Below are 283620 nucleotides of genomic sequence, written 5' to 3' on the forward strand. Positions count from 1 at the left end.
CGGAAGCACTACACTGGTTTCCAGGGAACCAAAGCACCTAAAATAATAGTTTGTGAAATGCACTCCCTGCCAATGTGTGTCTGTCTTCCTCATTCTTAATATTCAGGGGCGATCTCAAAACATTCTTGCTTGCTCAAGCATTTGATGATCGAAATATACTGTTTCTCGCAATGTTCTTAATTGTAGACGACTGACTAACACCAGGTTCAAGTGGCAGCATCCCACACAAAAGTACAATTAATTCGGACAATTTCAAGCTAGAAGATAATTCTGCTGCAGTGATATTAAATACTTCTTTGGCAAAGTGTTATGAAGTATTAAAGCATTAGGAAGAAGTAATTACTTAGCTTCAGATGGAGAAGCTAATTCTGGCATTAGAAATGCAAAGATGTTGCATAGAGATTAATGTTATTCTCAGACCTTATTTGATAACAGTTAATAACAGGCAAAATGCGGAAAGACAGAAACCTGGCTACTTCAGAAGAGCAAGAAGAACAGAAAGCAACACAACAGAACTTGGGTAGAAGAGAACAGCTCAGCAATGGTAAATGATAAGAATGCTATTGCTGTATCAAGTGAATAATTGATTTTGATAATTGGAGGATGGGCAGGAAGACAGATACTTTTGATAAATAAATATGATTGCACTAGAAATCTTCATACACATGAACTTTGAAAATCTTAACAATGAAAATATATCTATGAATATACATCCATACAGCTTGAAAAAACTGCTTTTTGAACTCAGACCCCTCCAGGTATTTTTCTGTGTGTTCTGCTATATATTCTTGACACAATAATGGTGCATTAGTAGTTGATTAATTCTGCTTTAGTTTATTTTGTGATGCTTCCCCAGTGGGAAGCAAGTGGGGCTGTAGCACACCAAAATCAGGGAAAAGCCCAGAACTTTTGTAATATTAAAAAAGTTTCAGGATTTCAGCAGGAAGTTACAGAATATGCACTGATTGAAACTGAAGCAGTGTGACCACTCCAAAACTTTTGCAGCTACAAACAGTATTTTTAAATTTAAATTTAAATTTTAATATTACATTTATGTCACACCTTTCCTTCAAGGAGCTCAAGGTGGCATAAACTCCCCAATATTATTCTTACAGCAACCCTGTGAAGTAGGTTAGGCTGAGAGGGGCTGACTAGCCCAAGGTCACCTGTGAGCTACCCCAATAGCGTCAAGAGCAAAAATTCTAATGAATGTGAAATAAAACGGTGTCTGAAGGGGCCCTTAGCTGACATTTAAAAAATTGACTATGGGACTCTATATCCCAAGTCAGTTAATATTTGGAGGGTTATAAATGCACTCCAGATATTGCTGGACTACAACTCACATCACCATTGACCATTGGCAATGCTGACTGAGGCTTATGGGAGCTGTAGTTCAATAATAACTGTCAAGCAGCATGTTGGCTATCCCTGCTGCAAGAGATTAGGCCTTAAATTTGGGAGTCCTGGCCCAGTTTCAAATCCCTGCTCAGCAATGAACCTCACAAACGAAATCCAGTCAAACCCCCTCTCTTCTGGACAAACCTACTATGTATGGTTGACGAGGGATAAAGAATTGGAAAAAAAAAGACACGACGAAAGTGATACTGAGCATTAACAGTAGGCTCATGATCCAGAGTCTTATCTCAAAGCTAGCTAATGTTCTCATGCTCACAGAGTTGCAGAATAATTATTTCTCTGTCCCTCACCCCCTCACACATATACACAAAGGTGCAATTCTGTTCTTATTAAAAAACTGGTCATTCCAAAGCAAGCAAACTTTAATTAAATATTCATATGGAAATTACTATGCAGTAATTAGATATTGTGCAACCATGACCTAGCTCTGCTGTACTTACTGGGGCAGCTTCAGACCACAAGCTAGGTTCTGTATTCCCATATATGTTCTCTAGGTGACAACTAGACTGCCACTTTTACAATGCATACAAAAGATTTGAAACAGAAAGAGGCAAGTTGTGCAAAGCTCCTCACATGTTCCAGGCTTAAGAAGTTGACAGCTGTCTGCTTTCATAAAGCTAAGCTTTGTGCCCCAGACATTTTCATGAACAATCTTCTTAGGGTCCACATTACAAATATCTGTAAGTGCTAAGAATTTTTGGCTTGCAGCTATAGAGGTAGCAGGATTGCACCAAGTTTGGCTGTATATAAACAGACTGCTAATACATCAAACTTCTTCTCTATATTGGGTCAGCTTAACCATAATGGAAGGGTGGGTAAATTCCATGTTAGGACCAGAAGATGAGTCTGGGCTTGCACTGCTTCTGACAACATTACGTGCACACAAACACACCCTTTGCAACATCACATGATGATCAGGGGGAATGCACAATACAGTATATAAACAGGAAACTGACAATACTAAACTTGTTACTTGACTATTTCACAGGATTAACTAATAGTACAAACTGAATTCCAGTTGTACTGCACAATGGGTCTGCCTGGTGATGTTCAACCCATGCATAAAATCCACACACTTATTGAAATCAGCGCTAAGAAATGAAAATGGCATGAATTGGTGTTCAGGAGATTTGACAATGGGAGGTATGAGGATGACCTAAATTTCTAGTGTTTTGGTCTCAGCACCAGTTGTGTGGTTTATTACTTAGAAGTAATGAGATTCAGGCAAGTTTTTAATTGAATTTGTTTATTGAATCCACACTATAAAGTATATTAAAAACTATCCCCAAATGCTACTTGGCAAAATTGTTCTAAGAACTCCAGAGGCTAGCTGAGCTGCTATTGGTATCTATATCAAATTCACCCTCTGTGAAAAGGGCTGACATTTGTTTTGTAAACAACTAAATCCAGTGACTACATGTATGTTGACATGAACCTGACCCAGGGGAGCTAGCAAATAGAGTAAGAATGGCATTCTCAGGTGATAGTTAAGTTGGAATGCACTGCAGAAAGCTCTAAAGAAGGGAGGAGGTACACTGGGATGCAAATATTTGATGGGTTCAAGACACAATGGGGAAATATGGAAAAAGGCACCTAGCTCTGAAAATATATATGAAAGAACATGAGGAAAATAACTAGAAAAACTAACATACATGAGAAAACGATAGATACAGAATGTTATAAAGGAGAAAAGATTGTGGGAGATTGTAGATGGAACAACAAATACATTTTGCAATTAGAGGTAGGTAGGTGTGTTGGTCTGCCGTAGTTAAAACAAAAAAAAAAAATTCCTTCCAGAAACACCTTAGAGACCAACTAAGTTTGTCATTGGTATGAGCTTTTGTGTGCATGCACACAAAAGCTCATACCAATGACAAACTTAGTTGGTATCTAAGGTGCTACTGGAAGGAATTTTTTTATTTTGTTTCAACATTTCGCAGTGAATGAGTCATGAATTTCCCTCTCAAGTCTGTATGGGGCAATGCTAAAACATTTACGAGGTCCTTAAAGCAGCAAATCTATGATGTATTCATTTGAATAAATATGATACTTGTCTGATTTAGAGATTTCTGCTTTTACACTCAGGAGATCAGCCTGACTGTTGGAAGACCAGGAGCACAGTGCACACTTGCATCTTCTCAGAGCAGAGCCACACACTGCAGTCAGCTCTGTGTAAACTGTCCATTGCTATGAATGCGTTCCTAGGTTTGCTTTTTGCTTTTCTGTTGGCATGAATGCTAATGTGGGAAATGCAGAATGCAACAAGTGAAGCAAGTTGTTGTTGAATATTGAAAGACTTTAGTAGAGGTGGTAAATCCTCTGGCATCTAGCTTTTTCTTAGGTGTCCTACTGCATAAATCTCAATCCCATGGGGCTTCTACATACCATACTGTAGCAGCAGTTTTTATGGTTGTGTGAGAAGTAATTTTGCAGCATTGATTCCCCCCATCGATAAAACATAGTGTCATGCCTTGAAAAATACACTGCTACAGCTTCATTACTTTTAGCAGCTTGCTCTTCAGCAAGTCAAGTGATGCTGCCCTTCACTCAAAGGTCCTAAGACAGGGCACAGAAGCAAAACCACAATGAATTCAATATAAAATCTGAACAAAACAAATAATACATTAAATCAGCACCATCTATAAAAGCACATATAATGTGCCTCATCAAAAGCCTAACAAAGAGGTGCATCTTAGCCTGTTGATGAAAGGGCTGTAAGGCTGGAGTTCTTAACAAAGTAATGTGGACAGAGAACAGATATACAAGGCCTGAAGAAAGGAACAGAGAGGTTTTGTCTTTCTTCAGGCCATGTACATAGCAGTGAGACATTCAAGTAAACAAACAGAGGAAAACCTCCCTCAAATCCACACAGCTAACCAGGGCACATGGTACCTCAGCAAAGATCTTGCCACTCTACTTGGTTGCTAAACAACACCTCTTCCCATCCCCCTTGTGGTTAGTTGATGAACACTAGCAGAATTAACCCCTAAATTACACACAGAATGGTCTCTGCTGTTGCAGTTCCAACAGGAACATAACACACCTCAGAGGGGGGGTCATTCCATACATACACGGGAATTTGTTCAAACGACAACTTAGATGATACTTAGGGGAAAGGGTGGCTGGGGAGACTCAGCCAGATGGGCGGTGTACAAATAAATTATTATTATCATCATTATTATTATTGGATAATGGGAGAACACTATGTATAAACGGGGGCACTTTTCACACTATACGTCACACTATAGGTAAAAGGTCAAGGACCCCTGGATGGTTAAGTCCTGTCAAAGGCAACTATGGGGTGCGGTGCTCATCTTGCTTCAGGCCGAGGGAACTGGCATTTGTCCACAGACAGCTTTCTGGGTCATGTGGCCAGCAGGACTAAACCGCTTCTGGCCCAGTGGGACACCATGACGAGTGCCAGAGCGCATGGAAATGCCATTTACCTTCTTGCCACAGCGGTACCTATTTATCTAATCACATTGGTGTGCTTTCGAACTACTAGGTTGACAGAAGATGGCACAGAACAACTGGAGCTCACTCTGTCATACAGATTCGAGCCGCCGACCTTCCGATCGGCAAGCCCAAGAGGCTCGGTGGTTTAGACCAGAGCACCACCCGCGTCCCACATCACACTATACTATGCATATGGGTCACCATCCTACTGTAGTCAGGAAAGGCAGAATAATATAAATCTGTACTCACTCTGAAAAGGAAACTGGAGAAATGAAATAACTTTTTGATTTATTTATTACAGTCTCAAATGAATGTGTCTCAAGTGTGAGGTCTTTGAAGTTTCGGGTGGGAAAAGACCTTGCCCAAAGAGGTAATGTTCCTAAGGCTTTTTGGTGTTCATTAACTTTGTTTGGAGCACGGTGATGAAGTTGAGTGGGTGCATGTCATATAGTACCAATATTAGAACAGTCAGCACACTTTCAGTAGCATATGACTCATCCCATCATTGAAACGGCTTCAAATGAAGTTAGCTGCTGTAGTAGGCAGAAGCCTAACCATTCTATTTAGTGTGTCAGCTATCTTCCATGAAAAAGAAAACAACAGCAGCAAATTGTCATTTCCATCTGTTTTGTCTTTTTCTACTGAAGAAGATATTCTCTTCTCTAAAAGTCTTCAGATAATGTTCATAAAGCATTTTGATCATTGGGAATGTGATAAGGATGGGATATGAGAATGTAATACAAATGGGATATGAGGATGATTCTCTTTTGACACTATATGCTCTGTAGCAGATTGTGAAAACTATTTTGAAGATCTACCCCTCTGGACACCTTAAAAGCCTCTGTTTTGCTTGGGGTCTTGGTTCAGTCTCTTTGGGGCCACTCCAAAGCCCTCTAGCCTTGTTCTTTTTTGTATATCTGCAGCAACTTGTGTTGAGTGATGTAGGAGAGAAGTTATGAGAGGAAACTGGATTCATTATTGGCATTTGTGAAATGTTGGAGTAGCAGTAGGAAATTCTGTAGTTGTAGGAAGTACAAATTTCTGAAGACAAATGGGCATAAAGTTTAGTAGCCTTGTTTTTAATCTTGGTCCAGCAGAAGATGGGACATCTACATTTCAGGTCAAGACATCACTCAGGAGAATTTCATTTGTTGTCTGGGAATTAAACAGCTTTGATCAGAGCACAGAGTTGCTGTAGAAGTGATTCAATATGTCTCGAAAGTCACTGGCTGGACTGAAACATAACAGTATGTATGGAAGTTGCATGTCACAGCTCTTAAACAGTCTTCAAAGATAATACATAGAGTGAGGGAAAGAATAGGGCAGAAGAATATAAAGACTCAGACACAAGGATTGATGACAGAAATTTGTGACAGTATAGAACTTTAAAAGTGTTTGAAAGATTTATGTATTGTATGGGTCCTCTCCATCCCGCACCATTCGAATCTATTTCAACTTGATCTTGTTTAGAAACTGGGTGAATGGGTTAGATAATAATGTTGTTGTTTAGTCATGTCCAACTCATCGTGACCCCATGGACCAGAGCACGCCAGGCATAGATTTAAAAGCAACAACAATCCAGAGCAGTTGGTCTTACCTAAACATATCCACATCAGATTGATAGGTCATTAGCTGGTAAGTGGTGTCTTACCAAGCTGAATTGCAGATGTATATTGTTGTTTAGTCATTTAGTTGTGTTCGACTCTTCGTGACCCCATGGACCAGAGCAATTAGAAACTATCCAAGTCACAAAACAGATTGGAAATCAGCATCTGTTTTTCTCCAAAAGCTACGCATTGTAGACTATTCCAAATCCATGCTGTTTCTTTACTTCCCAAACTACCATAGTTTAAATCCTCCAAACAGGGCTTGAATATGCAGGAAGTTGGATACAACTAATTCTGGTTATACCTAGTACCTAAACCAGGGCTGGGGAATCTGTTGGCCTCAAGATGTACTTGATGGTCTACAGCAGGGGTCAGCAACCTTTTTCAGCCGTGGGCCGGTCCACCATCCCTCCGACCATGTGGTGGGCCAGACTATATTTTGGGGGAAAATATGAACAAATTCCTATGTCCCACAAATAACCCAGAGACGCATTTTAAATAAAAGCACACATACTACTCATGTAAAAACACCAGACAGGCCCCACAAATAACCCAGAGATGCATTTTAAATAAAAGGACACATTCTACTCATGTAAAACCACACTAATTCCCAGACCATCTGCGGGCCGATTGAGAAGGCGATTGGGCCGCATCTGGCCCACGGGCCTTAGGTTGCCTACCCCTGGTCTACAGCTCCCATCATCTCTGTCCATTAGTGACACTGGCTGTGGCCGATGGGAATTGTGGTCCGGCAACATCTAGAGGGCTTCTATTTTTTACAATTGTGGTATTCATATGGAGAAGAATGGCAGAAAACCAGAGAATGTAGGAATCCAATGTGTCTGAAGAGCACTGTTTGTTTGACAAATTTATATATTACTGTACCTTTATTGACGGTTCAGGGGAGCTAACACCCATAAATACAGAAAGCAAGCATAAGAAACAAGAATAATACAAATGCAAAGACCACATAAAATATCCTCCTTAGAATGTCAGAAATGTTAAAACCCAGCAGCAGGAAATACAAACATTAAAAACAGAGTGCTGAAGTTTGGTAAATATTTTGCAGTGATGCACAGAAAGAAATAACCTAGTAATGCTGCTGGTTCAAAGGCTTAAAAAATTGTAAGTTTTATTACTCAGTGCGAGGCAGGACCTGTGCCCCTCCATTACCCTTGACCATTGTCTAATGCTGGATGGGGCTGATGGGAGTTGAGAGTCCAACAACATCCAGAGTGCCGTTTGTGGGACATATGAAAGCAGTCCAGTATTAAAAAAAATTTAAATCCTTAAAATATGTATACAGAAAAAGTATGGGAACCTATAGAAAAGGAGCATGATAATGTGAAAGTGAACAGAGAGCACGGTAGTGGCAAAGTACGGTACCTATTTTTGCATCCAAGGTATTTATGTTTGTATCTGGAAATTTGATGTCTGGGTTCATAAAATTTAAATTTAGGCTATGGAAGTGAATAAGAATATGAATAAGGTTGATTTGATTCATCTGCTCTTGTGTTTAATTGCCTGGGATGATAAGGAGCCTGAATTACGAGTTATTAGCTTAGTATTCAGTATGGGAAGCAGAATGCAGGGCACCTCAAACTAGTGCCAGTAAATTCTTTCTGGCTGGAAATGTCACGGAGAGCTGAAAAACGGTTTAGCAGTACCCTTCAGTATATAAAACAGTCTTAGTCACAGCCCTATGGGGAAGATGAAAACTATTACATTCATGAAACATCAAAAGAAGTAAAACAAGGTTTCTTTTCATATGAAGACTGTCATGGACGAAAATATTGTATTTGCTACAATTGACACACGCATACATTAGTAATGACCGCTCCACACATCAAACATGGGGTAACCTTTGCGTGGTCGTGCACAGCCCCCTGATCCCATAGGGCGACTCCCTGGTAGTTCAGGGCTGGCACCACCTTCCTGGGTAGGATGCCAGGGGTCTCCGCCTACTCCAGCCTAGCATCCAATCCTGCCTGTGGAGGTGTATCCAGGGGATGGCCAGGTAAGGGGAGGGACTTTCTAGCTCACACAATAGAATTTGAATCTAACCTCCAAGCACCAGTTGGTTCCAGAGCTTTACATTAGTAAATTGACTTCTTAAATTTTGCTTAAAAGCATATCAGAGAGGCAGGACCAATGAGTGTTGATTGTAAACCCAAGAACAAATTGTAAACCACACTGGGGAAATATAAAGATATTTAGAGCTCTGACCTACCTCAGGCCACCCAAGTCTCAGGAACAGGTACATTCTGTGAAATGTATATTTGCCAAATAAAAGACAAATGTTTGGGGTATGATGTCATACTCTTATTCTGAGGAAAAACAATAAGGAATATTATACCAGTAACACCCTAACAAATGTGTATTGGCATAAGGTTTTGTGGTTAGAGAATACTACATCAAATGCATATGCAGAAGTTCACAAGCTTAGTTTCTTGCCTCTGTCATCTATGAAAAATATGTGGAACTCAATACATATTATGAACAACATACAAATATATGTAGTTTTGCAACATATACAAACCAAGTGATCATATTCCTACATACAATTCATGATTGAAATGCTAAGTGTCAGAAAAAGCAGAATACTGTAGTACAATACTTGTTAAAAATCCATATAACACTTTACTGAAAATAGAACATGACCTTTAAGGCAAGAATTAAATCTCTAAAAACTCCAGTGCATTGTATGCCCAACTTGACAAGAGGTCCTACACTTACATTTAGAACCTTATTCACAAGCATGTCATTAATGCAACCACCAGCAATGCCCACGTGCAAATAGCATCATCACAGGAATGACATAGCAAAAGAACATACATGTCTGATAGTAATTAATTTCATAGGCTTTCATAGTATTGTGGATGCTGCATGTGGAATCTCAGGACTGCACTTGCTGCATTTCACCTTGCCATAGCTCAGCAGAAGAGCACATGTTTTCCATACAAATCATACTAAATTCAATCCCTGGCATCTCTAGTTAAGGATTAGGTAGGAGACATCACTCTTTAAGACCATGGAAAGAAAGCTGCTGCCTGCCAGACTGGTGCACTGCTGTTGCGGGCCGGGGGTTGTATCTTCATTCTTCTACAAATTCAAAGAGGAGCATTTTTTTAAAAGACAAAGAATATATATTATCTGGGAAGTCCTCATGTGCAGGCTCTATTGAAATGAATGGGAGCCACACAAGACAGATAGTGCCCATGGAGTGAAAGTACAAGATGCACACTCTGAAACATACAAATTATGCTGTTTTTCTCCATATGGCAATTGGTTCTCTAAGCTAACAACCTCCATTGGTAACAAGCTGCCTTTTACCGTGGAACTTTTAAAGCTAGATTTAATGCTTAGCTGCCACACATTCTCTTTACTAGTATGGAACTTGAATAACAAGAAGGCACTTTCCTCTATAGAGTAACTTTTCAACAGATTGGTATGCTAGGCACATCTAATATTGTCATGATATTTATTAACAAAGATCTGTGACTTGGCATCACAATGTATTGAACACAGATCTTCTTTGCTGAGTTGTCCCAGAAAAAGAGGCAGTTGTGCTTTCAAATTCATTATGCTTGAAAAAAAGAGAGAGAACTCTTTTGCTTGAATTAGTTAAGGCTGTGCCTAACTTGTAAATCGGAGAATGTTGGTGATTAGACATTTGCAAACCTTGCAGATTGCATAATAAGGCACTATATTCCTGTTTCAGTACAAATATCCCCCCCAAATTACTTCTTGAATTCATAAAGATAAAGCACTCATCTTCAAACTTTTCAGACCCTCAAAGTAGCAGTTTACAGGATTAGAAGTTCATTACAGTAGCAGGCATTTTGCTCAGGAAAACATGACCCCTCCAAGTTCTGTATCTTCAAAGATTTAGGATAAATTACCATTTGAAGCAGTACTTTGAGACCATAGATATGTCATCTATGTCTTGGTTCTCTATCTCTGTTGCATATTTAAACATTTAAGGCTTCAATGCTATAGCCCCTGCAAGCGGGTCCCAAGGGATCTATGATTTATTGTCTCTCCCACTTCCCATTGCTATGGACAACTCCAATGACCTGGTCCCAAAAGAGTGTGTGTGTGTGTCTGCGGTGGACCAAAAAATGACCCATGAGTTACTTTTGAGTTACTAATGGTTTTAAAGTAATAGTAAATTGCCTATTGGTAGAGTGCCTGGACATGAGTTGAAAAATAGTGTGGCAGCAACTCATATTACATAAGTATTTGTGGGATAAGCAGCCTGATATAACCAACATCCCCTTCATGGATCTATGCCTTGTCGTGGCGAAGGGGCTTGAATAACTCAGAGAAGCTATGAGCTATGCCATGCAGGACCACCCAAGATAGACAGGTCATAGTGGAGAGTTTTGACTAAACATGATCCACCTGGAGAAGGAACTGGCAAGCCACTCCAGTATCCCTGCCAAGAAAACTCCATGGACAAAGACAACAGGCATATAAAAGTTATGAAGCTGGAAGATGAGCCCCTCAGGTCGGAAGGCGTCCAACATGCTACTGAGGAAGAGCGGAGGACAAGTACAAGTAGATTCAGAGCTGATGAAGCGGCTGGGCCAAAGCCGAAAGGTCGCTCAGTTGCGGATATGCCTGGAAGCGAAAGGAAAGTCTGATGCTGTAAAGAAAAATATTGCATAGGAACCTGGAATGTAAGAACCATGAATAATGGTAAGCTGGATGTGGTCAAAAATGAGATGGCAAGAATAAATATTGACATCCTGGGCATCAGTGAACTAAAATGGAAGGGAATGGGCAAATTCAGTTCGGATGACTATCATATCTACTACTGTGGCCACGAATCCCGTAGAAGAAATGGAGTGGCTCTCATAGTCAACAAAAGAGTGGCAAAAGCTGTAATGGGATGCAATCTAAAAAATGTCAGAATGATCTCGATACGAATCCAAGGCAGACCTTTTAACATCACAGTAATCCAAGTTTATGCACCAACTACCGGTGCTGAAGAAAGTGAAATTGACCAATTCTATGAAGACTTACAACACCTTCTAGAAATGACACCAAAGAAGGATGTTCTTCTCATTACAGGGGATTGGAATGCTAAAGTAGGGAATCAAGAGATAAAAGGAACAACTGGCAAGTTTGGCCTTGGAGTTCAAAATGAAGCAGGGCAAAGGCTAATAGAGTTTTGTCAAGAGAACAAGCTGGTCATCACAAACACTCTTTTCCAACAACACAAGAGACGACTCTACACATGGATATCACCAAATGGGCAGCATCGAAATCAGATTGATTATATTCTCTGCAGCCAAAGATGGAGAAGCTCTATACAGTCAGCAAAAACAAGACCTGGAGCTGACTGTAACTCAGACCATCAGCTTCTTATAGCAAAATTCCAGCTTAAACTGAAGAAAGTAGGAAAAACCACTGGGCCAGTAAGATACAATCTAAATCAGATCCCTTATGAATACACAGTGGAAGTGAGGAACAGGTTTAAGGACTTAGATTTGGTGGACAGAGTGCCTGAAGAACTATGGATGGAGGCTCGTAGCATTATACAGGAGGCAGCAACGAAAACCATCCCAAGGAAAAGGAAATGCAAGAAAGCAAAATGGCTGTCCAACGAGGCCTTACAAATAGCGGAGGAGAGGAGGCAAGCAAAATGCGTGGGAGATAGGGAAAGATAGAGGAAACTGAATGCAGATTTCCAAAAAATAGAAAGGAGAGACAAGAGGGTCTTCTTAAATGAGCAATGCAAAGAAATAGAGGAAAACAATAGAATGGGGAAAACCAGAGATCTGTTCAAGAAAATTGGAGATATGAAAGGAACATTTCGTACAAAGATTACCATAATAAAGGACAAAAGTGGTAAGGACCTAACAGAAGCAGAAGACATCAAGAAGAGGTGGCAAGAATACACAGAGGAATTATACCAGAAAGATATGGAGGTCTCGTACACCCCAGGTACACCTGTGGTTGCTGACCTTGAGCCAGACATCTTGGAGAGTGAAGTCAAATGGGCCTTAGAAAGCACTGCTAATAACAAGGCCAGTGGAAGTGATGATATTCCAGCTGAACTATTTAAAATTTTAAAAGATGATGCTGTTAAGGTGCTACACCCAATATGCCAGCAAGTGTGGAAAACTCAGCAATGGCCAGAGGATTGGAGAAGATCAGTCTACATCCCAATTCCAAAGAAGGGCAGTGCCAAAGAATGCTCCAACTACCGCACAATTGCGCTCATTTCACACGCTAGCAAGGTTATGCTTAAAATTCTACAAGGCAGGCTTAGGCAGTATGTGGCCCGAGAACTCCCAGAAGTGCAAGCTGGATTTCGAAAGGGCAGAGGAACCAGAGACCAAATAGCAAACATGCGCTGGATTATGGAGAAAGCTAGAGAGTTCCAGAAAAACGTCTACTTCTGCTTCATTGACTATGCAAAAGCCTTTGACTGTGTCGACCACAGCAAACTATGGCAAGTTCTTAAAGAAATGGGAGTGCCTGATCACCTCATCTCTCTCCTGAGAAATCTCTATGTGGGACAAGAAGCTACAGTTAGAACTGGATATGGAACAACTATTGGTTCAAAATTGGGAAAGGAGTACGACAAGGTTGTATATTGTCTCCCTGCTTATTTAACTTATATGCAGAATTCATCGTGCGAAAGGCTGGACTAGATGAATCCCAAGCCGGAATTATGATTGCCGGAAGAAATATCAACAACCTCAGATATGCAGATGACACAACCTTGATGGCAGAAAGTGAGGAGGAATTAAAGAACCTTTTAATGAGGGTGAAAGAGGAGAGCGCAAAATATGGTCTGAAGCTCAACATCAAAAATACCAAGATCATGGCCACTGGTCCCATCACCTCCTGGCAAATAGAAGGGGAAGAAATGGAGGCAGTGAGAGATTTTACTTTCTTGGGCTCCTTGATCACTGCAGATGGTGACAGCAGTCACGAAATTAAAAGACGCCTGCTTCTTGGGAGAAAAGCAATGACAAACCTAGACAGCATCTTAAAAAGCAGAGACATCACCTTGCCGACAAAGGTCCGTATAGTTAAAGCTATGGTTTTCCCAGTAGTGATGTATGGAAGTGAGAGCTGGACCATAAAGAAGGCTGATCGCCGAAGAATTGATGCTTTTGAATTATGGTGCTGGAGGAGACTCTTGAGAGTCCCATGGACTGCAAGAAGATCAAACCTATCCATTCTTAAGGAAATCAGCCCTGAGTGCTCATTGGAAGGACAGATCGTGAAGCTGAGGCTCCAATACTTTGGCCACCTCATGAGAAGAGAAGAATCATTGGAAAAGACCCTGATGTTGGGAAAGATTGAGGGCACTAGGAGAAGGGGACGACAGAGGACGAGATGGTTGGACAGTGTTCTCGAAGCTACGAACATGAGTTTGACCAAACGGCGGGAGGCAGTGCAAGACAGGAGTGCCTGGCGTGCTATGGTCCATGGGGTCATGAAGAGTCGGACACGACTAAACGACTAAACAACAACAACATAACCAACATGCTTAACTCTAATAAATGCATGAAAGGGATAATTTCACAGAGTGAGCTGTCCTGCCAGGCTTAGCTAGGTCATACCTTGTCACCTTGGGAGGAAGGTAATCAAGCCTGTTGTTCCCCTTATGTCTACCCAAGAAGCTCAGCATATTACTCCAGACTCAGACCACATGGCTCTCACAAGCTGTTCTTTAGTTCCTATACCAATAATGTAATAACCTTTACCACTGTAACTATGCCAAATTTTACTTTCTGTGCATTTTCCCAAGCACATGAATCTGACCTTTGAAGAGATTGTAACCATTTTTAACTTACTAAACGTGGTATTTTTCTATGCTAGAGGAACTAGGGAACTTTGGAAGGAACTTAGAATAACATGTTTTAAAGGTCTAACAGCCTATATTTCCATGCTTTACTTTGCTTCATAATTTGTGATATTAAATCTCTGTTGGGATTCTTTTACCAAAAACTACATGCCCCAAACTTGGATATTGGCATCTAGGAATTGTCCTTTTATACCTATTTTATTTTTTACTTGCTTCCAACAGTATTAACCATATTCTCTACAATCAAACTGTCTATTGACACATTTTAGTGCTGGTGTAATCTAGACACATACATATGCACACAGAGATAATTCATTTCTCATTGGATCTTTTTCATTCATTTCTCTGAAAAAGTTAGTCATAGCTATTCTTTTTTAAAATGGAAGCAACAATAACAGGATCAGAAATACATGTGCAAAAATTCTTAATGCCATAATGTTTTTTCCTCCGGAACCAAGAATACTCTTGATCAATATACTTCTGATCTAAATTTAGCGTAACCTTTAAAAAAGCAATTTACTACCAAGTTATTGTAAAGCATAACCAATAGGCTTTATAGACACCAAACATTTAAAACACATTGACTTTCCCCAACGATTCATGGAAAATGTAGTTTGTTAAGAGTGCTGGGAATTGTAACTCTGTGACAGGTAACCTACAGTTCTCAGGAAGTTAATCTGCTTTAAATGTACTTTGAAAATTGAAATGTAGGGTGTGTACACAGCACATAGAGTTTTGCAGGCACGTGTTCTGGATTATTTCTGTATTGCACATTGTAGTGATTTCTCACAGAAAACCTACCCACATTATGGCTGGTTTCCAATTTCCTGTGGAATTCCCTTGTTTTGAGCTTAAACATAACAAGAACTACTCCTAGAGCAAATTAATGGATTGGAAATAAAGAGCCAAATAGTGATTTGATGAAAAATGTAGCCTATTTGTTTTTACTTGAGCCAGGGAATTAAAAACTATTGAACTACTTAAATAACTCATGACGCAAACAAAAGATTGTGACCACTGAAGAAAACTAACCAGCTAACATTAACCTCTGCTGTTGTTCAATGTATTGCTTCAGTGTTCCTCTATAGGGCTTAATGAGAATAATGAAATACAGCACCAAAGAGTAGTTTTGTTTCCAAAGAGTAGTTTTGTAAAAAATCAGCACTAATGACCAGTTCCAGCCTCTATACCAGGGGTCAGCAACCTTTTCCAGCCATGGGCCAGTCCACCATCCCTCAGACCATGTGGTGGGCCGGACTACTTTTTTTGGGCGGGGGAGACGAATTCCTATGCTCCACAAATAACCCAGAGATGCATTTTAAATAAAAGCACACATTCTACTCATGTAAAAACACGCTGATTCCCGGACCGTCCGTGGGCTGGATTGAGAAGATGATTGGGCCGCATCCGGCCCATGGGCCTTAGGTTGCCTATCCCCGCCCTATACCATGGTATTAGCTTGCTGCATGATCCAGAGATTCTAATGCTTGCTTGGTTGGCCAAAGTTCTGTATATTCTCCAGTCTTTTACACATTGGAATAATGTAGATTTGGGCATCCGGTTATTATTACTATTAATTAATAATATTACCCACAATCTAAAGGTATCCTGCTTCCTTAAAAGACTCTGCCCTTTCTCCCTTGCTGCCCCACATGCTTGTAACTCAGTTTGTAACTTGGCTTACCTCCACTTCTCTCCTCTTTCTCTGTTATTTCCCATGTTGAATTTTAGGTTGTATGTTCCTTGAACGTAGTCCTGTTGTACCCTGTAAATCAAGAGTTGGGAGACCTGTGACACTCCAGATGTTATTGAACTGACTACAACTCCCTTCAGCCCCAGCTAGCATGGTCAGTGATCAGGGGAGATGGGATTTTTAGTCTAGCAACCATCTGGAGGGCCACAGATTCCTTATCGCTGTGTGCACACTGGTGGCAAATGACAATAGCATTTGATATTACGATGCACATGATAATTATCTTTCTGGAGTCACGATGTAGTGAAGTCTCACTTAGATAATCATGATTATTCAGTATTTCCTAAGCTCTGATGGAAAAGATCAGCAGGTTTGCTTTTTGAAGCTTGCTGAGCTCATACTGACCTAGGATCACGATGCCAAACCTTAATTGTGCAAAATTGAACTACTCACACTTTCTTTCTTTTACATTCAGTGTCTCAACCAGGCTCTTAGACACGGCTGCCCACTGAGAAAGACTAGGGAGATGATTACTCTACTTCCATTACTGTGAGGCTTAAAGGATGTTATAAGCTGATAAGAGTAAGCACTCTATGAAAATTTCACAGTTCCAAATGGGCTATTTGGGCCATTTTGTGTCACACCTTAATTAATAATTGCAAACATTTCCTGGCATAGCCTGTCACTTGCAGCGCAACACAAAATCCTAAATGTGTACTTAAACAATACAATGTTTAACAAATAGCTGAGGCAAGCCTTTGAGAATGTTCCGAAGCTCATTCAGATGAACAGAACAATCGGGTATAAAAATAAATCCAGGGAAGTCCGGATCTGCTCATGAGCAGGGAGAATAGAGCTTTCTTTCCCAGATAATTTACTTCCAATGAATAATTCAACCAAGCTAGCAGTAAATTCAGGAGATTAGCCTGTCTCTGACCTCTCACTTCAAGAAGCTCATTCAACCAGATGGAATTCTATCCTCTGTTTTATGATTAACAATCTATTCAAGCCATTGGAGGCATCCTATATAATGACATCACAGCGATCCAAAGTTTGGGTGTTAAGCTGTTAAATGGTGGAGTGTTAAAAAAATTACACTGCCCCAAATAATTTGCTGTTGATGTCTGTGCTGACATGGTTTCATCAAATCAGGATTCCCAGAGCAGAAACAGAGTGACAACAAGAAGAATTCATAAACTTAAAGATAGCCACCATAGCTGTGAGAAAATCCTGATAACAATCACCATAACAACACTGTGAGGTAGGTTAGGCTGAGAGATTTTGACTAGCCCAAGAACACTGAATGCAGAACTTTACCTCAGGATGAGAACAGAAATTGTGCGGCAGCAGTGTGGCGCAGCAGCAGCGGGAGGCCCCATTAGCTAAAGTTAAGAACAGTGTCAGGTTAAGAACAGTATCAGGTTAAGAACGGACCTCCAGAATGAATTAAGTTCTTTTTTTTTTTTAAATAAATTTTTATTCAATTTCCAATTTAACCAATTAAAGAAAAAACATTTCTTTATACAAAACATTATAAATTTTCATCTAACATTTTACTCTGCCGAGCAACGACTTCCCCCCCTCCCTTCATACGGGTTTCTTGTTGACTACATTTTTGCAGTTCCTTTTTTGACTATTTGGTCAATTCGTAGGATTTATTTCAATCCTGCAAGTGTTTTTAAAGATCTACAGTTTTTCTCCATATACTCCACATATTTACTCCAGTCTTTTTGAAACCTTGTCTCCCCCTGGTCGCGGATCTTGCAAGTCATCCTTGCGAGTTCAGCATAGTCCATCATTTTAATCTGCCACTCCTCTATCGTTGGAAGTTCTTGTAATTTCCATTTTTGGGCTAATAAAGTCCTAGCCGCGGTTGTCGCATACATAAACAGTATTTGATCTTCTTTTCTAATCTCTCCTCCCATTATTCCTAATAAAAATGCTTCAGGTTTTTTTGGGAAAGTATATTTAAACATCTTTTTCAACTCATTATATAACATCTCCCAAAATCTTTTTACCTTATCGCATGTCCACCACATATGATAAAATTCACCATCTCTCTCTTTACATTTCCAGCAAGTTTTGTTACTCATTCTATAAAGGTAAAGGTAAAGGGGCCCCTGACCATCAGGTCCAGTCGTGTCCGACTCTGGGGTTGCGGCGCTCATCTCGCTCTATAGGCCGAGGGAGCCGGCGTTTGTCCGCAGACAGCTTCCGGGTCATGTGGCCAGCATGAGAAAGCTGCTTCTGGAGAACCAGAGCAGCGCACGGAAACACCGTTTACCTTCCCGCCAGAGCGGTCCCTATTTATCTACTTGCACTTTGATGTGCTTTCGAACTGCTAGGTGGGCAGGAGCTGGGACCGAGCAACGGGAGCTCACCCCGTTGCAGGGATTCGAACCGCCGACCTTCTGATCAGAAAGCCCTAGACTCTGTGGTTTAACCCACAGTGCCACCTGGGTCCCTTCAGTACATTTTGGCTAATTTAACTGGTGTTAAATACCATCTATACATCATCTTATACACATTTTCTTTCAGAGCGGTACATGCTGTAAATCTTAGAGTTTGAGTCCATAATTTCAACCACGCATCATAGTCAATATTATGCCCAAAGTCTTTTGCCCACCTAATCATCGCTTCTTTTGTCAACTCATCTTTCGTGAACCATTCTAATAACATATTATACATTTTTGACAAAAGCTTTGTTTTGCCTTCTAGCACTTCCACAGAATGAATTAAGTTCTTAACCCAAGGTACTACTGTACTCCACATCCTTCTGCCTGGACCATTCAGAGAGGTTTGAATTGGTGACCACACCACATCCCATCTTCCAATAGCAGCTGATGTTGTCAGTGAACAATGAATGTAAAAACCAATATTCTTTTAAGCTACAGATGTGTGTCAAGCATCAAAGCTGTGATATACACAGAAACAGTCAGGTTGCACCAGTACCGACCATAGCACTTCAGCAAATTTGTCCTGAGCAATGGGCCTTCACGGACTGCAGCACATGCCTTCCGCCAGTTTGATACTGGAACTTGCTGGGCCCTGTCAGCATTCCTGCAGCGAGCCAGCCTGGGCAGTTTGACTGGATCTTTTCCAGCTCCAAAGTACTGCATTGAGATACCTCAGTTAACTAACATAGTGAAGGAGACAGGGTGGAGGTGGCAGCAAAGTCCAGATAAGTGGAAGAGGAGCTAAGGACAAGGAGTGGGAATTGGAGAGGCTTCTGGACATTAGATGACAAGTAGTACATGCTGCAAGTATTTAATTACATGGGGATAACATAGGAATAAACAATTCCGCTTCCTTGATTTCCTGTGAATAAAATAATTCATGCACACCCATACTTAGCTGTTGAGACACCAAAGCCATAGAAGGGATTCATAGTCAATCAGCGTCACTCTACCCAAAAGCTTTGTAGAAGTCTTTATGTGTGTTCTCTGAAGGCCCCCCCCCCGCATATGCACCCACTGAACATCCTAGATCAGGGCCACTATCTCATTCAAAGCCTGCATCTCCCCCCCTCCACTCCATTCCTGCTCCTGATTCCATCTGCGCAAGCTTCGCTTAACTGTGCAAAAATGTTTTGCATAATACAAGCTGCAGCTGCTGATAATGCACATCAATACATTCCAATCGTATTTTTCAGAAAGTTAAGAAACATGCAACACAGAATACTGACATTTCATCTTTCTTTTTCATGCAGAAGTAAGTTGTGTTTAAAGGCATTATATACGCACACGCTGTGTAATTACATTAATCAGAGAGAGCTTCTTCTCAGTGTTCCTTTACGGTTACTATGGCAGCACCCACATGTTTGCACAGAGCAGAGCATGGGTAGGCCCACTCTTAATTAGACTTACAAAGCAGTTACATTTCAAAGGAAGGCAATTAATACAAAGTTAGAAGTAAGACTGCTGGAAAAGAGTGATAGGCCTGGAAACATTTTCCTATTTTTCCTTATGGTTATTCCACAGCTTTTTATTTGAACGTGCTTAATCTTGCTTTCCTCCATCACCCCACCACCCAATCCACTGACCGCTCATGTGTGTCACTGCATAAGCATTGAATGAGTAGTAGACACTCAGAAAAAGCATGAGGGGACAACTCTTGTAGTGGCTCTGGGATCTGGTCTCAGTCTCAGGTTCAGATTAGAAATGGAAATACACACCAGATTGTAGCGGGGAGGACATAGCTCAGTGGTAGAACATCTTCACATGCAGAAGGCCCAGGCTCAATCTCTGGTGTCTCCAGATTGGTCTGTGAGAAGCTCCTGTCTGACACCCTGGAGAGCCACTACCAGTAGGCAGTACTGAACTCAATGGACCGAGGGTCTGACTTGTTCCTAGGTGGGTCGCTAGCTGCTGCTGTTGGAAAGAGGCTTGCCTAAGTCATTGTACATAGGGGGTTACAATTCCCATTGAACTTAGTGTAAGGTTACCAGATGTCCCCTTTTCCCAGGGACAGTCCCCGGATTTACAAATCAGTCCTCATACAAAATCCATTGAAGTTAAAAAGTGTCACCAGATTCATTGAAAAAAAATCTGGTAACCTTAACTTAGTGGGACTTGCTTCTGAGTAAAGATGCTCAGGATTACACTGTAGGTCCAACAGATGGATTTTTACTTTGCAAAATTACATTTCCCTGCCTCACTTAGGATTCCATTTTAGTGGCAGCAATGCAACTTTTTAAAGTGGCTCCTTCCATCATGGTGGTCATGAGAGTATGTAGTAAACTCGGACCTGGTGTTCTGCAGATGTAGCATTCTGCTCCTAAATTCATTATCTAACACCTCCCTGTGGCTTTATATAATTTTAAAATATCTCACAACTAAACAGGAATAGAACAGGCTGAAGTGTAGGAGGCCTTTGGCTGAACAACTCTCGCCAAAAATAGAAAGGCAAGACAAGCACAATGTTCCTTTCTTGCAACGTTTCCAAATATACTTTAAAAAGGCCCAATCCCTTGACACCTTTGCCTAGATGCTTATCTCAGTCTCTTCTCAACAATGTTTGTTGCTGTTGGTGAAACCACCGTACACCCACAGTATGATCCCATCCAACTTTCAGGAACATCTGATGGGTGGGATGGGAACTGTGCCAATGGAACACAAAGTTACTTTAACATTGTGTGGCTGTAGTGCCAGGATGGTAGGCAGCTACAAGACAACTCTGGCATACGTTAGAGGACTTGGAGGGTGAAGATTGAAGTGTGGTTGGGAGTGGGCAAGGCGGTGGTCACCCTACACCAGATTCTATTCATGAAATCTGGATTGGATCCATCCTTTGCCCTGATGTAATGCTGCACCAGGCATTGATAGCAGCCGATCAGTCACCAGCTGTAGGCACTGGGTTGACTACAGGAGACTGTACTCTCTCAACAGGAGTTGGTGAATTGATCTGAAGCAAGAAAAAAAAGAGAAGCACCATTTCCCAGTTACTCACCAAGCTCCATTGAGCAAAGTTAAAGCTGTTACCTATTCTGCATTGTTATTCTGTCTCTCCTCCAGTGATCCTACAGAAGAACACAGGAAACTTTTTGCTGATGAGTCAAATGATGTGTTCACCTAGCTCAATATTGTCTATAATGACTAGCAGCTGCTCTGTAGGGTATCACACAGGAATGTTTCCAATCCCTACCTGGAGATGCCAGAGATCAAACCGGGGACTTATTGCATGTGTGCACTCTGCTACTGAGTGACAGCTTTCTTCTCAAGCAAAACACAGGACTGCATTATTTCCCCCTGGGTCTCTGCAATCTGGTATCACTTTGCTTATTGCTCCAGTTTCCACTTTGGCTGAAGCAAAAGATATACAGTACTGTAACTTAAACGTGTCCAGTTACTTTGCTTAGTCTGCTAAAGAAAATCACACAAGGGATATATGCATTTCCCCTGGAATAATCTGTTTCCATTCCCCCCCCCCTTGATTAGTGCTCCACCTCTTTCTCTTTCTCTGTGATGTGTAAGCTTGGACTGCTAATTCACCTACCTGAAGCATTAAAAAATATGCTGCAGCTTGTACAGTACTGTAAATCACTATTTCCTACACACAGATCATCTCCATGAAGGAAAACAAAGGAGATAATTTGCATGGAGAAAACATGTGAAGTGGCCTTATTCCAAGTTGCTTGTTCATCCAAGGGAAAAGAGCTAGAATCATAGAATCATAGAGTTGGAAGAGACCACAAGGGCCATCCAGTCCAACCCCCTGCCAAGCAGGAAACACCATCAAAGCATTCCTGACAGATGGCTGTCAAGCCTCTGCTTAAAGACCTCCAAAGAAGGAGACTCTACCACACTCCTTGGCAGCCAATTCCACTGTCGAACAGCTTTTTTACTGTCAGGAAGTTCTTCCTAATGTTTAGGTGGAATCTTCTTTCTTGTAGCTTGAATCCATTGCTCTGTGTCCGCTTCTCTGGAGCAGCAGAAAACAACCTTTCTCCCTCCTCTATATGGCATCCTTTAATATATTTGAACATGGCTATCATATCACCCCTTAACCTTCTCTTCTCCAGGCTAAACATGCCCAGCTCCCCAAGCCGTTCCTACTAAGGCACTGTTTCCAGGCCTTTGACCATTTTGGTTGCTCTCCTCTGGAAACGTTCCAGCTTGTCAGTATCCTTCTTGAACTGTGCTGCCCAGAACTGGACACAGTACTCCAGGTGAGGTCTGACCAGAGCAGAATACAGTGGTACTATTACTTCACTTGATCTAGATGCTATACTCCTATTGATGCAGTCCAGAATTGCATTGGCTTTTTTAGCTGCTGCATCACACTGTTGACTCATGTCAAGTTTGTGGTCTACCAAGACTCCTAGATCCTTTTCACATGTACTGCTCTCAAGCCAGGTGTCACCCATCCTGTATTTGTGCCTTTCATTTTTTTGCCTAAGTGTAGTACTTTACATTTCTCCCTGTTAAAATTCATCTTGTTTGCTTTCGCCCATTTGTCTAATCTATTAAGGTCATTTTGAAGTGTGATCCTGTCCTCTGGGGTATTAGCCACGCCTCCCAATTTGGTGTCATCTGCAAACTTGATCAGGATGCCCTCAAACCCATCATCCAAGTCGTTTATAAAGATGTTGAATAAGACTGGGCCCAAGACAGAACCCTGTGGCACCTCACTAGTCACTTCTCTCCAGGATGAAGAGGAGCCATTTATGAGCACCCTTTGCCTGCTTTGCTGTGTTGTTACATTACATGCAGGCAGACCTTCAGTGAATTCTGGGAAATTGTAGGACTGTGCATGCCTTCTATATTGCTATCCCTCCCCACCCCCAAAATGTTTGGTCAGGTTACTGGAACTCCAAAGTCTGAGTAACAAGTAGAGGGGAAGAAACTAGACAAGAAAGAAGCATACATCGGCTTTCCATTTCCTGTAAGAGCACATTGCAGTGCCTGTGCCTTGGGAGCCATTGTCTCTCAGTCTAACCTCCTGCAGAGGGTTATTGTGAGGATAAAACGGGGATTTGTTGCAGGAAGTTTGAGCTGTGTGTATCTATTTTCCTTTAAAGAAAAACACCTAGTTCTCTATAAGGAACATAAAATGTTCTTCAGTGAATTCAAATTATAAAACATTATACGCATATGTCTGAACACAGGCACGAGTTAGCCTATTTTTCCAGGCACAAATGTTTGCGCTAATATATGCCAGATTAATAGGGCCTGAGAATCTTATACAGATACACAGAAGAGTTTCTGCAAGGATGTGCTATCTCTTTCATGATGCAAGGGTGACCTGATTTCAAGCAAAGTGCCAACTACTGATTCAGCAACATGAAATCTGTGTTCTTCCAAAGAGGGTTTCCCACAGAGATCTGACAAGCCAGTCATGCTTTCCCCACCAACATTCAAAGTGGAGGCCACCATTCTATTTTGTGAGCCAAAGGCTCTGGGGAACCAAATGATTTTCATTATTTCTGTAGCAATGGTTCTGGGTAGAAAACGCCACATTAATGTATGACCCTCTGCCCACTACAAAGACATTATTTGAAAATGCAACCCCTCAGCTCCGTTCAAGATGGTTACCACCTTCTCAGATGGTTTAAAACTGAAATTGTGAAATGAGGGAGTCTCCTTTTCTATCCACAAGAAGAGGGGGGGGGAAGGATGTTGCTAGCAACTGTTTGTGTGTATCTAATCAGGAAATGGAGTGGGTCTTGCTTCAGTGCCATGCACTGGCCAGGGGTGGCTTTGTGTGTGGCTGCATGTGGGACTACTGTATGTATTGTGGAGAATCAGCTCATGTTGATTATCTATAGATACAGAATGCAGTGCTAAGATACAGCTGAGACAGGTGGTGCTATAGCAGGATGTGCACTGGCATAATCTTCCTGAGACTGATGTGCTCCCCCAGCAATCTTTTTAGTTTTGTTTTTGTTTTAGCATAGGAATATCATTTAGGGCTCAGACATGAGTCTGACCAAACTGCGGGAGGCAGTGGAAGACAGGAGTGCCTGGTGTGCTCTGGTCCATGGAGTTGCGAAGAATCTGACACGACTAAACGACTGAACAACAACAATCATTTAGGAGGAACTCCATTTCTCCCACAAGCTCCCCACCAGTCATGATAGGAGTGTTTGCATGTTACATCCAAAGAGGGTATGGTATGCGTGCCTGCATACACAATTAGTTGAGCTGTAATGTAATGTTCATCGAGTATACCATCAGTGTGCCTGTGTATACAAATTGCTAAACTGTACAAATGAGGAGGGGACACTCCCCCCAAAAAAAAACACACACACTTGTGTTCAGTGTAATGTGTGATGATCCCTAAATAAGGTTCCCAAATGAGCTTTATTGAAAAAGCATAAAGCAGCATTTGGCAATGGCAAAGCACTGAAAGGATGCTGCTTAGCTTGTTTCCTATCTCTGTTTCACACAGTGTGCAAGCAGCCTGCCAGGAAGTGCCCACAGTGAATCCTCCAGTCTCGGCTTCCATAGCCTAGTTCTTGGGAAGCTTATATCTACAGGTTTTCAGGGAGATGGGTTTCAGTCCTCTTGTAGTAGGAGTGCTTCCAACAGACAATGTTTAGAACACTGTCTTTGTATTTGAAGGGTTTCCACACCTATCAGTCAATCACCCATTCCTCCTACCACCCTTCTGACTAATACCCCTCCCACCCTCTCACTATATATAAGGTTCTGGTGACTTCTGTTTCAGTGTATCTGAAGAAGTGTGCATGCACACGAAAGCTCATAACAATGACAAACTTAGTTGGTCTCTAAGGGACGCGGGTGGTGCTGTGGGTTAAACCACAGAGCCTAGGGCTTGCTCGGTTCAAGCTCCTGCCAACCTAGCAGTTCGAAAGCACGTCAAAGTGCAAGTAGATAAACAGGTACTGCTCTGGCAGGAAGGTAAACGGTGTTTCTGTGTGTCTGGTTCTCCGGAATCGGCTTAGTCATGCTGGCCACATGACCTGGAAGCTGTACGCCGGCTCCCTCGGCCAATAGAGCGAGATGAGTGCTGCAACCCCAGAGTCGGTCATGACTGGACCTAATGGTCAGGGGTACCTTTACCTTTACCTTTAAGGCGCTACTGGAAGGATTTTTTTTATTTTGTATTTGACGCAAGCCTTTTTCAAGGAAGGAGAAGGGTGGGTGGGGTGAATGAACAAGAAAAAATGTGCATGAGAAGAGTCAGTCACAGGAGGTCATGATAAGCTGGCTGATTATTCATTGGAAAGAGGACTGCAACTTTTGGTAAATGTGGGTTTAGGTCCTATTTCTAAGAAATATTGATACATACCTATACACTGCAGAGGTTATTTTCTTCTTCTTTGTTTCCTACTAGCATATATAAATGTATGAAGCTACCTTAAACCGAATCTGCCCACAAGTGCACTTAGTCCTGTACTCTTGCATCCTTAACTGGCAGTGGCTGTCCAATAATTCAGGAAGAGGCTTTTATTACATCTGCCTCTAGAGCAGGCATGTCAAACCTGCGTCCCTCCAGATGTTTTGGACTACAATTCCCATCTTCCCCAACCACTGGTCCTGCTAGCTAGGGATCATGGGAGTTGTAGGCCAAAACATCTGGAGGGCCGCAGGTTTGACATGCCTGCTCTAGAGGGTGTCTTCCTTCCCTCCTTATTGTGGAAATGCTAGGGGATTCAATCTGAGGCCTTTTGCATACAGCATAGCTCCCATACTGGTTCCAAATTTGCCTTATTTGACAGAAATGGCTAGGAATAAGGTGGCAAACGAGGGTGGACTCTTCGACCTGGAGTCCCTAACTCTGTGCCTTTGAGGATCATGGCACCCACAGATACTCTTATTTAGATACTGGACTTATTTATTTAGGGTGTTTGGGGTTTTTTTTGTTTTTGTTCTTGGGCTGGTGGTTTCCTGCTGTTTTTTTGGGTGGGGTTGCCTTTTTTGTGTTTTTGTTTGTGTGGTGTTCTAAGCAACATTGGTTGTTATTCTGTGAACTGGGTATTTTGCATTTCCAAATGTGTTCCTTGGCCCCCAAATGTTGGGGAACCTTGCCCTAGACCTAGACCATCTAATAGTTACATAGAAAAGAGAATTTCAGCAAATGCAGGCTTTTTTAATTTGTTCATGTAGGTCAGACACTTTTGCTCAATGATGCACCTCTTGCAGTCAGACCCATTTCAGCCAAAATGCAGACTCCTGTTGAAGCCTAGGCATTCATGCATGAGAATCCACACCTGCCAACATCTGATCTTCTGTATAATTATTTAAAATATAGGAGCCCTGTCCTGTATATTTATATCGGATCAGCTTATCTAGAAGCCAATGCAAAATGCTGTCTCATACATTTTGTAACTTGAAGATTGCAATCACTACAATGCCTACAACAATATCAGTATTCAGGATAGCACAAAGGAATATGATTGTTCTGCTCCTTCAATATCTTTCTATAAAAGTCACTGAGAAAAATAAAAGAAAGGGCATTCGTAACTCACAATACCAAGAGCAGACTCATATTCACCTCTTTGGCATCAAACCGCTTCATAAATAACTGCAATTCACCCTTCACCAACAAGACTTAAACTCAGCAGGGGCCTTTGAAATTCTATTTAAAGTTGATATGTAAGATAAGGAAAGACCCTGTGCTCCTTAGTTCTTATTTTAAGCCTTCAGCTCAAGAACTTATATCTTACCTGGGTGGAATGAATCTTGCCCAACAGAGTAGTGCTGTTAAGCAGGAAGTTCTGTTTCACTGGTGAGCAGAATACTGAACAGGCATCACACATACATGTAGATAAATATAACACACCAGGTTAGCGTAATCAAGAGCAGATAATAACAACTCCTAGGATTTGTTTTTAGTGATTTTTTTTAAAAAATACTTCATCCAAAGAAATATGTTTGTGGTTGCGCGCATCTAAAGGAATTAATCCCAATACGATAATAGCCCTGTTGTGTGTTTAGACCTTTAAACCTCCCCCTTAAATAAATTCACACAAGACTCAAATTTTTGGTCACAGAATTTAGGCCACAACTTTATTGATTACAGCAAGTGAGTGGTTGCATAGGCTCTGGTTCAACTAGCTCCCGGCACCGTTGCAGGTAGCGCTGACCCAGGCTCTACCATAGGTCAGCCTAGGGTGAACACCCGGAATGGTGTAAAGCCGAGGACTTGCTATGTCCACCACCCAGATGTCCCCCTGGACTCAGGCACAGGCACAACCCCTCTCAGGGTTGACTAAACCACTGAGTCCCTGGATTCCTTTAACGGAATACCCCTTCACATAGGGATGGCAAGAAGAAGAAGAGTTTGGATTTGATATCCCGCTTTATCACTACCTGAAGGAGTCTCAAAGCGGCCAACAATCTCCTTTCCCCTCCTCCCCCACAACAGACACCCTGTGAGGTGGGTGGGGCTGAGAGACTTCAGAGAAGTGTGACTAGCCCAAGGTCACCCAGCAGCTGCATGTGGAGGAGCGGAGACGCGAACCCGGTTCCCCAGATTACGAGTCTACCACTCTTAACCACTACACCACACTGGTGTACACCATCCCTATCACCTGAATCAGAGCCTATCCGCAACCTAACAAGTTGTATTGATTTGCTACGTGGCAGATGAAACCCAAATAGCACCAGCCAATCAGCCAAGTAGGGGAAATTCCTGCCGTGCCCCTGTCCTAACGACAGATGACACACGACAGCATAGCAAGGTCAAGCGTGCAAGCCCTAAATATAGGGAGAGGTGGGCGGGTGTTCCGATGCACTGACCAAGAGAGAAAGCTCAGGGTCACATGCATTGGCATATATAGGTCCCTTGATCCATTTGGCTAGTGTCCCCATTGGTCAGATTCAACCCGGCATCAAGGGACCTACCAATCGGGTGTTGTGGCTATCCAATCGTACCCACCCACAACACAAGGGTTAGGTTGCCAGGCCTCACTGCAACATGTGCCCTCTTTGAGGGAGGACACGATTCCTCATGGATGGACCAGTGGGGCTGTGCGCATTAGCCCAACCCTCCACAATATGCCTCTCTGGTGGTGAGACCAACATGTGCAACCCAGCATTCCCTTCACCCATTCTCTGCCAATGCGTGAACGGAGCTACTGCATTTGCATTTGGTCCAGTTTATTCCCCAGTATTTTACAACATTGTAACTTTTCATATGTTTGGTGTATTAAATGATGAATTGGTATTTTGAGGGTTACAAACCACCCGGCCTCTGTTTTCTCTGCTTTCAAAGTCTATATCAATTGCTTTGCAAAGTTATCTAGTTATTTATTTGGACTGAGCCTCCTGTCATCCACAGGTGCAGTAGGCAGCTGATTTATGCCACATTTAAAAGCATAACACTGCTGAAAACACTTCTCTGGGAGGGTTACAGCTCAGGGCAGAGTGTGCATGCTCTGCGTGTAGAAGATCCCAGGTTCATTCCATGGTGTCTTCAGTTAACAAGGTCAGGCAGCAGGTGATGTGAAAGGCTCACTGCCTTAGCCAACACTGGTCAAAGCAGATATACTGGCCAGTAGCAAGTCGGCTAGATTAAAGTTCCCTACCCACTCTTGAGGTACCACTCACAGCCTTTGGTTTATGCAGTCCTTGGAGCTACCCATTAGGCCTGGTGTGCACACCTTGGTGAATGCTGGACAATGGGGGCCAGGTGTGCCTGCTGACCCCAGGGTATATTGCCTGTGTATAGATTTCATTTAAAACACTGGAAGCTAGTGTGCACCTTTCAGTCTAGCAGCAAGGCCTGTAATATTTTAGTCCTGTGAAAGTAAAGAGGGCATTTTCACCTAGCATTGATGGCTGGATTATATCCAAAATTATGATTCCCAGCTTTTTTCAAGGTGAAAGGATGCCAGACACTGTGAATACTGAAATAAAAGGATTTGATTTTAAAGTTGTGTTTTTCTGCCATCAAAACAGAGACATACAATGTTCTAAAGTAATCCAGTTATCGTGACTATTTTGGGAATGTGAGAAAAGGATAAAGGTCTTGCACCTGATCTTTTCTCACTGGCATATTTGCATACCTTTCTTTATCTGGAAGTGGAAAATGTTTCTTGGAAAGTAAAGGTATCAAATTAAAATAGCAAGCAGTATGACCTGTTCTGCTAATATTTCCCCCTGCGATGTGAGCCCGGTTGATAGATATGTAGATATTTATGGCTGCTGTGAAAATATCCCCAAAGATATAGGGTTATTGTTTATACATATTGATTATATGTACCTGAACTGATTTTGGATGAGAATACCCAAATCACTCTTTGGGCTGTAATTATAATTACAATGGTAAGGAAGATCTTATGGGTTAGGAGTACATGATTTTCATAATTTCAAATAAATAGGATAAAAATGGTTGACTTATAGCAGTTGAAAAATGGGAAATGGTGTTTCATACAAGCACAGTGACTCTACAACTGTGTATCACAATAGGAACCATCTTATTTGCTTCCCACAATCTATCTATACCTTATCATTTAATGATTTTTTTAAATTTAAAAAACTGCATTTAATAAATGCCATCAGGAGCCACCTTGTTCCATCATTCTGACTGCTATAAGAGCTTTTAGCAGACGTCTCTTCCTCTTCACTATTTTCATAACAGTGACTAGGGATGTTGGAGAATTCCAACAGAAAGTGAAACTGGACTGGAGATGACTGGTGTTCATTAATTCATCCCATATCTGGAATGGAAACCAATCCAGCAAACTTGATCAGTGTTCACTGCTGTTGTTTTCAGTCTGCAAATGATACTTGATGGATTACTCCTCCTCCTTTTACATTTGCATTTCCTTTGCGCTGAAATGAATGGTCTTTGCATTCAAATGAATAGTGCAGAATAATGTAATGGTAACATCATTAATTATATAACATTCAGCAGACAGTGAGGCAAATAACTTCATTTTTGTTGGAAGCAAAACTGCAGTGGCATGGAAACAGTGCTACATTCAATGAACATGGGCCAGAATGGAAATGGCTGCCTTCTTAACATCCCTAGCAGTGAGTGTTTGCTCAAGGACTTCCTACCTGCTACTGTAGTGCCTGCAGCATGCTAGAGGAAGCAGAGACCCTGTGGGAGCACAGAGAAAATAAATGCCATGGTGCATCTGTAGCAGCAAGAACAGATGCTGTCACCTGCCACACCTGCAATAAAACATGTCTCACCCATATTGGTCTCTACAGCCACAGCAGTAGGTGCTGTAACTCTCCAGTTTTGCCTGGAGTCTCAGGGTACCTACACACCATGCCCTCCCCCCAAAAAGAATCCTGGGAACTACATTTTGCTAAGGGTGCTGGGAATTGTAGCTCTGTGATGACTCATCTATAGTTCCCAGGATTCTTGGGTAGTGATGCAGCTATTATTGTAAGGAAATGCAATGCAGGACCCATAACCTGGGATCTTGGATCTGTTCAACAGGCAGCAGACCACAGACCCAGAGACTCCTGGTATGTTGGACAGTGACACATGAATAGAAGAACTTTCATGATCTGATCATCTGTAGGTTACATCATTCAAATCCACTTTTCCTCTTGTTGATAGCCTCTAAAGCATCCAGCACTACTGATGGGAGGATGATACTGGACTTAGCAAAACACTGAGAACCTGGTGTTGCTTTGTTCCATGTTCTTAATTACACAAATGGAACAGATGTCATTTAGACTTGCCCAGAGGTTGCTGTGTTGCTGAACCAGGGCTATGGATGTAATCATATTATTGCACTACCAGCACTTTGTGCTTCACATGCCTTTTGTCTCTTATAGTTTGCAAATGCCTCTCAGCATTATATTGTTAAATGTCTCCCATTAGACCTATTAGCATGTTTTTCAATTGAATTAAATATTGATTATCAATTTGTTACATGGAAATGCAACAAATGGTGGGGCAGGGAGGGGAGTACAGATAAAGTGAAGAATTTGGTGTACCTTCTAAATGAATTGGCCCTAAGTCCTACATTACAGAAGCTGGTGTTTAATGCATTGCTTGCTATTGCAACATTCCAGGAACTCTGCAGGATGTGTCCTGTAATGAGCCTATCTGACGAACGGTACTCCTGTTTCAGATATACTGAGCAGCCTCATAATAGTACATATACAGAAAAATGGTTGTCTTCCACAATGGCAATCAAAACACCTATAATTCCTTATGTTAGTATATCCCTTCTACAGATTTTTGTCCTCTTTTCCATTTGTTTCATCCTTTCAATCCCTGTTGTTCCACACATATCTCCAGTAAAAGCATGGAGGCTATACATCTATTAAACTGTGGTTTACTCCTAGGCCGAATGGGAAATGGAAATGTTTAAATTAAAACTATTGGTAGGTAGCAGGCAAGTAGAAGTTCATACCCTCCAACATTCTTCATATGAAAATAGGGACATTTATCACTTTCCTTGTCTGTCCAGCAGCCAGTACCAGCTGCCTAAGAGGGGAGGCCAGCAGTAGTGGCCATGGAGAGGCCATGGAGAAGCAACAGGATGGGACAAGTACTGGCTCCTCGTCCTCCCCAAGCTCAGCAGTGGTGCCACTGGCAGGGAATTAGGGACATTCCGGGATCAAATCAGAAGCCAGGGTGGCTTTTGTAATTCTGGAACTGTCCCTGGAAAATCGGGACACAGGAAAATCGGGAGAGTATGGATCTTATTCTGGATGCTGTAGCATCCATTGAGTCTGCCACCTGCCCATGACTATTCATCAATGAACAGTTAAGTGATGTTCACACTTGGGCTCGACAAATCAAGCTGTTTTATCCCTAAATTAGAAAATAGCTCAGGTTCTTTTTCCTGAGCACAATTCCCAGTTCAATAGTGTAACAGGATCCAAATGTCTTTTCCCCCATCAACTGTTCCCTTCCCTTTCTGAAAATACACCTGCTCGTTTCAAGGCAGAGGCTTCTTTGTGAGGCCTTCCTTCCTGGTACCTTGAAGATGATGGGGAACTCGAGGCCTGTTGTTTTCTAGGACTACTGAGCCCATTCTCTGGATGTCAGGCATCCACTGTCTGTTCTAGGCCTTCTTGAGACTGTGGATGTCAGGCACCCTGGATCATGTAACTCCAAAGTTAACCAGTGCCTGGACCACTGCTGCAGCCACTTTTTAAGCACCAGGAAACATCAGGTTGCACCATTTCTTACTACAATTCGATCTGGAGAACGGTTTATGAGAGAATTGAGAGAATCAATACAGCAGGACATTCTGAGCTGGAGAAAGTTGCATTCACAATTCATTTTTTGTTTTGTTTTAATGACACCAACAATCTGAACCACAAACTCATGTGGATGGAGCATGGGCAGTCCCAGGACAATCAGCAACAATAAGTGTTTCTAATGGTAGGGTGCACTAACAGTCAGACCAGGATAACATCCACAGACATGATATTGCCAGCATATGAAAGCACATTGCTATATATATTTAAGATTGTGGAAAGCATGAAAAAGGCAGTTTATACAAATTCTGAAATTTGGGAGAGGTCAGATTGTCTCTTCTCTGTAATCACCATCTTCAGACTTCATTTGATCTCTGGTTTGTATTAAGTAATGGGAGAACAAAATTCACAATTATGGGGTGAATGGTTCATTAATCATGCCAAGAATTGTTTTCTACTAAATGGGAGGCAAAAAGTGAATTCTGGAAAGGTCAGCTAGCTTAATATAGGCTATATGAATGTGATCAGATGTTCGTAAGAGTCAATCACATCCTGTGGTGGCTGAGGTTAAGATAAGTCAAATTCAGCATTTGGAGTAAGCAGCTTCTTTTTTATGCATCTAAAGAGAGAAGAAAAGGTGACAATGTATTGGATTACTAATAATACTTTCACACCTAAAGGATTTATTTGGGGGGCATGTGTGAGTGTGAGAACACACATTTGTTTCTGCATCGTTATCGAGGTGACAATGTTTGGCGGTGCAAAATCTGGGTACAACCTATGTGCTCAGTAAAGAGAGACTGAAGCATAGTTTGGTCATAAGGTAAATACATATATGTATTCATAGAATAATGTAATTATATAATTGTAGAGTTGGAAGGGAACCCCAAGGGTCATCTAGTCCAACCCCCTTCAATGCAGCTATCTCAACATGTGGTTCCCTCTCCAATTTGAAACCATACCGGACCCTGCTTAGCTTTGCTGATGTTCTATTTTGATTTATGAGTAGACTTTGTGATGTTTTTACTCTGGGTTGAACAAACCTATGATAATTCATGGAGGAAAATAACTAGCTTTTTTGTTTATCTGTGTGAATCCTTTAGGTGAAACTAATATTCCTCACAGGATCAATGGTGTGCTAATGTTTGTCTCAGTTGTTAGACTAGGTGGTGGTTGTCATCTCTAATTGGTTCCTTTACATATTATAACATACTAATGCTAATGACTAGATCAGATTAGTTCTTGGAATACAGGAATGTAGCTGTTTAAAACCATGTATTTGCAGATGTTTGAAGGAGCAGTATAATTTAGGAGAATATTATAAGGATCTGGTCTTATAATTTATTAAAGTCAAAACACCTAACTAGCTGTGATGGAAGCTTTTTGGCCTTCATTTATCTTGGAATGAAATAAATGTTCCATTATTCATTTTGCTATCAAGCCACTGGGTTATGTAATGCATTATATTATTTGACTACAATAAAGTATATTTTTATGGATGTAGGCACATGCTTATACAAAGAATAGTAATCTGTTTACCATTTTTAAAATCTGAAAAGGGGAAAATATACATACAATGATGCTAAATTAGACAGAATTAAATGGGCTTATTTTTAGGCACCTTAGCACATATTAATTTCATTTTGCTTCCCCCCCCCAAGTTTACCATGTTGTGATACGGAATAATGAAATACAAAATGGGCATGCAGGCAAATACAGTATGTATTTGAATTCAGACAAGTAAACCATATTTATCAAATAAATAAAAGAGACTTAAATTTGTTCTTTAAAAAGAAGCAAAGAATACTCAGAATCTTCAGTCAAGATTCTTACACTTTTAAAATTAGATTAAGCTCAAAGCTGTAGGCAACTACAAAGAGAAACATCAAAACTCTGTTTTCATGCCATGATAGAGCTTGTATCAGACACAGAATTTTTGTTTCTTAAAGTCAGATTTTTTAAATGCATTTTTATAAATATTGCATTCAAAAATCAATGGTCGGAAAAGTTGGTTCTGGCAAAATATAGTACTTTGAAGCATTATATGCTGTTGAAATTTAAACTTAGATGTTTCCTGCAGTAGCTCTATTTCTGTCACATTTCCACCATTCTCCCCTTAGCATAATCCCCAAGGATAGGTAAAGAGAGTGCCTGGAACATCATATGATAAATGAGTGAAGATAGCAGAAGCAGAGTCAATTTCATGCATTTTAAGGGTACATCTTTAGCAAATTTTGAAATGGGTGCATCTGTTCAAAGGTTCAAGTATTTAACGTTACAAGTAGATATGAAGAGCATACTATGATGGAAACAAGAATGTCCATATATAATTGGCTATGTCTTGTAGCACAGATTGTCAAGTGTACTGAGTGTCTTGTTAAATCAAGTCATATGCTGTTATCAAATTAATCGAAACATTGGCAGGTCATAAGAGTTTAATTCAAACTGAGCTTGTAAACTCTGGCAGTGGTCACATTGGAAACACTGCACGATGTTCTCTGAACAGACAAAAAAAGTTGCAGTAGAATTGCAGGCATCAGTCTGATCCACAATCCAATTAAGCTGAAGTATTTTAAGGCAGTTTAGTTCAGCTAAAGTCAATAGAGCAAAATCAGCTCACTTTCTATTAAACTCAGTTTAGCTGCATTGTAGATGGGCTATAACACTAATAAAATAATGTATTTTTCAGATTCTCTGTCCATTCATTAAAATATCCATACTGAAGTATAAACTGTCTTTGAGATATATAGAAAAACAGTTTATTTTTAAAGCAGAAATCTTGGTAAGTACAAAATGTTAAACCATAATATTAATTGGTCAAAAGTATATGTGCTGGAAGCTGCATGGCTGGGGAAACCCAGCCAGATGGGCAGGGTATAAATAAAATGATCATTATCATTATTATTGCATATTTTGTTTGTGGCCTTCACATCAATATCTGGTGAATCACTGTGGGAAACAGAATGCTTGACTAAGCAAGTCCTTGGTTTCACCCAAAAGATTCTTCTGTTGCTCTTCTTGTATCCTTCTAATTAAGTTTGCTGTCTGGGATCCTGTAAATGAAGACCATGCTTACTTTGTATATTACTTCGTAAAAAGATTGAATATGTCTAACAAAACATAAAGTGGACCAACACATTCAGTGCTTGCGATCACATACTCTCTTTTAAAATCAAAAGTAGGCTACACTGGCATTTTCCAGTTTACTGTACAGTAACAGGTTCTGCTTTAAAAACCATGTCCTTCCAGATTTGCAGAGTGAGTTGCTAAAAGCATCAGAAGGCACCTTGTTTGTGCATAGCTCACAGCCTGGACTTTTTAATCCCATTCACTGATTATGGTGAACTTGATGCAACTGATCACAGCAGCTCACTCTGGCTGAAGAGCTATTATTTTATTTTAAGCACTGTGTGTACAGTGCACAACACTTAAAACAACAGATTTAAGATAACACAGCATGCAACCACCAATGTAATATTTTTATTTTATTTTATTTTTAAATTGAACTGTTGTCTCGTGGAGTATCCAGATCCTTAATAAGTCAGCCAATGATGCAGCCCAGTTTATAAATGAATGAGCAGCAGCAGCAGCACCAAAAAACCACTGTGCTGATTAAGAAAAGAGCTAGCTATACAAAAACATGTTGTTATAAAATGTTAAGATAACTTATTTTAAATAATATGCAAATAAAAGGTTAAGCATACGGGCACAAATTTTCACAGAATTATTTGAAGGGGATTTAAGTAGCCAATACTTAATTCGTTATGCTGATTGATTTAATTCAGAAAAACTCTCAGGTTGTATTCATTAGTAGGGTGTCATACCAAAGCCACCTCTTCACACAGATATGAAAAATAAAGGAGTAGGGAAAATGAACTGAGAATATAGTTTCAGAGAATGTGATGTCATCTTGTACAATGTGAATGGCACAAGCACGGAGGGTCCTATGGTGACATACAATACATTTTGTGCAAATAATTGGCATATTGGTGCTAAATTGCATCTGGAGTGTGCTAGCAGCAGTGTGACACTGAATGCATAAGACAAATACAATCATGTAAAGACATATATACACCAATTGTGCAACCCCAGCACAAGTACAGGCGAAAAATGTATGGAGCAATTCAGGTCAGCAGAAGCGAATTCAAGGATATGTAACCTCCAGACTTCTCTCCTGCCAGATGGAGAATTGCAAAGATGACACATCCAGTCTCCTTAGGGAAGAAGGCAAATCACCCCTAGCTGTCTCTGACAGACAATCCCCTGCGCACCCATTACATTGGGCTTGAAGGAAGCAAGGCTTCCTTTTCTCTGAGCAGTAGGAGATAAGCAAATCTTCTAAACTGGTGTTAACCTATGACAGTAATCTAAAGGGAACATACTTAATAATGCGCCTGCATGGTAATACTGCATAGTTATATGACATTCTCAGAGGATCAGAGAAGCGCTTTTATAAACAGCAAAAAAAATACACATATGCATTAGGCATTCTTCTTGATTTCCCTTTTTAAACTCCCCCCCCTTTGCCTGCTCCTTTCCTTGTAGGACTGCCCTCCAGCCTTCTCCCCCCACCTCTCCTTTACATAGAAATATGATGAAAGCAGTACAATACTTGGACATCAGGACCATCTTATACTTAGTATTTGAGCCTCATCAGATCAAGCTGATGGCACAAATTCTGTGAGCATTGCAAAGCTGGCTTTGTACTTAACCAATTAGAGGAGGTTCGGAAGTGGTTCCATGGTTTGCCCGAAAGGTATATGACACAGATGATATTTTCAATGGTAAAGTACAAACCACTGCACAAAAGCACTTCTGAGTTTATTTTATTTCAGTAATTATTCTCAAACCCAACATCAGACACACAGAAGTAGCAATGGCTGACATTAAAATTGTTTAATAGTACCTGCTATATAGAATCCTGTTCATTTGAATGGATACATATTACTTCTACTGGTAATCTTTTTGGCTAAAGGTACTTTAATTGTATGATAAATCATGAAGATTGTAATTTAGATAAGCCAAAGGTGGAGCACCTGTCACGGTCCGGTCGGCGGGCGTCAGGACCAGAGGCAAGATGGTGGTGTAGAAGCAGGACAGGTGCAGGGCTGAGGGTCCAGCAGCAGGCAGTTGCAGGGTCAAGGAGCAAGGCAGAGACGAAGGTCTGGGAGTCAAGGAGCAAGGCGTCGGCAAGGCGAAGGACCAAGGAGCAAGGAGCAAGGCGAAGGTTCAAGGAACAAGAAGCAAGGCGAAGGTCCAAGGAGCAAGGAGCAAGGCGAAGGTCCAAGGAGCAAGGAGCAAGGAGCAAGGAGCAAGGCAAAGGTCCAAGGGTCAAGAAGCAAGGCGAAGGTCCAAGGGTCAAGAAGCAAGGCGAAGGTCCAAGGAACAAGCAGCAAGGCAAGGGTCCAAGGAGCAAGGCTCAAGACGTCGGCAAGGCAAGGGTCCACGGAGCAAGGATCAAGACGTCGGCAAGGCAAGGGTCCACGGAGCAAGGATCAAGACGTCGGCAAGGCAAGGGTCCACGGAGCAAGGATCAAGACGTCGGCAAGACAAGGGTCCAAGGAGCAAGGATCAAGACGTCGGCAAGGCAAGGGTCCAAGGAGCAAGGATCAAGAGGCCAGATGCAACCAGGCAGGGATAGCGTTGCTGTGGCAAAGAGCTGAAGGGAAATGCTGAGCTTTTATCCCTCCCAGATCCTGCCACCAGGTGCAGTGAGATAACAAGTGGCCTCACCTGAGAGACTACTCCTTGCCTCTCCAGCACAAGCTGAGGTCTCCCTTGCTTCTCCAGCACAAGCTGAGGCATGCCCCAGTCCTGCAAAGCACTACGGGCCCCAGAGCCTGACTCCTGCCCATACTCCTGACGATACTCCCCCCCATAGGGAAACGGGGTTCCACCCCCGGTCATGGCCCAGGCTTATCTGGAAACCTCTGATGGAAGACCCGAACCTTGGCGGGCGCATGCACGAAGTCAGCTGGTTCCCAAAATCGTTCCAGGGACAACTGAACCTTATCCCCAACCTGGAACACAGGCCCTTGCCACCGCCGTCGATCCGCTTGCGCCTTATAGTCCGCCTTGGCCCTCTCTAGGTGCCGTGTCAGATCAGCTTGTGTCTCCGGGATGTGGGAGACCTGATCATTGGCGGAAGGCACGAGGGATGCCGCTGGTGTGTAGGGATGGTTGCGTAAGTCCATAGAAGGGGTTGGCGACAGCCTGTGGGGGGGGTAGTGGCTGGAGGAGCCCCACGTTCCCCCCTGAAATTATCTGGCACTGGGACAGGGAGAGTCCGTTCGGCTGGGGCCGCAGCAGGGGCTGCTCGAAGTGCTCACACCTCCCCCTGGAGCGTAGCTACCTGCATGCGGAGGTGCTGCAGCACAGTGGCGAGGTCCATAGGCTGGGCTCTGTCCATCTCGCACCCTGGCCGGGACATGGGTAGGCCACAGCAAACTGTCACGGTCCGGTCGGCAGGCGTCAGGACCAGAGGCAAGATGGTGGTGTAGAAGCAGGACAGGTGCAGGGCTGAGGGTCCAGCAGCAGGCAGTTGCAGGGTCAAGGAGCAAGGCAGAGACGAAGGTCTGGGAGTCAAGGAGCAAGGCGTCGGCAAGGCGAAGGACCAAGGAGCAAGGAGCAAGGAGCAAGGCGAAGGTTCAAGGAACAAGAAGCAAGGCGAAGGTCCAAGGAGCAAGGAGCAAGGCGAAGGTCCAAGGAGCAAGGAGCAAGGCAAAGGTCCAAGGGTCAAGAAGCAAGGCGAAGGTCCAAGGAACAAGCAGCAAGGCAAGGGTCCAAGGAGCAAGGCTCAAGACGTCGGCAAGGCAAGGGTCCACGGAGCAAGGATCAAGATGTCGGCAAGGCAAGGGTCCATGGAGCAAGGATCAAGACGTCGGCAAGGCAAGGGTCCACGGAGCAAGGATCAAGACGTCGGCAAGACAAGGGTCCAAGGAGCAAGGATCAAGACGTCGGCAAGGCAAGGGTCCAAGGAGCAAGGATCAAGAGGCCAGATGCAACCAGGCAGGGATAGCGTTGCTGTGGCAAAGAGCTGAAGGGAAATGCTGAGCTTTTATCCCTCCCAGCTCCTGCCACCAGGTGCAGTGAGATAACAAGTGGCCTCACCTGAGAGACTACTCCTTGCCTCTCCAGCACAAGCTGAGGTCTCCCTTGCTTCTCCAGCACAAGCTGAGGCATGCCCCAGTCCTGCAAAGCACTACAGGCCCCAGAGCCTGACTCCTGCACATACTCCTGACAGCACCAGTCTGTACAGGTGTTGAGCTGAAAGTGGATGCACAACACCTCAGGAATGAGCATACCCACAGGGGTGTAGGAAGATAGGGGCGGTGGGGGCGGGGCGCCCCGGGCGGCGCGATTACAGGGGCAGCATCGCGGCTGCCCGCCACGCCCCAAAACACACGTCACGCCCCCAAAACACGCACCCCGCCCCTGCACACGGCGCACCCCACCCCCAAAATATGCCCCAGAACACGCGCCTGCTCTCCGCCCCTGGTGGCAGAGCATGAAGCTCCGCCACTGCATACCCACAAACCAGCATATGATCTTCCTTAGTGGTTGTGCATAGATCTGTGTCTACTGGGTATAGTGTTTTTTACTGCAGCCTCTATCCCTAAAATGTGTGAGGGAAAACTTCTGAAACTGTTTCTTGCTTTCCAAGTTAGTTGCTTGCTTATCTCACTACAACCCCCACCCCGAATGTATGTTTGGTTCATGTGTATGAAGGGGAAATACTCACAACTCAGCATTTCATTATACAGTATGTGGCTTGTTCATCTTTGTTGCAGTGCTAATGTATTGTGAGTTGGACATCATGATCAAATACATGAGCAACAAGACATGGAAACACTTCATTATCAGAATTGTATAATTACGAGGGCTGGACAGTTCTGATACAATCATCAATGACTGTGGGGAACAGCTCTCTCTTCTCTCTCTCTCTCTCTTCCCCACCCCTCTTCTTTCATCTTGTGGTTTGGAATTGTTTATATTTGTATCACAGACCTACTTTTAACGCAAACGTCATTTTCCAGCACATTTCCAGTAGAAACTATTACTAGTAGAAAACTGCATTTTCCATTGCGAATCAGCAGGGTTTTTTTTTGCTGTACCTAGGCAGAAGAAAGCACTTTGTGTCAGGTTGTGCTCCCCCCCCCACTTGCCTCAAAAGTCTATCCAGGTTTAGCTAGAACTGAGCTACATCAATTTGTCTCATCAGATGGTACAACCAACAGTACAGGCTGAAGACACGAGGCTGCCACCTTTGTGAAACTCAGTAGGTTTGGATGTAGCCAGTGCTCCACCTGAGATGGTTCACTCCATCTTCCTGTCTGATTATGTCGAGTGGTGCGCTAGCATCCTAGGGCCAGTCCGATGGCTTTGCCAAGGCACTCCTCAGCATAGCTGCCAAGTTATCCCTTTTTTACAGGGATTTTCCCTTATGCTGAATAGGCTTCCTCGCGAGAAAAGCGAAAACTTGGCAGCTATGCTCCTCAGACGACTCCTTCTTCTTTGGCCTTCTTTCATAATTACACACACACACACACACACACACACACACACACACACACATATGTGGCATTGGTGAAACTGATCTGGATTTCATCTTGCTTTTCCTGCTTCAGAATGGAGTGGGGATCACTGGTGGTGGAAATGGATTATGGCAGATAGAAACAAGAAGGTGCAATCCGGCTATTGAACTATGCCATGACCAAGAGACATGAGAGAAAATGGTGGGTTGCAGATTGGTGTGCTTCAAATGCAACCCTGTGAGCATGCTGCTGTAATGACTGGAGGCATGGGACACAGCATCCTGCTTCTCTGTCTCCTGGCCCCACATCTCTCCAGCCCCCTCTTCTGCCTCAGTCTGAACTGTTCTTTGCCCCTGACACTTCCTGCTCACTAAACCTTGTTACACTCCCTGCGTAGGACCCTTCCTCCCTGCAGTCTGCTCTTCCTCCCTCTTTTCCCTCTGGCCACTAATTGTCATCCCATAGCCAATCTGCTGGCTCTGAGATGTCTTCCCGTGGGTACTCCCTTGGGGGTTCCCAAACTGGTGCCTGCCACCGCTCCTCTGCATCCAGCCAGTCGATGACAGATTATGGTTGCAGGGTCCAGATTGGTTCATGTGGGGAGAAGCGGTCCTTGCGGTATTGTGGTCTTGAGCTGTTTAAGGCTTTATAGATCATAGCCAGCCAATGAATGAGTGTGGAATCTTGTTGTTAATGGCTCAAGGCTCTGGAAGCTAACCATGACATTTTGTATTGCTGGCAATAGATAGAACGAAGTATAACCATAACGAGATAGAGTAGAATTGAGATACCCTTCAAAAGGAATATTGCCTCACTATTTTGCAGAGAATAATGATGTGTGTTAATGACTTGCAGACTCAGCCTTACAACTTCTGTCACGTCTGGCCAATTTATTTTATTGAGATCAAACAAACATCAAAGTTATTTCTAAGGCCTCAAGTACACAATTGCCCCATTCATTGTCACTAATAGGCTGTGTTTTATGTTTTCTCAAAGTGCTAGCAAGGTATTTGGAAACTATACTTAAACTTTATACTAAAAAACAAACAAAATCAATTTCTTTGCTGTATAGGGAAAAGTACATTAAAAATAATTTATGCTACATGTTTAACCCCCCCCCCCCTGTGAAAATCATTTAAGAAAAGATGGGCTTCATGCAACAACACTGAGGTAGGCTATTGAGCTTGCATTGGCAGAGAGGTGCTATTTGTATTATTTTACTAGGGCTTCATGGATGCATGTAAAATGGATGAGTCCCCTGTATTCAGCCTAATTGCCTAATAGAGGCCTCCACCTGTGAAGTCTTGACATAGCAGATGCTGTGATGAGAATCTATTAAGCTATATTGGCTGCTGAAAATCTTGGATCTGATACAATAAACAAACAATAGAAAAATAATTTTGCTTTATTGCATCCAGGTTGCTCAGCTCTCCCCAGTTTAATGGGATGCCATCAAGTACAAAGTCTCATTAAATCTAATGGTTTAATTCTGATCTCACAGAAGTTTGAATGTCATCAGCTTCTATAAAACTCTTTACAGCAACTGTGTTTTCGCAGCAAGACATACAGCAACATGGGATCTAATACAATATAACTGCAATTAGACTGCCAGTTCTGTTCAAACAGCCAGAACCTCAAAACACCTGTGAAGGCAGGATTCATTTTCTGCAGAGCATGTGTACGCTCATTTAGTGATAAATGTAAGGCTGTAATAAATTCCTTACATCAATCTGAACAGATCTGCATCACGATTACCCTCTTCCTTAAAGCATACGTTGTACTAGAAAGGAACAGAGATTTCAAATAAAGTTGCTTGCAGCAATGGATGCATCTCCATGATTCATTACTTGTGTGAAGAAGTGGCTAATGCAGTTCAAAGCAATTTAAATCTTACAAGAGAACACAGACATACACACAAACTTCAGATTTTCAACACACATACTCCAACCCTTTACTTACTTTTATTAAACTCTACACACACTATGCTTTTAGAGCAGGGATGCTAATCAACTAAGCTTTACTCATAGTAAACCCATGGAAATTAATAGGCTTAATTTAGTCATGTCCATTTTTTTTAATTAACCATGTTTAGACATTGAACCTGAATATTCAAATGATTTTTTTATTTTTTAAAGAAAAACACCCTTAAAGCTTTGGTGTCCCTATCCTTGTTAAGTTCCCAGTTTTTTTTTCTTTTTTTTTGAGTTTTAAAAACAAGTTTATTAATCAATTTAAAACTTTACATAAAACAAAAGCACATATAGTAATGGTACAACTCAAATATTTCCAATCTTACAAGTCATACTCATTTCCTATATCTATGTAAATAAGAACCCCCCTCCCCCCTCCCATCCTCCCTGTTCCCCCCCTTCCCCTTTCCTTTCCTACTATTTTCCCTACCGTCTCCTCTCCCAGTTTTTATTACATTTTAAGTTCTGGACTCATTCTTCCTAGCAGCAATTTTGCATCTTGTCATAGTGACATGAAAATGTACCATAATTAGTGCTGTGATTTAAATAATACAGCAGACATGGATACATATATGGCTATCTTTACACAGAATGCATAATTTCCTTGGGATTTTTAGAAAACTTATTGGACATTTGTATATAAATGTGCTCTTATCAAGAATGTAGAGGCAAAAATGAACCTACCTCCACCTCCACTCTTTTTTTGTTCCCTTGAAAGAAAGTATAGCTTCACATGCTGTTTATGTGGGTTTTTCCTCAATGAATTTACCTTTCAGGGTGATGTCATTTTGAATAAACACTGCATTTAACACAGTGAGAGTCAGAAATTTGCAAGATTTCTTTTTATACTTGCTGGTAATGTGGATCACGCTCTCTCCTTGGAAATGCAAAAAGGTACACGAGGGCTAAATTATAGTCTACATTTTAGAATCAGTGACAGAGGACTGGGAAGTATGGTAAAGACATATGGTAATTGGTGATATTGACAGTGATGTGCTAAGGTTAGCCAAGTATGTATACAGAAGTCCAGCTTTTCTGCTGTTCAGGAAGGAGATCTTTTGATTTATCTGCAGCTTGGGCCCTATGTTCTCAAAGTGTGAGTGGAACCAATGTATTAGGTGGGTATCAGCACTATTTGAATGATCCACTGTTTGGAATGACCCAAACAAGGGTTGTGTTCCTCTCTAGATCCGAGACTTTGAGCTAGAATTCTAACAGCAGCTGCTAGAGCCTTCATTTCTTGTCTTTTGGGCCAGTTCCCAGAACAGCCAGGTGGATCATATCACCAAACAAGGGCATTAGAAGGCCCAGAAGTGAGAGATCACTCCTGCTAAAATCATTTTGAATGTCTATTTATACCAATCCAGAGATCCTCATGGACAGCAGTGAAAAGGATAATACTGTGCACAAGAATCTTCTCATGTTTTATTATAAAACAGATCATTGGTGCAATATTGTGAGGAAGGCATCCAGAAAGCTGGAGTAGGTTTAAAAATCAGATCTGAGTTTGAAAAGCCTATCAGCACTACCTAGCCTTAGACCTTACTTTGGCCCTGTTCATCCAGGCATGGCTTAAGACTATGGGTGGAATCCAATGTATCACTAAGTGAATGTCCCGTCAGCACAAGAATTTCTGCTTGCACAGAACAATATTCTCCCCCTTTCCCGCACCCCCCAAAGTTTGTTCTAGGTGCTCCCAGTCCCCTGGAGCAGATTTGGGGAGGGTGTGGGCAGAGGAGAGGGGGAAAGTCCTGTTGTACAAGTAGAAACCCTTCTGCTGATGGGATAGGTTTGTTGAATATCACCCAGTGTTATCTGATGTGACTTTCTGATTAACTACATCAATAATCATTATCATTGGTCCCTGCTCAACCTACATCATTGGACTTTTACCCTCGACTTTCAACACCCTTGACTTTCAGCATTGAGACCCTGTTGGATCAACTGGTTGCTATTGCCACAACCTACAGTCACTAACCTCTCTCTTGCCAGGATTTTTAGTTTTACCTTACAGCATCTGAAAGAGGAAGATGAAGGGGGAAGAGACAAAGCAGCAGGGTAGGACACTAAGTGCCTGAACTGGATTTTTAAAAGATGCAACAATGATTTTTATGTTGACAATGGCCAACCGAGTAAGATTTCTGCATTCTTTATTTCTGTATTGAAATCCTATACAAAAGAAAAAAGAAAAAAAAGATTTTCCCCATTTGAGGCAAATCTCACTTCTTTTTAAAAAAAATCTACTTAAAATGATATAATTTTGCAAAAAGTGGTTGAAGTCTTTGAAATGGCTGAACATCTTAATCTTATGCAGAGTTAGGATGATCTCTAAACTCGCCGAAATCAATAGACTTGATTGTACCAAGCTCTGCTTAGGAAAGTCCTCTTAATCTCTTAATAGCCTTAATGAAACCCTACATGTTTTCAATTATTAACAAATTTATGGAGGCCAATGATTTGTGTTTCAGATTATACAGCAGGAGCACGGTTAAAATGTTATCATGATTAAAAGATTCAACTGACATGCACGTTTACAACTCACTATATTTTCTTCTATTTAAGATATATAGCCAAAAAGACAATCTTTGTTAAAGAAATATTGTTGTCAAGTAAAAGAACTTTGCATATCAAATGACGAACAGTTGTCATCCATTTCCCCCTCCGATTCAGAACATAATTTGTTTGGTCAAACCTATGTTTTCTCCAGCTTCTACCACACCACAGATGAAAATATGAAACTGCACCCTTCCCATATACAAGACAAAGGAAAGAAAAGCTAAAATGGCAGAGCAACATCTGATTCTTCAGACGTTGTGGGTGGAGTGAGCTGTCTGAACTGTAACAGGCGCTGCATGCCAGGCGAGGTGGGTAGATGCATAGCTGTTTCTCCTCCTCTCCTGGTTTTGATCTTCCCTTCCTTTGATGAATTTAGACCCACTTCATACATTTACAAAGAAATCCTATTAGCGATCAAAAGATTTCCAATGGTGCTGACTTAACTCTCCCATGTTGAGGAGGTGCTTTTTAAAATAATAATAATAATAATCCAGTGAAATCATAGCACAATTGTACACAGAAACAAAACAAGCAGAATAACCAAATATGTCTACATTTCGTTTTCAAAAGCTGATCTACAGTGTTAACAGTTAGCTTAGTCCTAAACTGCCTAAGCCAGTGATGGGGAACCTTCAAACCATGGACCTAATATGGCTATTTTGGGTGAACCGCACTTGCCTTTTTTGTGCTTGACATCATGTTTTTGAAATATCAAGTGTTATATACATACTTGTAATTGAATGAATGAATGAATGAATGTCTGGTGTCACTTGTCAAAGTAACCCATGGAGGCTTGGCCACTTCTGAATCTGGTCCTCTGGCCAAATCCTATTGCCCAAATTGATTGCAATGGGCTTCAGTACATCTTACACTGCATAGAGAGGCCTGCATTTCAACTTTTGATTTTTGCTTTGTTTTTCTACCGTATATCTGAAAACAATGAAACTATGTTTATCATTTGCAACACAAATAAGTATGTCCAGATTTATTAGCGCTGATTTCTTTTGTAAATGTAAAGCAGAACACATGGTAAGATAATGAATAAATTTCAATTTCAACAAATGTATTTTTCCATTTGGCCAGGATATCATCAGTGTCAGTTTTTGCCATAAATGTGGCCATGAGAATGCAAAGGAGCCGTATCAGTTTACAGAGGAAAAATGTGCAGCTGTGCTCATTTGTTGGATGGGATATAACTGTCTTCCCTTAAGGAAGTGCTTCTGTTTTGAAGATGCTGCACTTAAAAGAGAAGAGCATTTCCCCCCAAGATGGAATAGAACAGTCTTCCTTCAGGGATATGCTTCTATTTCAAGAATGCTGCACATTCCCAGCAGTCCAGAAGCAATGCATTTTATGCATTTGCACTACCCTGCAATGATGGACACTGAAACTGGCTAGTTGCAAGCTGAGAAGCTTCTGATACCGGTACTTTGCCCTGAGACTACTGTGTTTCAGTCTCTTTCCAAATTTCCTCTTTATACAGTGTGAATTTCTCAAGTAATAGAGTACACGTAGTTCCATCCTCTAAAAGCAAGGGTAGGGGAGCAAAACACAAACATAGTTAAACCTCCCCTCCATAGCAAGATAACATCACCATGCCAGTACAGTTTTCTATTGCCATTCATTAAATAGCAAAATCATGCTATTGGTATATAGGGCATTTATAGGACTCATGAGACATTAAATCCACAACCCCCTACCCCCGATAACAAAAGAAACAGTAAGCTAAAGAACTGGTAGCTTGCTGTCTTTCCAGCATGCCTAAAAGCTGTCTTCAGGGCAGCTGCTCCAACTTGCATAGTGGTAGGGCTGGCCCTAAGCCATCTGGCTATGGCTTAGGGATGTACGGACAAACTATACAGAATTTTCCTGCCCGAAAATCTGTTGCTAAAATATTAGGCTCTTTATTTTCTTTTTAGGTCATCTTGCATAGATATACACATAGTATTTTTCTATCCTCTTTATATCAAAATGTTGAGCAGAAAACATGAGTCATATGTATTAACAGTTACATTTTGTTCTGGGCTAATCCCACTTCTCAACTTTAAGTAAGAAAAGATTAAGAGAAGAAATGGTGGCATGTACTCAATTATCAGCAGCCATTTCTAATTCCTGTACAGTACAAACATACCTAACTTTTCACACAGGAACAGAGCTAAAAACTAACTAACAGTTGACCAAAATAGTTGTTGTACAACCATACAAGGGACGGGGTGCAATTCACATTACACAATCTACCACTGTCTATATTTTATTTTCGAGATGGTGTGATGATCATACCGGTACATAATCTCATACAAGAGGTAAAAATCCTTACACACTTGTTTTGGGACAGAATTCTCTTACCAATATCTTACCAAGTGATGAATTTTCACCATTGCACCCAGGCATAGAATCCCTCACTTGCCTTGGTAATTTTATCAGCTAATTTATTTATTGTGCTGGAGGAGACTCTTGAGAGTCCCATGGACTGCAAGAAGATCAAACCTATCCATTCTTCAGGAAATCAGCCCTGGAAGGACAGATCATGAAGCTGAGGCTCCAATACTTTGGCCACCTCATGAGAAGACAAGACTCCCTGGAAAAGACCCTGATGTTGGGAAAGATGGAGGGCACTAGGAGAAGGGGACGACAGAGGATGAGATGGTTGGACAGTGTTCTCGAAACTACGAACATGAGTTTGACTAAACTGCAAACTGAGTTTGACTAAACGACAAAACAACAACAACAACAATTTATTTCAGCAGAACCTAAATCTGCCTCCTCTCCAATTCTGCCTTGGGATTCTTTCCACTTTAACAGTACTATCATGTGTACGGGTAAATGTTATATTTAAAATACAAAATAAGAAGGGGAGAAAATGTTCCATGTTATTTTCTGGGCAATATAAACCTATATTAACATTCTAGCAGAACAGCAATTATTCTTCACACACATCTGAAGGCAGTCCTGTTTAGGGAAGCTTTAAATGTTCAATAGATTATTGTATTTTAATATTTTGTTGGAAGCCGCCCAGAGTGGCTGGGGTATAAACAAACAAACAAACAATTTTGTCATTAATTTAGCTAAAGGCACCTGCTTTATTATTTATAACATATAAACATAAACAATAAATATATATATATAAGCCACAATGGGTATATATATAAGCCACTGAAACAACTTAATTGTTACTTAAGGCTCATTGCCTTCACAAAGATTGGCAGCACAACTCTCTGCATGTTTACTCAGGAGTCAAGTCTACTGCTGTCAGTGGGAATTATTATCAACTAGTATCATGAAGCCCGTTAAAATAACGGGTGCTTGAGCAGACCTGTTGCTCTAGCAACCTTGGGGACATGCACAGAGCTGATGAAGCGGCGGGTCTGCGCTCCAAATCCCAACGGATAGAACTGACCCGATGGGGTGGGAGTTAGGAGAAGGCCTTTCTTTCTTTCCTCCTCCACCGAGGCCAGCAAGCGGCCTTACGAATTCCCTTCCCGGACCTCCTACCTCAGCCCGGCTCGAGCACCGCAGCGGCCTGCCCGCCTCATTCTCTCTCCCGCCGGGGTCGCTCCTCGCCGCCAAACCGCGTCCTGAGGAGGCCAGGCCTGCCTCTCCCATCAGGGCCTACAAAGAAGAAGAAGCAGCGCCCAGCGAAGGGGAACTGGCTCGTCTCCCTGCCGGGCCGAGCGGACACCAAGCTCCTCTCTCTGAAGTGTCTCTGCGCTCCAAGTCCCAACGGCTGTCCGTGGGGCACATGTGCAGTAGCGCAATCCCACAGACACACGGACTGGACGCAGAGACACTTGCATATTATTATATAGGATTAGTCACAAGAACCTTCAGCTGAAGAGTGGCCACCATTTTTTCCTGATGTTTCTGACCTGAACCCAAATGTTGATAATAAAAACATGATAATTTATCAGCCTAGAACAGGCACCCCCAAACTTCGGCCCTCCAGATATTTTGGACTACAATTCCCATCTTCCCCGACCACTGGTCCTGTTAGCTAGGGATCATGGGAGTTGTAGGCCAAAACATCTGGAGGGCCACAGTTTGGAGATGCCTGGCCTAGAAGTTAGGTCAGGCATCCCCAAACATTGGCCCTCCATATGTTTTGGACTACAGTTCCCATCATCCCTGACCACTGGTCCTCTTAACTAGGGATCATGGAAGTTGTAGGCCAAAACATCTGGAGGGCCAATGTTTGGGGATGCCTGAGTTAGGTCCTAGCTTTGCTCCTCACAGTGGAGGCCACCTTGGTGCTTCTTGACATACGGGGCTAAAAGTAGCCGGTGCTGTATTTTCTGCATTGCCTTCTAAAATGCCTCAATAGCCATACATTGTGTGAAGAATGAGGAAGAGCAGTGATTAGGATAGGTGAGAGAATGTCACCTTTCTGTATCATCCCATAACTGTATTTGCATTTATAAGGCCCGTTTTTCTGCCCTGTGTGCTCTCTTTCTCTTCTCATCACCTTTCTCACATTTTGTTCTCCCTGTAAGCTATTACTGGGCCTCGTTTACTTCTCCCAGCAACTGACCTTTTCACCCTCTGCTTTGCCACTCCACCCTTCCTACCTCTTTCTTTGCAAACCACTGTAGCATCTCCCTCTGTTGCTGCAGCAGCCTTGCAACTTATCCAAGTCTCAGCTCTGAACTTTCGTAACCTTCATGCTTACCCAGACCACCTTCAATTACTATCGGTTTCACCCTTCACTGCCCCATCTTCCTTCATCCTTGATCAAACCTTATCTTATCCTTTATCTTTGATCCTATGTGAACACTTACAGGAGTCAATTTCACAAAATCGATGAGGCTTACTTCTGCATAAATGCATTTTTTGACCAGGGAAGCTCAAACGCCCATGAATCCTGTAGACTTTTCAATAAGCAATGCAATTCAGTGATCTGTATAGCACCTGGCATGCTGCTGGAACTGAATTATTGTTGAATAATAGCAATAAGGCCTGTCCAAAAAGCTATTCCCCTCCCAGGGGGCCACACATGTCCTGTTCTTAATACAGGGAAAGATATGACTCCTGGAATCAGAGCAATTCAAAGATAACAACATTTATTGTTCTCTGCCATCCATCATATACTGTACTTTGAGCAGCCAAATAAGGAAATAACCATTCCTTTGGAGGTCCATTTATTCTGACAGCCTCCAAATGCTGATCTAAAGTATGTGAAATAGAATCATCATAATAAAAAATGATGTTCCTATTCCCCTCCCCACTCTGAGCCAAGGGCTTTTCTCAGAAATTACCTTCCTAGCCCACACAGAAATACCTAATCCGCTCTCCGCGCAGCCACCCCCACCTCGCTGGATTTCCTCCCCCTCAGTAATGTATGCATCATAACCTCATGGTAATTCCCTCCTCCGTTCCCCAGGGAAGAGCTTTAAAGTCAGGAAACGCTGGAGGGATAAGCAGGCGCCTCGCTCCGCCGAATGCAGCCAGGCAGGTGCCGCTGCACCTACCGCCGAGGCCTCGCGCTGCTTGGGAGCAGGGAGTCTTCGCGCGCTCCTCCCCCCTCCCCGCGGAAGGGGATGCGCGCGCGCGCTCTTTCGCTCCCTTTCACTCCCTCGGACTCCATAGCAGCACGAGGAGGGCATCTCTCCGGGCGCTCGAACCCCCGCTTGCAAGTCCCACATGCAGCCCCCTCCCCAGGGCGCTCAGGGGGCCGCTTGACTTCAGATATTTTCGGCTCTGAGCTCTCGTCATTTCCGCCAGTGTGAGAACGGTGGGGGCTGCGAGAGGAGAGTGAGAGAGAGACAGAGAAAGAGAAAGAAAACGCGCGGCAAGCGTGCAGCTCCGCGAGGGAACAGCTCTGGGAACAAACGCGGCGAGAGAGCGGGGCTCCCGGCGTCGCTGCTGCTGCTGCCACCGCCGCCGCTCCATTAAGCCTTGGCGCCCTCAGTGCTCGGAGCAGCGCCGGACAACGTCCCCCAGCATCCTGGAGTGGCAGCCGCCGCCTCTCGCCCGCAGGTCAGAGGGGGCGGCAGGCAGGAGGCGTCGGAGCGTGCGGGAGCAGCAGCCCTCTTCTCCCGCTCCCTGCTGAGGAGGCAACATGAACTGAAAGCCCCCAGAGGCGCCGATACGCACACGCGCTCGCTCGCGCGCCACACCGACCCGCTCTCACACAAGCGAGAGGAGACGAGCCGCGAGAGGAAGGCAAGGATTTTTTCCCCCCAGGCAGCCTCGCTGCTGCTGCTGCTGCCTCCTTCGCTCTCCGGCGTTTTGCGCCTTAGCCGGCAAGAAGCTGAAATACGACCCCCCCCCCAAAAAAAACCCCAACTCCACCGCGGCTCCTAGGCCAGCCGGACCCGCCACCCGCCTTTCTTTTCGCGGTTCCAGAGGAGGAGACACCACTTCTCGCAAAGTTTTCCCCATGGCGCTCATTATGGAACCTGTCAGTAAATGGACCCCGAGCCAAGTGGTGGACTGGATGAAAGGTAAAGAGCGAGCCCGGAGCTCGGGGGCGGTGGGGGCGGGAGGTGGCTGGGTACCCCCCGGCCTCCCCTCCCGCTGAGGGAACAGCGTGGCTTGTTTTGCCCTCGCATGTTTGAGAGTCGTGGGTTGGAGAGTTGAATGTTGGAAAAGCTGGCTGGATGTCTTAAGCAGGTTCTCGACGTTAGACACAGAGACTGCAGCTCGGCTCGAGCTAGCTTTGTGGGTTTGCCATTCGTTTTTATGTTTTGATTTTACTCCGTATCCCCATGGACTCGAGGCGCCGCTTGGCAGGTGCTGTTTGCTGTCTCGCGGGGCGAATGGAGGAAGGCACCCACCGCGCCTTCCCAGCCTCATCTCGCGCTTTCGTGTTGCCCTAGGCAGAGGCTCCGCTGCTTACTGCAGGCTAACTTAGGTGGCCTCCAGTGGAGCGCCCGGACATCTACTTCTGACCTCATCCGAGGCATGCAGTTGCCTCGATCTTCTAGCCTCCCATTCATTTACGGTACTCCAGTTCTTGGGCAGTCAGGATACCGACCCCTCGTTCCCCCGGTTAGGCGACGAGCCGAGATTGAAGTGGTTTAAAAACAAAACAAAAAACTTTCAGCAAAGATAGAGTTAAAGCCCCGATCGCCAGACGGAATAGCAATTTAAACAACAACAACCCAAGGAGGTTAATTTGGAAAAGGGCGTTTAATAAGCATAGTACTGTAAAATACTCTGTGGCTGTTTGTAAATATGCCTTCCATTTGGAGCACTTGGCGAAATGCGAGCCAGCGACCCAGAATGACGAAGAGGCCATCTCGAACTGTGGAGGAATGCTAAAACAATCCTGGCCATGGGGCGAGGGCGGTGATGGAGGAGGATGACACGGGAGATAGTGGAGAGCAGGTGCCAAGACGCAGCAGCGCCTCTTGAGGAGAGGGGCTGCAATCAGCGCCAGCTCATGCTTGAGGAACAGTGGCTCTGGTGTCAGCGTGACCTGGCAAGGGAGGGAGCAGCTGGAACGACAGCCCTGCATGGGCGTGTGAGACCTTGCAAAGCTGATCTCCGGGTCAGAGGGCTGGGAAGGGGGCAGCATCACATGTCATGGGAAGCATGGGCGCTGTGAAACAAAGCTACTGGAGGAAGGAGGGTGAACGGAGAACATCGTATTTCATGGTGTGTTTGCACCTCACAGAGTGGCAGTCTGGTGTCCTTTAAAATGGTACATGCAGTGACTTGTACTGCTGCTCCTAAGCATTCCACTTGTTTTCCTTGAAGCCAAACAAGGAGCACCTGAGGGGCTCCAGGCTGTCATTTCATTCTACTCCACAATAGCAGCTGAGCTGCTGTAGCACTCACTTTCAGCAGCTGTCTTTTTGTCATTCCCTAGTTGCTCTTTTAGCCCTGCTGGCATCACTTGTGAGGTTGGAATGATATTTCTTTTAGTCGGTTTCCTCTAGCTTTCCTCCACTAGCAATTGTCAGTCCATTGTCCACTCCCAGCCTCATTTTTTATTATTATTGATGGCATCAGAAACAGAGTTGTTTTTTTTTAGGATGTGGGCTTAGATCAGTGTTTCCCAACCTTGTGCCTCCAGATGTTTTGGGACTACAACTCCCATCATCCCTAGCTAGCAAGACCAGTGGTCAGGAATGATGGGAATTGTAGTCCGAAAACAGCTGGAGGCACAAGGTTGGGAAACACTGGCTTAGATGATCAGTCCTGCCATTTACCCACTATTTAAAGCCATTGCTTTCTTTGTGGGTTGTAACTTTGAGGAAACTGACATTTTTATTTTTACACAGCTGATAAAATGATAAATTGTGCCTCACCTCTTCATTACATCCAGTTGCTGCTTGACTGAAGCAGCTGAGGTCCATCTGTGGCCCACTCTTAAACACACTCTAGCTGTGTTGAATGCTGTGAACTTAAGTCTGCTTAAACATGCATAGAATTGCACTGTAAGCTTAGTAGCCACTGTTGTCAAATGTGCTTTTATCTCTTTCAGTAGATAGGCTCTCCTTGAAAAGTAGGGGAGCATGTTTGTTCTTGCCATTTAGTATTTTGCTTACTCACTGTTTGGTAGTTGCTTGGGAAAGGGGGCATGCTGGCAGGGAATATATACTTAAACCTTTGACTGATTTCAATAGGAACTTTTCAGCCTGATTTAGTACATGTTTCCAGTACATATTTTCTCTGAAGTAATTTCCAGTTTATTACATAGGATGTGCTCTCAGGAAATGTGTGATTAGGATCACAGCCCCAAGCATGTGCTCAACTCTGGCCCATCGAAAGCAGCACAACCAGAAAGTGCTTAACTTTGGCTGTATGGTGCCCAGAAACTATAAACTTCTCTTATTCTACATACTGTACTGTAGTATCGTAGCTCATTTAATTGCCCTATTTTGGTAAATGAGACCACCACATTCTGTGAGAATGAGCATTAGTACACCTGTTCTCTTTGAAACACTAAAATACTTGGCAGTTGTTTTCTTTATCAAGAAACTGGTGTGGAAGATGTAGTTTTGGTTTTTAAATAATTAATTTCCAGGTCTGCCATTTTCTATGGAGTTGCAATCTCTGATTTACTGATACATAATTCTGGGCATGAATGAAGCCCAAGAAAGATGCTTGTATTTCTCTTTATTTTAAAATGTAAATTCTAGGTGGATTAGATTTTTTAAACTCATATGTAACAAAATATTGCATCAACATTCTACACAATGTGTCTCAATAGATTTAGCATTGGTTTAGCCACAGTTTCATTTTGTAATATTTCCTGAAGGCTCCAAGATGTGATAAGTATTATAAGAGGACAATTGTGTGTACTGTACAGTAGTGGGTTTTTTTTTTTTGGCAAGAGCAGTAATATCCTTTTTTTAAAAAATCCCATTTCATTTCCCAAACATGGAGCTTCTGAATGAAGCATTGGAAATCAATATTTCATTGTGAAATGTATCACAGAATATGAAAGGATATACTTTGAGGCTTTTAGCATAAATAGCCCATATTTTAAGATACGTTGTTTATACTGGCATTTCTTTTGACCATACTTATATTTCTGTTTGTTTACCTTCCCAGTGTAAAAACAACATGAACATATGAATGTGGGTTACAGGAAAGGCTTTTATGTATTAGAGATAACTCCAGTTTTCATATTTATTTTATAAAATCCCAAGTATGAAAACTGGAGTTCTCTAATCCTAGCTTGTAGCGTGAATAAATCTAGCTAGTATCAAGTATATCTGTGAAGCTGGTACAATTGAATGACTGATTTATGAAGAACTGCTATGTTGTGGGCATTATTTCTCAGACTTCTTTACCTTGCTAATGCATGGCAATTTCATCCTCCTTAAAACTTGAGGCATATGGTCTTAGTTATTTAACTCTTGTAAGCATTTCCATAAATAGTTATGTAAGCCTTTTTAATAATGCTTATTAACTATATAAACATTTCCCAAAACAGGACAATCACTTGCTGTTCAGCAAAACTGCGAAACAGTAGACAGTATTATGGTAAAATGCATCATAAAAACGGAAGGTCTAATACTTTGAGCTTATTCTATTGGAATCAATGAAACTAGTTCATTTCATTACCATTCAGTTGATGCCTACTTAGAACATTTGTGTATGTGCATATTGTGCATGTAATACATGGGACAACATGGCCATGTTCTTTGCAACATTAAACAGATGGATTGGGGACTATCATGTGCTTTTTCGCATTTTAAATGGTTGTGACTTGCCTCAAGATCCCTAGGGTGTTGTTTGGGTTTTTGTTGTTGTTGTTGCAGGGGGTTGTTGCTGTTGGGTTTCTGGGTCTTTATTTTAGATCATGTTGTGCTTTATTTAGAAATTGTTCAGTTTGGTTGTGTGTTTTTAATGTTTCATTTATGGCTACTTTTGTTATGTTGTAGTTATGCACGTATATCTTCATGTTGTAAGCTGCCTTTGAGCATGGTTTTAATGGTAGAAAGGTGACATACAAAATTGTGTATGTTTGATGGAGTGGGTATAAATTCTATAAATAAAATGCCCCATTGACTTCAAGGAGACTTACAATGCAATCCTATTTAGAATTACGTTCAGTGTGGCTTACTCTCAGGTCATTAGGTATAGGACTGAGGTCTGAATATTTTGACTAATAAAGCAGAATCATAGAATCATAGAGTTGGAAGAGATCACAAGGGCCATCCAGTCCAACCCCCTGCCAAACAGGAAACACCATCAAAGCATTCTTGACATATGCCTGTCAAGCCTCTGCTTAAAGACCTCCAAAGAAGGAGACTCCACCACACTCCTTGGTAGCAAATTCCACTGCTGAACAGCTCTTACTGTCAGGAAGTTCTTCCTAATGTTTAGGTGGAATCTTCTTTCTTGAAGTTTGAATCCATTGCTCCGTGTCCGCTTCTCTGGAGCAGCAGAAAACAATCTTTCTCCCTCCTCTATATGACGTCCTTTCATATAAGTTACATATAAGAAGTTACAAGCCTATCTCTAACTTTAATTTGTGTAGTATTTGTGACTGGTTACCCTGTTTAAAAACTGCAGTTTGTGTTTCTAAAAGAAAATCAATTAACAATTTTCCAGTTTTTGTTTTATATCCACTTCACCCTTGTTGGAGTTGGGAAGAGAAGATAATAGTAACCTCAGTGCTGAACTCACTTATGTGCACGGATGAGCTTTCAATAACATTAACATGCTTGAAAGTATCCTATATTATGACTTCATTGTTTTTCCTCACCAGAGTCTGTTTTTATGAATACCAATATAAACAGAAGCACACATGTAAATTGCTCCTTAAGAAATGTGTTTGGCTAAAATAAAATAAGCATTATTCTTGCATGGTGCATGCTATTTTTTAATAGTAAATAGTTTAGTTGATACAATAGTATAGTTGACACAATCTAAACCAAATCCCTTATGAATACACAGTGGAAGTGAGGATCAGGTTTCAGGATTTAGATTTCATGGACAGAGTGCCTGAAGAACAATGGATGGAGGCTTGTAACATTATACAGGAGGCAGCAATGAAAACCATCCCAATGAAAGGAAATGCAAGAAAGCAAAGTGGCTGTCCAATGAAGCCTTGCAAATAGTGGGGGAGAGAAGGCAGGCAAAATGCGAGGGAGATAGTGAAAGATACAGAAAATTGAATGCAGATTTCCAAAAAATAGCAAGGAGAGACAAGAGTGCCTTCTTAAACGAGCAATGCAAAGAAATCGAGGGAAACAACCAAATGGGAAAAACCCAGAGATCTGTTCAAGAAAATTGGAGATATGAAAGGAACATTTTGTACAAAGATGAAGGATAAAAGTGGAAAGGACCTAACAGAAGCAGAATACATCAAGAAGAGGTAGCAAGAATACACAGAGGAATTATACCAGAAAGATATGGAGGTCTCGTGTACCCCAGGTAGTGTGGTTGCTGACCTTGAGCCAGACACCCTGGAGAGTAAAGTCAAATGGGCCTTAGAAAACACTGCTAATAACAAGGCCAGTGGAGGTGATGATATTTCAACTGAACTATTTAAAATTTTAAAAGATGCTGCTGTTTAGGTGCTACACTCAATATGCCAGCAAGTTTGGAAAACTCAGCAGTGGCCAGAGGATTGGAGAAGATCAGTCTACATCCCAATCCCAAAGAAGGGCAGTGCCAAAGAATGCTCCAACTACTGCACAATTGTGCTCATTTCACACGCTAGCAAGGTTATGCTTAAAATTCTACAAGGCAGGCTTAAGCAGTATGTGGACCGAGAACTCCCAGAAGTACAAGCTGGGTTTCGAAGAGGCAGAGGAACCAAAGACCAAATTGCAAACATGCGCTGAACTATGGAGAAAGCTAGAGAGTTCCAGAAAAAATCTACTTCTGCTTCATTGACTACGCAAAAGCATTTGACTGTGTCGACCACAGCAAACTATGGAAAGTTCTTAAAGAAATGGGAGTGCCTGATCACCTCATCTGTCTCCTGAGAAATCTCTATGTGGGACAAGAAGCTACAGTTACAACTGGACATGGAATAACTGATGGGTTCAAAATTGGGAAAGGAGTATGACAAGACTGTATATTGTCTCCCTGCTTATTTAACTTATATGCAGAATTCATCATGCGAAAGGCTGGACTAGATGAATCCCAAACCAGAATTAAGATTGCCGGAAGAAATATCAACAGCCTTAGATATGCTGATGACACAACCTTGATGGCAGAAAGTGAGGAGGAATTAAAGAACCTTTTAATGAGGGTGAAAGAGGAGAGTGCAAAATATGGTCTGAAGCTCAACATAAAAAAAAACAAGATCATGGCCACTCGTCCCATCACCTCCTGGCAAATAGAAGGGGATGAAATGGAGCCAGTGAGAGATTTTACTTTCTTGGGTTCCATGATCACTGCAGATGGTGACAGCAGTCACGAAATTAAAAGACGCCTGCTTCTTGGGAGAAAAGCAATGACAAACCTAGACAGCATCTTAAAAAGCAGAGAAATCACCTTGCCGACAAAGGTCCGTATAGTTAAAGCTATGGTTTTCCCAGTAGTGATGTATGGAAGTGAGAGCTGGACTATAAAGAAGGCTGATCGCCGAAGAATTGATGCTTTTGAATTATGGTGCTGGAGGAGACTCTTGGGAGTCCCATGGACTGCAAGAAGATCAAACCTATCCATTCTTAAGGGAATCAGCCCTGAGTGCTCACTGGAAGGACAGATCGTGAAGCTGAGGCTCCAATACTTTGGCCATCTCATGAGACGAGAAGACTCCCTGGAAAAGACCCTGATGTTGGGAAAGATGGAGGGCATAAGGAGAAGGGGACGACAGAGGATGAGATGGTTGGACAGTGTTCTCGAAGCTACGAACATGAGTCTGACCAAACTGCGGGAGGCAGTGGAAGACAGGAGTGCCTGGCGTGTTCTGGTCCATGGGGTCACGAAGAGTCGGACACAACTAAACAACAATAACAACATAGTTGATAGTGCACTTGTAGTGGATATTGTAGTATTGCAATGGGACACATTTGGTAGGTTATTTTATAGTTATTATGCAGACCTTAATGTAGATTTCAGTTCTTTTAGTGTCTCAAGAATGAATGAATGTATGAAAGAAAGAAAGAAAGAAAGAAAGAGGATATGTAACTACTGTATGTTATAATAGTATCACTTATATACACTTCTATAGAGTACATTTTTCTAGGTCCAGGATCTTCACCAGTGACATTTACTTTTCTCTCCCATTGTGTGGCAAAAAGCTTTGGTTTCCTTTCGGTATTCACAGCTGTAAAGGTAAAGGGACCCGCGGACGACTCTGGGGTTGTGGCGCTCATCTCGCTTTACTGGCCAAGGAAGCCAGCATACAGCTTCTGGGTCATGTGGCCAGCATGACTAAGCCGCTTCTGGTGAACCAGAGCAGCGCACGGAAACACCGTTTACCTTCCTGCCGGAACAGTACCTATTTATCTACGGTACTTGCACTTTGATATGCTTTCTATTCCCACTTCCATGTACCCTGAGGCTTCCGCTAGTATTATAGATATTGAAAATATGGGTAGGAGAAGCAGAAGAAACAAATCTCATGTCCAGTCACAGGAGGATTGCAGGAAAAGTTTACATATGAACAAACATTATAGAAACATTTAATCTTTTCATTTGTAGAAACCCTGGCCTCTGTCATGATAGATCATTTATCTGAGAAAGGCTCACAGCTGCCAGTTCAGGTGGAAGGCAGGATAATTGGGAGTGCTGCCACCTAGCAGATCTACTCATGTGTAAATTTTGTTATAGGCTTCAAAGGTATAACTTAAGCCAGGGCTGACCATTGTAATGAACTTTAATATATGCCACACAGCTTTATAATTTCCTGGCTACACAAGCTGTTATAATATAAGTTATTAAAAGTTTATCTCACTTCTGATCCAATCTAATATGCAGCAGTGTACATTATTTGAATTCTTACAACATAAACCTAATGTGGAAAAAGATACTATAAATATATTACAATAATACATAAGAATTATTTTGCGACTTCTTCTGCTATGACATTTCTGGAATATACTGCAGGCCTTTAATGACAATGGGGACTGTTTGGACTATGGTCCAGTGTTTTGCGAAAGGACTTCAGATCTTCCCTTCCTCCAGGGAGCTTCCTTTCAAGCTGTTCAAGGCTTCCAGATTGCAGTCTGGAGGATCTTGCACTAAGTCCTGCACCCCCTCTCCTACCGAGAAGAACCTCATTTTTAAACTGAATTGATGAGAAGGAGGAAGTGTGCTCCCTTAACTATGAGTTGCCTGCAACTCTGAGTAAAGCAGGTTCTGTTCATACAACAGAATTTCTTCTTTCTCCTATGCCGCTCCTGCATGCCCTGAAAATCTGGAGCGTCTCCTAACCTTCTGGAGCTGATTCTGAGGGGGTGTGGGTGGCTGCAGGAAGGGAGGAAGTGGAAGTCTGTTCCACGCATGCAATAGCAGCTGCATCCCTCACTCCAAATAAAGTTTTGTCTCCTGTGTGAAGCTTGCATATAACACTCTTCTACAATAGTGCTATAAAATTTCCAGTTTGATTATTTTCTGCCATTCTATGTAGGCTTCTAAATGTGATGGAATGTGGCTCAGAGTAACAAAGTATGCACACAATGCACAGGTATGTTGTAGCAGCACACACTATTTTCACAAATTCCAAATTCCAATGTGTGTATCAGTGCAAGCTGTGTGTACAAATTACAATAGACCCCAATAAATTTATTGAATTGGGTTTCAATAATTTTTCTGGATACATCCTGGCATACATTGCAACTAAATCTGTCATAAATATTGTCTTGAATTTGAGAGGCATGCCATCTTAACAAATTGCTTCTAATATCTAATACAGACCTTTTTTTGGTGGGATTATATGCATATTTAATCCCCCACCCAAGTTGAGGGGTGAAATTACATTGACCCATGGTGCAGTGAGGTACAGAAGGGCTCAAATGAACATTTTGCCCCTGGATTATCAGAATCTTTAAAAGAGCCTGCCTTTGTTTGTAAGGGCTGACCTTATTATGCATCTTAATAAATAAATCAAGCCAGGTATTTAATGCCTTGCTCTCTTGTTCTTCAATATTGAATGCATGAAGAACATGACAGTAGGGAATGTAATGATGGAAATGTCAACATTTGGCCTGAAGCAATAAGAAAACATGGATGAATAACTCAAGACTGTTTTATAACTCTTTGTAATTAACATGTGTAATTCCTACATATGAATGACTGGGGAGTAACTTTCATGAATTTTAAGTATTGTGCCATCATAAATCTAGCAAGAGCAGTGGTACTTGTCCCCCCCAATCTTTCCTATCTTTGATTTTAGGATTAAGTTATTGAACTAGATGGACTAACAGTGAACTGAAATATGTGCCTATCACTATGCTGTTTTGTGATACAAGAGATCTGAAACTGCTGATACCCAGCCTTGAAATATTATTTGATTGGGCTATGGAGGAGGGTAAGGTATTAATAGTCTCCCGGAGAAACCACCTGTTGCTGAAATACGTAGTTTTGCAGCTGATATCTTGCGTTGTGGAAATGACTTGAGTGCCAGTATATTACTGCAAAGTGGTTCTGCACAGCTATCAAACATGTATTTTGAAGGTACATGACAACATGAGTGGAAGTTAACATGATAGGGAGGGCAGTTTGGATAAGGATAATTGTAAGTGGAAATGATGCCCTTGACAGATGTGTATGTCATTCATCAGTGTAGTTAGGAGTAACTGAGAGAGCTTCAAAGCATTTTCTAAAGTCTTGATAATTTAAACATTCTGTTTTGAAGTGATGATTAAATGCATATGGTCAAGAATTATTTAGATTTTTTAAAAATTTTGTTTTTGTGTTCCTTTTTTGAAAAATGAATATGACATGTGATATTCTTCATATTACTAAGAAAGAATATTAGCATATTTTTAGATATACTTAATAGAAAAAGTGTATTTGAACTGTTCTTGCAATCAGCAAATTGTAATTTTCAGGTAAGAAAAAAACAGGATGAATTCAACTATTGAAATCCTTTATAGTAGTTATTGTTCCAAAGCAATCTGGTTTTACTGTGTTTTCCTAGCTATCCACTGATCCAGTCTTTCACCTGAATTAATCCACCTTTGAGCTAGCCGAAATAGTAGTTTCTGTTGTGGTTGCGTAGTTTGGAGCAGAAAAAATGGGTAGGGGAGCAATACTAATAATTTATATTAATAATTTATTATTTATACCCCGCCCATCTGGCTGAGTCTCCCCAGCCACTCTGGGCAATGGCATTTGGCATTTGACTCTCAGAAAGAAGTGATCTGGCGGGTTTGGGAAATTGGCCTTAGGAAAGGGGCCTTCCTCCTTACATAGCTGCCAAGTTATCCCTTTTTTTAAGGGAAATTCCCTTATGCTGAATAGGCTTCCTCGTGAGAAAAGGGAAAACTTGGCAGCTATGCCTCCTTAATAGTACCTTGGAGGATAGGGGAAAGAGAACATGGCTCTTGCTGCCAGTTGGCTCTCAATAAAATGATCTGTGGAGAAGAGACTTTAAGAGGGGTGATTTGGCATTTGCAGTGATATTTTGTTCTTCCAATGACTATCCGTCAAGCTGAGAAAGAACAGGAATATCGTTTGTAAATATGTTGTCTTTTCACAATTTTATTCTATGTGGTTTTGTGTGTATTGCTTGTTATGTAACCTAATCCATTGATTGGGCCTACAAATAAAACAAACACATTAGATTTATTATAAGCATCTAATAGCCCCAATCAGGTTTTGGTTTTGTTATAAAGAACCCAGCTGCTTCTGCTTCTGTTATGGTTATTATTTGCTTAGCATTGTATCTAGTCACTTGCATAGACCTAAAACTCATATATTTGCTTTTTGTGTCAGCTAACCTCTAACACACACCAATACTAAACGCTACTGATATAGTTTGCTATTACAGTTATACCTCGGTTTAAGTACACTTCGGTTTGAGTACTTTCAGTTTAAGTACTCCGCAGACCCGTCTGGAACGGATTAATCCACTTTCCATTACTTTCCATGGGAAAGGTCGCTTCAGGTGAAGGACGTTTCAGGTTAAGTACAGACTTCCGGAACCAATTGTGTAGTTAAACCGAGGTACCACTGTACTATTTAACATATTACTTAAAGTATATGCTTGTTAATAAATAATATATAAGAACAAAAATACTGCACTAAAAACTATGGTCAGCATACGTTAGGTGAAGTTTTCAACATTAATAAGCAAACAACAGATTTTGCACAAACTGATAAGCAGCAGAACACCACACTTTTGGCCTGTGTTTAACATGCAAAACTAAGCTGGGTTGGTTGGAAAAGAAACACTTGGGGATAAACAAGCAAACATTAGCACAATACGCACAATAAAAATACAGCAATAATTCCAGAAGTTATTGGTTTTACTAGTAAAACCATCACTTATCACACATGACTGGTCTGTGATCTGGTATACAGGCATAACATTTTCAATCTCTAACCCTTTCTACGATACTTAATATAAAATTTCACGTGGTGTTCATTGTTTCATCTGGCACTCCCTTTCCTCAGCAACAGGTCTGGCAACTGTTACAGATACATTGTATAAAAGTCATATATGTATGTTTATTGATGTTCAGCAAATAATACTATTGAATACAAAAGTGCAGAAGTATAGATAAACACATCAGCTTCATAGAGTGAGACTAAAACCTTTGGCCTCTCACTTAAGAACAACCCTGCAATGATTAATACCCAATGCAGGTCATGGGGCAGAGTGTGGGCTTGTTCCCCTGGACAATGTTAACCAATTTGAGGAAGACATAACTGCCATGTCATATTTTTTTTGCATGCCCAAATTCTCAGCTTCAAATTCAGATATTTTGCATAAGGAGCCAGGGCTAAACAAAACTGCTACTTGAAATGGCTAAGAATTGGCATTGGGTCAGTAAATTTGGAAGGTTGTTTGTTTCCTAAAGTATCTGTGTATTGACCATACTGTACTATTCACAAGATACTGTATGTTGGATTTTCAAAACAACCCTATGACACGAAACACGATGCATTTGGGCTGTTTTACACGTTAACTATTTTTACTATTTGAGGAAACAATGTGAAGCACAATAATAATTTAAACTAATATATTGATTGCCTTACATAATGAATATTTCCCCCAACAATTATTAAAATCTTGCAAATCTTAATGAAGCCAGTCATACTACAAAAGCTAACTGCTATGTTTCCAGTGCTTAGTAATAGTAAATGTTAATGCTATTAATAATTTTATTTCTACATACTTATATATAAGAATATATAAGAGGTGTTCCCCCTCCCTAGATAGACTGATATTTGGAATGTGTCAATATCATACCTCAATTCTATACATCATCAGAAGTAATTCCCACTACTTCAGTGGGTCTTAATCACAAGTGAGTGTGCATAGAATTGCATCCTTAGCTTTGTATACAAATGCTTTGAGATACAAACAATTATGTACCAGTAGGTTTCCTGTATAGTTCTTAATTGGGTTTTCCCCCCCTTCAGATTTCCATGCAATTTTGTATGTCTGCTGCATATTTTGCCCATCTGTCTGTGCTCCATGCATTTGAATGCCTTTTGTGATATGGTTGCCAAACTTAGTGCAACAGTTCCCAAAGTGGAGAAGCCAATTTTTGTCTATGTTTGATTAACATTGTGTACCATTTTGAATTAAGATGGTGGACTGAAATGTTCCAAACTGCACCAATTTTGATGCCTCTGGAGTTAGCATGGCCTATTTGACGTGACAGTTGCTAAGATTGATGAGTGGGTTTTTGGCCTATGTTTGGACAGGCACCATTTTGAATCAAGATAGTGGACTGATCCATTCTAAATAGCACTGATTTGGATGCCTCTGAATATATTGTCACCCAATTTGGCAAGACTGCCACTGAGATGAGGAAGCAGCCCTTGGTTTACTTTTAGAAATGGTTGGACCCCATTTTGAATCAAGATGGCAGAACTAAACTCTTCCAAAGCATGCTGATTTGAATGCCAATGAAGATATTTTTCCTGAGTTTCATGTGACATCATCCAGTTTGGACTGACAGTTACAAACTGCACCAATTTGGATGCTTCTGACAACATTGGTGCCCAGTTTGGCATGATGGCTCCCAGGAGGAGGTTTGGGTCTATGTTTGGAAACCGTCAGGCACTGTTTTTGAATTACTGGTTATAAGATTTAGTACCTATGTATGAACTAAAATTGGAACTTTGCTCATATGCATGAATTTTTCTTAGGCAATTAAACATTTTCATTTGAACTAAATCTTACCATGTTAAAAACACTTCCAAAATACGATCCACAGGTATCAATTAAGATGTCCCAAATAATTTTTAAAAAATCAATCAATTATTGTGTGTTCATATGCTTTTTTTTTGTCTAAAGGCCTCCTTGATTTTGAAAGAAATAGCACTCATTTACTTATTCATGTATTCAGTGACTTTAATTTTTGAAAGCGAGTGGCAATCCCTAAGATGCTATATATAGCCTAATATGGCTGACTTGTAGAAGGATTCTGAAAGGTAATGAAATTATTACATGACTTGATCTTTAGAATATTTTCAACATTTATATCTGCTGGTACATGTGTGTAACTTGATTTTTCTCATCACCGCCCTGCCCAGGAAGTGTGTGTGAGAGGTAGGTAGACTAAGGACTAAGACACAATGATGACTAGCTAGACATGAAATATTGTTTGCACAGCTGTATCTTGGAAATGACCAAATCGTTAAACAACTTACGGGGGGGGGGAAGTGAATAGAGACTCTTATTATGTTCAACCGTGAAATTGCTGAACAGTGCTTGTCCTGTTATAAAGTCATTGCATATGTTGCTAGGTCAAAACCCTTACCCTTATTTTCATATTGCATTCAGAAATAATTAATACTTAGCTCTCTTATTGTAAAGCAACTGTTTCATGGAAGACATAAATTTCTATTCCAGTGATGCATTGTAATTGTAACATTACCATCAAATTATTATATTAAAATCACACTAGTTTTGACATAAGATCAAGAACAATTTGTCCCACCTGATTGCATTTTGCAGTTGTTGGAATAGGACTTCAATGCAGTAATTAAATCATGAGCATCAAAAGAGCTTTAATATTTAGTTTAAAAAAGTGATGATAAAATGTTGTTAATTTATGGCACTAACTTATTCAAAATGACAGCTATTATTTTACTTGCAAGTATTTAACAGTTGCTTGTAGAACAGATGTCTTAGGATTTAATGCATGTCTCAAGTATTAAGTTTTGATTAATGAAATTTGTCTTTGACCTAAAAATATAGTTAAGATGCTTTATTCAGCACACATGCAAATCTGAATTCCATAAACTGGTTATAGGTGCATCAGCTTTCTGCCTTCTTAAGGCTGTATATCATTGTTGGTAATCACAGTACACTTATTATGTGAAATGCCTTTGTGCAATGCTTGTGGTGTGCCTTTTCTCACCACTGATATAGCTATCTCATCATATGAGGCAACATTACACTCTTCCAGGAAGGGTCTGATGCTGATATGGAAATACCACCTACTTGATTCTAGGCCACAAACCTTGATGATGGCTGAGTGGTAGACAATCTTCCCTGCATGAATAAAGCCCTGGAAATTTAAGTTCATTGGAAATCAGGTTGGAAGGGTGAGACCGTGTCTGTCTAGATGGGGCAGTACAGTTGGACTCTGTATGAGGTGTAGCATCAGAACTCATAATCTTGGGGCAGTGGCTGGGAATCTAGGAGGTTCTACTGCTGATTATTGCCCAGGGCCCTGCTTTTCCAGGGCTCCCATGAACCCTCCTGTTTAATTTCCTACAGTGCCCTGGAGTATCTGTTGTAGTGCCAGCCATAATGCTCTGGAGTTATGGTGTGAATTGGGCACTCCAGATAGTTAGATGATATCTACATGATGGCTCTGAAATACCAGCACTCGTGAGGGCACCATTGCAGCCTGCTGCCAAGTAAGGCCTTGCTGGCTTGCCGGTGGGGGCACTGTGCCAAAGGCCCTCTTAAGCCTGGAATCGGGCCTGCTTGGTATAATGTTCTTGCATACTAACCATGTCCGCTTGGTTTCAGGTGTGTGTATCTCATGTGGCAAAGTAGAGCCAAGAAAGTTCAGATAGTATTGGCCAAAAGTATGATAAATGTATTTGTGATTTTTTGTTCCTCATACTGACTTTCATCAGGAAAGCTTATTTCCCCATTTAATACTGATAATCTGTGACAAACTCACAAGGTGTTGGAATTAATAATGGATTCATGTCTGCAAATTTGGTTTGGTAGGGAATTTTTTCTATGGGCTGGATGGGAAAATAGCATTGGGCAGTTTCCTACTTCTGTGGATTTGAACACTTTTTGAATAGTCTTGTAGTTATTTGTGTTGTTTGGACATCCTTCTGTTGTGCATAAAGCATACTGCTTTATATTTGTAGCATGTCTTCTCCACCTGGTGCCCTCCAGATGTTTTGGACTACAACTTCTGTCACCCATGACCATAGGCCATGCATCCCCAAACTGCAGCCCTCCAGATGTTTTGGCCTACAACTCCCATGATCCCTAGCTAACAGGACCAGTGGTCAGGGAAGATGAGAATTGTAGCCCAAAACATCTGGAGGGCCGAAGTTTGGGGATGCCTGCCATAGGCCATGATGGCAGTGGCTGATGGGAATTTTGGCTTAGAGCATCTGGAGGGCACCAGGTTGAGGAAAGTTGACATGGTTTAATTAGTGTTGAACTGAAATTGGGATTGCTTACTCCACAAAACTTATAGAAGCACATTCTTGATAAGGCAAACTACACATTTGGTGTGAACATAACCACTGTGAGCAGAGGGCCTGCTGCCTTTAATGTGGTATTTGCTCTTTGAAGCAAGCAACCTTCACATTTTGCATCATCCCTTCCCTCTTGACTAAGGACGCTACCAAACATTTAAGATTACGTCAACTAGTCTGTGTTCTGTTTTCAGTGGATATTTTCAAATTTGAAAGCAATGTGAGAGATTTATATAGTATGTCAGAAGGGTTTCTGGCATCAAATATGAAGAAAACATGCCAAATTTTTCTTTATTATATTTTACATAATGGCCATTCATTATATACTGCTCAGACAATATTCTTTTATTTTCTTGTAGTTCTTTGTATCAAAGTTTACTTTTATTCCAAAGATTCCAACTTTTTTCATACTGTGGGTTCTGTTTTAATAGTTTACTGTTTAGCATGAAGACCGAGTTACTTCAAGTGCAAATCACATTATTTTTTAATAGCAAATCAGCAGTTCTAGTACCCAGAGGCCCAAGCTTTAGGTTGAATAACAGCGTTTGTGACTGTGTGGTAAATTCAGCTAAATTTGTGAGGTTCACCTGAAGACCAGCATTAAAAGACTTACATAATACTAAGTAGTATTATCACTGAACCGCAATTATATCATTTTAAAAGTGAAAATAAGTGCTGAACATGCATAAAATTATGCTGTTATTTGTACAGTCAAGTGTCATGTGTGCCTTTATATGGGACTGTGTTTGCATGGCTGAAGAATTAAGAAGGATTTAAAACAGAGTTGAGAAATGATAATGAAACCTGCATGAAATGAGCTAACACAGGGGCCAGCAAACTTTTTCAGCAGGGGGCCGGTCCACTGTCCCTCAGACATTGTGGGGGGCCGGACTATATTTTGAAAAAAAATATGAACGAATTCCTATGCCCCACAAATAACCCAGAGATGCATTTTAAATAAAAAGACACATTCTACTCATGTAAAAACTGTTGAATGATTGTGTAAAAGTGTCATTATTGTTTCACTGTATCTTTAAGAGTCAGGAAAGATTTAATGACTGGGGCTCTGCAGCTGTGGAGCAGCTCTACAGGTGTTGCTGTGAAGCTGATGATGCAGGGTATATCAGGGGTGTTGTGTGTTGCCTCTGTGCTGGGCGTTTTCCCAGTGTGCTCTTGGTGGGTGGTTTGGTTGTGTGGGTATTTTGTATAAGCCTGATTTAATTTTTGTTAAATTTACTTTCTCCATTAAACCAAGCATTTGTTTAAGTCTTGGTCTCTATGTGTAAGTTCCTCAACCAGTTTCTGCTGATTTTGCTTTTAACCCCAACATCTTGGTTATGGGCCCAGTGGTTGAGTGTGGAACTGCACATGTTAGTTTTTGGAGAAAGGTTTAGAAAGGTTTTTTCCTTCTTTTTGCTGCAACGGTTTTGTGGGCTGGTGGTTGAAAAGTTCCAGCATGGCAGACCGTGTTGCTGAGGCTGAGAAGGCTTTAACATTCCCGCAACTAACGGCCGAGAACTACAGTCTATGGTCCTTTCGCATGGAAGCACTTCTAACTTCCCGTGATGTGTGGAAGTACGTGACAGAGGACCCTCCTGCTCCTATGACCGATGCCTGGTCGAAAGGTGATGCTAAAGCAAGGGCATTAATTAACTTGTCTGTTAGTGATCAGCAAGTTGTGTACATAAGAAATAAGAAAACTGCCAAAGAAATGTGGGACAGTCTTGCGGCAGTGCACGTTAGAAAGGAGTCAGCGTCTGCCATAGCTAGCCAGATATCTGCTGTACCTCCAGCACAATTAACTGTGGAAGGGGTAACAGCAAGATTGATGGGCGAGCTGGACAGAAGGGAGACTTGTGGGATTAGCACTCCTATTTCTAAAAATGAGGAACGCCGTATGCAAGTCTGTGGTGATTCATCTGCTTTCAAAACTTCCAAGCATTGCTGGTTTTGTAAAAAGCAGGGGCACCTTGCGAGGGACTGCAGATTTAAAAAGCAGAATGCTTCAGGGTCCGTTCCATTTCGTAAATCACAGACAGCAACCCAGCAGTCGGCAGCATATCGTAAAGATGGACGTGAGCCGCGAGCATTCCATGTTCGTGAATTAGGTCGTAAAGTAATTAAAGATGACACGTGGAAATCGTTTGTAGTAGATTCCGGGGCGTCAATTCATCTTTGTAACGACCGAAGTCTGTTTATTTCTTTCGAAGAGGAAATTGGCACCATTCATCTGGCCAACTCCGACGTTCTACAGTCGCTTGGCAGAGGTACTGTGAAACTTGACTCCTTGAACATCACAATAGCAAATTGCACTTACTGCCCATCAGTGGACAATTTATTATCAGTAAGTTGCTTTGCACGCCAAGGAGTAACTGTGTGCTTCACAAAATCACTATGTGAGTTCTACAAAGGGGGAAAGCGTGTATTGTATGCCAGAGAGTCTGAAGGTTTATATAGACTATATTTTAAAAAGCATTCACAGCCACCTGTGAACTGTAGAGTAACCCAGCCAAGTCAGGGGCTGAGAAATGTAAAGCCTCACTCCGGATGTATTCATGAGGCGCATAGACTTTTGGGACATTTAAATTTCACAGATGTGATAAAGACAGAGAAGATTGTTGATGGACTAAACTTGAAGCCATGTAAATACTATATGCAATGTGTATCTTGTTGTAAGAATAAGATAAAAGTTGCAAGAAAGGGTAAATGCTCAGGCAGGAAAGTAACAGAGCCATTTGAACGTGTGCATTGTGATTTAGTAGGGCCACTCCCTCCTTCTTTAGGAAATTCAAAATATTGGCTTACTCTTATTGATCAGTACAGCAGATATTGTTTTGTTTACACCATTGCTGAAAAGTCACAAGCACTTGAGAAGTACAAGATTTTTTGCAACTGGGTAAAAACCCACTTTAACAAACCTATAAAGCATTTGTTTTCTGACAGGGGGGGAGAATTTGTTTCTGAGGAATTTTCACATTTCCTGGAAGCGCAGGGGACTGTTCACGAGTTGTCCTGCCCTAGAAGTCCTTGGCAGAATGGGATTGTAGAAGTAGTGCAACGTGATTTGCAGGCAGGTGTTAAAACTTACTTGCATGATGCTAATTTGGGGAAAGAATATTGGGCGGAATCTCTTCATGCCTATCTTTTTGTTAAAAACAGATCCTATCATTCTAGTTTAAATGTTACACCCTATGAAATGTTGTTTAAAAAACGCCCTAATTTGAAATACCTGCGAATTTGGGGTTCAGACGTTATTATTCACTACCCTGCTAGACACAAGTTGGATGAACGTAGTGTTCAAGGAAAGTTCATGGGCTACCAGCAGGGGGCGTACAGAGTTTATGTACCAGCAACTGGCAAATTTCATATTACCAGAAGCATGATTGAAACTGTAAATTGGAATAGAGTTGCTATTTTTCAAGATAGAGATGGTTTAGATAATGCTGATGAGGAGGAAGTAGAAGTAGAAGAGGAAGACGCTGGAGCAGGGGATACTAGTGGATCTGAAGACGAAAAGCCTGTTGTGTCTGGTGATTTGTTTGAAAATTTAAAGACACAGACACCTAAAGAAAGGTTAAGTTCTTCTGAGTTTTCTGAAAGTAAGAAAAGCCCACAAGAGTCTCATCAGTCTGATGATAGCAATTTACAGTCTGAAGCTAGAAGTCCAAATAGTTCTACTGATTCTGAAGGGCCTAGCTCTTCTTCAGGACTAAGACGTTCAGACAGAAAGAGACAGGAACCAAGACGGTTTTCAAAAGAGCAGTTATACACTGTGTATGCCAATAAAGCAGTTTTTGAGCCAAAATGCTACAACGATGTTCAAAAATTACCTTTGCATGAAGCTGCAAATTGGTACAAAGCTATGGATGCTGAAATAGCTTCTTTAAAAGAGCATAACACTTGGTCTCTTGTACCACAAACCCCAGACATGAGAGTTATTGATTCAAAATGGGTTTATAAAGTGAAAATGAATGATAAAAACGAAGTTGTAAGGTACAAGGCTAGGTTAGTAGCCAGAGGTTTCCAGCAAATCCCAGGTGAAGACTATGATTTGTGTTACTCACCGAGCGTAAAATATGAATCTGTTAAGCTTTTGTTAAAAGATGCATCCCAGCGTGGACATTCTGTCTATCATGTAGATATAAAAACTGCCTATTTGTTTGCAGATTTAGAAGAACAAATTTTTATGCGTGTCCCTGATGGCGTAATCGCCACTAAAGGAGTAGTGTGCAAACTAAATAAATCTCTTTATGGTTTGCATCAGAGTGGTAAAAACTGGCATCAGACTTTAGTGAAGGAATTGCTGAATTTTGGTTTTACACAAGGCAAGGCAGATAACTGTGTATTTACAAAAGAAAATGGAAATTCTGTGACCAAATTATGTGTGTTTGTAGATGATATATTAATTTCTACAAAAACTAAACATGAATATACACAGATAGTGTCACTGTTACAAGAAAAATTTGATGTGGTAGAATTAGGCAAAGCTAAAAACTATATATCCATGCAAATTGAAGAAGGCAAAAATGGTTCTTATCTGATTCATCAAAATGCAAAAATAGATGATCTTGTTGAAATGTTATGTTTAAAGAATGCAAATGGGAAAGAAACGCCTATGGTATGTGGTTTTACTTTTACAGATGGCAATAACACGTTCTCTGACAAAACTTTGTATCGCTCTGCCATAGGCAAGCTCAATTTTATTCAAAGAGTTTCAAGGCCAGATGTAACTTATGCTTTTCATTTTCTGGCAAAATTTGTAGAAAAACCCACTACCCAATGCTTCAAAGCTCTTAAGAGAGTGGTGATGTACCTCAAACACACAAAACATTATAGGTTGGAGTTTACACCATCTATTGACAAAGGTTTTGAAATATATTGTGATGCATCTCATGCTGTAGAGCAAAATAATTACAAAGGTACATCTGGTATGGTTTATTTTTATAATGGGTGTCCTTTTGAATGGAAAGCACAGAATCAAAGGATTAATTGTCTTTCTTCAACTGAAAGTGAGTTATATGCCTGTACTCAGGCCATTCGTGATATAGAGTGGTATTTACAAATATTTGAAGACTTAAAGATGCCAGCATCACTCCCAGTAAAAGTTTATCTCGATTCCCAGAGTGGACTTGCTATCCTGTGCTCAGAAACCAACACACAGCGCACTAGAGTGTTGAGATTACGTTTACAATTTGTAAAGAATTTGATTGCTGACAAAACAATTGTTTTTGAATATGTCCCCGGTGACAGACAAGTTGCAGACATCTTTACTAAAGCACTTCCAAAAGTTGCGCATGAAAGACATGTACAAAGTTTGTCTCTGTTTCACAATAATGAACTGCAGGGGATATGTTGAATGATTGTGTAAAAGTGTCATTATTGTTTCACTGTATCTTTAAGAGTCAGGAAAGATTTAATGACTGGGGCTCTGCAGCTGTGGAGCAGCTCTACAGGTGTTGCTGTGAAGCTGATGATGCAGGGTATATCAGGGGTGTTGTGTGTTGCCTCTGTGCTGGGCGTTTTCCCAGTGTGCTCTTGGTGGGTGGTTTGGTTGTGTGGGTATTTTGTATAAGCCTGATTTAATTTTTGTTAAATTTACTTTCTCCATTAAACCAAGCATTTGTTTAAGTCTTGGTCTCTATGTGTAAGTTCCTCAACCAGTTTCTGCTGATTTTGCTTTTAACCCCAACAATGCTGATTCCAGGACTGTCCGTGGGCCGGATTTAGAAGGCGATTGGGCCGCATCCGGCCCCCGGGCCTTAGTTTGGGAACCCCTCAGCTAACATATTGTGACGAAAGTGAGCATGGTACAAGGAATGAGAAAACAACATAGGCCAGATGCAGACAAACTTAACATTGCTGACATTTTAACCATATTTAGCAGGGACTGGGCAATGGGTTTGAGCCTTCATTTTCTTCATTCCTTATTGTTTCTGCATAAATTATACTATAAATTCTAATACTGTAGTTAGTATTAGCACTGCTGAAAGTTAGTTTGAAACTAGGGTTTAAAGGTATGTGGCTTTAAGGTGAATGAGTGAGAACAAATTAGTGGAATACTGCTTCAACGAAGCTAAAGAATTTTATACAAGAATTTTGATTCCGCCAATTTCCCTCCATATTCATCTAAATGTTCAAATCTCTGTTGATCAGTTTGTGAAACATTTTGCTTAAATTATTCAGTCTAATATATATTCCCCCTTATTTCATTTATACAGAAAAATAATTCTTTCTTCCCTTCACACATTTTTTGTTTGTTTTTGTTTTAGGTCTCGATGATTGCCTGCAGCAGTATATCAAGAACTTTGAGAGAGAAAAGATTGGTGGAGATCAGTTGCTACGTATCACTCATCAAGAACTGGAGGATCTAGGGGTTACTCGAATTGGTCATCAAGAACTCATCTTAGAAGCAGTTGACTTGCTGTGTGCATTGGTAAATGTCTTTGTGATAGATTGTGGGGTGGCGAGAGAGACAATTTTTGTCAGGGTTTTTTTTTCCCGCAGTTTGAATGCCACAAATGTTCTTTTAATTACTACATCAATCTGGAATCCACCACTTTTAATCACATCACTTTCAATGTGCCAGTTTCTTACAGTATTACAAAATTGAATTTTAATTGAGGAGGCTAGTCTGCATGATGATAATTGATCTGTGATATATCTCAAAACTCTGTGTTATTGCCAGTGCTGTTTAACAGAACTCCGAGCAGGTGTTTTGCATTTTCAAGAGTTGCACTAGAACCTGCAGTTGCCTTAAGAGAAAATTGGTTTTGTATAGAGTTTATTCTGGGGACATTTCAAGACTGCTTATGATTTACATCATGTTTAGAAAAAGCATTTTACTAGTACCCAGAGTCTATCAATTACTGAACATGTTTTTGAACTTGTTTTTGAACTGAGTCTGCAGTTAAAAACAAATTATGTATTTGAATACCTGGTTAAAATTAAAAGGGAGAGGTAAGGGGTGAGGAGGCAGAGAGACAAGATATGGGAGCTCTTCTGCTGCGGGTGGCTCTGCGTCGCGAGCTTGGGGGCGAGCGAGGTGCTGAGGCAAGCTGCTGGCCCCGCCCTCCTACATGCCGGGGGTTGGTGTAGGGGCGTGGAAAGACCCACCCAGCGTACGCTGCTTACACAAGGTGCCTCAGACTGGTTTGTTGCGCTGGGCTCCTTATGTTTCCTGTTTTCTTTTCCTGAGCAAAGGTCAACAACTCTGGGGAACCTTTCCTAAAAAAAGGTCAAGGGGGGGTGCTGGATGGATCTTTGCACCCCGGCACCGCATATGCTTAAGACGGCCCTGGTTGCATTTCACTTCTAGCTAGTAGTTAATAAATTCAAGGGACTTAAGAGTTTATGTTACAATTATGCAAACAATAGGAGAGGAGTATGGAATATGGAGCAGGACGCGGGTGGCGCTGTGGGTTAAACCACTGTGCCACTTGGGCTTGCCAACTGAAAGGTTGGCGATTCGAATCCCTGTGAAGGGGTGAGCTCCCATTGTTTGGTCCTAGCTCCTGCCAACCTAGCAGTTCGAAAGCACACAGTGCAAGTAGATAAAGAGGTACCGCTCTGTCAGGAAGGTAAACGGATTTTCTGTGCACTGCTCTGGTTTCGCCAGAAGTGGGTTAGTCACGCTGCCCACATTACCCGGAAAAACTGTCTGCGGAAGAGGACAAACGCCGGCTCCCTCGGCCTTTAAAGCAAGGTGAGCGCCGCAACCCCAGAGTCATTCACGACTGGACTTAATTGTCAGGGGTCCCTTTACCGTTTTTTAGAATATGGAGCAAAAAGTGACAAAAATCTGGCCACCTTGGGAGGTCGTTCCCCCCTGAAAGGCTGGGTTGTTGTTGTTGGCACTCATCTGTCTCGAGAGACAATGGAGTGTGCCTTCTGGGGGTGAAGTTAAACTGCTGCATTAGCAGCACCAAAGTGTCCTCCCGGATGACAAGATCTCTCCCCCCCCCCACTCAGCCTTGCTGGTGTGGTCCAAAGGAAAGCAGAGCAATATGTTTGGCACCAGCTTGGCTGTAAGAGTTGCCAGAAGAAAGCATACAAGGTGCCATCCAACTGTCTTAGGCTCTCCACTCCAAATTTGTGTAGGGTTTAGTACTTAGCCTTTTCTACTCCTGAAGATATCCTGCAAATCAGTGGAGGTTTAGGATCAGAGTTTTACTTCTAGGTGAGCTACCTTTTCAGGTTGATGAACCCCATCTACAGCCCATGCAGAAACCACCTTATTAACTGTTGGACCCTCTACTGGTCTTGTCACTCGATCCGCTGGAGCCTGTCTTCACCTGCAGGGGAATCCCTAACTCAATGAGGGTTTGAGACCCATTGACTACCCTTTCCTGGTTTAGTCAGCCAATCAAAGCCATTCCTGGGGTGTCACCGCTGTCACATGCTGACAGGTTATGGGAGCCACAGGCGAGTGCTGAGTGCAGGGTGAGAACCAAAGGTGGACAAAATACGCCAGAAGGTGCACGACATGTCCGCCAACAGAGGTACTACCCCTCCATAAACACCCCAGACATAAGACTGAGTACACATTTACAGTTGTACCTTAGAAGTTGAACAGAATTGGTTGTGGAAGTCTGTTCAACTTCCAAAACGTTTGGAAACCAAAGTGCGGTTTCTGATTGGCTCCAGGAAACTCCTGCAGCCAATCGGAAGCTGCGCCGAATGTTCGGCTTCCGAAAATCATTCAAAAACCAGAACACTCACTTCTGGGTTTCGATCATTGGGGATCCAATTTGCTCTTCTCGCTCTATAGGCCAAGGGAGCCAGTGTTTGTCCGCAGACAGCTTCCGGGTCATGTGGCCAGCATTACTAAGCTGCTTCTGACTAACCAGAGCAGTGCACGGAAACGCCGTTTACTTTCCTGCCAGAGCAGTACCTATTTATCTACTTGCACTTTGACGTGCTTTCAAACTGCTAGGTGGGCAGGAGCTGAGCCTGAACAACGGAGCTCACCCTGTTGTGGGGATTCGAACCACCGACCTTCTGATTGGCAAGCCCTAGGCTCAGTGGTTTAGACCACAGTGCCACCAGTCGTCCAAGGTACGACTGTATTTATTTATAAATGAAAAAGAATAAAATAATGCTGATTCTCTTGTTCCACTAGAACTTCCTTCTGTTTTCCTTTCGTGCTGGAGTTGTGTTGAAAAATAGATTTAATTTCTAAATATTATTCTAAATTGTTAATTCATAACTATCACACATGCAAGACTTTACCTGAGGCACAAGTTATGAAGACATTACCTGAAGCACATTATGTTTTTTGCATGTCGAACTTCAAGCATTGTTCAGAAAAAGCTATCTTAGTTTAAGTAAAACTGTTAAACTTGGATATTAAAAAAATATCTGGCCTTCATAACACCCTAGCTTCATAGCTCTTGGATTTTTAACTTTTTCTCCTATTATAGCTCTTGGATTTTTAACTTTTTCTCCTATTATAAGAGCAGAAATAGCAGCAGCACTCAGCTAATTGCTTCTGTAGATTTTATATATTAGGCTTCCTGAGTCCCACTCCCTGCTGTTGCTTTACTTCTTAGATGTTTATAATAAAAACTATTGTGCTTTTAAAATCTATTCTCATCCTTTGTACTTTTAGTAAAAGCAACATGCATATTATACTTACCGAAATGTCACATTGCCTTTTCACATTTCCCTCAACTTATACCTGCACGAAAGTAAAATAATTATTCTGATCTTAACAATACGGTAGATTGTTTCATAGTTGCCCGAAAATTTAGTAAAAAAAATGTTAGTTACAGGAGATCAGATCTACAGAAGTTGGATAAATTGATATTGCAGTCCATTCCATAGATTGTGGAAAGAATTAAGTAAAGTAGCCACATGATCACCTTTGTTTTAGTTATTTTAAAAGCCACAAGTGATCTTGAACATGTATTTGTTCACTTGAACAGACACTGTGGATAGAAACTGCATTCATACGTTTAAGGATCCGACAACATTGTACACAGCTTGAGCTTTTAATACAGAAAAAAAAACAGAAGTGACAGTAGTAATAATATGCCTGTTTACTGATTTGGAACATAGCCTTCAGTTTCTAGTCAGTATTTTATTCAGTGAATCTATGTATCTTTAGCAGAATGCAGACCAGAATATAAATCATAGGTTAAAAAATGAATGATGCAGCAGGTGATGACTAGTTTTGCTAGCCCACTTGTGCAACAGCCAGAGATCCATTTGGTGTCTTGCACTTGTGAAAGATGATGTGCAATTGCTTACATAAGATCTTACATTTCAAGTTTGTTGATCACATTTTTATAAGCATACATCCACACTATAATAGTGAGAGAGAGAGAGAGAGAGAGAAATCAAACCTTAGTTGCAACAGGTTTTTCTATTGTAATACTACTAAAGCTTCTGTTTCTAGCTTTTCCTCAGATTATATGTATAAGTATATGCATATGTGGGGAGATTTATTGAAGAACCTTAGACTTGACTGCCATGACATGTTTTGGATCTTGAACATAACAGTTGTATTACATGGCTATGTAACATTCTACGTTGAAGATAAAGCCCCAAGCTAAGAGGGCACTTATACCTTTTCTAAATAAGTAAAGAATGTCTTCCAGTAACTGGTTGTCTGGACAATAAGAAAAAGGGTTTGGAAGGAACTGCATCAGGGAATAGGATCAATAGTCTTTTCTTAAAAGAAAGATTTGTCATAGTGCCACATTGCTAACCTCTAAGAAGCCTCTTTGAAAGGTTTCCACATAATAAGTGCCAATTCAGAGTGGCCATGTTAATTTGTTATAGCAAAATTCCAAGAGCACTGTGGAATCTTACTTATGTAAAATTTCTGGCATGAACTTTTTGTGGAGAAATGTGCATGATGTGACTGTGAAAGCATTCAACGAAGGCCTAGGGCAGGGGTGGATAATCTATTTTGACTCGAGGGCTGCATTTGCTGTTCACCAACCCTCTGAGACCTGCATGTTAGTGACCAAACTGAAAGTGAGTACTGCCAAGATTAGTGTGTCTACCCTGAACCCATTGTCACTGGCATACACTGAATGCACTGCTAGCAGATATGCATTCAAACATGTCACACATACAGCACATGCTCCAGGGGCAAAGGCTGTAGCTCTGTGGTAGAGCATCTATCTTTCATGCAGAAAGTCCCTGGCATCTCCAGGTTGGGCTACCTACCTACGCCCCGTCATGCCTCAAACCCTGGAGAGCTGCCGCTAGTCAACATAGAAAAGACTGAGCTAGATAGAACAGTGGTCTAATTCATGTTCTTGAAATGTTCTCTCCCATCCCTTTCTCTCTCTCACACACAAAAAACCCCATAGCATACATTCTCTTTGTCTGTCTTTGTCTCTCACATTCACACACAAAAAGCTCATGCCCACTTCAGCATTGATCTTGATTTGGCTCATTCTCCAACAAGTCCAGCAATCCTATGGGGAGGAGAGTCTACTTCAGGCATCCCCAAACTCGGCCCTCCAGATGTTTTGGGACTACAACTCCCATCATCCCTAGCCAACAGAACCAGTGGTCAGGGATGATGGGAATTGTAGTCCCAAAACATCTGGAGGGCCGAGTTTGGGGATGCCTGGTCTATTTCATTGGCAATAGCACTCCAGTTGTGGAACCGTCTATTGCCATTCAGCTGCTGCCTACTTAGACTGCCTGGGTTCTGAATTGGTTGTGCATGTGCATATTGTGCACAGGGAAACATGGCCATGTTCTTTATAATATTTAACAGATGGATTGGTGATTGCAATTTTAATTATATTTCACGTTTTGCTCTCTCTTTTTTGCTTTTTGTATTTTAAACCATTGTGAGCTGCCTCAAGATCACTGGGGTGTTGTTTGGGTTTTTTGTGGTGGTTGTTGCAGTTTGTTCTTTTAATCTTTATTTTAGATCATGTGGTGCTTTATTTTGAAATTGTTTTGTTTGGTTACGGGTTTTTAATGTTTTATTTATTGCTTATGACAGTTTTCGTTATGTTGTAGTTAGTTCTTTTCATGTTGTAAGCTGCCTTGAGCGTGGTGTGAACTGTGGAAAGGTGACATACAAAGAAAATTATACAAGTATTTATGCATGTGTGTAATAGGATTAAAGGTGGTATATAAACAGTTTAAACTGTTTTTACTCAGAGAGAATTTTAATTGACTGTGGTAATTAATGGGCCTGGCAACCATTGGATAGTTATGATTTCTCTCCCAATTAATGGACCTGGCTCCCGGTAGCTACATTTCCAAGCACAATTCAAAGTGTTGGTGCTGACCTTTAAAGTCCTAAATGGCCTCGGCCCAGTATTCCTGAAGCAGCGTCTCCACCCCCATCATTCTGCCTGGATACTGAAGTCCAGCTCTGAGGGCCTTCTGGTGGTTCCCTCACTGCTATATGTGAGGTTACAGGGAACCAGGCAGAGGGCCTTCTTGGTAGTGGCGCCCGCCTTGTGGAATGCCCTCCCATCAGTTGTCAAGGAAATAAACAACTATCTGACTTTTAGAAGACATCTGAATGCAGCCCTGTTTAGGGAAGTTTTTAATATTTGATGTTTTATTCTGTTTTTAATCTCTTGGGAGCTGCGCAGAGTGGCTGGGGAAACCAAGCCGGATAGGTGGGGTATAAATAATAATAATAATAATAATAATAATAATAATAATAATAATAATAAATTATTCTTTATTTTTTTATAAATTGAATTTGCTATTTTAAAGGCATAGTTGCCTTGGTAAAGAGATCTAGCATAATACATTATGTGGCATAAAGTGAAATGATAAGATGGAGACACTTTATTGTTATGGATTATTTAAAGACTTCTTACTTTTTCTCACATAATCTGATAATAATGTTTATTAGTTTTCGATTACAATCCAATAATAGACTCATTATAGCAATACCAATTCATAATACAGTGGTACCTCGGTTTATGAACACAATTGGTTCCGGAAGTCTGTTCATAAACTGAAGCGTTCATAAACCGAAGCGAACTTTCCCATTGAAAGTAATGGAAAGTGGATTAATCTGTTCCAGACGGGTCCGTGGAGTACTCAATCTGAAGCGTACTTAACCCGAAGCATGGGTGTAATTGGTTCCGGAAGTCTGTTCATAAACTGAAGGGTTCATAAACTGAAGCGAACTTTCCCATTTAAAGTAATGGAAAGTGAATTAATCCGTTCCAGATGGGTCCGCGGCGAGGTTCCACTGTACAATTATTAATACCAGTCGTTCAAGTACTGAATTATATAATTTAGATAAGGTGGCCGCCTATGTGCTAGAATTGATGGGTTGATTATTTGCTTCATTTCTGCACTCCAGAATCTTATTAATTTCCATTACATTCCGGTCATAATAACAATCCCTTATACAACAACTGCAATATTAATAACTTCTATTTGTGTTGACACATTAAATGATTTATTTTATTTTTTAAATTCTCACATAATCAGTCATCCAGTTGCCATCTTGCCCAAGGGTAAGTTTCTCAGGTTTTTAATCAAAAACAAGGCTCAGCAACACATATTGCCTGAGCTCTCACTTGTGCTGAAGTCTGGAGAAAGAAAGAGCAGGAGCTTTCCCCACTGTTTTTCTCGTGTCTCCATTTCCCAGCAAAATTTTGCTCGTGCCCGAAACTAATTTATGGGTCCCTGCACTGCTACTGAGGACTGTGAAAGGCTTAAGCAGGAAACCCAACCATTCTGTCAAGTTGGTACGCCAGATGTGCCTGAAGATAGCCATCCCCACCCCTGCCAAAACTTGCTAGATGTGAGGTGTTATAATTCTTTTGAGCTGCCTGGATTTGTGAAAATTGATTAGTATTGGCTAAAGAAGCACTAGAAAGGCACCTATTTTTATACTTATGCCTGAGCGGAGATTTTGGAATGTTTCTATTGGAATTGAGAGCTAAAGCATAACATCTCGTCATTAACTGTCAACTGTCACATCAACTGTCATACATCTACCAACATTCTATTTCTCCTAAAGTTACTGTAACTAATATCACAGGGTAGTGGGGGCAGAAGTGACACAAGGTTTGTTTCGGGAATTAATAAGACAATAAATGGTTCCTAGCCATGATGGGTTTGTTTTACCTCTACTATTTATCTCCACTGTGCCTCTGAATACCAGCTGCTAAGAGTCCTACAGATGGGAAAGGTGTTGTTTTGCTCAAAGCCTGCTTGTGGGTTTCCTCAGAAGCATATGTTTGGTCTCTGTAAGAAGCGGACATTGGACTAGATGGGCCCACTGATTTTTTGTTCATAATAGCTATAGTCTAGACTCCCTTTTGCCAGGTTAATCGGAATAAATTGTGAGCACATAGAATGAAAACATACTCCCAGAGGGACACAGTTCTTTTCTTCTGCCATTTTTTGGCATCCTTAACTTTCATTTTCTTGGACAGAGATCTTATAGTCGAATAGCAAGTTTTGTGGATAAGAATTGCTCTCATATATTATAGTCAATGCCTGTTGTCTTTGTCTTTGTCCATGGAGTTTTCTTGGCAGGGATCCTGGAGTGGCTTGCCAGTTCCTTCTCCAGGTGGATCACGTTTAGTCAAAACTCTCCACTATGACCTGTCCATCTTGGGTGGCCCTGCATGGCATAGCTCATAGCTTCTCTGAGTTATTCAAGCCCCTTCCCCATGACAAGGCAAAGTGAGGAGGAATTAAAGAACCTTTTAATGAGGGTGAAAGAGGACAGCGCAAAATATGGTCTGAAGCTCAACATAAAAAAAACCAAGATCATGGCCATTGGTCCCATCACCTCCTGGCAAATAGAAGGGGAAGAAATGGAGCCAGTGAGAGATTTTACTTTCTTGGGCTCCTTGATCACTGCAGATGATGACAGCAGTCATGAAATTAAAAGATGCCTGCTTCTTGGGAGAAAAGCAATGACAAACATAGACAGCATCTTAAAAAGCAGAGACATCACCTTGCCAACAAAGGTCCGTATAGTTAAAGCTATGGTTTTCCCAGTAGTGATGTATGGAAGTGAGAGCTGGACCATAAAGAAGGCTGATCGCTGAAGAATTGATGCTTTTGAATTATGGTGCTGGAGGAGACTCTTGAGAGTCCCATGGACTGCAAGAAGATCAAACCTATCCATTCTGAAGGAAATAAGCCCTGAGTGCTCACTGGAAGGACAGATCGTGAAGCTGAGGCTCCAATACTTTGGCCACCTCATGAGAAGAGAAGAGTCCCTGGGAAAGACCCTGATGTTGGGAAAGATCGAAGGCACTAGGAGAAGGGGACGACAGAGGACGAGATGGTTGGACAGTGTTCTTGAAGCTACGAACATGAGTTTGACCAAACTGCGGGAGGCAGTGGAAGACAGGAGTGCCTGGCATGCTATGGTCCATGGGGTCATGAAGAGTCTGACACGACTAAACAACAACAACAATTATAGTCAATAAATTTGTACTTACAAAAATATGTTCCTGTTATATTGTATGTTTAATTAATTTGGCAATCCCATTTTCCCTTCCTTAGTTTAAAAATGAGCTGTGTACATGCTGGGGGTGGGGTGGGGATCCTTGTGCAAAAGAGGTAATGGTTCAGAGCCCAGTTGAGCACCTGTGTTCCAACTCAGCATTTTGTTGCAAGCATTAACTTTCTTTCTTAAAATGCCACCTTTATTGTAACTTGTCAAACAAATATTTAAAGTAAATCAAATAAGACAGAACCACAATTTAAAACTCCACAAAGCATAACACACATGAGGTGGGATTTAACTCAGAGTATGCCTGTTGAAATCAATGGATCTAACTTAGTCATTTTCATAAATTTCAATGGATCAGCTGTGAGTGAAACTTAATTGAATGCCACCCATGAAAATTATTGTTTGTAAGGCACTGAGGAGTGTCTACTTTTGATTGTGCTCCATTTAGTTAAACCAACTATTAAAATAAATGTGCTAGCTCACATGTGCACAGTGCAAGCCACAGCTACATCTGGATTATTAAGTAACAATAGCAAAAAAGTTTTTTTAAAAAAGTTTAAAAGCTTTTTAAAGTTTTTTAAAATGTAACTAAGTATATTTTAAGGATAAGCTTCACAGCATATTGGAAGCTTTTCCTAGAAATATCCACACATTGATAAAAGCTACTCAAAGGAAGGCAAGTGTTAATCATCTGCAGCCCACATGGTTATACAACATGAATATGTTGGTTATGAATGAGTATGGTCATACCTGTTGCTGTAAATATGTGGCTTTTGACTTCAAGCTTGGAGGACATACAAAATGTTAGCCCCTGGCAAGAAGAGGGCCACCTCTTCTGCAGTTAGTAGATACAGTTTCGTCTACATGAGATTCAAGATTCAGTTTCCTGTATTGACAGAGTACTTCAGTTTGTATGTCACACAGATGAAAGTGGGTCTATAGAGAGGTTAAATTGATTAAAGGCTTAAAATTGCTTTACAGGATATCAGAAAAGTATACTTGTTTCTTTCCCTAGATAAAGATTATATAGTCTGCCCGAGTTTGTCAATATTTTTTGGAAACAAAGCATGCAAGAACTTTTTAAAGCAATTTGCCATGTATGCTTAGATTTTAACCGTCCTTGGGCTTTTTGTGTGCTTTCTATAAAGACGAAGAACTAACTGTTTTCCCAATTTCTTTTAAATGCAGAACTATGGACTGGAAACTGAAAACCTAAAGACACTTTCTCACAAGCTAAATGCATCTGCCAAAAACCTTCAGAACTTTATCGCGGGAAGAAGGAGAAGTGGTCACTATGATGGCAGAACCAGCAGAAAATTACCAAATGATTTCCTTACCTCAGTGGTGGATCTGATTGGAGCAGCAAAAAGTCTCCTGGCTTGGCTAGACAGGTAAATCATTTCAGGACTTTCATGGATGACCATTTTAGTCATGCAGATTCACCTACATGTTCATATGCTGTTAGAACTCTATATTATAAAGTTATATCTGCAAGTAAGTTACCTGTTTTAAAAAAATAGGAACTATTACACTATTCGGTCTGGATCTGCAAGTGTGGTAGAAACTGTCTGAACACAAGTTTTCTCTCCTGAAGACAAATCCTCAGAATGCAAAGAAAGTATGTTGAAACAACTTCTGCCATATTTGGAATATATGTCTTCACCCATCAGGAAGGAGCAAAATAATGACAGGTCTTGGTACTTTGTTTCTTATTATTTGTTTCATTGAAACATTTGTATTTTTATTTCACTGAAATGTGTATCTTATTTTTAAGTTTGAAAATCCGCATTCCCCCAAATCAAATAAAATATTAAAACTACCAAGATAGGCCACCCAGAAAACCCCCAAATGCAAAGGAATGATAGCCTTTGGGGCCAACTGCCTAAAATATGAAACTCCAGCACACAAGACTATAGCTACCTGCTGCATTCCAAGGCATAGATGTTCAGTGCAGGTAGGGCTCATATGAAGGGCTAACTAGGTATGAAGGCAAATTTGTTACATGCAATTCCATTTTATTTTCATTAGGACCAGAATGCATGGTGAGAGGGGTTAACCCTTTCTTCACTTGCCATGATCCTGATGAAAATTGGCTCCACAATCTACTATTAGCTAAGAAAGAAAACCTTCATTGGTACCCCTGTTTGTGTTCTGTGGAGTGAAATTCTGAACCACACATCCATGGTAGCTATTAAATGTAAAAATGGGGAAAGAAACAAATATTCAAAGGTGGGTCTTCATATTTATTTGGCTCAGAGTATTAAAGATGTAAATGTCAATATTGCCAGTTTGAATTATCCCCTGAAACCAATTGAGAGCTAAGATAGTGGTATGATTGGGGTAATATGCTCCAAGCACCCAACTCCAGTTAATATCCTATTTACAGCATGTTACAGAAATCCCATATGGATGTAACCCAGGCATGGATTACTCTGCCTGCTCATTCTTCTTTCATTTAAATTTGACCTCAGTATTTAGTGGGGAAGTCTTCAAGGAAAGAGTAGATGAATTTGGAAGTGAATCACATTCCTGTTAATTGTATGTGCTTCTGCTTACCATTAGGCCTATTATTAGAAAGACCTGCATCTCTGTTTCTTTCTTTATCTCTCCAGAGATGAACTTCCAAATGAAGTCTCAGTCTTCTCTATTGCTTTTCTTGAAGACTCAGTAACTTTATACAGCATATTAGTGGTGCCAGTGTGGTAGTGGTTAAGAGCGGTAATTACATGTTACCCACAACTACATGTTCTTCCTAGGGAAAAAACAGCTTTGGGGAATGCACGGAGGAATTCATGGAGGAGAAAGGTTGAGAGCCAGTGTGGTGTAGTGGTTAAGAGCGGTAGACTCGTAATCTGGGGAACCGGGTTCGCGTCTCCGCTCCTCCACATGCAGCTGCTGGGTGACCTTGGGCTAGTCACACTTCTTTGAAGTCTCTCAGCCCCACCCACCTCACAGGGTGTCTGTTGTGGGGGAGGAGGGGAAAGGAGATTGTTAGCCGCTTTGAGACTCCTTCGGGTAGTGATAAAGCGGGATATCAAATCCAAACTCTTCTTCTTCTTCTTCATTTTGGTTAGTGGTTACCTGCCTCTATCCCGTAGCTTAAAACATTTTGCCATTGTAGGGACACACATGTAACAGAGCATTGCCCAAGCTTGCTGTCCCGTTGTTAAAGGATCTATACAGCTATATTTTACTCTTCGATACCCTGCAGTTTTTCAGAAGATAATAGAATATTTGATCTACAATATGTTATCAGGAGCCCAATAGTTTAGCAGCTGCAGTGTTTGGAATAATAGACTGCACGGCATGGTACCTTACTAATCATGTATGTGAATCTTAAAATCCAATGCAAGAAACTCACACTAACAACATTTTAACAAGATACCAAAGAGCAAAAATGAAAGTGATTTACCATGGATAGTAAAGTTCTCCATCTTGTGTACCTACTATTGTGGAAGAAAGTTGTTTTAGAAGCTGTGGTTGCTAACTGTTCTTATATATCCTGTTCTATCCTCCTTCTCATACCATGTAATACTGTTTTCTTTTTGCATAATTGGCTTCAATGGTCTCGTTCCTGTGTTCATGCTTCCCCAATCTTAAAGCCTCCAAAGCTAATGTGCTGTAGAATATGTTAAGAATGAGATGAATATTTATAAGGTTCTTTTTTTTACTTGCTTTCTTTAGGACCACTTCACTCTTTCCTGGTCCACCTGTTGAAACAGCCATTTCACTGCAGTATTTAAATCTGCTCCATTTGGCAGCAGCATTACACCTCACCCTTCCTTCAACTCACTGGTTTCCTCTGAGATTTCTGTTGTTTTTCCCCATCCTTCCATGCTTTTAGTGTTGAATACAAGTGAGGGGAGATGGCAGGAGAATATTTTTTTTACAAATGCTTCATATTTCCATCTGAAACAAATTTAAAGGGTGAGAAGTATAGGACCAGGAACTTATCAAAGAAATGTCCTTTAAAAAATATCATCGAGATGGAAAGTCTTGAGCAAGCTTAATATACAATTCTTTATAATTTGGCAGTCATGCATGAAAGAGTTTAAAAGAATCTGGCTTAGAATTTCACTCAACATGATTCTTTTTGTAGCTATACTCTGCTGTCTCATTTTATAGAAAAGTACTAATGAGAGCCCCAGAACCAAACACTGTTACCTGATTGTCTGAGATAAATCTTTCCTCCCGTTTCCCCTTATTTCTAATAGAGCATGCTAAAAAGCTCAAAAGACTGTGGTAGTTCATAATATAGATAATGTTGAAGATTAAAGTGCTTTGAATGGAAGTTACAAGTCAGAATGGGGTAGAGTTGCCGTTAGTGGTGTAGAAAAGTCCAGAAGGAGACATAACTTACGATGGTTGGAAAATGTGCTATGTTTCTGGTATGTGTTGTGGTTAATATTGTGCCCATGCTAAAATGTTCATGTTTATTTTCTCTCTCCTCTGTTTTTAAAAGAGGTTTTGCAGAAGTAGAAAAAGGCTTTTGAACACCCCCCCAGAACAAGCCAATGAATGTGTTGAGTGACCTTGAAATGCTATATGACAGTTGGGGAGTAGGGGAAGAAATGTAGGATAATGGAATGGGGCATAACAGAGGTGGGCATAGCTAACTGATTGCAATAGTGAAGAGGAACCTTGGGCACTGCATTAGTATGCAGCAGGTTCCAGTTATAGGTATAGAATGCACTTGGGCTGGGAAATCTAAAGGAAAATCTCTACTCAGTCACAAAGTTTGCTGGGTGGCCTTGAGAAGTCAATGTCTGTAAACTTAATCAAAAGGGGTACTACAGAGGGGGAGGGAAAGGGTTATCACACGTACACACCTGATTTTTATATGGGTAGTAAAAGTAAAAAATAACAAATGAGTCCCTCAGATTCAAGGATCATAAGCTGAAAAATTCACACTTACCGGTAGTAGAAGTTGTGTACCAGTAATTAAAATTTCCAATGTCCCTTTATATGAAGGGGGAAAAAACCAAAACATTTCTTTCATTTAAGGTCAATCATAGTGCTGTATTTCATAGTGCAGCCTAAATCAGTTCAATAAATGGGGCAACATTCCTGCCTTGGGATGTAAATAATGTTGTATTAGAGTAGCAAAGAATGGCATGAGAGGAATTTTCATCTACACAAATAATTATATACAACATTTATATAAATTTATGTTGTCTTTTGTTCTCTTTGGGGACCAATGTGTTTCTTCTTTTCTGGTTATTAACCAGTTTTGCCTAGTGGTTGGAGGGTATGGTTAATCTTCTCCCTTCAAATTTAGTTCCAGCTTCAGGTGGTAGAAGATATTTTTTCTCTTTCAATGTTCTCCAAAATACACAAATATTGTAGATAGCTATTTTTATCCATTTGGAAAACTTCAAAAGCCATAGGATGATAATACCCTTATTAAGTCCTGACAATTCAGAATGTCATATTTATGAATATAAAACACTTCAAAGTAGTAAGTTTCAGCAGTGGCCACATGTAATGATCTTGTACTGTACCTGCTTGCAAAGCAGTGTATTACAGGACTAGGGAAACTCAGCCCGCCAGTCGTTTTGGGACTAAAACTCCCATCATCCCTGGCTAACAGGACCAGTGGTCAGGGATGATGGGAATTGTAGTCTCAAAACATCTGGAGGGCCGAGTTTGCCTGTGCCTGGTGTTTTGTATATAACTGTAGCATATTTGTTTTTCATAAACACTATTGTTGAAGTTGTCTGTGTATACTTGGTACTTAAAGAGAAACCATGATTTCATTTTATTAAACTTTTTCATTTTTTCAGATCACCTTTTGCTGCTGTGACAGATTATTCTGTAACAAGGAACAATGTCATACAGCTCTGTCTTGAATTAACAACTATTGTACAGCAGGTACGAGGTCACCTTCATATCTTGTTTAATTTTATTTTAAAAGAAGCATTTTGTGTAAAGATTGTAAACAGAGGTTTCCTCTATAGTCAAACCATTTTTATTTGCTTAATGACTAAGATATCTACATTGCCAGTTCCTGCCTGGTAATTTTATAATACTTCATTTTATGTTCATTTCCTTGTAGGGAGAGGAGAGGAAGAATGTGTCAGAAAATTTTGTATTCTTTGGAATTCTTAATGTTAAGTAATTCATTTCCAGTATCTTAGAGATGTTTCATTCACCACCTTGTGAGAAGGCAGGATATACATTTATTAAATAAAAATCTAATCTCCCCTCCCCAATGAAGAGGAAAGTATTCTGTTTTTATGGCTGTTTACCTATAACACTATAACAAGACAATTTATTAATTTGCACATTTGACTTTTCTGGAGTGGAAGGAATCAATATACACTGTTGATTTATTTATTAAAGAATATAAAGAAGGAACAGTACCACCAGACAGTTTAACACTAACATATGAACATATTAGTTTAGAAGTGAGTGGAACCAAAGTGGAGAAAAATCAGCCATCAGGATCATAGCTGTCTCCCATCTGTATTTTATTATAGCCTACTTTAGTCGGTGTCTCATTTTTCCTCATGCCCCTTTGGCATGTTTGAAAGATTGCTTCTGCACATGTAAAGTTGGCCCCTACTTATTTGAGATACAGTAAGTTACCTACAAGTAATGTTGATTTAATTGAACATGCATTCATTATAATACAAACAGCCTACATTTTATTGTGTTTCTGTGGCTGGACAGAGGGTGAGATTCAGTTAGTGCAAGCAGTGCTTTCTTATGCAGCTAGTGTTCCTGTTCATCCCCCTGCTGCAGCCCCCTGCACACTCCTGCACACAATCTGCTCTGGAAGGTTGGGGGACATTCTAGAGCAGATTTTTGTGGCATGCCAGGGGTGGGAGAAGGAAACTGGAAGTCCCATTGTGTAGACAGATTTCCATTGCATAGGATAATACCAATAATTGTCTTGTAAATTTTGTGTATTTTTCATTATACAATTTAAATTAAATACCCATGTTTTATTGTTTACATTTAGAAGTGTTGTGATGCTAATTGGGGACTATCATACTTCATCAAAATTTGTAGTTAATATTGAAGGTATCACATACCTGTTTTTAGTTCACAGCATTTGAGATTTATGACAGAATTTATCTGAAGGACTACTTTTGGAAGACCACTTTGACTGCATGGAGATTATATAAAATCAAATAATGGCAGGGATTATGCAATTGTTCTTACATTCATTCTTATGTTTGAAGGCATTTATAAAATGTATTGGGTTTGCGGCATGGGTTTCTTGGTTTAATTATTACTTGTTCACTGTGCTTGAGAAATATGGTGGTTTGGGGCTTTTGGGACATATTTACTTTATTAGTTGCATTTTGACAAATTGTATTCAGGTTTTAGAGCTGCCGTACGTATTTCAATTATAATCTTTTATAAATAAGTTCAATAAATCATGGTTAGTTAAATACATTTTATAAGTCTTTCCCTACAATTCATATATATAGAAGCCATTTTGGTGAGTTAGCAGTAATAATAATAATAATAATAATAATAATAATAATAATAATAATAATATCCACACATGAAAGTGGATCATGTGTTCTTGAACTATGCTCTTTTCTATGTAAAAGTATCAGTGAAACATTGAACATTCCATTCAAGCAGTTACTTAATATTGGTACTTAGGAAAGCATGGATTGTCTCTTCTTGATGTGTTCACCTGATAAAATAGTGCTGCAGCTTCCTAACATACCTTAAGAGGTATGCAGGGTAAGGTAACATACCTTAAGAAGGTTGCAGGGAGGGGGAGAAAGATATTTCTAGATTAGGGTCTGTTGTTTTTTCTTCGCATCCAAATGCTTCCAAGGCTTCCTTTTGGAATCTACAGTACAGTCGTACCTCGGGTTACGAACACCTCGGGTTACGAACAACTCTGGTTACGAACTGCGCAAACCCGGAAGTATTTTTGCCGCACGGGCGTGCGCAGAAGCAGCGTGCGGGGTATGCGCAAAGCGCGAAAATAGTGCTTTGCGCATGCGCAAAATGGCGGTTCGGGTTACGAACTTTTCGGGTTACGAACTGCGACCCGGAACGGATCGTGTTCGTAACCCGAGGTACCACTGTAATCACAAAGCCCTCTTGCAGATAGGTGTTGAAAGCCTCATCTACTTTTTGTTGATTAGGGGTTTCAGAACAGCAGAATGGTGAAATGTTATTTTTATTCATCTTGTTCCCACAAGCCCCTTGCTTATACTGCTTCAGGTGGAGGAAAGGGGCTTTGTGTTTTATGTTTCTATATATATTTTTGAAAAGCAGCATGTACAAAAATCTGATTGGTTTCCACATTGCTATAAGCATTGTGCATAGAACTGGTTGTCCTAAGTCTATCTCCCTGGCAACAAGAGCCTTTTCACAAGTTATATAATAAATTATGTGTACAGTCAAGGTCTTTTCATAACTTAAAAGTTTAATTTTTAAAAATTCCATTTGTAGAAAAGAGATAGGCTTCCAGTGGCTTTTCCTGTGGTTTAAAGATCACATTTATTTGTCTTAGTGCTTATTAGTGCCTTCTCATACTTCAACAGGGAAAGAATATTGCCCTGGGAGACAGCTGTGTGGGCATTTTCACCTACTTGCTAGACATTTCAGCTGACATTTATGTAGATAATACAATAGGCTTCCATCTTTAAGTTTAGTGTAGGTGTGAGTGCCTTCAGTTATTTCCCGCATATTCACCTCATTTCATTAGGAGAAAGATATATGAAAATTACTGTAATGCATTTCACACGGGACAAGCAAGAAACAATGAGTGAGGAAGTAAGTAGGTAGATCCTGGAATAACTAGATAGGTAGGATAATAATAATTTATATTTTTATGCTGCCAGCCGTTCTGGATAACTTCTAACAAATTAAAACATCAAACACAGGAAAACATAAAACATTAAAACCTTCCCTATACAGGGTTGCCTTCAGATGTACTGAAAGTCATATAGTTGTTTATTTCCTTGACATATTACAGGTGGGGATTCCACAGGGTGGGCGTGACTACCGAGAAAGCCCTCTGCCTGTATTCCTGTAACCTCAATTCTCTCAATGAGGAAGCTACCAGAAGGCACTCAAAGCTGGATCTCAGTGTCCAGGTTGAACGATGGGAGTAGAGATGCTCCTTCAGGTATACAGGGCCAAAGCCAATGGGATCCAATGCAGATCTTTTAGGATCAATGTTATATGGTCCTGGCAGCCAATATCAATCACCAGCCTGGTGCAGCCACATTCTGGATTAGTTGTAGTTTCCATAGCTGCCAAGTTATCCCTTATTTTAAGGGATTTTCCCTTATGCTGAATAGGCTTCCTCGCGAGAAAAGGGAAAACCTGGCAGCTATGGTAGTTTCCAAGTCACCTTCAAGGAAAGCCCCACATAGAGCGCATTGCTGTAGTCCAAGTGGAAGATAACCAGAGCATATACCACAGTGGCAAGACAGGATGCAGGCAGGTAGGGTCTCACCTGATGTACCAGATGAAGCTGGATAGATTTAATTGTTTGGAAGGTTTGGATAGCTAAATGGATGTGATGTAGATATATATTTGCAAGACTCAGAAGGAGATTCACCCATATGATAAAATATGAACAGTTGAGTATACATGTACTGTGATTTTGCTTTGAGCCATTATTTAATGGAAATTGACTTCCTGGTGCAGATCTTTGCATGCTCTCCCCAAAACCCTACAGCAGGGGTCCCAAACTGGTGATCTGTGGTATGTCTTTAAAAGTACAATTTAAAAAATCATATAACATGTAGCACAGCTCATGGCAGTTGCTACAACAGAGAGAATAATCATTAGCCCCATGAATATAGTTTTATTATTCCAGCGCCTTCTCAGTGACTCAAGCTTTGTGGAACTGAAGACATGTGCCACTTTTGCCTTAGTGGATGATAGATTATGCTCTAGCTGGATATTTTGAGGAAACAGTAGTAACTTGCTGTTTGCAAACATAATCTATATTTGTCCTGTATTGGTGAAAAGGGATCTAGTGGACTGAGCATGGGTGCTTTAGATGTGTGTACAGTTGTGCATGGCTGTTACTGTTGTAAGTTGAGCATGCTGTCATAAATTTAGAAAAACAATACAGCATTTTTACCTGGTGGCTGCATGAAATGTTGGATATGCCAATGTTTTCTTATTTTTTCCATTTTCCTTTACAGTAAGGATTATTTTAATTATAAACCTTAAAAATATGGAGAATTTACATTTTCTAGTTCTATGCATATATAGATTTATGTTGCAAGACAGATCTTAACGTTTAAGATTGTGAACTTGTTTGTTCACATTTCTAGGGCTTACATATTTTTGTTTCTATTGAATTAAAATAATATGATTAAGTATGCTTATTTATTTTTGGCACTGAGGATTGTATTTAAGTGTGTGTTTATATGTGTACGCGTGCTTGCATTGGTTATTTCATTTATTATTATTATTTTTTATTATTATTAAAACTATACTGTATTGATTTTCAGGTATAACAACTAAGGAGACAACAATAACATTGGTACCAACTCACCCTGCTTCCCAAAGTAGAGACAGTGTTAAAGAATAGGGTTTCTTATTTTCATTGTATGTTCCAACTTAACTGTACAACCATAATATATAGAAAGATTACTTTTAAAAGATAAAAATAAGAACAAGGTTCTATTCTTAAAACAGCCAGAGACAGCAAAACCTATTGAGCTCATTGTTGAAATAGATTCAACTTGGCAGCTATTTGCATTTTTTAAACAAGACTTTAATAAAAATGATTTGTAGAAATGTGAGTCCTTAATCTTCATGCTGTACCATTTCCCACTGATTTTAAAGTAGCATAGATTATCTTTGGGATTCATCATAAAACACAAGCTTTGACATGTGGTGAATATTGCAGAATATGGAGGCCAGGGTAAAACCAGGGAGGGGGAGAGTAACTCATTAAATTATCAGTGAAAGAGGTCAATATTTATTAGAAGAATATCAGTAAAATTCATTGGAAATGGTAGATAGGTCACTGGAAGAAAAAATATATAATTCTTTTTTAAACATCTTACTAAATATATATTTGTTGCAAAGAGAATTAAGAAATGAGGAATATGCTCGGTAAAATATCTGAGGCCTTACAAAATATGTAAAAAATATGCAGTTTCAAATATTAAGATCATTAATAACTAGTTTTCATTGGAGGATGCATTGCTTGGCTACTGCAGTGCATCTACTGTAAATGAGGGGGAAGGAGCACCAGTGTTTGTAATATTATTAATATATTGGAACAGAGTGAAAGAAGCAAAGATGTCCTGAAAAACTCTTGATTTGTTTTCGGGAAAGTTGTTGCTTTACTTAGTGAGTGGTGAGAGATGATCATGGGCTAGATTAAACGTAGTAAATGGAATCTTAACTCAAACAAGACAAAAGCGTTCTTGGGAAATGAACTAGGAATAGGGATTAACCCTGTTTTGGATAGGGTAGTACTCCCCTTGAACACTCAGTTTAGGAATACTCCTACATTCAACTTCGCTTCTAGATGCTCAGTAGAGGCCATGGTCAGGGGTGCTTTTGTCCAGTTTACGCTGGTGCACATAGTGGCACATTGCCTTATTTACACCAAATATTACTGCAGTGTGCTCTGTGTGGGGCTGCTTTTGAAGAGTCTCTGGAAATTTCAGTTGGTCTACAAAGCACCAGGAAAAGTTTTGATGAACACTCACAATTGGGTGCAGATAATACTTACTTTTACAATAGCTGCATGTTCAGATGTGATTTAAGGTGCTGGTTATTACCTTTAATGCTTTAAATATTCTAGGTGCAGGATAACTTGAGGGCTGTCTCCTTCCACATAATCCTGTCCTCTCTGAAAGATTTCACGCAAGGTGCTTTTGCATGGACAGGTGGAGTCCCCCCAACCCCAGGCGACTCCCGAGTGGAATAACGACTCAAGACAACGTGCTACGGGATTAAAATCGGCCACAACTTTATTAAAGTTTCAGGTGTAGGGAGACCTTGGCTTAGGCATTGGGCGTCTATCCCTCCCAGTCCCCGGCCAGGGATCTGGGGAACATCAGAGTTATCCAGTGTGTGGGGATTGGGCTGGCTCTGGAGAACATGTGTTCAAGCAGAGAGCCTGCCCCCTGTTTCACCGCTGTCACAGGGGAGAGCAATGGCATCCAATTGGCGTATAGCCAATGCCTCCCCTCAAAACAATCCCTTTAACGGGGAACCCTGGGATCACTGCCGCAAAGGGGGGGGGCTGGGTCACCGCTTCACACACACACACCCATTTAGGGCAGATCGACTAAAGGATTCTGCCCAATGCCTGAAACCGCCAAAGTTGTGACGTTTTGCTACGGGGAAGGCAAAACCTGCCAATGCAGAAAAATTCATTTACGGCCCTTCAACAGCTACCATGACATAGCAGCGTCCGCGTACCTGTGGAGAAGAGGTTAACCTGCAAAGGAAGGCTTAACTGAGGGAGGGCAGGGTGGGAGAAGCTCTGGAGCAAACTGACGATTCCCAGGTAAGATCCACCCTCTATTGTGTGGGTATGGCGGTCCCTCCCCTTACCTGGCCCAGGTCCCCTGGCAACGCCTCCCCAGTTGGGATTGAGTAACTGCTCGAGGTGGGCGGAGACCTCCAGATATCCAGCCTGGGGAGGGCGAAGCCAGGCTATATGGCCGGGAGCCGCATAGGTGACTTCCGGTCTGTCGCGGCGGAGAGAAGGACGCAGGGACCTCGCGCGCCGATGTCCCTGGCTTCGCGGAGGGGGGGGAGGTCCGCAGAGCGAGCGGATTCCCCGTAAAAACACCGGGTAGAGAGTCCCGGTGACTCATGCGCCCAGCGGCTGCTCCGTTTTTTTGCGGATCCCCCGCTGCCCGAGAGCTCAATAGAGCGATCGAGAGCCGGTGGGGTGGAACCACGGGAGCCATTTTGGGCTTGATCTTACCTCCGAGAAGTGAAGCTCCGAGTCCCGACCCGGCAAGCGGCAGATTCTTCCGAAATAAATTTGAACTTCCAAAAAAGTAAGTGGAATTGTGATTACGGACTTTAAATTCGTTAATTGGAAAAATAGGAGAGACTTTAAAGAAACGGAAGTCGGTCTCTTCCTAATGGAAAACTGGGAGGCGCTTTAAATAACCTTAAGCTGAACGACAAAGGACTTTTGAGATTGTGGACCCGAGAGAAAGAAGACCTTTTTGAACCCTCTCAACTCCCGAGTCCGGCTCCCCTTGAGGTACAGCATCATTAAGGGGGAGAGTGCTTTGACAGCTGTCAAAAAGCTGTCAAGCTGTCAAAAGACTGGGTGGACTGATTGTACTGTTAAAATCGGAAAAAATTGGATGAAAATGTGCTAGAATTATTTAATTTTGGATTTAAGATTGGAGTTGTGATTGAGTTTAAAAGACAAAGGAAAAGACCAGCCAAAATGGAGTCGACCGTCTGAGAGAGGAATTTTCCAGTACTTCTTTGTTCTCCACCTCCTGTTTGTCTGCGGTCAGGAGAAATATGAAAACAAAGTACTCTCGAGCCTTCCAGGAGGCTGTGCTGAACTATCTGCAAATATGGGAGGATATTTACAAGGAACGGCAGCATCCCAATCTACCAGCAGACGAGGATGAAGTCCAAGCCCAGGACATAGAGGAAAATTTGACTTTAGAGACTGTGGAGATTGAATCTGGATGTCAGGAAGAACAATTGGATCAAAATTTTAAAGAGGACTTGGACTTTAAAAAACATGTTTGGGATGAAGCAAAGCATGGACCTCAAAAGGAAGAAAATCAAGCAGAGCAAGACAATGAGAAGCAAAGGAATTTGAGGATTGATGGATTTGAAGATCCTGGAGGGGGTGAAATGTGGGATGATAAGGAGGAATGGAAAAGACAGGGGCAGGGGGGGACAAGGGTCTGGAGATGGACATGGGAAAGAATGGGTGTGGGGTGAATATTTTAGTTAAAAGACTTTGTTTTTGGTTTTGAGAGACGGTTTTTCGAAATTTTGGCTTGTTTAATGGAAATGCTGATCCAATTGGGGGAAAAGACTTAGGGAGAGGAGATGGAGTTTAAAAATGAATGGAAAAAGTTGTGCTTTCTGGAGGGAATTATAAGAGCAGCTTAGGAAAGAATCTAAGTGAATGTAAATTTTTGTAAGATAAGTTAGATTTAGGCAGAAAGCTGTCTACTCTTCTTTCCTTACTCTGAGATACTCAGTGGCAGGGGGTGCTCGGAGGGGTAAGGAGGGGATATAATGGAACCTTGGAAATGCTGTGCCTCACGGATTTCCCTTGTGGCAGGAGGGGGTCTGTGGGAGGGCAGCATGGAAAAGGAGGAGGGCTGAGTTAATATTATAAGAAAAGGATTTTAATCTGAAATAGAAAACCCGCCATCAATTTTAGATTTTGTTTTAAGGAAAACCAGGAGGAAGACTATCGAGGAAGTCACAAGTATAAGGTTAAGGTAATAAGAATTGGGGAGTTAAAACTCTCCCCTATTATGTCTGTATTATGTTTGTATTGTGTTAAGATATACTTATGAAAGAGTTGGGGGAATCCAATCCTCAGAACTCCTCCACTCCTGTCCTCTCAGTGGCAGGGCGGGGGAAGAGGGGGGAGGAGGGAGGGGGGAGGCTAAACCCAACTTACAATGGACCCCTTTGTTGCTCAAAGCCCACTGGTTTCACTGGTGGCAGAGGTGAACCAGTGGGTGGAGGGAGAACGAAGGGACAGTATTATATTGTATGTTTGTGTAGTTGTTTAGTTTTGTTTGTAAAATCAATAAAAATCATTTAAAAAAAAATATATGGCCGGGAGCCGCATAGGATCCGGGGGGCTGCGCACGACCATGCAAAAGGCACCCCCCCATTTGATGTGAGGAGCGGTCAGTCCAATGATGGAACATTGGAATGTCCAATGGGACATTGGAGATATATGCTCTGTGACTGCCTGGCCCTGAATTCTGGTCCACCTAATTGTTTTTAAGATATGCTGTATTTTTCAAGCATTACTGTCATTTGTAGGTCTCTTGCATTTTTTTTTGCAACAGAGATAAAAAGATTTAATGAATATAAATTTTTAATAAAATATGTCCTGTTCAGTAGTTAGCAGGGCTGTCTTTGGCCTGTACTCTATGCTGTTGGCTCCACTTCATATAATGTGTTGTGGTGTCAGTCTTGGCCCATGGTCTTGAGTTGTTGCTGTATAAATCACAGTTTCCTTAGATACTGAAACTCTCATGATTGTAGCTCAGTTTTGGACTGTTCAAACCTTTCTTCTTCTTCTTTACATAATGCACTTCTTTTCCTCATATATTGATAATGTGAGTTTGTATTTTGCTTTTAGAAAACTTCATCCAGTACTATCCATTCCAAGTGATTTACACAAACAAAATGCTTACTGTTTCTTTGAAACTACAGTATGTAGTTCCCATGGATACTGGCATCACAGTTTCTAAACTGCTGAAACTGAAGGAGCTGTACTTGAATTTAAATAGCTACGTCTTAATTTTGTTCTGTTGCATTATACTGTGTTTAGGTAGAGTTTTTTTGTGGGGAAAGGACCTTAACTAGTGTTAGAAACTGAAATATGAAAGCTAGGAGCTAAATGGCACGTTAAACCTAGATTATGGGCACAACAACGGAATGTCTAGGCACACTTTTTTATAACAAGAATACAGAGATGAAAATGAATTAACTGCAACTAAAATATTACGTTCATTTTTCATGTGGTCTAGTCCTTCCCCTGCCTACTCTCCTAATATTCTTAAGAGGGTCTCTTCTCCAGTCTCTAGAGAGTAGCTTGAAGTGGGGAGGCAGAAAAAGGTCTTCCTTTCCTTCCACTCTGCAGTTTTAATCTGAAATTTTAGGTGCAGTACGGCACCCAGAGCTCAAAAGCTGCTTGCACTAATGAAATTCCCTGTCATAAAATGCACCTAGAACAACTGGTGTTTTTAACACTGACCATAAAAAAGTTTAGAAGAGGTGGGAGTCCATAACAGTAGTGAAGCTCTAGCTGTGTTGAAGGCTGCATGAGCCTAGATATTTAGAATCATGTAAATGAGCAACTTTCATACTTATATTTCATAGTAAGCACTGAAAGTTGCTTTTTTCCATTGTGTATACTAATAGCCAGGACAGAAGACAGGTTGCTGAAAGCACATTTATGACTAGAAGCACTTAATCCTAAAACCTGGTGCACCTGCAAATACTTTACATTTATTTTTAGATATACTATCGACATTGCAAGGATAATAAATTCACTGTTGAAGCCAGCTGTGACATTAGTGAATGTTGTTCACATTCCTTCAAATTATTCTTTTTGAATTTGAGACTTCTGGAAATAGCAGGAAGGTTTTGAACACAGTCAGTGAGCTAAAGAAGAACCTTTCTGTGTCCTAAAGTGCTTTGGGGACCCTCAGATTCTCATTACTTCAAAGTGTATGCTGGTAACAGGTCTTTGCTCATAATTTTAAAAGTAAGAAGTCCCATCCTCCTTATAGCACTTTATGCAACTTGCTCCATGGTTGAATTATGCACACTTATGCTCATGTTATAAAATCTTCCTTGTAAGTCTTGGGCTTTGCCTGAGCTATAATCGACCCAACTTCCCCCCCCCCTTGTGTTCTGGATTTCCATCAGGTTGTATTCTGAGGAACATGGTTATGGTGAATTGGGCACTCAAATATAATTGCAGAAGAAAGGGCATTCTTTTTATTTTCTTAGGGGTTTTGTTTGTGTGTTTATTGGCTGCCTTCTATGTATTTTCCCCAAACTTGTGCTAGAAGAGCGGTGGTGCTTTGATCTATTTTCTCAGAATTAAAATGCATGTGCACAAAGAAAATGTTAAGTTTCCCTTCCACCAGACCAGATTGGCTCATCTGTTCCCTACATTAGCACAAGTGTGACTACAACGACTCACAGTGCAGTCATAATCACATCTACTCAGTTGTAAGGCACACTGAATTCAGTGGGATTTTTTCCCTAGTAAGTTGGTACAGCATTGCAGCCTAAATTTCCTAGAAACATTTCTCTGGCTAGTTTGCCTTTGTTTGTTGGTGACTCACAGCAGTTTTGTTTTAAGAATTGTTTTGGTAAAAAGGTACCTCTGAGGAATTGCAACCTTTGGTTGTAAGCCGTGTCTCCCAAACAATCACACCATACTTCATCTCCACTTCCAGGAAATTAAAAGTGTGCTTATTAAGTATCCTTAATAAGAAATACATCTGTACACCAATAATACAGCTTTAATCCTTGATTTGTAGTCTAAAGTCGTCATTTCTTTCTGACATGCCAGCTCATGAAAGGAATTCTTTTTGCCATGAAAAAAGGTCTGCTAAAATACCTCTCCTGGAAAAATTCCAGAAGGATAGCCATGTTTTACTTTGTCTGTAACAAATATAAGAAAGCATATATTAAAAATAAATAAAAACAATTTCATCATTGCTTAAGTGCCACTGGTCTCTTCAAATTAACCCAGAATGACCACGAGTTTCTCTGTAGTCCTTGCCATATTACCTAAAGTTCCTGCAAGATTTATCAAGCTTGCCAGCATGGGATACAAATGAAATAATAATAATAATAATAATAATAATAATAATAATAATAATAATAATAATAATAATTTATTTATTATTTATACCTGGCCCATCTGGCTGGGTTTCCCCAGCCACTCTGGGCGGCTTACAACAGAAAAATGAAATAAAATAATCTATTAAACATTAAAAGCCTCCCTAAACAGGGCTGCCTTCAGATGTCTTCTAAAAATCTGGTAGCTGTTTTTCTCTTCGACATCTGATGGGAGGGCGTTCCACAGGGCAGGCGCCACCACCGAGAACTTTGGAGTAATGGATGGCACCAACATGTCTCTATTGGTGCTACCATTAAAAAATGTTAAAGATGAAAGATAGGTTAGTAGTTTTACTCTCCAGTGTGGATAAAACGACCTGAAAACGTAGGCTTCCTTTCTACTGAGAAAAAAATTGTGATATTCCAGTGTTGAATTCCACCCTAAGTGGTTAAGTGTGCTTAGCAACAGTAGTTTTTCTGTATCTGCAGCCTTAGAATGGTGCTTCTACATTCTGCTTTCTAATTTTCTTTATAAATGTTTGATTGATTTATTCAAAAAGAAAGAAAGCTAAGAGCCTGGGGGCCCTACTGGCTTGGACATGAGTATCCCCTGTGCTCCTGCTGTGTCCCCTGTCACCAGTCCTGCCTCTGATTGAATAAGTAAATCAGTGATAGAAAGAATTGAAAAGAATGGTGAAGGAAAGATGCATGCATGCATATCTGTGAAGTTGACATGGACATTATTTCTATATGAATACAGATGGGATAGAGGATGTCTGCAAAAGTCTATGAACAATTAAAATCATTCCTTTGTTTCTAGATTTAAACGTATCATTGGAACACAAAAATAATAATATTTCCGTAATATTTGATGTACTCTGTTATTTTTGTTTTTCCCCAGGATTGCACAGTATATGAAACAGAGAACAAAATTCTTCATGTGGTAAGTAGAATTTTTAAAATCATATATGCTGATAATGAACTCAATTATCTGAGTGCCAATTCTTATAGGAACAAAAACTGCAACATGCAGGCTGACAAGGGTTGCAGCGCCGCCACCCCCACCAAAAAAACCAGCTCAGTGAGGATTGTATATGCTTAGTGACCACAGAGCTGGCTGACTGTTGGAGGGGCCTTTGGAAGAAGAGAACTATAATGGTTTATCCTGAAAAAGGGAATCACAGTGCAACATTTTCTTTCAGGTCCCTCTAGTTTCCTTTAATAGTCTTTTGGTCACTTCAGCATTATCTTGAGCATTATCTTTTAAAGTGCAAAAGTAATCAAATAATCAAATATGGTATGCAGCTTTCTCTTACAATTAGAGCCCTCAGAGCCCTAAAGGGTGTCCTTACTTCCAAACAATAGAGAAACCATTCTTGTCACTCTTTCTGGCTCTTTTCATAAATATTCACATTAATCCTCATTAATCCACATAGTTTCTTGCTTCCCTTTCCTCCTGTTTGTGCATTCTACTCCCTTCTGCTTCATAGAATCATAGATTTGTAGTTCCTCCTGGTTTCTCTCCAATCTTTGTGTCTTCCTCCTTCTCTTATATTTTGAAAGATAGTGTGTGTATGCATGCTTATAATATGCATTAATCTGATTCTGTATTGTGATATGGATTCTGGTAAACTAGTGCAGTGTTTCTCAACCTTTTTTGGGCCAAGGCACACTTGTTCCATGAAAAAAAATCACGAGGCACACCACCATTTAAAAAGTTTAAAAAATTAACTCTGTGCCGCCCTATATTGACTATATAATTATGACTGTATGCATATCTCATTAAGAGCTGAATACCCATTTCTGGTTTTCTTTTAAAGAAAGGTATTACCTGCTTGACATTTTACATCATACTGTATTAGAAATCTATTGGTGTGCATTACTTACACAATTTTCAGTATCCAGCCTTGTCAGTAACCTTTGTTCTTTATTAACCTTCCATTAAGAGCTGAATACCCATTTCTGGTTTTCTTTTAAAGAAAGGTATTACCTGCTTGACATTTTACATCATACTGTATTAGAAATCTATTGGTGTGCATTACTTACACAATTTTCAGTATCCAGCCTTGTCAGTAACCTTTGTTCTTTATTAACCTTCCATTAAAAATAATTTTTCTTAAACAATGGTATTTAAAAGATTTCCCTGCACAGCAGTTTGCCACAACTGAAAGATGTGCTACATACAAGGCCTCAACTTCGAACTTTTTTTTTAAGCAGCCAGGTATCAAAACTCCTTAATGGCCCAAACCATCTCTGTCTCATCAAAAACCTCACTCCTGCTCACTAAACGCTGACAGGATCGGCCACATTATTACACACAGCTTCAACGCGAACAAAGGGCAGCCTTGCCACTTCCTCCAGGGAGCTGCTTCTCCACCCCCACCCCCAAATGCAATGTTACTATTTACACACAAACACACACACACACACGTTATCAGTTTACCGCGGGGGAACTGCAGTGCATGCTCCCAAGCGAGCAAAACAAAAACAAGCCCATCCACGCAAGAAAGACCTCGTCCTGGAAGACAGCGCAACCGCTCGCTCGCAAGTTTGTTCTGCAAACCTCGTCGGGGGCCGGAAGGAGGCTCTTCGCAGCCGCTGGGTCGTACGGCTGCGGCGAAACCCCCACCCCCACCAGCAAATGCAAAGGGAACCCCCCTTCTCCATCCCGGGCCTTGCATTCTAATAAACAGGCCGCCGAGGCCGCCTCCCGCTTAGGAGGAGAGAAAGACGCGAGGCAGCGGGAAGGGGCAGAGAGCTCTGCTTTGTCGCTTCCTTACCCGGAGCCTCAGGCATCGGGGGGGGGGACGCGCCGCTCGCACCCAGGTGGCATAAAGGGCAGCAGCGCGGGAGGCGGGAAAGAGGGAGAAGAGCGGAGGCGGCCGCGACTAGGCCGAGCGGCGGCTGGGCGGGAGGCGCAGGCAGGACCCGACCCGAGTCGGCCGGCGGCGGGAACAGAAGCAGCGTCGTGACCCGTCCGGCTTCAAATCGCCCTTCTCCCCGCCGCACGTCGCGGCACACCAGCCAGTGTCTCGCGGCACACTATTGTGCCGCGGAACAGCGGTTGAGAAACGCTGAACTAGTGGCTGTAAATAATGTGAGTATAGCTCTAGATCCCTGATGATCGCCTTCCAATGCAACTACTCTATTCCGAACTTAAAAATGGAAAGCGTAATGCTGGTGGCCAACAAAAGAGGTTTAAAGACTGTCTCAATGCAAATATTAAAAAATGTAGTATAAACACTGACAGCTGGGAAACACTGGCCTGCGAGCGCTCCAGGTGGGCTTTGAAGACACTCGATCTCAGGGCGCAAGAGAGAAACGTGCTAAGAGGAAAGCACGCTTGGCAAATCCACACCGTGATCAACTCCTGCCTGGAAACCAATGTCCCCACTGTGGAAGGACGTGTAGATCCAGAATTGGCCTCCACAGTCACTTACGGACTCATTGTTGAAATTGTGTTTATGGAAGACAATCTTACTCGGCTATGAGTGATCGCCAAAGAAGAAGAAGAGTCCCAATTCCTTGTGCTTAACTTTTTCTAACATATAGTACCTCTGCTTGATTGCTGGTAGATAACTTTTCCCCTGAAGCCCCTATGCTACAGCCCATGCTATCAAAAGTGTCCATTGAGGAGGCTGTTTCAAGGTCGGGAGAAAGAAAAATCAAATTTTGTAAGCAGCCTTCTCTTTGTGCAATTTTGGATTTAGCTAGTTGTTTTAACCTCACAGCAATCCTACAAGGGAGGCAAGGCTGTGCCCAAGGCTACTCTGAACTGGGTTGATATTTTAATGTGGATTTCCTATATCTTCTTTAATGGTAGGTGGCTGTGTACTACACACCCATGGAGTAATAAATAAAATGGAACATTTGAGCTATAGTATATTATAGAATTACCGGTAACCAGCATATTCTGCATGTCAGTGGAAAACTTCAAATTTGTATTTAAATCCAAAACCTCAATACTCTCCATCATGAGGGTGCTGATAGAGCAGTAGAAGAAAAGGAGGTGTTAAAAAGTGAATGTAAATATTTGTAGATTGCACACAGCCATTGGTGGTCTGAAAATATGTACCTTGTTGTATTCTTAAGCCAATTATTCAAGAAAAAAAACCAAGAACAAAATCTAAGTCAGGTCCAGACTGTCTGAACAGCCCTTAAACCATTTTTTACATGGCACTACCATGGAAGTAGGGATAAGTGTAGAAATGTTGATGCTATTTGAATCCTTTTCCCAGTCCTGCTCAGGTAGAAGAATTCCAGGTTTTTTGGATTGTCCTCTAATCATGATCTTTCTAGAATAAGGGATAGGGAGTATGCTTGTTCCCCAAAGAATGAAATTCATTGCCACTTAGATAAAATAGGAATTTAATCTGAATACATTATAATGTATTTTAAAGGCCAAACATGATTACTGTCCACTGTTATGAGTTTTCATATTCTTGATTGTTAACGGAAAATACTCTTTTTTATTTCTAGTGTAAGACACTGTCTAGCGTCTGTGACCACATAATCTCACTCTCATCTGATCCTCTTGTGTCTCAATCTGCTCACCTGGAAGTGATCCAGCTGGCAAACATCAAACCAAGTGAAGGGCTGGTAAGATGTACGCAGTTAATCAAAACTGTCATCCAGGATGAAAGAAATACATTCTACGAATAAGATCTGTATTTGGCATATCTAGTCCTTCTATCTGTAGATGTGATTTTCAGTCAGCCAGTGGAAATTGCATATTAATAATTACTGTATAAAATTCTTAAGGAAATATTGAACAAAAATAGTACCAGTTGAAAGCTACCCCTTAAGTACTGTATCTTTAGAGGTTGGTAAGCTTGCAAACCTGTGTCCCTCCTTTACGTCCTGAGTCACATTAATGAGGAGCTCACAGTGCAATCCTATACATGTCTACTCAAAAGTTGAGTTCAATGGTGCTTACTCCCAGGTAAGTAGGTGTAGGATTGCAGCAAGAGGCTCTGAATGCAATCAGATATTTAATGAAGTTGCTTCTAGGTTAATGGGTTCAGGCCTGGGATGTGGATTTCTTGCATCCCATAAAATAAATTTATATGTAGCAGCTGAAAGTTCTTAAAGAAAATACTTCCATCTTGGTTTCATAATGAAGGAAAAAATCCTGGTTAATTTAGGAAAATGTTTCCCCCCCTGTTATAGCATGATTTATTGATAATGTTGTTACTTATATGAACTTCAGTATATTTACAATGAGTTACGCTTTCCTGGGTTCCTCATATTTGATATGAATGTTTATGCAACAGTTAATAAGCACTAAGGGTTGTAGCCAAGGCTGAGCAAGTGAAATTCTACTTGTGCAACAAATTTTCAATTTCCTCTCCTGCCCTGTGCCCCACAAGTGTTCTGGAGGCTCCCCCAACCCTCTGGAGCTCTTTTTGAATTTGTGGTGGGGCTGAAGTAGTTCTGTTTTCACGAAGTCTGATGTACCAGCAGTACTGCAGCATGTGATAAAGCTCAAAGTCTTTATTTTAATGGATACTTTATATATGTCGCCTGAAGCTTTTTAAGACTGGATACTATTTAAATATTTTCAAAATTTGTTCATACTGTACTTGGTGCACTCAGCCCTGCCCAAACCGTCCATTCCTACTGTACTACTATACTGCCGTTCATTTGTAATCTCATATTTGTCTCAGTGCCACCAGTTCAGGTAAAGACCATTTTCAGTACCATTGTCTGCTGTTTTTTCCATCTCACATGTCGTAACTAATGTTGGTTCTTCATGGTTTCACTGGGATTCATAAACCTTTCCTAATTCAGCTCTCCTTTTATTGTTTTCTTCTTCCAGAAGTGCCCTTTAAGATGTGACCAAAACTATTTTTTTTTACTGTAAATTTTCTATGTTTCAAGCCTCTGTGGTTGGTTTTCTGCTGCTTTGTCGGTTTAGATGGCAAGGTTCTCCATGCATGGAGCTGTTTATTCATTATTTGTTTATACAGTAAAGTTATGCCTCTTAAGAGTACTTCAAGAACAAAAAATGGATGGCAGAAACATTGAATGTATCTTCAGATTTTTAACTTTTGCCTTTCCCCTGTAGACAGTAAGCTCTTTAGGGCAGACCCAAGTGGTATCAATTTCCTGGCAAAACATGATATTTGGGCATTCTGTAAAGTACTGAGTTGTAATGGTTCACTGCTTATGTAAACTATTTTCGACACCTATCATTGAAAAATGTTTCGTGAGCTAAATTTGTGTAAACTACTTAAATTTCTGCAATAATGATTGCTATAGAAGTGTGAATGGATGTATTCAAACCTTGCTATGATTATCATGGGTATTCAGCAGTTTTGAAGGGTCTTCCAGATATTTGTATGTAGGAAAATGTAAGCAGAACAGCTGGGGAAAATGTGAGGCACAAATGGTGAGGGTTGTAGTCTGGGGTGAGGTCTGAGGGCAGAATAAAGAAGTCGGGGGGGGATCCCATTCATCCTCTGGGCCTGAGATTTCTCACCACTGATCCCCACTTCTTACTGTTGCCAACTGGAAATAATAACAACAAAAGATAAATGAATTACAATAATACATGTTAAAAGAAGGCACAGACAACAAAGACAAGTAAAACCTCTTCAGCTAAGGTATAGGCAATATGAGCTCAAGAAGGATGGAAATAAGGAACAAAGTGAAGTAAATGGTGGTTTTTTTGCCAACTTTTTATTGTGAGTGCTTTTTAGGAACCAAATGGTTGAACTATAGGCGATAAAAACAAGATAGAGAGGGTGGAAGAGTGGGCAGGAAATGAGCTGGCTGCTTATTTTTTAATGAATGTATTTCAGCTTTTATTCCTTTTATATTTGAGGGCTCTAAGACTTAATTGCTACTGACATTGTTGGGATGTTAGACATTATTAATTTAGTGTACCATTTGTGATATCAAAGAATATATGTCTTTGGATAGCCTTGCACAATTGCATGGTACTAGGGATATACTGTGATCAGTGATTAATGTATGATCAGTGATTAATGTATGAGGAAGTTGTATACCATGTGCAAAGCCTGAGGTAAAGTATAGCTTGCAGAATTTTAAGACACAGGCAAGAAAATAGCTGTAGTGGTTAAGAAGCATCAAGATTCATTCATATGATCAATTTGCAGATTTTTATCCAGATGGGTTGGTTTGTAGGAGGAGGGTAGAGATTTTACACCACTGGTTTAATTATAATCACTGTTGTGTATTTCTGTGATCTAGATTCTCAAAATATGAATTGGACTTGTTTAACTAACACTTGTTTAACCTGCCAAGGACCATTATTTCACTTTTGCCTGGATTCAGCATTTATCAGCAACTCTATATTTAGTTTTTGGTGTCAACTGTGTAGGGCTGGAATCTTGATAGAAAAGAAAAGTCAGAAGTGCATTTTTATCATTGTGCTGATAAAACCTAATTTGGCATTCCTGAACAATTAAATTCCCAAGTTCAAACAGCAAGACACAAACTTGAACAGAAAGAGACAGAAAGAGAAAGAGGACAGGATGGACTTGTGGGCATTTTTCAGGGAAGGCAGGGAAATACCAAGTAACCAATCATCACCATTCTTGAACTTCACAGCTAAGAACCAATAGAAATACAGTGGCAGGTTTTACAGGTAACACCACTAATATCATATAATCAATTGTATCAGTGGGCATGGAGAAACATACAGTAATAGGATTAACCTCTCTAGAATGCTGTGTAACAAATTTATTATGGCATAGGTTTTATGAACCAGACATCATTCTTACTGTACAATCATGATGATTTGTGATTCAATACTGGTTGTGCCTGAAAATATTTTAGGGCAAATGTACTGCTTCATTTCTAATCACTATATGCCCATAGCTTCCTGCTGAAATCCTTCCCCCCCCCCACAATTTTTTTGGTTTATTGCTTGTGCTGTAGCACAAGAATGCCCCTTGCCCAGTGGTAATAATATGGTAACATTGGAAAGCATTGCAAAGCAGTTAATAAAGCAGAATGTATATGACCTGCCCAGTATAAATCCACCACTGATACATTAGTATTGCATCAATGGCATGTTGCAGAATATACCTGCAAAAAGGGTCATTCTACAGGGCCCCAAAGTTCCTTTTATCAAATGCATGCAGTGTTATCCTCAGTTGAATTATGCATACGGATACAGTGGAGGAAATGTAAATAGTGAGTCAGAAGCAAATGACATGCAAAATATACAAACTGTGACAATTATGTTAAAGTTTAAATATATGTATAATAAGCATAGAGACCTTTTGCAAAGCAGTACTGATTATAACATCCAGACATTGCTAAGTTAATTTACAAATTTTTGACTGTTTCTAATATGTGATAAGATTAAGATTAGTGTTGGTATAACAATGTTGTTTAGACAAGAAAGAGTTGTTCTCAGAGTTGTAAACAACATCTGAGTTTAGTCAATCTCAGTTTTTGAACCATACAGTATCTTAAGAATCCAATCAAAATGTTCCTTAAACTAAATCATGCAGGTTACATATTCTCTTTGTAATGTTACTCAAAGTTTTTTTTTTACAGAGAGATTAACTGGATTATCTCCTATCAGAACATGATAGGTGCTTCAGAATCTTGGGGATTTATATTACTGAAAGATGCACATTAAAACCCCTTATTCACACTCTGAAGATGTTCCTGTTTTAAGTATGTAAGAGATAAATACTTCCCACTTTGCTATTTATGTTCAAATATAAACCCTGAACACCACTGTGTAGTATGTGTAACAAGTGTTTGACAATTGTATTATATAGAACAGTTGCCATAGCTTATTTATTTGGTGATACCTTGCCGCCTCATGAAGCTTCTGCTAGAGGTCCGCTCATGGGTTGCTCCTGCCATAAGAAGCAGTACAGAAGCTAGGGGGCGCAGGGGCCACACAAAAAATCCTGCACCATTCCCTACTCCAATGGAAGTTTCTGCTGAATCTGTTTCTTCAATGGACATAAGGAGTTACTGTGTTGAACACCAATGAATATCCAAGCTATTGTCTTTATTTCATTAAATGACTGTTAGAAAAAAAAGGTAGTCTAAACATAGTTACATCTTATATCCTATTTGTTTGAATAATGCAATTTGTTTTGAAGCTTTTTCTTTTAATATTTGGAAATAAAGTAAACCTCTGTGCTTCAAGGAAGATCTTCTGCAGTGCATCCTCCCACCTGTGCCTTTTCTGCTCAGTGAATGCTTTAGGTGTTCTGTCTCCCTAGAGTGGACTAATTTGCTTGACATTTCTCATCTTTGCATATTTATGCCCTTATTATCTTCAGAGTAATGACATAAAATGGTCTGTGGCTACTTACCTGAAAAGGGTGTGTTTTATGTCATGACTATGAAAATTGATACATGTACTATCTTCAGCTATGTTGAATTAACTTGTTTTGAGTTCTGGATTTTCCTTGCTTTATGTGTACTGTTTCAGAAAACAATCAGCAGCCAAATGTCTATTTTTTGTTGTTTTTTAAGTAAAAGCAAGAAATTTGTTTTGGGACACAGGCTTCTTAAAGGTAATCTAGCAGCTCTTTATTGGTGCTAGTTATAACTTGATATTTTTACATTAAAAGGATTTCTGTTCATTAGTGCTGGTCCCTTGTGCAAAGCAGGCTGACAAGACTCCAAAGCTCTATATAGCTATAAAGTACTATGGCTCCCCCTGCCCCATTCAAGCCACCAGAGGTCAGACGGTGTACAGATTTGGAGGAAGAATAAAAGAAAAAGGACAAGTTGAAGAAACAGTATCAATATAATACTGCTGGAAAAAGACTCCATTTTCTTGAGTTTAGCATTTGATACAAGGCTGGATCAAAGCTGTAGTAGCACCTAAAATGTACTGCCTGAGGTGGCCCCTCATTCCCATATTAAGGCTAGCCTTGCCATGACAATAGAATGCTTTCAGTAATAGTAGCAAAATCAATTTCATCCTGCAGAGAGGTTTGCCTTTGCTGTAAAATCTTTAGAGGTTCTAGAATGTATATTGCATTTTACTGTCATTTTAATTCCATAAAGAAACCGGTGGTTGGATATGGCATGCTTGTGTTTGAACACAATTTATCCTCTCTACTTTTCAGTGACAGTGAAGTTACTCTGTAGGAAATTTACCTTTGTCTTTGATGCTGCTAGTAGATGGCATAGAAAAATTACATTTATAGCCCATCATCTCTTCATGGATTAAAGCTTTCAGGCTCTGTAAGGTCCTGAATATCTTTTTTTATAAAAACAGGGGAGCTATTTCTGTGAATTCTTCTGGCTCCTCATTGTAAATGATAAAGGGTAATCTTTCAGATAGGTGCTCTGCAATGGAAGTAGAATAGCCATTATCCTCCCCCCCCCCATTTTATTCTGTACACTGCCTTGAATGTTTCTTGAGAAAGAGAATCACAGGTGAAGGACACTCCTTTTTTTCTTTAGCAAGTGGTACACCCAAAATGTCAAGCAAATAAGCAAATTATTTCATCATAAAGACCCAGTTGTAGCCAGGCTCACAAACAGGAAACCATCCAAATTGTACACAGTGTCAAAAAAATGCAGTTTGCCTCCTCATAGCCTACTCCAAAAACACACTGAAATGCTCAAAGGCTGAAAATGAAATCGAACACCACGTGGGTAATGCACAATCCACATAATATGTCCCCTCAAAGAAAAAACCCAGATGGAAAAATTCCTCCAGATGGACTAGGAGAAGGTGAAAGATTGAGTTAATGCCACATTTACCCATCAATGCACGCCTACCATAGTGCTGAACCATACAGACAGCACTGTTGAAGGAGCCATAATACGCTGTGCAAAGCTGGTCAGGAATAGCATCATTTACTGACTAGCCTCTGGGAAACAACCTAAATTCATCAGGAGATTATTTTGGATAGTGCCTAAAGGAGGCATTTAGAAGGATTCAGAAGGGCCTTGCCCTGCTCCAATTAGCTTTCTACAACTAAAAGAAAACAAGATTTCATTTATAAATGCAGTGGTCTAATAATGTGAATATGCAGAAGACCATTAAAACTATTGCCCTCATCAAGAAAATATCATATGGGTTGTTGTAAAAGTGGAAGAGGATCAACTAAAATATCCTGGGGCATGTGGTCCACATTGTGTGGTACAAGATGGAAAAATAGTACGATAGAGGAATTTAGCTTCTCCCAGCAACTATTTAATTCCACTTGATTAGAACATTTTTGAATGTGATAATCCATAAAGCACCTTAGATGTAGGTTAGTATTCAACCAGTGGTATAACACATGTAAACATGCCCTAGGTCATAAAAATATAGCTCATGTGCTCCATAGAGGCCTCAGTTCATGTACCATTTCTAAAACTGGGCATATTTTATTTATCTTTGTGATCCGTATTAATCAGCAGGTATGAATTGGTTATATACAAATTCTATATATAGTTCTTTGATCAAAATACATTCCTTCTTTTGCAGAATAATACTTTTACTTTATTTGTAGATCTAGTGGGTAAATAGAAGGCTCACAGGTTCTGCAGGTTTGCAGTTTAGCTGAATTGCTTTTAAAGTTTTCAGTTGTTTTAAAATTCTCGACTATATAGTCACTATTTCAGTATCTCAGAATTACAATGTGTCTTTTAAAATATTGGATTTTAAACAATATGAGTTTATACTATTTATGTTACTGATAAATACATGTAGTGATGTTTTGGTCAGCTGAGCTGGTTTCTAATTATTAACTCAGAAGACTTTGAAATTTAAAAAATTGTGGCATCTCAAATCTTAGATCAATGGCACTGTACTCTCTCCTGTGGACCCCCCCCCCAAGATTTTACAGTTCAATATGTAAATCTGTATGCACTATGCACAGGATGTGCTTTGATTCAATACTACCCTGGATTTGCCTTTTTCAAGGGATTGTGTTTAGTGTTATAATGGAATGCCTATGGATTCTACTTATAAAATTGACACTTTCTCTGGTTATGTTCATATTATAACCTTACACTTGAGGTCAGTGAATATGAAATTGTTCCCACCTTAAATAGCTCCACTGACATAGTTCATTTCAGTCTTGCCATGTGGATTGGGATTTTTTCCCCATGTCACTACAATATTTTTACAGTGCTATGAAGACACCTCTTAATCCACATTGTGAGCCATTGCATACAAATGAGTTGCACCTAGAGACACCTGCTGCAACAAATAAAAGGCATTTACATGTATTTTCTTCTGACAGAAACACTTGGTATTCCAGTGGCATGTGTTAGTGGTATTACTCAAATGCTGTTAGAGAGATGTTAGATGGGTGGGACATTTATATTGGATGGCAATAGTTTGCAAGAACTTTACAATTTTTTCCCCATGATGTCTTTTTCTTAGGGTATGTACATTAAATCAACATATGATGGTCTTCATGTAATTACTGGAACAACAGAAAATGTAAGTATTGTTATCAAATTTGCTGCAGTCTGAAACATATTTTTAATCTAAACTTTGGATTATGATGCCCCTTTTGCTTGCGTACGTGTGTATTAACTGCAAAGGATCAAGAGCATGTTTGGGGAAGGAAGGAGTGCACGTGGGAGAACAGCTTGAAAGAGCTTGGGCTAGAGTTGTGAGAAAGTTAGCTTCAGTAATGCGTATAAACTGGACTTTGTTCAAGGGAGGAAAATGTGTATCGCCTTCATACCTTGTTGTGAATTAAAGGAAATTTGTCTTAATTCGGATAGGATTTTGTGCTAGAGTTTGCTGTGGTGCAATAAACACATTTCCTATCGAATAATGTTTATTATTTTTTACTGGAAATCAAATAATATTAAAAGCTGATAAGTTAATATCCCATCTAAGCAACACACACACTCCTTCATGTCTTCTTCGTTTATAAAAATATATGTAATGTCACCAGACCAACTAATGAGAGTCTGAGAAACGATAGTCTCTCTTGCTAACATTCATCTCTACACATATAGTAGCCATTTTCAGACCTGCGCTTATTCATTTGTGTTGTATGAGAGGTATTCTCTAGGTTCCTCTAAAGGACAGAACCCACCTTCTTATGAAGGAAACTCAAACTGCTGAAAATATCTGAAAATAGAATTTCCACTGACATTCTTAAATCAACCATAGAATTCTTCTTCCCATACTTCACCAGAAGTATGCTTATCCTATTAAACTTCAAGTCACCAATAGTAGTGTTTGTAGATTGTTTACTATAGTTGGAAAGCTCCTGCCACTACAGTTTCCCACAGGAAAATACCTGAGGGTTTCCAACAGGTGTTCTACTGTAGGTTAGGGGCACAGCCCACCACCGAAATGCTGCAACCCTTTGCATTCCTGGTACTTAATGTGCATGTTAGTAAACTAGTAACATACTCCATCCTGTATCAGTTTGGCATGCATGCTCACACAATTGCATTGCTTCTCTATAGTAAAAACTTCATTGAAACTGCCTTGATTGAAGCTTCCGTTGGGATGAAAGTCACATCACAGTGACTAACAAGATCCCCTGATCAGTCTCTTTATCTAATCAACATGACTAATCACAATGATAGGTCTGAATTCTTGCAAATTTAGTTGAGGCTATAAGTGAATTGCTAATGTGCGTGGAGCAGAACAATATGAACAATTACAGCCTTCCATAGTTCTGCTGAAACAATTTGTATTGTCAGACTGAATAATAATAATATGGTTAAACTGAATAATCTCCCATATGTGTAAACATAATTTATTTGAACTGTGACCGGTATCAATATAATAGTAATACTTTCCATGTATTGCTATCAACATAATTTGTCACTTAATAAAACATCTGCACAGATATTGATACATTTTTAGAATGAGTCCATAGATGGATGCTGTTGGTGGTATTTAATATTTAGTGTTATCAGAGCAAAATAATTGGAAAAAAATAATAATATATAGTACTACTTGCCTTGTTTTATAAATATTAAAAGCATTTATTCCGTAACGGCTAAGTTATATTTGGAGGAAATGTAAAGTAGTTTCTAGTTTGCCTTAATAAATATCATTACTGCAGTGTAATTAAATTCAATGTGATTATTTTGCTTAGAGCTTCTTCAAGAGCAGCCCCACATTCAGCCCATTGCGGTAGTTTAAGTAGGAGGTCGCTTGAGCATGGACAACTGCGACCAGGCTATTCTATTCCAGGAACAATTGTAGATGGTAGTTTATCCTAAAATGGGCATAATTCTCCTGGCCACAGAAGCCACTAGAGACTCCAGTGGCAAGCTGGGATTCATGTGACAAACCACTTGCACCATGAGGCTTTGCTCCCTCTCCCTTTCCATTATTGGCTCCAGGATGGTGATGGTCAGGAGAACCCTCAGAACAGTGTGCAGGGGAGGGAATTGTTCTATCTGGTAATGTGATATACTTGAACAGATGGAAAATTTGTAATATTGTGACACTGAATTCTACTCCATTAGTACTTCCAGTACTCAAAACCTCTTTTTGAGGGAGAGTACATTCCCTCCCAGACCTGATGATGTACCTAATTCCCAGACACAGGAACCACCTACCATAGCACCTCCTTCATAACAGTATTCAACCTCGTTTACTGGCCCCCATCCAGCTCTTCACTGCTTTCAGACACTGATCCAACACCTTCACAGCCTGTACCAATTCAGATGGGATAGATAGAGCTACATGTCATCAGCATACAAATGGTACTTTGCCTGCATGTGAATAAAAATCTAAAAAACAACACATCCATAAAAATAGGTGAAGCAGATCCTACCTCATGGCCAAGAAGGGAAAATTAGAGATTCAAGAGTAGTTTTCTAAAATCCCTGGATCCAGGGAGGGCTTTTTCAAGAGATGGCTTTCCATAACCTCTTTCAGAGTGGTGGGGATAACTCCCTTCTATAAAGACACAACCACTCTCTGCATCAATCAAGTCAGTCCATTCCTGCCATATTTTATTAGCCTTGATGGGCAAGGATCAAGACAGCATATAGTCACCCTCACTTTCAGGCTCCTATCCATGGCATCAGGCTGCAACAACTGAAACTGACCACACAAACTGAAACTAAACCATGATCCTGGGATCTCCAATGGGCCTAGAATGAGCGTGACTACTGTGTGCTGTATTGGCAAAATAATAGCCAATGTATGTTACTAGATTTTAAGATCAGTTGTAATATTGTGAAACATTCAAACAACTTGAACCTAGTGGTGGTAATCTCACTAGAGGGTTTGAGGGTTGCAAACGACATAGATCATAACAGTGTCCAACCTTACATTTACTTTTTGATGTGTGTGGCATGTGCCATTTTAGAAGATATATCCCACTTCTTTCTCATGCAGTATATAATGCCTCTCCTTTGTTGCTTTACTTGCATGCATAATTTGAAAATAAAAAGGGTCTTGTTTGTTCAGAACTCCTGGTTCTACTCAGTGCAGATTGAGTAAAACTTGTACAAATGATGGACTAAGTTTTCTCTAACTGTGTGATATCCCCACAATTTTTAGAAGTAAGAACCCTATTGCATGCTTTAGTCCCGTTCATTTCAATTGGCCATGGGAATGCTTTATTTTCTCTGGATTTTGACCTGTATCCTTCCGAGTCAGTCCGTCCTGAATTTAAGCTGCATTGATTTAAAATGCTTAACTTTTGCCCAGTTGCTATCTACAGTGTTTTATATTATCACTAAATTTTTAGAAATCTTCCAACTTCCAGAGGACAGAAGTAGGAATTGAGATAAATGCCTTCTGATCATAGTACTTAAATTGAACTCCTGGTGTTCTGGGTTGTCTGTGGTGAAGAGAAATGAGTGTCTGTGCACTGGGAAATGATTTATTAAACTTCCAAATAAATATATTATGCAATTATCTTTAAAACTATTGCAGTTGGGTGAGAATTTGGGACATTTTGTGTATTCCATAGATCACCACTCTTTGTGCCCTTGCACACAGAGCACCTTTGTCCAGTGGCACAGCAGACCTGGGGCAGCAAGGGAGGAGTCAACCTCTCGTGCCACCCTTGCAAGATCCCATGGTTCTCATGAGGGGCTGATCCACTGAGTGCTTAAAAGCTTCAACTGCACAGCAGTCAGGGTCATTATCTTGTGGAAGAGTTTTGTTTTTAAGTCATTGAATGTTCTACATGAGTGGTTTTCAGACTTACCACATTCAGGGAACCATTTCTGTGTTAATTTATGAGCTCAAGGATCTTTGTAAAATTCCTGTCATTTTGAATGATTCAGGATGCATGTTCTAGGGAACACTTTCAGTACTCATGGTTGCCCTCTATATCTGTCCTGAATTAAAAGTGCACCGGGACTTTCAACACCCACAAACACACACCATGCAGTCTAGGGAAAGATCAGTAATGGCAGAGAAGCTGTTTTGGTGGCATCTTGTCAGAATAGTTGAACACTACCCCTGCTTGTATCACAAAACCCTTCTAGAGATTTTGTGAGTACTCAGTGGACACACAAACTCAGTGTGTTTGTATTTTCTCTCCTTGTCTTGCAGCCCCCCTCAAGGAAAACGAGGGGGGTTGTATCTGGTAGCAAGAGGGAGTACTGCCCCACACCCATTCATCTTGAGGAAAAAGCTACATGAAGTGTGCCTCTCTGGCTTGAAGTAATGCTGCATGTCTCATTTATAACTGGGAAATGGATGCTTGTAGTCCAACCCATGATTCCTCAGTGAGGAATAACACTGTGTTATTTGACCCAGATTATGTCCTCTTCTAGAAGTTTAAGGCTCACTGAGGAAGTCTGGTGTTGTTCCATCACAAGTTCAAGACACCCAGCACACTCACAGGACCTTAGAGCACTCCCTTATTATTACCATAGTAGCTCACTGAGCTGTTGTCTATGCAAATAACTTGTTCCAGTTGAAGCCTTATATATGTTGCCAGGACTGTAGTGTTGAAAACGAGAAATATTTTACTTCCTGGAAAATATAAATACAGCATAGAGAACTAACACAGAGTGCATAGCTTAATAATCTTGCTTTTGCGAAAGGAGAGATGATAGCCAGTAAGGACTGTATTCTTTATCATCTCTTTTATTTTAAATTCAGTCACCTGCAGATCGGTGTAAGAAAATCCATGCTGGAGATGAAGTGATCCAAGTTAACCACCAAACTGTGGTAGGTATGATTGAATTCTGTATCACTTGAAGATGATGGTGTATCAGCAGCACATGTTAAAATGTGTTGTTTTAGTAGCTTTTGCATGAGAGATTTTAAAAAGACTCTGTAATTTTTGTGTATTCTAAAAAATAAGTAGTGTGGAAGTGAAATGCGTGTAAGACTGCCAGTTTCTCATAATATTTACTAATAGCAAATTTAGGTGGTTTGGATAACAAAACAGAGCCACAAAAAATAAGTTCTCCATGAGGCCTGAGCAAGACTACAGGACTCCTACACAGGCAGGGCAATTTTAGTTGGGTTCACGGTTGGGAATGGAAGGATTAAGCACTCTTCCCATGCACTGTGGTCCCCTTGCAGCCTGTTAATTCCCCCCCTTCCCCCAATGTGACATCTTACTGTGTCACATGTAGTTTTTTCCTGTAGGGATTTCTTTACACAGTCTAAATGGTGCAAAAACCTAGATTAGGAAGGGTATGGGATAGATTCTGGGATTGTCACTCATTGCACCCCAATTGGCAATATGAGAAAGACTGTGCTGCTGTTTTGAATGGAGGGCACCTCTCTGGTTGAGAAGTAAAGTATCAGATGGACATTAGTTGTGGGGGGAAATTTCCCTGATTACTTCTATATGACCTGTTCATTGAGCATTCTATTCTGATTTGTTTGTGGGGAGGTTTAAAACATCACATCAAGCGATTGTTACTCCATGCTTTCCAGTTTATTTAACCATCACTTTGCTTACTGCAAAAAGTCTAACTTGCGGGGCTGGGGGGATAGGTTTGCCATTGAATCCCACCTGCACAATAGCAACTGTCTTGAAGTGCCCTCTTTATGAGAAGCTGTTAGTAGGAGGATTCCTCCTGAAGGTGAGAAAGGCAAGCGAAATATGTTTTAAGTGGTCTTTGAACTTTTCTCTGGCCATTTCTATGTCCAGTCTGCTGAGTCAAGTTGAGATTCAGCTCCATGGGAAATTGCACTGGTAGGATATACATGCCACAGCAGTGTGAGAAATTCTGTCTTAACAAGTTGGAGACTAATACTTCAATTCTTTACAAAGAGAGTTGGGCAAGATATTTAGATAACATTGCAGGAATGTAAGGCAGTTGTCTTTAACATCTAATGTAAAGAACAATGGATTGGCTATGAATGCTATGAACTTAACTATAGTTATCTATTAAGGGATGTAAAATCCAAATAGATAAACTTGTGAAGCTAATTTGGCATAGTTTTTCTTACCATTCTGCAAGGTTGATGCTCAGTGTTTTGCAGAACATATCAAAACTGAGGAAAACAACACCAAAAATCAGTTATGTCTGGCAAAGGAGTAGTTTGTCAGGGAATAGCCAGGACACACAACAAAGGAGTCACAGCTGCACTTTTTGAAGGACAAAGCCAGTTAGCCCACAGGAATAGAGAAGCAGGCTGGAAAAAAGAGGTGCATGTTTGGGCCCCACCAACACCAAGCTCACCTTTTGCATGCCTGGTATTAACTTTCATGTTAGATGCAAAAGTGGAGAAGCTTACAGGTCGAAATCCACACCCACACTACACATTCCCTAAAGCAGCTTCTAGGTACTCAACAACAGCTACCAGTCTACAGATTCAACTGGGACTAAAGAGTTTGCCTGACTAGTCCTAGCTCTGTGGAACAGTATATGTGTCAAATGTAGGACGTTTTCTATGAAGAACATAGGAAGTCCTTAGGATGTTGGCCCAAGTAGTACAATAGCTCTCCAGGGTTTCTTGCAAGGTTCTCTCTCCCAGCCCTACCTGGAGATGCCAAGGATATACTGTACCACCGAGTTATGACCCACTAGAAAACCTGGGAGAAAGTCTCCCACGTTGCGCACTTGAAAGCATATGCAGTCCCCAAGGACCAAACTAGATGTATATTGAATGCCTATTTCCACTTATGTGTACAACCCTTTCTTTCCCTGATGACAAGATATTGCTCCTTTGAAGCTGTTCTTTACATCTGGAGAAAGCCCTCTATTGGGTATTGCTTCAGACTTGATTTAGTAAGCAATAGCTGCCTCAGGGCTATGCTCATTTGTGTTCTTTATAGTATTGGGAGAGGGGAATGTCTTTGCAGCTGTTGGGAGGACTGCATCAAGACCCAAGAGTGATAGTAATGGTCGGTAGCTACAATATGTAGTCTGTAGAGGCTGGTGAGCATCAATGAGAGAGAGCTGCCACCTATGCACTCATCCATGTTCCTCCTTGAACTTCTTTCTGTTTTGGGGAGGTTGGGAGAGACTCATCACTAAAACTACATTAGGGAGCTGTAGTATAAAGCTTTGCTCAGTGCCTACTTGTTCTGCTCCATGTGGCCAGGCTGTTCTCCTGAAATGCAAAAGGGTACATTAGTTTTTGAGTAGCCATACAATTATTGAAGAGGAGTGCCTGGCATTTATCAATGTTTGATGGCTGATAACCTCTAGCCTATCCCCTTTGTGAAGAATGCATGTTTTTGGTGTCCTGTGTGGAAACATTGCTGCTACCTGATGAGTCAAGAAGCATTGATTATGCCACACAATTTAACTAAATTATTGTTAACAATATTGCAGACATGGGGAGATATATGCTGCCGTCACATTTAGAGAAATAGTTTCTCTCTTCCCACCACCTTTGCTTATCTATGTGGAATATATTCTTGTATCCCCAGTTGGCATAATAGAGCAGAAGTTCCTGCTGTGGAAGAGACAGTCCTGCAGCAGAGTACTTGTAAGGGGCCTGAGATAAGTGGCATTAATAGTGTGTTCTTCCTCTACTTGTTCTGAAACCAGGCTGTTTGTATGAAGTGTAATATTTTATCATAGTACCAATTACCAAAGTTCCCTCCAATGGTATATGACACGAGGCTAGATGTGATACCAAGTGTCTGGTCATCTGAGCTGTGGAATCTGTTTTTAAGGATTTATATTCTGTTGTGGATTTTCTGTGATTGAGTGCAGAGTTGGTTGCAGTTCTATACTTCATTGTGATGGTGTGGACAAAGGAGAAGGAAGTGAGGGGGCTCTGCCTTGTATTTTGGCTCTGCCTTGCTCTCAGAAGCTTTGCTTTGCTTCTTTTGGCTTGCACCACCTCTGTCACTAACATAACATTATGCCAACATATAAGGGCAGAACAGGTCTGAGTGATTTTAAGATTTAGACTTAGAATACTTCTCCTTCAACCTGCCTTGTATATAGCCCATTTCCAGCCCCCAAGCCAGTACAATTGAAGCAGTACTGGGGAGAAGCTGCTGTAGTACCGAGTCCCTGCAGTAGTATTAACTTGAAGATCCATTCGCCATGAGGCCAATAGGCCCCTAAGTCAATGCTCTTGTTTATAATGGCAGTGAGATTATTCTTACAATAAATCATTTCTGTTTTGCTGCCAAGGGAATGATATCAGTTTAGATACAAATGCTAAAGATTAATTCCAATGTCAGTTTTGCACTACAAATAGTTTGATACCTTGTATAAGCTGTACTATACGGTAGGTTTTCGGAACTGCACACAATTGCAAACTGTGCATCAGTTTGTATATGCTGAATGTGGCATAATGGTTGAGAATGTAAGCTTTCAGTTGGAAGTTTCCAGTTTAGTCTTCAGCTCTGTTATGAACTCACTAAGTGAGCCTCTATCTCAGCTATCCTTATCTGTTACATTGGAATAATACTAATGGCTTGCCTTCAATGTTTTCTGAGGATCACTGACAATGTATGTGAACCACATGTGTAGCCCTTAGGAAAAGTTCTGTGCAAAACCCTTATCATTAATTCTGAAAGTTCTGCCTAAAAAAAGATGGATGCATCAAGGAATCAGCTAGTTGATTCTTGTTAGCATGCAAGAGGTCATAGTAGTTATTTGAATTTATCTTGTAGTTCCAGATATGCAGCTGAATGAATTGAAAGATTTTATACACTTGAATTAGTTAAAGTTCTGCCTAATTATAAAATAATTCCCATGTAATACATAGCTAAGGTATATTCTGTCAATTGTGTATAATTTAGTTTAATGCAGTAATAGTATGCAACAATACAGAAATTAGTTTTTCTGCTTATTGCTATGAATTAATGATGGTGTGGCAGTGCAAACTACCTCCAAGTATAAAAAATAATATTAGAAAATGTATGAATCTTGCATTGATTATGCTGCAACAATGTTATAGCTAATTCAGACTTCAGTTTACTATGAAACAATGCAATCTGTAGCAACAACAGTTGAAGAAACAGTCATCAAAATATTTGATAAACTCAGTGGACTTTGGGCTACAATCTGTATTTGCTGGAACATTTCCTGCCTGCCCTTATTTAATTCAATAAAACTGCATACATTGCATGTTGGATTGTTCACTGATCAGTGATCAACCTTTTGTTCAACCAAGTAAAACAACTGAAGGTGAGATCCAACTAAGTCATTCTTAGAGTAGACCGATGAGAAGCAAAGGACATAAGATACTTAACACTTATTACAGTGGATTGATTCTCTGAGTATGACTAATATTGGATATCATCTTGAATTGGGGTGAATCGGGGTGGGGAACTCCAGGCCTGGAGTTATCCATTTACTTTAGAGTCCCTGTAACTTTAGAGTCCCTGTAACTTTAGAGTCCCTTTCCACATTTGTTTTCAATCTTCTCCAGCAACTTGTTTTGTCCATTCTGATACAAAATACTTTATGTCTCCCAGTCCCGCTAAAATGGCTATTTTTGTAGTCCAATTACTCAAGGGATTTATTGCTCAAAGGGAATTTCCATTAGAGGTTTTCCTGTATGGAACAAACTAGGCCTAGTTTTAGATGTAAGCCTAGTCTTGTAAAGGAATAAACAATGACAGCTCCAGATATGAATGATCACAGTTCAGAACAAGCATCATTCTGCATTTGGTAAGTAGAGCAGAGCCATCCATTCTTTTGTGCCAAGTTCAAGCAGAAGCGCTGGTGTGTGAGGGTGATTTAAGGGGGCGGGAGCAGTGGTTGCACATGTAATATTAGGATGTTGGGAAGATCTGTGGGTGGAACTGAATGCGGCAGCTGCACGGCTACATGGCTCCTCCTCTGCTTCTTCCTGGTGTTGCCACCGGCAGGAGGCTGCTTTAACCCTCCTTCCTGTCCCTGGCAGAAGGAGCTGGCCACTGGAGCTGTGCCACACTTGGCTCTCAGCTTCGCCTCTGTGTTTTTTTGGACATGGGAGGCAGGCCCCCACCCCCAAAATATGGGGGGGGGACTAAGTTCAAGTAACCTTAGTTTATAGATACCTGTTACTATAGCATGCATACACACACACACACACACACACACACACACACACACACACACCGTGGGTGTGGTTGTTCTGTCATCCCATCTTAGTAAACAGTTTGATTCTCTCAGTGCAGGTGATACTGGCACAAGGGAAAGAACAGTATAAAATAATTAATACCAAACAGATGTGTGACCTAGTCATCATTGCATCATTATCATTATTATGAAATTTACATTCTGTCTCAGAGGTCCACTTATAGTGAAGAATGTAATTCTCCCCTAGCTCAGCAGCTCAGGGCAGTCTGCAATGACTTTTACTAAAACAGAAAGGTGGATATGTTGTTTTGTAAGAAGAAGAAGAAAAATCAACAGTTGAAACACAGTTGTTTGTAGGACTAACCAAGACATCACAAATTTGAGGCAAGCTTTCAAGCTCTCCAGCACTCTTCTTCAGGCAAAATGCCACACAAAGTGCAGGGTGTTAGCAGGAGGAAAAATAAAATCAAAATGTTCAAAATTTAGGATGAATGTTGTAGCTTGTATTGCCTAGTTACCAGTGAGTAACTATCGGTTACAATGTATCAAAACAAAACAACTAGTTCTGCATCTCCATTTATGCTTTCTTTTTAGTGCTTTTCAAACAGCAGTCTTATATAAACCACTTTTGAAACTAGGGTGTTTTCAGAGTAGTTTGTGATGAAGCATAGTATTATGCCACCCTCAGAAAGATAACATTCCTCCTGAATAAGCACAAGCCATTTTGAGGAATTAAATACTGGCTATATTTCAAAAGCCTACTTCAGTCCCACAAGCCCAGTAGATCCTAGAAGAGGTGTGCCTCTCCCCTCCCCAATTTCTTCTTTGAACAGTTAAGCCCACTTTGTATCACAAACAGCTTTAGAATTTATATTCTATTTAAAAATAAGTTACACTCGCTAGTGGGGGAAAGAAACCCCCCCCCACAGGTTTTAAGTATATTTGGGCTAATTTTGAGGTTCTGTGAATCTGGCCCATTATTGCCTGGGCTATGACCAGAACATTTTAAAATGGGGATTTATTTATTTATTTATTTAAATTGCTGCTCTCCATTTTCCCTTTCACCAGGCCCAAACAGAACATCTGATCCATAAGTGATTAAAGTTAATCCTGTTCAAAAAATTTGCAAGTGATTTGAAGACATGGTCTGAAGCCTGTGATCCTAGGTATAATCATATGAAAGTGAAAGCTATTGATCGGATTTCCAAGTAAAGAAGTTTAGGATGTTAAGTGTATAAATACAGGGGGCTTTGTAAAAGGAAAACAATTACAGTATATGATTATTAAAAGAGCTATTATATTTTCAGAATTAAGTTATTGATCAGTTTAAAGTTATGATTCATATATAAGGCTCTTCCGACTCCAAGCATTTTTCACAATCATGCCTAAGAGGAGGACTTGGAATCTGTGACTCTCTTCACCCTAAACTTCTGTGTCTCTGTCATTCCAGGCTCTGCCTCTTATCAACTGTAACGTGAGTAATGCATCCTGAGTCAGAGGTAACACCCACGTACTACTTGACAGAGTCAAACATTTGGGTCAGTAAAGCTTCCAGCTTAAAAGGACCTTTTGCTATTAGAGTATATTCACAAAATTGCATTTTAATGTTGTAAATTAAGTAAGTTTTGAGTACTCCTTTTAATTTTTAAAATCAGGTGCTTTTTATGAAACCTTTAAAGTGAGAGCCTTACTCATATGAAGTCTTCAAGAAATATATGCTTCAGGGCTTTATGATTAACACACACACCTGTTACTTAAGTTCACATAATTTAGCAGCACTTTTGCAAATAAATAAATAAAAATTCATATTAATTATACTGTGTTTGAAAACTCTGCATCTATTCTTAAAAGTATTGCTTTTGACCATTATTAAATTACATTAAATAGACCATAATACAAAAATAGATTGCACCTAGTGCTTCTGAAAATTGTCTTTGGCTGCAATCTTATATAAACTTACAGAGGAGTAGTCTCATTCAACTCATGAGGCTTACTTCTGAGTCAACACATATATGGTTACATTGTTATTTGTTTGGTTCCATATTTTAACACCTACAGAGATATCTAAAGAGTTACGTGTTGTATTGCATATTAAAAATTTAATTTTAGAGAAAGCATAAATACAATGTAGGGCATTCCTTATAGTGGACAATGCATCGACTTCATTTTTTATTTACATTAAATGTGGACAGGGTAAGCAGTGGTTTAAACATTATATGGATCTTTTAATTAGCTACCAAAATTTTATGCCGTATACTCCGCTGTTTATCATAATCAGAATAGAGAACATTGTATTTTGGCTAAGAATGTGCTAAGACTAAATTAAGGAGTTTGTCAGAAGTGAATCTTTTATTAAGAAAAACTAGAAAATTCTATCAGCAATTCCGTGTTCCTTTCTAGACAATTTATTATTAGATATTTCTGATGACACACCTTTTGCTATCTAAAAATGCTCAGTCTGTCTTTTCAGAAATAGTCATTTAATTTATTATGCTTTTGTGATAATTTTTATGAAAAGTATTATGTAAAAGAAGAAATCAGCCATCTTTGGTCAAAAGGTCTACTACTCCATGTCTGTCACTGCCATTGCTACATTAATACTGTAAAAGGGAAATTTGAATGGCACAGTTCATTGGGAAAAGTTCATGTTTGTGTGTATAGATTAAGATTCTTGCACACCTTTAATCTGTTGTGGGCTGAAGATTGGGCAGGCAGTGAAGAGGTACAGGTTCAAGGTTGGGAGTAGAGAAACAAGAAGCCCTAGATGGAAAGCTTTGTAAAATATCTGGAATGCTGGGATATTATACAAATTCTGAATGCTTGTGTAGAAAAAAAATGTCTATCAGCAAGTTTTAAAAGAAGATTTAAATACCCATCAGACACCATGATTTGAGAGAAGTCTTGATTTCTTGGCAACGCTTCAGGATTTGGACAATAGGTCAGGTTTTTAAAGAGGCAGACTCCCTAACTGCTATATGGCTCCTTTTCCATCTTTGGCTTGCTCAGTAACATACACTAAGTAACTTGGAGCCAAGGAACCATCTTCAAATGCTGGAAGAAGCTGTCAGTGGTCAAATGCAAAAATAGTGTTTGGTTTCCGGTCATCATATTTTTAACTGAGCCCATGCATGGATCCTGCAAGATGGTGATTTTACTGCTACTTTCTCTAAAGTGGATTCTGTAACTTCTAGTTCAGATTTAGCATACTTCTGGGCAAGGGCATAATTTTAAATGGCTCATTGGCAAGAGTGTTTCCTTGCCCCCCCCCACAGAATGAATAAAACTAGATTAAATAGAAGAAATGTGGGCTGACATTTTGATGCTGAAGATATCATGTGGACAGTTCCAAAAAAATATACATGAATCAGAAACACCAATCATGCAGTAATCACCCATGTGGAACCACCCTTTGACTGACGTAGTCATGCAGATCAACAAATGAAGTTAGGTACGGTAGTTTTTCAGGGAAAGACTATAGGTCAGTTAGAGAACACATATTTGCAATCCAGAATTTCAAGGTTCAATCCTTGGGAATATCAGTTAAAAGGACGTTGCAGGGGCTTGGACTAGATGACCCTCGGAAACCCTTCCAATTCTACAATTCTTTTGTTAAATTACCTTCCTGCCACTTTCCCTCTCTCTCTCATAGTAAGCAGCAGGAAATCCACTGCTGGGAGGTGAGGCATGTGTTGCTCTCTCCTCAATGACTGTTCCTGCAAATGAGGATTGGCATTTTTATACCGGTAATTGGATTGGATACAAACCTGTTACTGTATTGCATGAATGGAAAGGCTCCTTCCGTTTTCACAGGGAATGAGGATCCAGTGAATTCCATCACTTCCTTCTGCAGCTCTGAGCTTCACTTTGCACACTGTTCTAGAAAGGGCTGAAGAGAGGAGGCAAAAATCACTACCCACTGTCAGCAAAACATAAAGAACAAAACATAAAGGTTAAAATAGATAGCCTTTAGTTAATAGATTCTGGCAAATTTAGCATATTGATTGAGGCCTGCATGCATGGGTATTCCTTGCTCTATGCCATATTAATAACACTTTCTAAATAATAAGCACTTAAGCATCTAGGAGGTACATGAGGTAACTGAAAAATAGATAGCCCTTATTTAGATAATTCCTGTATACAGCCTTATAGTATATGGGCAGGATTCATATAAGAAAGTTAATTTCCACTGAAACATTAGGATCATGTAGATGCTGAGCCAAAGGATGGGGAAAAAAGGGGGGGGGGAAAGCTTGGAAAAACATGAGGGGAAAGGCTTAACTACAAACAAGTAGTTTGTATAGTTATGCTGTATACAGTAATTCCTTTGTAAAGTGTTGTAGTAGAAACCAGAAAGGTATGAGCAAAGACTAAGAAGAGAGCCTGAGCAAAGGAATGTGCTTCAAATAAAATGAGAAATCACTGTGAGGTCATAAGAGTGCATCAGTCGTAGTAGAGAATGGAAAGCCTGTTTATCAGCTAGACACTATTCAAAGTGCAACACATTAGTATCTTGATGTATTTATTGACTTAAATACAGTATTTGGCATCAGGCATATTAACAAACCAACTTGTTTACGTGCTGTTCTGTCACTTTCTTCAAAGGGTACCCATGCTAAAGATAGCACAGAGTATAGTGATTTGGTACAACCATCCTTGATATTGCATGTAAACAACCCTATTTCAGGGAATGTGTATATACTCCAGATGATGATTACACATTGCACTATCTTGTACTTACTGCAGTTGCAAAAATAAGGTTGAAAGCATGTTGGTTGTGGGTTTGAGTACCACTTTGGGCAAAAGATTCCTGCTTTGCAGGGGGTTGGACTACATGACCTTCTGGGTCTCTTCCAACTCTATGATTCTATGTTAGTAAAGCCTATTGAAATCTCTGAAGTCGAGAGAAGCTGAGGATTCCCTGTGATCAGGAACAGGGTTCTAGACCCTAGTACTTCTTTGCTGCGATGAGGAGCCTTATCGGCCTGAGGGTTACATTCTCTCATGGTCAACCTTCTGGGAGCCTCATGCCCGTAGCAGGGAGGTGAGAGACAAAAGGGGATGGAGTGGCAGATATGACTCTTACTTTTGTATAGTAAGCTACATTTCAAGTACTGTACACAGAAGTGAGAGGTTTACACACACGCACACACGCACACACACACAATTCAGGCAAAGTACTTGAGAAAGGTGCAGAGCAGATCTCATGATGGTTGTGGCCTGGGAGCTAGACCAAAGCTCTAGGAGGAACACATTCAGTCTCCTCATCTGAATTTCTTCACCCCTGCCCTACATGAAGCAGAATACTGTATGCAAAAGAAGCAAATAGTGACCAATTTGTATAATTTAAATATGTGGCATAATTCCTTCTGGACCCCAAATTTGGTTCATATTGTTGCAGAATTTTTGATGGTTTATTTTTCAAACAGAATACATGCAGTCTGCTTAGTCCCCTGCATAATTCTGTGAATATAGTTAATATAATAAAGGTAAAGGGCCCCCTGACCATCAGGTCCAGTCGTGTCCAACTCTGGGGTTGCGGCGCTCATATCGCTCTATAGGTCGAGGGAGCCGGCGTTTGTCCGCAGACAGCTTCCAGGTCATGTGGCCAGCCTGACAAAGCTGCTTCTGGCGAACCAGATCAGCACACGGAAACGCTGTTTACCTTCCCGCTGGAGCGGTCCCTATTGATCTACTTCCACTTTGATGTGCTTTCGAACTGCTAGGTGGGCAGGAGCTGGGACCAAGCAATGGGAGCTCACCCCATCGCAGGGATTCAAACTGCCGACCTTCTGATCAGCAAGCCCTAGACTCTGGTTTAACCCACAGCGCCACCTGGGTCCCTTATAGTTAATATGAATATTGAATATGAATATTGAAAGATGAATAATGCAGATTAGTGCCAAATTGTAAGAAATATTTGTTGTATATTAGTAAGAAAAAGGTTGAAGGATCGTATGAGATGGAGATGCAGTTTCATGTCAGGATATGGTTTTCAATTTATTCTTACAATATACTGTTTAGGTTAGGTTCCTAGTACTTTTACCATTATATATCTGCAATAAATTTATTGCAGCTAAATAATTTTATATAAAATTCACTTTTGATTGGATATCTTTTTACATTGTGTTGGAATGGAAACATCCAGTAATCAACATTTGTCCATCTTGCTTATAGGAATTGTTCAAACGTATTTGGAGTTTAAGGGACAAGCTTCACTTCTTGTTGCTATGTCATTTGCTAAACAATAACAAAATTGTTCTGTGTACAAGTACACAAGCACATATTCCAGTCACCACGGGGATCCTACAGAGTGTGGTGTCCTTGTGATGAATTATCCTTGCCATGGCCATAATAATTGCTGTATTGATTTCTGCCATCACATTGAATTTCCATGCCTCTGCTTTCATTTTTCTGGTTGCTGACTGTGGGTGTCTAGAAGTTATTTCATCTTCATTGTGGTAGACACACAAATGGGTTGGAGAAGGGAGGACACATTCACTGCCTGGTCTGCTACACCTTCAAAAGTCCTCCCATTTTGGAGAACAAGTTAGATAAGCTATCTGTATTTATTTCAAATTCTCACATTGTTCTCAGTATATGAGCATTGCTTACCTACTGTGACTGAGAGGATTAGTTCTCAGAAGATAAGGAAGTGAAATAGATGCCTTTTATATACTGGGGTCTGTTATGCATTTAACATAATGGTTTAGGAGACATCAACAGCAGCATCTCATTTCCCTAGCCTGATGTCTTTGGATAAAAGTAACAGCTAACAGTTAAGTTGCTCTGTACATATGATAGTACCAACTATTTAAACCTATTTGTTTGTTTTCTAAAGCTAAGGGTTTTGTCGCATTAATTAGGAAAAGCCTTCCTAAATGTTTTTGTCTATTCTCTGTGCACCAATTTTATCACTGAACCGGATGTGTAGGACGCTTGCCCTTGAAAAATCAAGTACTGTACCTTCCCCAGAGCTGGAATGTAATTAGACTAACGTAGCAAATTTAGTCATAGAAACTCTGCCACTGGTGTGGAAGGATTGCTATACCTGATGGTAGGTGACAGATGGGAACTAGCAGAATACAAGCATCTTAGAATATGTGTACTAAAGGGGTCAGAAGAACATCCAGTGCCAGAACTATTAGCTGCTTCAGGTGATAATATAGGCCAGTTAAAAACATTAGTTCTGTCATATGTGCCTAATGTGCCGTCATGAAGATGGTGCCATGACTTCTGTAACTGCACTTCCACACTTCAATGCTATATATCCAACGCACATCTTGATCTTGAATAATTGATATTTATGTTGGTAGTTACTGATGGACATTGAAATTTTTGGAGCCATTTAGAATTGCACTGCAAAAGCATGAAGCATTTATAGTATACTTTGGTTTTATGATGCACTCAAGACCAGAATGTGGGGTGTTTTTGCTTTTGTTGTCTTACGACTTGTCCATAATTGCACTTGCCCTGCACGTAGAAAGCACAGGTCTGAGAAGTCTTCTGATCAGTGCATAGGCACTGGTCTTTGGGTTTTGCCCTTGCTCCCCTCCTTTCCCAGGAAAAACCCGCTCTTTAGCTTCAAATCAGAACAAATGGCAATCCACAGAAAACCCAATTGCCGTTTGCCCCAACTGAGCACTAAAGAGCAGTATTCCCCAGGGGAAGGCGGCGGAAGAAGAGGAAGTCTGGATAAGCCCTTAATTTTTGATCAGTCTGAAAGAACAAATTTTATAATTAATTTTATAATGGCACAACGCATGAAATATGGGGGAGAGGGGTAGTAGCATGTTTGATTGTAGAAAATAATAAAGTATGAAATATGTAGCTAAAATAATGCTAGTATTTTTTTAAACTGTAGGGCAGTGTCCTTTAAAGTCCTTTAAATGTGTAAGCTTCTTTTATTTTTGATATTCTAGTGCTCAACTGTAACTAGTTCCAAACAAATTATTAAAGGATCACATATAAAAGAAGCGCCCAAACAAGCTTAGCAGCAGCAGCAGCAGCAGCAGCAGCAGCAGCAGCAGCAGCAGCAGCAGTGTATTCATTATTTAAGCTTAAATGGCACATAACCTACTTTATTGCATCCTGATAATACAGATTTTTAGATGGCATGGTTCAGTGATGTAAACTGTGACATTTTAAAAAATTTAATCTTCTAAAACTTTGTTGATTTTACTAATATTATTAAAAAGGGAAGATTACACTGTGAATATTGTACCTCAATTTTATTGTAATAATTTTGCTGGTTACCAGGTGGGGTGGCAGTTGAAAAATTTGGTGAATGCACTACGAGAGGATCCGAGTGGTGTTATCTTAACTTTGAAAAAGCGACCTCAGAGCATGCTTACCTCAGCACCAGCTTTACTGAAAAATATGAGATGGAAGCCCCTTGCTCTGCAGGTAATGATGCTTAATCATAAATCATACACCATCATATTAGCTATAGATTATCTCAATGCTGCTTTATTGTGCCTCATCTCAGCAGCATATGTGGATTTAGTCTTGTATGCTTTGACAATGGTTTTTGACATGATCTTTGCACATTTATTCTCTAGAGTTCAATTAACATTAAATCCCAAACTTGCAAAATTTAGACAATCTTGTATTCCTCAGTTGCATATATCTCAGTTGCTCTATTTCACATAACTTTAGATATGCTTTCCACCATATATAATGTTTATAGGTTACTATGCAACATTAAACAGGAAACAGTTTGTTACAGTATGCGGTCCTGATTCAATAAAAATAAAAAAATTGAATAGACCACGTTGTTAAATCCATTCTCCACCTCTAGACTCCCGCCCCACCAGTTCAAGTGTATATAAGCAAGAGACACACAGAGTAGAAGAAAGTGGTAGAGCCCTGATTCATTGTTGCTGGGAAAGAAACAGTGGGTAGAGTTTCCATGCCAGGAGCTTCAAGGTCTTCCTTCCTCTGCCCATAATTAGACATCAGGTTCTATAGACACAGAGCAACGAGGTAGGGGTGAGGAGTGTGTGGCAAAAAAACAACAACAACCTGAGTTGGAACACAGTACAGAGCAGCCAAAGTAAGAAGCTTTTCAGGGATGTCAATGTAACCCTCACAGATGTGGAAATGTAATTTCCTGCCTTGGTTAAGTTTCGTTTACTTTCCAGGCAAGTAAATAACAGTGAGTATTCTTCACATATTGGTTTCAGCCCCAGACAGGCTTGTACCTCCCTTTGTCTATTCTGCCGACAAAGAGAGGGAAAGGTGGGTACACTTAATGAATGCCATCACTTGTGAATGTTACTGAATGCCCTGCCTGCCTGCCTCTACTGCTGTGCTTTGTTAATCATGTAATAGAATAGGAATGATGGCAATAAAGGAAAGTAAAAATATATAAAGGAAAGGAAATAAAGGAAAGGGAAATGAAAACAATTATTCATATCAAACCATAAACAATCATAGATTGCTGTTTGGTTGCCTGCTAAACATATTGTCAGTATATCATAGGAGCAACTTAGAACACAAAATATGATTAGAATTTGACAAATGCTATCTTAAGCCCATCTATAGTCAGCTATATTTTACATACATACAGGTCACATCCCTGCATAATTTTGCTCGGGTAAATAGTTCCTAAGGGAAATATCCAACGTTAGTCATACTCAAGACTAGATCCATTGAAATCCATAGATTTAAGTATATTGGGTTATATCCAATGCTAGTCCTACTCAGAGTAGACATATAATGTTGGTCCATTAATTTCAATTGGTCTGCTTTCAGTATACCTTTGTTGAATATAGTATTTTGCTGACCTGATTTTTAACTGATTCTTCTTTCTTATTTTAAGTTAAACCATAACTCTGTATTTTTGTTTCCTTGCAAAATATTTGTTATGATAAACTGGACTTCTATACAATTTAATTAACAATTGGATATATAAAGGCTTGTTGCTTTTTCTAAACTAAAATATTGATGTTGTGATTAATATGTCACTTAAAATATCAGCAGGTACACTGAAAACCCTTTCCCTCCCAAGGAACACTGTTTTCCTTCTTGGGTACATTCCAGAACAGTTACAGTGTTCCTGTTTAAAACAAAAAGCAAGACGTGGAAGAACACTAAAGTGGCCTTTAAAATGTTTTTTTATAAATGTATATTTATTAATATAGATCTAGACATAAAGATAAAAATCTAGAATTCATTTTGTAGGATGGGGGTGGGATCACAGTCTCAATAATTGTAAAACATAAATCTTACACAACTAACAAAAGTCTGTTTGCTGATCGTGATAGTTCAGAATTATATAGTTCTATGATGTTATTCAAATCTGAAAATGCAACTTCAATTGGAGTTCCTATTTTATGACATTTTATAGCTTTGTAAAATATTTTTTCTCATTTTTATGTTCTGATCTGATCTTTTATCCAAAAGAGGTTCTTTACTTTCAGTGAGCTCCTATATGTACAAGTTAGAACATTAGTAAAGAAAACTGATGGGAAATTAACAAAACCCTCTGTGTAAACATGGAATTTTTAACTGTATTAATACCGTAGATATCAGTAGCCTTTAGTCTTAATTTTCATGAACGGTTTCATGAAACTTGCCTTCTTAAGACTGATACACTGTTATTTCTGTAAATATGCCCATGCATATTTATGCTTACACCTTTGCATTAATGTAATGTGTAATATTATAGCATGATTTATTAAATATGTTCCTGAAATAAAAGTATGCTTATTTTGCAAGATACGGTTTTCATAATTAAAGTTGAATATGCGTTACACTTCTGAAACACATAGGACAAATGCTTCTTCCAAAGAACTGGAGAACATTCCTACACTTTCAGATAAGCATAACTTTAGACTAACAGGGGTGCCATTTCCATAGTCATTTTGCAGCCATTATGGTAAATGCGCTGCATTTGAATAGTTGAGAGATATTCTCACACTTCACAGAATGGGTCTGCTTCCCCATTTGTAAAACATGAGGATGTTTCTATGACCAGTAACAACATTAAAATACCACCAAGAGGGAGATGATGTTCTTTAGCAGATTGCATTGCAAATCCTCATGCTCTGGAAGTTAGATAAGGCAGCTTTTGAAAACTTTTTTTGGGGTGCAGAAAGAAGAGAGACACCAGGCTAAAGCACCCAGATTCAGAGGACATTTCTCAAAATCCCAAAATCCCCCTCTCCCATACGCCAGCCTGATAATCATTTAAAATTAGTAATGATTTTAAAGTTGTTTTACCAGTACCAGACAATTTGGCTATAAGCAGAATTTACTGTACTTGAACATGTCATTCCCAAACTTTGGAATGTGGGGATTCCCACAAGAACACAAACTTATTTTGCATTGTTTTCAGTGCATTCTAAGGGATAGTGAAATGGTCCTTAATTTATCAAGTTAAGATTTATCCCTGGAAGGTAATATACCGGTAGTATGTGAATTATATCAAAAACTGTGACTCACCTAGTGATTCACTCTTCTTTTACAGCATCCTGCTTTTAAACACTTTTAATGAGTGAAGTAAATAAATTTTACTCTTTATTCTACCCAACAGTCATTTATGCAGAATGTGGAAAGTCAATCTTGGGATTTATTATTCAGAATATGGCTGTGATCCTTTTCAGAAAGTAAATCCCATTGAACATAGTGGGACTTCCTTCTGAGTTAATTGACTGGAATTTGTTTTTGTTTTTTAATCAGTGGGACTTGGAAGTAAATATAGTTATATTTGGACTGTAAATTAGTAGCCAAAGATCCAGATCCAGAGTATTATCGTTATATTACTGTTTCTTAGTGTTTTGCTGATGCATGTTCTTAATTCATCTTTCAAATTTAAAATATTCGTTGCAATCCTAATATGTTTTACAAAATTTACAAACTGAAATTTCAGGATTTATACATGATTTTTAGGTTTTTTTTCCATGTTCCTTAGAGGGATCATCATTTGACCATACCCTTTGTATTGTTTTGGTAATCATAACTTCTATATAGTTTTTATTTAACAGAACATTGAAATAAGCATATTATTTTCTCAAAGCTATTGGCTTAAAATTATCTGAGTTTTTTGAAAATATGTTTCTTTCATTTCCAGGTTTTAAATATATATTTTTATCACCCTCCTTTTGTGATATATGTTTCATTTCCCAATCCTGTTATTTCCCTTTTTGGAAGGAGTGGAGATGGAATGATGTTCTCTTTCGATAGTTTCCAATAATGTAAATAATGCCTCACAAAGCTAAGTACTGGTAAACTTTAATCAAAGATGGGTTTGCTGCTGGGGAACCTACTATTCTGCCCTCTGGAAAATACTCCTTTAAAAAGTGCTTTGGACTAATTTGGTAATCTATATAATGCTGTTTCAACAGACAATGAAGAGTGAAAAAAATATAAGATCCCAAATATTAATTATGTGTATAAGGTTTCCATTTATGTAAGTGAACATTGGTGTAGTTCTAAATAGAAAAATATATTTTTCAGTGTTTATCCATAATTATCCCTTTGATTCTAACCTATAATTTATCCCTATAGTCATACAACATTTCATGTTTAGAAGTTTTAAAATTATTCTGACTGTCATGTTCTGCTGAGGTTCTGCTGTTAATTCAATATGAGCAATCTGATACCTGAAATGATTTTTGCTAAATTAAACGTTTCTCTGCTGTGCTATTTCCCTTGAAGAAATACAATCTTTATCATTAAAGGGTCACACATTCTGTATATTTTTTGTTGTTACTCCCCCTTGATTTTTGCTAGTTAATAAATATTTTTTGAGCACAGAAACTTTCTTGTCTGATGGATAGGACAGTCCTATGATCACACTGTTCCTCATAGCCACTGACTAGGGCTATCACCAAAGCTAAAGTTGTGCTCCATTAGCACAGCCATCTAAACAAAAGGGAAGTTTCCTTACTGGGGGTTGCAGGAACTATGAAGCAGGCAAGGAGACCACTTGGGTGCAAGTGGTGGAAAACCACATGTGAAACAAACACAAATAAGAATTTGTTATCAAGCCTGTTCTATGGTGGTGGCATCTACTGGTACTTCTCTAACCACCCAACTGAGGAGTTTAATTCATTGGTTCAGGAGCTTACCTGGTTCATTAAAGCATATGGACAAGTATTTAGATAAGTAGGCCTAAACCATAACCACATATCCCTTGCTCTTCTTGGCCTGTAACATCTAGCAGAAAGAAATTGGCTAAGTCCAGGAGGTAGTGAATGCCTCTTTGTGGAATGTGAAGATGGGAGTGGGTGTGGGTTTCCACCTGAACTGAATGCCATGGTTCTGTAACATGCTCCTTGGACACCAAAATTGTAACAACTATAACAAACATGATCAAGTCCAGTGACCAACATGCTTGCCTGGACCTGAACAGTGGTAACTGTATAATAGTGTTTGATAAGGACTGGCTTTGGTAATAAAATTGCTTGCCAGCATATTGGATGACCTCTGCAAAGCAGGGTTGACCCTTATCTATATTGGCTTATTACAGCTAGCTGTAGGGAGTTGACTGGGTGAGTCCAGCAAGTGACTAATACTTCATTGGAGCAGGGCAGGTGCCACCTGCCTTAAAGAAGGTGGTGGTGTATCCTTTCATACCTGTAGGTGATGATGGATTGGATGTGAGACAATAAAATGAATCTGAATCCTGAAAAGGCTTTTCATGTGTGAGTGGTGGGGAGGCAGCCTGATATGGATGGGGTTGCACGCCTCTGGAAGGAACAGGTTTGCAGCTTGGGGTGTTCCTGGATTCATCACTTTTACTGGGATGCTCAGGTGGCCTTGGTAACTGGAGCCCCTTTTTCTGTTCTGGCTGGTTTACCAGCTATGACCGTTTTGGACAACAATGACTTGGCCACTGCATTCTATACTCTGGTAACTTCCAAATTGGATTATTGCAATGTGATTTATGTGAGGCTGCCTTTGAAGACAAGTCAGAAATTTCAATTGGTCCAAAATGCAGTGCACAGATTACTGGCTGGGGTTCTGTTTAGATCTTGTGTGACCTCTGTTTTAAAATAGCTGCACTGGTTGCCATTCTGTTTCCAGGCCAATTCAAAGTGCTTACGTGTTCTCCAGTGCTGCAGTGGGGCAAGACATTCCATTCATTGGTGTTTTGAGTGCTCTGTGTATCTCAGGGAAAGTGAAAGATAAAGGGTGTTGGGGAGTCCTACTTCATTGTTTGTGCTCCCGCTCCATTGCTTATTCATGCAGGGTAGAGTGACTTGTCCTTGCATCTCCAGTTGTAGCAAGTGTTAGCAGTGCACCCTTCTTACTTTGTTGTAAGTCTTGGCTGTTTGTGCAAAGGGGTCTTTTACCGCAAAAGTCTCCTTGGGGGTCTATAAGTTCAGTGCTCCAGGAAGCTCCAGATGTGTAAATATATCAAGTGTCAATGTATGTTCATAGAAAGACTTATAAGCCACCCCCCCATTTCCAACAGATTATAATTCAAGGATGCTCTGTTGTACCTTTTAAGTGTAAAACTTGTGATGCAAGGAAACTTGAGAAGCTTTAATGTTTGAATGCATTATTTCAAGCTTTTTTCAAGTTAAAATGCTTACATAAAGTTTGCAATAAATCAATGTAGATTCATAATAAATTATGGTCATTTAACCAGTACCATGAATTAGAAAATTATTTGGTTTATAACTAGCTGAAAGATTTGTTGCTTCCATGTGTCTTAGTTGTTTTTATATGTTTAGTTCATGTGTTTTGCAAACATAACTCAAATTATTGGATATTTCTGTAGCCAACTTTCCTGCATATTAGGACAGCTCAAACTTTCTCTGCTTAGCAAGGGAATTTGAGCCATGAGCTAATTTGCAGCTGGGGGGGGGGGTTGTCTCCCCAGAATCTCATAGGGCTTCTGCATATCAAATGGCTGGGTGAGATCAGGGGTGGGGGGACACTGGGCCTTCTTAAAGTGTCAGTTGCCCTCAGACTCAGCCTTTCTCCTTTTGGGGCTGAATTTTCCAACTCTCACTGCCTCAGTTCTAGAGTCTCCCACTGAGGCATGAGTGGTTGCTGGTTTACAGGGCCAGAAAGGAATTTTACTTTTAACCACAATGGACCTTCCATTGAAAGGTTTTCACTTTTCTCCCAGTGGATAGCAGGTGTTTATTGGGTGTCTTCTACAAATCTGTTTGTCACAACTTGAGCAGAAATGGCATTGGGTAGGATCTGAACACAAGGGCCTTTAGTAGGTGCACTAGCTCCTGGCCTGAGCATGGGTGGGTGGGGTCTGGTGTCACACATCTCAGGTTACCAGCAGGATTCCAGCTGCAAGTTGTGCACCGTGCTGGGTCCTGTTATGCTGGTCAACTTCCAAGGAATTCCTTAGTAGGTGTTTTGGGATGGTGTATCTGTTTTCAGATCAGACCCTGATCTTACAGGATGACAGACCCTGACCCAATGCCATGCCAACCCTGCTTACCTCATTGTAGTCAATAAAAGTTCCGGCCTGTTTTCACCTACTCCTGTGTCCTGGTCATTATTCACTCTCTACCTGGCCTAGGGAGGGCCATCACAATGTGCCTGCCATTCAAGTGTATCTTCACTGTTATTAAAATAAAAAATGAGAACTTGCTGGCTGCCTTAGGAGATGCAAATAGAATGAACATGATAGGGAACAAGTCTACTCTGCAGCGTTTATTCAAATTCAAATAAAGCAATACCTGTGAGAAGGAGAACTATGCAAGACATCCAGGCGCCACATGTTCACTCAATCAAGGCTCATCCCAGAATTTGAAGCTATGGGAGACCATGCAATTTTCCTAGCAATTGTTTCTCAGTCTGCATATGTTATACAATTGCTGAATTTTAGCAACAAATTGTGTTTGTATATAATTTTGCTCCTGACATTTCAATCCTCCCTTTTTCACACACAGTGGAGTATCTTTGTTTTCATCTTACCATGAGTCTTTAGGACTCTTGCTGCTATTAAAAATCTATGTACAGCCAGCTGTGTGCTAGCAGCTATGGTGAGGATATGCAATTGTGAAATCTGTGTTTTACTGTTTGAAAACTCCTGGCTGTAATATAAATGCTAGTAGACATGAGCCAGTCTTTCTGCCTGAAGGCTGAGAAACATACCTAAACAGTTGCACATCAACCTCCTCTCAATCACAACCCATGTTGGGGAGAGCAAACCACCCTTGAGGGAGATGTGATGCTGCACCACATAGACAAGGTTGCTGGGTTGCTGTGACATTCAGATTGTGTGTAATCTAGCAATTACTGTATAGTTTCTGACCCAGAAACAGACACACTCATCAGGCAAATTTGTTTTCACTAGTTTTATATCTTGTACAAAAATATACTAGACATAATTTTTTAATGTTAATTTTTGAGTGCATTCGGAAATATTTGTACTCAAAAGTAAATTCAGCTAAATTCAATGGGACTCTCTCCCAGGTAAGTGTGCATAGGACTGCAGCCTCTGGACCTTTTTTTAAACGAAAACAATTGAAATCTGAATTACTATTTGTGATTTCATATATTAAATTAAAACTACATGAAATTAGTGTTTCTTAATTGCGTGACTGAAATTTTACAATATCTGAACTATAAAGTGTGTAACATGTGCCATTTTCTAGGAATGCCTGGGAATGTTAAAAATTGAGAAGGTTGTATTACACAGAAAATTGTACTCTACAAAATGGAACACCTTGTTGGAATTCCCCTGTTCATGCAACATTGAGCTCATATTTATGATGTCAGCTACTAGCTTTGCTTCCATCTTGAATATTGCCTTAATAACAAAAATGACTCAGTTATTTAAATTAACAATTAAGTGCATCTGAAGAATAAGATGGCAGTAACTGTGAAAAGAACCATCTGATTGAAATTGGTTTGTTTGTTAATGAGAACCTTTTGAAGAATGTATAACTTGAACATACTTTGGAATTCCATATGTTGCCAAATGGTGCTCAGGCAGCTTCTTGTCAAATAACAATCTTTCTTTCATAAGTGCATCACTACTTTGGAATATTAATATCTTAATTTAGAAGCAGTGGCAACTAAGGAACCCCACGCCCTGTAAACACAGAAACAAATTTGATAATTTCTGTTATGGAATGTTGAAGCCACCTTTGGCTGTCATAATGAATTGAGCATGGCACATTTCAGTCTACATTTGAATGATAATGGGGGAGCCTTATTCATGAAGATTCAAAAGGTTGCTAACCAAGATTATTAAAATCTAGAAATCAAATAATGTGTGGGTTTTTCCTGCTAGCACCTTTGAAGTGATGCTATCAACCTGAACCACAGCAGGACAGCCATTCTATAATTATTGAAAATGACTTCTGAATGAGAAACAGTATTTATGCTTGCCTCATTTTTTCAGTGGTGATATCTATTTGCTAATGCTGTGCCTTTCAGTCAAGATTATTGGGATTCAAGAGATGTTTTGCTACTTATAGTAGACATTTTTCACTCCTGCTCGTAAAATTGAAGCTTTGCTACTCTGTGTATTGTTTTTTATCCAGAATAATGTCTTCTATTTTAGTAGGTACTCCAAACATCTTTCTCCTTAGGTCAGATTTCCAGAATTGAGAGGGAGCTCTCCTTCAGATTTTGAATCTATGTCCATTTTTAATGTTCATGTTGATGTATATCTATTCCATTTTTGTGTGTGTCTTTCCATCACATTACATCTCACTATACCACCAAGCATACCTTGCCAGATTTTGCAGACCTCATATTTCAGTCTCTGTACCCTACAAAGGTGTCATGATTAGTATTTACAGTAAAGTCCCAATTCGCTGTCACAATTTATTCATTTTTCTTCTTACAAAGGATGATCTACTATGCCCTCTATCCCTGAAATCCCAAAATGAAATATTTGTGTCCTGCTAGAAACACAACATGATTGCTATTGTAGATGCAAGTCCTAAATGGTGTTTAAATGCATTTGTTACCAGAAAAATATCAAAACAAGTCCATTGTTTGGCAAACATAAAAATGTGTCTGCTTACTTTTAATATTCCAGTTAAAATAAAAGCAAATTAACTATCCTGGAAATTAGAGTTATTACATGCTATGACAACTAGAAGTCAGTGGACTCCCCACCCCCAAAAGCAAGTACTATAGCTGTTTAGCATAGCTAACCAAGACATAGGGTTTAAAATGTGTTAACTGAAGAAGTGTCTTTTAATGAACACCCCTTGCTAAAAACATTGGAAGAACATTGTTTATGTGACTTCTGTGAAGCTAAGAACCAAAACATGTAACATTGGGAATATATCCAGAAAGAGATATTTCAGCTGTGTCTGTGTGATGCAATTTATATTAAACTCTAGGAATATGATTTGTATATGTTGTAGCTTAGGAAATTTACAACATGTAGGCACCTAGCAGTTGAGGAAAGGGGTGGACTGAAACAATCCTTGTAATGTCACCAGTATATATTCCCTGGATGACATAGAATACTTTTATCCATGTAACTCACAAAGAGGTCAGCTATGCAAGCATTGCATTTTCTGGTGCATAAACATTTCGATTTAAATTACTGTGACAATAAAAACATGAAAGTGATTCAGTGATAATCACATATACATTTAATTCTTTATATTTTGTTTTAACCAGCCTCTTGTACCTAGAAGTCCTACAAGCAGTGTGGCAACACCATCCAGTACTATAAGCACACCGACTAAGAGAGACAGTTCAGCCCTTCAGGACCTCTACATACCTCCTCCTCCAGCAGAGCCTTATATTCCCAGGTGAATTCTCGCTGTTGATCTTCCTGATAATTTGTAATCGCTCTCATAACAAAGCGAAACTACATCCTTTTTTGGGAAGTGGGTGGGGGAGAGGTGTGAAATTGCAAACTTCTTCTACCAGATTGCAAACTTTGCAATATAAAGGGGAGATCCACAAACCAAGATCCACAGACCAACTGTCACCCACCCATAGACATGACAGCCTTTACAGAGAAAGTTACTTATGGAAGAAGAAATCTCACACCCATTTTCAATGACACTGCTTCCTGTCCTTACAGTTTTGAGGGGGGGGGGGGACACCATACAGAAAATGGAGTTTCAGTGACTCAAAGGAATATAGCAATATTTCCTTGGTACTAGATACTCAAATCGTTCATGTTAGTTTTGAACAGATTTCTCATATAGTTTAGAATTCTGCCACTTCATTTTGTACAAATTAGGCCTCTTCTGCTAGGCCTCTTCTGCCCCCAACCATCCAAGTAAAATAAAGGACACCATAGACTGGCTTTTTGGATGGAAACAGGCCACAACTTTTTGAATGCAGATGAAAAAGTTTTGGCTTAGGCTTGAGGCTTAGGCATTATTTCTGGCCCATCTGCCAGAAGTGATGCCATAGGTCAATCCGGCCACGGGGGTTCCTAAGTCTTATGTCAAATAGAGGGAGCCCCACAGGAATCACTGTCTGGGGGAGTGCTATCGGTCCTGGCCCCTAACTGGGCATAAGGACGTACGCAACTCCCCCCCCCCAATCCCTTTAACAGCATGCCCTAGCATTGGAGGGGCAAGTGGAGACCACAACTGTTCCTCCATCCAAGACTAAGACTGTCCCAATGCTTAACTAAGTTGTGACAATTGCCATGAGGTAGGCAAAACCATCATTATGCACAGTGCTACTTACTTTCCTCCTTCATGTGGCTATCAGAATGCATCCAAATTTATTTTTCCCCTCAAAGGGATGAAAAGGGGAATCTTCCATGTGATGATATCGGAAGACACTTAGTGGGAAAACCAGTGCACAAGGGATCTGAATCTCCAAATTCATTTCTGGACCAAGAATACCGAAAGCGTTTTAATGTGGTTGAAGAAGATGCTGTTTTATACTGTTATGAATATGAAAAAGGAAGAACAAGTAGCTCTGGAAGGAGAGAGAGCACTCCAACCTATGGTATGGCACTCACTTATAATGAAAATATAATCCTTCATGGATCTTACATAGTTTTGTCCTGGAACATACATTTGTTTGTATCCATTAGAGTTCATGTACCACATATTTCTTCTCACATTATGCTGTGCTTTACAGCATTGTGTATTACATCCAGCCCTGGCTTTCACAAGACAATTATTCAACCCCTCCTGAAATAGCCAAGAGCCAGCATAGTCATTTGGCCTTAACAGTCAATATGAGGCTCATACTATGAGCCTTAGCCTACTTTGCAGATCAGCTTCTTCACCTCCGCTTTTCCTTCCTGATTCTTCTCCCATGCCTTCTGTTCCACACATACACATGCCCGCTTTTCTATTTTGATTTTGGTTTTTGGTCCTCTCTTGATTATTTTGTACAGGGTGTTCTTTTGTACTTGTTCATAATTTGCATGCAAATGCCATGTACATAAAGGCCCCCCTCCTAGGTTTACATGGTGCTCTTCAGACTGCATTTGCATCAGTATTCACCCCTAAACTTCACTAACTGCCTCACAACATGGAGGTTCATTTGCTTCTTCCATGTCTTCTTCCAATAGTCATTGATAAAATACTATTTCAGTGTATTTGCGGCTTTTTAAAGACACCTGTGCTAGTTCTGTGTCTGTGCTAATTAATTTCATAGCACATTGTGCACTATGCAAATAATTAATGATAAATTCTGATTTAATTTCGTCCTGAACTTCCACAGATGGTGAATCTTTTTGCTGTTATCTCTTCATTGTGTTTATTGTTTTATAAAGCTTTAGCTTCTCCTTTTCCCTCTCCCCTCCCCTCTCTGGCTGTCAGATTCTTAACTTGCTGTTTATGAGCCTACCATAGATTTAAAATCATTGTTTAAGGTTTCACTGTGTAATATTAAAGTCTAACTTGTGTGGACAATTTTCTTGGCTGAAAATGTCATGCTTACATAAATCCTGAATCTGTGTGAAAAGTGTTTGAGCCTTGGTTTAGCTCTATAAATTACCCTTTCAGACTTCTCTTCTTTCCTTGAATGATACTATTTTATCTATATAGCTGTTATTTAAATAAAAGCTTTGTTTCATTGTTTTTTTCCATTTTCAGTGCACCACAATTTAAGCTTCAATTCTGAAATGGCAAATCTGAAAGCAAAATCACTTTTTAATTCACTTGACTTTTAAATGTGACTCCTTTATGTCTGGAGCACAGATAATTAGATTGAAGGAATACTACAACATCTGATAATCTGTCAGTTTTTACCTGGAACACACATAAATTGTGGCAGCTCTTATTTACAATATTCACAACAATAAAGCTAATATGGTCCTATAGTGTTATAAAAAGCTGGAAGTCTTTTCTTATTGGCATATAAAGATTTGTATTAATTTTAAATCCAGATACAAAATTAAAATTAAAATTGCTGTCAGACTGAAAAGAAAATAAGTTTTGCAGTCATATTTATATAACCTAAAATGTACATTACTCTCCCATCTTATTCCTGATTAACTCTCAGCTATCTCTTTGCCTTCCACTTGCATCTTGGGAGGTCAGCCCTGCTACTCTCAAATTGTTGCCTGTTGTAGCCATGGCATCATCAGTTCTATAAACTTATGTTTCCACATGAGGCCTAGGGATAGGCTAATTGATATGAATCAATTCTTTTTGAAGACACCATGTTTGCTTAAATAATGGTGCTTGTGCGTATAGACCTCACATGGACAGAGGCTAATACTGTAACCATTTGTATGCAGTCTCTGCCATATTGTGTGTCTGTCCACAGAATCTCACGTACAATTGTCCAGTCTTACAGACTCTGAATTAGGACTTTCTGTGTTATAGATAGTATTGGTGACCAATTCTTCAGCCTTTTTGAACATGATATTCCGCAGTAATTTTTCCAGGACATTGGGTTACTCCTTTAAGAATTCCATTTTGTACCTAATTTATTGCTGGAAAAGACACAATCTTTTGCTTCCATTGGAGCGCTTACACAGTAAATCCTACGGATGTATGCAAGATTTATTGAATGCTAAATTGCTCTATGATGACCCAAATATAAGTTATTATAATGTGAAAAGTTAGATCAGGTTAACAATATTTTAGAAGAATTCAGATTGATGGGTATATTTAAAGGGGGGGGTACTTTTTTTCTTGTATGCACATAGGAAAATAATTCAAAAACCATTAAGTTACAAGTAGCCTACTCATGATAAATTACTTTTGTAGCACAAGAAGGAAGTGTAAATACATTAATCTTGTAACTTTGTTACAAATATTTTGAAGTCAAACACTTTTATATATTTTGCTGCAGGCAAGCTAAGACCTATATCTATGCCAGTAGAATATAACTGGGTAGGGGATTATGAAGATCCCACCAAGACAAAAAGAGATAGCAGGAGAGGTAAGTGACCTCAGGTACTAATTGTACATTTGAATTGTGTTTTAATATACATTTACAGAAATTATTGAATATATTTATAGAAGTTATTAAAATGTAAATTGTCCTTATTATTCCAGATCATTCTACACAGTGCAGGTTATGTTGTTAATATTTGAGAATTCTTGTTGATGGTTCATTGCCAGTGTCACAAATTGGCAGTTAAGAACAAATTGCCAACTTCTCAATTTTATAAGACCATGCATGATACTATTGCAATTTGATTCCCAGAGAGAAGCAGCAGGGAAGTAATTGAAACTCAACCCTAGCTTTTGAGGGGTTTCCCCACACATATTTGAACAACATAATTTAAAATCTTATTATTTCAATGTCAATGAAATACTCTTGTGAGAATATATGAGATGTTAATAGAATTCATCTTGATAATACATATTCTTCATATTCATTGGAGTTCAGTGACACATACTCCAGGTAAGCTTGGATAAGCTTGCAGCCTAAGAGCCCTTGAAGGCAAGGATCTTGTCAGCTGCTGCCTGGCCCTGAATAGAAGGGGGATGCTTAGGTAGGCTGGCAGAAGCCTCATAATAGAGATGAGAAAGCTGTAGTGGTGCAATGAGGAGAGAAAAGAAGTTGAGGGTGAGGTGAGGAGATCAAATCAGATCTTCAGCTTCTGTTTACTTCTCCTCTAGTTCACCTGACAGCATAAAGGCAGTCTGTATTCCCCTGTTTTAGAGACCCTTATTCTTCCTTTTCTTTTAAAAAAGAATACACAGGTCTGCAAACATTAGGGCTCCCTTGAGTCCTGAATAGTATACATAAGCACTGACAGTCACCCCATGAAGTTAGCAAATAGATGCAGTGATTGTTATAAGGTTCTCTACTAATGGTACTATATTGCAGCTTGCATACAAAAAAAGTATCCTATAGCTTCAAAGTGAGCTATGATTAAGTCCCCCTTTTCCTCATAGTTGATGAGAATATAAAGTTATTTTAAAAGTTTGAATGAAAATAAGAAATGTTATTCAAGCAAAGACAGAATATACAGTATAGTTCAGGGGTCAGCAACCTTTTTCAGCCGGTCCATCGTCCCTCGGACCATGTGGTGGGCTGGACTATATTTTGTGGAAAAAATAAGAACAAATTTTTATGCCCCACAAATAACCCAGAGATGCATTATAAATAAAAGCACACATTCTACTCATGTAAAAACACCAGGCAGGCCCCACAAATAACTCAGAGATGCATTTTAAATAAAAGGACACATTCTACTCATGTAAAAACACGCTGATTCCCGGACCATCTGTGGGCCAGATTGAGAAGGCGATTGGGCCGCATCCGGCCCATGAGCCTTAGGTTGCCTACCCCGGTATAGTTTCTATGATTCTCCAAACATTTTTATGAATTGTTTGTAGAGCTAAGTACGTAGTGTATCTACGTACACTGTGCACCATTATTTACTGGATTTTATGGTATTAAACAGAGAATTTCAGCATTCTTGTGTATTTCAGTCCAATGAAAGGCAGGTTTTAAAGCAGGTAGTCCTGATTTCAGCAAAATATGCACTGAACAGCTGGACAATTAAGAACTGGTTTTCAGTATAACCTTTCCAATTTCTACCTAGAAAATTCATTACTTCGGTATATGAGCAATGAAAAAATAGCTCAAGAGGATTACATGTTTCAAAGAAACAGCAAAAAGGACACAGGCAAAAAATCTAAAAAGAGGGGAGATAAAAGCAACAGCCCTAGTCATTATTCTCTGCTACCTAGTTTACAAATGGATTCATTAAGGCAAGACAGCATGAGCACACCTGGGCCTGAAACATCTTTATATCACGTGAGTAAAATTACAAAATAATTCACTCTATGTTGATGCTGTTGTTGAGTGAATGACACATGACCATTGCTTGTTTTTTTAAAATTTTTAGTAAGAAATGAAGCAAAGAAGCCTGGCAGTTAAGTGTAATCTGCCCTTCAGTTGTATTGAATGATGAGGATATGAAGCTGGAGGTCATTGCTATATACACCTTTTTTTTGCAAATTCAATTATATAAAAATAGAATCAAAATGTAAATCGTGCAGTCATATTCATATGATTCTTGTTGTTTTCATAACTACTTTGGAAAGATTAGAAAATATAGTCACCAATTTTATTTTGAATTGAAAATAATGAATTTAAGTAACCACTCAAAAAGAACTATTAAAAGACCATTAAAATCCTGCAAAGTTGAGGGGAAAGCCAATACTTCCCAATCCCCAGTGCATAGCTGCCAAGTTTTCCCTTTTCTCGTGAGGAAGCCTATTCAGCATAAGGGAAAATCCCTTAAAAAAGGGGATAACTTGGCAGCTATGCCCCAGTGCTATCTTACCATTTATTTTTTTTAGTGAACTAGCAAACGGATTTAAACACATCCAGTCTTTGTGGGACTTTGTGTTTCTGGCTGTGTCCCAGTTTCTGTTGTCATTGAGTGTTGTCAAAGCAGATGATTCTCCACTGAGCCCAATTTAAAACCAATGACCTGCTTTTATTCCAGCACACTCATTTTATTGCTTCCCTTGAAGCCTGGGTGACTGAAATAACTTAAAGTATTATAGGAACCCAATTCATAGTACATGTGAATTAACAGAATCCTTAGGGCCTGTGGATATTCTTGTATTTTATTTTCATAATGAATTCATTCATGTACAGTTGTGGGGAATTTTCTCACATGATAAAGTTATTGTCATATATTTTAATAATACAGAACAAATCTATGGACTGTCATCAGACTCATCCAGGATGATCCAGGATATATGAACAAAAATTGATTTTTTTGTGTGACATCTGTTTGCCTATATGCACAAAGCAAAGCAATATAAATGGTTTTGCATATCTTAATCAATTGCATCCATTTAAGACATGGATTTCATTTTTGGTTTTGGATGTGATGGCTGTCTTTCTTGGAGTTTAGTTAAATGTTTTGCAACAGGGAAACAGCTGCTTCATAAAAATAATTTCTATTAGTGCTATCTTTAAATAAATAGAAATTATCTACTTAAATTCTGATTTTTTTAATGATAGTCTAAGCTATTGTAAATTTTCCTGTAAATACAAAATTTGATACAAACCATTTTTGCTATTTTGGTCTTTAAAAGTAATGAAATTAAATAGGCGGTGATCCTTGTTTCTTTTCTGGAATTGTACACATCAATCAAACAAGAGTCTCCTGATTCAGATTTCATGATAAACTGTGGTTGAACAAACCAGAATCGAAGCACTGAAACCAGGAGTATGAAGAAAGGCAAGGGGAATCTATGCAGGAGCACACCTCATTAACAATATATTGGACTGATATTATGTCTAAATTCTGGCAGACAGGGCCCATGCTGCTATAATTGTTCTGTTTTTAATTATTTCAACTGCTCTTAATTTGTGGAGAGGGCATTGGGGTCCCAATCATAGTGGTTCAGGGTAGGGGGAGATACGGTGTGGGAGGTGAGGAAGGCAGGGGAAGGGGCACATAGCACAGGCAATTAGTGACTGTGCCATGTGCCAGCCCCTCCTCCAACCTGAACAATTGCAGTTGTCCTACCAGCCAGCCCTCGAGTCTGCAGCTGCTGTTGCTGAATACCAGGTTACTCTAAATAAGAGCTCCCTCACCAATGAGTTGATTATGGATGATGAGGCCAATCTGTATCACTTTATCACTGGTCTGTGTCACTGAGACCCAGGTGAGTGAGCAGGGTGGAGTTGGTCTCACTCAGCTGTGCTCATTTGGGTACTCTCCCCTTCTTGGGCAACGTTCTTGAGCTTATGCTCTTGGGGGGGATCTAATTTTCTAGATCCATCTCAGTTGGCAAGAGCATTCTTCTTCTCCCAGACCTTTGATTAATTACGGCCTTTGAACCTGGGTTTTTCTTTCTTTCTTATTATTATGTTATGTATTTTTGTGTTTTTATATTATAAGCTGCCCTGTAATCCTCAGGTGAAGGGCAGTATAGAAAATGAATGAATGAATGAATGAATGAATGAATGAATGAATGACTTGAAGGGACAAGGCATAAACAACTCGGACCTTCAAAGTCCATTAACATGAAACTCTTGAAATCTGGTGATAATGCTATTGTGAACTATTAGTCTCTAGTCTTCTGAATTAACATGGCTAGGCAGACATACCCGAACTTTCTCACAGTTACCGTTACTTTCCATTTAGATAAAGAGGAGAGTGCACAGAGATAATTGTCATCTTCTACTGTATACTTCTGAAGAATTAACAAAGAGGATTGATTGGACTTGGAAGTTGCAGTGTGTGTGTGTGTGTGTGTGTGTGTGTGTGTGTGTAGCAGTGTACACATGGGAAATTGTATGCTTTTTCATAATTGGACCAGAAATGCATTGTTAACTTGATGATGAAGCATTGGTGCTCCTCAGTCCATGAAGTGAAAGATCTATTACAGCAGCAAACACTGAAAGGTCAAAAGAGCTCTTTCTTTAATATTGGGCCAATGCAATCCTTATATTCAGTAAACATGCTTTTGATGTAACGATTTGTCAGATTAAGCAAACCAGTAATTGTAGAACTGTTGAAAATGCAGCAAAACAGATTTTAAGTTCTTGAAACTAGTTATTTTCTATTGCTGCATATGCTGCTTGATATTTCCACTTTTCCAGTTTTTTAAAGTCCTGATAGTAAATTAACTGCAGGGCCAAGTGCACTTTTCAGCCATTCCGTAACATATTCCGTCTGAATAGAGCTTGCAGGACACAGTTTAAGAGAACTTCTAGTCTAAGGTTTGTGTTGTTGTACATGAAGTACTGTGGTGTGATTGACACACATTAACCAAACTCTTGTGTGTTTTTTTCTTAGACATTTCAACAATCCTCTCTACAGCATAAATCTAAAAAGAAGAACAAAGGTAAATATTATGTAAAACAGTTTTCACCAAATAGATCTGGTGAAAAATTAAACATAATTTTATACTGTGTAAACATTTTTGCCTGCATATATTTTAAACATGGCAATTCTAAAACAGACACACTCCAATTTTGTAACAGTTAATGCTGATATGTGCTGCTGGGATAGCTCAGTTGGTAGAGCATGAGTCTTTTAATCTCAGGATCTTGGGTTCAAGCCCCACATTGGGCAAAAGATTCCTGCATTGCAGGTGTTGAACTTAGATGACCCTCATGGTACCTTCCAAATGCTGCGATTCTATGAAACATTCATAATTTTCTCAGTGCATGTTGCCATTTCCTCCACTCGTCATTATGACCTTAAGCCAGAGCATCTCCTATGAGAATTGTATGACCTTATCTAGGCCTTAATTTTGTTTTCCATCTAAGTCAGGCATAGGCAAACTCAGCCCTCCAGATGTTTTGAGACTACAATTCCCATCATCCCTGACCACTGGTCCTGTTAGGTAAGGATGATGGGAGTTATAGTCCCAAAACATCTGGAGGACCTAGTTTGCCTATGCCTGATCTAAGTAGTAGACTATGCTTTAGTCATAGCTACTTATTAGAATGGATGGAGAGAAGTTCCACCCCCCAGAAAACCTGAACCACAACAATGCATTCCAGCTCAGAACAGAAGTATAATATGGGTACATGAATCATCTCTGAAACAACTGTTCTTTTAAGGTCTCGCACCAAGTAAGAGTAAAAGGCGAATTTCTTGTAAAGATCTTGGTCGTGGAGACTGTGAAGGCTGGCTTTGGAAAAAGAAAGATGCCAAGAGTTATTTCTCACAAAAATGGAAGAAATACTGGTTTGTCCTGAAGGATACGTCTCTCTACTGGTATATCAATGAGGAGGTAAGAAACTGACATGTATGGTGTTCTTCTTGCAGACGGATGTGGCTGCACTGAACAATATGGCTACAGTCCAAAAACATGATATATGCATGTGGGAAAGAACCATACATAACTGCCCAAACTTGATTTGGTCATTACATGTGTAGAGTTTTGTTTTTTACTGTCTGTTTGTACTGGGGAGACAAACTACCTTTAATAATGGCTTTTCCCTTCAGCAGTGGAAACAAAAAGTGCAGTTCGGACACTGTGTACAACTCTCTGCTGTCCATGTTTTAAATTAGTGATTCCAAGCCATGCTTAATATTGGTAACTTAGGTTTTCTTCTTCTTCATTAAAACAAAAATAGCCAGGGTACACTAAACATTCACCACGCAGAAAAATTATATCAGCAGATGCTATGGCCCTGATTCAGAAGCCATACAAATTCAGGAGTTCCCCATATGAATGAAATGCTTCTGATACCAGCATCCCATTACATGCTCCATTTCTTTCTCATACAATATAATGTGAATCCTACACTTACCTTGGGTTCAGTATCTGTATTGTATGTCTCAATCTCTGACATTGATTGGTGGAACTGGTTTGATGGTGTGGAATGTTCAGTTGTGGCAAGAGCTAAATAGTTTGTAGTGCAGCTTTTGTGAGAGAATTGAGTATTGTTTGTTTGACTGGAATTAGAACTCCACATGGGACAAAACGTAGGATGGAGGAAGATGTCACAAGAAACAGGCAATATAATGATTCCTGGAGGATGAAGAAAAGATGTAAAGAAGGCAGTTGACTGAGAAAGAAGAATCTGATGGAAATGTAGGTGAAAAGTGAGACATCAGTAAAAGAGCTAAGGAGGTAGAGAATTGAGACAAGAAGGAATTAATGAGAACTCTGAAGAGCTCTTAGCACTTAAGATGAGAAGTGAGAAGGAGGGGAGAGTGTTAGTATGTTGATTAAGATACGGGATGACTTACTAAGGTAAGACAAAGTTGGTAGTGACCTAAGGTCCTGAAGAAACTCTGGGTCATGGAGATACATAGTTGAAAAAAGGATAAAAATTAGGATCAGGGCAAAAGTATACATAGAACTGACAAGCACATGTGACTGAGCAGTATTGGCAGAAGGGCTGGGAAAAGGCAAGGAATAGAATAAAGGGGATACAGAAGTGCTAGATCTGATGTGTAGATGCTAGCAATAGAATTCAGGCAATTGTTGCTTTGGCTGTTATTGCAAAGTTGTGCCTTTGCAACCCTAAGGAAACAATGAGGAAGAGACAGCAAGATTACAGTAACAAGAGTAGGCAACTAAATTCCCACATTTTTGGCTCAGTTCAAATGTAACAATTTTTACTCTGTGTACTCACATGTTTGTTCATTCTTGCTAGGCCATAGTTTGGCATAGCATTTTGTACAAACCAGACCATTGCATTGTGCTTCTAATACTATGTTCTGTCTTCAAAAATGCATGTTTAAGGTAATTGTGTATGCTTCTACTGTCCAAGTTATGTCAATTGCCCCCAAAGAGAAATGGTTGAAGACGTGGTTTAAGTTGTTCTTAAAAATAATTCTTCTTAAAGTGATGTTTTCACATTTCTGGGAAGATGCTTCCATTAATTTTTGTGGAAGTTTTAATGAAGCAATAAATCAGAAATTGTTATCTTGTGAAAAGAGATAGTTCTGTATGCTTGTATTTGTTTTCTTTTTGATTGGCTGCTGCTTTTGCTTTTGTTCTTTAATCTGTTCATCTTCATAGGATGAAAAAGCAGAGGGATTCATCAGTCTGCCAGAATTTAAAATTGATAGAGCTAGTGAATGTCGCAAGAAGTAGTAAGTATTGGAACAATATTCAAAAGTAGATGAAACTAAACAGTGAAACAAACATAATTTTGATAAAATGTTCCATTATTGATGCCTTTGTCTGGTAGTATTCATCTTTGTTGAAGTTCAATCATTACTACTACTAATAATTAATATATATTATCATTTGCTACTTTAGATACTCACCAAGTTCATTCCTGGTATATAGGAATAAGGATTTAGGAATGGCCACTCACCCCCTTCTCAGGTGGACTGTGGTTGCAGACCTCACTTCCATCCCCCATCCCCAGCAGCTAGGTCCCAGTGTGTCTTGCCAGCCCTTAGGGAAATTCCCCAGCCAGCAGAATCAAGGAACGGGTTCCTTGCCAAAATGCTAGCTTCAAATGGGCCCTGCCAGATGGACAGTACATTGCTAGCTGGCTGGGCATTGGCTGTGGGCCATGCCTGGTCAGCCGACAATGCATAGGGCATAATTTTTTTTGTTGATGTTCTTGGTTACTGTTTTTGAGGCTTGGATAGTTCACCTTTACTTTTAACTGATTACATTATCATAATACATTTTAATTCTTAATATGTGATAAAGCAAAGTTCACTTTTTCTAAACTAATGTTGACTTCAATTTGGAATATATATATATATATGGTAATAAATAGTAGAATACATAAGAATGCCATTTGGGCATCCAGCCAAATCTTTCACAAAGCTGTAAGTTGGTATGGATGCCAACCTTTATGTGCAGTTCAGTGCCTGTTTAGATTAATAGTGGATTGTGCCAGTGTAATACCCTGCGGTCTAGAATGTAGATCTGATGTTTCAAATGTTGACAGTAATGCTTTTTATAGTTGGTTGAGAGGGAAAAGACCTATGAAATACCTCATTACTGTGAATAACTTCATGATTACAAGTTCAACAGCTTGTCAGAAATTAAGACACATTTGTTTTTCTGTTCAACTATTGAGTTTTAAAGTTGAAAGTAAAGCCAGAAACACTGTAGTATGAAAAATCATAGAGACTTCCAGTTAAGTATAATTTGGCTGAATGGTATTATATCCAGAAACTTTTATGATATATTTGCCTACTAAATACAAGTGCCCCAATAAATAAACTGCTTCATATTTATCAAAAGTATACTGAGTCAAGATAGTGTTTAACTTGACACCATGTTCAGATAGATTTAATTTGGGTGTAATCCTGTCCACACTTACATAGGATTAAACACAACTCAGTGGAGCTTACCTCCACATAGACATACATAGGATTATATGCTTACTGTATTTTTTCACACAAGTATATCCCAAAATGTATAAAGTGCAAATGTTCTTGATTTCAGAGTAGAATTGAAACATATACAAAATATAGATGATATACAGCTTGGCCCAAAAGTAGGTATACAGTCAATCAATCAATCAATCAATCAAGGATTATTTTTCTTTACTGATATTGTGAATGATGAGAACTTGAGTCAAGGACAAAGAAAGTGAATTCTAAAGCAGTATACTTACTTTTGGGCCATCCTTTTAATACTGAAAAATAATGTTGTATACCCATGGTGCTTTGTTATTTCCCCCCCAGTGCATTCAAAGCTTGCCATCCTAAGATCAAAAGCTTTTACTTTGCTGCTGAGCATCTAGATGACATGAGCAGGTACTGTAACTTAATTTATGTAATGAATCAATCTTGAGTATTTTTGGTATTTTTATTGTATTCACCACCTTTCTTTTATCAGTCCAAAAGGCCAATGAAAAAATTATTTCCTGAATGTGAGTAATATAAGAGAAATATTTTTTAAAAAGTTTAATTGGTGTGTGTGGTAAAGTGGTTAGAGCAGGCATCCCCAAACTGTGGCCCTCCAGATGTTTTGGCCTACAATTCCCATGATCCCTAGCTAACAGGACCAGTGGTCGGGGAAGATGGGAATTGTAGTCCAAAACATCTGGAGGGCCGAAGTCTGGGGATGCCTGGGTTAGAGTGTTGGGAGTTCAGGGTTCAAATCCCCACTCAGTCATGAAACTTAGAGCTTAGGCCAGTCACAGTCTCTCAGCCCAACCTACCTCACAGGGTTGTTGTATGCATAAACTTTGGAGGAAGAGAACCATGTTATGAGGACGCTGATTGTGCTTTCCACAAGTGATGACTACTGACTGCACGGGTACATATTTACAGTGTTTTATTATACAATTATATACAAGACAGAGTTCAAGTTCTCATGTCCATTCAGCCCGAGTCAGATTCCAGGAGTGGCGATCGTCGGGACTGCCTCCAGCAAAGTATCTTGGACGCCCTTAGTCTCCTCCTCTCCTCTCTGCGCTTTAGATCCCTGCGCTGTCGAGGAGACGGGGCAATGACTTTTCCCTCCCCTCCTGAGCTGCTCAAGTGCTAATCAATGTCCCTAGCATCTGAGACCTCTCCCTCCGCAGAGCTCCCTGCCTCTCTGACCCCTTGCACCGCCTCACCAGGCTCTCTGCTGACCCCTGGTGGTCCCCTGACACATGTATGCCACCTTGAGCTCATTGGAGGAATGGTTATATTCCCGAATGCGAAGTATACAGTGAGGGGATAACATTGGAGAGGAGTTAGTGGAGGGTAAAGGGTGGCTTTTGCTAGGATTATGGGAAGTGAGTGGATTTGGCAGTGAATAAGGGGAGGGGTGACTTTGGGGGGAGTAGGCAGAGTTGGTGAGTGAAGCAAGCAGCAGTGCATCCTTGTGTGTGTGCATGCGTGTGTGCATGCGCGCACGCACCCACCCACACCCACCCACCCACCTACTGATCCAGCAAGGATCAGTTTCTAAGTATGGATTATTTCCTCTGGATAAACAAGAAGCTGCTCTGAGTGTAAACATCTGTTGAGTGTTCTCATTAATTCTCCTGCCTAGTTCTGGATTTAATCCAGCTGCAGTGTTCAATGTAGTTAGCCAGTTAAGAGCAATTTAAAGGAACCCAAAATACCTTCAACTATTTTGGAACTTAAATCAATTTCATTTTTTATTAAAGTAAAAATATATTAAGACAAATCAGACCATGGAGGGTACTGTACCTCAGTTTCAATTTTCTCTGGCATTTCTTCTTCAAAAATACAATTTTCACTGTTTCCTGAGTACACTGCATAATATTTCAAGTGTTAGATCACATAAGTGCTTATACACACTAAATGTTCATGAAGTACAACTGGCCCGTAAATGCATTGTTTTCCGTAAATGTGTGTATATCAGAGCTCTGAAGAGTATATATTAAGGTGAGTGGATGAGTACAATATGTTCTAGTGCAGCCATATCAACCTGCCAACATAGTAGTTGTCAGAACATAGTTTCCAGTAATTAAGAAACTTGTGAAATTATCTAGTGGCACAATGAGTCTTTGTGATACATAGCTCATATACATTTTTCAAAGGGTATCTTGCAAATTACCATGATTAAATGTCAACTTAACTGCAACCATCAAAGATTGTACTGTCTCCTAGATATAGAAATTAATTTAAGTTCATTTAAATTCCTTTCTAGAGACAAAATGCCTCCTTGTTTCCATCTTCTTCTTTTTAAGAAGTCCAATATGGAAAAAAATTCATTGATTTCAAAATAGTGATGGGAGATCTGAGCCAGGGCAGGGCTAAATGTGAGGCATGACTCTGTCTCAAACCTGTTTTCCATGTTGCTGCTTTGCTATGAACTAGCAATAAAAATAGTGCCTATCTAGCTGTGCCAGGAACCACATCTGGGGTTATAGCAATAATCAGGCTTTCCTGCCAAGATTATGCACCGATTGTTTTCACTTGGAAACTAACTATTGGCAGGACAGGCCTGACTGATGAAATAGACCTCTACTGACTCAAAATGTGGAAATGCCATGTCATCATAACAGAAGCAGCTGATTTTTACAGACGGTTTAGTTCTTTTCCTCATACTGCATTATCAATGGTCCAACACAGACAACCATCTTAACCAAGTAGTCTTCTACCCTGCTTTTTTTAAAAAATAAAAAATAAAAGATGTAGTATGGAGTTTCTGCCACACTTTCTAAAATTTGGGAGCCTTATGAAGTGGCAAATCTTTGCCCCACCTCCATTTACCACTTGGTAATATTTGCCATTTGTTTTCACCTATGAAAACACTTTTGACTTTAGAAACATTTATTTAAAATAAATTATGGCTCTGACAAGCTGTATCCATTATCCATTTATAAATTGGGGCAGGGGGCTGTTAGAATTCCTGAGCAACACCTGACACTTTCAACTTGCTAGTATATATAGGAGTTAAGGTCTTCCTATATGCCTTGGTGGTGATGGTTTCAAATTATTTTTATTAGTTTTCCAAATTATTACAAATCAAACCAAATTACTTCAATACAATTTCTTCCTATATGCCTTTGTTAATGGGCTATAAAGTGAGAAACCTTTTCCTTATATCTCTGAAATTTGGCAAGTGTGATTGCTGGTGGTGGGGTAGTAAGTAGTATGCCTGGAAATTGCATTAAGAAGCACAGATGTTGCAGGCAGAATAGCAGCTGTGTCATTTGTTGAAATCAATGGGAAGAAAAAAGCATGATGAAATACATCGAGCTTTACCAAGCAGACAGTTCTGTTAGAAGAAGTCTAGGGGATTGGAAGTCTGATTTGGCGTAAGGTTAGAATTTTTTTTACTTAAAAGAATTTTTCCCCTCTCTCTTATTGATGCACACAAAGCTTCTCCTATCTCTTTGTTATACTATATGATACATGTGCTTCAAAATTAGAGAGTGAACTTTTTTCTGCTGGTATGACAAATAAGGCTTTAAATGTATTGATGAAAACTTTGTAACAGCATTTGATCTTGAGAAATTGGAACAGCAAAAATTCTTCAGTATGATGTATTTGTGAGCAATATCTAACAGATCTTTGAATACCTTGAAATGTTTCATTTTAAGGACTTCCAGAATTCTTGTTCAAGGTTTCCTATTTGAAACAGCATTGTATATGTCAAAATAGTTTTACAAGAAAATTCCAACTAACAAGACAGCTGAATGAAACAGGTCTTACTGCCTTATCTTGTCAAGAAGCTGTAAATAGTTGAATGAAAGACCACATACGAAGTCATGTAACTTGTTAAAGCATTGTCAGTGATGCATTAAAAATATTATTACAGGTGGTTAAACAGAATTAATATGCTTGCTGCTGGTTATGCAGAAAGAGAGAGGATCAAACAAGAGCAAGGTATGGTATAATTATTTTGTTTGATTCACTCAACCTCCCTACTTAAAAGATATGTATTCTGTGCTTTATTGCAGAACCTTTATTTTCTTATTTAAGAATATTCCCTTAGTTGCCGCAACTATTGTTCTTATGCAGTACTTTATTCAAAGACATAGGAACTTTAAAAAATATTCAGGGCGTGTTTGACTACAAAAAAGGATCCGTTATATATGTGTTGATGATTGATGGATCAGGTTTTCCCCCTAAAGCATATTGATTCTATATATTTGACTTTGGAAAGTCACTAAAGGTTGATAACATTTTTATTTTTCCTAATTCTTTATTAGGCCAAAGTGTGCTTAGCAAATGATACAGAGATACAGAGAAGTGTAATAAAACAGTGTCATTTTATTTAGTAGATAGCACTGTGAGGGAAGGGAGTGAGATAACTGAGGATTCAGCTATACAGCTGCAAATAAAGTGTTTTAAGTGCAATATATAATATGACACTTATGGAAAATTCATGTATTATTATTTTTTTAAAAAAGCTTTAAAAAAAGCATTTTAAGAACTTTTTTTTATATCTGTGTAGATTCCACCTGAGAGTGCTCCTATATGGAGTGGTTGTTCCTTTAACCAGAAGATTTGGGGTTGACCTGTTAGACTGCCCTGCAGCCTGCTAGTGTTGCTTTTTAATTGCAGGGCAATTCATTGCCATTAACAGTTATACATGATAGGACTGATGTGCCATATATAACTGGGATCTCAGTGGGTGATTAAACTGGAAGGATTCTATCCTAGCTATGTATTCCAGAAGGAACAATCCTGTCAGCTAAGTTGGCCTCAATGGCAAGGAGTGCATATTTCCATCTATGGCTGGTTTGGTAGCTATGGTCATTCATGGACCAAGATAGATTGCCACCAGTAACTCATGCTCTAGTAAAATAAAAAAATTCCTACAGTAGCACCTTAAAGACCAACTAAGTTTATATTTTGGTATGAGCTTTCGTGTGCATGCACACTTCTTCAGATACACTAGAAACAAAAGTGTCAGACCCTATATATATATATACAGAGGGTGGTGGGGTTGGGTGGGAATGGGTGATGGGCTGATGGGAGTGGTAAACCTGTAGATGGCTGTTAATGGCTACTGATGGCTGCAATTAGTCCTGGGCTGAGGTGCTAAAGAAAGCTTGATCATGCATAATGAGATAAGAATCCGATGTCTCTATTCATCCCAGGTGCTTCCATGGTTTTAAGCTTGGTAATGATTTCCAATGATCAAGCTTTCTTTAGCACCTCAGCCCAGGACTAATTGCAGCCATCAGTAGCCATTAACAGCCATCTACAGGTTTACCACTCCCATCAGCCTCAGACCAACACGGCTACCTACCTGTAACTCATGCTCTAGTGACCTTGTGTTTGTTTATTGCAATGTGTCCTGTGTGGGGCTGCCCTTGAAAATTGACCAGAACATCTCTCATTTGTTGTGCTTGGCTGGCTGTTTGCTTTACCAGGAAGCCAAGACCCATGGAACAAGCATAGAGACAATTGTGTACAGAGAACACAAGTACGGATCATCATAGTGCCTACTCTATGCCAGTGATGGTGACAAAACATACTTATTTCTCTACCACCATTATATTCTCAAATAGCAGTCCTGTAGAACTTTGATAAAGGGGATTATTACAACACAATTCTAGGATGGTTTTATTAGAACCCTTGGAGGCCTGCTTTTATTCATTAGAATGAATTATGAAGATGGCTCTTAAAAACCACATTAATATATATCTTCCATTGCTCCCCTTTTCTGATTATGATGCATGAATTTTGAAGAACTTGATTTCTGCAATAATGCAGGGTTGTTGTTGTTTTAATTTGTATTGCTTAGATTACTGGAGTGAAAGTGATAAGGAAGAAGTAGACACGCCATCAACACCCAAACAAGACAGCCCACCTCCACCATACGACACATACCCACGACCTCCTTCGGTAAGTGTTCATTTGTAATAACTAGCTGCCATTGACCCAGAGTGAGAATACAGAAATACTTTTAGGGTAGTGGCTCCTATGCAACCTTCATCCATTTTAACTGAGTTTGTATTTTGGGGTAAATGATGTTGTAAGTATCCTGTATAAATGCTTGATGTCAGAGGAATTATGTTTGTATATATTCAGTTTTTTGGTCCTGTATCAAAATATAATGTAAGAATAAATACCCTGAACCACTGCATAGAACAACAATCATGACAGGTATATAGGATCTTTATTTATATCTTTATTTAGCAGGATCTAATATTTAAAAAGCATCTTCCAGCTCTCATTAAAACAGTTAAAATAGTAGAACAGCTGCTTTATTAAAAAAAATTTGTTAAGAAATAAGAAATCTTTATTAGAATATCCTTCGAGGAACAAATTTAAATCTGTACATTGCAATTATAAATTGAAGCCAAGCCAAGGTAAAATACTGGCAGCATTCCTACTTTAACTAACATGAACTAAGATTCTCACAAAAGCTCATCCTCCTTCAGATAAGAATAGATTCCATGCTTCCTTTCAAGTTCTTTGTATATTAAAAATAGACTTTTATGTTACAAGACAAAATAGAAAATATGAATACAAAATTGTACAAATGGCAAGATAATAAAGGCTATCCTTAATATGCCATCAGATGTGAAGTAATGCTGATGTAAGAAGAGCAAACAATAAGCTTATATGATAGATGCATTTGAGTGCAAGTAGATAGAGGTGATTCCCCCCCCCATACCATAGGAAAACCTATTTTTCCAGATCCTCCTAAATCATCTTCCCAATTTCAGCTATATTCTTTTGAAGTCTATAGGAAGCAGACTGCATATTTTAAAATGCTTCCTTAAGAACTTAAGTTTTTGAAGCTAGTTCAAGTGCCAGAAGAACATTCTAGTTCATCCAAAAAAGTGTTAAGTTCATTTGAGAAGTCTGGAGGTGATTGTGTCATTTTCAAAAAGGAAAGCTTTTTATTTAATTACTAGCTGGCCTGGCCACGTGTTGCTGTGGGTCATCCCACCCCCACCCTGTCCATGACGTCTCCCACCCCTCCTCCCTCCAACCCCCTAGTTCATCCCTGTGTTTCGGTAGGACACCCTTCCCTCTGTTTTCCCTGGGGAGTGTTGTCCCCTCCCCCCTGTATCGCCATACATTGGCCCCTGTGCACGCATCATGAACATTTTTATATATTTAGATCACATTTTTTTGAAATAAGAACATGAGAAGCAGAAGTTATTATTGTTTAATTTTATTTTTGGGGTTGTCATTTATTTTGGTGAGTATTGTATGATTTGGGCGTCGTTGTTTGTTTTGGTTTGTGTGTGTGTGTGTGTGTGTGTGTTTTGTTGTTAGGATTTTCTAATTTGGAGTAGGTGACCCAGAGAACCTAGAGAACTACTTTAATAATCCCGACCGGGGTGGGAGGGATCAAATAGCGAAGACCCACAGCCCCGTAGCAACATAAGGCGAGTTCCAAAGCACCCGAGCTGTTCGATTCCATAAAAAACCCAGGAAGTGGCAAGGGGAAGGATTGTAAATGGGGAGGGGGGGTTGGCCACTGCAAATATCTGAGGACTTAAACTGGGGAGAGAAAGTGCATGGTTGTTTTTTTAAAAGACACAGAGGCTTGCAATCAGTCATATTATAAAGTGTAGGTTAAAAGGGGCATGACTGCCCTTACTTAAAATGGCCGCCAGAGCCTCGCATGTGACACAACGCCCGTTAAATTTTAAAGTAAAAACCCCTTGCCGTGCCCCCAAGTGCATTGCTGTGGGTTATCCCCCCCGGCCCTAGTGGGGGCCTGGGGGCCTGGCAGGGGCCTACATAAAACAAAGGCCGTGCTGCGGCCTGCGATCCATGTGCTTGCCCTCTCCCCCCCCGGCCTAGTGGTAGCCTGGCAGCCTGGCAGGGGGCTACATAAAACAAAGGCCGTGCTGCGGCCTGTGATCCGGGCACTCCCCCTCTCGCCCCCCGGGTCTAGTGGGGGCCTGGCGGCCTGGCAGGGGCCTACATAAAACAAAGGCCATGCTGCGGCCTGTGATCCGGGCACTCCCTCTCTCCCCCCCCAGGCCTAGTGGGGGCCTGGCAACCTGGAAGGGGCCTACATAAAACAAAGGCCGTGCTGCAACCTGCGATCCGGGTGCTCGCCCTCCCCCCCCTGGCCTAGTGGGGCCTGGCAGGGGCCTAGGGTTCTGCTAATGGCCACCTTGATGGTTTCAGTTGCTTGGTTGATGATGTCATTATTTGGTTTGTGGGTGTGGTGTAGATTTCACAGGAAGGGAGGGGTGTACTGTGGGAGGAAATCCACTTGAGGGTGCTGTTTTACTTTGTTGAAAAACAGGTTTTTACCTGCGGAAGTGCGAGATATGTGGGTGTTTTTTTTCTAACAACACTCGGGGAGTGGCCTGGATCGTTGTGTCAAAATTTCAGGACGATCGGTCAAGCGGTTACGGAGAAAAGTGGAGCCCGCACTTTCATGATTTTTACATTTTTATATATATAGACAAGAGAATAGGTATCTTAATAGTTAAAGAATCTGTTGAGGTCATATTGAATCCCAATTCTGTCTCCAATGACACTGGGCCCAAACTTACAAAATGAATTTCAGCAGCGACAAATGTCAGGTTCTACACTTAGGCTGGAGGAACCAGCTGCATAAATATAAGATGGGGGACATCTGACATGCCAGTAGTACATGTGAAAAGGATCTAGGGGTCTTAGTAGACCACAAGCTTAACATGAGTCAACAGTGTGAGTCAGCAGCAAAAAAAACCTATAGTGCTATTCTAGACTGTATCAACAGAAGTATAGCATCCCTATCAAGGGAAGCAGTAGTTCCATTCTATTCTACCTTGGTCAGACCATGCCTGGAGTACTGTCTCCAGTTTTAGGCACCACAATTTAAGAAGGATATTGACAAGCGGCAATGTGTTCAAAGGTAGATGACCAAGATAATCAAAGGTCTGGAAACCAAGCTTATGAAGAACAGTTGAGAGAGTTGGGTATGTTTAGCCTGAGACTCAGAGGAGATATGATAGCCACATTCAGATATCTAAAGAGTTGTCATATGGAAGATGGAGCAGGCTTGCTTTTTCCAGCCCCAGAAACTAGGACCCGAACCAATGGCTTCAAGTTACAAGAAAGGAGATTCCAATGAAACACCAGGAGGAACTTTCTGACAGGAAGAGCTGTTTGGCAGTGGAATAGCCTCCCACAAGAGGTGGCAAACTCTCCTTCATTGGAGATTTCTTCATTGAACAGAAGTTCAATGACTATCTGCTATCTGTCATGAATGCTTTAGTTGAGTTTCTTGCATTGCAGGGGGCGACTAGATGACCCTTGGGGTCCCTTCCAACTCCATGATTCTATAAAATAAATAGTATTTTCCCATGATAGCTTTGAAGCTCTGACTTTGCCTAGCTGATTTTCTTTTTATTTTCAACTATGCTAAATGAGTCATAGAATGATGTTGTTTAAAGAGGCATAACTGAAATCATATGAAGTCATCTTTGATCTTACATTAGAATTTCCATATCCAGCAAAGAGATTTTTGCAAGCTACCCTTTGCGTTTGTGCCAAGTGTGGTTTCTGAGTGCTGACTGAATGACTGCACTGTGCATGAATGCCGATATGAGTAGCAAGGCATTTCCTCAGCTACAGTCACAGTTTCATCCCACTACCACTACACCATTCAGTTTGTGAAGGTGTCAGGGGTGCTATAACACACAGGTGGAAGGTAAAGTTGATGAATGGTAAATCTCAAAGCTTCTGCTGTAGTCTTAACACCCTCCCACTGCACTGCCTGCCTCAAAAAATATCATACTCCTTTCTGCAATCTGCCAAAAGTATTATGCTTTGGGTGGCGGCTGCTGGTTGTTTCAGCAAGACTCAAGGCATGTTAATAAATCTTGCAGCTAAGACTTATCTGGATCACCCCAGGAGGACTTTGGAAAAGTGATTTCTTATTCCCTCTATCCAGTGCTTACCTGACCTTACAAAAGGCAAGGGCCACGTGACTTCTCCACAGCTGCCTTTTCTTCCTGTATATTGCCTCACTGCCAGGTCTTTCCCATATCTCACCTTGCAACCTGATCTTAATAATCTGTGTGGAACACCAAGAGCATCTTTCTAGCAGTTCACGAGTAGGGACTATGTATTTCATCACTTTGGCACTCCAACGATAGATTTGTCTCCAAATGCAACAGGGATAGAGAAATTCTTCAGTGGTGCACAAACCAAGTGGCTAACCCATGTGATCTTTATCTAAAAAGTGGTCAAGGTGGCTACTCAGCATTTTACCCCTCTGTTCATTTTGGAAGAGCTTTCAACAATATCCTGGTAGAAGATTACATAGGTAATCTTTGTGACAGCTTCTGGTTTCTGGTTTTTCAAACTGAAATAAAACCACCATTTAATTCTGACATTCATATAATTTGTAGTGTAGGGACTGACACTCCAGATTTTTCTTTGCCACGGTAGATCCCATGAAACTGACACAAAGCACATATGGACTTCTCTGGATTATTATTTAAAGGCTATTCATAAATTCTTATGGCATTCTGTAAATGTCAGTGACTGCATTTTCATAACTTCTTAGGAGCAAGTTTTTCCCTCTTCTCCAGTGATCTGCAAGGTTTCACCTAAAATCAGATTTTAGTACTATTAGCTGTAAACTGAACCATTCTTTGAATCACTTAGTTTAGTAACACACTGTTTTCTGAATATTGCCTTTATTATTTAGATTAACCTTGCCTTTCAAATGCATTATGAGGGTGACTTTATCATAAAACAGCAACCCTTTTAACTGTGGAATCAATGAATCCTTAAGTATATTAAATTGCTAGCTTCATTGTAATAACAGTTGGGAGAATATCAGAGCTGGGCCCAAAGACTGGAGTGGTAAGAAGGTCTTGTAGTTGTTTGACTACAAGTATTCCAAGATGCATCTCCTGGGCGTTTATACAAACAGATGTCGCATACACTGTTTCTTTACTGTTTTGAACCTTGAGATTTTGACTGAACAATTTGAAGCTAGATAGAAGCAAATACAACTCTTACTCAAAACGTTTGTCTGGTGTATGTGCAGGAGCATAAAAGCAACCAATAATCACTTCTAAATATTGATATTTGTACCCAATATGTAACACAGAATGGCAAGGAATATAGTGCAACAAAGCCAAATAATGATTCTACTTAAAGATCAGTCTGGAAATTTGTGCTTCAGATGATCCTCCTAAGATTAATTGGGTGGCTACATATGATGTATTGGGCCTTTTTGGCTGGGGTACTCTATTCTCTTTATAGTCCTGATAGTTCTTTTTCCAAGGATTACGGCTTTGTAGATAGATTTCAAAAACAATTTCTTTGAAATATCCTTTTATGAACTAGGAGTTGGAAAATACATAAGTTAATAATAAAACCTATATCCTTGCTAGCTGTGGTACATAATCGCCTTTGAATATTGCAAACATTCAGCTATCTTCATAATTGATCTGAAACCAGAATCTATATTCATGTTGCAGATGAGCTGCGCAAGCCCTTTTGTGGAACCAAAGCATAGCCGACTCTCTTCCACTGAAACTTCCCAGTCACAATCTTCACATGAGGAATTCCGCCAGGAACCAGTTGGGAGTACTACTGAATCTCCCATCCGCAAAACAGCCAGCCAGCGACGTTCTTGGCAGGATTTAATAGAGACTCCACTGACAAGCTCAGGGTTGCACTACCTTCAGACTCTACCACTTGAGGACTCTGTTTTCTCTGACTCAGCTGTTATCTCTCCAGAACACAGGCGGCAGTCAACTCTTCCTACACAAAAGTGCCACCTGCAGGATCACTATGGCCCTTTCCCTTTAGTGGAGGGTGAGAAAATGCAAGCCCTAAATGGGAATGGGGGCAAGCCCCGCAGTTATACTCTGCCCCGGGATAGTGGGTTCAACCATTGCTGCCACACACTCTCTGTCAGTACCTCCAGCCATCAGGAAGAATTGCCACAGAAAGAGCAAGAAGAAGAAGAAGAAGAAGAGGGAAGGCAAATGGCACCAGAAAACCAAGAAGATGAAAGTAAGCACTAATTATATTTAAAATTGATTAGAAATAAATTGCATGTAGAAAAGGGAAATTTTTTAATTGTGAATATGACTTTACATCATACCTTTTTCTGTACATAGTAGAAATAATTAGCTTTTGACACAAAAATTAACTTTTTATGCATGTTAACTTGATAAATCAAATTTTAGAACAGCTTTATTTGCAGCACAGTTATTCTTCATGTTTTTTATCATTATTTTTCTTTGTTTTTTTCCATGGAGGGGTATTTTGCCTATACCAGTGTGCTTCTGTCTTGGATGCTAGTTTCTTTCACAGGCATGAATTTCTTGTTTTGTGATAAGTGTGTTTGTGTTGTTCCTCAAACTTTGGAAAGAAAATCTTTGATGGTGATTATGAAATATTTATTTCTAGTCCTAGGGCTCTTGCATTCTGGAAGGCTCCAATCCTGATAGTTTAAGTTAGGCAGTAGGTAGCTTTCCTAATTCAGTTTGCTCCTGCCTTCATTGAAAGGAGTCAGGCTGCCATTAAACTCCCATCTCTACTCTTCTGAGGCAATATTTTTCTTTCTTTGTATGATTTTTCAGTCTTTCTTTCTTTCTGCCTTTTGCCCTGCTTGCATTTGGCTTATTTTCTCCCTTTTGTGGCTCGCTGGTTCACATTTTCTCTACTATTTCCTAAAAAACAAAAACTTTAAAAAACATTAAAACCAACTCCTTTGCCTCCTCTTTGTCTAGTCTCTTCACTATCCCCCTTTTTTTCTTCTGGTGCAGCAGCAGAAAGAGAATTTGAACGCTGCTGCGCCTGCTTAAATGCAGTCAAACCCCGTCCCCCAGCCGGCCCTATTGGCCATCTGAGAGGCTTGGCATGGCAGCAGGGATAGGCTGGAGCAGGGGGCCGAAAACACACACACACACACACACACACACACACACACACACACGCTTAGCGCGGGAAGCGGTTCCCGCTCACAAAGTCTCCCCTCTTCAAGGAGGAGAGATCTTAAGTGGGAATGACAGCAGATCACCCTTCCTCTGCAGCCTCTGGTGCCTCCAGCCAGCCAGCAGCCCACAAGGCAACAGAGGATCCTGATTGGATCTTAAGAGTAGTATTCCATTGCTAGGGTAAAGTCATCCTCCCCCAGTTAGATTTGACTACAATATTTTGTCCTAGATAGGTCCTAGTTTCTCCTTTGTTGCTGTTATGGATTTCTTGTACAATTAGGCTGGCCTAAATTCCAACATAGATAGATGCTAATTTAAAAAGGCAACATGCAATGAAACTTTGTTCACTAATACTGCACCATTTTCTACTGCATACTGATAACCCAGTAAATGAATGGGTGTAAAATATAAGCACAATAGCTACTGAGCATACAAGCAAAAACTCAAGTTTCTTGTTACTATGGTTATCAGTATTCTGTTCATATTATTGGCACTTTATTTTACAGTATATGTACATATCACATATTTTACTGCTCTACTCCTTTGTCATTAACTGCAGCCTCACATTACAAAAGTGGCTGGAATTTTTCCTGACATAGAGAGTTGTGGTTAAAAAAACTTGTCCTGCTTAATTTCTGCATCTTAAGATACTGTTAAAGGCACCAGAAAAGAAAAAAAAGTAATAAGTGTAGATAGCAATACTTTTTCAAAATGTTAAATGGTTTACTGGGAACATTGCATACTTAACATTTATGAAGCAAAACCTGGTGAAAAATAGTTGCCACTTCACAGCTTTCACTGCTATTTTGTTCATTGCCCTGAGCAGGGGTAAAATTCAGACTGGCAAATTTTTTAAAAAAAGAAGTCATAAGGGGAAGTCATAAGGGAGAGAAGTAAACTCAGCTTTATATATGTGTTTATATAAAATTATGCTATCTGTGCTGAGAAGCCATACTTGTAATATGCTAGAGGATGCAAGAAACTGTTTTCTGGTGCAACATACAAATTTTTGAAGTAGTGTAAAATAGATTCCTCATCTCAGAGGGTTTTGAAGATCCTCTCAGAATTTCATTCATTTCATTCAGACCTACTTCAGCCACCTCTCATTTTGTAGAATGTGAAGAGAGAAAACTATTTTTGCTGTGTATCTACTAGGTTAAGAAAGGCAATGCTCCAGAGAAGAAAGCACATAGCACTGGTGGAAAATACTTAATGCAAGTGCTGGAACTGGCCATAAATTTTGCCTTAGCTGTTTAACATTCTGAGCAGAATAACAGTGTGTTGCTTTCTGCCACAGTGAAAGCTTAAAAGGTCAATGAGAGATGTATTTCCCTAAACACTTGAGGACCTACATCAGAATACACAATTGTCTAGTTTCCTGGCTCATATCCAACATGTTTTTGGAGCTGTGTGTGGAAGGAGCTGAAGCCATTTAAATTATTTATTAGTTAATTTATTAATAATTTTTTACAAACACTCTCTTCATTTAGATATCAGAACAGTTACAAAATAAGACCAATGTGGTCATAGCACCATAGTAATAGTGAATAACTTGATGCTAATAAGGATAACAGTCTGCACCAATCATACTTCTACATGCTTTGCACTGTATGCATGATAAACACTCTGGCAAACATAAGTGTATGTACCTGAAGTTTAAATTATATGGTGGCTCTTACAAAGTGACTTAGAACAATCACATGAGACATGCAACTCATGTGTACCAGTTAAAGATGCTACATTCTAACTTGAAATGGTAGATGTTGCGTGGCTTACTGTATGCCTAAAAATAAGAATGAATCCTGTTATACAAGTACAGCGGTACCTTGGTTTATGAACACAATTGGTTCTGGAAGTCTGTTCATAAACTGAAGCGTTCATAAACTGAAGCGAACTTTCCCATTGAAAGTAATGGAAAGTGGATTAATCTGTTCCAGACGGTCCGCGGAGTACTTAAACTGAAGCGTACTTAATCCGAAGCATGGGTGTAATTGGTTCCGGAAGTCTGTTCATAAACTGAAGCGTTCATAAACTGAAGCGAACTTTCCCATTTAAAGTAATGGAAAGTGAATTAATCCGTTCCAGATGGGTCCGCGGCGTTCGAAAACCGAAAATTCGTAAACCGAGGTGTTCGTAAACCAAGCTTCCACTGTACCATAACCACTGATAACTGGGAAACACTGGCCTGCGAGCGCTCCAACTGGAGAACAGCCTTTACCAAAGGTGTCACAGACTTTGAAGAAGCATGGACTCAGGGTGAAAAGGAGAAATGAGCACATTTGACAACCCCTCACCATGATCAACTCCCACCTGGAAACCTCTCTCCCCACTGTGGAAGAATGTGTGGATCCAGAATTGGCCTCCACAGTCACTTACAGACTCACTGTTAAGATGGTGTTCATGGAAGACAATCTTACTTAGCTACAAATGATCACCAAAGAAAGAAGGGAAAGAACAAGTACCATACACCCTACTTTTTATATAGATTATATAATTTATACTTACAGCATTTTTATTGTGGTTCCTTTTTTATCTGGGAAGCATAAAGCAGTGTTGAACATCCTTTGGTTAAGCTGGTGCTGTGTAAACCTAAGTTGCTGGGTTTTCCCCCAAGGGCTTGTTGGGTAGGATAGACTTTGAAATGATATAGATCACTTGAGTTGTCTGCACCAGACAGAATCTATTAAGTATAGTTGATGTTCTGGCTACTTTGTTAGTTCTTTGAATCTTCCCTGGCAGGCAGGCAGAAGGACCATTAACATGTTATATTTCTCCCTCTGGAACTCTTCAGTGTAATAAATGCACATGTATCCAGTGGCATCTTGGATGTTCAAAGCTATAAAAAAATGACAAGTGATGTATCACTTTAGAAATATGAGTAAGTTTTGTTGAGTAGTTGAAAGTATACTACAACTGGGAAAGAACTTTCTGTTCTATAACAGCCAACATGTTTTTTATAAGTCACCTTCACTTGTTTAAAAAACATGTACCCAGTATAACCTGAAATGATCACTCCTTGTGTTCTTAACGGAACCAAACATAAGAAATAAAGTCTAAAAATGAATTTCCCAAATTTTCTTTCATTATAAATTTGGTTTCACTTCTAAGCCAGTTTCATCACTACTTCTGATACTCCAATTTTATTATTGTTGATATGGGACCTATGTGCTGTTGACAGTGTGGGGTGCATGTGGTTAGAAGGTCAAAAATGCAAGCAAGGTAGGGGTTTGATTTAAACTGATTTAAATTAGGCAAAGTATTTGTCAGTACATTAGTACAGTGGTACCTCTACTTACAAATTTAATGTGTTCCGAACGTACATTTGTAAGTCAAAAAAAATTGTAAGTCGAATCCCATAGGAATGCATTGGGAGAAAAAATTCATAAGTCGAAGCAACCCTATCTAAAAATTCGTAAGTAGAAAAAATCCTATCTAAACCGCATCCAAGATGGCGGACGGAGCTCTGTTCGTAAGTAGAAACATTCGTAAGTAGAGTTATTCGTAAGTAGAGGTACCACTGTATGCTCTTTTGACTTCTGGAGAGGAAAATGGCGGACTAGATATCACTTGTCAACAGTCTGTCAACAGAAATAATTATGTGGTGATTAATGATAGGCAAGGTATAAATCTTGGTTATTACTGTACATTCTCTCTGAGAAGACAGAGATGATGGACAGAGTGGCCTAGAATAGAGGAACTTCAATCATGTCCAAACACAACATAATAGTCTGGAGGGTCAGTCCTGAGGGCATAAGGTAGGCAAAACCTCCCTTTCTTTAATTACTTTTGAGACTGTTATAAATTACAACTGAGGTGATCTCTCCGCTTGTTGAAATTTGCATCTGGAATGTGAACTGACTGCTGGCTTACGAAGAGATGACAATTGAAAGCCTGAAAGCAAAACAGAATGAATGTTTTAATAGTTTATTACTAAGAAAGATTTTAAGTGGCTAAGAGACGTTCCAACTGTTAGAAATCTTTATTTTATTCTTAACCTTCCATCCCGTTGATGAAAGTACTGGCTGCAAACTGAAATTAGTTTTATTTATGCCACTGGGGGAAAAGAATGCTGTCTGGAGATAAGGAGATGGGAGACTCAAGCTGTTAAGGCAGAGACAATAAGACTTTAAGGTGGAGAGTGAGTTGTTAATAAGACCAAGAACACTCAGTATGGCAAAAACACTGTTGGACACCCCATTGACTGTTGGCACCATGCAGCAATTACTGGACGAGCAATTAAAAGAGATCAGAGCTGAGATGGCTAAAAGGGTGAATGAAAATAGAGCAGTGAAAGATGAGGTTAAAGAAGACACTGAACCTTTGGAAAATAATATTGATAAATGACTGCCAGAATAGGAGAGTGGAATGGAAGAAGAGAAAATGGAAGTACTTTTTTTTTCTAAATTAGGATGGAAAACCACAACGAACGGGAAATTGGAAGATATGGAACTGGGTGTGAATTAATGAATGAATAACTCTTGATTACTGTTTTAATATATGACCACAGGAAATAGACTCCTGTATGAATAAAGATGAAGGATGTATTGCTTCTCAACATTGAAGGGAAAGTTGTTGTGCTGGACAGGAGGAAGACTATTCTTGACATTTATCAATGATAATAATTGGAGAACCGCTTTCAGAGTTTGTGTAAGGAAGGAAAAAGGAATGGACTTGAGATGTCTGGATCCGAAGCCTGGGATAATATCGCCTAGCAGAAGGAGGAAAAGTGGGATACCTTTCTGGAGTGAATATTTTGAATAATCTTTATATATATAAAACTGACAGATGGAGAAATAGAGGCCCTTTTTATTTCTCTTTTCCTTTAATTTCTTTTTTCAGCCTCTTGTTATTTTTATCTGCTTCTTTTTCTTCTTGCTTTGTTTTTGTTTTGTTTTTGGTGTCCTATACTCTGGGTCACTGAAGGGATTGTATACACATGAAGGTGATGGCTGGCTGGTGAAGGACCCTATGTGAGAGTCAGGTAGGGGAAGATCTCCCTCGGTGCAAGGCTGGGAGAAGAAAGGGATGCTCCTAGGTGAGAGCTGGGAGGGTACATCCCCTTCTGTGTGAGACAAGGATTAAGATACCTTTGTACAGTATTTACTTAGCTCTTCCTTTTTTGTTTTCCCTTTTTATTTAGGTAGTTTGTTTTTGTTTTTGTTTTATTGTATGATGGAAAATTTTAATAAAAATAATGGGGAAAATACATTACTAGTTCTTTGTTTTTGTTTGCAGTGAAAAGACAAGTCCTTTTTGAGCATTCTTTTTTCCCCATTAGAGATACCATAGTAGATTTGTTGTAATTTATTCCTTAGTGGTATTTTTCATTATGAATTACTCTGTTGTTTTCTATTATTGATTTCCTCCCAGTCTCACAGTAACTAAATGAAGAGCTTTCTTCATTCCCTGAAGCATTCTTTCAGTAGTGGTTACAGAAACAAGCTTTGTATGACATTCTTTGTGTCGCTTAAACCATGTTACTCTTTGGTGTTTCAGCTACAGCCTTATGTAATTATTATATTCATCTGAAAAAGTTGCTATCTAAAGTGTTTTGAAGCAAGACACCTTTCCTCTGAGATAATATCTGGCTAAACTACAGATTTTAATTTTTTTAAAGCATAAATATTTTCATTTTGGGAGTTAAGTGTTTTGATACATTGGTAATGAATATGCTCTTCTAGTACAAAGTTCTGTACAAAGAAACAGTCTTCTAGTTGAAAGAACTGTATGCTATTTCTCATTTCGTGAATACCTTATGGTAGAGGGGTTGGGAGCATTTTTCAGCCAGAGGGTTACATTCCCATGTCCTGAAGTGAAAAGGAAAAAGTGGATGATGCAATGATGAAGACAAATGTAGGAGGAGCAATGAATGTGATTCTTGCATATCTAAGAGGTTTCTACACACACCTGACTCCACCCTTGCAAGGAACACACCATATCACAGTACAAGGAGTGATGTAGGGAGAAAGCCAAGGGCCACACAGGAGGACTGCGTTCAGCCCCCATGCCTGCTGTAGTATGTCCTATATTCTCTGCCATCTATATTAGCCATATGCTGCACCAGCCCTGAAGTATGATGAAAAGCCAACAAGGACTTGAATGTGGTGGTAATTTTGCCACACTGCAACTCTCTGTTCCCAGTTAGGATTGCTTTGCCCATCATCTTTCAGCAACTTAATCATTTGTGGTGCCTCTTGTTGAAATGCAGTGTTTCCTTATTAACTTAGAAACTCAATGCAAGCTTGACATCTGTTCCTAACTAATAATAATATTATTTTATTATATATTTATTAATATTAAATAACGGAGCAAAGCATATGTGCTAGCTCAATGCAGGTCCATGGGAAGGTATGCATTTACGGTACTATAAGAGTGTATAAATCTTATGGACAATGCCTGCTGTATGTGTACCATATGTCATATGCCATATTTCAGCACACTCCTTTCTGAATTGAAAGTGTACCTACAGTACTGTATGCCACTTTGAAACTCATACTACTTTTGCAGCACAATCACATGCATGTCTATTCAGAAGCAGCTCCCACTGTGTTCAGTGAGGCTCCTCCATTAAATGTGAGTAGGATTGTAGCCTTAGCAGTAAGAGAAAGAATTACCCACCGTCAGAGGAGACCATCCCTCCTTGATTCTGCACAAGTTACTGAATCTGCGCATGCGAATTATGCATAGATGCAGTGAACTGTCTCTTCACTAAGTGGGTATTTTGAGTTCAGGGGGAACTTGAATTGATTTAATTCAGTTCTCACAGCACACTGAAGTTTCTTTGCACACAGTGTGGGAATTGCTGACCTAATAAAATGAAAAGCAGCATGTTTACCCTTAGTTGCTGTTGAATTCAGAATTAGGTTTATGAAAATATTATATCTTCAGAGGTGATCAGCCTGCAGTATCTTCACTACTAATTTAGGGCTTCTGCTCAACGTCTCCTTCCTTAGTCTGTCAAAAACATTATTTAATGAGTACACTCTGCCAGGGTATGTCTCCACCAGTGTTTTTTTTTCAGAGATGAATAGATTTCTTTTTTGAAAAGAGTGGCATTTTGCATTCAAAGCCTACATATTTTTGGTACTTTTAATAGCTAAGTTTGCTTACTTAATTCCCATTGGTACCACTCCACGCTGCCAGTGGAATCAAGCAGCTTTGGGGGACCAATTTTAATTGAAACCATGGTGTAAACGAACAGGGTTAACCTCCTCCCTTTGTGCTGTGATCCTCAATACTAGGGGCCCTGCAGCTGCTATTAACATTTTAAAATGTTTCAGTCACACAATTAATGTCCTGTCTTAATGGCATTTCCTGTCTCTTATGTCCTTTGTGTTTGTAGAGTATAACCTGGTAGATTACACCCCACAACTCACCATTGTTATAGCACAGACTTCCCTTGGGCCTGTTTTTGGCCCAGTCTAGGTACTCATAAACAATAATGTTTCTCCTTTCCTCTTTGAAATGTTGGCGGGTATGAAAATGATGAACTGCTTTCACCAATTTTGAATGGAGCTATAGCACGATTTTAGTATGTAGCTCACAGAAACATGGAATATATTTTGATGAGCTTCTGAACAGCTCCCAGCTGTCCTAGGAAAGCTGTCACAAAACCAAATCTTACATTTTTGACAGCAGTATCAGTGAAGTAGTGAAGCAAGAAGAGCTATTTTTAAATCATCAATATCAAATGTTAAAGTTAATGCCATAAGGATTAGTGAATCAATAAGCTTTTAAAATTAAGATACAGACAAGGTTGGAGACATTTAAGTCTTTGCTGGGAAGCATGATGCTTACAATGTGCACAGGCTGTATGTATTCTATAACAGCAAATTATAATTGGAGCTGGTATATGTCCTGGCTTTGTATGATTAAAACTAGGAATATACTTGTGAGAGGCTAGCATTACTAGGTTTAATGTAAGCGAGCAAGAACACTGACAGCTTAAGATATTCATCCATCTGTGCTATACAGCATTTAAGTAGGAAACATTTTGCAGGAGAAGAGGTATGATTTAAATAAGGTGGAGAGAAATAACACTAGACTAGAGCATGGCTATGGAGACATTCTGTGATATCCCCTATAGATTTCATTTATACTATTTCATGTGCATATGGAACCTCTCAAGAGATTGACACTCGATTAAGTGCAGCATCAATAGCATAATAATGATATTATGTGAACCGCACTGAGACCTCTGGGTATAGGGCAGTATATAAATTCAATAAATAATAATAACAACAACAACAAGCTGCATTTACCTTTTTCACAGATCCAGGTGCATCAATCTCTGCATATAATGATAATGATAATAATAATAATAATGATGATACAGTAATTTTTTATTTATACCCTGCCCATCTGGCTGGGTTTCCCCAGCCACTCTGGGTGGCTTCCAACAGAAATATTAAAATACAATAATTAAAGCAGTATTTGGAAGCAGTGCTTGACTAGCTTCATGAAAATTGATTGAACAATGTAGGGTTTAGCTTTCCCTTTTGATAAGGTACACTGGAATGCCCCTGGAGTGAGCTTTGCTACCGTACTAATTTCTGGGGCAATAGTGCCATTTAATTCTTTTTGTTAACTGCATTGGAATTAGCATCAGCAGCCCTTCATAGACAAAAGGGGCCTTTCAAGCTATTCGCTCCCCCCCCCTTGGGAACCACCTTTATGCCACCTTGAGTACCATGATGCAAGAAAGGTGGGTTATTAAGATTTTAAAACAAATATATGGCCCTGCCTTTGATGAATGTTTCAGAATTTAGAACTGGATAGAAGTCATAGCCTTGCCTACTAACAGTGATAGGGTAACAAGGACATAGTCAGTTACCTTTTTTCAGCAACTGCACTGGCTGCTTATTGGCATCTGAAATATTTTCAAGGTGCTACCAAGTCTGGGAGGGGGTGCACACCCTCATTATAAACATTCCTCTACTTTTAATGTCAACAAAGGGAATATTACCCATTCATAGTACCAAAAGGATACAAAAGGGTCTTATTCAGGTGGCCAAAGTAGGGCTACAAGAACACAAGGCTTAGTCTTTGAATAAACATATCAGATAAAACAGCATGTAGCACAGGCCATATAAAAGTTATTGACAGATAAACCAGTCATTGCTGCAAGCATGGGTAAATAAAATAAGGTCTTAACCTGCCAGCTAAAATGTAGTACAGGTGAACTTCTCTGGGGAGCAGATTCTGCTACAGAAAAGCCTCTTTCCTTGGTTGTTACCTATCTCACTCACACTTCTGAAATAGTTCAAGAACTTCCATGAATCGTGATCTGTTAAATTCACCATGATTATTTGGGGGTAGGAAATGAATCAGGAACATTCACTGCAATCCCCCCCCCCCAGTTTTCTGCAAGCAAACAGTGCTTCATGTTTATCATCTTTGTCATCAAAAAATATATATTCTTGCAATTCCTATTCAGTTGTGTTTCAAAATTTGGCACATAATAGATTCAGCACGTAGTGTTAACATCCTTCCATTGCAGCAAAGCTATTTTCTCTAAAGTGACCTAGGTGCAAGAAATGAAGTTGGGGAGGGTAGATATTTTGTAGTTGTTTTTTGGTCACACCAATACTCAGGTTTGAGCATTTTCATCCTTTAATGTTAATATGAAAAGCATCCCTTGTTTCCTATCTATGTTGCTGTGGCAACTTGTGATTAGGTAGCAGCAGTTGATGGGTTTCAGGCTTTATCATTGCCGAATTCAGATGCAACACTTCACCCTGCCAGTTTCTGCAGTGAGCTATGAAATATTCTCCTTCCTGTCCTTCCCACAGACTTTCTCATCACCAAGGCGACGGGTATCTGCCCACACAATTGAGATCTGAGATCAGCAGCTTAAAGTGGGATTGTTCAGATTCTGGCACACACACTCTGAATTCTGAATTATTTGCTGTGGTAGTACTGTGCTGTCTAAATCCTCTTCCTTTTTTATTTTAAAACAATCAGGTTAGTGGTGTAGGGATTAGTGTGCTGGATTGGGACCTGGGATACCAGAGTTCAAATCCACACTCATTTGTGAAGCTCACCAGGGCCAGTCACACTTCTCAGCCTATCTTAGCTCAGGGTTTCTATGAGGATAAAATGGGGAGGTGGGTATGTAGGCCACTTTCAGCTCCCTGGAGAATGAATGGGATATAGAGTAATAATAAATAAAATAATAATAACTTATATTTAGATTTAACAGATACTTATATTGATGTAGCATATGGAAGGCATTGTTTAATCAATTCCAAACCTTAGGAGTTGAATAGCTGTCAGCATGGTGTATTTTAAAAGGCCTTCAGGCAGGATTAGGAAACCTCTGATGCCAAACATGTTTTCAAGAAGCTAGTCTTTTGATTTAAGATTAACTATATAGAGCTTGTACAGACTTCCTTTTGCATCGTGCTTTCCAGGCATATGTCTATGCTCTGTGTCTTGAGTGTTTTTTGTTTGCCCCAGGAAAAACCTGCATTTTACCTCTGAATCGCAGTACATGACAATCCCCTGCTGTTTGCTCCAATTCAGCATTGAAACACTGTTGTACCAGGGAAAGTGCCAGAAAACACACACACACACACACACACACACACACACACACACACACACACAAAACCGCTTAGATGTGGAACTTTAAAGCCCAAAGGATGTCTGGATGAGCCTATCTCATGCACCTGTCAAATATAGAGGGCTATGGTTCTTGCCTATACCGGGCACCTAGCTTGCAGAAAGCACCAGATAGGCAGTTGATAAGAGAGAAGGTATCAGGGGAAGGAAAGTGGCACTTGAAATGGGGAAAATGGACGACAGAGGGTGCAAAATGATTGTTAAGTTCTTCTTTCTTCTTCTTTGGCAATCACTCATAGCAAAGTAAGATTGTGTTCCATAAACAGTTTTAACAATAAGTCCGTAAGTGACTGTGGAGGCCAATTCTGGATCCACACGTCCTTCCACAGAGGGGACATTGGTTTCCGGGTAGGAGTTGATCATGGTATGGATTTGCCAGGTGTGCCTTCCTCTTGGCACGTTTCTCCCTTGCGTCCTGAGTTCGAGTGTCTTCAAAGCCCATGACATCTTTGGTTACAAACTTGCTAAGCCATGTGCAGAATTTTCATAACATCAATCATCATAGACTTCTCCCACAGTTTAAGATTGTACATGACATGGAAGAGGCAAGAGGAGGCAGATCAAACAGGGAAAGCTTGAGAGAAAGAACAAGGTTTTAGAAGGTTCAGGAGCCTCAGAATTATAATTATGAGAAGAATTGTGTTTAATAGAATAAAGCACAAAATGTTCTTTTTTTTTGCCACAATGAAAAGATTTACAAAAATAAGAATAGAGTGGGTTCCCTAGTTTGTTTGTTTTGCTTTTCTGTTCCTTTGTTTATTTACTTGGTTATGCAACTAGAAGAGTTTCACATTAAAAAATAACAAACCCATTCTTGTTCACATATGGAAAGACTGAAACGATAGCAAAGCTGTTGGCTGTTTCTATCTTTAAGCAAAGCTGTAATCCACTAGAGAGCATAGCATTTGCATCACTTGACTTCTGTAATAAGAGCCAGCGTCCTAATGAAATCCCTGTATAGTTCTGATTTTCTCTAATTACACTGGTGAGTGCAGCATATTATGTGTTTAGTACCCAGATGCTTTCCTAACAGGCTGAAATCAGAGTTTTCTTTCCAGTTTACACAGCAATAAAAGGACTGAAATCAGTGGCTTGTAGAATATTTAATATAGTCATGCTTATGTAAGAACACTAGCACAAATGTAATTCTCATCAAAATCTGAAAGCAGTATCAGTTTTATCTGTTTGAAATTCTGTTGAATGGGTTCTGAATTTACTGATACAAATAGAATGAACAAATATGAAACCATCATTTTAGCTGTGAGTTGTTGGCATTTGTCTGTCTCTGGGGGTGAAGTCAAAGTGCTGCGTTAGAAGCACCAAAGTGACTTCCCTGGTCCATACCGAAGTGACCTACTGTGACTCAGTGGAGGCTGTTGCTTTCACTGTGTGTGCCTGAGACTCCCCTTGTTTTTTGTCTTGGCCCTCTTTTCTGGTTGTTAGGCAAGAGTCTTCCTTGCAGTTGGTAGATCTTGAACCTGTGTCCCAGGAGTGTTTCATATGTTCTGTGTAGCCCCCTATGCAGGTGCTGTGTGGATTTGTACTATTCACTTTTCAAAGTCTGCTGGCCCTACCAGGTAGTGTCTCACTAGGACTCATTGCTCTCCTTATCCTTTTCCCTCCGAGAGAGAGAGAGAGAGAGAGAGAGAGAGAGAGAGAGAGAGAGAGAGAGAGTGCCTCGTACCAATACCACCTGTGTAGCCTGAGATACCTGGTCCATCACAGTCCAGGAAACCCTACAGGTATCAGCACATACGAGGAGTCATTGTTACCAGGCTTTCAACCATTGACCCGGAGTCCTGCACCCCTACCCCCACATAGTGTCATTTGAGGCCTTCTGAAGCTAGATCAAACTAGGGTGTGAATAAATTTGTTAGTCTTTCTGTCAGCATCTGATAGTATTTACCTTGCTTAACTTTTGCTGTAGTCAAGACCAGCAATCCTAGCATCATTCTTCAAATACTTTGCTTTCGTCATCTGACAAGGAAACAGTTGTTGCTCTAATAATTCTCGGCTGTGTTTGGCCCCTGAACAAAATTAAACTTCAGAGAAGCTGCATTGAATTGGTTCTAACAGGCGCTTATTTGACATATCCTGTTTCTGTTTCTTGGATTATTGGAGTTTTTGAATAGCAAAAACATTAAAGGCCTTTCCACATTTCCAATTGTCCTGCACTTTTTAGAATTTGCCTAGGATAAATAGTACTGCTCTGAAAGCTTTCCATTTATATCCCGACACTGTATTGGAACAAATGTAAAACCTGAATAGAAATGTGTTCCCCTTCTGATCTGATCCTTTTTTTTAGCTCCTGAACAGAAAAATGTGCACTTTCCCTTGTGGTGCATTGTGTAGGTGTTCCTCTTTCACCTCCACCCCTTCTGTGCACCTCCGGTTCTCTGTCCCACCATTTTTTAGAATGTGCCTGCCTTTTGTGCTCATCGCATTGCAATCAATTATATGTATTTGCAAGTGAGTGTGAAAGCAGCTTCCCTTTCTAGTGCCAATAGCGGGTGGACCGTTTGGGGCAACGCGGAGCCTGCGGGCACCCAAGCCATCGTGTCTCTCCCAGGAGAGACACATGGCTCGGGCACGCTGCAGGCCCCATAGTGAGTGCGGCCCGCCATTTTGTCACCCCCCTCAGTGGTGACACCGGAAGCACCCCGCCCCCACCACACCCCTTCCTCTGCCCCTGATGTGTGGCTCTGCTGTGATGCAGGGACGGAGAAAAGGGTGGGGAAAAGGAGAAAAGTGGAACAGTGGAGTGGACAGGATATTACATGTTTCAAGGAATTCACAGTTGAAAAGATCGGTGTAAAATGCATCAGTGGGGACCCAAAACCCCAGACTAAACTTGAGGTGAGACAAATCTGTAACGGATAAAACACAAACTTTTGTGAAATGTGGATGGACCCTAAGGCAGGGAAATTGTTGCAATACAAATTTCAGAAGGGTAGCCATGTTTTATGGTAGACTAATGCACTGTGACACAAGCTTTTGTGAGCTAGACCCACTTTGCCACAGGCATGGTCACTTAATTGAGTACTTATGTGTATGTGTACACACACACACATACACACACACACACAGAGATTGAGAGAGAGAGAGAGAGAGAGAGAGAGAGAGAGAGAGAGAGAGAGAGAGAGAGAGAGAGAGTGGACTGTGTGTTCAGAAGTAAGGGAGCCAAATGTTATTTCCAAAGTATTGGAAAAAAGAGTGACAGGTAATGCAAGAGATGATAGCAGCAGGTGTATCAGCACCATGCAGACACACACGTATCTAGTCAGTCCTTTTCAGTTTAATGACCTACTTCTCTAATTAGTGCCAGGCTGGTGGTTGGCATAGCCAGATCAACAGGGATAATCAGTGTCTTTGGTGAGCTAGGACTTTTATATATATATATATATAGGCCAACTTCCACTATGTAAAATGTGCTAGTGAATTCTAATCCAGCAGCTTCATGTTGAAATTTTTAACCTTTTTTCCTGGGAGTTTGGTGACTTTGTCTGATACAGAATGTCCTGGAAAACTGAAATGCTTCCTATTAGTTCTCAAGTGTAACCAATCTGCACCTGTATAGGAAGAGTTTTTTTATCTATTTTTATTTTTATCACTTGTTGTTTGCGACCCTGGGCATAAATTTATGTCTGATTTGTATGCCTTTATTGTCTTGCATAAAACATGAATGTTTTGGCTTGTGTAAATGGTAAAGGGGAATTATTGGCAGAGGACAGCATACATCAAGATGTGCATGTGAATAACCTCTTGGTGGAATGGCTGAAATTGTCAGGGCTCTAGATGGTGTTGCTAGAGAAGCAAGGGGAGCAAAGTTGGCACCAGGGTTTGCTTAAAAGCCCCCACCCCACCCCGATGGTTCATTGCTGTAGCTGCTTCATATGGATGGGGTTGTGCGAAAGGACAGGCCTACACTGACCCCAATGAGAAGAAAGGGCCATCTCCCAGGATAGACGGCAGATCTTTGATAACACATTGAAAAGGTTTTTATTTGGAACCTGAAGGTGACACAATTAACCAATATAAAATTGGCACCCCAAGCATTCTTATATAGGGACGCGGGTGGAGCTGTGAGTTAAACTAAAGAGCCTACAGCTTGCCGATCAGAAGGTCGGCAGTTCGAATCCCTGCGACGGGGTGGGCTCCCGTTGCTCGGTCCCTGCTCCTGCCAACCTAGCAGTTCGAAAGCACATCAAAGTGTAAGTAGATAAATAGGTACCGCTCCGGCGGGAAGGTAAATGGCGTTTCCATGTGCTGCTCTGGTTTGCCAGAAGCGGCTTTGTCATGCTGGCCACATGACCTGGAAGCTATACGCCGGCTCCCTCAGCCAATAACGCGAGATGAGTGCCGCAACCCCAGAGTCGGTCACGACTGGACCTAATGATCAGGGGTCCCTTTACCTTTACCTTTAAGCATTCTTATATACTGCAAAAGAATGGAATGCCTGGAATCCTTTTCTCTATTGAAGGCTTTTCTTTGATACCTATATGTAATATAAATCAGGAAATTTGAAATGAGATGGAAGTACACTGGGCTCTTAATAGAATAGCAAAGTTGCTTTCAGGCTTTAGAGTTCATTTGTTTTACAGATAACGCTGAGAGCCGCAGGTGATTTTTTCCAGCATATAAGAACTGTGATCTGCTTCACATGACACAGTAAGACAAACTATGGCTTTCCAGGATTGCACAAATGTGCAAACTCCCAGAGTGAAGACTCACAGCCACTTTGCTCCTCCATGGCTTTTATAGTTAATGAGGAGCAAACTTAAATCACAAGCCCTGGTTCAGACCACATGCTAAGTCAAATCTTTCCCACTGGTTTCACAAGAGGGACATGATAATAATTTTGTACGGTTAGGAATTGTGTGAATATAGTGAATAGAGAGACATGGGGTTGGATCCGGGCTTAGGCTGAATTTCTCTAACCCGATTTACTTAGGAGTAAGTAAAAGCTCCAAATTCTGTTTGGACTTGACCAAAAGGTGCTTTTTTATTTTTTTTATTTTATTGAATTCATATACTGCCCTATGCCCAGAGATCTCAGGGCGGTTCACAGAACTAAATCTAAATATAAAACCACAAAATATATAATCAAAATAAAAGCAACAACCCAATACTGCCCCCCCTTTATGGCTAAACAGCCATGGTCTGTCCACCATAATTGGTATTTTAACTTATTGATTAATCAAAATTAAAAGGGGGAAATTAGATTATTGTAACCACAATCTACAGTAACCTAATTTTTTGTTAATTAGATACAAACCCTACCTTATCAGGGAGGGCAGCTTGTGGGTAGACTCTATGTATATATGAGCTCCCATATCTGTTGAAATTACAGTCATATTCATGTGGGTGGATAGATAGATGCATCTTATATACGTATATGAATGTATGTGTGCTTCTAGAATGTACTTAGTGTTCCTTTAAATTTTTACATAAGTGTGCGAACTCAACCAGGCATAGGACTCATCAAGAATGAAGATTTTTTAAACATTCAAGTTGATTTTAATTAGAACAATCATACAAACATACTGGATATGCTGCTAAAGGTGTAAACATAAACAAGACTTCAATTTTCAGTATCATTTTTTTATTACAGAAATTAATAGGTGTGTGTGTTTTTTAAACTAAAACACAAACATGTTGAGGTTAGATTTTTCAGTCTAAATCAATATTTCCCATTTTCATAGTAATTTTTGTAATGCATATTAAATAGGAAAGTCCTAGTTTATAATTAGATTAAAAATAAATATATGTTGCTTATCATTTTTGTTTAGTTTGATTTTATAATTACTGTCACCATTTTAATTTTAATGGAAAAATCTAGAACTGCATCCTGCTAATTTTCTTTCTTTCATCAGAGACCGAGACTTCTAAAGTCTAATACCAGAATAAGTACTATGGGTTTTTTTCTTGCGCATGTATGCATGCAAATAAAAAAAGAGCACTGTGGAGCTAACATCATATGAAAATCTTGCCATATATGCTTTCTTTCTTTATCAAGATTGCATGATTGTATTACTAATGCAATTCTAATATGATATAGTAATAACAGCCCATCACAGTTCTTTCACCATATTGTATCACTGCTTTATCGTATTAGGCTAAAGCACTGCGAGAGTTGATAGAACCTCCCCATGCCAACTCGGATCCACTTCTCTTGGCACTGAACCGATTGGACTCAGAGATTGATAAACTATTGGTTAGAGAATTTAGATCGGAGAGAATTGGCACGACGGAGACTCATCTTCAGCCTCTTGCAAGCAACCTCTAATGTCCTGCATTCAGAAAGCCAATCAATTCTTCTTGAATAACTGATGTTTTTAAGAAAGAACTGACTTTAAAACATAGACAACCAAATGCCTGGGTAAGGGGCCTCCAGGAAAGTCTTACAAAGGGCAAACCTGTTGCCAGATCTATTGCTTTTATTTTGAAGAATGCATCCTTTCTACAGAGGGATTAGGCACAATATCAGACCCAGGCTACATGGAATACAGTTGCAGAAAATACTGCCCATCAACTTGGGAGAAACAGAAGGGGGAAAGGGTGATGGCAGGGGAAGGGCTATGATGATACTCAGGTGTGTTCTGCAGTCTTCAAGGAAGGAAAGAGGGATCAGCTGTGGTAACTATAAAATCATATTTTGAAAATGAACTTCAGTTACTTCCATTCATCCAAAGTGGCAAAAGCTAATACCATTCTTAGTGTATTTCACATTAGTGAAGGAAGATAACTTGCTGTATAATACTCATTCAATGTATTCTATCAAGTCCAAGTGTGCACAGACTGTTGCAAGACCTAAAGCCGAATTCTAACTGTGTTTACTTAGGAACAAATCCTATTGATTTCAGTGGGATTTAGGCTCAAACTACACATGATGGTAGCAGAACCATTTGTTTAAATCCACATCTCTACCAAAAATGTCCACAAAGGATGGGAACAGATCCCTTTTTTAAAGCAAAGGTTGTATGCCTTTGGGGACTGGTAACTCTTTCCTCCATGCACTGTATCTTCCTGCAGTTTGCATCCCAGGACATTTTGTTCTAAGCTGAGCTCCAATTCCAGAAGTGAGGTCAATGTGAAGAAGAAAAATGCCTGGGGAGGAGAGGCTTTAAGGTGGTTATTAGCAGTGTACATGTGGAAGGTTCCGTTGGCCTAAAAATCACATCCCCACTCCACACTTAATATGTGATTGAAGCAGACCTAGGTTTAAATACTGTCATGTGTAGCTTAATCCTTGTTTTCAAGTAAGTGTTTTTAGGATTGCAACAGAGTTTGTTAAGCAGTTTATAATCTGATGGTGCACAAATACTGATTTTATGACAGTGAATATAATGCCTCACTTTGGTGTGTTTCAAACTGCAGATAGAAATCTTCAATTTGTCCTTACCTTCTAGGATTTAAATGTGAGTGATGTTGCCTTGCAGCATAGACATAAGGTATTCTCTGTAAATCCTTCAGGATCCCTAGGAGGCAGTTTGGAGGGGCCAAGATTTTGATGGAATGTCTCCCTAAGTAGATTCAGATATTGTCTATCATTATGTTTTGGGTCTCCTATGGATCATTTTTTGCCTGTATCTCTGTGATTGGATGTGGATTTTCTTTCTATTTTTGGCTAAGGGTGTACTGTAATGTCAATGCTAAATTCTTGATATTTCATACTAATTATGGAGAGAGAATTTTAAGATGTATTTTGAAATGTTTTATTTCTGTCAGGTCCATGTATGGTATTGCATTATGTTAATACCAATAAAATATATAGAGTTATTTATATACAAATGCATATATTTCCCTTTTTATAAAGGTGTTGCAATTTTTTTTCAAAAAGGAAATAATACACAGCAACTGCTTAACAGCAGTAAGAAAACTCTAGAAGCTTTAATATGCTTGAATAGTAATAATAAACCCTGTATACTGTAGGCAGACCAGTAGAAAATGCATGTAATTTTTAAACAAGGTTGTTTGACCTGGCATAGGTCTGTCAAGATTTGACTATAAATTCAGCTTCCACTATTTTTATGTTCTTGTTTTATCAAAATATGTTGATTATTTGCTGATGTTTAGAAAGTAAAACAATAATCTTTGGACACAATTCATTCAAATATAATCACTTTAGTCCTGCTGATTAAATAAGGGAGTTAAGTGCAGGCCTAAATCCCATTGAAATCAATGGGGTTTGAAGTGCTTAATTTTGACTGGATTTAGCTGTTTATGGGCTGTTGTGTCGGTTGACTAAAGATACAATCTCCCTGCGTTTTTTAAATTAATCATATGTTCTAAGAAATTTACTGTAATTCACTGCTGTTTTGATGCTCAGCAAAAGCAGCCTTCAGTTTTTTATATAGGGTCTCTTTTTTAGGGTTAATAAGCTACTGCTTAGTGCATAAAGATTTGCAAGCCGGAAGATTTATCACTCAAGCCTAGCTGGATTGGCTTGAAACCTTTACAGTTTATCATTAAATTCTGTAATTAGACAGAAATGAAATGTTTTAGAAATGAATCAGGGAGCTAAAAGCTGAGATTAGAATTTAAAGTATCTTCCATTATCAGTTTTCAGTGATGGCTCATATGTAACACTTCGCCTAAGGCTGAAAGGAGCTGATATTCTGGCACCATTGTGCATTCAAATTTCAGCATGGACATTTCTGTCCCAAAATAGTGTATTGAATGACCATTTCCAATTGGCAGGGATACTCATGGCAGCAGTTAGCTGTCCAAGACATTAATTGCACATATCTTTGTAAAGCTTCTCTGTACTACGGTACTAAAAATAAAGTTTGTAAAATTCCAGTTATTTTTTTCTTAATGCAAACATGGTTTTTTTAACAAATGAAAAAAAGAGGTGAATTGCTTTCTACTTTCTTACTCGGAGACAGATATTTCAGTTGTTCTGCTTTGCCGTTTTTTCTTAAGGCCTTTTCCTGTGATGAACCTGGACATTCACCGAATGATTCAGAATGGGCATACAGTGGTACCTCTACTTACGAATTTAATGCGTTCCGTACGCACATTCGTAAGTTGAAAAAAATTGTAAGTTCCATAGGAATGCATTGGGAGAAAAAAATTGTAAGTCGAAGCAACCCTATCTAAAAATTCGTAAGTAGAAAAAATCCTATCTAAACCGCATCCAAGATGGCGGATGGAGCTCCGTTCGTAAGTAGAAACATTTGTAAGTAGAGTTTTTCGTAAGTAGAGGTACCACTGTGTTTCCTTCTTGCTTTCTCATCCCATTTCTGATGTTACAAACTCAAGTTATAAGTATGCTGAGGATTTTTTTTTTTTTGCAAGGGTTATACCTCACTATGAAAAGCAACAGGAAGGGCTATACACACAATATATCCAACATATCACTCAAGTTATTCCTATGGAAATAACCCACTAAACTCATTGATGCAAAGCAGCATGCGGCACATTTGGTTTCATTGTAAAGCAATGAAGTTGGTTGGTTATCAGTAGCTACTGCCCTCAGTAAAAGTGTGCCCTGCCTCTAAACACAGATGCAAAATTCAAAACTACATGGAAGAGCACCGTGCTGCATTGATTACTTTCAGATGGGACATCTATCTGCCATAAAGTAAGAAACCTAACCACCATACTGGTAGTCCTGGAAGCAGAACTGGGCCTGTTTTGGCACTTGGACAAGGACTGTGTGGTGCTTAGCAATTTAACCCCTCTATAGAGTTCACAAAGATATTGCAATATTGGGCTATTCTGTGTAGAAGTACGTAGAGTGCACATTTGTTGGCTTCTGTACAGGGTGCTTTCATGGTTAAATCTATGTATTATAGTTGCCATGGTGATACAACTATTGCTGTGGATCACATCTGATCCATGAACAGAAGGAGATTCTGTTCACAGAAAGAGAATTGCGCTCATGTTGAAAAGGCCCATACCGTGAGCGCAAGCTTTCTGTGATTACAGAATGAAACGCTACAATCAAAACTGGTACATATATTACATTTGTGATATGAGTAAAGATTGTGTGCTGAGCGTATCTGTACTGTATTCATAGCTGAATACTTGTCCTAAAAGCCTTGGCAGACAAGTGTTACTTAAATTTGACTTGTGACTAATGTAACTAAGACCAGCCAACTCCACCATTTGTCATTTAACCTTTAGTACAGCCTCATATACAATAACCACATTTCACGCCACAGATATTTTGCTAAAAGAACAATCATTATGTGTCACTTGTTGGCTTTTCCAGAAGAACAGGATTATCCCCTTCAAAACTGATTTCCCATAAGGTGAAACAAAAAACGAAACAAAGCCCCAACATATTAATTGCTTGCCGTGGTTCTGATTCTGTCAGCATTAAGTATCAGAGTACGTAGTATTGTATTACCTGATACCTGAAATAATGAAAACTAAAAACTAATCTGCCATCGAAATGTGGTAGTGATTTTTTAAAAATTACTTGAGTTCTTTTCCCTATGACTAACTGCTTTGTTCACCACCGAAAAATACATGAAATAAACAAGCTGATCTATTTGTTGTATGGTGCTTAAACCAAATGAGTTAGGATAGGTTTATTAATGTTTGCCATTGCACATACATTATTTTGAAGCAATTTGTGTTCTGCTAATTTTCTGTTGATTTTATTTTTTATTATTTTTCTCTTTTCTTTGTACTTTGTCAATAGCTACCTCTTATGACCTTCAGGTAAGAAGCTTGCTTAGTTGTTTCTTTCCTTTGAAATGATGAAGGCTCAGTGTAGTGTCAATCAGACTGTGCTTCTCCATACTGAAAGCCTTTTATTATGCTTTAAAATGGTTGTTAAGTAGGTCTTACCTCAAACCATTCAACCAATTGCACATGACATAATCTGAATTAAGGTAGCTTAAGGGACAGTTGTTCTGAAATGCAATAACTTACAATCTGATAAGCAAATATTATTCATTGCATCTTTCATCTTTTCTTCCTGAAATTGGATATATTATATATTCTTTATTATTTAATTCAAAATCATTCAAGAAACTAAAATTCAAGACCCAAACTGTATTGTGAAAGTTCCAGTTTTAAGACATGTTGGGATGGAGCAAGCCCATTGGATACTGATTTCCACTTAGCAATTATTCCAGCATCCTCATAAATGGGAAAAGAACTAAAGGTCAGGGGTTTTTTTTGGGTGGTGGTGGTAATTTTTCTAGAGACGATTAATTATAATTGCAGTTCCTAAAACCCCTATCACTGAAGGTGGAAAGGGGTAAAGTGAGGTATAAGATATGAGGGATAGTTGGAAAGAGAAAAGAAGTTTGGCAATGGCTATTTACCTGGTGCAAGGGTGGGTGGCTGTTGCGACCCAGCACAGCCGCTCCGATGCCCTTTTGAGCCTTGTCATTGCTGCCCAGCTGTTGGAGCTCCCCCCAGCTGCCATGGAGCATCACAGATTCCCGCCTGACCCTTTTTTAAATTCAGCCAATCCGTGGCAGCTTGGGGGAGTGTGGGTCTTTGGGAGTGGACCTGGAGACTGCAGTTTTCACTCAGTTCCATTCCCCAGGCATTAAAGCCGGCTGGCGCTGCACTCTGAAGATGAGTCAGCCAGAATTAGCATGTATAAAGAACCCTGTGGTGGAGCAGAGGGAAGTGAGAAAGTATGACAGGACACAGAAAAAAATAAGTGAGCAACACAGGGTGCAGAGAATCCTGTCAGACAGAAGAGGCAACTATGATGTGATAGACAACATGTGTTATGGAGTGTAGAGAGAGAGGAGGGAGTTTGTGCTGTGATGTAAAAAAAAAAAAAAAGGATAGTTAACGCGAAGGGGACTTTGGGGATTCTGAGAAAAAAAGAAAGTAGAAGATATACAATATGAAACACAGAGAAAGGGGGTGTTAACTGATAAGGAAAAGGTTAAGTTAAAATTGTAGCATAAATGTGTTAAAGTCCCTAACTCTGGAGTCAGCCCTCTTGAGTTAATAAAAATAAAAAGCTACCTTCGGTTCTGACCCCTGGTATTTGGCATTTGTGTTTAGTAATACTCCCATTTAGCTCAATCCGCTGGGAATGTAGAGTAACACATAAATAACAGAATACGTAAGTGGAATCATATACTAGCCCAACCCCCGCAAAGCGGGGGTCTCAGCTAAAGCATCCATGACAGATGGCCATCCAACCTCTGTTTAAAAAACTCCAAGGAAGGAGAGTCCACCACATCTTTTGGGAGTCTGTTGTACTGCTGAACAGCTCTTACTGTCAGAATATTTTTTCGAATGTTTAGTCGGAATCTTCTTTCTTGCAACTTAAAGGTGAAGGTAAAGGGGCCCCTGACCATCAGGTCCAGTCGTGTCCGACTCTGGGGTTGTGGCACTCATCCAACTTACCTTATTTTATTTTCATATTATGCCATCCTTGCTATCATTTGCAATACAGCTATTGGGGAAGGATTTTTTTTAAAAAAAACTGCTAGAAAAGAGAGTTGGGGTTATATCTCAGAGTATTTCCTATCTAAAACAAGTTATTTCTTTTTCTTTCCCAAGTTTCAACCATTTATTTTCCACATGACAGATTTTACAAATGCTTAGCGCAAAATACTGAAGACTTTAGCCAAAAGTTAAAACATGCATTGCAGTTCCTGAGTTTAATTCTTGTCATGTTCAAACATGACCAAAACTCTAGGAACGGAGCCAAGCTTTACATGTGGGGCAGCCTCAGTTTTTCTTTGGATCAAATGGGGCAACATAAACAAGCTATATGAAAAGAGGTGTTAAAGAAGGCACAATCCACTTGCTGCAACTGGTGTCATCAGTGGTCCATACTATGTTCTTCTGTGGTGTCTGTAAATAATATAAAGCACAGAGTAATACTCCTCTGATGATCATTCCATCGATCAGGCTGGAGATAGCAATATTTGAGGATGGAAAAAACTAACAAAGCTAGAAGAAAGATAAAACATGTAGGGCTAATTTTATGCCAATTCTTCCCCACTCCTTCAGTCTTTTGTGATCAGTATCCTTGTCAATCAAATCCACAATACGTCACAAACACTTTCAATTGGATCCAGAATTCGATGCACAAGCAAAGAGCTCCTCCAGACCATCTTGTTTATTAATCCTGATTTGCTTGTGCAAAGCACAGACGGTTGGTTAGACTGTGTCCAGTTATTATTGAGCATTTCTTCTGATTTGTTTGTGGGGAGGTTATACGAAAAAAAATTTGTCTTCATTTGCTTGTGGGGTGTTTATATGTCTTTCCATTAATCAGTTGTACATCCCATACTTTTCAATGCATTTCTCTGTCACTTTCCTAACTGCAAAAAGTGTTGTTTTTTAAGTGTGGATGGGTTGCTGCAGGGGAAAAAGTGCTCTAATCTACTTCAACTGCACAAACTTACATATCTCACTTTGTACTTCAGTCCTTCCCACAAAATACTGACAATCTGCAGTTACCCAAATTTATAAAGATTGTTGTCTTCTTGTCTAGGTCTTGGCTAAAAAGAAACCAACCCTGACATAGAAGATTAGGATAATTTAACATTTATATATTGCATTCACATACATTGTCTCAGTGATTCATGCAAGATCTCTGAAAGGTAGGCCAGTATTAATATCCCCATACTGCACCTGAAGGTTTGAAGCTAAGAAAATAGTAGCTTAGGGCCATCATAGGAGTTCATGGTTAAGATTTGAATCAGGAACTTATCAGCTCACATCTTTAGGCACTTCCCTACATCAAAATTTTGAATGCAAACCAATTCAGTTTCCATTGCATTTTTAGGGGAGCACTCCTAAATTATAAAAATGTAGCCACGGCATATATATGATCCCAAGCTGTGAGATGTCATTAACTGTAACTCTCTAAACACATTGAATTGTGGTGGTGGTATGTTTTTGAGGCATTTGGTTATGAATCCTGTCAAATCAAAGCAGAAAGACATTTTTGCCTGCCTGATTTCAGTAATTTGTACATTTAAAAAACAAAAAAAAACTGCCGGTATATTGTATTTGTGCAGACTAGAAAGCAATTCTTGACTTACCGTAGATATTTTATTGGAGCATTTTCTGTTTGGAGCAGACACTCTTTCTGGAGCAGTGTGTGTGCACTGATATGTATATGGAGCTCCAGTGGCTCATATATTTCAATTTAAAAGATTTTTTGTGACAGGAGCTCTGTGTGCTCATTGAAGCCTGGTGCCCTCAAAGAGTACAGGATGAAAGTTCTGCAGTGTAATGCTATGTGTGTTTACTTGGAGGTAAACTGAGTTTGGTGGAACTTTCCCCCAAGTAAGAGTGTTTAGGAATGCAGACTTCATAGATTAGTCCTCTTTTTGCAAAGCACAATGGAAGGATTCTTTAGACAGCCTCTCTTCCCTCATGGTTTGAATTTTGAGCTGGTTATAATATATATATATATGTAGATTCATTTCAGCAAGCAACATTCCTGTTTCAACATGTAACAGGGCAATGGGTGTGCCCTTGGAAGTGCACAATACAGTTCTCATCACCTGACTTTATACAGTTTTCCGCACGATATAGATGATTGACTTTCAATCTGTATTTGATCTTAATGTGACAAATTAATTCGGAAGCTGTATATTGAATGTCACATGATTATCTTTTTATATGTACCTGTGCTGGGAATTTGTAACTTCCCACAGCTTCCCATATTATATATGTATATGTATAGTATAGATATATATGTATGGGGGGATATATGCATACACATATATAAATATCTGCATGTTGCAAAATACATATATGCATGTGTAAGGACTGCTCAATCCACACATTTCATACCTTTTCTGTAAGGAAATAGTTTCAGTAAAACTTTGCCACATTTGAATAGTTAAACTTCTTAAGCCTTGTCATGGAATTTAAAAAGAAACTGATTTAGACTGTTTCTCTCCCCCCCCCCCCCAAACTATGCAGTTAATTTTCTCTGTGTCTTACAGCTGAAACTATAGAAGAAAAGCCTGCAGATTCCCTGCAAGATTTGTATCGGTCCTTGGAACTAGCTAGCTTGTCACCTTTAGGAGACCAGCAAATTTCTACAAAGATGGAGTACAAGAGGTTTTTTATTAAAAGATGCAGTGATCCGGTAGTCAATGAAAAATTGCACCAGTTGCGAATTCTGAAAAGCACTTTAAAGGTGAGTTAATTAGGGGGTCAGCAAATTTCCAAAAGTGTTGAGACTATCCTGCATAGAACTCAAGGGATAATATAGCACATATTTAAATACAGAGGGACACTGGGAAATGCTGTACACAAAAGAGGTTCAAAGAAAGAAAGAAAACTTTAGTTTCTCAACAACAACAAATGCATTTGCCTCAGTTCCCGTTTTAATGAAGAGTTAATCTGCTTCTGGTCCATTCTGTGGTAAATAAAGACATGACCCATAAGCCTGGTGATGTCACAGATATTTAGATACTATCATATTGCTTTGTGTAATTCAAAATATGAAATAATTTTGCCCAGCTTTCAAGATTTCTCATAGGAGTACAGAATTTTTTATGTATCCAGGTACCATGCTCTGAGAAATCCCTTTTTGCCAATAAATAGTAAATAATGTAATGATAAATAGATTCCTCAGACACCAGAAAGAAATCCCTTATGTTCCTTAGCATCTCTTTCTGTTGATATGACAGAGATCCTCTTTCTGTTCTGTTGCTTGTCATTTTCTATACCCCACCCCCTGATTTCCCCCCTCGCTTTCCCCCCTTTTATTCTTGGCTTGTTTCCATCACAGCTACATATGCACCACTTTAGAAATCTTTCTTGGGGAAGTTCCAAAATCTCAAACCACCACTAATTCAGAGCAAACATTCAAATTAGTCAAAACACCAAACAGAGTGGTTTTCAGATTTGATTTTTTTTTTTAAGGGAACTTCCCGGTGGTCTTAAAATGAAGCTATTAGGGTACCGGTATTTATCTAAAAATGGCATCACAAAGTACAATGGTATGTCAGATATGTACTTTAAAAGCTACCGGCACAAGATGAAGGGTGGTTTGTTCCTCGTTCTGAACAGATCTTTTTGTTTTCTCCCAGGCCAGAGAAGAAGAAGTAGCCATCATAGATAAAATTCTGGATAATCCAGATTTGACATCTAAAGACTTTCAAGACTGGAAACAAATGTACCTTGACCTGTTTCTGGATAGTTCTCAGAACAACCCTTCAGAGGACCTTGTAAATGACTCTGATGAAGTTGATGCTCTTCTAGACTCTTTAGCGCACACACATTCCTATATTGAAACACATGTATAAGAGAAAATGATTTTGCCTCTTTGTGGCACTTCAGACCTTTATCAAGTACACTGAGTAGCTTTTATATCAGGAGATCTATTTTATTGTTTATGATATGAGTAAAGTAAAAATTCCATTGTCATTGTGCGAATAAATACTTAGATACTTTTTACGCTGCTGATGCTCAGTTTATGATTTTGTTTATGTTTACAAACACTGGCTACGATCCAAAGAAGGAATATGCACTCGGACAGAATCCGGCACATTTTGTTTGATATTTTAACTACTTTTAAACCGAAGAGAAACACATGTTACTTTCCTTGGATCGTGGCCATTGTCTTTAAGGATTAAAATATATATATTTTAATGAGTATATATTTTGGAGGATTACATTGATTTATCAAGTGAAAAGATGGCACAAGAACAGTGTTTTATTACTGATTGTCAAAAATGTTTCCTATTTTAATAGTATCTTAACTGTTGTAATGAGCTACACTTTCAAAATACAGCTTTTGTTTTAGCCAGTGTAGGAATTAAAACTTTTATATTTGGTGGAATATTTTAGGTATTTTTAAAAAATGAAAAAAGTATAATGCTGTGATTAGGATTGTGTTTTAAAAAAACAGTCAGGGAATAAGAGGGGTAAACTGGACTTTCATAAGCCTAGATTCTATATTAAACAGTCAAAGTTTCGTTTTTCCAGTCTTTTGAGGTATGGTTAACAGACAATCTATAGCACAGATTTCATTTGAGGCTAAAGGGCTCTCTTTGTTTCAGTTATGGCAGAGACCTGACTGGATATTATTACTGCCCTTTGTTGGTATCTTCTGACTCTTTTTCAGAAAAAAAAAATTGTACTGTTAGCCAAAAGTTTCCATCCAGTGATTTTTTTTTTGTTTAAGTCAAACTTTAAAAAGTTTCAAATATGCCAGGTTGCATAGGTGGGTGTGCATAGGTGGGTGGGTCAAATCTCTTTTCTAATCTGCTAGAGAAAACTATCAGTATAGCCCACAGTTGAGCACATTATCAAAATACATAAATTTCCATACACAATTAATGTGGTTTTCAGTTTCCGTAATAGGCTGCTTTCCCACAGAACACAAAAACATGCCATAGTGCTCCGTGAAAAGGCCACATGACCTTGAGCAAAGAATTGGGATCATACCTGCCTCCATCACTTCTCCTTCTCCTGTAAGCCAGAGGCGGACTTCTGACAAGTTTACTTCCACTTTTAAAGAATCTTGGCTTATAGTTATGTTCAAACCATATATCCTGATTTAAAACAAACTCTGGCCAGTTTCCTAATAGGCCAGCTTCAAACAATGCATTATGAAGCCAGAGTTTGTTTTAAACTAGGATCCCTGGTTTCAACATAACTATAAGCCTAGATTCTTTAAAAATGAAACCATTCTTGCCAGAAGTCATCTTTCCATCAGGAGGATTGGGGGTGGGGGGTGGAATACATATGCCTGACATCAAGCTCATTGAAGCTTCTCCGCACAGCAATAAACTATGGCTTAGCATTATACGCAAATTCAGTCATACAATATTCCCAGAAATAATTATAAATAGGCTTTGAGCAGAAAGAAGGCTCAATGGGATATTCCTCTATCCAAAACAAGATCCATATTAATACAGAATCATTTGCATGCCATGTGAAGCTGATTATTATGTTAGCACAAGTGGCATGACTGTAACCAGTGGCACTTTAACATTTCTTCTCATTCATGCATTCCCCAGAATCCATACAATGTTTCTCCCAAACTATTGCACTCCTATTTATTTTCCATTGTCATCCCATTGTCTGATTTGCAGGTAATCCTTTGAGTTTCCAGTGCAAGAGGTCCAGTGCAGGCCTTTCCAGATGTGAAACAACTTAGTGCCCTCGCGATGTGGAGGTGTGGCTTGTGATGTGCATGGCGATCGTATGTTATCCCACCCTTCTGTCTCTTCACCATTACCATTTTTGGGGGGAAATGCCATCCTTTGCTATGGAGCTCCTGCAGTTGAAAAGGTAGCGAATCTGGCTTGGGAAATTGGGGTGAAATGGACACAGGCTTTTTCCATTTTATCTTTTTCTTTTGGAGTGCACAGATGAAGGGAGTGGTAGCATTATCAATTTCCCCATTCAATATAAATGCATACACACCTATAGTCTGCATTCTTGAGCAAGCACTAGAATGCATATACCTTCTTGTGTTTTTGAGGGAGGGAGGAGATGACATTGACAAGCTGCTTGTCTAGTTCAGTTCATTTTGCATTCTCTCTCGGAGCATATGCGAGCAAGGGTGGGGAGATGAAGGTCAGCAGCAGGAGCTGATCTAAACTCTTGGTAATAGGAAATAACTTTCCCTCTCCTTGGAATATCAGGGGAGGTGGTGAGGGAGAGGCTGCTGCTTACAGCTGCTTACAGTGGCCACTTGAAGTTTCCGAGGCAGCGGTAGCAGCACTGGACACTCCAGTGTTGGGAATGGGATGGGTGAAGTTTCTGCAGCTCATAGCTAAACCATCTGAGAGCTACATATTGCCTGATTCACCTTCAGTCAGACTCGCCCTTGAATGACATTAGCAAAAATCTTTGTTTTGTGCTGATGATGTTTGGGAGATGCTAGGAAGCAAAGTTCACTCCTCACGCCTCTAGAAGAATGTTCGGTACCTTCGTGTCACGAGACTCCTGTATTGCAGGGGGATTGGCTGCACTTTACATGCATGCCACAAAATTGGTCTGGTGATGCCCCATAAAGCCAGCTTCCCAATAAGCAAAAATACTACAGAAGTTGCAGCATTAATGATTAAACCCATCTGTGCCTGGCTAGAGATGCCCTCTATCTATCAGCACCTTAATTTTTGCCAAGACAAAAGAAAAAGCCATTGTGGCTTCTTAATGCTTTTCTGCAGATGGGAGCAGTTGAGAGATGAGCTGATAAACCCCCAAATGGGATACATCTTTTAAAACCATTCTTTCTTATAAATTGTACTCTCTCAGCTAGCTTCCAGCTATAGCCTGTTCAATGCAGTGAATGTACTTATAAACATTTGAGAGCACAATTATTTTCTGCTCTTGGGACTAAAAGAAGGATCAAAGGATTTCTTGTTTCATTTCAGCTGCATTTTGGATTCCAAGCGTCTTGCAAACTTTGCACAACTGTACAGGAGAGTGGCCTTTTACAGCTAATTTTACGTAAATCTGTATTCAATTAAGACTGAATGGCAATTCATGCATTATGATTTGTATGAATTTACAGGTCCGGTCAACTATTTATATCATCTATAAGCATCTCTTTGTATAAACAATTTATTTGACTGCATGATTTGTTTGTTACAACTTGTGATATTTTGTATATTTCTCACATAAAAAATGCTTGAACAACAATCATGATAATTGTTCCTAATGTTGATTTTTTACTCCTGCTGTGTTCCCCCTCTACATTTTATGAATTTACAATGTACATCATGTGATATTTCTAGACATAACCATAGCCTTATGGTCAAAATCAACCTGCAACAGGATCACTTAATAGTTTAATAAGGACTCCTGCATTGTACCAGAATTGCATAGTATCTTGCATAGAAATAGGAAATGGCCATAGCTCAGTGGTAAAGCACATGCTTTACATCTGAAAGGTGCCAGGTTTAATCCCTAGCATCTCTGGGTAGGGTTGAGGATGTCCTCTATCTCAAACTCTGGAAATCTGCTTGCAGCTGACCCTGGACTAGATAGAGTCTGACTCTAAACCAGGGGTAGTCAACCTTTTTATACCTACCGCCCACTAATGCATCTTTCTGGATGGTAAAATTTCCTTACCGCCCACCAGTGCTCGATGGAAGGAGGATTCAGCTTGTGCCGTAGAACCCCCCTGCCACCCACCTAGAATCCTGAAACGCCCAATAGTGGGCAGTAGGGACCAGGTTGACAACCCCTGCTCTAAACCATCTCCCGATGTTCCTAATTATTTAATCTGTAGCTTCATAAGATTCTTGTAGATTGTGGATTACATAATACTGTACAGCTTTGTTGTAAATTGCAGGCAAAAATTTATCTGGGTAGAAAGGTGAAAGTGGACCTTTACATCACATGTTTCTCCTACATAGAAAGTCCTTCCTTCATTGATAAAGTATGAAGGTTGTATCTAGTAGATACATATGCTAATGTTTGTATTTAGTTTTTGTTTGTTTGTTTGTTTGTTTTTAGTTCAGTGTACAGCTGTGAAGCTGGGGCTACTCAAGGCCTTCCAGTAAACAATCTGAAAGGTGTGACCAATCATAGCTGCTTTCACACACAGGCTAAAATTCACACGTGTGTGATCGTCTGATACTGTTGCTCTTGTTTTATTGATTGAATTATCCAGCCACACTGTCTCACAGTATCCACAGCATGGACCACAGCATAAAATACAATAGAAGCACAATCAAAAACAGCATAATGATCACAAACCAAGAACCTAAAACTCAAAATAGAAAAAAGAATATGTATTGCAACAGATAATATTAGACGTTCCTGGAATTTTTTGAAATGTCTGTACTATTTTCCTAAAGTTACAAAAATATATTGATGAGTTACATGTTTCTTCCTACACTGAAGCATCTCTGTGGAAGAAAAGGATTACAAATGCAGTAGAGCTAGGAGTCTTTTCAATTTATACAAGGAACTGGTGGGTTTATGGGAAATTGAGGATCCCCAGAGACTTTGGAATGAGTGCCCCTCCTTGACCCAGTTGGCTGTGCAACACTGGTACAGAGTGAGACCATGCCAACAAATTCTTAGGATTGGCCTATAGGGCATCTTATACAACTGAATCCTGTTGCTATGTAACAGTAATACTGCCTGCATGTTATCTTGCTGTAGACAGTGTTTGTGACTTCGTTCCAAGCATAAAATTCAGCTTCATCTTGTAAGACTGTCTGGCATGAAATAGTGCCATCGTTTTTTTTCCATTGTGCTGCCTTCTTTGTACATTAGACTGAGAAGTGCTTCTGTGCATCTTCAGTGCTTTCAGACTAAAGGGATATGCTATAAAATAAATTGTGTTTGAAAGTGAATATTTTAAATTATAAAGTTAAGTTACAGTCAGATTTCACACTCTGAAATCAAATACCATATCTGCAAGTATGTGAATAAGGCATGACTTAAAACTACTAAACCCCATGCTACCCTGGCAGTAATGCAGAAAGCGGCTGCTGATGCCTTTTTGAAGTCAAAGCAGAAAATTCCTTTACCTCTTCAAACAGAAATGCATCGTGTACAATATACCCATGGGCAGCTTTTAGAAGTGTGCTAAAGCACAGAGTCATTCAGCAACTAGAAACAAACATCTTCATCCCATTCATGGTCCTAAAGGGCACAGAGTACAGGGTGTTATTTCTCGAAAACAAGATACAATTGTTTCATGGTCCACTCAACCTTATAATAGTTAGACCAGCTGCTTACTCTTTGCCTTAGTTTAGAACAACTGTGTCAAAATTTCACCAATTAAAATGGGAAGCAGGACAGAGATTTAAGGAGTGCAAAGTTTTGCTTGCTTTTTTGTGCAATTTGCAGTGCTTTCCCCCATTCTGAAGCTTTGGCACGACTAAAAAAAATGAACTGGGATCATGTAGGCAATACAATAACATCATGCAATTATGCAGCCTCTAATTTCTGTATCAAATGAATACCTGCTTCAAACATAAAGTGAAGGTGTGAAGAAAGAGGCATATAAATTGATTCTTCCATTCTATTTTTTAAATATGCCTCTTTCTTCACACATTCACTTTATGTTCTGCAAATCAGGTATTAATTCCCAGTTATTACTGAAAACAAAACAGTTGTGTATGTACAGCTCTTATTGGCAACAAATTCTTAGTCTTTGTGTGTTTATGCTTTGAAATACAAAATTCAAGCCCATTTACTGATTCACAATATTATCTCTTAATATAGAATGGGACAACATTTTTAATATTTAGACATTCTGGAGATGTTACAGAATTGTCCTTCCAAATCATTTTCTGGTGAGTTGTTACCTAAACAGTTAGTCTCTTTTGTTGTTGAATGTCTTTAGCATCTAGTAATTCTGAAAGCTCTAGCACGGCACACTGCAGTCCATACCAAGGCAACGAAGCTTTGCATATTTCTTCCCAACAGTCATTGTCTATATCATAGCCCACCACATCCTGAGTTGGAATCTCCTGGGAATCTTGCCACTTCTTCCCCCCAATGAGAAGGGCAGTTTCCTCCACTACTGCCAAACCATAACTAAATCGATCATAGACCAATGGCCTTAGACGAGTCCATTGATTTTGGTCAGGATCGTATTTTTCAATTTCAGAGAATGGTTCATAAAGGCCTAAAAATGTAAAGATGCAATCTCTTATGGTGGCCATCTGATGCCCAAACCGGGCAATGCTCATGGGGGCTTGCTTCTTCCATTGCCCTTCTAGTGTACTCAAAGAGTACAAATCCTTACTTGTGTTCCTTTGATTCGTGCATTTGCCACCTGATATATAAATGTTATTCTTGCAAACAGTGCCAGCATGACCATGCATTTTGCATGGCAAATCTCGAACTTTTGTCCATGTGTCTCTGCTAATGTTGTAGGCTTCGACAGATGAATGTAATGATCCATCCTCACCTTGACCGCCAATTGCAATAATGGTATTTTCTAGGATGCAACAAGAAAAGTGGCATCTTTTTTCTAGCATCCTGTTGATTTGTATCCACTTGTTAAATCTGGGATCATAGCGATGGACTTTGTTTGTCACTGTTAAAGTGGGACTTTTCGTTTCACTTTGCAAATCTTCTATTTCTCCACCTAACACATACAGAAAGTTTCCAACTGTACACACACAGTGATTTTGTAGTCGATCCTGCACCTGTGTTAAAATCTGCCATTTGTGATTGTAAACATCAAAAGCCACCACATCCCTGCTGGGCCCTTCATGTTGAATCATACCTCCAAGCAGGATAATCCGCGTCTTCTGGTTTCTCAGTGTGCTGTGCCTATCCTGTAGGATAGGTTGCCTAAAGACGAATGAGTGGTAGTTTATTGCTTTTATGATTAAGCATTTTATGGGGCCTGTTAGAGGCACTTCTGATTGAGTGTAGACTTTTCTCAGATTTTCCACAGGAATAAGACCATACCGTATGTGTTCCAATAAGCTAGTTGTATGTGTCAGCCTCAATTTATCATACTTCAGCCACTTCAGCAATAGATCTAGCAAATAAGATTCTTTCACCATAGGCAGATCTGAACATTCAACTACTGCCTTCAAAGATCTGAAATTCAGTTCCAGCAGTTCTGCAAAATCAAGGTCTAGGAGTTTCCAGAAATTAAAAATGAGATACTTTTCTATGGCTGACGAAGCATCTGGAAGATAGAATCTTGCAGCAACATTGGCAGAAAAGCAGCAGTTCTCTAGGGTAAGATTGTTAGCTAAATATTGGCTGCACAAGACAATTGCCTCAGGCACTTGCAGGTAGGTAGCGGCTTCCAAAGTGTCTTCTAGGCTGGCAAAAGACAAAGGCAACCAAGAAGTATAAATGAAATCCAGAACGTGTTGCAAACCAGCGGCTGAGATGACTTGCAGGTGAATGGTGGCAGCCTTTGATTCTTTGGTATAACTCTTGAACATGGCCCTGAAGTAATCACTGGAGCAGGCCAGCAAAGACTTGTGAGCAGGGAACTCATTTTCTTTCACCTTCAACAAAATGTCACACAACAAGCCTTCACGGCGGAGGGTTTGGTACTGAGACAACACAGAACCACAATGTCCTTTGCAGTAGGACAGAAAGTAACTCATTGTGCAGAACAAATGCTCTAAAGGCTTTTTGTCAGTGAAAAGAAGGGAAGACACTGCAGCTGTGAATTAACTCAACTGGATGAGGAAGCACTTGAAGAGCAACCATCAGCTCTGCTCCTTCAACTTAATGGAGCCTTCTTAATTTCACATCCCTTTCCAGTTTAGCATCCTGCTAGTACACATTGTCTCCTGCATTCATTCATTCATAAAGCTGAATTCAGTAACATCCTCCAGACATTTCTCTCACCTCTGTTTCCGGCACAGGAGATGGTCCACAGGAGATGAGAGCACTTGCTTGGCCAGCATCAGGTGACGATTTGTGCCAGCTCAGATGTCTCCTGTGGCTTTTCTTTCTCTTTAAGCTGATTAAATAGACCTTCTGTGGCGGCTGGTGCATCACGAATGGAAGGAGGAGGGCTGAACTTTGCTGCAGCTTTTGCTCGAGCTGTGTATTTCACTCTTAGACAAGTTTAGCTCTTATTCCCCCAGGGCCAACAAGCCACGTATGGTGATTTCTCTTCGTAGGAAGTTTCAGCTGAAAATCAAATCAGCACCTACAGATTAGAGTGTTAGGATTTTGTGGACACACAGACCTTTAGCCTGGGAGCAGAAAGACGAGCAAAATATGAGGATTAGTCAGTGGTTTAATTTGACATGCATTTTGGAACCGTTTAGTTTATATGATATCACCATAACTCACAGTGACCAGAATAGAATGCAAACACTAGACCCCTTGTCATAGCTGTCCAAGCACTGAACTGAGATGGGTGAGGGAGAGAGAGAGAGAGAGAGAAGGGGAGGGGAAAGCAGTCATTTTACAAGGAGTGCAAGCCAGAGGATCTGACATTGAGTGACCTGGTTGGAAATCATGCGAGCAACACATTTCTTCAAAGGAGTGACAAAAATAGCCCCGAAATTATGTCATTTAAAGCAAGCTCTATATATTGTGGGATCCAGGCATAAATGAGTTCCAAGCGAGCTTGAACTTCCTTGGACAGTCCATCACATGGCAGATTTGCAATGGGAAAACAAATGTAGTCAAATTAAACACAAGGAGTGAGAGATTATCAGTCCTTATCGCCTCTGTCTTGGAACATCCAATTCCCCCGAGGGGCTAAAAACAGTCAGATGCACTCACCCTGCTGGCTGGCTGGCTGGCTGGCTGGCTGGCTGGCTGGCTGGCTGGCTTGTGACAACCTTTGGATCTATTTGATTGAAATGCCTTTTTCACAGCTCTCATTTCTAAGTAAAAAATTAAAAAATGCAGGTGTGTGAGTATGAAGGCTGACACAATCCTGGGGAAGGTACAACATGACTTGGAAAGAGAACTCTGGTCTGCCTTATTGGTAAGTTTCTGCTTTTGAACAATGGGGGTGAAATGTTATTCTAGTTAAGTCATATCATATATGCTTGACCTGGTAGTTTACAAAGGGACACAGCTGATTATGCAAAGTGTTTATGTTTCCTGGGAGGATCTTGATTTCATTCATATTCATTTCTAATGTATTTTAAGCGGATAAGACATTTGTCATACACCACAAATTATGCACCGTCTTTCTGATGTGATCTGTTCCCTGCTACTTTATTGTAACACTATTGAACATGCACTGGCAAAGCAATCAAGGACAAATAGCTATGGAATCTTGTCAGTCAGAGTGGGAACAAATACTGTACTCAAAGCAGTGACATTTTGCAGCTGTCCAGGCACATCCCATTTTACACTGTAAGTCAAGCTTTCAGTGTTTCTTCTATATATAAAAAATTGCACGTGGGTATGAAACTAGGGAGCCACAAGAAAGAATTCTAGCCTAGTTTTCTCCCTGACATTTGTTTTGTATGTAGAGGGAGATATGTTTAATATGGGAAATCAGGAGAATTGAAACATTCTATTTCTCCCCTTTCAGTCTGCATTGGTATGACCCAGGAAAAACTGCACCATGTGACTGCTCTGATTCTATGTTTCTTTCAGCTGGTCCACATAGGGTCACTCATCAATAGATGATTGCACTATTGACAGGGCCGGCTCTAGGTAGACCCCCGGTGGCACAGTGTGCCAGGGCGCTGGGCCGGTAGGCAGGGCGGCGCGTGACGAAGCCGCGCGGAAACCATGCTGCGCCCTGCGAGGGCGGGGTTGCCGGAGCAATCTCCGCCCCTCAGTGCCAGGGCACGTGACCTGCTCGAGACTGCCCTGACTATTGAGTTGCATTTTGCATGTATGAATGAGCCATTATAGATCAGATGTTAAAGACAGGAGTTGCTTATCTCATAGCACACTGCTGTTCATACGGTGTCAGATCACAAAGAGCTACAAGTCTTAGAGCACTGAGTCACCTGGTGATAAGAGCTCAAATAATGTGTGCACATGGACACACCTGCTCCTTGTGCTTTCAATTTCAGTTGGGGGAAGGGCAATGTACATTATTTGCATGCAGAAGGCACCAGAGTCAATCTCTGGCATCTCCTGTTAAATGGGTCAAATGGCAGTTTATGTGAAAGTCTTGACTACCAAAAGGACAGGATAATAGACAGACAAATATTCTGGCTGGCCATAAGGCAACTTTCTATATTAATCTGTAATATTGATTCTATAGGTATGGTACTTTATGGTCTGTTGTTCATATACCCTTCTGATGTAGGGTCGGGGTGGGGGTGGGGTTTGAATAAGAAATGCATGCATCATGGTTATACCACCTTTGGGTTCAGGCAAATTGGGCATAGGTACATGCCAAGTTAGTCAGCGCACCGGTGTGATAAAGGATGGATAGAGTTGTCCCAGCTGTCTGGAACTTGAGTCATGGAGAAGTTGTAGCTGCCAAGAGGAGTGCAAATAGGCCTTTAAAATAAGGTGTGAAAAACAGGACAACCTTTTAAAAGAAGAATCTGACAAAGGATTCCACCAGGAGCATAACTTAATATATTTTTTGTTTTTTGTTAAAAAAAGATTTTAATTAGCCATAGCAATAAACAGAAATTATGAAAAATTCAAGAAAATGTTAGCACAATGATGTTACAGAGATAATCATGGAAATTTCAGGAGTTTAATTTGAATTTTAATATATTGCAGGGACAAAGAATCTTACAACAGACTCAACTTTCAAGGAAGGAGCTTGAGAATTACAAACAACCTAATCTTAGGCACTGCAGGACTCTGACTTGTGTGTGTGTGTGAATGTACCACTTTAGAAGAAAGGAGGTGGATTGTACCCAAAATGAGTGTGGATGGAGTTATGCTACAGAGTATGAGGTGAGAATAACTGGATATAGTTAAATAAATGTAAAGTATGTAGATATAGAACTATAGGGTAGAATACAGTATATGATAAGATAAATGTTTATTATTGGGTTGAGGGGAGATCTTGTTTAAGAAAAAAACCATGATTAAACAAAGCCAATGTTTGGGGAAAATAAGGGATATATAAGATAGATGCAGTAGATGGGGGAAAGGGTAATTCTGTCTGTGACTTTCAATCCAAAAAAGTTGTGTGTGTGTGTGTGTGTGTGTGTGTGAAATTTCTATACTGCCCTTCAGCCAAGGATCACAAAGTGGTTTATAATATAAAAACACAAAAATACAAAACATCATAATACACAATGCAATACTCCTTCATCCAACCATGTAGTTTAAAAGGCCATAGATTGTTTGCTTAGCCAAAGGCTGGGACAAAGGAAATTTTTTGGCCAGGCACAAAAAAATGCAGAAGATGCATATGCCCACATAGATTCCCTGAAGAAACATCCTAAAAATGATGGCAGCTAATGAGGATTGGAATACAACAATTCTTTCTTAATTGTTCTGGGGTGATTGAATGTACCTGTTACGCCCTCACTACACTGTCTGGTGACTTATGTGCAGTTCAACGTGCAGATAAACCTCCCTGTTCTCCAATAAGCAGACTTTTTAGGAAATCTGGACTTTATTGAAGAAACAATGATGAGGTAAACCTAAAAGGCAATAGAAATACATACACTAAGTACAGTGGTACCTCGACCTACAAAGGTGATCCGTTCTGCGGCGCTCTTCGTAAGTTGAAACCTTCGTAAGTCGAGGCATTCGGATGTTGAGGTACCACTGTATATCTATAGCACACAACAATCCACACATCATTACATTACTACATGTTAACTGCAAGCAAGGCAGGAGCTTACCAACGACGCGATCACAACAGGCAGAAACTCCGAACATGCAGCAAAGAAATCCTGACTCATAGGGATCCTCCTGTTTCTTCAAGCTCTCTAAAATGGAAGCCTCCCTACCCATCATGCACCTCTCTTTCCTGTTAGCAAGACAACCATGTGTTGCTGTATTCTTATTTGGCCAGTAGGTGGAGATGAATATATTAACATAGCAATAAACATACATAAATTTACATGCATTTCTATATGTGCTGAAGGCACGACAGTACCTGTGTGTAATGCAGTGATATATCTAGGGTGTGTTGCAAATGGCAGAATGGATGCTCCCAGCCCCACACCAAGGCCATGACAACGCCTTGTTCTTCACAAATGTCACAGAAATGTCTGGGAAGACATCAGAATGTTCAATATGAGTTTCATAAGAATGTAGGAAGAGCCAAAGGCCCATCTAGTCCACCACTCTAGTCCACCAGTGACCAGTAAGATGCCCATCAGATGCCCAGGCATATGTCAAGAATGCTTTGATGGTGTTTCCTGCTTGGCAGGGGGTTGGACTGGATGGCCCTTGTGGTCTCTTCCAACTCTATGATTCTAAGAAGCTCACAAGCAGAACCTGAGCTCAGCAGCACTCTCTGCCATGTGGAGGTAGAGTCACAGCCACCATGGCTAGATTGATAGTCTTAACCTCCATGGATTTGTCTTCATAACTCTGCAAGCTTTGAGGTGACACAGAAGCACACCTGGAATCTTTGAGTGGGCCTTGGTGCTTTTGCCTCATCCCTAGTCCCAACAGAAGGATAAATTTATTAGACAAATTAGCGGGGGATGGGATGGGACAGGACATCATTGATTCCCTTGAATTATGGTTTCTCATAAGGCTCCATGTTACTAAGCACACACCCTGGAGTAAACATGTTTAGAACTGAGGTATACTTTTGTCCTGTGCCACTGCCACCCATATTGATCTAACTTGGGCTGCAACTTGAACTACTGACCTTTCAAGAGCCGCTCATATCCACAGGGACAACTGAAGTATGTCAGATGTTCACCGCATCTGAAGTCTGTGACTGGCAAGGCAGGTTTATTTCAGAAACAAAATTTTAAAATTCCTTCCTGTAGCATCTTAGAGACCAACTAAGTTTGTCATTGGTATGAGCTGAAGAAGTATGCATGCACACAAAAGCTCATACCAATGACAAACTTAGTTGGTCTCTAAGGTGCTACAGGAAGGATTTTTTTTATTTTGTTTCGACTCCAGCAGACCAACATGGCTCCCTGCCTGTAACTAGGTTTATTTCAGGTGAGTCCTGGCTGACCCCGTATAATTGATAGCCATGAAAAGCAACCACTATGGCATGCTGCAGGAATCCTGCATAAATGGTTCTTGGAGTGCATCAGTGCTGCATGAAAAGGAACACCTGTAGGTACTTTGATGGACTATTAGCAGGCAGAAAACATTGAAGCTTTTGTTCCTTCTAAGAAAGTTGCTCACAGAAGATGTCGTGCAAAGAGAAAGGGTGCACTGAATGTTGAGCCCAGAGTGGCAGGGGAAGCCCAGCCATTATTATTATTATTATTATTATTTATGCAAACCTCTAGCAACTCTGGTTTTAGCATGCACAGGGCATTCTCTCCTCCCTTTCATTTGTTCATTCTAAACTGAAGTAGCAAAGAAGTCAGTCAGAGTTGTTCAGTCATAGACTGTGTTTTTGCAAACTTTTTTATATTGGTGTAATGACTTCAAAGGTAAGTACCTCACTTATAGCATCAATTGACTCATTTGTCTAGCCCTTGCATATATCTACATGTGCTTCTCCTCTGAGCTACAGCACAAGATGATTTCCTTTCTGTGGTGTTTCTTTCTTGTTGGCTTTTCATGTTTCAGTGTTGTTTTCTGCTTTATTTCTGCATACTCAGGTGTCTCTGAATGTAGAGTGGCCTACAAATTTGGGAATAAATAAATAAATGATATTCTAGGAGGAAGGACTCTGCATGTGAGCCCCACAGAGACTATGGCTGCATTCCTATACCTGCAGTACTGGGCAGCAGCCATGTTGGACTTACTTCTGAGTCGAAGTGGGTAGGACTGGGGAATAAGCCTCACTTTCCTGTTTCCTCATACTCGGGCAAAAATCCCCCTTAAGTCTAGAAGCTGGCCCTGTGCCACTTACCAGGCACTTTGAACTACACTGCTAACAATAGGGATAATCTTCTGCACATTTATAAGAAGTGAATGTGCACAGTACATAGGTTGTTTGGTTTTCAGTGTCTGGCTTTTTGTTACTGTTCCCTCAGTGCATTCTTTACATTTCCAGACCACATAATTATTCCTAATTTACTCTTCAGGCAATATTCATTGTTATGTGTGAATGGAGAGAGAGAGTGAGTCTCTCTCTCTCCCTCCCCCCTTCCATTACTTTCCAAGGCATAGTATAGCTTTTCTAGGTTAGAAGTGAGAGAGACCAGGCCAGACAAACCACCAGCTCCTGACAGAACCATCAACAGCCTGAGAGAACTGTTGGGGCAGCTGTTCTGTTCCCGCACTTTCCCAAGGGCTGCCAAGAGCTGTGCGCCCTGAGGAAAGACAGAAGCGAGGGAGCCCCACCAGGGAGCACACATACCACCAGTCCTCAGTTGGCCTGAGAGGACTGTGGCACTCTACCTTTTTATACAATGTATTTGTTTTATGGTTTTAAAATTGTAAACTGCCTTGGCCCAAGTTGACATATATATATTCAACTGAGAGAATATTCTGAGATTTCAAGCAATGCCTTCCATCCAATATGGCCAGGGTAACTGGTGGGTCAGGCAGGACTGTGGAAACTTGCTAATGCTCTTGAAAGTAAGATTCTTCACAGACCCGGGGGGGGGGGGAATGGAGAAATGGTCTAAGCAAATTCTACAGTGCACCTGTTTTGCTTTCCTCACGTTTTGATTGGATGTGATCCCAAGCAATTACCCTCTATTGAGAAAGGAGTAGTTGGCACACATTTTGCATGCTGAAAACTTACCCTAGATATGTTAAAGGGCAGTTGCCTCAAGGTGCATACTTAAGATGTGATGTGATGTCTTATCACACAGACAAGAACCAAACTCTCCAAACTACCCTGGGCAAAAGCCAACAAAAAGCTAACCTTTAAAACTCTTTGCATCTTGGGAAAGCCAGCTTGATGGGAGTGCTCTCTCCAATCTACATGTTGAGATCTAGTAGTGACAATTTATTGCAAGGGCATATATCACTGTCAGATTACAGGCAACAACTAAGATGACTTTTTCTATCAGTCCTGGGACAGCGGAACCATCTTCCGCAAAAATATTATCCAGATCTAGAACATCTGTCTTTGTTTTTTACTGCAGTTATCTTTTGCATTTTTGAGCATGTTATAGTTAGAGCTGCAATGGCCACTTGCCACTGCTGTCTAAAAATGTGAATTTATTTAAAGGTTTTAGATCTATAGCATGTCTGTATTGGATGCTGGACCTTGTTTTTCTTATAATCAAAGGATTGAAGGAATCCATTTCTCTCTCCGCCCCCCTCCCAATTCATAGCCATATTTTCAACCTGATTTCATGACTGGGACCACAGAGGTAAAGAATGGTGTTTCTTCCAGATAAATTTGAATGCATGATACTAGTGTGCAAGTGTGTGTGTGTAGAAGAAAAAATGAAATAGGGAAGAAGGAACAACTCTTTGATTATGAAAACACCTCCAGTAAAACTCCTTTCTCAATTATACTTCCATTTTTCCACTTGGCACCTGATGTTTGCCTAAAACACCCCCCAAAACCTTGGGCTTGGAATTAGGTGGAAAGAAGATAGCCTTTATTGCCGTGTAGCAACCTGAGACCCCTTCATGGATCAATGCCTTGTCGTGGCGAAGGGGCTTGAATAACTCAGAGAAGCTATGAGCTATGCCATGCAGGGCCACCCAAGATGGACAGGTCATAGTGGAGAGTTTTGACTAAACGTGATCCACCTGGAGAAGGAACTGGCAAGCCACTCCAGTATCCCTGCCAAGAAAACTCCATGGACAAAGACAACAGGCATATAAAAGTTATGACGCTGGAAGATGAGCCCCTCAGGTCGGAAGGCGTCCAACATGCTACTGAGGAAGAGCGGAGGACAAGTACAAGTAGATTCAGAGCTGATGAAGCGGCTGGGCCAAAGCCGAAAGGACGCTCAGTTGCGGATATGCCTGGAAGCGAAAGGAAAGTCCGATGCTGTAAAGAAAAATATTGCATAGGAACCTGGAATGTAAGAACCATGAGTGGAGGTAAGCTGGATGTGGTCAAAAATGAAATGACAAGAATAAATATCGACATCCTGGGCATCAGTGAACTAAAATGGAAGGGAATGGGCGAATTCAGTTCGGATGACTATCATATCTACTACTGTGGGCAAGAATCCTGTAGCAGAAATGGAGTGGCCCTCATAGTCAACAAAAGAGTGGCAAAAGCTGTAATGGGATGCAATCTCAAAAATGACAGAATGATCTCGATACGAATCCAAGGCAGACCTTTTAACATCACAGTAATCCAAGTTTATGCACCAACTACCGGTGCTGAAGAAAGTGAAATTGACCAATTCTATGAAGACCTACAACACCTTCTAGAAATGACACCAAAGAAGGATGTTCTTCTCATTACAGGGGACTGGAATGCTAAAGTAGGGAATCAAGAGATAAAAGGAACAACTGGCAAGTTTGGCCTTGGAGTTCAAAATGAAGCAGGGCAAAGGCTAATAGAGTTCTGTCAAGAGAACAAGCTGGTCATCACAAACACTCTATTCCAACAACACAAGAGACGACTCTACACATGGATATCACCAAATGGACAGCATCGAAATCAGATTGATTATATTCTCTGCAGCCAAAGATGGAGAAGCTCTATACAGTCAGCAAAAACAAGACCTGGAGCTGACTGTAACTCAGATCATCAGCTTCTTATAGCAAAATTCCAGCTTAAACTGAAGAAAGTAGGAAAAACCACTGGGCCAGTAAGATACAATCTGAATCAAATCCCTTATGAATACACAGTGGAAGTGAGGAACAGGTTTAAGGATTTAGATTTGGTGGACAGAGTGCCTGAAGAACTATGGATGGAGGCTCGTAATATTATACAGGAGGCAGCAATGAAAACCATCCCAAGGAAAAGGAAATGCAAGAAAGCAAAATGGCTGTCCAACGAGGCCTTACAAATAGCGGAGGAGAGGAGGCAAGCAAAATGCAAGGGAGATAGGGAAAGATACAGGAAACTGAATGCAGATTTCCAAAAAACAGCAAGGAGAGACAAGAGGGTCTTCTTAAATGAGCAATGCAAAGAAATAGAGGAAAACAATAGAATGGGGAAAACCAGAGATCTGTTCAAGAAAATTGGAGATATGAAAGGAACATTTCGTACAAAGATTACCATAATCAAGGACAAAAGTGGTAAGGACCTAACAGAAGCAGAAGACATCAAGAAGAGGTGGCAAGAATACACAGAGGAATTATACCAGAAAGATATGGAGGTCTCGTACACCTCAGGTAGTGTGGTTGCTGACCTTGAGCCAGACATCTTGGAGAGTGAAGTCAAATGGGCCTTAGAAAGCATTGCTAATAACAAGGCCAGTGGAAGTGATGATATTCCAGCTGAACTGTTTAAAATTTTAAAAGATGATGCTGTTAAGGTGCTACACCCAATATGCCAGCAAGTTTGGAAAACTCAGCAATGGCCAGAGGATTGGAGAAGATCAGTCTACATCCCAATTCCAAAGAAGGGCAGTGCCAAAGAATGCTGCAACTACCGCACAATTGCGCTCATTTCACACGCTAGCAAGGTTATGCTTAAAATTCTACAAGGCAGGCTTAGGCAGTATGTGGACCGAGAACTCCCAGAAGTGCAAGCTGGATTTCGAAAGGGCAGAGGAACCAGAGACCAAATAGCAAACATGCGCTGGATTATGGAGAAAGCTAGAGAGTTCCAGAAAAACGTCTACTTCTGCTTCATTGACTATGCAAAAGCCTTTGACTGTGTCGACCACAGCAAACTATGGCAAGTTCTTAAAGAAATGGGAGTGCCTGATCACCTCATCTGTCTCCTGAGAAATCTCTATGTGGGACAAGAAGCTACAGTTAGAACTGGATATGGAACAACTGATTGGTTCAAAATTGGGAAAGGAGTACGACAAGGTTGTATATTGTCTCCCTGCTTATTTAACTTATATGCAGAATTCATCATGCGAAAGGCTGGACTAGATGAATCCCAAGCCGGAATTAAGATTGCCGGAAGAAATATCAACAACCTCAGATATGCAGATGACACAACCTTGATGGCAGAAAGCGAGGAGGAATTAAAGAACCTTTTAATGAGGGTGAAAGAGGAGAGCGCAAAATATGGTCTGAAGCTCAACATCAAAAAAACCAAGATCATGGCCACTGGTCCCATCACCTCCTGGCAAATAGAAGGGGAAGAAATGGAGGCAGTGAGAGATTTTACTTTCTTGGGCTCCTTGATCACTGCAGATGGTGACAGCAGTCACGAAATTAAAAGACGCCTGCTTCTTGGGAGAAAAGCAATGACAAACCTAGACAGCATCTTAAAAAGCAGAGACATCACCTTGCCGACAAAGGTCCGTATAGTTAAAGCTATGGTTTTCCCAGTAGTGATGTATGGAAGTGAGAGTTGGACCATAAAGAAGGCTGATCGCCGAAGAATTGATGCTTTTGAATTATGGTGCTGGAGGAGACTCTTGAGAGTCCCATGGACTGCAAGAAGATCAAACCTATCCATTCTTAAGGAAATCAGCCCTGAGTGCTCCCTGGAAGGACAGATCGTGAAGCTGAGGCTCCAATACTTTGGCCACCTCATGAGAAGAGAAGAATCCTTGGAAAAGACCCTGATGTTGGGAAAGATTGAGGGCACTAGGAGAAGGGGACGACAGAGGACAAGATGGTTGGACAGTGTTCTCGAAGCTACGAACATGAGTTTGACCCAACTGCGGGAGGCAGTGCAAGACAGGAGTGCCTGGCGTGCTCTGGTCCATGGGGTCACGAAGAGTCGGACACGACTAAACGACTAAACAACAAAGCAACCTGAGAAGCACAGCCTGTAGAATATCCTGTTTCTGTATTGAAATCAATACATCAAATCCCTGCAACTGGATTTGTACGTGCTGTCATCTGAGACTGAATTTTAGACTTATCGGGAGTTTTGTTACATTTGGTTTTATTATAAGTGGTTTCTGCCAAATTAGCTAAATGAAACTTTCCAGAAAGGTTGCCACAAAGGAAAAGGGAAATAAATGCACTCTCCCACACAGAACGGCCCCACAAAGGAACCCCAGGATGCCTTCTAGGGCTGCCTAATTATACCCTGCAGTAAAGGAAAACGAAACATTAACACCTGTAAGTGACTTAAGGCCACCATTTCTTTTTTTCCTGCTACAGTATTTCTTTCTGAAATCAAAAGCAGTATTTACAAAACGGTCATCAAATGATTTCAACAGACCTTGTGTCCTGAAACTATTATTAGAAGTTATAGATAACAGCTCAGAAGCTGGACGTGGAAAACAGGAGCAAAGCAAGCCACGTGTGCCTACTGTATATGGGGTTTGGTGGGGCGGCTTGTCTCATGGCATCTCATCTCTGCCAGTGGCATGCCAATGGCCCTTGTGCACATCTCACAACAGATCCAGGGGCATTCATGGATTGTTTAAAAGCAGAAGAGTTCACATAAATGAGAGAATCCTGTTAGCACCCAAGATCCAATATAATATCCTAAGTCTTTCCCAAAATATTACTTCTAGTTCTGTATAAAAATCCTCCAGGCAACATTTATCAGTGTATCACAAAATGTGGTCAGTAAAATTATATCCATCTTTCATGTTGCAAAGATGCAACTTTTGCATGGTTATGTCATTTGTACCTGGCAATTCGAAGGGGGGGGAGGGAATCTAAGTAGTGTATATGGTAATGGTGGGAAACGGCTCTAAAGGTTTGGTCAACTAACTCAAGCAGTTTCATATTTCTGACACCTATGGTACAACTTAACTGAAAGCCGCCTGCTTAATTTCCTTCAGGAGTCAGTATCTGGCATCCAACAACAAATGCCTTCCATTTCACTTTCCTCTTCTCCTTGTTACGTTGTTGTTGTTGTTGTTGTTCATTTTATTTCTATGCTGCTTTATATTTTTAGGGGGCGGGAAATCTCAAAGTGGTTTACAACACCTTAAAACATCAAATAAAACAGTCCAGAATAAATGTTGCTGAAGAAAGTCAAATGTAATGTATACATTCAAAGCAACATACGGTAATTAACAGGAAACTAAAATATTATCTTAAATATTTTAAAATAAAAACATTGATTTCAACAACTTAACACAGTCAAATTAACAAAAAATATTTTTTTACACTTTTTTATAAAAAAAACACTACAGGAAATTAAATATAAAATTTAAAATAGCATAATTAAGAAGATAATAAAATAGTCAAGCATCTCATTCGTTATACTTTCTTGACAATGTAAATAAAGAGGAAAATTGTGCATGCAAACTAGTCACTTCCTCTTACAGCATTAAAAATGTGTCACATTCATTTTATAAAATAAATGAGAAGCTCAAGTATACCTTTTTTTGCTGAGCCTGGCTTAGCTTGGGCATGCCTTATTATCTAAAGGGGAAAAACAGCTCCAAAATTTGGGTTAACTTTTGCACTTGTGTCATTTCTTTCAACTTCTGAGATAGTCTCAAGCCCATTATTGCCCTTTATTAACTCTTAGACTTTTGGAGGGAAATAAGTTGTAAAGAAATAAGACTTTAAATCAGGGTAACCTGTGGACTTCCAGATGTTGCTGGACTTCCATAATCCCTGACCGTTGGTTATGCTATCTGGGGCTGATGAGACCATCTGAAGGAGCATAGATCAGCCACCCATGCTTTAGATCAGGGCATAGCTGCCAAGTTTTCCCTTTTCTCGCGAGGAAGCCTATTCAGCATAAGGGAAAATCCCTTTAAAAAAGGGATAACTTGGCAGCTATGGATCAGGGGTCAGCAACCTTTTCCAGCCGTGGGCCGGTCCACCGTCCCTCAGACCATGTGGTGGGCCGGACTATATTTTTGGGGGGGGAGGGGGGAATGAACGAATTCCTGTGCCCCACAAATAACCCAGAGATGTATTTTAAATAAAAGCACACATTCTACTCATGTAAAAACACCAGGCAAGCCTCACAAGTAACCCAGAGATGAATATATATATATATATATATATATATATATATATATATATATATATCGTGAAAGTGCGGGATCCACTTTTCTCCGTAACCACTTGACTGATCATCCTGAAATTTTGACACAACGATCCAGGCCACTCCCCGAGCGTTGTTAGAAAAAAATTCCATCAAATCTCACACCTCCACAGGTACAAACCTCTTTTTCAACAAAGTAAAACAGCGCCCTCAAGTGGATTTCCTCCCACAGTACACCCCCTCCCTTCCTGTGAAATCTACACCACACCCACAAACCCCATCTCCACCACGAGATCCACCACTCACATCTATCCATCCATCCAGCAGAGGTGTTGAAGACCAAACCAACTGAAAATAGGCCTTTTCCAGCAACAAGGCCCAACATTGCCAAGTGGAGGTAGGGGCCTGCCTGGGGGGGGTGGGGGACCGAATAGAGGGCAGGGATACATAAGGGGTCAGAACAGGGTGGGGGGAGACACAGGAATGAAACCTGCCCTCTCCACAGTATCTCACCTCGACTCAGGGGGACTCTGAGGCTCAGGGGGATCTGAAGGGGGGCTATTACCCTCCATTTTACAGACTAACGCACAGCAACGCGTGCAGGGCCAGCTAGTTTTAAATAAAAGGACACATTCTACTCATGTAAAAACACGCTGATTCCAAGACCGTCTGTGGGCCGGATTGAGAAGGCGATTGGGCCAAATCCGGCCCACGGGCCTTAAGTTGCCTACCCCTGCTTTAGATTTTAAAATTACATTTGTCTCCTTCCTTTCCTCCAAGTACCTCAAGGTAGTGTACATGAATTACCCTCTTTTCATGTTATCCTTACAACAACCCTGTGAGATAAGTTAGGCTGAGAGACTCTGACCAGATCGGCCTAGGGCATGACTCTGAGGGGACTGCCTATGACGCGGGGGCTAGCCACACCCCCATGCATGGGGCGGGGTCATGTCCAGCCCACAACTCCATTTCCCCGGGGAATGGAAATGGCTTTCCAACAATGCTTGGAGAGCATCACATTGGCAACTGCTGGTATACAATATGCATTGCTTTCATGCTACTAGTCCCACTACTCAAACAGGCTGAGAATATTGCTTACAGAGGGTGCCACATTTTGAGCAAAGTTCTATCAGTGCTGCTCCTCGATTAGTGTAAGGCCACACCATACATGCAGGAAAGAGTCCTAAAGAAGAATGAGAATACTAAGATGCCAACAAAATTTAGAGACTGAGTCACTCATGTATCATTTGGGCATGTGGGCAGCTTGCAGATGCTCCAAGTCACATGTGCTTTCATGGCTGTGTGACATTTAGAAGTGTTAAGTGACCTCGGGAGATATTATTTGCTAGGCCAAGCCTAGCTAGAGAGGAAAAGAACAGCGTGCTTCAATTCATCCTAATAACCTTGAGCATTAAAAAAGGAGAATGAGTGAATGAATGGGCCTGAAACAGGGTGGTGACTAAAGCCAAGGCAGTAACAAACTGCAGAGTTTAAAAGGAGGGGGATTCATTCAATTGTTGCTCTTTTCCAGCAGAAATTTAGGGGGAAAATGTAATATGTGCAGTAATTAGAGACTAAGCTTGACTCAGATTAACCCTGAAATTATTAATGATCTCCCCCCACACACAAAAAGGGGGACTATAAATTATTCGAGGGACCAATCAGAGGCAATTCATCACTTTTAGATATTTATAGTTGGTTTATCTAGGATTCTTTGATGAAATCATCAGCATCAAAATGGGAATCAGAGCCCTGCGGTTGGAGCTTTTTTTTGCAATTGCAGTTTTTTAAACACAAGCATTAATGCCCCTTAAAGAAGTCGCTGCAGCTGGAACAAAAAAAATGGTCTGGCGTCAAAAATTAATGAGATGTTCTTAAATTATGAATGTGAGAAAGTTAAGAGCTGCTTGGCTAAATGGGGCTAGGATTAGAGTGAGTCAATAAATTTGGAGTAATGAAGATACTTCTGTAAATATAGTGGGTGGTTATTTGCAAGTTGTGGAAAGCATTGGGCAGGGGGGAGGTAAGGTACCAGCTATGCAAGCCTGATCTCCATGTCCAAATTAACTAATTATACAGAAATTAATGAAGGGAGACAAAAAGTACATTTGGGCTGGTTTCCATTTATTAGATAATTAAGAAGGATTGGTGTAATAAGTTATGACCAAATGAAATGTGGTTTTGAACTTGCCATTACAATTCTTGTAAATATTTTTTCAATAACAAGAATAAAAAAGTAAGAATAGGAATAGCAGGCACAAGAAGAGGCAAGGTGAACTCAGCGCATTTCCTCTCACATGGTGGTAATGACAAAAATTGGCCCTCATCCTTATTTGACGTTTGGTGGGATGGGGAACATCAACTGGTGTCCATGAAAGTTGGTTTTGTGGGGCTAATAGTAGCTGTGAGGAGCAATATTTATTAATGGAAAAGTAACTTCATTAGAGCAGCATCAGCAACAGGTATGGGGGGAAATTGCTCTCCTTAAGGTAGGAATCAAAGTCCCCCAACATAGCTACCTATCTCTTCAGAAGAAGGCAGCCCACTGTACAGGAACCACATATTTCACACATGGCAGTAAATCAGGCTTGCTCTTGAATAGTCTAGCATTTTTATATTGTTTTAACCGTCCCTGGGACCTTATGGTGAAAGGTAGGAAAGAATCCTGTCAGTCAATCAAGCATTCGCTAGAATAAATCTGTTGTTGTTGTCTGAAAGCATCAGATGTTTGCTTTTCTGCATAGCATGTGGCAAGTGCTATCAGTATTATTTTGAACAGTGTATTTGATCCAATTTTCTGCTCTGATTTGAATAGAAACGCTTCTATTTGTGCCAGGGGGTTCGGGAAAGTGCCAGTCTTCTCTTCCTCCCCTCTGCAATCCATCTCACTCTGAAAAGATGTCCCAGAGGGCCTCCCAATCCTCTGGAGCCACTTTTTGGGGTGTGGGAAGCAGCTTAAGATGGGGGAGCGAAACTACAAACGTAGAAGAAGGATCTTTGGCATCGGGCCTATGATTCTAGTTTCATTCTAGTAAATGAAAAACAAATGGCATATATATATATGTGTGTGTGTGTGTGTGTGTGTGTGTGTGTGTGTGTGTATGTATGTGTATATATATATATATATATATATATATATATATATATATATATATATATATATATATACATACACACACACACACACACACACACACACACACACACACAGAGAGAGAGAGAGAGAGAGAGAGAGAGAGAGATACAGATACAGATACAGATACAGATACAGATACAGATACAGATACAGATACAGATACAGATAGATGGTAGAAATTATTCCTGGATAAAGAATGCAGCAGATCATTTTATCATGCCTACTTTGATGTTCTGTCAGCCACTGTGAGAAAGTGACTGCATGAATTAATCTGTCGGATGAATTTTCTACTCCAGAGAGGAAGGTGTCACTTGGTAAGTTTTCCCTCAGTGGAACACAGAGGGAAGTGTTTGTTTGTTTATTTAGCTGTTCTTGATTTCCAGTCCAGTTCTGTAGGTGCTTGAGGCTTGCAAGGGAAGCAGGCAGTATCCAGTCAGAACTCTCTAAGACAAAGTCAAGCAAAAAACGTTTAGGACCATGGACAGTTCCAAAGCTACTTGCTAAACTACCTGCTAAAGAAGTTGTATCTGAAGCCTTATGTCAAGGGTAGCCAACATGGTGTCTTCCAGATATTGCTGGACTACCTCTGTCATACCCCTGATCACTGGGGCCATGCTCACTGGGGGTAATGGGATTTGTAGTCCATCTGGAGTACACCACATTGGCTATCCCTGCTTTATGTAAACTGTTGTTATATTTGGATGACACCCGCAGGACTTAATTCAAAGGAAATTGGTGAGGCAATGGTTGTATACAAGAACCTTCTGATCATGCACTTAGTATAGCAGTATGAAAAATAGTTTGCATTCTACATATTTGTGATTAAGGATCTGTTCTTAAAATTGTAACCTGGAGAAACCTTCCTGTTATTAGTAGGGTCAAGGTTCTTTTTAGACACAAACTGTAATAACTGCCTATGTCCATAGAATTCTGCTTCCAAAAACAGATGTCTTTCCACTCAACACATCTGAGTTTCTTCATCCCTGAGGACTTGAAATGTTTTTACCTGTTTGCCAATGTAATATTTCTGCAGTAAAGGGTTTGCTTATGAAACCCTGAAGCTAAAGCAGGGATCTATCTCACAGGGTCACGAACTGTGGTCTGTGGACTGCCAGTCCACTAGTGGACTATGAGCTTCATTCAGGTGGTTGGTCTGTGAAGAACAGTTATAATTTGAATGTAATATAATAAAATGCAATATATTAAAAATAAAAGAAGCAATAAAATACAATTTTAAAATCATACAGCGTTTAGCAGAGTGCATTACAATTTGTGCAGCAGGCTCAAAAATCATTATTTAGTCCACCAAGACCAACAGCAATTTTCAAGTTGCCCATGGGGGGAAGTTTGAAAACCACTGATCTATTTGGTTCAGTGCTGCAAACTTCAGTTGGCCCTACAAGTAGGCCGACTCTGGCAGAAGTTTCTCCCATCCATCTGTAATCCTTTAATATTGGATATATCAGGAATTAAACTAGTGTGTGCAAGTCTCCACCATTTAGCCATGGAATTTCCAATACTCTCAGTTATTTACTGCCACTTCAAGTCTGAAAGCTGATCCCCTGATGCATAAAATAGCATAGAAAAGTGGGCTAGAATACATTGGTATTCAGGTGCACATTTGAATGTGGATGCTGGAGAACCTGTGGTCCCTGATCTGCTGCAGAAGCTGCTCCTTCTTGTGGGTTCATTACCCGAGGTTATGGATACAGTATTTTAAACATTCAAAACACAGGCAATTAATTTCATCGTATAGTATTTCATCAATTTTGCCATTAGATTTTTTTATTTAAGCAGCAAAATGTTATCCATGTCAAATAATTCTAGACACTGATTTTAGATGTTAAGGAATATAAAATGTTTACTGGGCAAAATAAAGTTAGCAATATTTAAGGGTCATTGGTTTCCGTAACTGTGTATTTAGCTTTCCTATTGGCATTTATAGGACCAAAAAGAGCTTCTTCTGTAGCGCACACATTGTATATGGGATGTTAACCTTTATATGCATATACTCGGCATATCTATGATATTTATTAGCATGTTCTTTGGAGCATATTCAGAAAAGCGAAGAAAATGAATGCTTGTTTTCTGAAAAAATGTTTTATTTCAGTTCTACTTTTAAAATAATACTACATTTATTTCTAATTGTATGATCAAATTCACTTCATGTATATGTACACATATGCTTTGGTGTGCAGCTAATATAATCCATATGCTTTACGGTAATCAAAACCAATAACAAGAAAGTCCATAAATGTGCAAATATTCCTATGACGTTTCTTGTATTCAGGATGCTCACAATCATCATATAAATATATAAACTATTGCAGTGAACTTTCTTCATTACAATCAATTTAGCTTCTCCATATGCGTCTTGGCAGACCTATAAAATAAAATCCAAAGGAGATTCATTTGCATTTTTGGAGGAAATACATGGGAATTCTAAAGGGCAATATATTCTTATGCATAGAGACAAACATCATGATTCACATAAAACCATCACAAGCTCCTGCTGTGTGGGGGAAGAAAATCTACAGATCAGCCTTGTACTGAAAGAGGATAAAGAGGATCCTATTAAAGATGCGTAACTCAACCAACACACTTGTATGTTGGTACAGTCCCACAAGACCATACCTACCCATTTCTCAATATGGATGAGAAATGCACATAGTGGTTTTTTATTTGTTTGTTTGTTTCTTGATGTGTTACTGGTCACATTTATTGCGCTTGCCCATCCCTGGATTGGGGCCAATGAGACCTGTAGACCAAACCCCCACTGAGTCATTTTCCTTTATGCTTTCATTGGATTGTTCCATTGGATTGTTTGCTGTGATATTGTGTGGACTTAGCTAGACATGGTGGGTGGTGGGGTAGCAGGGGAGGAAAATATGTTTATTCACATGCCAGCCCTATTCATTTTTAAAGCTGTCTCTAATTTTTGCATCAAAGGGAGACATGGGTGGGGAGCTAGACCATGAGACCATAATTTTCTGGATTCGGCCCGTGGCCCATCTGGTCCAGATGCCTATGGGAAGACTAGAAACAGGACCAAAGTGCAACATCTGTAGATAGCTTTGGTGGATCAGACATACTATCTTCAATTATTATCTTCAATTTTTGTCCTAACTATGCTCCAAGGAGTTCACGGGTGAGGGGACATAGTTTTCTCACCCCACCCCTATTAATCCTCATAACATCTTGAGAGGTAGGTTAAGCTGAGAAAGGTAAGCTGGCCCAAGATCACCAAAACTAACTTCACGGCTGCATCGCAAATTGAACCTGGGTCTCTGTGGTCCTAGTCTGATACCATGTTTGCTACCTGAGGGGGCAAGGAAAAGATGGCACTCACCCATCCCATGACAGTTGGATCTTATTACAACAATGGTGGAGAGACCGAATCCTACAGCACACCAGAGTTTAGCTTAGGGGCCCTATATGAGCTCATGTGACACACACAGCACTGTCCCCCAACATTTTCTTGCCACTCCTCACCAACCAGCACCTGTCAATTCAGGCAGCTGGCTCACTCTCCCCAATGGTACGGCTGGCCTTGATCATGCTGTATTTTTTATATGATTGTGATATGCAATTTATATCCTTCCCTTCCTATCAAAAGGAGCCCAGGATGGCAAATGCACAAACAACAAACCAATTAAAACACCTAAGAACATCTACCGTAGAAAAAAAATCTTATGGCTGTAGGCTGCTGTTGATAAGGAAGGCAAAAGAACATATGAAACTTCTAAAGTTTTGCTCGAGATATTCTGAGTACACAAGTGTACTTGCATTCCAGTCTGAGTAATTACACTCTGCCTACACAAATTCTCCCTGCAGTTTCGTTTGGAAATGTTCCTTCGCTGTTCCTCTCCTAAAGAGTGAGCTTTGCAACTGTGGGTGGATGAAATGACACTGAAACCGGCAAGAGCTTGTCCTCAGTTTTAAGTGCACAGTGCCTATTAGCTCAATACTGTAGAACATTATGTGCCCCAAAGAGCCAGTAAACTCTTTTGATAATAATTAATGCAAAACGTTGCCAGCGCAGAGTGTAGTGTGTGCTATATATAAAATATAAACAACACAGGGTGCATCTATGAATAAACATTTTGTGTTGTTTAATAGGCTTAAGAGTGCAATCCTATCACGATGTTCTCATCCTATTGAATTCAATGGTAATTACTCCCAGTTAAGTATGAATAGGATCAAAGTGCAAATAAGTTGCAGTCTATTGGTCAAAGAATCTTAATCTGGGAAACAGATCATTATGCTGAGTTATTTCTATACTAAGTAAATGTAGAAATATCTATATTCTCTTCCCTTTGGAAGAGAATGTGGGCCACTTTTAAATTTCCACTAGTTAAGTTCTAGGTATGAGGCTTTGTATCTCTATCACCATCACAATTTACAAATGGCAGCATCAAGTCTTGATATCATCTTGATAAATATCCAGAACTTCAGGTTCAGTTAGATTATCTATAATAACCATATATCTGAGGGTTTCCTTTCATGATTTCATTAATACATAACAGCATACCAGCAAACTGATGCCCCAAAATACACTTTGACAAAACAAAAGCTTTTCTCATTTTTTCATTACAGTATCAGAGTATTGTTGGGTGGTATGCTGTAATTATATCAATCCAGAGCCTCAAAACTGAACCAGAAAAAAAACATACAGGGAAGTCTGTGAATCCAGCCTCATGGCCTGAGATATATGCCACATGTGTATGTATGTTTTATATATTACATATGTTTTATGTGTAACATTTCTGCCCGGACACTGAGGTCCAGTGCCGAGGGCCTTCTGGCGGTTCCCTCGCTACGAGAAGCCAAGTTACAGGGAACCAGGCAGAGGGCCTTTTCGGTAGTGGCACCCACCCTGTGGAATGCCCTCCCACCAGAGGTCAGAGAACAAAAATTACCAGACCTTTAGAAGGCATCTCAGGCCAGCCCTTTTTAGGGAAGCTTTTAATGTTTGATGGATTTCTGTATTTTAATATTTTGTTGGAAGTCGCCCAGAGTGGCTGCGGGAACCCGGCCAGATGGGCAGGGTATAAATAAATGAATAAATTATTATTATTATTATTATTATTATTATTATTATTATTATACTGTACTTATTACCTTTGCTTGGTTGCTATGCCTTGTGTCATGTAAGCGTCCCATGTCAAGGCAGCAGCCTTGCTCCCAGCAATATTTGAGTCATTTCCATTGTCCAATATTAGAATCATTTCCACTGCCTGTTGGAGGGTTCCTAATTTGCCCATGAGGCCAGGTCCTCAAAAAACCCCTCACCTGTCAATCAGATGACATCACTTCAATGGGTGGGTGACATCAGCTGAGGGTTCAATTATGTGTTGACTGTGGCCGCTGGCTCCATGGAAGAAACTGGTGCACACAGCCAATGTTGCAGGGTTTAATTCTTGCTCAGGGTAAATACTGCTCAGTTTGGCTGTGCAAGCCAGTTCCACACAGATAACTAGCACATGCAGCCAATGCAGCATGTAGTCCTGGCAATGTTCCCCCAGAAATACACAATGTCATATCCTTTTAAGAAAGTATGACTCTTCTGAAACATAGAGATCACAGACTTGTAGAGTTGGGAGGGACCCTGAGGAGCATCTAGTCCAACCCTCTGCAATGCAGGAATAGGCAGCTGTTCGATCCATATGGGGATCGAACCATGCTCTAACCAACTGAGCTCAAGTACTGTATATTAATTTGTCAGTGGGGATTTAAAAACAATAACAGGGCAGTATTCTTCAGCTATTGCTGAAATCTGCTTTCCTTAAAAGAAAAGCATATACATTGGAGTTTAATGTTCTCTTTAAAAATATATGTGCAGATTTGAAACTTCCATCTGCCGCACCTCATTTGAGAAGCCACGTATAATGAAACCAACAATGCTGGGAATCTCAAGCAAAGGGGTAGATTACTTCCAGGCTAGATGTCTTGGCTGGCTGTGTCTATCATGTAATTAAACACTGACTTAAGATTCATACACACAAAGGGAGATGGTGGAAGTTGTATTAGCAGTGCTTAGTATGCCACTTTCAAGCGCTTTGTCCTTGCGACCTCACTCACGACCTTTACATGCAATTACATGGCTGGGATTAGGCTAAGGTTCTTTAAATATTTCCAGCGGAGAGCAAGCAATTGTGTGCTGTATGCCCAAAGAGGCATGAAATGTTTCCCACTCAACAAGAATCTAAGCCAGAGACCATGTGATGTTTACTCCTCGGCTAAACCCATTTATAGACACATTACTCACCACTGTCCCAGTTAGCATACATGCCCCATTATTATTATTTTAAAAAAAGTTCTGTTGCCCTTTATACTGTTTGGAGAAAGGCAAAGGGATGAGGCATTGCTGAATTATACTATTAAAAATCCCTCTGAATCTCACCCTGTGGGTTATGGGTAAGATGCATGCGCTTGCATGATATAGCGCATGGCATTAACTGTTAATAATCTGTTATTCAGACCATGTCAGTGAATGAAAAAAGAAGATAGGAGGTTTAACAGAAGAAATGTGGAAGGAATGACTTTCCTTAGACATTGAGAAATATTTCGTTCTCAAAACACTAAAGCAGACAAACGAAGTTTTTGGAAAAGAGAAATGAACAAAGCAATCCTATATAGGTGAAACACAAAAGTTCATGAAGCTTTGTAGGCTGCAGATAGAACTGGTGCCAAATGTTTGCATTATGAACGAGAGCCGAAAAAAGTTCATCAAACTGTGTATTTCTTTCAGGCCCTATCCCTAGAAAGGAGCTTCCTGGACTCCACTCAGAATCCATCTAATGTGAGCTTGCATTCTTGCCACCATTCCTTTCCATATAGACATGGATTTCAACAGGACCTACATGAGACTGCAACCACTGCTGTTCAGCTGGCAAGGAATGTTTTCCTTTGTGGGAAGGTAAAGTGAAATTCTTTTCAGCCAGCAGCACCAGGTGAGACCACCTTCCTGAGTAAATTAATACCGCCAGCAACCGCAGTCAGAATGAAAAAGCAAGAGGCACTGCTGCAAATCAAAAGTTCTGCAGCGATACTTGATAGGTGTATTTTTAAAGCCACAGTTGCCGGTAAGTGCTTACAAGGGGGGGAAATAGAAAAATGAACATTTGGCAGGATGAGGCTCAGTCTTCCCTGATTGATCAACAGCCATCCGTAGTTTTTAAATGTCTAATTCTATAGGCAACTTTTAACGAGGCTGTGTAAGTATGGACACTCTCCACTCTCCAGTTGGTAGAAATGCAATGTGAAGAGTGTCAGGCTTGTTCCATTTTCTCAGCCTTCAGCAAGCACTTGCAATTATGAATCCTTTAGCTTTCTTTTTGGTCCCTGCTGTTGCTAAGTAACAGAAGTATGTAGACCAATGCCGAAAAGGGAAAGGCATTTCCCTCTCCTGTTGCTGCAGCAAACTGCCCTACATTGCAGTAAAAAAGAAAAAGGAAAAAAAGAGGAGAGAATAAATTGCAAAATGTTGTATGAAAGTCCTCTTTTTCAGCTTTGGCTCTTGGAATCATAGGGTTGGGAAGAGACCTCAAAGTACTCTATTCCAACCCCATGCAGAAGAAAATCTACCTGCTGCAAACTTTGGTAACAGTTACTTTGATAGTGATATTAATTAAAACTTCAAGGCAGTTTTTCCATTTACATTGTTGATCTAACTGGACATAGTTTTGTTCATGCAAATGCTACTGTTTCGGGCCATGGTGTAACTGGACAGATTCTACATATTAAATAATAATAATAATAATAATAATAATAATAATAATAATAATTTATTTATTTATACCCCGCCCATCTGGCTGAGTTTCCCCAGCCACTCTGGGCGGCTCCCAATCGAGTGTTAAAAACAATACAGCATTAAATATTAAAAACTTCCCTAAACATGGCTGCCTTCAGATATTTTCTAAAAATAGGATAGCTGCTTATTTCCTTGACATTCCTTGACCAATTTCCATCAACTAATCCTAAATCTTGGAGCATACAGTCATACCTCGGTTTAAGTACGATTCGGTTTGAGTATTTTCAGTTTAAGTACTCCGCAGACCCTTCTGGAACGGATTAATCCACTTTCCACTACTTTCAGTGGGAAAATTCGCTTCAGGTTAAGTACAGACTTCCAGAACCAATTGTGTACTTAACCGAGATACCACTGTAATCCTTTAAAGCTATCATAGATTCATAGAATTGTAGAGCTGGAGATGCTCTTCAAATGCTGCTTGTGTAAAGGTGTTGCCATAATAGATGAAACTGAGAGACCACACTGTGTGTGTGTGTGTGTGTGTGTGTGTGTGTGTGTGTGTGAGAGAGAGAGAGAGAGAGAGAGAGAGAGAGAGAGAGAGAGAGAGAGAGAGAGAGATTTGGTTTTAGCTCATTGGAAAAGAAGATAATCTTCCTTATTGATACTATCATTGGTGGTCAATGGAAGATGTGAGTAAACTCACTATAGTATGTTATGTCAGGTCCCCACTTCATATTGAGAATGATGCTAAATGTTTTAGTTGAGTGCACTGAAAATTTGTTACAGTGATGATAATTCCAAGGGTGACCATAATGTACAGCCCAGCTCTTACAGCCTATATAAAAATGGGGACACTTTCAAGGAGCCAATGAAAGGATGTAGCTCAATGCTCTCTCTCTCTCTCTCTCTCTCTCTCTCTCTCTCTCTCTCTCTCTCTCACACACACACACACACACACACACACACACACACACACACACACACTTCCAGCAGCCCAGAAACAGGAACTCAGAAATGGTTTGAATGTTACTAACACTGCCCAGTTTTCTGGGAGTAAGCTCCATTGAATGATGGAGCTTCCTTCTGAGTAAACACACATAGAATTGTGCTGGCTTGTAGGTTATCAGTGAGAGATAAACAATTCAGTGACTTCACATTCATGCTGCCGATTACTTTCTGAGAAGTGCTAGTAAATATGTCAGCTCTAACCGATGTCACTTCAGAATGAAGTAAAGTGTACATATCATGACGCGAGCCTCCGATTGGCTGGTCTCCCAGTGCTGATTATGTTATATGTAATATCAAACAAACACTGGACATGGCAACTCTTGGGTTGCTGGCAGGTGATTATGTTTTCCTGAAAGTTTTATTTAATGATGGATTGACCTCAGGGTGCCTCCATATTTGGCTGTCAAATAAGAGTTGCAATATCAGAAGGTGCAAAAATTACAGGAAGTATTAAACAGGGAGCATCAGGCAAGCTCCAGAAAGTATTTTCAAGTCCCCTGTGAGAGTCCACAAAGTGATTTTTTAAAAAATCCAATTTTTATGCCTTTGTTTAATTGTGGTAAATAAACTATGTGGTTTTTTTTAATGAGAGACAATTGTATTCCATTCACACACTGCAAAGGATTTTAAAAAATCCTGAGGGTGAGCTATAGACAGATGCTATTCCTTTGCACCACTGCAATTTAATATTAGGATAGGCAGTTACCGGTATGTTTATAGTTGAGATTTTGAATAAGGCCTCCAGACACGAAGGGCAGAGCTGTGATCCATCACAGTTCAGCCGCAAAGGAGCAACTTTTTGATGAGGCACCTTCAGCTTTCAGCAACTGACAGAATGGTGCAATTCAACGAGAAGGGTTATTTAACTTAGATACTATGGTTTTTGTTTTGTTTTTCTATCTGCCCCAAATCCCAAACTATTCTGAGAACAAGAAATAGCCAAGAAAAGCAGTGTTACTCCTGCTGTTGAATAAGAGATAAGAACATTTTGTGAATTTACATTATTAGTAAAAAGCGAAAGGGGGGGGGAGAGAACAGGAAGGAAATATGTTTCTGGTTGTCAGGGAAACCCAGAAGGCCAAATTATGAAAAGAGCTGAACAGTTTCCATAGTTTTGATACTTAAATGAGAAAATGACTAGATTCATTTCCCCAAATGAGGTTCCTAGAAGGAGGCAGAGATGAAGAGAGATGCATTAAGGCTGTCGTGGCTAAATAGAACTAAAAATGACAAACTTTGAATAAAAAGGTCCAAACGAAAGTGACATCTAAAGGTTCTGGTCATGCAAAGCTCAGTAGAACCAACCGCAAGGAAGCTTTTATACTATATTTAATAATTAGATCTTGAGTGCCTCCTTGAGGAACCAACAAGTCCTGCAGATCAGAACAGCTTCTGCTGTGCTTAAAGAAACATTTCCAGGGTAGGTTTACTGATCATTAGTCCTGATTTGTTTGCAGGAAAATTAGATGAAGTTGGATATTTAAATGAGAATTTATTCCGATCTGTTTGCATGGATATTAAGTTATTTCACACATTCAACTGCATGTTCCCTGGGGGAAGTAGGTTGGTTGTGCAAGACCTCATAATCAACTATAACTGTGCAACCTGAATTTGCCAGTATGTGACTCAATCCCACCTGACAATCAGACAGCATGGAAGCACCCTGGGTCAAGGAAAGAAACCACAACGATGCTTCCAGTGTATCCTGGCCACTAGCTCAAGCTCAAATTGGTTACAAAGGAAACACATCTTCTTCCAACGCATGACCTAGCGGTTGCCCTGTCTACAATATTGCTTTCCTTTGGAAGAGAGGCAATTCCATGAGGAATTCATGCTGCAGGTATGCTTTCAATGAATATAAAAGGGTCTAAATCTGTGTGTACCACCAGTTACACAGGATGAAAGGATACCATTTCTGGGACTAGGTGGATACACGTTTTGGAAAAGCCATGCAAGGCTCTCAGCAAATAGGACTCAGCTGAAAGAGTCCATGTGAAGACAGTGATTTTGACAGGACAATAAAAAAATTCCTTCAGTAGCACCTTAAAGACCAACTAAGTTTTTATTTTGGTATGAGCTTTCGTGTGCATGCACACTTCTTCAGATACCTTTGACAGGACAGTTTCTCCAGCTATTATAGATGCAATACTAGCATGAATTAATACGTGTGCAGTCTTCAAAAGAACATACCCGTAAGAATCTGCCTGATACCGTCAGTTCCTTTGCTCTATCAACTTAGGCAGCTCTCTAGGATTTCTTCCCACTTCGACCCCACCCCACCCCACCCCACACTACATGGGCACCCAACCCTCTGAAGAGGTTTCTCGGAGTTGCAGTGGAAATAAAGGACTGCAAGGAAGTCCCCTTCCACAAGCTTCCACTCCTGGTTCTCAGAATCCAAGCCACTCATTCCATTGCTTAGACTTGCATCCATGTGGGCTGCATTTCCTTTGATGACCTGCCTGCCCATGAGGACTGAAATCATGTCAGTTCCTATATATTCCTTTCCCCTGACAAGCGGGAGCTCCATTGCTGTTGGGGTTGCTGTTTCCACCCTTTTATGTTTGTACGCAGGGGGGGGGGGAGAGAGAAAGCTCATTCTCACTGAGCACTTTTGGAACCAGGGTTGTAGCTATTACAAAGTGCAGATGTAGGCAAGCCACTCTCTCCCTGGTCTGTTTGTCTGAAGAAGAAGCAAGAGCTTTTCCTCCTAAGTGCACTTACATTATTATTGTTTGTGCTATATGAACAGTTTCGTATGGCCGAGCTTGGCATAATAGCAATTTGGAACGAAGTTTCCTCCTAGGCAGCAAATGGCATAAAGAACAAACACAACTCAAAGCTTCAGGCCTGCTTTTACATATTACTGGGGGAATAAACAGGCCTTTTCAAAGCCAAAGAAAGGTTAACATCCTCTCCCCACCCCACACGAAAGCAATTAGGTGTTCAACTCTTTCCAGGCCTGAATTGTTATCTTCAGATTTAGCCATCAATGTCTGACAATGACAACTGGCAAAGGCATACTGGTGCCAGTGTGGTGGACAGGGGTGGCGCTGTGGTCTAAACCACTGAGCCTCTTGGGCTTGCTGATCAGAAGGTCGGCGGTTCGAATCCCTGTGACGGGGTGAGCTCCCATTGCTCTGTCCCAGCTCCTGCCAACCTAGCAGTTCAAAAGCACACCAGTGCAAGTAGATAAATGGGTACCACTGTGGCAGGAAGGTAAACGGTGTTTCCGTGTGCTCTGGCTTCCGTCACGGTGTTCTGTTGCGTCAGAAGCAGTTTAGTCAAGCTGGCCACATGACCCGGAAAGCTGTCTGTGGACAAACACCAGCTCCCTCGGCCTGAAGTTAGCGCTGCAACCCCATAGTCACCTTTGACTGGATTTATCCATCCAGGGGTCCTTTACCTTTTACCTTTTTACCTAGCAGCTATAGTCCTGGACCAGAATATATGAGAACAAGGTTCAAATCCCCACTTTGAAGGGTGACCTTGGGCCAGTCACTGCCTCTCAGCCTAACCTACCTCACAGGGTTGCTATGGGGATTAAATGTCTTGGTGGTGTGTAAGTAGCTGCATTAACCTGCACTGGCATTCTGATTTTAATACTGCTAGGGGATATGTCCTAACAGCTCTATTTTGGGTTTGTTTGTTTTTCTGTAGGCAATGCTCTAGCAAAGCAGCGTTCAGCTGGATGAACTCTCCGCTCACTAGCTGGTGAGCAGATGGTTTAATACTGCTCCTTGCAGGAGTCTGCTTCTCCAGAGCATTCCTTGCAGGGGAAGGTGCTGCTGAAGCAGCACCAAGCAGGATTAAACTCTCTACTCACCAGGGTTCAGTCCTGCTTTCTGACAAAGCAACACCCAGCATGGCTGGACCATTCTTCTCCACTCATCAGCTGGTATTACCCCCTGACAGACTAAGATTGGTGTGCAGGATGGAAGTTGCCCGCCCCTGATTTACTGGAATAAGTCCAATTGACTTTGCAGTGCTAAATAAATCACACACACACGGTGTAATATCTGTGCTATTTTTCTAGAAAAAGAGACGCTGGAACTCACCCTCATTCTTACCTGAGAGGTGCCGGAACTGAGTTCCGGCTGAAAAAAACTCTGCTTTTAATATTATTTTTATGCTTTAATAGTTGTTACCTACCCTGGTACCTTAGGGTGAAAGGCGGGAAATAAATTGTGATGGTAATAATAACCATGATGTTGAACACACTGCTGTTAAAAATGTGAATGTTTTAGTGGGTAAATGGTTGGACAATACATGATATATAGATCAGCAGATCTAATTCTGGGATGAAAATAAGGCCTTGCTCATCTATCTATCTATCTATCTATCTATCTATCTATCTATCTATCTATCTATCTATCTATCTATCTGCTGAAGTATAGATAGACATGTCCAGGCCTATGGCAACAGCCCAGGCTATGGGAGGCAAAGTATCTCAGACCCTCAGGAGAGTTCTGTGGTCTCATGGGCAACAACAGAGGGCTTACAATTATCACTCCAGCAAAAAAAGCTGAAGTGAAAACATACTCAAAGTATAAAGGTTTAAAAAGCATTATACTGAAGTAATAACTTAGCCTGCTCTTGAGTACAGGACTGTGAACACATAATTAGGTAGTCTCCTATCAAGTGACATGAGGAAAAATTACAAAAGGGAGTGATGGAAGACAAAGTGTGTGAGAAATAAATTAGCTTGATTACCAGGTTGGAGCTGTGATATTCGAGATCACTTTGTCAGCTTAATTGGCTACAATTTATGCAGCTCTATCAAACCTAACTAAGGCATTAATAGGGGAAGAGGTGTACTCCACGTCCTTAGAAACAATTAGCCCTTGTCTTTCATGAAGGTATTTGGAAGACTCTCTGTGCTGGAAAGCGTGTGCAATTTGTAAGGTTAATTATTTGCATTATTTATTATTACCTTTTCTTGGCAGTGCTTGTTGCCTAATACCTTGAGCACAATTTTTGTGGCTCAAACAGATTGCACAATGCCCATGTACAGAGAATTAGCTGTTCTGTATAATATTCTCAGCCAGAAGTCTCTAATTATGTTCTCCTTGAAGTTTCCTGTACATTGTGCTTTCCTCCCCGTCAAGTTTTCCCCCAAAACAAAGCCAAGAAAGGATTGATCCTTTAATTGTAGCAATAGGGGCCTCACATCAATGGTGCATGACCCTGTGGTAACCTTACAGGAGCTGTGGATCTAAGCTCTGGCTTGCCATCTACAAGGCACCTTAAATGAACCCCTCCATGTGAGAAACAACAGTGGTGGGAAGCTCAGCTGCGCTTATTAGTATTAAATCTGTATACCGCCCTTCATCTGAAGATCACAGGGCGGTTCACAGCATAAAAATGCAATACAGTGGTACCTCGGTTTACAAACACAATTGGTTTGGAAGTCTGTACTTAACCTGAAGCGAACTTTCCCATTGAAAGTAATGGAAAGTGGATTAATCCATTCCAGACGGTCCGTGGAGTACTCAACCTGAAGCGTACTTAACCTGAAGCGAATTTTCCCATTGAAAGTAGTGAAAAGTGGATTAAACTGTTCCAGACGGGTCCGCAGAGTACTCAGCCTGAAGCGTACTTAACCAGAAGCGAACTTTCCCATTGAAAGTAATGGAAAGTGGATCAATCCGTTCCAGACAGGTCCGCGGAGTACTTAAATTGAAAATACTCAAACCGAGGCGTACTTAAACCGAGGTATGACTGTATGAGAACACAAAAGACATAATAAAACAAGAAGAAGAAAAAGACAAACCAATAACTCCCCTCCCACAAACACAAAGAAGGAGGGGCCATTTACCAAAATAGGAAAAGGCAAGGCAGACACCATAACAAGCAAATCCAATGAGCTGAAGCAAAAGGTTTTTATCCTCCCCTGTTACAAATGAGAAGGGGGGGGCAGGGGACGGACATTTTTTAATGTTTTACCCAGGCTACCCAATTTTCAATGGGTACATTGGGTACTATCCCACAGTGATATTTTGGATAATAAAGGTGCAGGCTTTATGCTATGGCTGTTTGCCTGGACTGGAGCATGGGCTGTATTCTACAAGATAGAAAAGAGGGGAAGGATTGGGACAGAGCTATCGGCATTTGTTTATTTAGGCAAATAGCGATTTATTTGTAGGTTCCCCCCCCCTCTAGTGCTCTTATACAACATGAATGTGGCGCCACCATCCTGCACACTGTAGGTGCCTCTATGTGAGAGCCCCATTAATCTGTAAGTGTGCTCCTCTTCTTCCTGAGAGGGGTTTTAAAAAAGCTGTACTTCACTTGCAGACTATATGGAAACAAGGCATTATCTGTTTTTGTACCAATTAACAACTTATTTTTGGTTGATCAAAGCCTATTGTTTCTAATTTTAAAGTGAAAGCATAATTGTTCCACCTACATTTTGCCTCTCTGCGTATTATAATTTGAATAATAGAAGAATAATTGCAGTGCTAATCGAGTGTAATATAGCCTGTGCATTTTTATGAACAAATTGAGGTCGTATAGAAATTAGCTTCTAAATATTTTAGAAGTGACCTGCTACTGCATTAGGATTGGATTTCCAAAATTTTCCTTTGGTTTACAGAGCAATAAAAATGCCATCAGTAGCATTATTTCTTGGCTTGGGTTCCTTCATGTGCAAAATCCCTATTCAAGGGATATTTTTTTGGTCAGAATTAAGAGGGTACTTTGGGAAAACTTCACAGACAGTGACCTGACCCCAAAAGGAGTACTCATGCTCCTGCCACTCAGTCTCATCTCTGTCCAAAACAGGATAAATGTCGTAGTTTGGAATAATTTATCTGATTCTTAAGCATATTTCAATCAAGGGTAATTTCCACAAGATGACATTTCTTTTTATGCAGGGTTCTCAACTCCATCTCACCATATTGATCATTCTAACCAGAGCAAAGTTCACTATATTTCATTGTAGCTTAGGTAAAAAAAGGGTAAGGTAAAGGACCCCTGGACATACCTTTTCATTCTTGTTACTACTGTTCAGCTCTTGGGACAAATTTCAGCTCACTCTTTACATTCTGGATCTCTGACAGGTTTACAGCTGGGCCAGGTAATTTCTTGGCTCCTGGGAGCACCTTTTTCTTTTCCTCTTCTGAAGGAGTTGGAAGGCTCTGCAGACAAAAAAAACACCCAGCTACCTCAAACTAATACACTGGGGGATGTTTCCATTTTCACAATGACCCAGTTCACATGCAATGCTAAGCCAAACCAAGGTTGTTCTTGGCTTACAGCTCAAAGTTTGTCTGGAATGAGACCAACTGGGATCCCTGGGTTGGGGCAAATCCGCTCCATGCTAAATTAAACCATGGTTATACACACACATACCATAAGCCAACAAATTATATTTTTAAAACCTCCCAGCTTTAGCCCTGTGTAGTGCTGCAGCATAAGGACTGAGGGGGGAGTGCAGTGGGTGTGATCTCTTCTCCGGGAACCCACATGTTCATGCATCTGCACAGTGCTATTTTTTTTAAAAAAAAAAGGGGCCGGAACTCACCATGAACAACACCCTTGTTCTTTTATAATGGCAACAGCACCCACTTGAGAGGTGCTGGAATTGCATTCTGAAAAAAAGCCCTGCATCTGCGCCAAGCCATGATTTGCCTTGGCATTACGTGCAAACTAAGCCGTTATGTGACAGATCCAGTAAAGTGCACAGAAGATACTAGATCTGACATGATCTAATGTCAGCCTGCTGAAGACTGTAAGGAAAGCTCTGCCACATCTTCCAGATGATCTACCTAACCTGGTAACCACATCACTTTTGAGAAGCTATAGAAACACTGTGGAACTTTAAATCTCTGGCGTTGACTGATTACTTCTGGTCATTCAGTGTTTAGGCGCCTATTCATGTAGCATTTTATGCTTCTCCTCCAGAGCCTGCCTCCCTATGAGTCAGACTGAGGCAGCTGCCTCAGGTGGCAGAATCTCATGGCATGGCACCCACTCTCCCCTGCTGCTACCACTGGAGAAGCGAGAAGGCAAGTTTCTGAGGTGGGTGTGTGACTTGGCTTCTTCATTGCACTTTTAAAGGACCACAAACAAGTTTGGAAAAAGAACACTCAAGGCCCTCTTCTCTTAGTTGTGGGATAGGATGGATTATTTATCACAAGCTTTATAATATTTTGTGCAGATGCCCCTTTCATTGTTACTAGTGGGTCTTCAACCATACAGCATCTCACAGGAATGAACAGAGCCAAATTAAGCGGTGAATATTTTTAAACTGTTTTAAAAATGTTCTAATTGCACGACATTTTGAAAGTGGACCTTTCCAGATAATTATTTATTTCTTCAAGTGATTTGAAATATAGATTTGTGTTGGGGCTACTGGCACATTTATGGGACCTAAAATTAAGCACAGCTAATGCTGCAAATAGATCACAGTAAATATTGCAATATCTGTTCTAAAATAACCTGTCTCCTTGCATCTTTTCAGATTTAAGAGGAACAATTTTGCTCCTGCAATACAACGTTTTCATAGGATTGGATTGAGGGAAACAGCTAAGTGCATGGGCAACATAATTCTGCATTATAACATGTAGGTGACCTATTTATTTTTATTTTAATATGTATGTCCCCCCTTTTAACTATGTAGATCTCAAATTGGTGAGTTTAGACCAAAGCAGCTGCTTAAAATTGTTCCTTGAAATATGGTTCCACTTTGCAACTGGAAAAGTAGAGCCATGGACTGTGTGATGGCTGTGCCGCAGTCTGCAAAGTTTCTAGTCCAGAAGTTCCTTATAAAACTACTATTTAATTTCAGAAGTTCATGAAGCATAGCTGCATATCTCAAATTTTCTTTCAGTACGTCCCATGCATCTGAAATTGAATTTGGCTTCAGGTTTATAGAGTCAATTAGCTGTCTGGTTGTGGTAAATTACTGCATGCTAGCAGATCTGTAGATGAACAGACTGTGTTCTCAGCTGAAATGTTCACACCTCCTACACAATTTCCTTGCTTCTTGCCCTTTCACTCATTTTCCAGCTATATCCAAATATCTGCCTACATTTCAACCCACTGAAACCCACATGTATACTCCAAGCACTCAAATTACATAACCCATTTTTGGATATTCATAAAGCTCCTTTTGATATCTAAACTTAGGATCTAGGCCCCTTTTTTAAGAGCACATCTTTCTTTCTACTCCCTTCCTCTCCCCATTATACTATTACTACTATACTAGTACTAACACCATCCCAATACAATGAATGGTGAAAAGCCTTGAGCTGCGAGCAGCTGGTACTAACCACAAAGCAAACATGATAGGGGATAGAGGAAGACATCCATATGAATGGTGGGAGTTGTAGAGATATTTGTACATTGGTACCTTGACATCCGAACGACTCGACTTCCGAAGGTTTCGACTTCTGATGTCGACAAACCCGGAAGTTTTTTCGCCGCACACGCGTTCTGTGCCTGTGCAGAAGCGGTGCGTGCAGTCGGCGCATGCACAGAAGCACAAAATTGCACTTCGCGCAAGCACAAAACGGGCGCATCGACAAACGAAGACTTCGACTTATGAAGAGCGCCGCGGAACAGATCGCCTTCGTAAGTCGAGGTACCACTGTATAGGGTTCATCCAGGGCAGGAGAGTTAGACGTGCCTCCCATATGCACTGTGGCCCTGTTGCAAAGTAGGACTCCTTGCAGTTGCTTTTAGAAGCCAAACATTAGGAAATGCAATCATGCAACACCCATCTAACTGTAGTGGTGTTTCCAGATTGCTCAGGATCTCTGTTTCTTGCATTTGGAACACAATACCCACCATTAGTTTGGAACCGGAATTATGTTGCACCCATACACTGACCCCAAAATACAACCAGCCATTGTGTGTATTAACTAATTGTACTTGAATAGAACCGATTTATACCGACTGATCATTATATAGCTTCTTAAAACAATGAGAAATGAACTAGGCTAGCAGATGAAGACATGTATTGCTCTTACCTCATCAGCTTCAGTAAATTCTTTTCTTTTTGGTGGCTGACCTGCTCCAGGTAAAAGGGCTCCCATTGGGATGTTGATATTAGCCTGGAAGTTAGAGATCATATCAGTATAGTATCAGGATAACATCATCGTCATTTTATTTATATGCCGCCTTTCCGTAGTTAAAACAACGCTCAAGGCGGCTTACAACATGACACGATTTACATAATTACAAACATAACAGAAGTCATAAACAATAAAAAACACATCAAAAAGTACATAACCAAATGGAAAACAATTTCCACGTAAATCATAAGATCTAAAATTAAAGATACAACAATAATACAGTGGTGCCTCGCTAGACGAATTTAATTTGTTCCACGGGTCTTTTCTTATAACAAAAATTTCATCTAGCGAATCCCATAGGAATGCATTGAAATTTTTTTTTGCCCATAGGAACGCATTAATTGAATTTCAATGCATTCCTATGGGAAACCGCGATTCGCTAGACGAATTTTTCATAAAACGCATTCGTCTAGCGAGGCAACCTCCGCTAGAAAAAACCTTTCGTTAAGTGGAAATTTCGTTAAGCAGGGCATTAGTTAAGCGAGGCACCACTGTACCAATAACAGCAACAGCTCTCTCAACCCCCCCCCCCAATAAACAATACTCCAGTCCAAGAATCTGTTCAACAGCTTCAGCTTTTGTAGCTTGAGTCCGTCAGCACTCCACTCTCCCAGGCCAGATGGGAAAGGGCCAGCAAGGCAGGGTGCAGGTCTTCCAGGGCTCACAGCCAAGGTGGTCTCATTTAAAACAACACAGATACAAATTAAAAACAATTTAAAAGCAGCTGCAGTCCTTGTGAAGCCTGTCGGGCCCTGCCCCAAGCCAGGTGGAAAGAGGCAAGGGCAGAGTCCTTCAGGCCCTCAGCAGGCAATCCTCCTTGTTCCCTACTTGATGTGGTGGGCTTACAAGGACAGGTTTTTTGCATAGTACAAAATCTGCTCTTGTTGGAGAACTGCTGTAAATATCAGTCCAGAGATACGCACGTCAGCCTGCCATTTGTCCCCTGTTGTGTCTTTTGCCCCTTCATTATTCTGGTAACGTTCTTTGCAAATTCCACTGGAACTGATTCTCCCTGAAGGTGGGTTTGCCGTCCATCCAAGTTCAGCTGTGGCTGTCCGAGTATCCTTTATGGTTTCAGGCCACTGGATGCTATCGTTCCTCCATAGGCTTTGCACTTACAAGCTGCATGACATGCAAAAACTCAGAAGGTATTTTTTTCCCATCACGTTGCCACTGTGCTGAGTCAAGCTGCACCTGCTGAGGACATTAGAGGATGTTGCAGGGGCAGCTGACAGTGGCAGTGTTGCAGGGGCAGAGCCAGGGGAGGGGGGCACATCATCAGAACCAGAGGTGTCCCCGTCTCCACAGACACAGCAGCCTCTGAGGCAGCAGGAACAGGAATATACGGTCTCCATACATGGTACTTCTAATAGCAGTAAGAGAATGAATTACTATATTCCAAGACTGGCACAGCTATTAGGCAGGGTGAGGCCACTGCCTCAGGTAGCAGAAGCCTCCAAGATGGTGTGTTTGCATTTCTTTGCTTTCAGGCAGCCTTCTGAGGGCAAGTCCACTTTTGTTAGCAAGCTCCAGTTAGTGTCCTCTGGGCTGTGTAGGCCTAATAGAAGGCTTGCAACTGGGCCTCATTCATGTGGAAGCGCAGCTGGACTGAACCCCAGGTTTCATGTGGAAGCAATTCAGTTTAGGTGTTACCAAAAAAGATGGAATGCATCACCCAAAAGCAGACAGAAGAGGGCACCAGTTCGCATGACATTTGCCTGTGCTGGTTTTATAGGTATAGATGCAAATTTGCATATCTGTAGTGCAATACATATCACCATAGCAGTCTACTGTCCGGGTGCCAACTGCTGATGGGCAACCTTGAGCCCCTGCTTTTCCTTCTTATGGTTCTTTATATTTAAACTGGACTTGGACCAAATGAACTTTTGTGTTCAATGGGACTTACTCCTATACAAGACTTTAGTGCTCATTTTTTGTTTGCCACATTCACTCTTGGCCAAGTGTCTGGGAGTGGTGGAGGAATGGGTGCATGCCAGTCAGGGCATTTTTTCAGCCGGAATTCGCCAGAAGTCTGTTCTGCCACCTTTCAGGTGGGCGCCATTGGCATTATAAGAGAACAAGGGTGGGATTCATGGTGAGTTCCGGCATCTTTTTCTAGAAAAATAGCACTGATGCCGGTCATGCGTGTAGCCACTTCTCACACAAACTCTGCCATGCATGTGGACACAGACCCTTTCTGTTATGTACTGAGCTGAATCCTAGAACAATAGGATTCAGAATCAGCGGGAGCTACCCAATCCAACTCCAGGTGGAAGTGAATCCGCAACCTGATTGGCCTGCTGGAGCAGCCAATCAGGCGGCTGGCAGAAGTGAATCTGCTACCTGATTGGCCTGTAGGAGCAGCCAATCAGGCTGCAGGCAGAAGTCAATCCACAATATAATTGGCCCACAGGTGTAGCCCTGAAGTAGCCAATCACGCAAGGCCCATTGTGTAAATAATGTATATAAGCAGATGGTTTTGGGAAAAGAGCCATTCGTCTTCTCTTCTTCTCCTTGATGAATATGAGCTGAATAAAGAGCATGAAATTCACTCTCGACTCCGAGTATATTTCACTTTCCTTAGCTGTGTCAGCAACCCTTGGAGCATAGGAATGCATTGAACTCAGTGGGACTAGACATGTATAGGGTTGCACTGTCCATTTAGCTGTAAAGTTAAAGAGATCTGTGACACACTGACGCACACACATAGACACACTTTGTATAATATATAATTTTGCTTTCAAGGCTCATGGCTTAAAAGAAAATATTTTTGCTATGTGTAACTGTGGTAAAATAAACTCACATTTCTCTAGAAGGTTAATTGGGAATCCTTGGTGGATAATTCCCTTTAATGGGAAATAAGGAGGCTGTAAACCACATTAAGTTCACAATGCTGAGTTAAACTCCCTGTTTAATGGACTTAAACCATTTGTTTCAATGCATATGAGTGAATTGTTTATTAGAGCTTATTTAAAACTACATAATAATGCCTTGTCATTTATCAAAAGGTAGATTCCCTATGCTTATAGAATGCAGTGCAAATGAAACCATTTGAAAATGCTAAAATAAATGTAACTACTGCATAATTGCTTTCGACTTCATATATTAAAATGAAAAGGCTCCCTTTGTTTCATTGACTGATGTTTGTGTACTGCAATCTATAAATAAAAGTTATTTTCCCCAGAGATTGGTAGACATTTTTCTGCTTGCTTTCAAGAGAGAGGCAATCATCTTGCTCATTTAAATCTTCGCAATGTATACCTTTTTTGTTTGCCTAGCCACCATAAAAAAAAATCATTGTGATAGAAAATTAATACTATATAAATCCATTTACTACCAGGAAACAAATATTTCCTGTCTTCAGAACCAATAAAAAGCTGCAGCTAAAGTAATTTCATGCCTCTGATAGTACTGCTGCATACCAAATTCATAGGCTGCAATTCAGAAGGTTGTGAATGGAAAATTCCTTCACTACTCCACATGTGGATGGGCAAACCTTGTGCAGCTAATATGCACAGTTGTGTAAAATAGGATTATAAAAGTCAGAGAAAATGGATAAATCAAACATCATTAGCTGTACTGCCGGATAGGTTTTTAATGGATATTTTATTTGTATTTGTTTAAAAACCAGTAAAAAATTGTTTCGTTTTGTTTTTAAAAGTCAATCAGACAAGGGAGGAAAAAGAGATTTTGAGCATGGATCTGTGGAATCCCCTCACAGTCCTAAGAAACAAATGCAGACATTCTGTTATAAACCATGGATTGCCAATTGTAGGGCTGGAGCTTCAAAAGATGATATGTGAGTAGACACCATGATTTTGCATTACAACTATCATAAACCCAACCATTGGCCTAATTTGGATGGTTATATCTGGGCTTTATATGCAGCTGATTCTCCGCCTCCCCCCCCCTCCGCCCCCCTTTGTGACATGTAGCCATCAAACACTGGTCTTCCATTAATCCATCTGAACTGGAAAACTATGGTTGTGCGGTTTGGAACGATCCAGAATCAAACAAGAAAGTGTAGTTAACTGGAGACTTGCAGGTTAAATGACTGAGGAGCGATAAGGCTATGTGTCCAGATGAAAGGCTTGTGCATATCTTGGTTAAATGAGCCAAGATATGATCATCCAGATAAAGCCATAGCAGTTCTGCAAACTCTAGAAATTAATATTATTTGATAAAACAATACAAGGTATTTACCCACACCTTTGTATTCATGATAGCACTAGTGAGCACATTAATATATTGAGTACATCTCATTGACTACAACTGTGAACACTTAAAAGGGTTGTTCGGCTTGAAAACATTGGCTTGGAGTCTTGGACACAGTGTGGGAGGTGGTGCAAGTCTGCAAGGAAAAGAGGCAATTGGCAAAAGTCACCTTCCTTTCCTTCCTCCAGTGAGAGCCTCTGCTGGACCTTGGGCCCCTCTTGTGTTTGGAAGTAGGCCTATTAGGAACATAATGGATACTCCGGATGCAACCCAGTGTAAGCAAATGAAGGCATACTGAGAACCTGGTTGTCCAAGAGACTATATATATATATATATATATATATATATATATATATATATATTGTAAGTATGCATAGGACAAACTTATACATCATCTTAAAAAGCAGAGACATCACCTTGCCGATAAAGGTCTGTATAGTTAAAGATATGGTTTTCCCAGTAGTGATGTATGGAAGTGAGAGCTGGACCATAAAGAAGGCTGATCGCCGAAGAATTGATGCTTTTGAATTATGGTGCTGGAGGAGACTCTTGAGAGTCCCATGGACTGCAAGAAGATCAAACCTATCCATTCTTAAGGAAATCAGCCCTGAGTGCTCACTGGAAGGTCAGATCGTGAAGCTGAGGCTCCAGTACTTTGGCCACCTCATGAGACGAGAAGACTCCCTGGAAAAGACCCTGATGTTGGGAAAGATGGAGGGCACAAGGAGAAGGGGATGACAGAGGATGAGATGGTTGGACAGTGTTCTCAAAGCTACGAACATGAGTTTGACCAAACTGCGGGAGGCAGTGGAAGACAGGAGTGCCTGGTGTGCTCTGGTCCATGGGGTCACGAAGAGTCGGACACGACTAAACGACTAAACAACAACAACAACTTGCATAGGACTTTAGCTATTTTTATACTTGTCAAATTCTTTTCTTTCTTTCTTTTTTAAAAAATAATCTTGGCTTAGATTAAAAGATGCCAGTAATGGAAAGTGAATTTTGCTGGACAATTAGAAGTAAGCAACACACAAACATAGGCATATATGTGATGTTTGTGCAGTTAAATGCTTTTAGATGATGTCCAAAAAACCCTCCAGCTTCTTCATCATGCTTTGTGGGAAATGCTATAGAAGCTGATAATGGAATATATAAAACCATGGAAAAGACGGGATCAAAATTCATTTACTTGCATGACAAGCAAGTTTTAAATAATTCCAAGTTAGCGCTGAAGCGCCAAACAAACGGATGTTTTGTTTTCAATCAAAATACTTCTTATTTACTACTAGTAGTAACATAAAATATTATCTCTTACCTGAATGCTTCTAACATTCGAAGCTGGCTGTTTTGACATTTTAAAGGAAGAGATTTATCCCTGAAAGCAAAATAAGTATGATTACTAATAAAACAAAACTTTTTTACGAGCAACAATGCCTTGATTAACTACAATTTAGCCCACGTTTCTTCTTGATAGGTATTCATTCATCAGTCCAGATTGTCTTTCGGGCTTAGTTTCAGAGTTACTTAGATACAACCATAGAATGCTGCAAAGGAGTAAGAACACCTGAGCTTCCCTTGTTAATTTTTCATAGGCAGAAAGAGTAAGATCGCTTTCCCAACACAATAGTAAATGAGAAGTTAGCTTTTCCATCAAACGGCACATATTCATGGGAGAGCTACTTATTAATATGTTCGCTTCAAGTTACGCAATCAAGAATTGCTTATATTGAAAACCTGGCTTTTGTTGATAAAAAATTAATTTGCCCCATATAAAACTTGCAAAGGCATTATAAATTCCTTTAACTTCTTCTCTAAAGTAAAAGGCAACTGCAGCCTGAACCTGTAAACAAACTACTTGAAGGCCCATTAATATGGGTTGTTGAGAGAGGAAAAATGAAAATTTAAAACTGCAGCAGACGTAACATTCCATGTGGTCCACACTCTCTTTCCAGTTTGTCTTCTCTGTCTAAACATGGCACTGCCTACATATGGCTTTCCAGGGGCAGTTCTTTAAACTTGTAAAGCTCTTAAATGGAATATTAACTTTGGGGTGAAAATAAAGTAACAAAAACAATGTGAAGGCAGAGCAAAGCCCCTATAGAGATGCCTCATGGAGTTGTGGAGAACGTCTGACAGAGACAATCTTTCTTCCCTGCCCGTTTCTGCTGACCTCATTATTGCCAGAGAAATCAGGACAACAGAATGCTGAAGAGTAAAAATAGACAAACTTCTTGGGCTACGTTCTCTCTTCCCCTTTCCCCTTTGGTACAACTGTTGGCTATCAGACATTCAAGAATCAAAATATAACGGCAGACTGCAGCAACTTTATATTTGACTACACATGTACAGGAGCATATGCTGTCACAAGTTCAACAACTCTGGGTTTTGTTTTTAAAAAGCTCAACAATTTGGGGGTCTTCCTAAAAAAAAAAAAGCTCAACCCTACAAGCTGATAGTGCTGTCATGTTGCACGGATATTCCTCACGTTGCACCAGGACTTCTGGAACCCAGGCAGATATGCAATATTTCACCAGGGTATCCACCAAGGGGAGCAGGGGTAGACGCTGTCTTCCTCCTACAATAGCATCCATACAGAAATATCAGAAAAGAAAAAGTTTTTCCTGCACAAGACCTTCCAGGCACCCTTTGGAGCCATGAAGGCTACAATTCCATATACGGAACACATTTACCTGGGAGTCAGCTCCACAGCTGTCCGTGAAGTGTTCTGCAGCATGGAGATGAACACAGGAGAGGAGAATCTGGTGTCCGCCACAAGTTGCTGAACACCTACTCCCACCAAAACCTGCCAGCGCTGCTGATAGGGATGATGGGAGTTGCAGTTCAGGAGCTTGGGGGGGGGTCATAGTTTCCCTGTCCCTGATGTATAGGATTGTGCTGACAGTACAAGAGATTATATACAGAGGGAGTTGCTGTAGAAAGGAGCTGAAGTATCTCCCTCTGCATCTTACTGAGGTTTGCACTACTTCATGGCCCCCATAAATCCAGACGATCTGGCACAGGATACCAAGGAGCAATGCCTCCAGTCTTCCTCCTCTACCCCTTTCCTAACATCCATGCAACAAAATGGGAGCAAGCGATCAAACTCAACTAATTACACTCCTCAATGCTTTCCTAAGTATTCGGCTAACTGGTGTTAAAATATCCAATATTTAAATACAATTTTTAGCTGAAAACCTGGATACTACTAAATCTTTCAGGCATTCAAACATTTAGTTCACGGCTTACCTCTACCACATGTTGAAGGCAATGCCGCAGTTGTTTCTTTTTGGAACTATTTAGCACTTGACTTCATTGTGCGAATGTCCCTATGATTCCTGAACAGGCGCAAGGGATAGGAAGGAATAAAACTCAAAGAAGTGGTGATCTTCTCTGCCTGATCTAAAAATAAGTCCCGAGAGAGGGTGCCAAAGGACACGCAGCTGTTTGCACCGACCAAGTTCTTCGGTTTGCTTTAAAGGAGCTGATCCTGAGGCACTTCCATAATTTACGTCTTTCATAACACTACCCTAGATTTATTTGAAGAGGAACTAGGAATGTCATCCTTTGACTCCCTGCTGTACGCATGAAACTGGCACAAGTGTTATAAACAGAAAGCTCTGCTGTGTTGAAGACCTAGATAGAAATTACACCGCTGGGAGCCCAGCATGTACTGAAAGCAGAAGAAAAGTCCATGCTGAAACTTTACTGCTCGCCATGCAGTTGCACCCCATCAAGTTCATTGTAACTGCTTGCCTTATGGCAATTCTTATCAAATCCTTATGATCTCATACAGTGATCTTATAACTGTTATAACTTGGCTGTTATTACTTTGCTGGTACTTGCAACAGCATCAACAAACATCGGGTAAATTAAAATATTTCAAGCAGACAACAATAAATAAATGGTTGCACTTGTAATAGCAGCCTGTGTAAGCATACTGATCTGGTTTACAGAGATAAAACTTTACAGAAAAGGCAGTTAATTCATTCATTCATCTCCTAGCAATATATGAAAGTGTTTTCCCAAGTCAACCTTTCACTTTTTCAAACAGCAACCCCTCCCCACATTAGCTTTTATTATGTACTTGGTTATTTATATAAGAAACACTCCAACCTGTCAGGAGAGTAGATGCAAACACCTCCTTTCGATGCTGAGCTGAGATCTTCCCTGGAATCCTTTAGAGGTGGCTGGAATTGATGAAGCCCTTTGTGCCTGTGTACAAACTACCAAGAGCACTTCTAGGGCTGGAGCAGTGCTGAGTTTAGAAGCCAAGTGTAAAAGAGAATTCCTGTCATAGCTTACACTTGTTCTTCCTAAATATAGAGTCGGATTCATCCTGTAACTTCATTCCCTCATGGCTAAAATCGGGGCTCAAGTGTCAAGCAGGAAAGAGTTAGCAAACTCACCGTCAGGACATATTTTGCTCTCACTTTCTCAATGTGGAATTTATGATTGTTTTTATTTAAAACAAACAAACAGATTTTTGCTGTTTTGCCTAAAGAGTAGTAAAAGTTCCCAAACTATTTAAGGCAGAGAGCAAGAAAGACATGCAACACTTCCTTTTGGTTTTCACGTAAAGTTGTCCTCAAGCTACTCAAATGTGGTTTGGTGACCACAAAGTTAGAGGCCAGTTGTGCAGGGGCATTTTCAGTGATATTTCAAAATAGATGTTTGCTAGTATAACTGCTCTGTTTCACTAAGTGCTGAGTCCAAATGTTCAGTGATTACAATTTTTGTGTTTTGTCTACTGATTCAAGCCTCAATCTAATAAAATTCGGCCCCCAACTTATTTGTCTTGGTAAATGTTTCCCCACTCGCACAGAGATGTAACAAAACAAACACATTTATTAAATTACTAAGAAGGGAAATGGGAAAAAAGAAACATATCCTTTGGTAACCTTGAGCAGTGATGTTCCAGAAGTCCAAAGAACCAGGTCTAGCTGCACATTTGAAAATTTATTTACTTACAGGGTACAGTTGTTGCAAAATGTTCTAGTCACCCTCTTTCTGAGGTGACCTCCAAGTTGAGAACATTGTTCTTGGCAGAATGCCACTGGAACAGCACATAGAGCTTACTCCTCATTGATGAGCTGAGGCCATGGAGGCTGGATGATATTACAATATTTTCTAATGCTTAGAGTGTAGGCAATGGGGTGAATCCAAAATGTAAAACTTCAGCAAAAGTGTATAAAACAAAGCACAGCAAACAATTGCAGGTAGACCTCTAATCAGTAACATTTATCATCCTCATCATCTTCATCCTTTCTATTTAAAGACCCCGTACTCTCTGGAGATCTTGAAGTTTTGAAGGTATGCGAGTCTTAGGTCTGTGGATAGTAGAGAAGTTAAAGGAATGTGGACTGACTTAAAAGGTAAAGAAGCAACATATGAGTTGTTGTAGTTCTGTTCTGCCTATGCTACATATATAAAGGATTTGTCAAATTCACAGATAAAATGTGCATCAATAGATATTAACTACAGTAGTGGAAAGGAATCTCTGTGTTTACAGGCACTATGTCACTGAGTACCAAATGCTGGGAGATAAACAGGAAATAGCTGTCCTCTTCATCCATCTAATCTCTCAAATGTTCCTGCTGCAGGACACAAAATTCTGGTCTATCAATCAAGGCAATCATGGTGTTATATAAATTGTAGCAGTTGATTGAAAAGGTCAACAGATGCATCATCAGTAGTTGTTTGTTGTGTCCATACTAACTCTGGTGAACAAACATAGCACTTCGTCTTGGTCTGTTGTTACATAACACAACTACAAGTTTGTCTTGTGAGATAAACTTTTGTGAATTTTTATTACAATAAACTCTATATCATCATCATCACGTTTTAATATATAGACAAGGAAATATTATGTGCAGGTAATAGTCAGTGTTTCTTTGCTGGGGGTACTCAAGGGTATGCAGTACTGTCAAAAAACACACACACCCCATGTTAAAAGTGTGGCACACTGTAACAACTTCATGTTGAGTACCAGACCTTTATTTCTTTTCTTTATTTCTTTTCTTTTTCTTCTTTCTTTTTTAACAAAGCACTGGTAATATCCATGGTGTGGATATTGAACTCCATATACCGTATTTTTAATAAAAATTATATTCTTTCAAAGCCTATTTTCACACCACACACAGCTCACTAACTTCAGTTTTGTGATTCTGAACAATTTTTACTTCAGCCTTAAAGAATTTTAGTCAGGTATAGGATTACAGCCTAAATTGTGTAACTTTACATTTGTTTTTTATCTCCCCTACCCCCCCATCTCTGAGCCTGTCTCATGTGATTCCAGAAGCATTCAGCATATGTTCTGATACACTCTGTTTATGTCAATTTTTAAAAAAGCAAAAGTTGGTTCTTAAGAAACACACCTTTTATAGGATTTAAGATACCATACTACTTTGCAAATGAAAATACGTCCATGTGTTTCTGGGAGGGCAAATCTTCAGCTCAGACTCTGCAGAAAACAGGACATACCCAGTGCCAGATTTACAGGTATATGCAGTTTGCATATTAGGCCCCTGTGTTACTGAGGACCCCCACAAATTATTAGTACACATTGTTAGCTGTGAGGATACATTTGAACATGAAAATAATGAACTGCTATAGTTGAATCCTAGTATTTTACTTTGTTGCTTTGTTTCTACTCTTCATTTCTCCTACTCCCTGATTAAAGTCAATGGACGCAGGTCCATTAGGGCAGAGTTTTCCATAAAGGTTCCTGTGAAGACCTTCATTGGTGGCCCTGAAGAGGGGTGGCAGACTCTGAACTTTCATTTAAAAAAAGTCTCTAGCCTTTCTAGAAAGAAAGGTATGAAGTACTGTATAATGACCCTTCTAAGTCATTTCTGCTAAACGAGTCAGCCTGACTGCTCCTGCCTGACAGGTTTTTTTTTTTAGCCTATCAGTGAAGTCACAGCTGTGAATGAAAAGTGAGTTGTTTGGTCACCAGGCAATGGGAATCCCTGGGGTCCTAACAAGGCCACGTTTATAATGGTGAAATTGGAGAAATTGTACCAGGGCCCATGCCAGCAGAGCCAAAAGGCGCTGAACTTTTTTTTTTTTTTAAAAGCAAGTCTTTTGCACTTCTAGACAGAAAGTTACGAAACATAATGTGCAGGCAACCTCTTAAATGTGGGTCACCAACCTGACAGAGGCAGAGGGCCTAGAATAATGTTTCTTCTAACTCTGCAACACAGAGCACTTGTGGAGTTGAAAGGGCCCATCCACTTTCAACTCCAGCTGGCTATGATGCTAACTCCTCCCCTTAACTGCTGAAGGAAGGGTTTACCTGGGCAGCTGCTGTGGGACAATATTAGAGAGGAGAGGGAAAAGTAGGATAGTTGCAACCTCTTTGGATTTTTGGAAGATGCTGAGGATGGGGGACGCAGTAAGGCCATTCTACAACACTTTTTCCTGATTAATCCAATTGTAGGTTTTTGTGGGGTGGGGTGAGGGTGGGGGTGGGAAGCACTCAGCTCAGAGGCATAATGATCACCACCCTTTCTTCCTGTCTGGCCCAAATTGTTTGGGGAGGTGAGGGGAGCACAGTAAAGTACAAAGGCAGAAACAGGGTTAACATCATCTCATTTTGACAAAATCTTGTTTAATTAGGTGAAGGAACAGGAGCACCCCAAGGAGCTGTGCACAGCACCCCATGGACCATAAATCCACTATTGGGATGATAAGGTAGGCAATGTGCATGTGACACGCTGGAATGTTGTTTATAAACAGAAGCCTGCAGCTGCAAACCTGTGCCCATTTACCTGGAAGCAAATCCCATAGGAGTCTTGCTCCTGAGTAAATATGCATAGAGCAGCGCTGCAAGGTTGAAATCCTAAACACAGGGAGCACCTTCACCCAACACAGTATTATCAATTTATTTAACAAGCCTATGAGGCTGGAAGTTTCATAACTGAGTAGTCATTTGAGCAAGGAAATTTTGTCCTAGCCCAGCCCCACAGCCACTGCACCAGGCTGGTTCAAAGCAGCCTTTATCCCAACTAAACATGCCTTAAGGTTATGTTGCATATGGGTAGCAATCCCGGGCCTCATAGCGCCAGGGCTTCTCTTGGGAAATATAGTTCCAAGGACAAGGCCCTAATCCCACATTGCAGACACCGTCAGAAAACTACGATTCCCAGGATCCATTGAAAACAGCAATCGGGGTAGCTGTTGGTTGGCCCGATGCTGTGCCAATCAGCGCGCAGGAAAATGAACTGGGCTGCTCCGCCTCTAGCCCAATCAGGTTCAACGGGTGGGCGGATGCGAAAGAGGGGGCTTTATTGGATTGACGTGATTGCTTTTGATTGACGTGGGCAAGTTACTGTACTTTAAAAATGAGCGTGTTCATGAGAGCCCCGCACCTCCCGCATTCCTATAAGCGCTTAATTTGAAAGAACTGCTTCCTTAAAAGAACAATAATCAGCAACGTCACTTTCTTTTATTGTAAATCAGATTGATAATTAATCCCTTTTGCTCCCACCGCAAATTCATTTCTCAATTCGCAACAAGATCCAGGCATGCGCACGCGCTCGAGCAGAGGGCGCCGTCTCTCTTTGTTTCCGGGGCAACAGCAGGGTAAAATGTTAGTTTGGTTTTGGAACCTGCACTTCGGGTTCGTGGAGTCCAATCTTAAAGAAACAGAAAAGATGCTAGGAGTCAGTGACTGTTTTCTTGTCTTTGTCTGACAGCTGCTGTGCTTTAAAATGCCCCACGACGAGTCCCGGCAGGCAGAAATAAAAATCAGCCGATCTAAAGATGGCAAATGATTTTAATAATTTATGTGCCTTAGACCTGTAGATTTTAATTATTTAATCATCTTCTAGCAAAACCCCTTTTTGCTCATTTGACATCACAGATTGAGGGGGATGATGATGATGATGATGATGATTAAATGCCCAGCAGGTAGAAATTTAACAGGTTTAGCCTCCTCGCCACTATATATTGACAATTGAGCGGTTATTCCTGCTGAATTTCTGACTGTGACACACTCTGAAAGCATGCAAACTCCTTAAGTACACTCTCCAGTACAGAATTAGGCATAGCTTGTAATAGCCTGGGCGAGGGACAACAAATAGGCGACGATTTGTTCCTTTGTCTTTGTTACTTCACTTTCGCCACGCGGCTTTTAAAGTCAAGAGCCCCACCGGGGAAAATCCCAAAACGTATGAACAGGGCAAATAAAAGAGCAGAAAAATCAACCTTTATATAGATTTTGTTGACTCTTTTTTATTTTTATTTTTAGGAGAGCTTGTTATCTATTATCGGAAAGTGCTGCACCCGAAGTAAGTTTGCCTTTACAGTAGTTTTATAAACTGTATTATTATTCATACTTCCCTCGCACAGGGATAATTGTACCACTTGCAAATAGGAACCCGAAGTGTTGATAGACGTGCTTAGGGGGAGGGATGTAGAGAATGCTCAGCACGCGGCACGTGTTTTCCGGGTGCTGCATCCGGAAGCCTCCTGCTCAAGAAATGTGCTTGGTGCGCGGTGGTTCCGTGTGACGCTTTGTTCCGGAATGTAAAGGGATTAATTTTTTTTGCTTGGCTCGTTTTGCTGGTTTTGTGTCGTTTCTGCTGCTGACATGATCCCGATGCCCGTGGTGGTTTGCGTGCTGGGGGGCTGGTGTGCCGTATACCTGGCCGACACCGCATTGAAGGTGAGAGGGGCGCTTTCCCAGCCTCGGTTGCTAGAGAAGGAATTTTTATGGGAACTGTAGAACGATACTTAACTTGCTTAAGGTTAGAGAAAGAGGAAACTGTATGGATGGTGCAAATATAAGACTATAGTGGCATACCCAACGATTGCAATACGCCTTCCTCCCCATAATCTAAAGTCTAGATTTTGCACGCACACACTCGAATGCCTCCGTGCACACGCTCCGTCACTAGGGGGCGTGTAATGCGGGAGTTGCTGAAATGAAAGGCGATGTACGGATATAGGAGTGATTTCTCCCGCGACAGCCCTTAACTGCTGCAAGAAGGCCAGGCAGAAATTCAGCAGGTGCGGCTGTCCAGTGCCTTTCCTGTTCAATGCTTGCCTGTCGTGCAGCTTATAGAGGCACAAGATAAATAAGACTGATTGTTCAAGTCTTGGGATACGCTCCTTTTCCTACAGATGAAGTAATGCTTTTGCATTTTTACCCACCATGCCTCTCTTCACATGGAGTCGGGAATCTGTATCCAAGCGCCCTGTTTATGCCCATTGTGCACAAGAAGCAGAGCTGCACAGGGGCCTTTCCATAGTCTATAGCTATACACTGGATTTTGTTTCGTTTGTAGTGTACAGACCACACAGATTCCTATGCATGTTGAGGATTTAGTTGTGTAGCTAGAGGAAGACAGATGTAGACCTAATGATACCTATGCAAAATTAAAGATATATACACACACACAGCATGAGAGCCAGTGTGGTTTAATGGTTAGCGTGCCGGACTATGACCTGGGAGACCAGGGTTCAAATCCCCACCCAGCCATGAAGCTTACTGGGTGACCCTAAGCTTTCAGCCTAACTTCCTGTGAAGGGTTGTTGTGAAGATGAATTCCTTGAAAGAAAAGGTGATACATACCAGTATATATAATAGATAAATAAAAGTGATACTAGTAGCACATTCTACTAAATGATTCTGTGATTTGCTGTTCACTCTTGGATTCTAGCATCTTTTAAGAAGTGTGCCTTGTCTTCTTTTTGAAAAGTTATGTTTTTTACTTTTAATTTGGAAGTGAGTTTCATAGATTGTGTGTGTGACACTATATTTATATTATATATTTGTGTCTGACTCCCCACACCGCCGCATTGGCTTAGGTTCAACGTATGTTATACTAAAGCTAATGATGTGTAAAATTGTACAGTTGTGTCTGTCCATAAGCTCTGGTATACAGCTGTAATTTTACCTGACCTAAAGAACAGCCCATCCTTGGAGTGGGAGAGTACAAACAGAGCTAGCAAATGCAACATGGACAGCGGGGGGACAAATCAGCACAAAATAAATTGTGAAGGCTGCAATAGAGATGCCTGAAAAACTCCTGTGAAATAACTTCTATGTCTCACTGTTTTTTCCCTTCTGTTACAGTCATCTTCCTCCCTGAAGACATCTTACGAAGACTGGCTCACATACTATGGTCTAACCATCTCTCCATTTCACATGCGATGGCAGACGGCGCTTTTCAACCGCCTGTTTTACAATTGGGGAAGATGGAAACCCAGACTTCTTTATCTATGGTATTGTTTTAGAACTATAATTCAGGCTTTAGTGAGACAATTACTGGAAATTCTTTTGTATCCTGCTAGTAATAACAGTTACCATTCTGAGCCTGATTGCTTACACAATATTTTAAAGCTAAATAGAATAGCCTTTTGTTTTAGACTTGAATAGCCTTTTTATGTGTGTATGTGACTGGTTTCACATGCAATACGGTAGATGCATGCTGCTGATATTGAAGACTTAGGAGTGATAAGGCAGTTGCCCTGTAAAATGGGATGGGACACCTCAGGCCTGGGGGCCAAATGCACTCCTTCAAGTCCCTCTATCTGGTCTTTGGGACACACACCTTTCTGAGCTCTGTTTTACATCACCAGCTCTGCTTTACATCTTCCTGGAGTGTTTTTGCTTGGCTGGAATGTGTTCTGGTACTCTAATAATGCTTCTTGCTTGTCTAGATGGAGGCTAGAGAGTGTGAAGAAACTAGATTAGTGTAGAAAGGTAAAACTTCACATGTTGTTCTGCCCACTCTAACCCTGCACCCCAAAAGCTTGCCCAGAAGGGAAATGTGACCTTTGGGCTAAGAAGATTCCACACCCCTGTGGCTAAATAGCGAATGTACTGGTTGGGTATGCCAAATTGGTCTTGGCATCTGATGTTGAGGGTGGAAGCAGGGCTTCAGTTCCCACTAGTGTGCGCTCATTGGTGTTTGGGCAGTTCCAACAAAGCATCATCGCAGTTTAGGAATCCACTACTTATGACAGCATTTCTGCCTTCATTTCAGGTTTAGTGCGGGAATGTTTTTTGGCATAGCTGCTATGTTTGGTTCTGTTTTTCTCCTTGGGAAGACACTGATGCAGACACTCTCTCAGATGCTAAGCGAAGGGCCTGCCGGCCAGAATGATCAGATGCTGCAAGTTGTGGTGAGTTTTATGGCTCTACTTACAATTTAAGCATTGGACTGTAATCTTAAACCAATACCTCCAAAGAAGGCATCTCCTTTTCAATAGAGGGTGTCTCCAAACATAGCATTTTAAAATACATATATAATTTTACTTAAAACTGTTTCTAGATCACCTCGCCAAGGTGGCTTATAATAGCTGAAAATACAATGTGAATCAAACACAGAATTAAAAATAGTAGTCCAGAGTGGGGAGCACTTTATTCAACAAGGGCAATCCTTAAAAAAAAATATGAAAGGTACTAGCAATGATGCAAAGCTGAGCACCTCTGGAGAAGACCGTACCACAATTTTGGAGTAGCTGATGCAAAGGCCCTAACTTTATGTGTCCAAATGCATCCCTTTCAAATAATTTATTTACATTCTTATTTATGTACATGCCACCTTATACGTACCTATATGAGCATAAGTCCCATTCAACCCAGTGGGGCTTTCCTCTGGGTAGGCATGTATAGGTTGCTTGTGGAGTTACTAAGACATGGGAATTAAGGACACACTCCATATGCTCTCTTATTTGCCGTCACAACAAGCATGCAACACAATGAATGCTGAATGATAAAATAGGAGGTACATTTTTTACAAGCATGCCTTCTACCAGGAGTTAGTGACATTGAGCCCTATCCCCACCATGTAACCATATAACCTACCTCACAGGATTTTTGTGAGGATAAAAATGGGGTAACTTGCACATAAGCTCCTTGAAGAGAAAGGTGGGACATAAGGGCCTGTCTTTGCCTTGCTTGCTATCCTGTATCTTCTTGTGTCTTTTGAAAACAGGTGCCTGGTGTAAATCTTCCCATCAGCCAGCTGTCCTATTTCTTCACAGCTATCCTTATCAGTGGTGTCATACATGAAGTTGGCCATGGGGTGGCAGCTATCCGGTAATGCAGCCCATTTTTTCTTAACTTTGTGATGAGAAAAGTCCTGGAGGATTTAATTACATGTGAATATGATACCATGTGAGCTTATAAGTGAGCATTTACTTAACCTCCCCTCAACCGAAATGAGATTCAGCAAGGGGATGAGGTGATGGAGAACTGCAGTCTTTGAAATTAGTTTCAGAGGTGGATATCCACAAGCTTTCTTTTCCCAAACACCCTTGGGACACTTGTGTAAAGCCTTCAGTACAGTTAACCCCAATTGCTCCTAGTAGGCCCCGAAGCTTCATGAGGTAAATTGGAAAGAAGACCAGTCATTGTGTGGACAGCTGCAGTGAAAAATGGCAGCCCAAACTCTGCAGAGCCAGCTTCTGACTGTTCTCTTTTTCAGCTTTCAACACCTGCTGTGAGCCTGATAGGGCAGGGATTACTTCTGCTATTAATGAAAGGGGATCTGGCCCAGAGTAATGAATAATTTCCTTTCTCCATTAATCTCCTTCAATCGCACCTCTTAACTCTCAGGTTCTCAGCAGCCTCCTTATTTTTTTCTGCCACCCCTTTTACCTTATTGATACATTTAAAGCTGTTGTTCTACCTTTCTCTCTTAAAATCCACCCTCTGTCCAGAGAGTTGGTGCAGAGACTGAGCTGTGAAGTCTCTTGTTCAATGCTTGCCTCTGCCTTGAGATTACTAAGCAAGCATCACTTTCTCATGTACAACATTATAATACTAATGTACCTTACAGGGCTGTTGTAAGGACTGGAAGGCTGCCTATTAATTTATTTGGTATGTTTCTATCCCACCTTTCCTCCAGGGAACTCAAGGTGGCATACATTTTTTCCTCACAATAACCCTGTGAGATAAGCTAGGCTGAGAGACTGTGACTGGCCCAAGGTTACCCAGTGAGCTTGATGGCAGAGTTAGGATTTGAACCCTGCTCTCACAAGTTCCAGTCCAACACTCAGACCACAGCACTACACAGGCTACTGGATCAGGTTCAAGCTGTTAATATTCGCTTACAAGGCCCTATAGAATTCAGGGCCAAGTTACCTGAGAGAACACTTTCTCCCATATAGACTTGTAGGGTCACTGCAATCAAGATGTGCCACATCTTGCAGATGTCCAGACAGCAACAACCAGGAAGAGAGCCTATTTAGTGGTGGCACCCATACTCCGGAATCACCTCCAGCTCTCCCAGAATGCATCAACTATTACAATTTTGATGCATGCTGAAGACCTTTTTGTTTTCCTGGGCTTTTTGCTTACTGCTATGGCTTTTATGTTTATCTGGCTACTGATTGTTTTCTAATTTTAAACATAATTGTGCATTTGTTTGTATTTCTTATGACTGGAAAACCTTGTCTGACAGGCAGTATACAATTTTTTAAATAAATAATTGATTCAGTGTTGCAAATTTGTTTTATTCCCTTTTCTTTTAGAGAGCAGGTTCGATTCAACGGATTTGGAATCTTTATATTTATTGTTTATCCAGGGGCGTTTGTTGATCTGTTCACCACCCACTTGCAACTCATTTCCCCAATCCAGCAGCTGAGAATATTTTGTGCAGGTAAAATAACTTGTCCTTTTCGTAACGTATAGCATAAATTGTGCTGTGTGTTCCTTAGAACATTTTGGTGTTGCAGATGGAATCTGAAGGTGCCTGGTAGAGCAATGGAGGGTGATATAATAGCCTTGGAGCTGTTCAAAGCCTTTTGGAGCTGAGGTGTGCAAAGATAATACTTACCTGATCATGAAGGAGGTTTTCCCAGGGTGAGGCTTGTCCATTGCACTGCGGGTGTGCAGACTCCTGTGATTTCCCCAAATGCAGGTAACTCGACTGCATTAAAAAAAGAAAAAGAAGAAAAGATGTGCAAAAATACAGAGATGTAGATATTTGTGTTGCCAAGCAATGAGTCTGGCCTAATCCAACAGCAGGTGTGCATGTACATATGGATTTCCTAACCAGGTGCCCTGCAAATTCTCTAGCACAATGGAAGCTGTAGCCCTAAATATCTGATGTAGATAGTGTTTTCTGTGGGTATGCAAGCTGCAACAAATTGGCAATGTTTCTCTATACAGTGGTACCTCTACTTACGAATTTAATGCGTTCCGAACACACATTTGTAAGTCGAAAAATTTGTAAGTCGAATCCCATAGGAGTGCATTGGGAGAAAAAATTTGTAAGTAGAAGCAACCCTATCTAAAAATTCGTAAGTAGAAAAAAATCCTATCTAAACCGCATCCAAGATGGCGGACGGAGCTCCATTCGTAAGTAGAAACATTCATAAGTAGAGTTATTCGTAAGTAGAGGTACCACTGTAGCTTCCCTGCTCCCACTTCCACAGTGAATCAAGGGATCCTACGTAGCAGTAACCTGCTGTGCTGACTAGGTTCCTTCCATCTTCTCCCAGGTGGGCCAAAAATAAATCTAGTTCTTTCTTTCTTCCCTCCCACCGATTATCTGTTTGGTGGGCAGAGGCCGGAACTAAATCTAGATCTCTGGGCTCATAAATCTCTAGATTGGGCTATGTACCCACACTCCTTCAAGCTTAATACATCGGGGTCTGTAATCGAAGGTACTGGAGTTGTCAACAAAACATGCATCTTAGCTCTACAAGAACAATCATGCCAGCAATGGGTTGTTGTTTAAGAAAAACAGACCATACCTGCCAAGTTCCTGCCGGAAAAATAAGGGATCGGACCGGAAGTAGCAGACCGGAAGTAGCGCTGTCGCCATTTTTGAACTGGGCGGAGCATGCTCAGAAGCGACTTTTGATGCTGCTCTGCCCAGTTCCAAATGGCCGCTGCACCAGAAGTCGTGCTGCAGCCATTTTGGAACTGGGCAGAGCAGCATCAAAAGTCGCTTCTGAGCATGCTCCGCCCAGTTCAAAAATGGCCGCCGCGCCAGAATAAACCGGGAAGAAACAAAAAAAATCTGTTTTTTCGGCTGGGAACAGCTGGAAAAATGGGGGTTTCCCAGGGAATACGGGAGACTTGGCAACTATGAAACAGACAGATGTATGGTGGAATACAATCTGTCTTGCTAATTGAAATAGACTGTTAAGAGCAAAATTTCTGTGTTGGGATGGCTTCAAATGGAAAATAAGATGGCTCAATCACCCATTTAATTTGAGCGTTCATGGATATTTTGCTTACGAGCAAGGAGTATTAGCGTTCTGGCTAAATTTATGTGCCAATTTAGTTTTAAGCTAGATGTGATTTAAAACAGTAAGGAGGAGAATACTATTATTAAAGCCAGCTAGTAATGGAAATGTAGACAAACCCTTAGCTACACAATTATAAACAGGCTGATTTGTTTTACTTTCTTCATGGCAACTCTAAGCCTCAAGGAAATCCAAAGAAATGAAAACTGGGATTGAAGTGCAAGGATGATGTAAAAACACATTCATAGCAAGAATCTGTCATCAGGTTTAATTACTTTTGGCTTCTGCAGTAACTTGTTGGTTGAAATGTGAAATAAGAATTACACCTCTGGTCAGGCAAAATGTTCTATGAAGAAGAAAGACATGTCAAAGTGGTATGTGGGTTTGTCTGCGTTGATAGTTAATTCACGTCCAGGGTGTGGGGTGATGATGTGGAGACTTGCCCCTTCGTAGAGGCTTTTTTCTTTTTCTTTTCTTTCGCAGAGCTATATTTGCAAAAAGAAATTACTGAGCAATCCCCCACCGCCACCCTAGAGCAAGGATGGCTAACTCCTGGCCTTTCAGATCATCTGCAGGAGCCTCATTCGTCATCTCCTGAGTTGTCAAGGCTCATTTGACAATAACATCAAACTGAGCCTTTAGTGTTAATGGCCCAGTCCTGTGGAATACTCTGCCAATAGAGATTAAGCAGGGGCCTTCTGTGCCAACTTCTAAACACCCGATGAAACTTTTCTATTCTGCCAGGAGATTAAGAATGCATCTTTCCATAGTAGCTAATTTCAGATTTTAACTTTTTAATTTTGTTTTTATTGCATACCTTTGTGTATAATTGTTGTAAACCTTTCTGGTTTTTTTTTAAATGAATTGTGGTAAATGTTTTGTACCTCAACTCCCATCATGCCTTAAAATTGGCTGTGCTGGCTTGAGCTGATGGGAGTTGGAGCCCAGTAACACCTGCCAGCCACAAATTAGTCACCTCTGATGTAGAGCCTTACTGCTTATATTAAACTCTTTTGCTACAGCAATTTTGGCACAGTTACTTGAAAGCAAGCTCAGTTGAAACTGGTAGTAGTGATAAAACACTTAGCAATTACTTATATCTGTTTTCAATTTTTTTGCAGTAATATGTATATATTAATTCTCACTTACATGGACAGTCTTGTAAAGTAGGATAGTATTACCCTCTTCAATTACAGATGGGGACTAAGGCTAAAAGTTTGTGACTTGGGTGAGGCGAGAGTGGCTCACACTCCTGGCTGCTATACAAATCCAGCTCTCAAACACTCTTATGTCCAAATAATGGTGTGCAGGGTGGTCTAGCAACATGTGACCCTTCTGCATTTATGTTCCTCCTGTGGCTGGATCAGTTTAGTCTGAAGGAACTAGCTATGGCACCCAAAAGCTATGAAAACACACTCTTTATTGTGAGTCCTTGCTATCTCTCCCATCCTTCCGAACAGTGTTCTGCTGAAATACTGTGAATCATGTGGTCGCTTGTCAAAGGTTAACTTGGGTCTGTTCAGTATTCATTCAGACTTCAATCTTCCCTTTGGGATCCCTTTCACAGACCCCACCTATCGTCATTGCAGCAATGGCCCCTTTGTGTTTGAGGCTGGATTGGTTCCCATTCATTATTTATTCCTGTGCGCTGCTGCTTTGTCCATTGTTTATTAAGAGTGATGCCTTGGAAGTTCTGCCAGGTACAGCCTTAGTCAGGGCTGGTACAGTCTTAACCACATCTACCCAGACTTTATCCCTATTGCATTCAATGGGGATTACCCCCATGTAAGTGGGGTTTGGATTGTGTTGCCTTTGTCTTTGAGATCTTAATTTTAAAACCTTCCGCCTTGACGTATAACTTGTATGGTTTATTCCTCTCCCCTTAACTGTTTGTCATTGTAGTCAATTTAGAAGCTAGTTCTAATAAATTAAGATTCTGTTTCATCTGCTGTTCGTTGCACCAATAGCCAGGGTGGGTTTCCTTTCTTAACACGTATGCTCCTTCTGCCCTTATAGGAGTCTGGCATAACTTTGTGCTTGGAGTTGCAAGTCTTGTGGTCCTCTTCTTCCTGCCAGCTATTCTTTTCCCATTTTATTACACTGGTGCTGGGGCACTCGTCACTGAACTCACAGAGGTAAGAGCCCTAAATAACTCGGTATTTAGAAAGAGCCCTCCATAATCTATAAAGCCAAGCCCTGCAGTTCTTTCACTCCTCTCCAAAAGTGTGCTGGGAAACTTTTTGGTGCTGCTGCTTCATGGAGCCCTGGGGCTGGGTGAAATTGCTCTTCCCTATTCCATAATATGGTTCTAATTGCTAAATTTTCCATGTTAATTGACCCATTCAAAGTACTCCTTGTCCTAGAGCTAGAAACGATATGCTGTTGCCATTGGAGCTTCCTTAGAAAATTCATAGCACCAGTTATGATAAGTCCTGATGCAAAGACTGTGGACTAGTAGTAGACAGCGCAGTGAGACTGGCCAAGTTGATGTTGCATACTGGGATGGGCAGGGGCCCATTGATGGCGCAGGGTGGTGCATTCATGTAATGAAACAATAAAGATTGGGAGATAATCATAGAATCGTGGAGTTGGAAAGGATCATAAGGGTCATCTAGTCCTACCCCTGCAATGCAGCAATCTTTTGCCGAATGTGGGGCTCGGACCCATGACCCTGAAATTAAGAGTCCCATGCTCTACCAACTGAGCTATAATAAATCAGAAGTAATCATAATTGAACCAAAGGGCCTGAAAAAGAAGCTTCCCGGCAGAAATAGATACATACATTCCAGTGCAGTCATCGTCACAAGTAAATTTGTCCTTGGCCTAATTTTAAATAGTTTATTGTTGATACAGCACTTTAGAAAGTTGCTGTGCTTCTTCTGGAAGGCAGGAAATTGTCAAGGTGGGTTTCTTTGGATCCTTTTGGAGACAGATGGCAGCAAAAATTTCGCAGTAAGGTGCTTGGCTAACTGAGATGCATTGATTGCACTGTCTCATCTTTTGTCAAAACTTTAAATTTTTCTTCATATCTTGCGTGATAGCAATTCATGAAATCCAAAGTGTGTATTGACTGTGGTCTGCGCCCAGCCATAGTCCTATTTTATTTTATTTTATTTTTAGGAATATTATTTGTTCCCCTCCCATTAGAGATGTTACTCCTTCTGTATTTTGGAAGAATGGCAAGAAACGGAGAGATCCAGGCACTATTTGGGACAAGGGTGCATACAGGTTTTACAGCTTCATGTTTTATTGTACTTAGGATTCTCCTGCTAATGGGCCCAGAGGGCTTTTTGTTGGTGACATTGTCACCAGTCTGCAAGACTGCTCAGTTCATAGTGTGGAGGACTGGAATTCCTGCCTGGGAAAGATCTCTCTGAAGCCACAAACAGGCTATTGCATAAAGACATCAGTGCTACAACAGCTAAGCTACCCATCTAGAGGTATAGTCGTTTCTATGTTGTTGGTTGTTGTTGTTATTATTATTAGTCATTTTAAGGATAGTAAAAACAAGGCCTTTGGCCATTTCCCCCCTGGTATATCTGATGCTTTAGTTCTGATGGCTGTCTTGGAATTTGGGGGTTTATGGCAATATTTTAATCTTGTGATCAGGGTTGGAATGGGGATTGTTATATATTTTAATACTATTGTGATGTTGAATTTGTTAGCCACCAGGCTCTATTGAAAATTGGTTTTGGAAATATTTAAGTATCTAAACAAATGCCTGTGCATATATCTTGCCTGCCTAATACATTCTTTCTGTGGCTGCCTGCTTAAGATGGATCAAAGCCAGATAACAAATAGATGAGTAACCCAGTCATGTGATTTTAGTTTCTGCAGCGCAAACCGTAGCCTGCACCCTGACAACTGGAAGAGCAGCCTAACCTTGGCAAATGGGGCAGATTCACCTCCCTTTGTCCTGCTCAACATTGGGACATTGCTACTGTAGAATAAGGATTTGGCCTTGTAGAGCTGTTTCTAAATTCATAGGCTTCCTAAGTAGCAAATAGGATACTTCATAAAGGGCTGTTTCTGGGCTCTTTACACCCCTCATCTGTGCCATCATATTCTCAAAACAGCAGTGATGTTGAAGTCCATCTAAGTCCATGAAGTCCCTTTAGGCAGTCTTAGCAGGAGCATCTTATAACTTTGGGCTATGAGGCTAAGTGTACACTGCACAAAATAACATTTTACTACTTATTAGTTATCCAAGATCTCCATCACCTGTTTTTCTTTTCTGATGTAGCATCGTGCCAGTTAGAAAATGACAAGAGGGTGTTCCTCATCTCCACTCATCTCTTGTCCTGTATCCACAAGTTGGCTCCTTGAGTTTCTAGGATTTATATATTTTTATGTCTGTGGTGAAAAATGTTTAAACTTTAATTACAGTTTTTCATTATGCTACTGTTATAAATAGCTTCGAGATTCTCCTCTGGCCAAAAAAAGATCAGCATAAAAACATGAATCTAAATAAATAGAGCCTTTGGGGTTTAAATATTTTGTAGCTGTGCATGTAAAAATACTCAGCAGGCATATGTCTATTTAATTTGCATTGATAAATGTAATTCGATTTAGCTACGGCTATACCTACAACTTTCTTGCAGACATAGGTTAGTTTTCAGTCAACTTGTCTGTCCATGTGTGTTTGCTAATAACCCTTAGTAACTGTAATTTTAGGGACACGGGTGGCGCTGTGGTCTAAACCACAGAGCCTAGGGCTTGCCAATCAGAAGGTTGGCGGTTTGAATCCCCAGGGTGAGCTCCCATTGCTTGGTCCCTGCTCCTGCCCACCTAGCAGTTTGAAAGCACGTCAAAGTGCAAGTAGATAAATAGGTACCGCTCCGGTGGGAAGGTAAATGGTGTTTCTGTGCGCTGCTCTGGTTCACCAGAAGCGGCTTAGTCATGCTGGCCACATGACCTGGAAGCTGTCTGCGGACAAACGCCTGGCTCCCTCGGCCTATAGAGCGAGATGAGTGCTGCAACCCCAGCCTAATGGTCAGGGGTACCTTTACCTTTAACTGTAATTTTGTAAGGGTTCTGGATATAACCATTTACAGATCCTTTATCCTTGCTCAGAATAACAGATCCGAAGGGTCTTGTATGCATCAGTATTAATACTTTAGAATACAGAGACAGCTTCAAAGACAAGGGCTCAAGTGGGTTTATTCAGCTTGATCCCCCAAACTTGATTTGAGTACCCTTGACAGTATCTAGATATTCCAATTGAACTGTATTTTTTCTGTTCAAAAAACCTTCACAAAAGTATATGGGAGAAATAACTCCGCCATGATTTGATGGCAACATTTCTCACTAAAGCATGAAGCCGCCACAGGGAACTGCATCTTCTCTGAAGGATAGTGGTGGCTGTTGAGTCTTTTGTTTCTTTGCTCGGGAGTACAAATCTAGGAAGCTGTGATTTCTGAAAATCTAATAATGAGTTGTGTTTCTCTTTAGGTTTTAAAAGACTTGACGGCACTGTTGAATGTTGTAGCAACAACAGCCTCACAGACGTCTGCTTTTCATACAGTAATAACTTAAACGGTCAGTCGGTAAGTTAGCTGTGCAAACTGTCAGATCCAAACACCAATATATATGGTTGACAGGCATCACAAGTTTGTTTTGAAATGTTGGAGTTGGGCTCTTAAACTGAACTTGGCATATTAATCCAGTTGTAAACATATTATCTTCATGATACAATCTGTGTACTTGAGAAACAGAAATAAGGAAGTTGAGCAGTCATACTTCTTCTGTTTACATAACCATTTGAATCCTTTCCTCCTTGCAAACAAATTGCAGTGACCTCCTGACACACACGTTTAAAGGCTGAGCTAAGAGAGCTAGACTGGAAGCCATTTAACTAAGTTTAAGGGTGGGTACTGGTTTTGAAGGTCCTAAGCAGCTTGGGGCCAGGTTTCTAGAGGGAAAGCCTTCTTCCATTATGGTCCAGTGCAGCAGCAGTGGCCTGCAAAAGAAGTCCTGTTAACCACCTCACAGCCTGCCATGCCCATAATTACAGTGTTGTAGAGTGATTACTTTCTCCACAGTGATAAATTACTTTCTAGAACAATTCCTTGTGGAGATCTGGCAGGCTCTAACTGTTGTATGTTTCTGCCAACAGTGGTTACTTGGCCTGGTTACTCTGATCAATATTTTTAACTTTGTTTTATTGCAATATTTTGTCACTGGGAGGTGTGTGTGTGTGTGTGTATGTCTGTCTGTGAACTGCCTCGGCATTTCTTTTAAAAATGAAAGTTAGTTCATAAATTATTTTAATAAGTAATGTCAAGAAGATCCTTTATGTCTATGGAGCTGTAGTTTGGAGCAAGTGGTGATAAAAAGGATATGCATGTCAAAACTAGAATAACTGATTCACAGCCATTCCCTGAAGTCCAGCTTTGTGTTTGAAGAAGACACATGCAGTGAAAAGTGCTTGTGATTGTGCACACATGAAGTGACTCACTTATGGGGAAAAGTTTCAACATTTGGGACTTTTCACTTTAGAGAAAAGGAAAGAGGCGACATGATAAAAGTTTATAAAATTACACATGGCAGGGAGAAAGTGGATAGAAAAAAAGCTTTTCTCTCTCTCTCTCGTGTTAGAACTCATGGACATCCATTTAAGCTGAGTGTTGGAAGATTCCGAACATATAAAAGCAATTCTTCACACAGCACATAGTTAAAACTATGGAACTTGCTCCCACAGAATGCAGTGATTGCCACAAACTTGGGTGGGTTTGGAAAAGGATTGCACAGATTGATGCAGAAGAAGGCCATCAATTGCTACTAACTAGTTATGATGGCTCTGCTCTCAATGCATCTGAAGAGCAGGGGACAGGGCTCTTGTACTCAAATCCTGCTTGCTGGCTTTCCACAGGCATCTGGCTGGCCACTGTGAGAACAGGATGCTGGACTAGATGGGCCATAGGCCTGACCCAGCAAGCTCTTCTTCCATTGTTATAGTCTCTACCTGAATGTTTATGTAACATCCCAGGTCCAGTATGCCTGTCTGCCAGCACGGAAAGCTATTGAGGCCAGCCAACTTTGCCGAACCAATACGGATTGCCGGAGGGAGTTTGTTCCAAGTTTGTGTGTGACGCCTTCTCTGGAAAACCAAACTAGGCTTATCCGAGTGAAACACCCACCTCAGATGGATATGCTGTTTGTTGGGCACCCGCTGCATCTCCAGTATACAGGTTGGTATGATTTTGCGGGGAGATTATAAACAAAGCTGAGCATGTGAGTAAGTAAACTTCATAGGAAATTTGTTGGCAAGTTGCTGGTGTAGCTTCCGTTGAATTCAGCCACACACACCCCTTTAGCAGTGCTTTATCTGTGTGATATGCCAGAGCCCTTACAGGGTGTTGATGGCTCTTGAGCCTGTTTTCTGAGTCAGACTCGAAACTGCACTCCACTCTTCCTTCCTCCCCTTGAGCAGTTGCAGTAAATGAAGTTATTGGAAGGGACCTCGAGGGTCATGTAGCCCAAGCCCCTGATTCATGAGTTTAAAAAAACTTAGGTGTGGCAACATGGAAAAGGTTTAAAGTTCTCTAAACTTTAAAGAAATTGGGCTTTATTTTGTAAGCATGCCTTTCATACCTGTTGATTCAAACAATCTATTTTATACTTGGGGATGCATAAACGGATAATTGGCCCTAGGTAGGTGGTATGGTTCAGGTATCTGAAAACATTGCTACCAAATCTTTAGATATGCCCATATCACACTTCCATTTGATTTCCACAGGCTGTCTAACTTGCTGCCATTTATTTAAACTAATATCTTTACCCATGACAGGGCCTTCTTGGTGGTGGTTTTTTACTTCTGGAATGCCCTCCCTGATGAGGGACATGTGTCTCCCTCGTTATTAATTTCAGGGGGAATTCTAAAACAATTCACCCAGGCTGAAAGATACTATTCCTGGGCAAAGCTGAACTCATTAGCTGTGAAAATACATTATTGTTTTAGTTGTTTTTACAAAAAACAAAATTATATACTTTGTATTTAATTGTGCTGCTTTGAGGAAGCAGGGATCTAGAAGTTGAAGTTGAAGAAAAGAAGAAGAAAAGAGCCCTGATTCTGGCAGCAAATTGTGTTTTTAATCAGACTACTCTAAATGCTTAAAGTTTGTGCCTTTAGGCTTAAAAACAAATATCAAAGAACAGGGATAATGCTCTCAACAATGTAGATTATTCCTCTTCCTACTTTTACCTTCCTTACCATTCCTTCCTAGCTTGAAGTTAAGCTCCGACACCAAACAAAATGAGGAGTTGGAATGGAATCCATTTCCTGTTTGTTGCTGCCTTTTCTGCTGTCATAATTGCGTCAGTGGTACTTCAAATAAGAATATTTGCAGTATAGTCTTTGATAATAAGAAGTGCAATTGTAAAGTAGCCACAAGCACATCATATTCTTAGGCCGAATGTTCTCATAAAATAGAGCTCCCTAACGTATGACTGCATTGGCAATAGTAAAGGGAAACAAAAGCTGTATTTGTCATGAATGCTCAGAAATGAGAGATATTTGTATTCTGCCAAAATGTTCTTCACTTTCATAGGCTTGTAAAACTTTCTTTTTTGTTATTCTTTAAAGTGAGTCTCAGCAGTTTTGTACCTCGACACAGCTTCCTCAGTATCGATCTGCCTGTGGTAATGGAAACATTTTGCAAGTATCCTTTGTTATTTGTGTCAGCTTTTCTAGAGAAGACACTGCAAATACTGTATCTCTGATACGTAAACGGACTTTTGAGGACCAAAACAATTTGATTTTTCAAAAAAGAGATTGATCTTATCTAGGTTGTGTAGATTTAGTTTAGAATTAAAGCTTATTACATTTATACATTGCTCCCAACTAAGGGTTTCCACTAAGGTATGTGAAATATAGTGGTAGATTTCAAGATTCTAATCCTAGCACCTCTGTCCTGTTTTCTAATGTTCCTTTCACACTGCAGTACCTGCTACATTATTGAACTAAGGATTTGTTACCAGTGTTGTGCTATATTCTGTTTATACCAGTGGTTGTGGTGAGGCACAACAACAAACATCAATGGACAACATCACTACTCCCCAACTCAACGGTATTCAATGATTTAAGGCAGGGGTAGGCAACCTAAGGCCCATGGGCTGGATCTGGCCCAATCGCCTTCTAAATCTGGCCCGTGGACGGTCCGGGAATCAGCTTGTTTTTACATGAGTAGAATGTGTCCTTTTATTTAAAATGCATCTCTGGGTTATTTGTGGGGCATAGGAATTTGTTCTTATTTCCCCCCAAAAAATATAGTCCAGCCTACCACATGGTCTGAGGGACGGTGGACCGGCCCATGGCTGAAAATGGTTGCTGACCCCTGGTTTAAGGGATGGGAGCCATTGGCAAGTTAAAGATGCTTTAGCTTGACCATTAGTGCAGCCTTATTGAGGAGTAAGGATTGTCCTGCAACTCTATGCACTGCCTTGTCTTTTTATCATGCTGTAGCAGTGCTCAGTCAAGTAGGGCAACCTGAGGCCCTCTCGATGTTTTTGGACTCCAACTCCTATCATTCCTGACCATTGCCCATGCTGGAGCTCATGGGAATTAGAGTCTGATAGCACCTGCAGGGCCACAGCTCCCCATCACTGCTCTAGCCGCTTTAACTGTGTTGAAGCTGAAGGCTATTTGACTAAACAATTTGTTTGTTCATAACTCCATTAGAAAGGCTGTATCAGTGATGGATAGGCCAGTAGGATGCAAGACACTGCCAAGTCCAGCAGTCTTTCATGCCTATGCTAAATAGTGCTTGTGGCTGACAGGTGTAACAAATTATACCCATTAACGTGTTTCACTGCACTTTGCAAATAAGTACCATACTGTGAGCAATATATAAATTTCTCTACATGAATAGGAATGGTATATAGGTTTGCCTGTAAATTAAGTGATGGCCATTTGTTCTTTTGGTGATCATAACTGTGGCATGGAATAGAGATGGCATGGCCAAACCTCAGCTTTTGGTTTATTTGGATCGGTCTCCCAAGTTAGAAGCACACCCTTCGTCTATCCTCTAGAACAGGGTTTCCCAAACTTGGGTCTCCAGCTGTTTTTGGATTACAGTGCACATTGTCCCTGCCCACTGGCCCTGCTAGCTAGGGATGGTGGGAGCTGTAGTCCACAAACAGCTGGAGACCCAAGTTTGGGGAACCCTGCTCTAGGATGTATGAAATGTGGAATAAGAAATACTGTATGTACGCAGAAGTGAGAGTAGAAATGTTGATGTGATAATAGAGCACGTGTGTGTGCATAAAGCAAGGGTGGGGCATGGGCTATTCTTTTCATGAAATGGCATACGTAGAGGATGGCAGTGAAACCACCTCATTCCTGTAGCCAAATCTTTTAACTTGCAGTGTTCTGTTGCTGCAATGAGTTTTCGTTTTCCGCTGAGCTCCAATACAGGAAGTGAACTGGTCTTTGGGGGGGGGGAATCAAATCTTTTAAAATGGAATGCAGCAATATGAGGGCAGGTTTTCCTCCTCTCTGCCATGTGCTCTTTTCTATGCAAAGAATACAGCACTCCCAGTTTACATGTAAACGGTACAGATACATATAAATGGCACAGATACATGACTCCATTGCTTTTTCCTGCCACAGATACTGTACTCTGTGCCCTCTGCATATGCTCAATCCTCACTGAGCTGTTTGGGGTTTCCTTCTCACTTAGAAAAAAAACCCTAACATCTGCTGTCCTTGAGGACACCCCCCCCCCAAATTATAATGCCCTCTCATTTGTACAGGGTGCCATTTTGGTTACCTAAGGATTGGCACTTGGGAAATGCAGTTGATTGTATATACCAGGTGTGCGGAACCTTTGATCCTCCAGCTGCTGCTGAACTACAGTTCCCATCATTCCTGGCCATTGGCCTCGCTTGCAAGTTGCAATTCAGCAACATCTGGAGGGCCAAAGTTTCCACAAAACTGGTATATATAATCGCTAAGCTTCTAACTTAAGAACAAGGGAAAAGAGGTGGGAGAGCAGGAAAGTTAGAATATAGAGCAAGAGTTTTGAAGGTCATTTGGAAAAAACCACACACAGTTCATTGATGTTAAGGTGGCATGCTATATCAAAGAATTATTAAAATACAGTGTTTTGGAGATACTTCCTGGGTTTTTATGTGTTCCATTACCAGTCTTTCTCTAATGTGGACAATACAATTCATGTTAAAACAGTTGTGTGGTGAAATACTGTGTTTCCAAGGTTTGGACTATATGTTATATTTTAAATATAAAAATGCAATCTTATTTATTCCCCTTAACCAATTTTAACCAGGTATCTGATTTCCCTCTCTGGAGCGCTGGCTGTAATCAACGCAGTCCCTTGTTTTGCTTTGGATGGCCAGTGGATATTAAACTCTTTCCTGGAAGCTACTCTTAGCACGCTGGTTGTTGAAAAACAAAACAGGGAGCTAATTGGCTTTTTAATTTTGCTCTCTGGCAGCACACTTTTAGCTGCCAATGTGGCGTTAGGGCTTTGGGTGGTGACAGCCCGATAGCACATTTTTTTGCTCATTTCGACATCTGATAATTTATACTAGGCACATGGGAAATAGTGAAATTGTGTGTGTGTGTGTGTGTGTGTGTGTGTGTGTGTGTGTGCATCTATGTGTGTGTGTGTGTGTGTTTGGACAAGAAGAAGACAAGCAGCTTCAATCAAATTATGGCACAAGAAAGATTACTTTCCTGTGAGCTTTAAGTAATTCAGGATTGGATGGTTGTGATCTTAAAGATTAAATTATTTCTTCTTTAATCATTTGTGAAAACTGTATTGGAAAGGCAGGAGAAGAGTTAGACTTGGCTTATTTAGATGTCCTAGCAAGGTCATTGTTCAGTGCTAAGCTCCTGTACGCTGGAAAACTTGCTCTTCCAAAATAAGGGGGCAGGCAGTGGCAAATGGAGCCACTTGGCTGCCCAGAGTGGCAAACGCTGAGGCACCCCCTGAGGGTGGGACGTCATGATGCATGCACTGTGACATCACGACGCACACGTCAGGATGAACAGCGCATGGAGTGTGCATGCACGAGATGCTGCACATGCGGTCAGTACGCACTGCTGCTGGCGCACGGCGGCCCGCTATGGGCTGCTACTCTTGCGTGGCAGCCCATTATGGGCCGCTGTGTGCAAACAGCGGCCTGTGGGGCCGCCATGCGCCAGCAGCAGCACGTACTGACTGTGCAGCATCCCGGTGCCTGCAGACTCCATGCGTCATTTGTCCTGACATGTGCATTGTGCGTCACCCGCACTCTCGGGCTGCCACACAAGAGCAGCAGCCCGTAATGGGGTGCTGCTCGCGGGGCAACCGGCATGGACCGCTTATGTCCGTACGGCGTGCGCAGGCGGAGGCAAGGGGTGGGGCGCCCCCGAGTGGAGCCCCCCCGAGTGGAGCCCGGGGAGGCCTGCCCCCACTGTTCCCCCTTGCTACACTACTGGGGCAGGAATAATGTTGAGTTTGTTTTCCTAGACATCACTAAAAGGTAAAGGTAAAGGGACCCCTGACCATTAGATCCAGCCGTGACCGACTCTGGGTTGCGGCGCTCATCTCAGTTTATTGGCCAAGGGAGCCGGCGTACAGCTTCCAAGTCATGTGGCCAGCATGACTAAGCCACTTCTGGCGAACCAGAGCAGCGCACGGAAACGCTGTTTACCTTCCCGTCAGAGCGGTACCTATTTATCTACTTGCACTTTGACGTGCTTTTGAACTGCTAGGTTGGCAGAAGCAGGGACCGTGCAACGGGAGCTCACCCCGTCACGGGGATTCGAACCGCCGACCTTCTGATCGGCAAGCCCTAGGCTCTGTGGTTTAACCCACAGCGCCACCCATGTCCCATCACTACAAGCTGTTATTAGGAGCTAGAAATGTTTGTGATAAATGCTGAACCCTTATTTTATGCTTAAAATACATAGTTCTGCACTCTATACTTGCAGCATGTTTGTGGGTGTAGATAGGATGCAATCCTTCGTTTGCATGGGAATTTTTCTTCCCCTAGATGAGAAGGGAAGTTCTGCACTGCATTATTGTTCTCTTATTTTCTCTGTTTAAACTGCATCAATAGGTTGATTATTCAAAATATATTTTTAAAGGTTCCCCACCCCTTTATTATTTTATATTTGCATTTTTAAAATGTTCACTTTAAGCAGATGATTTTACCATGATCCTCGATTTTCTCATAGCCTATATTGATCTGAGAAAAATAATGGTATGTTTATGTGTTTTTAATAATTGGTTGGAAGTATTTTTGAATGTGTCACGACATAGAAGCAGGATATCAATTTAAATATAAAAATTACGATGTGTCATTGCTAATTTATACTTCATTGTAAAAATCTGTATCAGATGGAAAAGTACTGTTTGATATTCAGAGAGAATGTACATAATTTAGGCTCACTTACTTAATAAGCAGTAAGTCCATTAAGCTGAATGAGACTTCATTTTGAGTAGATGTGCTTAAGATCACACTGCACAATGAATACTAAGCTGGTTTCTTTAAGTGACCAATCCTACTTTTAAGACTTCAGATGCATATAGAGTTAATATGTTTACTTCTATGTAATGATCTGATTGTGATGAATGTAACCATATAATTAAATGCTTACCTTTCTCTGGGTTTAGAAAAATAAACTTTTTTGTTTAGTTAGAAACACCATTACACAACAGCTGTACATTGGCTTTACAGAAAAGTTGCAAATCTATAGACCTCAGTATTGATAGTTCTATGGCTGGAAAAGTGGCCCTACAAGGTCAAACATTGAATTTCCCAGGCCACAGTCCAGCACAGATTAGAATGGTTTCAGTAGGCTTATGTGTATCATATTTTTGAGTTGGATTACAGCCCAGTGAATTTATGAGTTTGGGGGCTGACACAAAGTATTCACCTTCTAACTTGCTTCTGCCAGAAAAACAAAATTGGAGTGAATTCTAAGGTCGATATTGGTGATCAACACAGGTTTATGGTTAATCTTTACACCATAGTGAAATATGGCTGAAGTTGAATGTATCTTCTCTCTACACTTTATAAACTATGCCAAGCATTTTCAGCTACTCCTGCATAAATACTGAGGTAATATTCAATATGCATGTCAATACTGGTGTAAATTACAGTTATTCTGTTTTGGTGGCGGGGTTCCTGCTCATACGATTTTGTAACATGGTGAATGTCAAACAGTTTAAATGACAGGGTTTTTATTTTTTAAAAATAAATGGAAACTCCAATAATTTGAGGGAGAGAGAGAGAGTTCTCTGCTTTGTTATGCCATTCATGATGGAACTGCAGCTTTCCTGCAAAACAAAGTAATTAACTTTCTCTCTTTGATTCATAGAGGGTTTTGCAGACAAAAGACACTTTGAAATGGTGTTTCTGCCTTCTCTAATAATCTTAGATATTTGACCTTGCAACTCACTTAAAAGAAACTATGTCTGCTGCAGATAGAATGTAATTGCTCTCCTGGCCCCAAGCAGTAACTAGCTATCCAAAGGAGTTTCAATAATTAACTAGTTTCACTAAGCAGTTGACATACTTTGAATAATGCAAGATTTAAAACTGCTTTTCAAGCTTCGATCCTGTCTGCTCACATCTGCGTCACTATGGTGGATGAGGGAAGCTCAAGAGAGAAACTTACTGCAATAGAATCACTGTCAACCAAATGTGCAAACCAAATTTAAATTATGAAGAAATGCTAAGAATATTATGTGAAACCTGTCATCTCCACTGTGTCCTTGGGCAGATTTAAGCAGAACATCATATTTACTTGGAAGCAAGTCCTAGTGGATTCATTGCGGCTTCCTCCCAGATGAGAATGCATGGAGCTTTAAATAATTCATTTCCTGCTGGGAGGCAAGTCTTGACAGTGATCTGATGGCAATCTGCTCTTAATTCCTGCTGTCCGGTACCAGATTCTTATGCTATTTAACATGTCCAGTGGTCTCTTTATCACTCTGAATGCCAAAGGGAGATTATTTTGTTGGCCGGTTTTGAGGACAGCTGGGCTTGATCGTAGGGTTTCCTTGCTCCAATAGCCAAGGTTTAAATTACATGCATACTAAAAGCTGACACACTAGCTGCCAGTTAAGAGTTTATAAGTTATCTGTTTCCCCAATGTTATCTTGGTTTCGTCCCCCTGGGCAAGGACCAGTTTCCAGGAAGTCCCTGGGCTCCTGTGAAAGCGATTGACCAGGCATGTGGCAATTCCCTTCTTTGGGTTATGAATTTTATAATTCTCGCTAGAGGCAAGAATTGGAATACAGTATGCAGCTTTTTGTACTGCTCTTGAACGATGGTGGTGCTGGAGGTATGTATGGGGTGTAGAAATATATCCAATCCTGTGAAAGGTTTATAGAAGCTGAAAGGAATGGAATGATTAAACAGCATTCAGTTGGTTCACACTGCCCTTGGAGACTGCCATTAGCCCTGCAGGGTCACATATGGCTGTTGACCAAAGCTTTGTTTAGACCTGTAGTTTAGAAATATGGAAATTACTTGTCCTTTTGCAAAGAAACCAAGCATTGTGCTGTATTTGTACATGGCTGAAATCTGGGGTTGTTGTTGTTGTTTAGTTGTGTCCAACTCTTCATGATCCCATGGACCAGAGCACGCCGGGCACTCCTGTCTTCCACTGCCTCCCGCAGTTTGGTGAAACTCATGTTGGTGGCTTTGAGAACACTGTCCAACCATCTCATCCTCTGTCGTCCCCTTCTCCTTGTACCCTCAATCTTTCCCAACATCAGGGTCCTTTCCAGGGAGTCTTCTCTTCTCATTAGGTGGCCAAAGTATTGGAGCCTCAGCTTCAGGATCTGTCCTTCCAGTGAGCACTCAGGGCTGATTTCCTTCAGAATGGATAGGTTTGATCTTCTTGCAGTCCATGGGTCTCTCAAGAAATCTGGGGTAGTCTTAATAGTGCAGATTTCTTAAACAAATAGTAAAGAGATAAAAGGTTGAATGAAATTTCATGCACTCCTCCCATGTAGTTTTTCCCCAAGTTGTTGTTGTTGTTGTTGTTACTTCCCACCTTTTTCCCAAAGTAATCAAGGTGACATGATTCTCCTCCTCTCCATTTTATCACCACAATAGCCCTGTGTGGTAGATTAGACTAAGAGACAAGTGACTGGCCTGAGGATAAGGTAAAATAAGATAAAAATAAACTATTTTGAAGATGAACAACCAAAACGTCACAATATTGTGAGCAAGCTTTTGAGTGTACCAGAGCTCTTCATCAAGCTCAATGGTAAGTAAAGGGGAGGTGGGGAGAGAGAAGGGGGGAAAGCTGGCTTGGTATTGAAGCCATATTGTCTGCCGTGGTAAAAGGTTTGTTTCTGTTGCATAGCCTTAGAAGATATATGAATATCGGGGCATGGCCATGGGGGTTGCCTTTAAGAGTTCTGCACTTCAGAATTTCCTACTGGAATATATACACCCTGGAATTAGTTATGTCCATTGATATCTGTGGTTCTATTCTGTGTGGCTTAGTAGGAGACAACTTATAGGACTGGTAAGAAACTCCCCTCCCACTGTAAAATTAAATAACTCCTCTTCAGCTTGGCTGTCTGGGCTTATGGCAAATGATGCCATATTGCTCTTATAGTCCTTGTTACTTAGCTGCATTGCAAAACTACAGCTTGATTCCTGCTTGAAATCTTCATTTGAATCCCTTGTAACTTGTTTCCGTATTCATTAAACCCTGAACCATAACCGTCTGTTACGGTTGTCTTTCCAGAGACATAGATGTATAATTGAATAATACTTCCTTTCTAGCAACCTTTTTCACTTGGTCTTGTGGCTCACCACATCTGGCGTGATTCACTGAAGCTTTGTTGGTATGGAATTGGCATTCGTTCCTATATGGAGTTTTGCAGCATTGCGAAAACATTGTTTACGCTGATTACTTTTGCATCGGATGGCATGATCGTTGTTTCTAATACTTTATTTGCAGTACTTCTTCTTATGGGTGGATCGTCCAGTCTGATGACGCTATAGATTTAGAAGAAAAGTTTGAGATTGTATTAATTATCAACTATAGTCAATCCAATATATAGAGAGGTAATGTATTTTACTATCTGGGTAGGTTTGCTTGATCGGGATATCGTGGCTGTAGAGATGCTCCGGCTCTTGCTCCCCCCCCCCCCCGCCGCCTTAGGGCCTTCACTTACAATGTGCCGCATAAAAGCTGCAACATACGGGAGACAGAGTGACAGTCTCCTCTTTATTTTTGAATACAGACATTTCCACCAATACACTTCACCAACAAGTGCCTATATTGTATGACCTAGAGACACATTCCAAAATTCCCTGCAGGTTCACAGATGGCGAATTCTACACAGCTTCATTGGCTCCTTAAAAGTAAAATAAAAAAGCAGTCCCCTCATGCAACCGCTTACGGAAATGCATGTTGAGCAAACAAAAAGCAAAATAAAATGATAAATAATACAACAGATGGAAATCACCCCCTTTCCCATTTAGCTCCCGATCAGCTTTTATCTTGATTTTCTCTCTCTTCCCCACTGTCACAGTATGCTAAACAGTCACAATTTGCAAATAGTAGTGTAACCACATTTTGAAGAAACCGTTTGAAGGCTTTAAAAATATGTGGGAAAGCTTTTTATTTATTTCAAACAGATCTCCACTTTAATGGCTTGTTTCCATACCTAAGAAGTGTGGCAGCGCTGCAAAGACCTCATTTTCAAAAACTGCTGAGTAATTTGAAACATCATTGATTCACCTGAGCCACAATGCAATTATTGGGGTGGGGTGGGGATATCACCTCAATAGTCTCTATAGAATTGCACCAATGTATAGCAAGAAGAACAATCAAGCAAGAGAGGTTAATAATAATAAAAAAAGGTTTCTTTAGCTCTCTTCTAAGCAAGAGGAAGAGCAAGTGTGGAGAAGATGGAGAAATGCTACTGGATGACAGAGAGAATGCAGAACTGCTCAGCACCTCCTTTGCCTCTGTCTTCACCCAAAAGGAAAACTGTGCCCAACCTGGTGATAACAGAATATATGATGCACAGAGGGAGCTGCACCCCAAAGTAGGAAAAGAGGTGGTAAGGGAACACCTAGCTACTTTAAATGAATTCAAATTTCCAGGGTCTGATGAGCTGCACCCAAGGGTACTAAAGGAGCCTGCAGATGTCACCTCAGAGCGTCTGCCTACAATCTTTGAGAATTCTTGGCGAACAGGTGAGGTCTCTGTGGACTGGAAGCAATCAAATGTTGTCCCCAACTTCAAAAAGGTGGTGGTGCGGGAGAAGACCAAGGTAATTACTGACTAGTCACCTTGCCACTGATACCAGGGAAGGTCCTAGAACAGATAATTAAACAGTGTGAAAAGGATGCTGTGATTTCTTTTCTTGATATACGTATGCTTGGTGGATCAGGGAAATGCTGTGGACATAGTGTATCTTGATTTCAGTAAGGTTTTTGACAAAGTCCCCCATGATATTCTTGTGGAGAACCTGGTAAAATGTGAACTGGATAAGGTAACTGTTCAATTTGTAGCTGGTTGACTGACCAAACTCTAGGTGTGCTCACTAATGGTTCCTTGTCATTCTGGGGAAAAGTGAGAAGTGGGGTGCCGCAGGGTTCTGTCTTGGGCCTGTTGTTGTCCAACATTTTTATAAACAACTTGGATGAATGTATGGAGGGGATGTTCATCAAATTTGCAGATGACACCAAACTGGGATGGGTAGCCAATACTACTGAAGACAGATCCGGGAGAACAGATTGGAGCACTGGGCCAATACCGACAAAATAAATTTCAATAGGGACAAATGTCAGTTTTTCCACATAGGCAGGGAGAACCAGCTGCACAAATATAAGATGGGGGATACCTGGCTTGCCAGTAGTACAAGTGGAAAAACTGTGCCTGGGGCGATGGCCCCCTCAGCTTCCCCCCCCCCATCCCTGCTTATGCAGAACAGTTGAAGGAATTGGGTATGTTTAGCCTGGCAATAAGGAGACTGAGGGGGTATAATAATCATCTTCAAATATCTAAAGGGCTGTCGCATGCCATGCAGGATGGAACAAGCTTGTTTTCTCCTGCTTCTTTCTCCTTGTTTTATAGGCATCTCTGGAACAGTGTACTTTCTTCGTGGCCTGCTCCCAGTTATGGGTTATATAAGAGGAGCACATTATACTGTGATCTCCCATATCTGCACTAGTTTTTTTTTTATTGCCTTTCATGCTCAAACAAAAGTTAGTAAAACCACGTATGGTCTTGAAAGACCTAGTATACCTGAGACAACTTCTCTACCTCTATGTTTTTGTGTCACAACCTCTTAGGTTTTCCATCAGTGTGTAAAGTAGAGTGCTGGGGTGTTCTTGGTTGCTAATCAACTGATAAATATTCTCTCTCCCTGAAAGACTTTAAAGCCAAGGTGGTGACCCTGTGGACCTCCAGATGTTGTTGAACTCCAATTGACCCAGCCAGAATGACCAATGATGGGGTGGGGGGTGGGGTGGGAGCATAGCTGCCAAGTTCTCCCTTTTTTTAAGGGAAATTACCTTATGCTGAATAGGCTTCCTCACGGGAAAAGGGAAAACTTGGCAGCTATGGGTGGGAGTTACATTCCAGCAACCTCTGGAGGGCCATTGGTTCCCAATCTGAATTTTAAGCATTTATAGAAATAATCTATGCTGAAATAAGGCTCCCAAAGCACTTTTTAAAGGCTGTAAAATGAAAACAAAAAACCTCACAAACACCAATAAAACAGCTATCAATAGAAACAAGACTGTGCAGACAGAGGAAAGAATTTGTAAGCAAATTAAAGCAGCTGCACTGTAATAAGGTCCAAGTCCAGGCATCTTCAAGTGGTGTCAGGCTTCTTTCCAGCTGGCATTTGATAGCAAAGGCAGGGAAGGTTATGAGGGTTGGGCTCTTCAGGAAGAGCTTTATATATACGAATCCCAAACATTTTAGATGGGGAATACTGACAAATTACGTTTCAAAAGACCCAAACCACCTAATTTAATTTTGATTCTTTTATCTCTCATCATAGCGTAAGTAAATGCTACATTTTTTATTGTTTTAATGGGCCCAAACATTAATGAAGAAGTTTCCCAGCCTGCTTAAGCCAATGGCACTTCATGTAACAACATGCAGTAGAGCTGTAACAAATCAGCAGAAATGGTGGATGGAAGAGACATGTCTGCTGTGAGCAGGGCCTGAAGCCTTCTTCTGGGTCACAGCACAATTATATCTGCCTTTTAAAATAACAGCCCAGGAGCCATTTTTTAAAAAATACGCTAGTCTAAAGTACAGTAATATATTGGGCAGAAATAAATATTCAGCGCTCTACTGACTTTTAGACTTTCAGTTGTGCTTATAACTACTTAACAAGGTCTATAACAAACTGATGCATTTTTATCATTCCAAAACTCTGTTAATTAAAAGCCAAGACTCTTACGAGTCAGTTGTGTTCGCATGAACAGCAGGTAAAACATTGTCAAGCTTCTGGCATATTGTTAATGAACAAAGCAACTTTCAATGCAATTTTCTGTCAGTTCGTTTTCAGGGTGAAAGGTTCATGCAGGCCCAGCCTTAGGCATTTCTGAACAGGTTTTTCGCTGATAGGATATCAAGTGTAGCACCTACAAGACCCACATATGCAATGTACATGTGCATGCCTTGAACCCCAAAATGTTCATATGACAGTTGTAGGATAAAAGTGCTGATTTCCAGGATGCAGGTTTCTCCTATCTGACCCCTACGTTTCTCACCTCTGATCTAAGGAATTGTGGATCAGAAGGTCTGTAGCTCAGTGGTAGAGAATATTATACTATACTAGTCTCATTCAGCCCGTTGAGAAAACGGGCGCTAGAGGTGCGACGGGGCCGCGGCCATCCCTCGCCTTCTGCACTCGGCTGCGGGGCTCGCCGGGAACGCAATTCAACAAAGCGCTCTCCCGCCGTGTCCCGCGGCCGAGCGCAGAGAGGGAGGGAAGGCCGCGGCCCCGCCGCTCCTCCCACGGGCCAGGTAGGGTTGTCAGGAGGAGGCGGCGGCGGATCAAAATGGCGGCATCTGGCTCCGGCCCGTGGCAGCGGCGGGAACCGGACCGGGCTCCCACGGCCCCGGAGCCCGATGCCGCCATCTTGGTCCGCCACCGCAGGGGAACAGGAGGCAGAGGGTTGAGGGGGGAGGAGCGCGCGTGCGTGTGTACGTCCCGCCTCTTTGTCCAGTCCCTGTGTCCGTGGGACACGTGCATTAGCGCGGACACAGGGACTGGACGCAGAGACACAGGGACTTTATTATATAGGATGTGCAACAATATAAGAATATGGGTGCTCACAATAATTTATCCTGGGGTGAAGGGTAATGAAAAACTGAAGGTTTGGAGTTTTGCTTCTAATAAATAAATAAATAAATAAATAAATAAATAAATAAATAAATAAATAAATAGAAAAGTGCCTGCATGTTTTCCCTTGTTTCTCAGGTTCTACAAATGCAAGGAACTTACTTTTTTAAAAAAATGAAACCTGGAAATTTGGGAATTATGATTCATTGTGGGGAAGGGAAGTCAGCTCCAAGTGTGGTGGTTGCCCAAAGTGTCATGTGTGTGTGTGTGTGTCAGCGGGCCCTGGAAGGCTTATCTAGCTGGTCAAAATGGCACCAGGCAGCTGGATCTAGCTACCCTTTAAATTTACTACAATGATCACAAGTTAAAAGGGTTCCTAGTTCTAGCCCTACCTCAGACTGCTGGACCAGAAACAATGTTATGGGTGTGTGTGTGCGGCATGGAAAGCATCGGTTGTGGGCCTTGGCAGCTGCCCAAGGATGCCAAATGCTGATGCCATCCCTGTAAGAATGAATACTGCATGAGTTGTAGGTGCCAATATGTATTACTCACTAATGGCAACATCTAAAATTATGTTATATAGGGAGTCTTAAACATGCACAAACAAAGACTCGTGGCACATCTTGCAGATGAGACGTCTTGTTTTAGAAACTTGCTAGTTGTAGAAATTTTTACTAGTGCTGTTTTAATATCCCTAAGCCTGCAAAACCACGTTGATGCAGGGCCTGCTCCGACACCATAAAAGTTAATGGAGGTCTGCTTATTCATTTCCACTGCAACATAATTACTAAAGTGCTGATTATGGAACTGTTATGCCTTTGACTTAGTGAAACAAAGCCAGGTTCTCTGAATACATGTACCTTCCACATAGGATATGGTGTGTGTATAGTGATTGCATATGTAGCAAGATGTTATACAGTGGTACCACTGGTTATGAACTTAATATGTTCTGGAGGTACGTTCTTAAGCTGAAACCGTTCTTAACCTGAGGTACCACTTTAGCTAATGGGGCCTCCTGCTGCTGCTGCGCCACCGGCGGACAATTTCTGTTCTCATCCTGAGGTAAAGTTCTTAACCCAGGGTACTACTTCCAGGTTAGCGGAGTCTGTAACCCGAGGTGTTTGTAACCCGAGGTACCACTATACTGTGTACAAACTGTATGCCCAGATGAACTATTTAGGGTCTCTGCACAAAAGGCAAAATATTAATATTCTTATTAATAATAATAATTATATTTGCATACTGCCCTTCAGCTTTGTAATTCACAAGATAAAAGCACTTTGCAGTTCACAGGATAAAAGCACAAAATAAAGAGTTAAAACAAAACAATAACCCCCCTCCCACAAACATTTAAAAGGCCATAGAAGGCCTGGCACCTAAAGGTATATAATGGCGCCTGACAACCCTCCCTGCAAAGAGCATTCAACAAACGGGGAGCCAACACAGAAAAGGCCCATTCTCATTTTACCACCCTCAGGGCCTCGTGGAGGAAGCACACCAAGGGCTTCAGATTATGATTGTAGAGTTCGGGTTGGTTTATATGGGTCCTGAGCTGTTTAAGGCTTTATAGGTAAAAAACCAGCACTTTGAGCTGAGTCTGGAAGCTAATTGGCAGCCACTACAGTTGGCCCAGAATTGGCGTAATATGCTCAAACTGTCTTTCCCTGATGAGCAACCCGACAACTGGATTCTGCATCAGCTGAAGTTTCCAAACCATCTTCAAAGCCAGCTCTACATACGTGTTGCAGTAATCTAACCAGAACATATTGTTAAGTGATGGTGTATATACAGGGTACATGTACTAAACGTTCTTTGTGAACTGGCCCGGTGCCACACATATGTATTGCACATATATATCATAGTTTTGATATAAATCAGTGTGCAAAGTGGGATAGGATGCTGTACCACTTCTTTTCAGGTAGACTTAAACCCATCCCACTTGGTTACACTGAGGACGATCACTATTTTTTGCAAACAGTGCCATGCCAACCTATACATGTCTACCCACAATAGAGTCCAATTGTTTTCAGTTGAGTTCATCCCAAGTAAGTGTGTAGGAATGCAGCGTTACAATGAAATGTTGTGCATGGCTCACAAATAAGCTCCATACATAGCCTATATTTTTGCAGAGAAAGTCTTGCCGCTCCGCTATGACCTCCCTGCCAATTTGGATACAATAACAGAACTGGAGGCCCCTCGACTGTCTTCGAGTCCAGTATTGGACCATTTCGATTGGATACTTCCTGCTGATGTAGACAGATTCCTCCGAGCTAGAAGGCCCACCACTTGCTCCCTTGACCCATGCCCGCCCTGGCTGATTAGAGCGTGTCCAGATGAGGTACGGGCCCCCCTGGGTGAGATCATTAACTTGTCCCTTGCCACGGGGACTTTCCCAGGCGAGTTGAAGGAAGCAGTGGTGCGTCCGCTCTTAAAGAAAACATCTCTGTTTCTGTTAAGATGAATGTATTGCCAAAGATGTTATTCTTGTTCCAATCATTGCCAATAATTGATAAGATGGATTGCTTTAAAGAATGGCAAAAGGTGCTCTCTCCTGGTATGCCCCACGGAGGACCTTAAGGTCCACAAATAACAATATTTTGGAGATCCTGAGCCATAAGGTGGCTAGATTGGCCTCAATTAGGGCCAGGGCCTTTTCAGTATTGGCCCCGACTTGGTGGAACACTCTCTCACAGGAGACCAGGGCCCTGCAAGATTTGACATCTTTCCGGAGGGCCTGCCAGAATAAGCTGTTCCACCTGGCCTTTGGGCTGGACTCAGTCTGACCACTATGTTTTTCCTCCCTTATGGTTTTGATTTAGGCCATTTTAAAATGAGGCTGCATTTTAAAAATTTCTTAAATCTAAATTGTATTTTAATCCGCATTTTAATCAATTGTTTTTTCTTTTACGTTTTATTGTAATTGTAATTTGATTGATGTCAGCCGCCCTGAGCCTGGCTCTCACTGGGGAGGGTGAAGTATAAATAAAATAATAATAATACTGTAATTATTATCATTATTATCATTATTATTAGGGTATAGGATTGCAGGTTGAGAAGGCAGTCTTATGCACACTTACTTGGCAGAAAATACTCAGTGGGATTTATTCCTAAAGAATGCACTGTTTAAAAAAAAAAGATTTCACAGCTGACACTCTTCTCATTCCCCGCCCCCTCCATCCCACTTTGAGCACTGGACTTAATCCAGAGCTACAATAAACAATAAGCTTGGTAGGTTGTTCAGTGCACAGCAACTGTTGCGTAAACATGTGAAGACTTCTCCCTTCACTTAAATGACAGGGGTAGCACTGTCCACTCACAGGCATAGACACCATAGTGAATACAGAGACCCATATGTGAACAGAGGCTTTCTGTGTGCATTCAGTAAATTCTGGCTACATGTTCTTGTGTGCCTCTAACTCAATGTTATGTGCAAATCAATAAACCAAAGCTATGACACTCTGCTTTTTTTTTTTGCTTTGCCATGTAGAGGTAATGTGGTAGGGATGGGGATGCTTAACCTTTCCTCTCCACCCAGTTACTTCTCCCACAAACTGTCTGTGGAATTAAAGATACATGTTTGTAAGACTAATTTTTTAAAAAACCTCTCTCTCTGTGGAAGCTGCAAAAGTGGCAGGTGGGGAAAGTGTTAAGTTTCTGTGCTCACCCTTTCCTGTTTTCTGCACCAAACTTTCTATTTCAATTCTTAGACAAGAATGCAGCTCCCAAGAGTACTGTCATAGCTTTCTAAAACAATGTTGGAAGTATTCCTCAGGGATTAGATTAGGGATTTTTTTCAGGAGGGAGGAGCAGCGTTCTAAAAGCTAAGAGGGACAAAAAAAGAGATTGATAATAGCGGAAGCCTGTTTTGAGGGAGTAGGCCTGGAAGGAAAATTAGGACTGTGTGGGCACGAATAAATGTGGCTTTCAGGGATGAGACACATAAACATTCCCCACCAAAGGGATAGAGGATTTTAGGAATGGCTGTTTAAAAGAAAATCATTGGAGTTGCTGGAATAGACAATTTAAAATAGGATCTGTTTTCTTGTCTTAGTTTGGATGCTGAATCACCTAATTTCTGGGAAATATTGTGTTAGCATTAGCTCTTTGATTTGCTCATTATGCTACCGTAGTTTTGCGGTAGCAGTTTCATTTTTTAAACCCAGTTGTGAGAGTGGTTCAGTACAATCCTAACCAAGTCTATTCAAAAGCAAGACCTATTAAATTCAGTATGGTTTACTTCCAGATAAACAGGGTTAGGACAGGCTTGGGCATTCACTAGTCCCTGATGGGCCTGCCATACCTGGCCAGTATGTTGGGTAAGTCACATGCTGTCAGGCTTTGTTTTCAACTTCACAGAAGGAAAAGATGGCAGCTTTTCCTTTCAGTGTTACAGGCTTATGACCAGTAGGCCCGGAAGAGTATTTTCTGTTGGAATTAACTGCTGTGTTAAAACACCAGCTTTCAAGCTACTTGAAGCTGTTTTGGAACTGGTTGCTGAGTAATTTCCAAAAGCAGGAGACAGAGGCAATCACTTAAACTTCTATGGTACAATTCAACGTGTCCTATCAAACAAACACCCAAACACACACAAACCTAGATCCCTATTTGAAGGCGGGAACTTCTATATTGTAATGACTGAACATCAGAAATGAAAACGCTAAGTAAAAAAGGCATGGGGCAGAGATAAGGAAGCTGAGGGTGAGAGGGGCCATGGGGCTGGGAATAAGGGGCTGACCTAATGTTATACTGTAGTACTAATGTGAAAATCCTAATGAACGTTCCAGCAGGACA

General features: G+C 40.5%; 4 protein-coding genes, 2 long non-coding RNA genes and 1 other non-coding gene across 14 annotated transcripts; 4 read left to right on the forward strand and 3 right to left on the reverse strand.

Annotated features, from left to right (window-relative positions):
* The first annotated feature begins 51219 nt into the window (after positions 1–51219).
* On the forward strand, positions 51220–195396 carry CNKSR2 (connector enhancer of kinase suppressor of Ras 2). 2 transcript variants are annotated; one of them, XM_035115478.2, is made up of 22 exons: positions 51220–52086; positions 74134–74297; positions 84477–84679; positions 89072–89159; positions 101698–101739; positions 105276–105395; positions 113131–113190; positions 117802–117870; positions 131394–131540; positions 141708–141841; positions 142795–143006; positions 145314–145403; positions 147022–147236; positions 150247–150295; positions 151020–151192; positions 152936–153009; positions 154573–154644; positions 158117–158184; positions 160055–160155; positions 165711–166251; positions 192707–192903; positions 193802–195396. In XM_035115478.2, the coding sequence occupies exons 1-22, from the start codon at positions 52023–52025 to the stop codon at positions 194015–194017; spliced, it is 3099 nt and encodes a 1032-aa protein (XP_034971369.1). In that variant the 5' UTR covers positions 51220–52022; the 3' UTR covers positions 194018–195396. The 2 variants fall into 2 exon arrangements, with proteins under 2 accessions (XP_034971369.1, XP_034971371.1); XM_035115480.2 differs by lacking the exon at positions 131394–131540.
* TRNAK-UUU (transfer RNA lysine (anticodon UUU)) lies at positions 150452–150526 on the forward strand. Its single transcript has one exon. It is a non-coding gene; the product is annotated as a tRNA-Lys (tRNA).
* Positions 193914–202369, reverse strand: LOC132591985 (uncharacterized). The gene is made up of 3 exons (XR_009557458.1): positions 202020–202369; positions 199214–199328; positions 193914–193995 (listed from the first exon to the last, which is right to left on the reverse strand). It is a non-coding gene; the product is annotated as an uncharacterized LOC132591985 (long non-coding RNA).
* Positions 199736–202027, reverse strand: KLHL34 (kelch like family member 34). The gene has a single exon (XM_035115477.2). It carries the CDS (start codon positions 201770–201772, stop codon positions 199997–199999), a length of 1776 nt encoding a protein of 591 aa, XP_034971368.1. The 5' UTR covers positions 201773–202027; the 3' UTR covers positions 199736–199996.
* A 17981-nt stretch (positions 202370–220350) lies between the features above and the next one.
* SMPX (small muscle protein X-linked) lies at positions 220351–245593 on the reverse strand. Of its 3 annotated transcripts, none has more exons than XM_035115891.2 (5): positions 245435–245593; positions 242637–242696; positions 237002–237085; positions 234013–234166; positions 220351–220649 (listed from the first exon to the last, which is right to left on the reverse strand). In XM_035115891.2, exons 2-4 carry the CDS (start codon positions 242673–242675, stop codon positions 234029–234031), a joined length of 261 nt encoding a protein of 86 aa, XP_034971782.1. In that variant the 5' UTR covers positions 242676–242696; positions 245435–245593; the 3' UTR covers positions 220351–220649; positions 234013–234028. The 3 variants fall into 3 exon arrangements, with proteins under 3 accessions (XP_034971782.1, XP_060129508.1, XP_034971784.1); XM_060273525.1 differs by lacking the exon at positions 245435–245593 and adding an exon at positions 244568–244717; XM_035115893.2 differs by lacking the exon at positions 245435–245593 and adding an exon at positions 244012–244095.
* LOC132591984 (uncharacterized) lies at positions 234700–240899 on the forward strand. The gene is made up of 3 exons (XR_009557457.1): positions 234700–235049; positions 235492–235593; positions 240768–240899. It is a non-coding gene; the product is annotated as an uncharacterized LOC132591984 (long non-coding RNA).
* A 3392-nt stretch (positions 245594–248985) lies between the features above and the next one.
* MBTPS2 (membrane bound transcription factor peptidase, site 2) lies at positions 248986–269596 on the forward strand. Of its 5 annotated transcripts, none has more exons than XM_035116445.2 (12): positions 248986–249013; positions 250572–250611; positions 252402–252550; positions 253315–253453; positions 254269–254372; positions 255809–255936; positions 259550–259668; positions 260793–260973; positions 262985–263079; positions 264522–264723; positions 266118–266193; positions 268819–269596. In XM_035116445.2, exons 1-12 carry the CDS (start codon positions 249006–249008, stop codon positions 269039–269041), a joined length of 1464 nt encoding a protein of 487 aa, XP_034972336.2. In that variant the 5' UTR covers positions 248986–249005; the 3' UTR covers positions 269042–269596. The 5 variants fall into 5 exon arrangements, with proteins under 5 accessions (XP_034972336.2, XP_060129510.1, XP_034972335.1 ...); XM_060273527.1 differs by lacking the exon at positions 248986–249013 and adding an exon at positions 249953–249984 and having other exon boundaries at positions 253379–253453; XM_035116444.2 differs by lacking the exons at positions 248986–249013; positions 250572–250611 and adding an exon at positions 250761–250988.
* The last annotated feature ends 14024 nt before the right edge of the window (positions 269597–283620 follow it).

Source organism: Zootoca vivipara, chromosome 4 (genome assembly GCF_963506605.1).
Source record: "Zootoca vivipara chromosome 4, rZooViv1.1, whole genome shotgun sequence".
NCBI classification, from domain to species: Eukaryota; Metazoa; Chordata; class Lepidosauria; order Squamata; family Lacertidae; genus Zootoca; species Zootoca vivipara.

Bases quoted from the DNA above. Each gene is read 5' to 3' on its own strand.
- CNKSR2 (XM_035115478.2), top strand. From the start codon at position 52,023: ATGGCGCTCATTATGGAACCTGTCAGTAAATGGACCCCGAGCCAAGTG. The intron at 151,193-152,935 runs GTAAGAAACTGA...TCATCTTCATAG, and splicing joins ACTGGTATATCAATGAGGAG to GATGAAAAAGCAGAGGGATT. The intron at 153,010-154,572 runs GTAAGTATTGGA...TTTCCCCCCCAG, and splicing joins AGTGAATGTCGCAAGAAGTA to TGCATTCAAAGCTTGCCATC.
- KLHL34 (XM_035115477.2), bottom strand. From the start codon at position 201,772: ATGAGTTACTTTCTGTCCTACTGCAAAGGACATTGTGGTTCTGTGTTG.
- SMPX (XM_035115891.2), bottom strand. From the start codon at position 242,675: ATGTCAAAACAGCCAGCTTCGAATGTTAGAAGCATTCAG. The intron at 237,086-242,636 runs GTAAGAGATAAT...TCTAACTTCCAG, and splicing joins CGAATGTTAGAAGCATTCAG to GCTAATATCAACATCCCAAT. The intron at 234,167-237,001 runs GTAAGAGCAATA...TTTTGTCTGCAG, and splicing joins AATTTACTGAAGCTGATGAG to AGCCTTCCAACTCCTTCAGA.
- MBTPS2 (XM_035116444.2), top strand. From the start codon at position 250,914: ATGATCCCGATGCCCGTGGTGGTTTGCGTGCTGGGGGGCTGGTGTGCC. The intron at 259,669-260,792 runs GTAAGAGCCCTA...TATTGTACTTAG, and splicing joins TCGTCACTGAACTCACAGAG to GATTCTCCTGCTAATGGGCC. The intron at 263,080-264,521 runs GTAAGTTAGCTG...GTAACATCCCAG, and splicing joins ATAACTTAAACGGTCAGTCG to GTCCAGTATGCCTGTCTGCC.